The 267,385-nt window shown below is 39.1% G+C and overlaps 2 long non-coding RNA genes across 3 annotated transcripts; both read right to left on the minus strand.

The window, feature by feature from the left end:
• Nucleotides 1-107,303: 107,303 nt before the first annotated feature.
• Nucleotides 107,304-222,670, minus strand: LOC108390044 (uncharacterized). 2 transcript variants are annotated; one of them, XR_012120539.1, is made up of 15 exons: nt 222,543-222,670; nt 220,056-220,880; nt 218,595-218,752; nt 218,182-218,376; nt 217,126-217,348; nt 216,761-216,854; nt 215,663-215,763; nt 207,707-207,918; nt 149,097-149,150; nt 129,076-129,176; nt 125,026-125,147; nt 122,511-122,594; nt 122,064-122,186; nt 108,856-108,953; nt 107,304-107,739 (listed from the first exon to the last, which is right to left on the minus strand). It is a non-coding gene; the product is annotated as an uncharacterized lncRNA (long non-coding RNA). The 2 variants fall into 2 exon arrangements; XR_012120540.1 differs by lacking the exons at nt 107,304-107,739; nt 108,856-108,953; nt 122,064-122,186; ... (3 more) ...; nt 149,097-149,150; nt 216,761-216,854 and adding an exon at nt 194,670-194,932.
• Nucleotides 222,671-223,318: 648 nt separating this feature from the next.
• Nucleotides 223,319-235,640, minus strand: LOC140843090 (uncharacterized). Its single transcript, XR_012120541.1, has 5 exons — nt 235,241-235,640; nt 230,644-230,784; nt 228,906-228,989; nt 227,325-227,390; nt 223,319-223,528 (listed from the first exon to the last, which is right to left on the minus strand). It is a non-coding gene; the product is annotated as an uncharacterized lncRNA (long non-coding RNA).
• Between the last annotated feature and the right edge of the window lie 31,745 nt (nt 235,641-267,385).

Raw genomic sequence — 267,385 nt, forward strand, 5'->3', positions numbered from 1 at the left:
GCGTGGGGACTCTGAGCTTGTCCATGAGATCCCGTGGACGACTGCTGCTCTTCCCAAGGCCCCGATTTTAAAAACAAAAGAAAGCAAGGATCTGTTTCAGACCAGAAGTGTATGCAAACAGGTTAATTTGACAGCAGAACTAAAGGATGGAAGGCAGGCTAGTTGGGAAAGAGGTTGGGGTGGGAGGAATAACTTCAGGCACATGTAGGACAAGTGACCTTAGTGTCGTCTTCCTGAACCACACTTTACATGTAGCTGTGTAATGCAACAATTCTGGGGAAAAAATCCTGGTTTTCAATCACTGCATGTTTTTCTTATTGGTGGTAATGCAAAACTCCCACATGCAAATTACCAAAGACCTGGGTGTAAATAATTAATGATCACTTTAATCAACATATCTGCCACCCCCTGCCCCTCTCCAGACCCTTCCTTCCCACAGGCTCCAGGCCTTCCCCAGGCCAGTGTGAGCCTGATTACATGAATTACCTAGAGACTGGTTCTTACTTGGAGCTGGGCTATCAGTACTCATGTACACGAGGCCGCTCACTGTGCAGGACACACCCAGCAGTGGAAACTGAAGTGGCTGGCTGCCAGTGCTGGAGTCTAAATTCAAATCCCACCAGGTCATAATGAAGGTAACAGGATAGGGCAAATTTTATTTCACAGATTCTAGTCTGGATTTATAACTCTCAACCAAACTAAAGAAGGGGCCTCTGGGAGAACCTTCAGCACAGATATTCAACCCAGGCCACTGAGAAGCTGGATGGAGAATGCGGCCTAGCCAGTCTAACCTTTTCTCCCCAGCCCAGTGGCCCTTCCCATTCCAAAATAAAATTTTGTTCCTTATCTAATCAAAAGCAAAATATTATATAAATAACAATTGATGCAAACAGCACAAATTTTGTTGAGGCCCTTGGAGGAAAGGGTAAGTCATGGGATGTCATGGATGTGTGGTCGGCCTACATCTGGGTCCCAAATTTGCCAGTAAATAGAGCCTGTTAAAACTTTAACAGTGAAAAACTGGATGGGGCAAAGGAGCTTTAAAGATATTTATTCTATTTAGTGCAATAGAATAGTAGTTACACCCTAAAAATGATCTTGCAGTTAAATTTCTGACACAGAAAGAAATTCAAACATTGCTGAGTGTGAAAATTCTATTTCAAAACTACATGAGCTCATTAAATACACACACACACACACCCTACAAAAGAGCATATGTATGCATAGGCCTAAAGGGTTCCTGAGATATCAAAAGTGGTCATCAGAGGCAGTTGAGTTATAGATGTTTTCATCTCCCTTTTGTATACAGAGATTTTCTAATTTTTCAGATGTGTGGGAATTGCTTTTGAAATAAGATAAAAGTAATAAAAGTTTTCTTTTAACTTAAGAAAAAACAAGATTCCAAGCCATAAAAAGTCTGCTCTCTTTAATGGGGCATTCATTGATTTATTTCCTCCTTAATTATTTTTACTTTCAGAACACTAATAAATGAATCTAGAAGTTAACATACTATGATGCAAATTAAATAGCAAACGAAAAGTACCCAGCAGAAGGTTAAAGAGGAAGTTGAAACAGAAACTGGAGTAGTCTACTGCCTTCAGGCAAACCTGTAGCCCCATGGCCAAGCAGTCTCACAAGCTGTCTCAGGAGTGTGCATGAGTCAGCTATACTCACCCTTGAAATTGCGAAGGTAATGAAATCACAAGATGATGTTTGTAACAGTGTGGTGTAGTTGTCTAATGCCGAAGTTTGGGATTTGAATCACATATTTTCCATGTATTTAACCTTGTGCAGGTTATTTGACTTGTCTGTGCCTCAGTTTCTTCTTTCCTAAAGTGAAGATAGTAGCATATCTACCTGATAGGGCTGTTAATTAAGTATGTTTAATGTGTTTAGAGCAGTCTGGCATGTAAGAAACCCTAAAGAAGTATTTAGGTATTATAAAATAATTTCTAAAGTATGGATTACAGTGTAACATTATTTTGAATCAGTGAACACAACTTAAGAAATTCATTTTTGTCTCCTGTTCAAGAGCTTAATATGGTAGGTCTAGTATCCACTTATTCAGTTTAAGAAATATTTACTGAGCAATTACGCTGTGCATGTCGCTCATCCTTTCATTTTCCTCCTGCCTATTATCTCCTAATTCAGTGCTGTGAACTATGGTCCATTCACAAGTTCTGAGTAGATGTCACACGTTTAGCTAAAATAACTCTTATCAACATTATACCAAAGTGAATCCAGTCTATCCACTTCATAAGGATTTGAACTAACCACTGTTCTCACTGACCTAATAACCTAATTGCTTGAATGTTATAGAGAGGCTCTGAGTTTGCTGTAATTTTTCTTTTTGCTCCATTTCCAATGAGACCCCACGCTTCAGAGCTGATAGCTACAGTTGCATTTGCATTCTAAAGAGAGGTACTGGGTCACCCCTCTCAACCCATCCCCCACCTTCAGTCTATATGTAAGAGCAGAAAGGAAGATTACTTCCTTAGAGTTTTCAGAGTGCTGTGTATTTTCCCTCCCATCAAAGGTGGAAAGTGAGTTCTCACCCAGTCAGTAAAGCATGAGGGCTTCTATAAGACCACATAGAGAGCTTGTCAGTGTCAAGAACCCAGAGACTGGTTCTTACTTGGAGATTTTAAAGGTGAGCAAGAGACCCTTTGGGAATTCTCTCAGTGATGGAGTAGAGAGCAAATAAAACAGGTGGCAAAAGCTGATTCCCCCTGAGAATGAGACAGGCTGTGTTTCCCTGAGCTGGAACGGACAGCAGGGCAGGCAGGGAGGAGCACCCTGATGACCCACTTGCCTGGCAGGGGGACGTTTTGTGCCAGAAGAATGAGCTTACTGGGGAATATGGCCTGCTGGCTAAGGATGATGGGCAGGCCAGCAGAGGACATGGTGGGAGGGGTGGGGCGATGCTGAAGACCCCACTAAAGAGCTCCTGAGAGAAGGGTACCAACACACAATTATAAGTGTGCCAATCAGGAAGAGCTTTCCTGTCCCTTAAGGTTCTTTTTCCCTTGCAGGAGCCAAAGGCAGAGAGTAAGGGAGGAGAAGTGGTAAAATAATGTTAAAAAAATAATAAAGAATCCAACCCCTCCCCTCTTCTCCCGTAGGATCCAAGCATGGGTCAGCCTGAAGCTGGTATGGGACAGAGATTCAATGAATGAGGATGAATGTGGAATCAGTTTTATGATGTCTGAAAATGAGAATGTTAATATCTGAAAGTGAATAAAAAGGTTAGGGATCCATGTGTGCTAAGGCTTCCCACTTACAGTGTTGGCATATTTAACACTTCCAACCACATTATGAGGAAGTTTCTACTTATACCCTCATTTTGCAAGTGAGGAAACTAAAGCCCAGAGAGGCTAAATATTGGGCTCAAGTCGCACAGCAAAACAAGTCAGAACTCAGATTGACTAGCAGTCTAGCTGAGGTCCTATGTTCTTACCCAACAGGCCACACTTCTGTGATGTTTTCTCTCACTGAACTAAATTAAAGGGTATTTTCAAATAATGTTTCAATTGTTATTTTTTCCAGCTTTATTGAGAACTAGTTGACATACATCACTCTGTGTTTAAAGTGTACACATAATGGGTTTCATTTACATATATTGTAAAATGATTACTACAGTGGGTCCAGCCAATATTCATCTTCTCATACAGATACAATGAAAAGAAAAAAAAGAAAAAGAGAGAGAGAGAAAGAGAAAGAGAGAAAGAGAGAAAGAGAGGAAGAGAGGAAGAGAGGGAGAGAGGGAGGGAGGGAGGGAAGGGAAGGAGGGAGGAAAAGAGAGAATCCTTTTCTTTGTCATAAGAATTCTTAGGATTTATTCTCTTAACATCTTTCCCTTGTATCACACAGCAGGGTTGGCTCATCATGCTGTACATCACATCCCTAGTACTTACATATCTTATGCATAACTGGAAGTCTGTACAGTTTGACCACCTTCCTCCAATTTCCCCACTCCCCACCCTCAGCCTTTGATAACTACGTTTGATCTCTTTCTCTATGAGTTGTTCATTGCTGTTGTTTTTACATTTCACTCGCAGGTGAGATCATTCAGTATTTGCCTTTCCTTGTCTGACTTACTTCACTTAGCATAATGCCTTCAAGGATTCCCTCATTTTTTATGGCTGATTAATATACCATATTGTGTATATATATATATACACACACACACACACACACACATACATATACATATACATATACATATATATACACACATATATATATGTGTGTGTATATATATATATATCACAACTTCTTTAATCAGTTCATCCATTGATAGACACTGAAGTTGTTTCCATGTCTTGGCTATTGTAAACAATGCTGCTATGATCATGGGGCTTCAGATGTCTTTATGTGTTAGTGTCTTCATTTTCTTTGGACAGATTCCCAGAAATGGAATTGCTGGGTCATATGGTCATTCTGTTTTTAATTTTTTGACGATACTCCTTGTTTTTTTCCACAGTGGCTGGACGAATTTACAATCCCACAAATAAGGCACAAGAGTTCTGTTTTCTCCACATCCACACCTATATTTGTTATCTCTTGTCATTTTGATGATGGCCATTCTAAAAGGAATAAAGTGATATCTCATTGTGGTTTTGATTTGCACTTCCCTAATGACTAGTGATGTTGAGCATCTTTTCACATACCTTTTGTATATTTTCTTTGGAAAAATGTCCATTCAGTCCTTTGCCCATTTTTAATTGAATTATTTGGTTTTTGCTATTGAGTTGTATGAGTTCTTCATATATTTTGGATATTAATCCCTTATCAGATAGATGGTTTGCAAATATATTTTCTCATTGCATAGGTTGTCTATTCACTTTTTGATTGTTTCTTTGCTGTGCAAAAGCTTTTTAGTTTGATGTCATCTCACTTATTTATTTGCATTTTGTTGCTTTATGTTAGCATGTCATATCCAAAAAATCATATGTTGGATATGTTAGATGTCATATCCAAAAAATCATTACCAAGTCTCATGTCAAGGAGATCTATTCCTATGTTTCTTCTAGGAACTTTATGGCTTTGGATTTTATATTTAAGTTTTAAACCATTTTAAGTTAATTTTTATGGGTGACATAGATATGGGTTCAGTTCAACTATTGTGAATATCCAATTATCATGACACCATTTATTGAAAAGACTTCCTTTTCTCCACTGAATATTCTTAGCTTCCTTGTCAAGTATTAGTTGACTGAATAAATTTGGGTTTATTACTGGACTCTCAATTCTGTTTTTATGCCAGTATCATACTGTTTTGATGACCATAGTTCTGTAGTATAGCTTGAACTCAGGAAGTGTGATACTTCTTGCTTTGTTCTTCTTTCTTGGTATTCTTTGGTTATTCAGGGTTTTTTGTGTTTCCATATAAATTTTAGGAATATTTTCTACTTCTGTAAAAAATGCCATTGGACTCTCAAAGATTGCATTGAATCTATAGACAGTTTTGGTAGTATTTACATTTTAACAATATTATTTTTTTCAACCCATAAACACAGGATCCCTTTCCACTTATTTGTGTCTTCAATTTCTTTCATCAATGTCTTACAGTTTTCAGAGGGGAGGTCTTTCACCTCATTATTTAAATTTATTCCTAAGTGTTCCTTATTTATGTTGCCCAATCATTTAAAAGTAACAAAATTTCCCTCAATTAAAAATTTAAAATAACATGTTTTGGAAGAATTTAACCTTAATAAAATATTATTTCAAGGAATTTAAAACTGACAAGCCAGTGATATCTGCACCAAAGAAAATGTACTTTCCATTAATCACAATTTCTCAGTTCTAAATACGTGATGGTCAGCATGACAGGCAGCTTGGCACTTTGTTTTGTATGACTTCTGTGTAGCTTTTTTCTGCTTTATTGATGTGTTCTTGTCATGCCTCACTTTTGCCCTGTCACAGGCAAATGTATATCAAGTGGTTGCTTAGCAGGGTCACTAGGTAGAGGAAAAAGGACTAAGAGCTGCTTTGAAATTTGTACTGACTCCATGAAGTTACAGCCAGAATCTTTTCCCAGGAAAGGGAGCAAGACTGCTGTTGAAACAAAATCAATTTTAAAAAAATTACCCTTCCCTAGAGCATATGTGTACACATTTTAAATGGTCTAGGGGCTTTGCACTTAGACTTCTATTCATTTGATTGACAACTGTAATAAAGATGTGAATGTACAGATGCAAGATTCATTCAGATGGGGGCACATTCTTTTCTAACTGAAACATTACATCTCTTTTCACCAAACAATTAAGTGGTAAATTAGCATTTTTAGTCAATAAAAATGCCTTACTCATTGGAGGGTAGTCACATAGGAGAAAAAACATTGTAAAATGCAATATTTGCATTTGCACATGGGACTATATAATCAAACTGATTCTACTGTATTAGATTTTTTTATGATGGTAAGAGTTTATATAATTGCAGTGTTTTTGCCCCCTGAACTTAGAGATGAATAGATCTGATTTTCAAACCTGCAAAATTTTAGCATCTGTTTCTTTTCTTGGAAAGTTCTATCCTATTCTATTCATGAAAATACATGCTCTTAAAATCCACCAGGGGGAGATTTTAACATTGAGAATTTCAACAGAAAAGGTTTTAGGTTTGATGTAGTTGTATTTCCATTGACAACCTGGACAACTTAAATTGTGAACTAAGCCTTGATTATAAGGTTTACATCTTGATAAAGCTACCCAAGATATTCCAGATGTATTAAAACCAGGACTCAGTGGCTAAGGAAAACTGATGAAATATTGTTCTGTCTTGTCAAAAAATACATATAGTGACTGAGTGTGTCTGGGGGAGGGGATTTGGGTATGAATGGGATAAGACCTTGTGTTTCTAGTGGGAGAATCAGAAGACAGAGTAATCTCAGGCCATTGCCACTATGTACAATGTCAGTAATTCCTGGTTTCCATTGATTTGGTTTCTTGGGGCAGGCTTTGAGACTTAGAATAATACTGCAGTTCTCTGTTAAGAATGGTGGAAAAAGAAATTTTAAAGTGTATATAAGGAATATTTTTGAGACAACTTTTTTCATTGTGGAAGACATAATATCACTGCAGAAATCTTTGAATAACCCACACCACTGTGGTCCAGCAAATCACCTGTTTGTATCAAGCAGTAAAAACCTGATGCCATCAAAATTGCAGTAATTTTTTAAGAGATATAATATCTAGAAAAGTTTCTGTAACAGGATTTGACATGAAATGTCTTCTTCAAAGTTTGATTAATCCTTACTAACATATGGCATTATTCCTAATGTGCAGTTTAACACCTGCAGTTCTGTGGATTCTTTTTTTAGAACTGAGAAACAAGATCAAAAGACCACTGGAGTTAGTTCTGGCACAGCCTTTTCCCTTTCTGCCATTTCAGAGGTGATTTTCTGCATACAAATGACTCAGTCATTTCTGCCAATATAAGGACCTTTTTCATACTCTTGAGCTCACATGCATACACATGTATCCTTTTCCTTATACAGTACAATAAACAAGCAAAGGAAACTAAGCATATCCTTTAAGATATTGTGTATCTTTTAATTAAAAAAATTTTTACTTCAAGATATTGTGTATTTAAAAAGTTTGTAATGTTTTTTTATCACTTTATTTCCTCAGCTCAGTAGGCAACAGTCTATTTCTTCCTCAGTGTGGCATGTGCTGGATTCATGGCTTTTATTCTGTAAAGCCTAAGCCCACTGAGAGAAAAATTCCTGCACAATAAAAAGAGCTCCCTGAAGACATAGTGAGGTTAAGACAAGGAAGCGCTTGTGGGTTCCAAGGATAGAGGGCACTGGGCTTTGTTCCTTGGCAGAGCTCTATAAATATGGTAGGACTTTGAAGATAAGACCACATACTGGGGCAGGAAGGTTGGGGTTTAGACCTGGGGCATCCAGTCTCATCCAAGTTCTGGACCTGAAACAAGGCATGGACACAGCAGAGCAATGGACCATGAAAGCTGATGATGGATGATTGAACTGTAACCAATGTAGACAAATGGTCAATGCTCAAATGAGTCTCCAGATACTTCATCATTGGATGAGAAATATTCTTGGAGCTTGGAACAACCCTGAAGGAAAGGACACACCAGGAATGTCAGGGGCATTATCTCACCAATTACACAAAAATCCATGACCCAAACACAAACATCAGCTTTCGAAATAGTTCATTTCCTTGTCCTACCATGCATGTTTTTCAGGCTACAGAACTCCCAAACATAAGCCCTTCATGACTTCACAGCTTCCCCTATTCTTTCTAGACCAAGGATTTATCACTTTCAATAGTGTTTTGCTGGTATTCTCAACTTCCTTGCCTCCCTGTTAACCTGCAGTGGTCCAGCAATCTCCTAAGTGCTGACCAATCCCAACCAAGATGCAGAGCGAGCTAGAGAAATTTTGGAACAGATGGGATTGTTACTACTAAAAATCGCTTTCATCTCAAACTGGGCTCGTGACCTTGCCTGACAAGCATTCAGTCTAGTCTGTCCCTACACAGTCCCCTCCCCTTCTCCCCACAAGTGCTACTTCAAATCAGCACCACTCTCTCCAAGGACCCTACTTCATTCTGTCTCTCTTTAACTTTCTGTGGTTGGACCTCTTATTTTATTTCACAGAAGAAAATAGAGTTCATCCATGAGGCAGAAACTGTCTCATTTTGATTTACTCTACTCCCCAAACTTACTAACTTCCATCATCTTTCCCTTCTTCCCTCTCATCTTGGTGGAAAACATATACCTTTTTAAGTTAAATTCCCCCCTTTACTCTGGAACCCCAGGCCTCCAGCTTCCCCCTTCTTCTACAGTTGACTGTGGCTTTCTCCATACACTTCCTCCTTCACATCAGCAAGTGTCTCATAGCTAAAATTATGGGTCTTATGTATTTGATATGGCACTGAGGATTTTATCTTAATTTTATTAATTTTTGTTTGATTAATTTAAATCTTGTTAAATTCTCACAGGCACATTTGTAATCTACATATGAAGCAGGGACACTAATATCTCCACTTAACATATAAAGAAACGGAGGCACAGAAAGATTTTGTAACTTGCCCAGAATCTCCCCACTAGCAAATAACAGATTTCGATTCAATTGTGCTTTTCACTTAAAGAAAAAGAACTGCATTGACTGTGCCCCCTTATTTACCGCCAAATCTCCTTCCTTCCTTTCAGGGCCAGCCCTCTAGAAAGAACAATCCACCCTTGTTACTTCACTTTCCATCATCAAGCTGTTCTTGTTAAGGTCATCACTGCTCTCTTTTTGCTAAATATAATGAAAACATTTAAGACTTTATATTACAGACTTCCCAGTTGTATATGACAACTTTGATTTTTCTCTCCTTCTTAATGATATCTCCTAACTTTGTTTCCTTGGCATTCTTTAACCTATTTTTCCTCTTACCTCTCTACACGTCACTTAAGTTGTTGTTTCCCAGGGTTTTACCCCAACGATCTTCTCATTCTGTCCACTCACCAAGAGCGATCTCGTGTATTATTGAGCTGCCGCTCTGCTTTTAGTCTGATGACTCACATATCTTTCTCCCATCCCAGTCCTTTCCTGAGGACCAGCTACCTACCAGACACCTTCTCTTAGATGGTCTCAATGCATATCCAACTCAACATTTTCAAAACTTATCACTACCTTCTTCTCATGTTTGCTTCTTACTATAAATTTATTCAACTAAAATGCATTGATCAGTTAGTATATGCCAAGCACTGCTCTAAGTTCATAACAGTAAGCAAAACAAAAAACAAATAACCTGCTTTATGTAATCTACATTCTAGTGGGAAATGTTGAGTTTCTATCTGTATCAGCTAGGATTTAATCAGGACAATAAAATCTCTCTAAGTATTGTGGACTAAGGGTTTTATTATAGCAATTAAACCTTATAGAAGAGGAAGTTGGGAAAGTTATTAAGCAAGCCTCCTGAAACCAGGCCCATCCAGTTGCCAGAGAAGGGACTTAAGAACTGGTGGATCAGGGTAGGGACAGCCATTGCCTCTTTTCCCCCTGCATCAAACCTCTAGGACCTTCAGGGAATAATGGCTGCTGCATCATTTCTGCCCACTTTACCCTACAAACATACAGCAACAGTCCCAGCTCAGCTAAACTGACACAGTCCATAAACACCACTCTCATAAATAATGCATAGCTAATTTTACCATTGGTGTTTTAAATCTTCTGTGGAAGCAACTATCTTTTAGTAACTAGGGAGAAGATGAAATATCCAGGATACACATCTCAAGAGAGGGTGTGTTTTTCACATAAAGATGGAGGAATAACAGACAAATGGCTTAGTGGCAATGGGAGCCCAGCAAAAAAGATACTCTTGAAATTTGGGGTCCTCAGTGTGGAGCCCAGTTTCAGTATGGCAAGAACAGAGTTGAATAGTGTCCCCCCAGAACTGATATCCACTTCAGAAGGTGAACCTTATTTGGAAATAGGGTCTTTGCAGATGTAGTTAGTTTAGCATCTCAAGATGAACTCATCCTGGATTTAGGGTGGGTCCTAAATCCAATGATTGGCGTCCTTATAAGAAGAGGCCACAGAGAGATACACAAGCAAGAAGCCGCGTGAAGACAGAGACAGTGGCTAGACTGATGCTGCCATAAGCCAGGGAACACCAGGATTCACCATAAGGTAGAAGAGTCAAAGAAGGATTTTCTTCTATGAGCTTTGTAGGCAACATCGCCCCCGCATACCTTACTTTCAGATTTCTGGTCTTCATAACTATGAAAGAATAAATTTCTGTGGTTCTAAGCCACTAAGTTGTAGGAACTTGTTAAGGCAACATTAAGAATCTAATAATGTAAGAATATTCTGGGGATATATTGCAGCTCTGTGAAGAGAGTGACATTTTAAACATCTTTCCTTCTTTTTTATATTTTATTTAAAATACCTGCTTGTACTATTCTTAATAAATCCATTTCCTCCTTCAACTAGCTGGAGAGGATTCTGTTGTCAGCACTCAGAACCCTGGAGATATAGAGGAGGAGCCAAGTGAGTAGGAGACAGTAAAAAGGATTGTCTACAAGAGGCCATTTAATTCTTTAAATCCCTTCCATGCTAATTAAATAATGTTAGACTATGAACTTCAAACTTACCTCCTCTATCTTACTTATGCTGACATTTTCTTTCACTGTACTAAAATAACTCTACATTTTAAATTTGCTGATTGCATATGCTCTGTGTAGATTAGGCAAGAAATGCCACAGAGGAAAGACAGCAGGAAAGGCTCTGCAAACTAAGTATGTCACCTCTGGAGGACCAATATTCCCAACCCTCATTTATTTCCTGAGTTGTGCCATTTGACAGAGATGCAGGAGAAGCACAGAAGTACAGAACCTAAGAAAGATAAGATGCTTTAAAAACCATTCAGTCCAATCACCAAATGATTATTTGATTCTCTGCAACATCACCAGAAAGACCTGTCCAAGCTGTCCCTGATCGTCTCCAGTGACAGAGAACTCATCACCTCCTGAGGCAGCCATTGCATTTTAGGATACTCTGAGACAACATTTCTTTCTAGATAATATGAAATCTGGTACTTTTGTTAACTCCCAAATTGTGCACTCTGGGGCTACAAAGAACTGCATTGGTCCTCCTGAATGACAGCACTTCTCTCACTGGAAACCATCTGGCATTTCTCTTTCTCAGGCTTAAGGCCTCACTTTGGTTGACTGACATGATATTACTCCCTCTTTCCTTTTTCGGGTTCTCCTTCAGCTGTGCTCTGATTGGTAGGACTAAGTGTTCTCATTTTTTGTTATTGATATTTTTTGGGAAGTATAGTTAACATACAATATTATATTGATTTCAAGTGTACAACACAGTGATTCAATGGACTAACTGTTCTCTTAAAGCTGAAGGCCTCACCCTTATCCTTCCTTGATTTCCTGTAATGAATCCACGCAGGATTTTTGGCTTCCCCACTACCAATACGCTCCAGCAGAACTCTTTCCTTCCTGTTCCAGTGGCTTTAGTCTAGCATGTATCACATTGGGCTGCAATGGGTATTTGACTTTCTGCCCTGCCTCCAAGTGGACAATGATCTTAATGAGGACAGGAATGATGTCCTTAATCTTTAAATCCCAAGTAAAAAACACATTCCTGAGCACACAGTAGGATTCAATAACTATTTGAAGTATAACCAACAAAATGAATGGACTGTAAAAATTTTCCCAAGAACAATATTTGACTATCAATGTTTCATGAATGACTAGAGTCAAAAAAGAAAAAATGCAGTTATACAAAACCAGAACTTTGGCTTATCAAGTGGTCAAATTACCTTAAAGAATTCAATAAAAACCATATTAGAGAAAATGGGCTTAGGTCTATGGAAAGATCGATCAGGGTATGGAGATCCTGCATTGGACAGGGGTCTGGATTGGTACAGGTTGGAATATGGCTTTTGTTCAGGATGGTACTTCTTTAACAAAAGCCACACATTCACAAGACAGGTAAAGTAATTAGTTATCAGGCCAGGGGGTGACTCCAAGCAGAGGGTAATCTGAAACATGAGGAGATAGATGATTCCACATTGAAGGGCAGTGGGTGGTATAAAATGATAGCATGATGTACAAAAGTGCAAGTTTTCTTGAAGCAGGTAAGAGAAAGGTCCAGAATGGCAATGAGGAGGATGGAGAACATGTGTCCCACCTCTAGGTCCAGAAGTTTAAGGAAATCTGGAGAGAAAGATCCACTATTTAAGAGGGTCTTCAGGGAAGAAGTGCTCTTAGGAGAAAGCCAGGCTTAAGCCAGAGCCAGTGAAGAACTTAGAAGACACTGAAGATACAGGAGATGTGGTGTTAGAGGGAACACAGCCTACAAGAACACCCTCACTTATGAGACCAACTGCAAGTTTGGAAGTTCTCAAAACCACCTTCAGTTTTGCTCATTCACTAGGAAGACTCACAGAACTTACTGAAAGCTGTTATAATTATAGTTATGGTTTATCACAAAGAAAGAATGCAAATTACAATCAACCTGGTGAAGAAGTATCTAGGAAAAGGATCAGGAAAGTACCAAACTTGGAACTTTGAGTGTCCTCTCCCCATTGAGTCATGGACAACTTTACTTTCCCAGCATTGTGCCTGCTGGAATATTACAAGCCAGGAAAGCTCACTCAAGTCTTGGCATTCACAGTTTTTTTTTGGGCTCCATCACATAAGCATAGTTGACTAACCCATGGCCTATCTCCATCCCCAGCCCCTCAGAAAATCAAGCTAATACAGTGTGACCCAAAGCCTCCACCCTAAATCACATTGTTGTTTATCGGACTTGCTCAAGGCCAACAGGCAAACAAAGATATTTCTATCAGGCATGATATTACAAGGATTTAGAGATTACTCCAGAGACCAAGGGCAAAAGTTGGAGCTCTCTTTGGGTAAGGTTAAATTCTTTACTACACAGGGGATTATACTAATGACTGACTTTTCACTTAAGAAGTATTTGTTCATGTGTGTGTCTTCTACAATGGAAGTTAGATCCTTCAAGCCAGAGTCCAAGCAACATGCAATGTGTTCATGTTGGATCAACAGAAAAGTAAAGGAATACCTCTGTTGTGGTTCTGCAGAACATGGTGACCTCAAATGCCTTAGTCTGGGAAATGTAGTTTTACTTACTCTTTTTGAAGAATATGGGTCTTTCAATTTCTCTTGTTCTTACAAGGAGCAAAAATTTTATTTTATCAGTGGGAGTCTGAGGAAGAATAGCTATGTTATGTCTTGGGTGACAATCATTTCAAGGGTTTACTGGACTTCAGAAGGACATAGTTCTCTAAAGGGAGGGCTGGTTGTCTAAAACAATGCATATTTTACTAGGGTTGAAAATGAATGAATTTGTAAAACATTTCATGGCTTCACAGTCATTTGATTTACCTCAGCACAAAACTGTTCTCAAGGGCAGATGTTTATTTATTTGACTAATAGACTTATTCTAACCACTCAAATCTCTCATTACTCTTGGAAAAATGAAAGAATATATGGACATGAACACATAAAGGAATGTGAATAAAAGGCCAGAGTTAAATAGATATATCACAACTTCCTCTGGTTTCAAGTACTCATGCTTGAATTCTGTCAATAATCAGAACACTTCAAAAGGTGAACTTGCTGTTTTTAAAATAGCTAAAGAATATATAACACCATTAGGCAACCAAAGTATAAAAGATTTCAAATTGTTAGAAAATCACTACAGAGAGAGAAAGGATTACCATTCCCCTAATTCTTCTAAGTCTAAGTGCAAATTCATGAAGTTACCTAAAACATACCAGTCAGTCTATGAGTCAGTGTCCATCTGTAGTCATTTTTTGGTCTTCCCTCAGGACATCAGGAAAGAATTAAAGAAACAGTTCATCAATAATTCTTTTTTTTCTCCAAAGAAAAGCCTCCCCCTCTCCCCCCACCGCCATTCTAAGCTGTTTTGGACATGGTTTTCACTCTCAGGAAGCAAGAAGGGGGCAATTAGCAAAAATAACTAAGAAAGTTACCACATTTTGTAGGGAGAAGGCCATACACAATTTGAGGCCAGGAACCTGTCAACTATTTCATGATAAAGCACCACGATGATGCCAGCTGGTTCAACCTAATCCCTTCATGGAAGCCCTATGATTTGACCTGCCAGAATGAATCTTACAATACAATAGGGAGGAAAATTTGCTGGGTCAGATAACTGAGTCTTAATAAAGCTATCATATGACTGATTTTTAGCTATTTCACTGGAGATTACACATTCATAACTTAATGATAGAGAATTCATAGAGCTAATATTGTTCCACTTCATGTAATATGTGAAAATCCTACCAGAGTGAAATTCCATTTACTCTATTGTGCCTTGTGCAATTGTTACCATATATTTCACCTCTTCATACATTATAAACCTGACTAATAAGTGTTTTTATTTTTATTTTAAGCAGTTATTAATCTTCTAAAGGAATTAAGAGGAGTGGGAGAGAAAGTTATTTTTATTCACCCATGTATTTACTCTTCTTAGTGCTCTTCATTCTTTCTTATTGATTTATGCTTCTATATGGTATCATTTCCCACTAGCCTTAGCATTTCTTGCAGTGCAGGTGTGCTGAGATGAATTTTTGTTGTTTTCACTCATCTGAAAATGTCTTTATTTTACTCTCATGGTGAAGGGCATTTTTACTGTGTATAGAATTCTGGTTAATATGGTTTTCTTTTTTTCTTGTAGCTTTTTAAATATATCATTCCACTTTCTTCTGATTGACGTTTTTCTGATAGGAATGCAACCACCATTTGTGTCTTTATTTGCCTACATGTAAATGCATTCTTTTCTAGGACTACTTTTAATATTTTATCTTTATCAGCAATTTGATTATGCTGCATGTGGTTAGCTTTGTTTATCCTACTTCAGGTTTCCTAAGTTTTTTGGATATGTAAGTCAGTGCTTTTTCCAAATTTTGGGAATTTATGGTTATTATTAATTTATTTTTTTCTGCTCCATTAACTTTACCCTTTTCTTTTGGGACTCCAGTTACACATTTGTTAGATTGCTTGCTATTGTTCCACAGGTTCCTAAGGCTGTTAACTTTATCGCAAGTCTCTTTTTTCTCTGTTTTTTGGATTGGGTAATTTCTATTGATCTAGCTTCAAGTTCACTGAACAATTTTGTATAGTCTCCAATTTGCTATTAAGCCAATCCAGTACATTGTTCATTTGAGGTACACTCTAGAAATTGAATACTTCCATTTCTATTCTTTGGTTTGCTCTGCTGACATTTCTAATCTGGTTAGTCCTTGTATTCGTCTTTTATTTTGTGTCCCTGAACATTGTTATAGCTCTTTTAAGGTTCTTGTCTGATAATCCCAATATGAGACATTTGGGGATCTGTTTCTGTTGACTTCATTTTTTTGTGATTTCAGTTCTCAATTTCCTGCTGCTTCACAAATCAAGCAATTATTTTACACTGGAGATTATGATAATTATTTTGTCCTCATTATGTTGTCATATTCTTTGAAAGAGCATTGAATTTTGTTATGTCAGAAGGTTAAATTGTAGACAAGTCTTTTTGTTTCTTTTGAGCTTTATTGTATTTTTTGCTAGGGCTTGTCTGTATGGTCTTTTCTCTCCGTATTCCTAAAGCATGTCCCTAAGTCTAGAGTAGTCCTTATTCCTAGTTGTGACCTTTTGGGGATTCCAGCTAAATGACTGAGGTACACAGTGAGGCTGGAATAATATTTAAATATATCCATTTTAAGACTTCTCGCATCTATTTTGTGTCACTCTCAATACCATGGCAAACACCCTTGTTTAAGTCTCATGGTATCTCTCCCTGCACATGTGCAACCAAACCCTTAGCCAAGGACCTCTTGTGTAAATTTATGGGACACCATTTCTGCATAGATCTCTCCTGTCTGGTACTCTATCTCTTGGTTTCCAGTAGCTTTTATAAATTCATTCTTTTATATCTGCCTCCTGTGTACAATGAGACCACTAGCCTCTGCTTGGGCTCCACCTCCTTCAGCTGTGCTCTGAAAAATGCCCCAGGCAGAAGGTCAGACAAATGTCATGCTCACCTTGTGTTATTTGCTTTTCTCAATGATAGAGCAGTCCTGAGCAGTCTGTGTTCAGTGCCTAAAAACAGTTGTGTCATATATTTTGTCCAGTTTTACAGTTTCTTGTTTCAGGAGAGAAAGTCTAGTACCATTCACTTCATCAGAATTCTGATTTTCTTTTATGCATGCAGACATGGGTCAGGCAAGATGTGAAGTTCTGAAACATTGACATTATGCCATAGATTGCTGGCAACATATTCAGTACATAATCATTTCTCAGTGAATATAAAGATGTTTTACATTAAATTGAACTAGAGTTATTTGATAGGACTAAATTTTCTATTGCTAAGACTTCTAAAAACCTCTATTCTTCCTTGCTACATACGCAGAGTATGGTGTTGGGGTTAAAATACATTGCTCTCATAAGAACAAACGTTATGTAGGATTCAATTAAAAGTGAAACCTATTACTATCATGATAGTTCTTAGGTTAAGTTTTTATATCATCAATATTTATGAATGAAGCATAAAATTTAACCATTTAAGTAAAGTTCAGTCTCTCTAATGTGCCAAATACCCAATGTATCTAATACAGCACTTTTTCTTCACATATAGCAAAAGTTGTACATAGACTTCATGAAAGTTGCTAAAGCTAGAATACTTCCACGAATAGGTCATGCTTCAAGGGAATATTTTTGTTAATAAAGGAGGAAACCAGGGGGAAAATCTACCACTATTACTGGCTATTGAATCAAGATGAGCAGTGAAGTCATCATGCTTTTCTGTCATCAGAAGATATTAAGCCTTGATAGCATTTCTATTGATCTAGTTGGAAGTATTCCAATGAATATTTCAGTTTAGTTGAAATTTTACTTTTAGAGGTCTTATAATGGATGCTTTCGGAAGTTTTACTGTTTTATTATAGCTTTAAATAAGACTAAGAATTGAAGTCTGAAAAAAGAAAGGGAAGGCTTCTCTCATCAAGTTCTAAGGTAAGACTATGGAGGAGAAAAAGTTGCCCCAAAAGTATGCTGTTTATAATTCTGTTTCAATTATTTTTAAAGAAGAATTTTAAAATCAAAGAATGCAAATAGAATTGTGTCTAGAGGTTTACAGACATGTAAAAGATTATGTATCTTAGTTACTCACTATATTTCTCCCTGAGACCAAAAAGTGATACCAAATAAAATCTTTCACTGTTCACTAATTTTTCTTCACTGTACATTTATTGAGCACCTACTATGTGAGCTATATATAGTTCATTTTGCTTTCTTTATGTCAGTTGTAAAGAATGGTAAAAGTGGTAAGGATCTGCTATTTGGGGATAGTTCTGGCCTTATAATTAACCCCATTTATTGAAACTTTTCCATTTAGGGGCAAAATTACAAATTAAGTGATTTTTACTTCTCTGAAATAAACTTTCTGTTGGTTAAGATCAATTCAGACCACAAGTTCTTCCCTATTCATCTTTTTCTCATATTTCTAAGTATTTGGGGAATTCACTTATTTTCCCCTCTTTATTGTTGCCATTGCCTGCCAATTTTTTGTTTAATTTTTCACTCAACAAGTATTCATTAAGGACCTATCACTAGCCAGTCATTTTTCAAGATACCTATTAACAAAACAGATATTAATCTCTTGCTCTCACGGGGCTAATATTTTAGGAGAAAATAGGCAAAAACAAAAAGAATAAGAAAAGTATATGGTACAGTAGAAGGTGATAAATAATGTAAAGGGAAGAGGGACAAGGAGTGTGGAGGTGGCAATTTGTGTTAAGGGAGTCAGATAAGACCTCAGTGACAAGGTGACCTAGAAGAAATAGAGCTGTAAGCCATGCAGAGATACACAGACAAGAGTGTTCTTAGAATAGGAACTCTTAAGTGTAAAAGTCCTGAGACAGAAATTTGTTGTATTTTAGGAAGAGCAAGGGGCTCATTGTGGCTACAGTGAAATGAACATGGAAGAAGTTAGCATATGAGTTCCATTGGGGTAAGAAGTAGGACAGAGGGTGAAGGCGCTGTAGCCTATTGTAAGGGCCTTGGCTTTCCTTCTGGCAAGAATCATTAAAAGATGTTTGAACAGAAAATTGATAGGACATTTTAAAAGGATCACTTTGACTTCTGTGTTGACAACTGTCTGAACAGAAGCAAGAAAGGAAACGAAGAGATGAGTTAGGCCACATTAGTAATCTAGGCAGAGATCTACCACAGAGATTTGGACCAGAAAGGTAGGAGGGGAGGTGGTAAAAATTGGTCACATATCGGATACGTTTTGAAAGTATAGTTAAAAGGATTTGCTGGCAAACTGGAGTAGACTGTGACAGAAAGAAAAGAATTGGAATGATTTAAATGTTTTGTGCATGAGAAATTAGAAGAAGAGTACAGGTGGACATGAAAAAGACTACAGGTTGAACAGGTTTATTTGGAAGGAAATTCTATTTTGAATGTGTTATTTTTTTGTGATGCCTATTGGTTATCCACATTGAGATGTCTGCAGGAATTGGACATAGGGGTTGGATGTTCAGAAGAGAGAGGCAGAGGCTGGAGATACAAATCTGGATGTTATCAGCATACAAATGATATTTAAAACCATGCTACTGGTGAGATCACCAGAAACATGAGTGCTGTTAAGAGTCACAAGGAGCTGATGTAGAACCAGGAAAGGAGGCAAAAGGAAAAGCCAAGGTAACAGAAGGAAAACGAGGGAAGGATGGGGTTCTGAAGGCCAAGTGAACAGCGTGTTTCAACATGTTTCAGTTCTACTGAAAGAGCAAAGAAAATGAGCACTAAGAATTCACTTTGGAGTTAGCATCACAGAGGCCATGATTACAAGATTATTTCTGTGGAGTGGTGGAGGTAAAAACCTGATGGGTGGAGTTTAGGAAAGGAGCAGAGGAATTAAGTTGGAGACATCAAGTTGTACTAATAATTCAAGGATTTTTGTTGTTGTTGTTCTAAAATGGAGCACAGAAATGGGGAGGCATTTGGAGGGAAAAGTAAAATCAAAAGAGGGTTATTTTTTAAGATGGGGAAAATAACAGCTTGTTTGTATGTTGATGAGACATGATCCTAGAGACTAAAAAGAGAGAATGAGAATTGAAGAAGTAATTTTCTTAAATAAGTGATAAGAGACTGCAGTCTGGGCTTTAGCAAAGAGCATGAACAGTCCAGCCACAGTAACAGGAGCAAGAGTAAACGTCTCAGATGTTGGCTGAGGGCAGGTGTGCGGCAGCTTAAGGAAGTTCTCTTCTGAATGCTCCAGTTTTCTCAGTGATTTGGTAATACGGCCTTTAGCTGAGAGCGAGGATGGAACAGCACTATCTGGAGCTTTAGGAGACGACAAAAGGTAAAATAATTATCCAGGAAAGTGGGAAAATGAGAAAGTAGAGTATCAGTGCCCAACAATGCGCTGGACCCCCTTGAAGTTAATGGCCACAAACTTAAAAATAAGTTACTTTGTCTGATTGTGTTTTACTCCAGGCAAATTTAACTATGTGGATGGAATCATGGAGAGGGCCAGGCTTTTGGTTCGGACAAGCAAGTAAAACAAAGAGAAGGCAATGGAATTGAGGGAGTTGGGAAGGCTGTGATTATAATGATTGGCTATGGGACTCAAGCGCAGCAAAGAAGGGCAAAGGTCATGAAGGAGGTGAAGGAGAGTGAAGGTAGTAGAATCAATAGATTGTAGGTTCTGATCTAATCAGACGATTATCCACATTTTTGGCATTTCAGTAGATGTTTTCAGATTGTTGAGCATGTTCACACACACATACGCTCGACACAATCGTGTGCTCACATCACATGGCTATAGCAATGACCTGGTTTTAAGGAAGGAGAAGATTCCATGTAAATGGTCAGGAATTCTGAGAATTCACTCACCCTCAAATAACACTCAAGAGAAAAGCAGCAGGTGTCACACGTTTGGAGTAAGTACAGAAGATGTGCAGATGAGAAAATGGCTGTTACCTGGAAGTAGTTTGTGGTCGAGAAGAAATACAGGCCAGGCATGCAAACAGGAAAGTAGAAGCAGCCTTCATTATCCTGGGACTTCACAGATATATTCAGCCGTGGAAGCTTTGAGCCATAATGTAGCTCTATCCCATAGCTGTTGTTAAACCCAGGAGATTCACACTATCCTAAAGGGACATATTCACAAAAGTCCTCTATGGATATTAGTCCTTTTTTCCGAAGTGCCTCACTACTCTGGTCTATGCAGTTTCTTCGTGACTGTGATGTGCTTTTCTTGCATTTCCCTTGCTCAGCTCTCTCTGCCCAGCTGGAAGTGACTGCCCCATCCCTACTTATAATGTGGAAGAAGTTGATCCTTAACCAATTAACCATCATAAAGGAAGATTATAAAGAATGAGCAAGTACCTAGTGTGAAAGGAGTACAGAACTGAGAGTAACACTATACTAAACATTAATATAAATAAAGCAATGCTTATCTTCCAACAATTTATAATCTAGAAGAGATTATGATAAGCACCTACTGCTACTACTAATACATAGTCATTTACAGTATATCAATAAAATTTTATATTACCAATAAAATAATAAAGTGTTTTAAAAGGAAAACTGTGGTCCTGTACTATATCATAATATATGGTCAAAATTATTTCAGACCTTAATTTATTTCAAATGCGTAACAGTGGAGAAGAACATAGCTTGGGAAAAGTTTGTAAAGTGAATGCTATAGACTTGAAAATCTCTAAAAACTGCAGTACCATTTAGGTAAAAACATCCTGTGTTAACTATAGGGGCTAGGCATACCACTTGGTCCTCTCCTGGAGTGACAGGCCAACTGCTAAATTCTTTCCCTCTAACCTGATCCCCAAGCTCTACTCTTTATTTGGAGAGCTTGAAAATGCTATTGTGCTCTAGGGAATGAATTAGTACAGCTAAAAGGGCTAAGGAATGAATAATTGTTGAGAAATAAAAACAACACCAAATATATATATCAATGCAGCAAAGAAAACACAAATGTTTTCTTATAGGCCAGAGAATATTTTGGAACAATACCTAAAACTAATAAAGAGTTTATTACAATTCAAAGAGAGCATATCAAGGGAAATTAGAAAAGCCCTTAAACATTGGATAGATAGCTGTTCATGACCAAGTCAATGAATAGTTGGATTAAATATTCTTAATACCATCCCTATACTCGTTCCAGTTCAAGTAGACTGAAGCTACATGTTTGCCTCTTAAATGTTTCATAGTAGTTATATCCTTTAACTACCAAGTTCTCAAACATTGTTTGGTACTATTAGCAAGAAAATGAATGCAAGGAACAGCACTTCTCTTCTGAAGACACTGGGGAAAGTAGCTGTGCAAATAATTTTTTAAAATTCTGAATATAAGAGAATAAGAGATTGATTGAGTTCCCTTAAAAATTGCAAGGTATGTTGTTATGCAGACTGTGATAGAAATAATATATTTGCATCTTGGTCTCATGGTGTTGTGGGCTGGAGAAAGGGGCCTGGATTGTAATGGCAGCTCCCTGAGGGATCGGAGGAACCACAGTCTTTCGGAGTCTTAGGTCTTCCATCTTTAAAAAGCTTAATTGCTAAGCTCTGATTTTTTTTTAATAAAGAAAGAACGTGTGAATAAATAAATGAATTTTGGTTCATGTATTACAAACCAATACCTCAATGACAGACCTTCAGTTGTCCATAGATTTATTTGACTTACCCAAGCGCATTACTTATTTTCTTTGAGCCATTAATGTGTAATTTCACTTCTCATAGGAAAACACTTAATAAGCACTTACTAAATACTAATTCTACAGAAAATAAAGATTAATTTTAGACTGTTCTTAAATTTAAGGAGTTTGGTGCTTTAGTGCAGAGTAAGAATTTCAACATATGAAGCATTTAGAAAATAATATCATGTGCATATATAATCATATAATTTAGAAATAATAAATAATCAAATTTTGGACCGAATGGTAGTCACTGTAAGTTGAAGAACATTGACACTAAATACAAAAAGAGTTGAGAGAATGGAGAGGAGTGTGGACTCTAGTTTTCACGTTAGGGAAACAAGATTTCACTAATTCAGTCACTCAGTTAAGTATTAATCTAGTTATTGGAAATATTAGAAATAATTGATTTAGAGAGAGGACTGTATGTTTTATTTGGAATGTGGAAGTCCTTTGTGACATTCAAGAAGAGCTGTCTAGTAGATAGATTGTTATATAGATCTGTAGCTCAGTAGAAGGGAGACATATATTCAGAAACTTGCAACATACAGCTAACAGTTGAAGCTCTGAAAGTCAATGATCTGACCTAGGGAGAGTGGATAAGAAGTCAGCCAAGAGGAGAATTCTAAAGAACAACACCATTTTAAGTTAGTGATAAGTCAAACTGAGTCAGAAACTTAAATATTCGATATTGGGCATATCAAGAAAATGGCAAAAATAGTTTTCCTGAAATGAGGTGAACAGAAGCAAAATTTTAGTTGAAGTGAGGAGTGAATGAAGAAAAGGAATTAGAAGCAGTTAAAATAGGCCAATATTTTAAATAACTTGACTGTAAAAGCAGAAAGATATTGTAGAGGGGCCTGATCACATTGAAGTGCTGAGATGGAGCCGAGAGGGAATGGGAACATCTCCTGTGAAGCCTGGGCTTGGCGCTGGGACACGGGTGATGGCACTCGGTTTGAAATGTGGCCATGGATTAAAATAAATGTGTCAGTGGAATGCCAAACTCTTAGTAGTTCCTGGTTCATGACTACTATTTTGTATGTGAAATTAGAAACAATTGGTTATACTGAACCTAAAAGGGAATGATAGAGTAGAAGCATGAAGAGAAAGTCAAATGTTTATCACAGCTGTTTTAAGTTTAATCTGGCAGGGAGCAAAATTATGAAGAGAGTTCATATACTAGTCAAATGTTGAAGACTATTGCTTTGTGATGTGATCAATCTAACTTCTTGTGTGATTTGTTTTCCAAGGGCCTCTGACTCAGATATAAGAAAAGAAAAAGTGGAAATTTGAATTGAATTAGAATTATAGTATTACCAGATGAAGAACAGGGAAAAAGAGATTTGTAAGTACTGGCAACTCAAATATTGAAGTTATGCATGAGGGAGTCTTGACTTAATTTTACATGAAGAAGTGAATCTGGTAGGAAATTAACTGAGAAGACAGAAAAGGGGTGAAAAGAAGTCTCCATGGAGTCAAAGAATAGGTGAAAGATGAGTAAAAATATGAAAGAAATATGAGGACACAAGGTTACCGACAGAGAGAAGACTTCAAAAGTGGAAGAGACCTGGAAAGGGCAACGTCTGTAGTGCGGTTGTGCGAGACCGGAGGAGAGTAAAGGCAGAAATCGTGGGTAAGGATGCAAAGCGGCTCATCCACACATCAGTGAAAGGGTAGGCGAGTGGGGAAAATGCCCAAGCGTCAAGTCTTTAGCAAGTGCCCAAGTCCTTAGTGCTCACAGATGAGTGGGAGGAAGCCATTGAGCTGGATCTTGAAGGTGAAGTCCTGTCTAAGCTGATCCATGGGCAGATCGAGAGAGAAAGAGCAAACGCTTCCAGGAAGGAGGAGTTTCAAGAACATTGGGACCTTCACTAGAGAAGGACAAGCACAGAGAATAAAACTGACACGTCTTCAGTTTCCCGGCACTGACTAGTGGTGAAATGTTTTGCAGGAGAGAGCTGAAAATCTTGACTGGAGCAAAGAGTCTGTAATTATTTGCCTACCACTGTGTTTGTCCAGTCTTAGTCCTTTAGTAATACAGCTAGTAATTATCTCTATATCTGCTCTTTTCACACAGCTCTTGGTATTAAACTTTGACTTCAAATATTAATGTATTAAAGTATTTTAAAACATGGAAAATTTGTCAGAATTGATTAAATGTGGTAATATTACACTCTCATTTTGACTCAATCACACAGTATATTTTCTTTTCTACAAATTATGTACATTTCCTCACTTCAGATATAAATGTTTAATTTAGCATTTGTGTATAAATAAGAGAACACATACTTTTAATTTCTATTCAAAGAAATTACAAACCAGTTCCTTTCAGGTCAAGCTGGTAGAGGGTAGACACAATATATTTTCTTCTTGGACATTCCTCTTACATAGGAGAGACTTTGATCTGTATAGGTTTTCTTTTCTTTTGTACTTTTTGCTTCAAGTAAGCATTGCCAAATGAGCAAAATTTTTTTATTATTACTTTCCTACTAAATTACAATCAATTTAGCAATTTGGAAACTCTATTAGCAAATTTCAAAGGCCATTTTTCAAAGAGACAGAAATAAGAGCAATGTATGTACTATAAAAATGCTGCTTTATTTTCTATGTTCTCTTTTATTTAATTTGTTTTTGATTCACTGGCAAGCATTACTTTTTGTTCTTCTACAAAATTCTTATCTTTCCTTTTTATTTCATATAAGAAAACTGTCAGGTCACTAGAAATAAGTCCTTCAATTCAGAGAAATATATTTTTCTGAGATGTAAAAATATGGAGGAAGAAAGAAAGAAAAATGCCATGTGGAGGTGAGGAAAATAAAAGATGAGAGTGAACATTAAACAAACTGAAATCTGCCATGACTTTTCATGAAAGAGTGTTTTATATAACAAACTAAAAATACCTGGCACTTTGGTCACTTCCAGTGAGCAAACATAAAATACATGAGATGATGGAATCACAAATCAGACAGAGGGAAAGTGTCTTCAAAGCACCTGGGCCTGGTCATTGTGGGGCACTGTCTGTGGATTGTTTTGTAAGCATGTGTTGAGTATCCATAAGGTGGGAGAATCAGAAAGAACAAGAGCAACATGATTCTACCATCTAAAATATGATGGTCTTAGCAATGGCAAAGTGCTACCTAAGGGTCACATGAAAAATAGCATTTTTGACAACTGACTTATTTTAAATCCACTTGGAAACTTACTATTTTCTTAAATACTACAAAAATATCTTGTTAAATAAAATCCTATTGTTAATTCAAGACCTACTGTCTGATGGAAAGGATATAGACATTGGAGGCTAATAGATTTAGGTTCACAACCCTAATTCTGCCCAGACTTAGTAACTATATAACCTTGAGCATTTTACTTAACATTTGTGGGCCCAAGTTGGTAAAATTGGGAGAGTAATAGACCACCCATAAGGTTGCTGTTAGGTTTAAGTGAGAGAACATAGGAGATACACAACAGATGTAACCTCCCTCCCAACAGTTCTTGCTCTCTGTCCTACGCTAGTAATTATAGGGCATATATCTTAAAATTTGGAACAAATTCAAATCTTATGCACATCAAAATTCCTTAGTGAAGAGACAAAGCTTCGCATAAAAGCTAGAAACATAAGTACTGCATGAAATCAAGTCACTCATAATTTTTAAATAACATGATTTCTGTTATGAATGTTTCAGCTTCCAATTGATTTTGTATAATTGTATAATGCAATACAATGAGAACAAAGTCAAACTGTCATCTATTATTTCAAAATCTCACTCGGAAGTTGCCCTCTTTAACGAGTACTGGTAGATTCCATGGATATTGCTGGCTAATGTATGTCCGTTGATTGCTTTTGCCTTGTAGATGGGTGTCTTATTACCAAACCATCTAAAATATGACAGTCTTAGCAATGGCAAAGTGCTACCTAAGGGTCACATGAAAAAATAGCATTTTTGATATTTGTTCATATTTGTTTATCTAAAGGGGACTCCATATCTGATGTTCATATAATCACATTCACTGAATAATAAATAGCATTAAGTGAGGTTCCAGAATTGTACTCAATAGTACAATTCAACATAAATGTTTGAAGCAAATTCAACATAAAGAAATGTTCATTTTTCAAACATAAAATTGGTTAGAGGATCAAACTGATACTTACTATGCATCTATGCTGTGACAATCATTGACTAAGGCATTCAAATGTTATTTCAAGCTTATGTTCTTCCCATGGTATCTCACATTTTCTCAGAGAACATCACAGAGACTGATCCAAATAGGCAGATTATGTCTGGTAGACCCCTTTAGTGGTAGCAGGAAAACATGGGACCCAAGTTTGTAAGCAGATTTGGAATCTGATAGAGGAGAGCAGAGAGATTTCAGGGGCCAAAACATGCCATTTCCCCAGGGTTCAAACTGAGACCTAGTGAAGAGAGATTGGAATTTCTCAAAAGTAGACAATATAGAATGCTACATTCCACTGATGCCTGGTGAGGAAAGAATTCTGTAGTCAATCTAGAAATGCATCATAGCCTATCCCCTTCTTGGTTTAATGAGTATATTGAATACAAAGTAACATATTGAAGACTGTGAGTAACACCATGGGGTGGGAGGAGGGGTAGCTGTTAGCCTTAAAAAACTCAATATTGCCAACTCATTGCTCTTGGAAATCTTTTGCATGTAACATATTTTCTGCAGACAAAACAGACCATCTTACCTCACAAAAAGAAATAGTTGGTACATTCTGTTTCAATTCCACACATAGAAAATGTTTGTATTATTCACCTATTGATGATACAATTCTAATTAATTGAAACTATTGAAACACTCCAGATATTTTAGGGTATATTTTTTCTAGGTGTCCATTAAAAATATGAGTAATATCTGAAGAGTTCATATTTACCAAACCCACCTAGTTTTCAGTTATTAACCTATTTCAAGCTTGAAAAGGTCTTTTTTCAGTGTCAGAATAAGAGCTATTTTCTGATCTCTAAATGCAGTGCTAGAATTCTGTTTTTGTGGGGAAAATTGGTATGGGAAGGCAAAACTATCTCAGCACAAATCATGGTCATTATATATATATACTGGCTTAAATGCTGGAGCAACACTAAATTATTTAGCACCAACTTAATGAGAATATAACTGATGTCAGATTGTAGTTCCCATTAATGCAGCTGTTCTCTACAGTCCTTAAACTCTATCACCTAGATTATTACACTCTCCTCATCTTCTTACCTAATCTCCCTTGTTTGGTTAACTCAGTGAAACAGAAGAGAGTGCTCCACACAACATTCATTTTCATTTTAACTATGCTTCTAAGGGGTAATGAAAGCATAATGTTCTATGTACTGCTAGATATGTCATGGCTTAGAGAAGCTGCAAGGACTTGACTTTGCTTTGGCTTTGACATGGCTTTAACTTCCATCTGATACCTTCCTACACAGAAGGAATTGATTGCTGCAAAATCAGCCGGTCCAACATCTTGGAGGATATTCACCATCTATCCATCAGAAGCAAGTCAAATACTTTTCATAGATCATCCTCTGGAAAAGGCCTTCATAAAGCCAGCATACTGGGTAGCATAAAAGGCAGTTTGGTAACGTAATTGGTAATATGTTTCTTTTTCATGTAAAGGTAAATTAGTTTAAAAAACTGAAAGTAATTCTTTCCTCCTACCCTAGTAGTATATCAAGGATAGGTATAGTCCATACTGGTTATAGGCACTGATGGGGTGCATTGACTGTAGTGAATTTAAAAACAATAAAACCAACAATGAGTTGATCTGTTTTTTATTATCACCATGCACCATCAATGCTAAATACGATCAATGACAAAATACTCTGCCCTGGAAAAAGTATTGTATCGGTTTATGTTCAAACAATTAAGTTTACTAATATACCTGTAAAGTTCAAATTAGCACATTTTTATGACTTATCACTTAATAAAAAAAGCTATATTCTACATGGAAGTTAATTCAGAGGACTCCCAATTATACTTTTCCTCCAAGACTCAACCACACATTTGCAATACAAGAAAAAGGTTGTCAGAGGTAAGAATCATGCAAACTTGCTTCAGCCTCAGCTCTTGTCTCCAAAGCCTGTGGTACTACATATTTCTGTATTTAAATGATACTTTGGAAATAAGCAATGGTATTACAGTGATTGTAAAGCCGAAGAAACTGAACATACATTTCTTCAATCCTGTCATTCCATGTACAAATCACCATTTTGGAAGCATTATTTTCCCTTGTGTATTCCCCTTTTTCTTTCAGAAGAAGATATTAATGTAGTTAAATTGCATTAATCCAACATTTTTTTTTTACCTTTTCTTTTCTGGAATTAATATTTTAAAATTTTTTGTTATAATGACTATTTCTTTTCTGGCCACTATTCTTATTATTTGTCTCATGTCATAATATTACTGAGAATCACTTTAGCAGAAAGAGGAGTGTTTGCTTAAAAATGATTTATGCTGGTTGTCACATATGTTAGGGATGCTGTTTCCATTTTGGGGTTTCATTCAACAGGACATCTCTTTAGAGAAGAGGAGGAGGTGCAGGACTTCCTACATGCTTCATACGGCCGGTTTCTTCAGGGTGAGCTTCACAGTTCCTCGTTACTTATGAAGCAAGTACTCGTCGTTTGAGCTGGATGTACTCTTGGACTTGCTATTGGATATGTTCTTGTTTGCATCATTGGTCTAGGTCTTTGTGACAAAGTTCAGTAGAGTTTTAAGTGTCAGTGGAAGGACATGGAAGAGTGTTTCTGAAATCCCACACAGCAGTGCCTCTCAGGCGGGTCACTCTCCACTGAGCTGAAATGACATGCTTCTCTGAAGAATGAAGCTGACAAGTAGAGGGCAAAGCATGGAGAACCACGACAGTCTGAGCACCTAAATACCCAAGGCAGAGAAGGAATCTTCCTTCAAGGTCATCTGGAATACTGGTCCTCAACTTGTATTAGTTAAAAATCACCATGCTAGACATTGATGGAAGTTTTGGGCCCTCTCCTCAGAATATCAAGTATCCACACAATGGTTTCATAATTTTATAATATGCAATTATAATTTTATAATACAGAAACATTTATAATTTCTCATATAATATCTGGAATTTTGCAGACTACATCTTTGTAGTCTGCCTTCAGAAACTCTGGTCCAGCTCAGAAATGATGAAAATGGCCCACAGAGGTATAGTGACCTGCCCAGCATTCCTGGGAAGATCTCATTGTTCTCAGTCTAGTGCTTTTACACCATACCACTGCAACATTTGCAAAAAAGTAGGTTCATATAAGATTAGGCAACAAATGTAAAGTATAGAACTAATACATGCATTGCTAATTATTAGTTATTTTGCATTTCTCTTAACTTTTTGCATCTTGTTAAAATATTTTGTATATTAAACAGGATTTGGATAAGCACTGGGCACTTCTGAGCCACAATCTCCTCCCCTGCTAATCAGGATATTCACTGCTGCTTGAGAGAATTATTTCAGATAATATAGTAGGTTCTCAGTAAATAATAGCTTCCATTATGAGTTATTATTATGAAGGCTAGGAGATATCTTAAAGGTCACATAATCTTTTCACAAATAAGAAAACTGAGACCAATGCAATGACTTCTCCAGGGATCTGCAGCTAATTCAGGGCAGACAACTGAAAAACACTCATCAGCAATATGTGTATGCTTTACAACCTTTTCTTGTCCCAAAATCTTTACCCCTACTCCATTTAAACTCCCTGGAACAGAGATAATCTTGGTTCCTATGTGCATAAGGAATGTTTTCTCTCTTTCCTGGAATTTTTGCTTTCTTTGAACTTTGGGGGGGTGGGTATTTTTTATACATAACCTACCTGTTGGTGTGTGTGTGTGTCTACTCATTTCTCTGGCTTTTTAAAAATAAGATATCCTAGTCAATTATTGGTAAAATATTCATAAGCACTCTCTGAGGTAGTCTAGACCTCAAATCCAAAACTGAAGAGCTCTAAGAAAATGTAAAGGCCCAAACTTCCCCTATCTACTACACTGGTTTAGTTAAGAAAATCTAACTCTCTGCATAGGCCAGAAAAACTTAGACAAAACAGAATACAACAAATAAGGTGAAATTGTCATCCAGTTACTACTATGGTGTACGCACAGGCCACCACCTCCCCGATCCCCTGAGCGTGGGAAGAAGCACTTAGAACTTCCTGGGGAAATGTGTTAGAAAGAAATCTTTCCCTTCACCATCAACATTTTCACTCCACTAATCTCACTAAAATTAGATTAACAACAATTTCCAGAATGACCTGGATTGGGGAAGGAATGTTGCTAAAATCTAGTCTCAGAAGCTGTGGACAGAAGCACATTGGGCTGAAGCCACTTTCTTTGGATTGAGGACTAGTCCAGTGGAAGAGAGAAGGGCTAGAAAAGAACCGTCCCGGTAAGAGTTTCTAGTCTACTCTAGCAGTGATGGGAGGAGGCAGCTCTTTCTGTGCCAGCCACTCCATGGCATAGGTGCCCTTCCTGCAGCCCCACCTAATAGGTTTGGAATGACCAATCAGTTGGACATGGACCAAAAATGATCCTGCAGAGGTATCAACCTTAGGATTAATGACTTGAAGAAGGCAAAGGTTGAGCAGACTGTCCTACCTGTTGCAGAATGTCTTTCTACCAAAAGCTTTTACCTTCTCCTCCATAAATATTAGAGGGAATTTTTCATTGAGTTGTACTTTCTTTGACATACTTCAAAAACTTGAAGGAAACTCTTCTGAACTCTCTAATGCTCTCCTCCAAGTAAAATATAAATGTCAGCCACACTTTCAAGATTTTATGCTATCACAAATGGGCTAAAATTTTCTATGCTCTGTTAACACTGGAACGCAGGTTCCTAGCTAGCTGACTTATTGTTATTTAAAACAAATGTGTGCCTAATATTAAATAAATGTACAACATACATTTAGTGCATGAATGAATAAATGAATAAATGGACTATCAACATTTTAAACAACTGATAGAAGTCTGATATAATGTTGTGTTCCTCAAATTTTTCTTTAAAGAGGTTCAAACAGAATGGGTAATATGTATGTTTGCATATATGGCAAAATGTTTAAAAATTAAAATTGTATCCTTCGAATGTGTGGGTTTTTTTTAGTCTCATCTTCAGTGCATAGGGAAACCGTAACAAGAAAACAAAGAAATACAATTCAAACATTGATAGATGTGATATGGAAGCCCACTAAGTCATATTCCAATGGACAGAGTCCTATTTTTTTTTTCATCAGAATTGGGAAATCCCAGAGAAACAGATATATCTTCCTTTTTTCTTTTACCTAATCGGCCTAACAGGTTTCTCCCTCACATGCATACTGATGTTTCCGTATTCATGCACAGCTTTGTATGGGCAGAGGCTGTGTACTTCTTCCTCGTACAGGACTTTAAAAACCTTATTTTAATTTCTATCACCCTACAAAGATTGTTTAACTGACTGGATATTTGATGCATAAAACCTAGGGACCAGTCACCTACCTCAATTCCCTAAGTATAACTCTTTTCCATTTTTATCTTCAAATAGCTGAACAAAATGCTTTTGTGTAAGAAGCAATACTTCAGTAATTCCTCCTTGATTATAACAGCATGGCCATCGAATTGTTTTTCCTGTTGTAAAGAAATCCATCAAGGATCTAGTCTAACATTTATTGCCAGACAACAAGCTGACGCCCCATGGAAATATAAATTGCTTCTTATTAATTTTATGCATAATTAAAATTTCATTTGAAATTGCCGGATTATAAGGATGAAGAAAATAAGTCAGACAAATTTGAAAGTAGTAATAATTACACTACTACATTCATCTGGAATGCATTAGAAAACTAACTACCATTTTTAAGATTTCATTAAATCAAGCTGTAAATAAAAAGTGAGCAAAGCTGAAGAATAATCTATTACAATAGTTGGTAGTGAGGGAAGAGGAAACCCCAGGAGAGTTTGCCAAATAATCAAGCTGTTTACGTGCAAATAACCAATGGGAAATGAATAACATTCATACATTTAAAGCAAATCTTGTCCCATAGTTATTGGTGTCATTGTGAATATGGCAACTGCAACCACAGAATTCATTTTATGTTTTTATTATTGGTACTTCAATATGTGGACTCAATTTATGAATTACAATAATGGATTACACAAAAGGAGATCAACAAAAATTCAATTTTATAATGAAAATATATACTAAGGTCTTTATTGACTTTTAGCTTTGAGGAAATTAGTGCAGTGCACTTTTTATTGATCAAAACTTATTTAGGATAATTTCACTACTTTGGTTTGTGTATGTAAATAGCTCATAAAAAGATAAGCTTCACATGCTAATACAGAAACATTAGACTTGCTAAACCATGTTATCAATTCTTGGGAGAGAATCAGGTACTTTTAGAAGCTACATCAATACATTACTATTTAAGGTTACTGAGGAATCATTAGAAAATTACAATAGAGTTTTACATAGAAAGTGGATAGGTCAGTGCCCCTGCCTTTAGATAAGTTCATGTCCTCAGTTACCTTCATTTAAGTTGCTTTGGAAGAATTTACCCATTTGTTTTCCTTGCTTAGACACCAGTGAGAAATTGAAGAATATGAACGAGGACTCAAATCCATGATAACACTCATTCATCCTCAAGTGAAATTACGGTTGCCTGTAAGTTATACTGGCCTTTTCATTCCCAGGTACGTGGAATAAATTACTCTTCCAGAGTTACAGGAACTCTTTCAGGTCAGCAAGGTGACATTTCCAAAGCTAGAGTGATCATTTATTTACCAGTAGTCTGTCTGCCTAAAAGGGTCAACATATATGCTTTTTAAATTATTGCTCCCTTTAATAGAATCTGGTCTGAATTTGATGCGGTTTGGTTCATTCTAAAACAAGGAATAGTTTGCCATTTGTAACTGTTAACAAGTAAATACTACAATTAACATGGAAATATTTTGTTAAAAATAACTTTGAAAACTTGGTGAAGAAACAGTGAGTCTGTGAGATCCTGAACTGCGATGCTCAGGTCTTGTGTATGTGGTTCAAAAGTCTCCTAGCGATGCCAAACAAAATGAGTGATAATAACTTTACAGGCTATGTCTATCATTATTCAATAAGTACCAAAAATTACATTGGTTGACAAGTGTGGAGAGACAGGCAAAAAATTAAAACTAAAATTAGGGGAAAAAAACCCATCCAGATGTATGAAAGAGTTCTGGCCCTATAACTTAAAAACTAATCAAAAAATATTTGTAAAGCAAAAAGCAGGGGGAGAAAATAGAGATGAAGGAAACTGAAAAAGGAATATTCTTTTTCTATAGTTCTTGAAATATTTCAAGTATATTAGAATCATAGAATTTAGAACACTCAAATTATTGAAATTTTTTAAATAAAGAAACTAAAAATAGAGAAGGGCCAAGACCAACAAACATGTCCGAGTCAATGGAGGGTCAGTAACTAGATTTTCTGGCAGGTGCTCCTTCCACACTCCACTTCTCCCTCTCTTGTTGTTCTAATCAGCCTGGCTGAGTTTCATCCCAGTGAAAGCTCTTAAAAAATGGGCACCATCTACCATAAGGAACCGCAGACTGGGGTGGGAGGTGCATAAAAGATGAATAAATGGTTTTACCCACAACTCCAGGCATTATTTTTTCAACAGTCAATATGTTTCTATAAATAAGATTTTCCAGTCGGCTTTTTCACTGTGACAACATTGACTTTCATTGTTGGAAGTAATTTCTTCCCGTTTCTCTCCATATATGAAACGCTATAAAGTTTATTCATGAATAAGCTCATAAAGGTGAGAGAAATGCACTATAAAAATCTAGAAGGAAAAGGAAAGAACAAGGGTACACAAAGGTGGAAGGAGTCAGCCCAGTGATCCAGCTTTGTGTTATTCAAACCTGAACTTCCATCTTAGTTGTGTAAGACAGCAGCCTTAGTGGATGCTGGGAAACATACCTTCAAAGACCTGGAATTTCACACAAAAATATGGTTGTGTTTTCTTTTTGTATGCTTAAAATTCTCTTCCACCAGAGTGAGGGATTTCTGTCCAGCAGCTAATATGGACATAACTAAATTTCTGGCTATGGAGACTTTCATTATAGAAAATAATTACCAAATTTTGGATGTATGTGGAAAGTAATGTATGTACACACATACATGTGTTTGCACACATGTGCACATACATTGGGGGGGAGGTCCAGTCAATTCTATTTCTATTGGGAAACAAGGGGAAATAATATCATATATGAATAAACTGGAAAATGGTCCCTTTATGTCTCACACCCAAAACATGTACCTCTTATGAGAGCAGGGCAATATGAAAAATTAATAAAATAGTAATGTTCCTACCTGAAACTAAACAAGCAGTTTTGAAAAAGAAACAACTAGAATTTCTAGACATAAAAGATACAATTATTAAAATTAAAGACTGAATGACAAACTAACAGAAGAAGAGACACGCATGGACTGTTAGCAAACTAGAAGAGGCCCCTGAAGAAATTATCCAGAACGCATTACAAAGAGAAAGAGATAGAAATAGAAAATAGGGGATGTTTAGAGATAGAGAAAATAAGAGTGAAAAACTCTAATGTATGTTGAATCAAAGTTTCTGAAAGAAAGGAGAGTGAGAGCAAAGACAATATTTTAAAAGAAAGCAACTGAGGGTTTTCCAGAAGTGATGAATTATACCAATCCATAGTATTAGTTCCCTATTGCTGCGTAAATTCTTCACAAATAACTCATTTACGCTACTGCTTGGGTCTGTTCCATTTCCTAGCTGCTTAACTGAATTTGGTTAATGTTACTGAACAATCAGAGAAGAATGAAAAACGTGAAGGAGTGTTGAAGAGCTAGGACTAGAACCCAGTTTTCCTGACATTTCTACCATGGTTTTTTAACATATGGTGAATAGATGTTTCCTGGGAATGATTTCCAGTCTGATTGTGTGTGTGTGTGTGTGTGTGTGTGTGTGTGTGTGTGTGAATGCACAAGTGCGTGCCATTCATAAGCATATATTCATCAAGTTCTTGAGGGCAAGGGACATATCTTTTTCATCTTTGTATCCATAGAATATAGCAAAGAGCCTGATACTTGACTAGGAAATAAATACAGCTTTTGAATAATTACAAATAACATATGAATATTTGTCACCCTCTAAATATATATGTGTATGTAGGTATTTTTATATATACACACACAAACATGTATATGCATATACATATATAGAAAATCTCTGTATATATAATATACATACACACAATGAAGGTATACAAATATAATGTGCAACATTCTTTTGAGTGCTTACTATATGGCACAGACTGTGTTAAGTGCTTTAATTGTATTGATTGCTTTTCTGGACAAAGGACCCCAAAGGACAGTTACTATTATTATCTCCTTTCTGCAAGAGGACACTAGACAGAGCGAAAATGAAAACCCGGTCAGTTCACTCCAGAGCCATGTTCTTGACAACTACACTATACTATAATGACTCGAATATAATAAAAAAGGCTAACATGTAATGCAATTCAATTTAATTCAATTCACCCAACATTTATTGCATACCACGATTGGTCATATACTCTGCTAACTCTAGGAACACAAAAAATAAACAGTCTTTTCCATAGATTAGTCACTATATATTTTTGGGAAACTTGGTACCCACCCCTTCTCCCCACCATACCCTACCCTACCCCCACTATCATTTTTGGTTTTAGTACCTCATCATTCCATTCTAGCCAATAGATAGCCATTTAACAAGGGCCTATCCCATCCAACCACAATATCCCATTCTCCTAGAACCAATAATTTGTCCAGGAGTGAGCATGTAGACCAGCAGGACCAATCAGAGTTCTTCGCTGGAATTGATATATGGATGCTGGCGGAGAGAGGTTTCTTCCCTTTGGACTGCTAAATACAGAGGGTGGGTGGTTAGGGGGAGGAGAGGTAGGGTGTTAACTAGATACTCTCAGCAGTCACTTTCCCCACAAGATCCTCATCTGTAGATGAGAAAAAGAAGAAAGAGGTGGGCACAAAGTGCGAACAGATCTAGGAGCTGGAGAGAGGGAGCAAGCCCACAGTGGTAGGTTAAGCCCTGGGATTCAGCCAAGTTTAAAGCTCCTAGTCTTCCTAGGTACCTTCCCCGGTAAAGCCCCTAGATTTCCCGAGGAGCTCTTGTATTTTCTGCTGGAGCTTGAAATCATCTTGTTCCTACACCAAAAATAAGCCCCAGGAGAGCATCTGCTACTCTACACAAGCAGCCAAATCAGAAGACAAAATTGCAATGTACTCTGGTTATAGATAAATAACTTACTGAAGTCAGTACTCATTGTATCATCAAAACTGTCCAAGGCAGACACCAATCATTGATCTAGCAAAATCACAGATAACTCATATTTCCTCTCTTGATCTGTATACGGCCATACTATGATTTATGAGCAGTAAAGGAGAGAACACTCCCACTATTTTCATAAAAGCATGTGGAGTTAGGAGGAGGTGAGCATCATGGAGAAGAAATTATTTACATTTAGGAAAAGAGTAGCAAGGCAAAACTCAAGCTATCTGGTACAATACTTCGCAGTGATAAAAAAAATAGATAAAAATACAAACCTCAAAATAAAAGTACTAACGTTAAAACGCAAGAAATTCAGAATCAGGCAGTTGGGCCTAGGAAATCTTTCAGGAGGAAAAACTCAGCAGCCATGTCCTCTAAGAGGAGGAAGTGCTCAAAAAACCAAGCAGAAGCCAGCTGTAAACCGTTAGGGTTACTATTTAATGTAATATAAATAATAACAATTGAATCTTGGGCAGTGTTATTCATTCTACTGGATTTTGAAGGGCATGTTCTCTAAGTGTCTCATTACTCTGGGTTTCATTACCCATGTTCATGTACACTATACTTTCACCTAAATAATAATAATAATAGTTTCAATATATCTGAGGGAAAAAAAGAATCTTTACTTAAGATTGCCTGAGCTCAACAAAATATTTACAAAAATGTTTTAGTTTTGCTCTTACTGTTTGTTCATTGGGAAATGTCTAATAATAATGATAGGTACTTCCTTTTTTCCAGCTGCGCTTTTTTTAAATTACTTGGACAAAGACTACTCACTGGGGAGACAAAGTCGGGGATATTCAGCAATACAGACTCAGTCACTGAAACCAAAACAAAGAGTTGTTTATCAGACTTGGAGCATAAAATCAGAGCTAAGATCAGCAAAGGGGAATTGAAGCATGGACCAGTATATTCATTCCCTATTGCTTCTGTAACAAATTACCATAAATTTAGTTTAAAAGAATACCAGTTTATTTTACAGTCCTGGAGGTCAGAAGTTCTAAAAATTGACCTGTTGGCTAGTTTCTGTTACTTCTGTTAGGTGGCAGGGAAGACTCTGTTTTCTGGTCTTTTCTGGTTTTTATAAAAGACCCTTGTGATAACATTGCACCCACCTGAGTATTCCAGGATAATCCTCCCATCTCTCAGTCCTTAATCTCATCTACAATGTCCCTTTTGAAACCAAAGGGACATATTCACAGTTCCAGAAATTATGATTTGTACATCTTTGGGGGAAAGGGCTGCATTATTCTATCTACTACACCCAGATTTGTGGCTACATTCCTGAAACCTGTTCCAACAAAGGCCAGGACAAGCCCTAGCAGTGAGTGTGGGCCTGAGCTGGCATAGGGGTCAGACTGCCTGCAGAAGCAGGGAAAGGGGAGGGAGGAAAACAAACAAAACTCAATAAGCATAGTTGAAAATTCAGTGTTAAATTACTCTTAGCCTCCAGCCTGCTAAAATGTGATTTTTTTAGGGTTCTAATATATTAATTTTCTAAATTAAATTACATGAAGTCATTTTAATTGTCTAGCCAATATATGCGGATGTTCATTTTATATGGTATAGTAGGAAACATGGACTTTGGGATCATCTAGACTCAGTTTTGAGTCTCAGTTCTTATTACTGTCATCTGAAGCATTACATATACTCTCTCCATCTCCATTTCTTCATTTGCAAAGCAGTGATTATTTCTGCCTCATAGGATTGTTCTGAAGATTAAATGTATTAATTATGTAAAGTGTTTACTTCGCACACTGCCTGGCATATAGCAGGCAACCTTTTTTTTCTTCGAAGCACGTGAGCCTTCTGGTTTTTTGGCAGGAAATTGCGCTTTAGAAACTGCCTGAATACTGATTGTTAGTCAAGAAGCTCTGTTTTTCTTTTATTCTTGAAAGGCCCTTTCCTTGAAATAAATTTATAAATTCTACTTATTTCAGCTTTTCTTTCACATTTACATTCAGAGGAGTTTTAACTCCAAAACTGTTGGTGCAACTCACCAGGTAAATAAAAGTGTGAGTGTGATTAGTTTGAATATAGTATTTATGTCTTTTTTTTTTCTAACTAAACCATGTGTAGCATTTGAATTGGTAGAATGACTGGATTTTGATGACTACAATGGTAACTGGTTCCATTTTCTAACAGATCTTCACTTCTTCAGAGTATCTCTTGGGAGCTCTAATAACAACTTCCTGTAGCCCAGTTTGGCACGAATGCTGCGCACATTCCCAGTGGTCTGGCAAATCTGTTGTTTCCAAAAGCCTTTTTGTGTTATGTCCTTGCTTTCACAAACTGAAGCTTCCTTGTAAAGAAAACATATTGCATGTTCACAGTGAAGCTCTCAGTAACCTTCTTAATATTTTAATCTTAAAGAAAATCCTTTTTTAAGATCTTTAATCTTTAATATTGGCTTTAGCAACTCTACAACTGATGATTTGAAAATAAAATTATAAATCCTCGGGCAGTATTAGATAGCTGACTGAGTCCACTTTCAGTTCAGAGTTCCCAGCCATTAGTGAATATTGTTGCAGGATATGGAAGCCCCTTACAGGGATCTATTTACTATTTAATGTAATATAAATAATAACAATTGAATCTTGGGCAGTGTTATTCATTCTACTGGATTTTGAAGGGCATGTTCTCTAAGTGTCTCTATTCTGCTTCCTTGATTCTTCAAGGACATTGACATGAATCTCTATAAAATGATTAGGGTTTAGTGTGTCTGAACAAACTTCTTTTCAGAAAAATGAACATATCTCTGCTTTGTTCACCCAAATAGTAAGAGCATTGTTCTCTATTGAAAACTGCCCTGATCTGAGAATGTTAGCAATGCAATTTATTTTGCTAGAACCCTTTTGGATCATTAAAATTATCTAATTTAGATCAGTTGAGAGGCAAATAACAGTCCTTTGTGGGAACCTCCCCCAATAATAGAGGGTTACACAGCATATAAAAATCCTCAAATGTTATTTGTTGAAACAGATGGTAAAACTATGCAATGTAAGCTGCAATGCCTCCATCTGTAATATTTAAACATCTGAACAGTGATTGACGAAGCCTCCTTGGTAATGCAATCATTTCATCAAAAGTCCTGTTCTTAAGTGTCATAGGAGTAGAAACAGACCTTAGTATGCCATATGTTTGGGCCCCCTGCAGAGTCAATAACACCACACTCCAATACACCTTCTCTGTATTGTTTTACTGCAAAATAAAATGAATGTCTCACAGCATGTGAATCCTAAGAGTAATTTAGAACATCAAAATTTTCAGTGGGCCCCAAAGCAGCTATTTGAGGTCTGCTTAAGTTTTCATGTGGAGGATGGATTTAATTGTTTGCCAAGACTATTTGAAAATGAATTTATACTGCCAGCTGCTGTCCAGCTTTTATTGCCAAATAAAACACATTACGTTATTATAACTAAAAATTGACATAAAAACTTCTCCCTTTCTCCAGCATCCTATCCAGTAAGGTGGAACCAGAAAATGAACAAGCCAAATGAAAACAACAGGAAAAAGAAGCTAAAGATTATGATGCTGTGCAAAACTTGGGGTGCAGAAAATAGTCACATGCAGTTTAGAGAATCAGACCAAATTCAATGTTTGCTTTTGCTGTGAAAAAATGATTTAGAATGGGGATTTTGCTAATGCAATATTGTCTTATTTATTTCTGTTTTATTTACATAGAAAATCAAGTAAGTTAAAACTACTTAGTGATATGTGTAACCTTTGGGAAAATTGAACTGGTCCGCCAGGAGAAAGTGAATTAGCCTTCTCTTAAAAGAAAACTTCAGTGATTTTATTCACTATCATCCAGGATGGGTTCAGCCTTGCAGGATGAGAAACTAAATTTTGTCCTCACAAGTACTCAGCTTGCAAGATGATGGTGTGAGCCTCAGACTACATATATTTACAAGATCAGATTATCTTTCTCTAAAAGCAGTTTATCTTTCTCTATTACATGGGAAATAAAATTATAATCACAGTGTCAGTTTATTAGTTAATAATGATTAATAGCTGTTACAGGGACAAAAGTCCTTACAAATGTTAACTCTCTATTGGAGCAATGTCATTGGAATCCAATTAATTATTAGAATGCAGACAATTAGTTGTGTCTATTAGTTAGGATACAGGCTAACATATTATATAATACAGACCTGTCAAAAATTCAGAAACAGTCAAAATTAAAACCAGATCAGTGAAATGGTATTTAGTAAGAGGTTACAGTGCACCAAAGAATAGTTCATGAATTGGGAGTCTTCCAAAGCTGAGATGAATTTCAGAGGCATGATGTTACAGGAATGCTCATAAAGTGAAAATGAGGAAGTTGTTTAACCTTTTTTGGTTTACAAGTTTACAACTTCAGTCTACAGGTTTTGTTTCACTTATGTTTTGTGAAATAAGCTAGATTTACTTTTTCTTATGTGGCTTGAATGGTCTTGTCTGCTTGGGGGATCTTTGGTCTGAATTTTCTTTTATTTTAACAGGCCTCAGAATATTATGATTTTCACATAACACTCCAGGACACACAGGCTTCCTTGCTGTGAGGCCATTTGTGACCCAGATCCTGCCGTGGTGGCCTTGCGACATCTCTGGGGGCAGCTCTAATACCCTGGGTGGAGCTGTCTCACAACAATCTGCGTCCTTCAGCCTGAGACAAGGGGAGAAGGGCAGAGGATGAATCTTTATTTTAAAGCACAACCAGGAATCTCACACAATGCTCTGCTCACATTCCATTGTTCTGAGCATTGTAACCTGATCACCCCAAAATATAGGAGGAGCTGGGAAACATTATTCTAAAGGGATGATTGTGCGTCCTGCTAAAAACTCAATGTAAAGCAGACATGGGAGGTTCTGTTACTAAAAGGACAATTCCCAGTCTCTGCCAGAGTATGGTGTCTGAACAAGTGAACTTAGTTGAACTAAATGCTTATTAGAATCAGGCTTTCATGGGTATAATGGATTACTCAGTCGCCTTCGTCCTTCTTCATTGATCTGTGATGCCTCCTTTGACATGAAATGGGCATAATACATAAACATCAACAACAATACTTAAACCTACCCCTTGAGGTTATTATGAGGATTAATCCTCAGGTCTCAGCTTCTTTCTCTAGAAAGTCTTCCAGGTAACTTCTCTTTCTATAGGTTGCTTACAGTATCTCACATGCTTCCTCACTCATAATATCCAGCATGCACCCTTACACTTGCTTGCGTATTCATCTGCCTCTGCCATTAGACTATTAAGCCCTGTGAAAACAGGGATTTAAATGTCTTTGTTTACTCATACCCTAGCTCAGTGCTTGACACATTAGGTAGACTCAAGTATTTGTTAACCGAGTACCTGAGGTTGCAGCCTGGCCCACTGAGGTAGTTGCAGGGCAAGGGGAGGCACATTCCTGAACAGCCAGAGGCAGCAGGAGGGCTCTGGGGTATATGGCAGAAAGAATGGGATGCTGAAAGGTCTTCCTAGAGTGGAACACATCCATTTCATAAGCTCCCTGAATGTAGATATAAGTAAAAATAAGGAAGTGAATCTTTAGGCTGGTTAGAATTAGGAAACATTAGAAATAGTTGAGTTTAGTAAGCAGTCACAACTGATTTACATAGTTGACCCCAGTTCCTTTACTGAGATTAGAATTTAAGGATAGTTTTATCCCCTCCCTCACCACATACAGAAACTCTAGGTGAGCTCCATTCCTATTCTAGGAAGAGCGTGCAGCTTTTTTTCTTCTACTTTTGAATTATACAAGATGAATCTTAGGCATGGCTGTGTCACTTTGGCACACTGGTTTTGCATCAAGAAGGGAAAATATCACTGTGAATTGTGGTCATAAATATGCAGGAGACATATTACTGTGGAGTCTGACTGGCATGGCTATAGCTTGGCATATGGGCAGTCAGGTGTAAAACAAGTGACAGGAAGCCCATAGCAGGTATCGCTGCACTGTTCAATATTTTTAAAATTTCCGTGCACCTCAAAGGTCTTAGAGGGCTGAAAGCACCTACAGACAAATTTCCTATCCCCCCTATTCAATATTAAATAGAGGAGAAGATAGTGATTTCATCCCATCCTCCCAGGAACACCCTCTGGGAAGAAATTAACTAGGAGGCACATTTCAGAGAAACATATGGAGATTTTTACCACCCTCAGAGCTGCCTAAAATAAGAGCTGCTTCGCAAATCCTGCAGTTCACTTCACTTTCAACCAAAGAGGAGAAACTAGATCTTAGTCTTCAGTGGTAATTTGGCATGGAGGGGACATGATGACTTCTAAGTTCTGTTCTGATTATAAGATTCTATGATGTAACTTTTTCTTGGTGACTCAGAGGAACAAAATGGAGGTGAATGATTGTACTGTTCAGTGATGCAGTGATGTCCTCAAGGAACATGAGGTGAATTCAGCAGCATTTTCTTTTCATGCATTGCTCCAGACCATGTGGTTTTGTTCTTTATTTGTATCGTTCTATCCCAACCCTGTCCATCCCCTTGCCCAGGCTGGTCAGCTAACACACTACCTAATGTCTCCTCATCTGAACTGAAATCCTTGGTGGACAAGAAGAAAACCTATATGGAACAGGGATTTGTCCCAAGAATTCCACTCAATGAATATTTGGTGAATGAATGATGAGCGACTTCTTATGAGAGAATGCTACTCTTTAGTACCACTACTGAGAAAAAAATCTCTGCCCCATGCATTCCCCTCAAACCCAAGCCGCATAGATTTCTTTGCCCCTTTCTAAGTGAAACACCTTGCGCCAGGGTTTTGCTGTGGCTTGAAATTTCAACTCTTTCTTCCCTGTCTTCCAAATGCTTATTCATCAGTTAAGTGCCTATTTAAGTACCATCTCCTGTGTGAAAGCTTTCTCAGAGATAATTAACTACTTTTCTTATGCTTGCTGAAAATTTTATCCATACTTTTCTTATATAACTTTAATATTTTCATCATAACTACTTGTTCCCACTTATTTCCCCAGTTACTCTGAGTTTCTTGAGGGCAGAGTATCCTACCCCCATTACAATACCTGGAATGTCACAGGTGCTCAATAGACACTGGATGGCTGGGTGACTGAAAGGGGCAAATGAATGCATCACCTTCTTGCAGACAAAAGCACACGACTGTAAGGCATTCATTTCAGGAGGCATTATAGCCACTTTCTTATTCCCAATTTTGTTCTAGATCTAAAAACCTGATGGATCATATGGTACTACAGTGGGACTTACTGGAGGTACACACAACACAATACTTCAAGCACTCCTATTAAACTTTAAATCTTTTATGTTTTGACAAATTTTAAGAAAACCTTTTGTTATCACTTAAGGATCAAATTTCTATGAGATACATGTGTTGTAAGAAAGTCAATTCTATTTAAAATGACCATAGAATTGTATGAAGTACAGTCTGCAGAAAGTTCTGTGCTCTGAAGTTTGAAAGAATGCACAACTACAGAAGAGAGTCATTCACAATGGAACAAGTTGTGAGAACCATTAATATATGACCAGCTTAGCTGTGGGCCATCAGGTGCACATGCACTCTGGGGTGCAAAGATTGCCTTTTCCCATCATTCCTGCCATCAGGTCACTTTAAATATGTGGTCAAAGAACAGTTTAAGTCTCAGTTATTGAAAAACAGTTATTAGTTTAATTGTGTGTACAACTTTACTGTGATAAGAAAATTAGAGAAAGTGAGCTTGAAGCCCAAACCTTAAAAATATATTTAGCTCTGTTCATTAATGACATCTGCTTCCACATAAGAAATATGACTATTAGATTCTATCATTATCCTGCCATACCAATTCACTGCTGGGAATTTATGAGACTGATTTTGAAATGCAAAAAGCTGCTGGCAATTCTCTGTCCATAAGCGGGAGGAGCAGGTTGAAATGGTTTTTCACCATCGTCATACCCACCCTGGCTCACCCCTGCATCACCTCTGCTATCCTGTGCTGAGAGAGTTCTGCCCTGGATCTTGTCTTAGTGTTTGACGACACCAGTGACCAAAAGGTGATTTCATGCCATGTAGGCCAATGGAACCACCTGACTGGAAAGCAGAAGTTTCTACTTCTACCTCATTTACATAAGCTATGCATTCCTCGCCAGGGACTTACAGCAACATAAGATGCTTCCAATTATGTCAGAGAATGTTTGTAAAACAAAAACCATTAAATTCAATCTTTTTTTAAAAACTGAAAGTTTAGAGTACTATTTAGAAAAGGAAATAGTGGCTTTTGGATAAGAACAATACAACTCTAAAGATATATAATATACCTGCACAGCAATTATAAATTTTGCATTAGAGTAAGAGTTTATTACCAATTGGCCTTTAGTAGATTTTTCCCATTATGACTAACTTTTTTCACTTAGGAATAAAAAACTAGGTTATCTGTTGCTTCCTTAAGTAATTTCAAGTCATTTGAATTGAAAAGACAAAACATAGGTTAGAGGTGATCTTTAACTTTCAATAATTGGCAAATTTGTATATCGATTTACTGAAGCTCAGAATAAATTTTCCCTAAAGTAGGTAATGTTTTATATGGGATCGTGCAAGGTCAACACACAGAAAACTTTTTAAGGTGTGGTGTACATAGAATAACACCAGGCTGTATTAAGACCTAAGTACTGCAAAGATTATAATCCCTTTACACTTGATTCCAGATACTATATTGCCTTTTATAAATGACATAAATGTATCTACATCCAACAATCAAAGTAATTCTCTAAATTTTCTTTTTTTTAAGTGAAGCACAGTTGACATACAATGTTGTATTGGTTTCAGGGAAACAACACTGATTTGACAATTATGTACATTACTAATACAACGATAAGTGTAGTTACCATCTGTCACCTTATAAAGATATTATAGTATTATTGACTATATTCCCTATGCTATACTTTTAATCCTTTACACTTTCTGACTGAAAACATTTTAGGTAAGTGTATCCAGAGTGAGGATGGATTCTTTCCATTTCTTGTGCCACAGCTGTGCTGGTGCCCCTGCAGGGGCTTCATCAGCCTATTGGATTACCAAGTGCTGAGCACTCATACTTAACAATGCTTTAGATAAAACTGGGTCCTCTCTTCCACACTGGGCTGCCCGGCACATCCCTGCTTCACAGTGGGAGGCATGGTCTGTTCCAGACTACAGCCTGGCACATCCCTGAAAGTTTGAGTCACTGGTTGTGTTCTGCTGACCTGGAATGGGGACGTCTTCAGGGAGGGCATGGGAAGGAGTGGGAAGAAGCACTGTGGCGAGAACAGACACCGGGCTGCGGGAATGACACAAAGTAGAGAAAGGAGGTGAGGCCACTTATTCCACACTGCACAGCCAGATCCTCTAACGCCCCTTGCTGGGTGTTCTCCAGAGGTGGCACACTAGAGAAGTTTTCTCTTCCTTTATTTTTCCCTGCGTCCCCCTGATGCCCATCTCAATGTCATCTCAAATCATGTGTTTTCCTTGGCCACAAATAAGTCATAAGGCACGGTGGAGAAGAAGGAGCCATAGATGAAGGAAAGAGGGTGAAATTGGGAGAGGAAGTCAGACTGAAGGCAAAGTCCATAGCAGGAGGGAAGGGGGATGATCTACAACAGCAGAAAAGGAAGTTCCCGGATGTGTTGGTAGAGAGGGAGTGACTGAAGGGACTGAGTTAGAGATTACCTTTACGAGTATTGGCAGAATAATTAATTCTCCCTCTAACTCTGCAGGAATCAGAGGTTAGAGGGCCACATTCTCAGCACACAAATTCAGTGAGGACCATGCAGAGTTGCATATTACAGTGAGGGTTGTCACACGGAGGTCCTTTACAGTGGACACACAGAATGTCTGTGGCAGACATTCACTGAACTAAAGGCCAAGAAACCTGGGTTAGCCTCAGCCTTAACCACTGACTCTGTGATTTTGAATAAGACTCTGGTCTTATCAGTGTATTGGAGGGCTGGACAGAACAGCATCATCACTAAGAGCCCTTGCTACTCTTCTACAAGCAGGTTTCCTACTTCTTGGTTGAGCAAACTGAGTTTTCCTGGATTATCTAGCAGTCCATAGGTTATGATTTCAAAATGGAGTGGAACAGACTGAGCCATTGAACAGTGGATCCCATCAGTGAGTCTTTGAAAGTAGGGAAAATCCTAACCTGTAATCTTAGAGCCACCTGCAGATATCAAATTGCTATTTTCCTATTTAGTAAATTTTGAATGTAAAGTCTTATCCCTACTCTAAGTATCTAATATTAGTATAAGGAGGCAATGTTATTCAAAATAGTCTTAAGCAAATAACTTTATTGATAGAGTTATTTACTAGACCAGCAAAATTCAGTTTGGTCACCACCTTATACCCATTCTTAAAAAAAATTCTGGAAACCACTGTACAACTCCAATATTATCAAGGTGACTTCTATCCATTAGAAGTTATATTCTAAAACATTTATTAAATTGTTATCACCTTTCATGAATCATGAAATCTTCCTGGATTTAAGTCCAAAATGGGGCATGAGCATGTCTTGCTTTCCAAGTGAAATATTATCTCCGTGTTGAAATGGAAGCTAACATTTATTGAACATGTCTCTTGTGTAGGTTTTATGCCAGCCAGAACCTAGTGGACCCAGTGAGACAGGCATTATTTTTACTTCTGTTTTATACACAAGTGTTTGATTCACTTGTTTAGGACAAATGTCCAGCAAGAGGCAGAAATGGGATTTGACCCAGGTTTTTTTCTGAAATAGAATTATCCAACTAATGGGACAAATGCTGGTCCTTTTCTGTAGTGTAAGATTCCTCAGTTCAGTTCTTGGTTTGCCCACTGATGCTCCGTAGCAACCAGATTTCTATAGCCTCCGACCCTTGGAGCCTGACTCAGGGGAAATCTATACCTACAGATCTGAGATGCCACTAAGTGACTGGGAGTTACTAACAGTGTGGGCTCCTCGGTGACCTGGCTCCATTCTCTCTTACTTAAGTATGGAAGTCAGCAAAATTTGTTCTACTTCTTCAGAGATGTTGTAAGAAATTGAGACTCTTCAACCACACAGATTCACAGGGAATCCCTGCCAGCTGAGGCATTTTCTATCAGAGTGGAATTCTGTGTTTCTTTTTCTTTGAGGACTACTGATACACAGTTGATTCTTAGGTCAAGAGGGCTCGCTTCGGCTAACGTTACAAAACGTATGACCTGGTTTTGAGACCAATCTGTGTGACTGAGTCATCATGTTGGCAACTGAGCAGCTGAGAGGAGACTTCAAATTGGTGAAAATAAATCTGATGGTAAACAGCACAGGCCGGCAATGTCCTGGTACTGTCAGCTGTCACACTTTACCCTCTTAAATAATGCCAAACAATTCATATATTGTACTTATAATGTTTAGCTCAACATACCTGAGAAATAGAAATATAACTAAAATTTAACTGTGTAAATCTTTAACTTCAGCTATCTTAAAAAATCTAAAACTGCATGTTTCCTTATTTAATGGTGAGACATATGAGTCACCATAGTATAAAATTAGTCATGACTGAAAGATTAGCTTTGAATAATTGTATTCATGACAAAAATAATGGTATTACCATAATATAAATCTGCTCAGTAAAGGCAATATACTCACACAATTTTATAGAGCAAAGAAATCAATGATGCAGTAGAAGTTTCTCCTTAAGAGCAGAATTATTATTCTTAAATAATTTGAACATTAAAAAATTCATACCTAATCATAACCTTTCACTTTTAATTTTGCTCCCAGAGAAAAATCTGTGTATAAATATAATTTATTTTATATTAGACATTCAGGCATATTTTTATTTAACTATAGTGAATACAAATAACTGTCAGGCTCAGATATATTAATGTTTGATATGATGATTTTCATTATGTAAAAGTTATACTAATTTTCAGTAAAACTTTACAATCTGTAGTCACATCATTCTTATTTGCAATGGGTTCATGTTACAATGTGTAAGTTACTAATAGCAGCAGTTTTATCAATCCCCACAGTGTAATTAGAATGCCATATGATGTACATATGAAAATGTAACATGTACAAAACATACTAAAGTAAAGCATGCAGAGTGAGAGAAACCTGTATTAAAACCTTTTAGACATCACTAATTAATTGCATGAGCTCAGGGAACCTAGTAGTTGCTATAAAATATATACACCAGTCATTACATCTCTAGAGTACAGAGTGAGGTTACCTGTGAATGAGGTGACCACCAGATCCTCTTGCTCAAAATGTTGCTATGCTGTGAATGTTAGAGGGATACTGTTCACTCTCTGCAGAGTCATTTGTTATAGGTCTTCTTACCTCTTTCCTCTTTTAGAGTCCATTTTCTGTACCAACAGTATAGTGATATTTATAAAATATGAAAGCTGTGTCTGTTGTGAACTTAAAATCCATCCATCTATCTAATCATCCACTGAACTATTTATTCTTTATCACATTGCCTCAGGCCATTTCAGTGGTTTTGATTTATAGTTCAGTTCTATAGTCTGATATTATTTAATATCTCATATGATTCAGAGGGCAGTACAAGCCATAAAATAAAGAGAGAATTAAACATTTTAAAGACATTTTCCATTATTTATAATTTTAAAAAAGTTATATTGCAGGATAAGGCCTACACTTGCCTTAGTCATTTTGTGATCTGTTCATGTTTTTAGATTTGGATATAATCATCTAAAATTAAATAAACCCATGCCTGCATAATTTAAAAAAAATACAGTACAATATGTCATTTTGAAATGAACCTCTTACACATCATGTACAAGTAATTCTGGTTTTATCATATTATAATAAGTCTAGATATGATGAAGTGATCATGTGTAGTGCAGACATGGACACAGATGTTTAACGTTTGTTTTGTCCATGCATTTGTTTGTTACTGGGAAAGGCTGTGCTGGATTCTCTAGTATGATCTTTATTCTCTCATTCTGTTATTGAGAGGTTCATTTAGATACCCAAACCTAGTCCCGAGGGAACCAAGACCCTGGATGGCCATGATCATGAAAGGGAAGCATATGCTTTGGATTTCAATACATAATGCAATGCAGATTTAGAAAATTACACTAGAAGCTATTTTGCACTATGATATTATTGTTTTAAAAACTAAGAAAAAATAATCTGTCAACTACAATTTACAGAAGCCTTCAGGTTCTCACATCCTTAGTGCATTCAAAATATATATAAAAATTGCTTTATTCTGCTTATCCTTTTCCAAAAAGAAGCATCCATTTTACTATCAACTCTGACAATATACAGACTTTAAGCAATCCTGTCATTTCTACTTCTGAAAGTACCACAAAGCTGAGCTCCCAAGAAGGAAAGAAAAGCATATTCTCCAAAGTAGAGAGTAGTTCTCCTACCCCGCTGACATCCAGACTGGGTACAAGGCCTCACTGCTGGGCACTGCTATGAAAGTCTGGCTTCCCTCCTCACACTCTCCACTTTCATCCTCAGTGGTGTTACACTGACCTAAAGAATTACTCTTCGTAAATTTCAGGCATCGGTAAGTAAGTTATAGGTTGTCTCTGATAAGGCTGTCAGAGGTTTGTGGTGATGATTTTTTAAACTGTTTACTCCAAGGAGTCAGAAAGCTAGACTAGTAGTTTTTGCCATTTCAATACTGAATAATTACAACTTTAAGATCTGGTTCTCCATGTCCTACTCTAGATGGACCTCTCACAGAAAGTTAGCATTTCCTGCCCCTTAAAATTGAATGTAGCTATGAATATTGAAACAGCTTCCATTTAAAACCATTTTACATATCACCTAGAAGCTAGCCCCTAGTGTTTACTAAGACATTTAAAAAGAAGCCTGTGCTGGAAGTCAGCATCTTAATTTTCACAATGGAGAATGAGGATGAAAATAAAATGATGATTATGGAAGGAAATTGAATATGACATGGGAATGATATATCATCTCCTGGGAAATAATCATTGGGAAGGATTATTACTGGAGAATTTGGGCTTATTTTCCTGCTCTGAGATTTGGGACACTGAATTTAACCTTTATGTTATGAACTGTAGGCATCAGAGTTACTTTCCCTTCAACATTCATCAAATATTCATTGAGTCTGACCTTGTATGAGACCTGGCATGGTCTGGGCAAGAATGCTATTCCACATTGCATTCATGGTTTCAAGGATTTTAAAGAAATAAGTGGTAAAGAAATCCAAAAATGGCAGATCATTTGCTTACATATTCCAACGTATTTGGAATTAGAAAATGTGTCACATTCAACTCTCCCACAAGTGAAATAGCCTAGTAAGATTGGGTGGTTTTATTGTTCATTATTATTGTTTTATGAACATAAACTTCATTAAAAGAGTGGGAATAAAATAACATGCAGACTGTTCTTTATATAACCAAAGACATATTGCTCTGAACTGGCTACCAATTAACTTTGTGAGCTAGGCCAAGGGACTTCATCTCCTAGATTGCAGGTTCCCCATCTGTAAAATGAAAGAGTCAGATGAGACCATCTTTAGGGTCCCTTTTGACCATGACATGGTGTAAAGGAGTGGCTCAACCTGACTCCTGGTACAGTCAGAATGATGAGCAGGGAGGGCTGTTGATAGGAGTCATATGGGCAAGTGTTTATGCATAACATGCACTGTTACCACCTAGGACATATTTTGCCTAAGCTTTAGTAGGAATGGCAAATACTTCATAGCACTTTATTGACATTAGCTCACTCAATCATCCCAACAAAACTATGAAGCAGATACTATTTACTATTGTCATTTCCATTTTACAGACCAGGATTTTGAAGCCTAGAGAGGTTATATAACAAGCCGTAAGTCCCGAGGGCTTGTAACTGGCAGAGCCAAATTTGAATCCAGGCAGTGGGGTTCCAGGGAACTTACATCCTCAGCCACTATGATCCCCCCCTGTGCTAACTTCTGCGAAGAACATGTTTGAGGCTCCTAGCTAATGCTACATTGTGAATGTGATGGGGTTGGGACTGGCTGAGACATCATTGATGTGGCGTCAATAACTTTATTGTGACAATAAACCAGGTTTGCTAATTTGATCTGGAGAAGCAGAAGTGCAAAGTCCATTACAGAAAAGCAAAACAGCAATTACATTAGGCATGCATGTTGCTGCCCAACAGCTGTCGGGACAGTCAAGGCTGCAGACAGTGAGGAATTGGTCCCAACCTCCACATCTGATGGTGCCTCCAATTTCATAACCCTGCACAGATGCTTAATAAACTGCTGCCTTTGCAAAACATACCAAGACCACCAAAAATTCTGTCACTCTAACTAATTTACAAACCAAACACATAGTATGTCTATGATTACTTGTGTTTTAATTTCTTTCAGAAGTTCAGGCTAAGTTAAATAATAGTACTGACAGTGACTGGCCTAGTGCTAGGCTTACTTTAATGGACTTCTTTTCATGTTTTACAATGTGATATAATGAGTCATAGGAAATATGCATTTGGTCATTTAGACGACTAAATGGGTATTTCCCAGGTATATTTGGTCTTCATCCACACAGTTCCTGAAAACATTTCAGAGCCTTAAAGGTGAAATGGGTGTCTTGCCATGTTAATGAGACACTTCAGCCCCCACCCAAGGGAGGGGGCAGGAGGTTGAATCCGCCAATGGCCAATGACTTGGTCAGTCATGACTATGCAGTGAAGCCCTCACAAAATCTCCCAAAAAGAGTGAGTCTCCCTTTTGCGCTTACCTATCTGTTGCAGAGAACTTTCACACTTGGGAAGCCAAAAGGCTTCCCACATGCCACCAAGTCAGGCCCCAAGCTCCACAAGGACAGAAGCTCCTTTATTTGGGACTTTGCCTTGTGTATCTTTTCATCTGACTGTTAACTTGTATCCTTTACAGGAAGTGTTTTCTGAGTTCTATGAGCCCTTCCAGCAAATTAATCAAACCTAAGGAGGAAGTCGTGGAAAGGTCCTTGGATATGTAGCCAGTAGATCAGAAGCACAGGTAACACCCTGGGGCTTGTGACCAGCATCTGGAGTCAGGGGTGGAGGGCAGTCTTATAGGACAGAGCCCTTAACCTGGGAACTCTGGAGCTGTTTCCTGGCAGATAGCATCAGAACTGAGCCAAGTTCTTGGACACCCTGCTGGTGCTTGAGAATTGTTCCGTGTTGTGCATGGGAGCCACCACCCCAGAAACACATACACACGCATTAGAATCTGGTCCAGAACAGAAAGTAGTTACACTGTATAGAACATACTATTAATTGTGTTTGATGTTAATTTCTGAATTGTGTGTGTGTGTGTGTGTGTGTGTGTGTGTTTAGCGCTAAGTGTATTTCTTTCTTTTTTTGACCACAATTTTTATTAGAAATGATTATTGAATTTTGCTAAATGCCCTTTTGGTACTTACCTATATTGTCATATCTTTCTTTATTTTATACTTGAATATTAATATTTCATGAACAGTTCTATTATTGAACCATACTTAATATATCACAATAAACCATGTTGGGCTATTTTGAAATATACACTAAAACATATTATTACAATTTTGTAAATGCAGAAAATATTTAACTTAATCTTGACAAATAAAATTGTGCCTTCCTATAATATAGTAGAAACCACTGAAACAATTTTAGAATCATCCGTAAAAGGAATACCAGGGCATGCCCCTTTTTTCTTTGTCTGTCAAAGGTTCATTCTTAGTAAATTATTTCCCTAATCACTAACAATATGTAGATCCACAAAATAAAATAAAATAAGGCAAACTAACTCTGAGAATTTTACTCCTAAGGGATCTTAACTAATGGAACATCAGCTTAGCAGGTTGTTTCTCTGCATAGGAAGATTCAAGATGTGAGAAGAGACAGCTCATAATATAAAGGCTCATCCATCATTTTTAAGACTGGTTAGACCAGAATAAGGGGGGAAACTAGGCTAATCTCATTTCAGACGTATGTTTTCTATGAGATTAATTCCTTTCTTATCTTTTTCTTTTATAGTTGCCAGAGCTGGACCTTGTAGGCAGCTGGATCCTGCTTTGTTTGTGGAAGATTAAATGATTTTTAGTGATTTAGAAGTTGGAAAGCATCCTCTGGAACTCCAGACCTGGATGTGAGACAGGCTGAACCTCTTTCACAAAAAGAGAAGTCACGCATTCAGCTTGAAAATACAGGTTTAGGACTCAGAAAACCAGTTCACCATTAACTAGTTATGCAACTCTAGTGAAGTTACCTAACCTCTCAAAGCCCTTGGTTTCCTTACCCATAAAGGGAGGATAATATTATATTCTCCCCAGGGTAAAGTAAAAAATGTAAAATACTTAGCTCACTGCCTGGTACTTAGTACTCAGTAAATGTCAGCTAAATTCATATACATATCAACACATGCATACATAATGAATTATTGTCAGAGCTTCAAGATGTAACCAGAAATGCCTTGCTGAATCCTCTGGTTCCAAGGATACAATCAGATAAGTGCCCCAAGACTCAAAATGAATTGTAAAATCCAACTAATCCAGCTAATCCAGCTACTTCGGGCCAAACAAATCTGTGCCTAAAAGCTTCAAGACCAGGGGAATGGTTCTTCTTATGAAAATTTTCCAAAGAGCATATCCTCCCCAGTGAACAGTCAACTTTATAGTACAAAGGTCTTCCTCATAGGAGGCTCTGACTTCTTTCTGGCTTAGTAACTAATTACAAATCAATGTCATGAGAAAGAGTACACAGAAAGGAAGAGGAAAATAATACAAATATCTTGCCCCCACCAAAAGTCAAGTATTAGTATATTTAAAATTAGGAATTCAGTATTGATCAAATTAAGCATGAATTGATAGAATTAAGCATTGTCATTTATTAGGTATTAATAATATTAAACACTGTTCAACATGATTCCAAAATTAATTTCACTGATGTATGGCAGAATAGGGAGGCAGCCTGGTCTGTGCTGAATACATCGCGCTTGGGAGCAGTGGGCTTTATTTTTGGCTTTGTTGCCAGGCAGCTGCGTCTGGGAGGTCTCTTCCTGCACAGCAGGTGAAACCTCAACCTAGACAGGGGAGGGTTCTTGACACTGAACAAGAAAGAATTCTCAAGCAGGTCAGACAAGTGCAGGTAAGGCAGGAACTCATTAAAGCAAGAGCATTAGGGAATGGCTGCTGCCTTACAGGCAGCAGAGAACAGGAAAGTGCAGAGGGAAAGAAGAAAGTTCTCAGCCTAAGGCAGAGTTCCTTGCCAGCTCTTAACGCCAGGGTCACCTGGCATCAGGTATCCACTTGCATCTGCATGACATGGGGACTAGCCTCTACTACCACAGGATTTGGGGGAGCTGTGGAGCATGGGATGGAGTGAGATGATGTTCTTAGAACTTCCCAAGGAAAGGAGATTTTCAGGCAGGCTCCTGCTGCTGCAGTTCCATCTGGTCCTGGTCACCCAGGGGACAGGAACTTGCAGGCCAAAATCTGAGCTCTTGGCAGCCCCTCCCTACTTATGCGGAGTAATGCAGAGACTAAGTGAAGACTTGGAAATAGAATGAAATAGCAAAGAGACATTATGCAATAATCTGAGCAGTGAGAAAACTGTATTTAAATGTACACACTTAAAGAAAGGAAAGTGCGGGTGTCCTCAGAGAGGGGGTAAAGGGCTCCCACCCATAAGATGGAGAACTCACCACTTGCCCCCCCTAATCCAAGCACCTAGCCAATAGCCACCAGCCCCGTAGAAGTGACACCTCAATCAACTCATGCCCCTTCCTATATAATCCAGCACCTTTCCTAATAAAGCAGAATTCTCCAGTGAATTGCTGCTGTGTGTCGCTCCTTTCCCTTCATTGGTGCCGAAACCCCAACTGGGCCCCGTCTTCCCCCCGACACCAGCAGCAGCTTGGCCCTCGTACTCTTTTTCCGGCACTGGCTCCTCACACTCACCACTTCTCTTTGGCCTTTGGGTAAGTTTTCCCCCAGAGCAGGCCGCTCTTCCCCGAGCTATTGCAGTGCCATTGACCATGATCGTCCAGCAAGGCCCTGATGCTTGGGGATGAGGAGATAACTCTCCCCGCCTCAGGCCTTCACGGCTGCGGCAGACCCTCAGGCCCCTCCTCCAACAGCCATAAACGAGGTGACTCCTTTGCTCTCCCCGCCTTAGGCCTTCACAGTTGCGGCGGACCCTCAGGCCCTTCCTCCAACAGCCATAAACGAGGTGACTCCTTTGCAGATGAGAATGCTCCCTTTTTTCCCCCTCCTCCTTCCGTTCCATCCACCGAAATCCGTTCCATCTGCCAAAAATTCCTAGTACTAGGTACCTCATGACTCCGGCATGCTGCCTTCTTAGATAAGTCTGGGTGACGACCCACACTTCCTAAGAAATTCCAACTCGTATACGAGTTTCCGCAGACCACCAAGGATCATCGGGGATGCCCTTTGTCTCCTGCGGTCTGCTCTCAGTCCAAGGATCTCCTTTCATCTTCCCCTGTTTGTCTCCTTCTCTGTCCTTCAGCCATGGGAGCCTCCTCATCCCTCCCTGAAAGTTCACCTCTTGAATGCCTGCTCAAGTATCTAGCCACCCTCTCCCTGACACCTGATATAAAACCAAAACTTCTCCGTAAATACTGCTCCCAAGATTGGCCGACATACCCCCTAGACAATAACAACCAATGGCCCGCAGGGGGAACTCTTGATCCTAACATCACTCGCGATCTCTTTAACTACTGCCAGCGCCTGAAAAAATGGAAGGAGATTCCCTATGTCTAAGCTTTCCACCTCCTCCTTCCCCCGCCCCCTCCCAAGTTCTCCTAGCCTGCAAGCTGTCTCCCCCACAGAAGCCTCCCGTTAACTCCCTTCCCCCTCCTCCTCCCACCCCCCTCGCCGCTGCCACCTCCTCCTCCCTTCAAGTTCTCCTAGCCTGCAAGCTGTCTCTCAGGCAAAAGCCTCCCACCCACCCCCTTCCCCCTCCTCTCCTACAACAGCCCCTCCCCCTTCCTCCACCACCACCGCTGCCCCCGCAGAAGCCTCCTGTTCACTCCCTTCCCCTTCTTCTCCTACAACAGCCCTTCTCCCTACCTCCCCCACCATTTCCTCCACCATCTCACCTCCTCTGCCTTCATCCCCCTCACCTGCCCCTCCCCCACAGATTGAGCCTGAGGCTTTCAGCCCCCTTGAACTAGGTCCCGGGGGCCTCCTCCATCTTTGCCCTCATCACCTGTTTCTCCTCCACAGACTGAGCCAGAACCCTTAAGTCCCCCTCAGACTTGGTCCTGAGGGCCTCCCAAAATTATGGCCCCCCTCCGGGACGTAGCTTAGACAGACTCACTCAAGCCCTATTACAGTATACCAGCCTTGACCCAGAAACACCTGACGGAAGACATGTCCTTATGACATACTTCCTAGCTCAAGGCTACCCCGACATTAAAGCTAAACTCAAAAAGTTAGAACAAGGCCCTGCTACCCCACAGACCGAGATCCTAACAATGGCCTTTAAAGTCTTCCATAACCAGGAGGAGGAGAAAGAACGCCATAAACAAAAGGCTGATCAGGCCAATTTCCAAATGTTGGCCCAGCTGATAAAACCACAACCTGGGTGCCCTTCTACAAACAAGCCCCCCCGAGGAGCTTGTTTTAAGTGTGGACAAGAATGACATTCATCAAGGGCATGCCCCTCCCCCAGATCTCCTACCACCCCATGCCCCAGATGCCACAGAAAGGGCCACTGGGGTCTGATTGCCAGGCCACCCGAAGGGGAGGCTGGACGAACAACCCCCATCCTAAGCCCGCCGTACTGGGGCTGGCAGAAGAAGATTGACGGGGCCCAGGGGCTTCTCGCCTGACCATTTCCATCACCAAGCAGGAGTCCAGTGTTACTTTAATAGTAGACAGTCGCCCCATCTCCTTCCTCCTAGATACAGGAGCCACTTTCTCAGTCTTGTGAGAATACCGGGGCCCTACCACACTTGCCATTACTCCTATAGTCGGGGTAGGAAGTAAACAGATTTTCCCATTAAAATGCCCCCCTTTTATGCACAATCCAGGACAATCTCATACCTTTCTCCCACTCCTTCCTGGTTATGCCCCAGTGTCCCATCCCTTTACTAGGATGGGACATCCATTCTCTCCTCCACATTTCCATAACTATATCCACTCCCACAGCCCCCAGTACTCCCTTTCTGATGGCCCTCATAGCCGATGACCCCCCTCTACCCAATGAAAACTCCAGTTCTGCCCTCATACACCCTGTAAATCCCAAAGTTTGGGACATTACAAGCCCCTCTGTGGCTCTATGTCCTCCTGCCTCTATCAAATTACATGACTCCTCTCAGTATATCTGTCAGGCCCAATACCCCCTAACCATTTCAGCCCTCATAGGCCTCCAACCCATCATTCAAGATCTCTTAAACAAAAATTACCTCAGACCCACTCACTCCCCATTTAATACCTCCATATTAGCTGTTAAAAAAAAACAAAAACCAACGGATCTTTCCACCTTGTCCAAGACCTTCGCCTCATCAACATGGCCATTGTCCCTATCCATCCCTTAGTTCCAAATCCATACACCCTTTTATTGCATATCCCTGCCTTGGCATCCCACTTCTCAGTCCTAGATCTCAAGGATGCATTTTTTCTATCCCTCTGGACCCCTCCTCCCAATATTTTTTCACCTTCACCTGGAAGGACCCATACACAAGACATTCTGAACAACTCACTTGGACAGTTTTGCCACAAGGCTTTCGAGATAGTCCCCATATTTTTGGACAGGTCCTAGCTCAGGACCTCAAACAGTTTCATCATGATCACTCCGAGTCCACCTTATTACAATACATGAATGATCTTCTACTCTGAAGTTCCTCGTGGGAACAGTCTCAACTTGACACTGCCTCCCTACCTAACCTTCTAGCTTCCAGAGGTTACCGAGTATCCCCCGTCAAAGCTCAAATCTCTTCCCCTTCTGTCACTTACCTTCTGTTGAGGGGATTCCTTCTATCTCAACAAAGAAAGTCCATTACCTTAGACAGAAAATGGCTCCTCTCTGACCTGCCCGTTCCCAAAACCAAGACAGAAATCCTTTCCTTTCTAGGCCTGGCTGGGTATTTTAAAGCGTGGATCCCTAACTTCTCCCTGTTAGCAAGACCCCTATACGACCTCAGCAAGGGCCCCCCTGAAGAACCATTATCATCCTCACCCCGACACTCCTTCATTAAGCTCTGTCAAGCCCTGGTGGAAGCCCCAGCTCTCCATCTTCCTGATTTGTCGAAACCCTTCTCATTATACATTCATTAGAGGTCCAGTCAAGCTCTAGGAGTCCTAGGCCAATATTATGGCCCATCCTTTGCCCCAGTAGCTTATCTCTCCAAGCAATTAGACCCCACAGTTCAGGGATGGGCCCCCTGCCTACGGGCATTAGCTGCTGGACAGCTCTTGCAGAAAGAAGCTCATAAACTAACATTCGGGGTGGCCCTTACCATTCTGTCCCCACATCACCTAAAAGATATCTTAACCTATAAAAGTTTACAGACTCTCCCTCCTTCCAGACTCCTGACCTTACTGTCCTCTTTCCTCCAAAATCCAGAAATTTCTTTCCTCCCCTGCCAGCCCCTGAATCCCGCCACTCTTCTTCCTCTACCCTACTCTCCTCATACTCCCTCACATGATTGCCTAGAAGCCCTTCACAACTTCCCTCCGTGCCACTCCACGATCTCCGAAGGAGCCCTCTCACACTCCGACTTCATCTGGTTTACTGATGGGTCCTCCTTTAAACATGAGGGCACCCACTACTCAGGATACGCAGTAGTGTCCCTCGAAGATGTCATTGAGGCACGAGCCCTACGCTCCGGTACAGCCAATCAACAGGCGGAACTCATTGCAGCCACCAGAGCTTGCACTCTGGCCCGGGACACATCTCTCACACTGTACACTGACTCCAAATACGTATTCCACATTCTCTTGTCTCATGCGGCAGTATGGAAAGAATGAGGCCTCCTCACCACAAAAGGAAATTCCATAACTAATTTAGCCTTAATTACTAAACTTCTAGAAGCTTCACAATTCCCACACCGACTAGGCATAGTCCACTGCAAATCACATCAAAAGAATGACTCCCCCATTGCAAGAGATAACAACAAAGCCGACAGAGTAGCCCGGTCAGTTGCCCTATCAGAAGACACACCAGACAACAATCCATCTGCCCTTGTGGTTTTAGCCTTATCACAAGACACCCTCTGTTCCCAGGACAAAGAGTCTCTCTTCTGCTTCTTACATGATCTGTTCCATCCAAGCCCCCAATCCTTGATCCATTTTTTACAATCCTTTTTTTTCTCTCTCCTGAAGACAAAACCCTACTTAACCAAATCACCCCTTGAAACTCCGCATCTCCTGTTCACCCCCTTTGCCATCCATACCCGAATCATGACTTTATCCTCCTTTACTGCTCTCTCGCTTTTTTCCTCATTCCTATTGTCTTCCCTGCCACCCCAGCCTCCTTTGTATAGTGATTCAAAGTCAGACAGACTTACACACAGCATCAGACAAAAGTTACTGCCCTCATTGCCACATCAGACTGCCCTCTGAAAGGCTGCTCTGAGCCTTTATACCTCCACTTTCCTCCCTCCACCGAAGTGTTCACTAGCAGCTACCTTTATTCTCCCTACCTCTGCTTCCTCTATGACCAAAAACAAGTCTATTGCAGGTGATGGCCCGACACCTACGGGGGATGTCCCTACTGGTCTTGTGCCATTCACTACATGGGTAACTCCCAGTACCCACAGTATTACTCCTCCAACCATTTCATGAAATATCCCAATGGCTCATTCTCCTTATCAGTCCCAGATCCCTGGGACTCTTGATGGGCTGCTGGAGTCACAGCCTCAGTTTACTATGGGGGAGTCCTCAACCCCCCACAGTACCCTTCATATCTCTAGAAAGCATGTTCCCTCTCATTCCCAGATCTCTCAAGTTGCATCAGATATCAGACATTCCGAAAAAGTCATTATCCAAACTCTTGATGGTGCCTCTTCATCTTCTTATCCCTGCCCCTCTTCCAATTTCTCCTACTCTTGGTTACAGCTCATTCAGGACACCACCATCTTTCTCAAACACACCCTCAACACCGCCAATTGTTTCTTGTGCGCATCACTACAGTGCTCACTGCTGGCCGCCGTGCCCCTTAATATTTCCAACTACTCTTTCCATGCAGAAAGACAACCCCTCTGCCCCCTGGCAGACATACTCCTATGGGAACCAGAATACGCAGATAATCTCACCATCCACCACTGTGTAGGCCCAACTCCACCCCCCTCCAGCGCACTTCACTGCCTCTCTATCTACACCCCTACCTCTGGCTCTAAGACTTTTTTGCAACCGGGACACTTCTTTTAGTGTAATGGCAGTCTTTTCAACTCACTGCCTCCCAACTCCAGCACACCCTGCATTCTCATCACCCTAATCCCACAGCTTATACTTTACAGCATGGCAGAATTCCTTGAGCTCCAACCTCCCTTGCCCTCGCACACAAAAAGGGCTGCTTTCCTTCCCATAATGGTCAGTATCTCTTTGACCACCTCAGCCATTGAGGCAGGATTTTCAAGAGGAGCCTTGAGTCACTCTCTATGGGCAATTAGAGATCTCAACACCAAACTTGAGGGAGCCCTGACATCCACTGCCGATTCCCTGGCCTCTCTCCAAAGACAGGTCACTTCGCTAGCTAAGGTGCCCCTTCAAAACCAGCGGGCCTTAGATCTGCTTACAGCTGAGAAGGGTGGCACCTGCGTCTTCCTTCGAGAAGAGTGCTGCTATTACATCAACGAATCCAGCATTGTAGAAACTGACATTACCAAACTCACCGACCTTGCCTCCAGCCTCCACTCTGCTTCCAATTCCAACCCATTCTCTTCAATACTAACAAACCCCCTCCTTACCTGGCTCTGGCCCATTGCAGGCCCCATAATAATCATTCTTCTCGCCTGTCTCTTCTTACCCTGTATAATAAAGTTCATCAAAATCCCAAGTCAGAAAAATCTCTAATCAAGCTTTCAACCAGCTTTTACTCAGGAACTACCAGCTTTTAGCCACAGCAGATCCCTCACCCTCACGTAACCTCCTCACCACACGCTGAGATGGACCCCTCTCTCTGCTGGAAACTGTTCCTGGAAACACTGGCTGCAGACGCCTGGCTTCTGGCACCCGTATCCTCTTGGCACCATTGGAATCAACAAGTCCTTGACCTATGGTTACAGGGAACCTTCATTGATTTCCAACCTGAAGAAGTCCACATCTACTCATCCTTACTGTGGGGAGTCCTATCAACTCTTTCCTCCCAATCCTCAAGCCCTCACTCCCTTCTCCGCCCCCGTTCAGCAGGAAGCAGTCAGAGAGAAAGCAACGTCCACAACCCCATAGAGGAGAAAGGGGGAAATGAAGGGCCCCTACCCATAAGATGGCGAACTCACCCCTCACCCCCCCTAATCCCAGCACCTCGCCAATAGCCACCAGCCCCGTAGAAGTGACACCTCAATCAGCTCATGCCCCTTCCTATATAACCCAGCACCTTTCCCTAATAAAGCAGAATTCTCCGGTGAATTGCTGCTGTGTGTCGCTCCTTTCCTTTCAGGGTGTATGCTGAAAGGCTGGGGATTCTTAAAGCTTTCAACAAGGGGTAAAAGGTGGAAGGGGGTTGTTGGGCATAGACTTGTCCTGTGGTCTCACGATGTCTCTTTCTAGTGAAGGACACTAAGTCCTCATCCACAGTCAGTCCTCTAGATAATTCTCTAAGATAAACTTAACACAAGGGATTTACTGATCCTGTTCTTTTCCAAGATAGTGGTTACCCGCAAGCAGTGGGGACATACCAGGTAAGACTGCTTGCCCTGCCCTAAGACTGGATGGGTTTTGTCTGATTACCAAGAATCTGTTAGGAATCTTACTTCTCAACTCTCTGCTTTTTAAAATGGAATCTTAGCCTTCAGATGGGGTACCTCCTGTTCTTACTATACTGTTTATATCTCAGCATTTTTCATTACAGGCAGGAAAAGTTCATCATGATGCTTGTCCCATGTCCCTGCCGTACCTCAGCTTCACCTCTCTGAGTCTGTGGAACACTTCAGGGATACTTAACCCAGCTGTGAGATCCTGGGAAAGTTACCTACTTTGTCAGCCCGACTTCATTTCCACTTGCAAGAACTGGATAGGTAAAGCTAAAAGCTCCCTATCTGCTCTAGAATCCTCTGAATCCACATTGTGGCAGGCAGGCCACATTGCACAGCTCCAGAAGGAGTCTTTCCTGAGGTTATGCAAGTTAGCCGGTCAGATTCTGGGACAGGCAGAAAGAGCCCCCCAAAAATCAGCCAGCTCTGAGCCCACCCTCCCACCCCCTCAGCCACATTCCCTGCACCATGGTTTACTCATCCATAAAGAGAAGAAACGACCAGATTCCTTTCCAAGACTCCTGTGAGTCCTTGCATTTCTACTCTGATGACCCAACTCTTTCCTTTAGAAAAAAATTGCAGTTAGGTTCCATGAGGAATTGCCAAATCAGAACAAAAATGAATATTAGAAATCAACATCTGTGAATCTTTTCCTATTGGATGTGTAACTGGGTTTAAAGTTTCTGACACATTGATTGGTCCAAGGTCAAAAGCGCAAAAGAGATTTGAAGAAACCTTGGACTGTGAGAACAACAGAATAAAACTTGGTGTTGGTGTAAATTATGCCTGTAAAACAACAAGGTTGAGGTAAAGAACAGCTCAATGGCTGAGGGAGGAAGGTACAGGGAATAGACTCCAACTGAGGGAGCCTCTAGCTTAGACTCCAAAGCATAGCTATGTTGAAGGTTTAACTGTTCTTTCAAAAATCCATCCCCCTTCAGAACGACTAGTAAGAGACGACTTTGAAAATGTTCCTGAATGCTGGTCACCATCACCAGATTCCATTTTTGCCAAATGGCCTTTTGAAAATGTCTGTTTGCCTAGACAAATGTAGCCCTTGATATAGATTCATCATACCTTTGTGCTTCAGAGATAACTCACACCTCTGAGTTTGATTACATACCTTTCCCTTAATTAAATATAGATTTCTGTGGCTTCTAGGTAACTGGAATGAATCTGAACACGATTCTCACGCCCTGTGATAGCCTGAGAGCTGGCCTGTTTTGCATTCCTTTTCAAGTAGGACAATCACTGGATAGTGGACTACAGTACCACATACCCAATCCTGTAGGGGGGCCTCCTATTTCCTCCACTTGCTCGCTGATTTTTTTAACAGGGATCACTGGATTTAAAGTATGGCTTTCATGGAGGTATCATTGGGAGAGAGATGGGTTCACTGGAGTTGAGAAGGTTCAAAGGGCCAGGGAACTAATCCTCTCTTCCATACTTCTTAGGAGAGATTCTAACCTTCCTTGGATATTTCTATATAATCCAGGAAAAAAAATCCAGAACACAACTTCCCAGAATACTAGAAATGTGTCAGGTGTATATTCTGCAAGGAAGGCATGGAAGACTATTTCCTATCTTATAAATGAGGAAAATGAGGCTGTGTCGGTTTGAAGCCTCCAAGAAACAGAGGCTTAGGTCAGATTAAAACTGCAAGGCTCTTATTAGGGACGATGCCTGCGTGAGAGGAGACAGAATGGGAGCTCGGAGGCTGAGAAGGCCACCAGACACATGTGCAGACTGCCTCTGAGGGCAACAGAGGGAGAAGGCTTTCGGGAGCACTGCGGGGTCTAGGAAAGTTCCCCCAGGTTGCCAGCGAGTCCCTGCGCTAAGGACAATCGAGCAGGGAGTTCCTTGAGCTGAGGTAACCAGGGTGTCCCCAGGCTCCCAGAGGTGGGTGTGTGCTGGCAGCTGTGTGATGGATTTCAGTAGCTGGGACCCTGAGTCAGTTACTCCCCATGAGGTAGAGGCCTGTGACACTTCCTTGCGGCTGCGCAGTAGGTTCAGTCAGCTTCATTTGCTCAGGATGGTGAAAGAACACGAGGTGCCGGTCCAGGCCCCACTCCACACTTCCAGACTGGAGGCCGGCACACGGCCACGTTTTCCATCTCACCTCAGACTCCGGCAGCAGAGGCAGGCAGGCGTGTGGGAGCTGCAGAGCCTGGAGGAGAGGAAGCGCCGGCGGGGGAGGGGAGGGGGGGCTTCACTGTCTAGAGACCTGCTCTCCCACTGCTCTCATAATTTGTTATAAAACAGTCACGGGGGGTGGGGGGTGGCTGCCAGTGGATTATGGCCTCCTGCTTTGCAGTTGGGCCCTGACATGCCACTTTGCCCACCGGCCCTGTATATTGCCCCTTCTTGTCCCCATGTTCTCACCCACAAGCACTTCCTGCTAATCAAATTGATTATCCTATTCAGCAAATCTTGACAACCGTTTCCCTTTCAGCCTAGTGATGAAGGTTTAGAGAACATTTTTAAGCTACCCATTTTTTCCATCCTGATGTTCGTATGGCCTACAAAAAAAAACACATTGGTTTAAATAAAGCACAAAAGCTCCAAAATGTATGTTGGTTAGAAATACCAGCTGTCACTGGGAGTCAGTCACAAGACAATCTTTTCAAACAGATTAGGAAGTAGAGATTTGTGAAAGTCCTTTTAATACCACACGAGATTGTTCCCTACTGACTACTTGACTCAAATTCAAGTCCATAAACCCCGCCTGTGTCTGCTGTCCTGCAAGATGTGCTTCGGGATCTCTCCATTCAGACCTAGTAGCACCTTTTGGCTCTGTGATCACACTTCCGGTTCTTATATGGGAAAAGGGTGTCTCCTGTACCACCTACATTTCACTGGTAGGTTCAGTCATTAAAATACTAGTTAGCCCATAGAAGATAGGGCTGTGCCTATTCACTGATAATATCTAGAAATGAAAAATTAAGCCAAACCCTATGGATGACATCGAAGTTGCCAAGTTTGGAAGAAAATTGAAGCTGATTAACATTTAGAGTCAAACACTAAGTTACTTGGGTTATAAATGATATTTGTTGAAAACATTCATTGAGAGTTTTTTGCATTGCCAAATATATATCCTGTTGAACATATTTTTTAAACTTTCTGCTTACTTAACCATTTGATTGAGCTAAGTTATGACCTATGTATCTGAACTTGACTTTCTATGTTAGATAAAATGTGGACCCTGATGGTATCCCTAAATGGGAGGAAATATTTCTCCACTAATTCTGGAAATCAGAGTCAAACACACACATACACACACACACACAAATACACTCACAAAGCCAGAGTATTTGAAATTGAGATGTAAAATAAAGAAAAGTATAAGAAAAAACAATTTTTAAGGAAATAGCCTAACATAATATAAAATATCCCAAAATAATATAAAAAGCCCAATAAAAGGGTTATTTTTCATGTACCTATAATAACATAATGCACTGCTAAAAGAGAAATGTGTAACAATCTATACTTAATTGCTTAATCACTTAGTAGCAGAATAGTTAGATCCCATGCTAATAGGGCACCAGTTTAACCAAGAAGCCAGTCCTATAGGAAACTACCCTGGACCCCCTGCTTTCTGTAAACTTGCTCTTTACTAGATGGAAATGTGGAGTTTAAGACTCATACCTTCCATTTGACTTTCTCAAACTAATGAGTTTCTCTAGTAAAGCCCTGAAGAATTTATTAAAATCTGAAAAAAAAAATTCCTTGATAGGAAGTGAATGTAAACCCAGAGTGACAGTATCTCTCAAACACACATGTGAATTCCCCAGGGCATAAAGGAGCTAGAGTGCATCTCTAATTACAACAGAGAAAAATATCGAAACAGAGGATGTCTGTAAGCAGTTTCTATCCTGAGATTTATAGCTCTAATCCACTCTGTTGGGTGGACTCAGCAATGTGTGCTGACCCTGCCACTGTCAGACCTGGAGTCATTAAAGACAGAATCAAATGCTAACTGAAGCAAGAAAGAAGGAATTAACTTTGAAGGCAGCTTCTAGATTTTCCAGCTGTTGTTATCATACTATAAAATTAACAAGGCTGCCTCAGAAGCACCTTGACGGTTGAATTTTGCCCATGCCCTGTGCATAAAAAACTAAGACCCCAAATTTTGCATTTTACAAACATTTTATAACCAGAAAAGCAAAAGTAAAGGAACGCAATAGCACTGACCTTGTGGTTTTTAACATTTGGACAAACAAAAATTTTCTGTTTCTGAAAAAGTTTTCTAGGTTTCCTTTGTTTACACTAAGACTCTGCCATAGGCTTTGCTTGGAAAATGGAAAATAAATTTGCCTTACTTTTTAAATTTTTTTGGTATTATTAATGTACAATTACATGAGCAACATTATGGTTACTAGACTCTCCCTATTATCAATCCCACCCCCACATACTCCATTACAGTCACTGTCCATCAATGTAGTAAGATGCTATAGAATCACTACTTGTCTTCTCTGTTGTACAGCCCTCCCCATGCAACTCTCCCCACCGCTTCATTATGTGTGCTAATTGTAATGCCCCCTTTTTACCCCTTATCCCTCTCTTCCCACACATCTTCCCCAGTCCCTTTCCCTTTGGTAACTGTTAGTCCATTCTTGGGTTCTGTGAGTCTGCTGCTGTTTTGCTCCTTCATTTTTTTCTTTTGTTCTTATACTCCACAGATGAGTGAAATCATTTGGTATTTGTTTTTCTTTGCCTGGCTTATTTCACTGAGAATAATACTCACTAGCTTCAACCATGTTGTTGCAAATGGCAGGATTTGTTTTCTTCTTATTGCTGAATATTATTCCATTGTGTATATGTACCACATCTTCTTTATCCATTCATTTACTGATGGACACTTAGGTTGCTTCCACTTCTTGGCTATTGTAAATAGTGCTGTGATAAACATAGGGGTGCATCTGTCTTTTTCAAACTGGGTTCCTGCATTCTCAGGGTAAATTACTAGGAGTGGAATTCCTGGAACAAGCGGTATTTCTATTTTGAGTTTTTTGAGGAACCTCCATACTGCTTTCCACAATGGTTGAACTAATTTATATTCCCACCGATAATGTAGGAGGGTTCCCCTTTCTCCACATCCTCGCCAACATTTGTTGTTGTTTGTCTTTTGGATGCTGGCCATCCTAACTGTGGTGAGGTGACATCTCTCTGTGGTTCAAATTTGAATTTCCCTGATAATTAGCAATGTGAAGCATCTTTTCATCTGCCCTTTGGCCATCTGAATTTCTTCTCTAGAGAAGTGTTTGTTCATATCCCCACCCATGTTTTTAGTAGGGTAATTTGCTTTTTGTTTGTTGAGGTGTGTGAGCTCTTTGTATAATTTGGATGTTAATCCCTAGTGGGATATGTCATTTATGAATATATTCTCCCATACTTTAGGATGTCTTTTTGTTCTACTGATGGTGTCCTTTGCTGTACAGAAGCTTTTTAGTTTGATATAGTCCCATTTGTTCATTTTCGCTTTTGTTTCCCTTACCCAGGGAGATATGTTCATGAAGAAGTTGCTCATGTTTGTATCTGAGAGATTTTTGCCTATGTTTTTTTCTAAGAGTTTTATGGTTTCATGACTTACATTCAGGTCTTTGATCCATTTTGAATTTACTGTTGTGTATGGGGTTAGAAAATAATCCAGTTTCATTCTCTTACATGTAGCTGTCCAGTTTCACCAACACCAGCTGTTGAAGAGGCTGTTATTTCCCCATTGTATGTCCATGGCCCCTTTATCATATTTTAATTGACCATATATACTTGGGTTTATATCAGAGCTCTCTAGTCTGTTTCATTGGTCTATGGGTCTATTCTTGTGCCAGAACCAAATTGCCTTGATTACTGTGGCTTTACAGTAGAGCTTCAAGTCAGGGAGTGTAATGTCCCCTGCTTTATTCTTCCTTCTTAGGATTGCTTTGGCTATTTGGGGTCTTTTGTGGTTCCATATGAATTTTAGAACTATTTGCTCTAGTTCATTGAAGAATGCTGTTGGTATTTTGATAGAGATTGCATTGAATCTGTAGATTGCTTTAGGCAGGCTGGCCATTTGACAATATTAATTCTTCCTATCCATGAGCATGGGATGTGTTTCCATTTATTGGTTTCTTCTTTAATTTATCTCATGAGTGTCCTGTAGTTTTCAGAGTGAAGTCTTTCACTTCCTTGGTTAGGTTTATTCCTAGGCATTTTATTCTTTTTGATGCAATTGTGAATGGAATTGTTTTCCTGATTTCTCTCTCTTCTAGTTCGTCATTAGTGTATAGGAATTCAACAGATTTCTGTGTTTTAATTTTTTATCCTACAACTTTGCTGAATTCAGATATTAGAACTAGTAGTTCTGGAGTGGGTCTTTAGGGTTTTTTATGTACAATATCCTGTCATATGCAAACAGGGACAGTTTTACTTCTTCCTTGCCAATCTGGATGCCTTTTATTTCTTTGTTTTTTTCTGATTGCCGTGGCTAGGACCTCCAGTACTATGTTGAATAAAAGTGGGGAGAGTGGGCATCCTTGTCTTGTTCCTGATCTTAAAGGAAAAGCTTTCAGCTTCTCACTGTAAAGTATAATGTTGGCTGTGGGTTTGTCATATATGGCCTTTATTATGTTGAGGTACTTGCCTCTATACCCATTTTGTTGAGAGTTTTTATCATGAATAGATGTTGAGTTTTGTTGAATGATTTTTCATCATCTGTGGAGATGATCATGTGGTTTTTGTCCTTCTTTTTGTTGATGTAGTGGATGATGTTGATGGATTTTCAAATGTTGTACCATTGTTGCATCCCTGGGATGAACCCCACTTGATCATGATGGATGCTCTTTTTGATGTATTTTTTAATTCAGTTTGCTAATATTTTGTTTAGTATTTTTGCATCTTTGTCCATCAGGGATATTGGTCTATAATTTTCTTTTTTTGTGGTGTCTTTGCCTGGTTTTGGTATTAGAGTAATGTTGGCCTTGTAGAATGAGTTTGGGAGTATTCCCTCCTCTTCTAATTTTGGAAAATTTTAAGGAGGATGAGTATTAGGTCTTTATTAAATGTTTGATAAAATTCAGCAGTGAAACCATCTGGTCCAGGGGTTTTGTTCTTAGGTAGTTTTTTGATTGCCAATTCAACTTCTTTGCTGATAATTTGTCTATTCGATTTTCTGTTTCTTCCTGGGTCAGTCTTGGAAGGTTGTATTTTTCTAGAAAGTTGTACATTTTTTCTAGGTTACCATATAATTTTTCATAGAATTCTCTCATAATTCTTTGTATTTCTGTGGTGTCCATTGTGATTTTTCCTTTCTCATTTCTGATGCTGTTTATGTGTGTAGACTCTCTTTTTTTTCTTGATACATCTGGCTAGGGGTTTATCTAATTTATTTTCTTGAAGAATCAGCTCCTGCTTTCATTGATTCCTTCTATTGTTTTATTCTTCTCAATTTTATTTATTTCTGCTTAATCTTTATTATGCTCCTCCTTCTACTGACTTTGGGTCTCATTTTTTCTTCCTTTTCTATTTTCACTAATTGTGAGTTTAGACTGTTCATTTGGAATTATTCTTCTTTCCTGAGGTAGGCCTGTATTGCAGTATATTTTCCTCTTAGCATGGCCTTCTCTGTGTCACACATATTTTGTGTTGTTGAATTATTGTTGTCATTTGTCTCCATATATTGCTTGATCTCTGTTTTTATTTGGTCATTGATCCATTGATTATTTGGAGTATGTCATTAAGCCTCCATTTTTTTGTGGGCTTTTTCATTTTCTTTGTGTAGTTTATTTCTAGTTTCACACCTTTGCAATCTGAGAAGCTAGTTGGTACAATTTCAATCTTTTTGAATTTACTAAGGTTCTTTTTGTGGCCTAGTATATGATCTACGCTTGAAAATATTCCATGTGCACTTGAGAAGAATATGTATCATGTTGTTTTTGGGTGAAGTGTTCTGTAGATGTCCATTAGGTCCATCTGTTCTAAAACACTGTTCAATGCCTCTATCTCTTTACTTATTTTCTTTCTGGTTGATCTGTTCTTTGGAGTGAGTGGTGTGTTGAAGTCTCCTAAAATGAATGCACTGCATTCTATTTTTCCCCTTTAATTCTGTTAGTAGTTATTTCACATATGTAGGTGATCCTATGTTGGGTACATAGATATTTATAATAGTTATATCCTCTTGTTGGACTGACACCTTGATTATTATGTAATGTCCTTCTTTGTTTCTTGTTACTTTCTTTGTTTTGAAGTCTATTTTGTCTGATACAAGTCTTGCAACTCCTGCTTTTTTCTCTCTATTGGTTGCATGAAATATCTTTTTCCATACTTTTACTTTCAGTCTGTGTATGTCATTGGGTTTGAAGTGAGTCTCCTGTTGGCAGCATATAGATGGGTCTTGTATTTTTATCTATTCATTGACTCTATGTTTTTTGATTGGTGCATTCAGACCATTTACATTTAAGATGATTATTGATAGTTATATACTTATTGCCATTGCAGGCTTTAGATTCATGGTTACCAAAGGTTCAAGGGTAATTTCCTTACTATCTAACAGTCTAATTAAACTCACTTTGTATGCTATTACAAACACAACCTAAGATTCTTTTATTTTTCCTCCTTTTTCTTCCTCTTCCCTCCTTTCTATCTTATAAATCATATTCTGTACTCTTTGTCTATCCCTTGGGTGACATCTATTTAGCCTTAGGAATACTTCCATCTATAGAAGTCCCTCCAAAATGCACTCTAGAGGTGTTTTGTGGGAGGTAAATTCTCTCAGCTTTTGCTTATCTGAAAATTGTTTTAGTCCCTCCTTCAAATTTAAATGATAACTTTGCTGGGTAGAGTGTTCTTGGTTCAAAGTCTTTCTGCTTCATTGCATTAAATATATCATGCCATGCCCTCTGGTCTGTAAGGTTTCTGTTGAGAAGTCTGATGATAGCCTAATGGGTTTTCCTTTGTACGTGATCCTTTTCCTCTCTCTAGCTGCTTTAAAACTCTGTCTTTATCCTTTATCTTTGCTATTTTAGTTATTATATGTCTTGATGCTGTCTTCCTTGGTTCCCTTGTGTTGGGAGCTCTGTGTACCTCCATTGCCTGAGAGACTATCTAATTCCCCAAACTGGGGAAGTTTTCAGCAATTACCTCCTCAGGTACATTTCCTATCCCTTTTTCTCTCTTCTTCTTCTGGTACCCCTATAATGTGAATATTGTTCCATTTGGATTGGTCACACAGTTCTCTCAATATTCTTTAATTCTTAGAGATTCTTTTTTCTCTCTGTGCCTCAGCTTCTTTGTATTCCTCTTCTCTAATTTCTGTTCCATTTACCTCCATTGTATCTTTCATTTCAGATATGGAATTTCTTAATGATTGAATCTCCATCTTAAATTCATTCCTCAGCTCTTGAATATTTTTCTATACCTCCATAAGCATGTTTATGATTTTTATTTTGAACTCTCTTTCAGGAAGTTTGATGAGTTCATTTTCATTTGGCCCTTTTTCTGGGGTTTGTGAAATTTTGGTCTGAACCAGGTTCTTTTGATGTTTCATATTTTTATGTGGTGCCCTCTAGTGCCCAGAATTTCCAGTCTCTGTAGCTGCTCAGCCAGAAGAGTGAGGTTGGGGATTGTAGGGGAGCAGAGCTGGTGCCCTGGAGAAGGAAAGATCTGTTTTCTGATTCCCATCTGCAATGCCTCTCTCTCGTATCAGAGTCAGTGGGCTAAGCACACAGATGTGCTTTACGTCTCTAGCTGTTGTAGGCGGGGCCTCCCTCTAGCTGGCCTAAGGCCAGCGCAGTGACTGCTGTTTGCGAGCCCATGCCATCAGGCCAGGAGGAACACTCAGCATGCTGCATGTCACAGTGGAGGGCCTCAGAGCTGAGTAGCCAGCCATGGGGATGGAGCACCTGAGGCTCCTCAAAGTTTCCAACCTGCTGGGCAGAGCATCCCCAGACAACCTTGTCCCCCTGTCCCTTCTCTCACATAGCAAACTCTGTGCAAACCCCACCCCTTTAGCAGCCCTCTCACTGCTAAGAAACCTCTCAGACCACCTGCCTTTGCTTTGTCCCAGAGTGGCCAGGTATGGATCCCATCCTCCACAAATGGTTGGAATCTGTCTCTCAAGCACTCTGCCTGTCCCAGCTTCCTAACCTCCAGAGCACCAAACAATGTAGGTTTCTGGCCACAAAGCAGATCTCCAGGGCTAGGTGTTCAACAGTCCCAGGCTTCCACCCCCTCCCCACTCCATTTCTCTTCCTCCTGCTGGTGAGCTGGGGTGGGGAAAGGGCCTGTGTCCCACTGGATCAAGGCTTTGGTATATTACCCTTCTTCTTCATGAGGTCTGCTGGTGCAGTCTTCTTTCCTGTTGCTGTTTTAGGGTTAGTTGTATTAACTATATTTTCATACTATTTGTGGTTTGGGGAGGAGTTCTCTGTCTCACCTCTCATGCCGCCATCTTGAATCTCACTTTTTTTGAGGGGTTAAGTTTTGTGTGTAATATTTATTCTCTCCCTCTTATAAATCCTTAATTGCGGAGATGGCTGTTGTTTCAAAACTAACCATGCAACCTGGTAACTACTTAAAGAGCAAGACTGAAGGGAATAGAGAGGATGAAATTAGAAGCAGATTTAATTTCATATGTGCTTAGGTGGAAATGCTATTAGTCTAAAGAAAATGCTACCTATGTCTTCATGATTGATAACAAGATAAAGCTCAGGTCCTATCCTTCCCAATTACTTCAAAAATCCTAATTAATCTGAGAAATGTCAATAGGTGTAGACGTGGCCAGAAAATTTCAATCTGCTTCAAGAATATTCAGTACCAGTAAGTTTCCTCTTCACTTAGGCTTATTACAAACCCTTAGGATCTGTATATGGAAGTTGCATGTGGAAGGTGCACCATTTACCATATTGTGTATTGGATTTCTCCACTACTATTGCAAATAAATAGTTACATCTGATTCTTTGTTCTCATTGCTTATAGATTACATAGTCTACAACTTCTAATTAAAAGTATAAGACATATTTATAATTTCTTCAGGTAGTTTCAACAGCTCGCTAGTTGCTAGTATTGTTACACATTCATGAGCTTTTGGGCAATACAGGTAACACCCACTAATGTCCACAGAAAAAGTGGGGAACCAAAAAACTTCATTCAGCTTCAGAGCAGGAAAATTGCACAGTGATGTTAACTACCTGTCTTTCCAAGTGTCAAAGACACCCTAAATCTATAGTTACGAGGCTTTGGTATACATCAGAATCACTAGAGAAATTATTAAAACTATGAATGTCAGGAACCCACAAATGGTGATTCACATTTAGGGTGAAGCCAGGATTCCAGTATCTTCTTATGCTTCCTAGGTGACTCTGATACTTTTACAAAGTTGAGAAGCACTATTTTAAATGGTAGGTCATAATTTATGTTATGAATTTCATTCCAGAAAATAAAGGGTACTCTTCAAATTAATATTTTTCCTTCAAGATTTGGGGATTTTCAGGGCTTATTATTGGTTTTAAAAACAAAAATCACCTAAAAAGAATTTTAATAAAGGGTCTATGTAACTTTGGTGTCTCCCCTTCCACCCCATAATGCATATATATATATATCTCAAAAGACCTTTTCTTCCTTTCCTACTCATCACATAATTTAATTAAAAATAGCTAGGATTATCCAAGGAGAAAATAAAGATAAACAGAAACACCCAATCACATAAATTTATACATTTAATTAAAATAAACATCACAGGGCAAACAATTTCCTTTCCTGTGGTTTATTCTCCCAAAAGTAGAAACAGTAATCATGCAATGGGAGGGGAAAAGATTTGGACTGGCATAGAGAGCAGTGGCATTTTGGTCCAGAGGAATGGAGTCCCATGGCCTCTTCTTAGGAAAAATTGGTCTCTGCTGTCATTTCTGTCAAGTTCTTTTTCCCCTACTGTTCAATACTGGGTTACTAAGAAAAGAGGCTTGTCTAATAGACTGATCTTTCCAGTTACTTTTATACTTTTGTAGAAGTGGGCACTGTTACAAATGTGTATTAGTATCTAATTTCACAACATATGCCACACACACATTCTATTCTGCTTAATTAAATCATCTCTGAGTTCACAGGTTAGCTAATTAGGACAACAGGAACCTATCAAGGTATTAATAGTTGAGATTAGTGGTACCCAAACTTTCTGACTGTGTTCTGGGTGATAAGCACAACCTACCTTCAATAAGAAGCAGTTCCTTTCCTTGAAAAATACCTCTCTTGGTGGCATCTATCATTTTTACTTCTCAGCAACAGCTTTGTTTTCTTAAAATTAACATGCAAGAAAAGAGTAGTAAATCCATAAATTCAAAAGCTTTTTCTCATGGGAATATGTAAGAGCTCTGAAAATTGGATGCAACTAAAATGGGGGAGAAAAAATAAGCTCTAGTTGATTTCTCTTTTCTTCAGCAGCATTACTGTATACACATTGGAATGGGGGCTTTTGTGTTTAAATTGATAATCCTGGTGCTTCAAACCAAATCTGTGAAATATTGTCCTTCAGCAGTGAAAGCTCCTTCTTTGTGGATAAACAGTAAAATCTGAACTATCACTTCCTCACCTTTCACTCGCTGTGGTGGAGCCCTTTTCTTGTGAGGAATTCCATGGGATTTGAAGTTTTTAGTTCATCCATTGGGCTATTGATGTTTTGCTTGTTTTGGAAAAATATACATAACATATAATTTTACCATTTTAACTATTTCAAATATACAGTTAAATGGTATTAAGAACTTCATATTTTTGTGCATTCATCACCACCATCCATTTCCATGATTTTTTTCATCTCCCCAAATAAAACTCTTCACCCAGTGAACAATAACTCCTATTCCCTCTCCACCCACCCCAGGCCCCTGGCAACCACCTTTCTACTCTCTGCCTCTAAGAATTTGATTATTCTAGGTACCCCATATAGGTGCAATCACACAATATTTGTACTTTAATGTCTGGCTTCTTTCACTTACCCTAACGTCTTCAATATTCAACCATGTTGCAACGTGTATGAGAATTGCATTCCACTTTAGACTGAATAATATTCTATTGTATGTATATACTACATTTTGTTTATTCATCCATCAATGGACATTCAAATTGCTTCCACATCTGGTTATTATAAATAATGCTGCTATGAACATTCATGCACAAATATATGTTCAAGTCTTTGCTTTTGATTATTTTAGATACATAGTAGAATTGCTGGATCTTACAACAATTCTATGTTTAATTTCTTTAGAAAATATCATACTGCTTTCCATAGAAGTGGTACAATTTTACATTCCCACCAACAATATACAAGGGTCCCAATTTTCTCAACATCCTCACTAATTCTTGTTATTTTCTGTTTTGTTTTGTTTTGATAATAGCCATCTAATCAGTGTGAAATGGCATCTTAATGCGGTTTTGATTTGCATTTCCCTAATAATTAGTGATATTGAACATCTTTTCACATGCTTATTGGCCATCTGTATATCTTTCTTGGAGAAATATCTACTCAATCCTTTACCCTTTTTTCAATGGGGTTGGTCATTGTTTTGTTGTTGAACTGTAGCTATATATATTCTGAATATTAACCCCTTGTCACATATATGATTTGCAAATATTTTTTCCCATTTTATGGGGGTGACTTTTCACTCTGTTAATATTGTTGTTTGATATACTAATTTTTTCAGTTTTGATGAGCTCTAACTTACTATTTTTTCTTTTCTTGCCTGAACTTTTAGTATCATATCCAAAAAAAAAATAATTGCCATATCCAATGTCATGAAGCTTTTCTCCTATGTTTTCTTCCAAGAATTTTATAGTTTTAGCTCTTATGTTTAGGTCTTTAATGCATCTCAAGTTAATGTTTGTATATGGTCTAAGTTAAGAGCCCAATTTCATTCATTTGCATCTGGATATATAGCTTCCCACCTCCATTTATTGAAAAGACAGTCCTTTTCCCATTGACTGGTCTTGGCACCCTTGTCAAAAACCATTTGACCATATATGTGAGGGTTTATTTCTGGGCTCTCTATTATATTCCATTATATCCTTATTCAAGGTCCACACTGTTTTGATTACTGTAGCTTTGTAAGTTTTGAAATCAGGAAATGTGAGACTTTCAGTTTTGTTCTTTTTCAAGATTGTTTTGGCATTTTGGAGTCTTTTGAGATTCCATATGAATTGTAGGATATATTTTTTCTTTTCTTGCAAAATAATACAATTGAGATTTTGATAAAGATTACTTTGAATCTATAGATGACTATTATTGACATCCTAACAATATTAAGTCTTCTAATCCATAACCATGGGATATCTTTCCATTTATTTGATGCTTGTTTGTTTTTATCAGGTAAAACATTAGCCACTGAAAAGCAACTCTCTCAAGTTGAAGATCTTGTTCCAGGAAGCACAGGACCTGCTATGCTAGATAAAAGTTCAGTAAAAACACAAAAATGAATGAATGAATAAGTGAAGACTAGTATGCTGATGAACAAAAGAATCACATTTTCTTCACATAATCCACAAATAGCTTGAAGCATCCTCTCTGTCATATCACTGTCCTTCACCTACAAATGTAACATAACTGACTCAGTCCAATTTCAGTGTGAGGATGAAACTGAAGATGTTGATTTGTGGCCACAGGTCTTTTCTAACATGACTGCAGAAGGCTTGCTCTACTCACAACTCAGTTCAACAAGTGGCCGTAAGGATGTAGTAACACAGCCTTAAAAATTTGAAACAAATTATATATATAAAACAATATTTATATACATATAATATATGTATATATATATATATATAAAACAATTCTTCCCCTTCCAGAGCTTACAGTCTAAACTGAGAGAAAAATAAGACAGTTATACATTTAGAGGTTTGTATATATTTAAACAATAACATGTTTCAACAATAAAACATGAAACATCGCTATGAGATCCATAAGGCAATTCCATTTTTTTTTCACCTTGATCCCTAACACCCATGCTTTATTTGACTGTACCTCTGGAAAATCTTATTTAAAAAAATAAGTCTGTGGTAGTTTAAAATTTTTATTTTAAAAAAATCTAATAAATGTCTATATTTGGTTTTGTAGTTATTGTTTTTTTTCCTAAGAGCTTATATGTTGTTAATAGTGTTAGTCTCCAGGCCAGAAATGAAAATATGTTGGGTAAATGTAGGCAATATAGCGGTCCTGGAGTTTACAATAATTGCATGTAGTCATCTTGTAGATTTTTCCCTCTACTATGCATATCATGTAAATTATTAAATTTTTTGAATGCAAACTACTGCCAGAAGATTCTTATCACACTCCAAATAGCTTTCTGTTGATTTAACACAGGGGCTCTTTGTTGGGCTACCTTTGGTAGAAATGTTGCCAACCCTGCATATTTATTTACTGCAGAATGGTCACATTCAATAGCTTCCCATGACTCATAATTTGACACTTGGAATTGAGTAAAATCAATTACTTTTTTATAGTTCATGATATTTAAAAATCATTTTTGATGGCTGAGACTTCAAAAGCCCTATAAAACTAAAGCATCTGTCCTTTTAAAACCTTAGCAATCTGTCATGTAATTGATTTGCATGTGATTTTTTAATAAAAAATAGCAAAAATGACTAAGATGATGTGAGAGTTTTCTGTGTTACATCACGTTTTCTAACAATTAATGGACATGGCTTAGGACAGACTATAGCTTTTAACTTCACTTTTTCTTTGCTTGTATAATTAAAGTATAAAGCTGGTGCACAATTTAATAATGTTCTTTTTTTCCTCCAGAATATCAAATTGGATGACTAAATTCTTTAGTACAGTGGACATTTGGTCTGTAAAAGTATGCCTAGAAACAAAATTCTCCTGAGACTCTATACAAGCTAATATGTGTTTTAGATGAAATCTGGATACCACAGATGACTGCAATTTTGTCACAGTAAGCTCTCCCAAGCTCAAAATCATGGATAAGCTTTCAGGAACAAGCCCAATGGGAAAAAAGCCCTCAGTACCACCACCAGGAAAGCTGACAGTCATATAGCAATTAACTCTCAAATGCTCTAAATCAGCCCACTAAGAAGCATGAGAATAGGGACTATGTCTAAACTGCTTTAGCTAAACATAAGCTTTAGTACAGTGCCTGAGCCCACTAATATCATGAGATGATGGAGTTCTTTCCTTCTCTCAAGAAAATTCAATCCATCAATTGTATAGTGAGTGTCTACTATGTGTCAGGCAGATGTCCAGCCCCAAGATAAGATGGATTACACAGTCTGCCATCAAAGTGCTCAAAATTTAGTGAAAGAGACAGGCATATAAATAAATTACAGGTAAGTGCTATGTGCTCTAAGAGGAATGCTGTAAGTAACAGCTAAGAGAGCAACGGATTCTATCATCAGTGCCGACATCACTGGCCATGCTCCACATCTGGAAAAATAAGCTGTGTGAAAAAGTTGTCATAATGTGGATGGGACTCATCCAATCCATTGAAAAGCTTAAGAACAAAGACTTGGGGTTTCCTGAAGAAGAAAGAATTCTGCTTCCAGACTGCTTTTGGACTCAAATCTACAAGATGAACTTTTACTTTGATATTCAACATGCTAGCCGCCCTATGGATTTGGGGCTTGGCAATAGCCACAATCATATGAGTCTCTGTTTCTTTCAATCTGTATGCATGTGTGTGTACACACACACACACACACACACACACACACATATCCTCATATTTTGAGATCTTTGCAGTGAGATTTTTTTTAACTCACAGTACTCTAAAAATGTTAATATCTTTCCACCTGATTTGATTAAGTGCTCACTTACAATATCCATTTATTTCAGTAATTAGCAATTTTTAGGAATATACGTAGTTCAAAAGAAAGTAAATCAAAATACATAGATCAAAATGAAACATGAATGGTTACACATCTATGAATTTTAAAAAACTGGAATTCACAGAAACTCATTGAAATAGTAAATACTTGATCAATTAGAGAAAGGGGGAAGATTAAGTTATGTATTAGAAGATAATAAGTAAACAATGTATTAACTTTCTTCTTGACAACTGAGGTATTCTACAGTTTTGAAATAAAAAGCTATTTTCATTTCTTATTGAGTAATACCTCATATCTAGTTGAATATTACTGACATCTCAAGTGCACCGGCAAGCCATTTCTTCACTCAAATATTTGCCTCAACTTGATTGACTTTACTTTCAGCTCAATTCTTTGATTTGGCATAAGAAGGGAAAACATTTTTTTATTCGACTTAAGTCAGAATTTATTTCTTTTTCTTTAATTCTTTAGAATTGAAAAATTCTGAAATGAGATATATTTGGACTCAGATTATTCATTCATTCACTATTCATTCATTTATCCATTTAAAAATGTAATATTATGCATTTCCTTACAAGAATTGGATCTAGAGGATTTTAAACACCAAGAGTGGGATCAAAAGTTCTAAGGCTTGTCACAACCCGGTGGGTGATTATTGTCTCTCTGAGGAGACACGGCACCTGTGCAGTGCAACGAGGAAGGAAGCTGCCTCTAACTATAAATGCCATGACAAGCAGTATATCAGTAAGTGTAAGAGTGATTTGGTGTTCCCCTGCTGAACAGAAACAATGTCACAGAACATCCATCCACAACAGACGAGGCCGCTCTGTGACTGCAACAGATCAAGACAAAAACCAAGGCCACTGTGTGAGCATGTCTGAACACAGGCAAAAGCTGAGCAGTGCCCAACCCACAAAATGACCAAACGGTCCCCTGTCCTGGCCAATAGGAGTGATGATTGCTTCTCCCGGCCCTCCTTTTCTCTTGTGAAGTATTTATTAAGCAAGCCAAGTTCTTTGTCCTATACAGCTTCCCATCCTGGTTACCTGACAGAGATTGCGCTGCTTTACCAGTGACAGCACTAGCCTTGACCTAGTTTGCCCTCCTCCTAGATAAGATTAATTAATTATTCAGTCATAGCTCAAATCCTGTCTTTTGTAACACCTTCATTGAGATGCTCCGTCCCTTCCCTTACTGATGCAGTAATTAAGCCAAACTGTTAGTTAGCAGTAATTAGCTTAATAATGAATGTAACACACTATGTGTGTGTTCATGATGGATATTGGCTGGAGGGAGGGCATTGGAAGTTAAAGAAAGTGAGGAACTGTGAGACTGAACTGAACTTCAACACGTGCCATGAAGGTGTAAACTGAAATGACAGAATATACTAAAATTTGGAAAAAAATAAGTCATACACCATGGACTTCAACAGGGCACATGGGTCTGCTGAGATGACAGTAAATTTCTGAATAGCAGAAGAGAGAGTTTTGGAAAAAGTAGAACTCCTACTTTGTAGGCTAGAGGCTTCAAACAGAAAGTTTCCCCAGTAGAGGGAGTGCCACACATAGAAGCTCAGGATGGACAAGAGCTTCTGGGGCTGCTCAGAGTGCTAAAGGTAAGACACTGCCAGAAGCAAGGAATATAAGTTAATTCACCAATGATGAGGAAATTTGATATCAATTGCTTGGGAACTAGCTTGTGAGTTAGTACTAAAGAGACAAATGACACGAGGTGAGGAGAGGACAAGAGTGAGAATAGAAGCAGGTTGAGAAGCATTTGCTCAAGTAACCAACAGCTGTGATGGTTAATTTCATGTGTCAGTTACATTGGGTCACAGGGTGTCCTGACTACACACTATTTCTGGGTGTATCTGTGAGGGTGTTTCTGAATAAGATTAGAATTTGAATTGGTGGATTCAGTAGATTGTCAGTGAGCATCATCCAATCCATTGAGGGCCTAAATTAAACATAAAGGCAGAGGAAGGCAGGACTTCCCTCCTGCCCACCTGTTGGATCTGGGACATTGGTCTTCTCCTGACCTTAGACTGAGATTTGTACCACCTACCAGCATCCCTGGTTCTAAGACTTTTGGACTTGGACTGTGATTACATCACTAGCTTTTCTGGATCTCCAATTTGCAAATGGCAGATTGGGAACTTCTCAGCCTTCAGGATCATGTAAGCCAATTTCTCATATTTAATTGCTTTATATATATATATAATGCTAAACTGCTTTCTACTGTTATTGTACTATTTTATATTCACCAGCATTTGGTGTTATTGCAATTTTTTTATTTTAGCCATTCTGATAGGTATATAGTAATATCTAATTGTGTCTGTAATTTGCTTTTCCCAAATGGCCAATAATACTGAATATATTTTCATGGGCTTACTTGCTTATGTGTTCTTGAAGAACTTATAGTTGCAAACTTTACAGAGCTCAGCATATGTTTTATTATCCATGGAACTCAATAAATTTTTACTCAATAACTTGTGCTTTCCAAATGAAATCTTGGAAAGGGTTTAAGAGGTTCTAAGGGAGAAAATGAAACAGAGAAGTCAGATAACTTGCCTTCAGGTCTGCCTAGTGGTGGAGTTAATCGATCTCAATTCTTGTGTCTTAAAAGCAAGTCTTTATTTATACCACCTATTATTCCTTATATGTGCCAAATCAATCCAATTGTTGACTACCTTTAATTTTCTGACTCTCAGTAGCATCCCATGTAGTCAACCATGTACATCTGCTTGAAACACTCTCTCCTCTTGGTCTTTGTGGCACTATAGTCTCCAGGCTTTCCTCTTATCCCTCTAGCTACTCCTTGTTTGTCTCTTTTATAGATACATATTTTTCTCCATTGGGGTTTCTTCAGGTTGGTCCTCAGTCTCTTCTGCCTCTTATGCCTAATTTCTCCTTGAGTGCTCTCACCCATGCTTACCTCCTATTGACAGACTGATAACCTACCAGCCAGACCTCTTTACCAATATATCTAACTCACTTCTTGACATCTCCATTAGCATGTCTCAAAGGCACCTTAAACCCAGTATGTCCAAAACAACTCATTTTCTTCTCCCCAAGCCCAGTTATCTTCCAATGGTTCTGAAAGCAGTAAATGGAATCACTCTCTGTGTTGCACTTAGGAAGAAAAGCCAGCCTAGGATTTTAAAAAGCCAGAGGGAGATAGATACCATATTTAGATTTCAAAAAGGTCACTTTTGCTTCTCTTTGTAGTGATTACCTCTGAATCTGCCTCCAGATATCAATTTATTCATCAGTTTCTTGCAGAAAATCTTTTTTGGTCTTGCTAAACCAAATCCTCCTGGTATCACCCTGACTGTGGTTATAGCATTTGTCATAGTTATCTGTGTAGTTATTTGTTTCAAATATACCTTTAAAAAAAAGCTTCCTTTCCATCAAAAGAACCTATGCCTGTGACCCTTTTGCACACAATTGTATTCTGAGCACTAGCAATGTACACGAAAAGGTTCTTCATAAATATTTGTTGAAATTAATAAATGAATTCTGTGGAGAAACAGGCATGCTAATAGCTTCTAGGACATGCCCCAGGTCAAGACACATTTCTACCACAAAAATATATTTATTTGATGCTTGTTGTGATTAACCACACAGATAGGTTCTGAATCAAAGAGTCAGATTATCTTCAGTTATTTAACATACCTTATATTGTTTGCATGTTGAAGGCATTTCTAAGAAAGTATAGTACATGACATACTAATATGTTTTTTAGTATCCTGTATAGGTCATCTATTCCTGCATGATATAGCATTTAAAACTTAAGTGGTATAAAATAGCAGCTATTTTATTTTGCTCAGAAACCATAGGCCAGTAAGTTGTACAAGGCGCAATGATGATTGTTCCCCTCTGCTCTCCCCTGAGCCTCAGCTGAGGTCATTTGAACGGCTGGAAGTGTCTGGAACAGCACCACTAGGGCCATATGTCTTAAGCTCTGGTTCTTCTCCATGTGATGTCTGCTGATGGGTGGAACAGCTTGGTCTGGCTGGACATCTCCCTATGTTTCTCTCCCTACACTGCTCTCTGCATGAGTAGCTTGGACTTCCTCACAGGGTGGTGGTCTCAGGGTTGTCAGACTTCTTTCATGGCAGCTGGTAGCTTTCCAGGTGTCTGGAAAGAAGCTGCTTATGATCTGTTCTTGTTCCAGAATATCACTTCTGCCACATTCTATTGGTTAAGCAAGTCACTATAGTCAGCCCAGATCTAAGGGGACGTAAATTAGACTCCAACTGTCAATGGAAGGAATAGCAAATAATTTTTGGCCATTTTTATTTGGCTGCACCACTCATACTACTCAGAGTCATTATTTACCAAGGATTTTTGAGGACCTGTACAACCACTTTCCTGTTATTTCTCCAAACCTATTATCTGTTAAATTCCTCCTTTTAATCTTCATTGTTATAAAATGTACCAATTATTTTCCTGTCTAGGGCCTTTCATTTGCTATTTTCTCTGTCTGGTGTTCTTTGCCTCCAGATAATTGGGTTGCTCACTCTCTGCTTCATTCAAGTGTCTGCATACATGTTGTTATCTTTAGAGAGGTCATCTTGGACCACATTGGTCACACTCCATTCCATTAATCTTCTTCATTTTTCTGCATTGCACCTGTATTATACCTGCTTTTCTGTACATTGTATGTCTTACTCCCTAGAGAGTAAGTTACAGGAGAAGAAACATTCTCTTTTTTACCTCTGTAGTCCCAGAGCCTAGTAATCCCTGGCACTTCCTAGGTCCCCAACAAATAGTTATTGCATAAAATAAATGAGTAATTCTTAAAACCATCTGTAAACCTGATTAATAAAATCTTGCCTCCGTAAGAGTATATACCTTTCAGTTATTATACCAGCAATAATAATACAATATTATTCAGTATATATCTTTCAGTTATTACATATTTGTTGTATCTGAGACTATTAAGGACATAAAACCTCCTTTCTCAAAAGGCCAACTAGAGCTAACACAAATTCAGAACTGGCCTTCAACAGACATATGTTCTGATTCTTTACCTCATCCATTTAGGAAATCTAAAATGCAAACTAATTAAGATAAATGTAAAAGGTAAAAGGTGAATATATTTTAAAAGGATTAGGTCTCCTAAAGCCTGACTATAGATGATATTAACTAAGAAAGAGATTTTATACAGAAGGAAAATCACTAATGATACAAGCCATTCTTTAAAAAGGCACAGCTATCAGAAGCAAGTTGGGTGATTACTACATGAAGTGTTCTTCAGAATATGATTCTAAAATATAATTAGGGTGCTGATTTTGGAATGATTTATAATTGTGACTCATCTTATTGGCTATTGTTATTGCCTTTTAAATAACTACTTACATAGGCTAGTAATTATTTGTGCAAGATCTGTAGTAAAGAAATTTGATTCACTTTCATTTATTATTTACTTCTTTGTAAATGTTTTCTATATTACAAAACCACCTCCAAAAGAGTTATTGGGCAATAATGAGTTGGGTCTTATATGTAACCCAGTATTAATATTGGGAAGGCAATATTCTGTTTCCACCCAGCTGGAAAAACCCATCTATCATTAATCTGCATGATACATTTAGGCCACATTGTGGGACTGACCATTCAGGAAATTGTTTATATAAATTCTTTAGTCTCTTGCCTGAAGAAAGAGACCAAATTGATTATCTGTGTATTGTATTATATTGCACTGGGGAAAAAAGTCTACCAAAAGTATATAGGCTATTAAATTCTGGGGTTACTTGCAATTGATGGTTCTAATGCTGATAATATTAATAGAGTAGATATGTCCAAGTTGGGATAAAATCTAAAAGCTTTCCACCACAAATGAGTGTCTTGTTAAATTTAGTCTTTGGATCACCTGTCTCAGAATTAACCAGAGTGGTTATTTAAAATGCATCAACTCAGATACACTGAATCAGAATCTCTGTGGATGTTATCCATGCATTTGCATTTTGATCACCCCCATCCCTACCAGATGATTAATTATGTAAAGTAAAAAACACTTTCAATTATATATTTTAGAAACCATTATTATATGCTTGTGTAACAGACATGGGAAGTTATGTTCAAATGAGAAGAGAGCAAAGATGAGCTAAAAAGTCATTAATGTCCATCATTTCTTCTTTTCTTATGAAAGCCTTTGACACTATCCCTCCCTTGAGACCTCACAAAAGACAGAATGGGCACCTGAATTTCTTCTTTGGAGAAGTGCTGTTCAGATCCTCTGCCCATTTTTTAATTGGATTATTTGCTTTTTGTTTGTTGAGGTGCTTCAGCACTTTGTATATTTTGGATGTCAAGCCCTTATCAGATATGTCATTTATGAATATATTCTCCCATACTGTAGGATGCCTTTTTGTTCTACTGATGGTACCCTATGCTGTACAGAAGCTTTTTAGTTTGATATAGTCCCACTTGTTCATTTTTGCTTTTGTTTCCCTTGCCCAGGGAGATATGTTCATGAAGAAGTTGTTCATGTTTATATTCAAAAGAGTTTTGCCTACGTTTTCTTCTAAGATTTTTATGGTTTCATGACTTACATTTAGGTCTTTGATCCATTTCGAGTTTACTTTTGTGTATGGAGTTAGACAGTAATCCAGTTTCATTCTCTTACATATAGCTATTCAGTTCTGCCAACACCAGCTGTTGAAGAGGCTGTCATTTCCCCATTGTATATCCATGGCTCCTTTATAATATATGAAAAGATGCTATACATCGCTAATCATCAGAGAAATGCAAATTAAAACCACAATGAGATATCACCTCACACCAGTTAGGATGTCCACCATCCAAAAGACAAACAACAAATGTTGGCAAGAATGTAAGGAAAGGAGAACCTTTTCCTACACTGCTGGTGGGAATGTAAATTAGTTCAACCGTTGTAGAAAGCAGTATGGAGGTTCTGCAAAAAACTAAAAATGGAAACACCATTTGACCCAGGAATTCCACTCCTAGGAATTTACCCTAAGAATGCAGGAGCCCAGTTTCAAAAAGATATATGCACCCCTATGTTTATCGCAGTACTATTTACAAGAGCCAAGAAATGGAAGCAACCTAAGTGTCCATAAGTAGATAAATGGATAAAGAAGAGGTGGTACATGTACACAATGGAATATTATTCAGCCATAAGAGGAAAACAAATCCTACAATTTGCAACAACATGGATGGAGCTAGAGGGTGTTAATGCTCAGTGAAATAAGCCAGGCGGAGAAAGACAAGTACCAAATGATTTCACTCATTTGTGGAGTGTAAGAACAAAGAAAAAACTGAAGTAACAAAACAGCAGCAGAATCACAGAACCCAAGAATGGACTAACAGTTACTAAAGGGAAAGGGACTGGGGAAGATGTGTGGGAAGAGAGGGACAAGGGGTAAAAAGGGGCATCACGATTAGCACACAAATTGGCAGGGGGTGCACAGGGAAGGCAGTATAACACAGAGAAGACAAGTAGTGATTCATTCTATAGCAGCTTACTATGCTGATGGACAGTGACTGTAATGGGGTATGTGGTGGGGACTTGATAATGGGGGGGAGTCTAGTAACCACAGTGTTGCTCATGTAATCGTATATTAATGATACCAAAATAAAAAAAAAGAAAGACAGAATGGGGGTCACAGAGGCAGGTAAAGGATACAAAAGGGTACAATTTGTAGCTCTTCAGTGTCTGGTAGGACAATGCCCCATGCCAGATTGTAAGTCTACTACAAATGTAGGGGATAGCTTCAAGTGGTGGTTACCAGTCTTAACTTTGTAGTCAGAATGATTTGAATTCAAATCCTGATTTTGGCACATACTAGCTTTTCAACTTCCTGTTTTACACTTTCTAAGCCATTTTCCAAATAGGATCCAACTTGATACTTTTTAAATATAAATAGGATAATGTCACCATTCCTGCTTATATAAGCTTTATGCTTTCTCATTTATCTTAAAATAAAAGACAAACTCTTTCTGTGCCTGACAAGACCTCCTGCACAATCTGGTTCCTGTTCATTTCTTAAATCTCACTCAGATCCTTTTCTCTCATACCTCACTACCTTCAGCTCAAACAAGCCTATTTTTTTACTCCTAGAAAATGACCAGCTCTTTCCTGTCTTCAAATCTTTACACTTCCTATTTCTTCTCATTGAAATGCTCTGCCCTGATTCTTTGTGTAGTTTTACCTTTTTATCCACCTTGTCTCAGCCTAAACATTATCTTTTTAGACAAGCCTTGGCTTATCATACTACATAAGTCGTTACCCTCACCTGAGAAAATATATTTTCTATAATTGTAGCATAATGTAATATAAAATCATTAGTTCTGGAATCAGAGTGCCTGTACTTAAGACATATTAAGTTCTAATTAAATATTGCTATCAATATTATTAGTATTATTGAATAATTGACATTATTATTGAATGTGTATTATTGAAATTATTATTGATTTCCCAACAAATGCCTCATAATACATCCTCCACTTATTTTTATCTAATTAATTAATTAATTTAAAAATGGTACGTATTTATTTACTTTTTATCTTTCAGTGCAAAATTCCTTAACAATAATCATAAAGCTGCATATGGGCACATCCTGGGTCAGGCTTGTTCACCACTTTAAATCCTATTCCTGGCCAAAGACCTGGCACAGGGTCTCAAGTCATTTTCTAAAGGAAGGAAGGAATGAAACAAAAGGAGATTTAAGTGGTAGCTTTTGCTGTTGGTATTATGGCAGCTTTTGCTGTTGGTATTTTTATGGCACTTTCCATATCCTGTTATATTTAATTGAGCTTTCTATTCTACCTACATCTATATGGGTTCCTTGAAGAGAAGAACAGCACCTTAATCATCTGAGACTCCCAGGATATTGGGCAGATAGTTACTTAATCAGTGTCCACTGGATTAAATTGCTCAAAGAATAATGGAAGCCAGAGGTTTGCAGCCAGCAAGAAAAGGAGTTATCCTTTTTCTCTCATGTAAAGCATGATCATGTTTTGCTATAAGTAAAACCAGACAACTAGAAAATGAGAAGGTGAAAAAGGGGTACACAAAGGAATACCAATAAATTCTTCAGGTTTTTAAATAAGAAAAGGCTCACCAGCTGGCAAGTTGGATGAATCAAAGTTACAGACATATGCATTATTAGATCATGTAAAGATGTGAATGATGTAATATTTTACCATCAAGAGATTTGGATAATATTAACAAGATTACAAGAAGGTTTAAAACAATAAGAACAGGTTACTGTTACTAACATGTTCTCACTACTAGTTTTGCTTTTAAATTATCATCAGTTAACTCATGCTAACTTCCAGCCTTTAGTTGTTCAATACCAACACATACGTGCTGAATCTTGTTCTCCCCACTTTCTGAATGCTTCCCTTATCCATCCTCTCCTGATTTCACTGCTACTAATGAGACAGACACCATGGGCTTAGACAGAATAGGGTGAGGGCCTCTGAAAAAAATAAAGCAAGATAACCATTGAGAGATTTGCTTTGGCCTGCTGAGGGGCCCAGCTTATTTTTTTTTCCCTAACTTTACCCAAGTGCTGCTTTTCTTCCTCCAGCTCTGAACAAATGATTTGTTGCAACTTGGGCAATGTAGCAAGCAAACCCAAAACTATTGCAAGCCCAAAACAACATAGTAAAAACCAAGAAGGATTCCATCTTGAAACTCAATTAGTTAAAAAGTAAGACAATAACTCAGCCCACCTTGGGAGTGAAGCGGGCAGCCTTGAGTGATATGCTCCCAGACCAGGAAGCTGCTATCCTGGGAGGAAATCAGAGCAGTAAAATTCTTGTAAATAACCAGGAAGACTAATAAGAAACTTAGTGTTTCTTCAAAGGTATTTGAGACCACTTAGCAGGTGTACATCCCTAGCCCTTGTCTCTCAACCACCTATAAATCCCTTAGACAACACCACCCGGGACTCTCTTGTCCCCTTCTGGCTTGAGCCAGGAGCTCTGTCCTCCTGCTTTCTCTCTAAATAAAAGCCTCTCCCTGGCTCTCCTACCTTGACTATTCACGAAGTTCATTCTTCGGCTCCGTGAACAAGAGCCCTGGCATCACTAACACAGTCAGGTCCTCCTTAGCTTCCCCTAGGCTCTTGTAAAGTTTTCTTCTCTTTGCCTCTTCCCTCCCTCCTTAACCTGCGGAGCTGTCTTCCAGTCTCTTACCACCAAACCCCACACTTTTGATTTTGGCACTTGCATGTTCATCATCCTGGGTAACTGCTCAGAGCCCAGCAAAGACATGCAAATAGTGTAACATATTATTACTTCACATGACTTTCCTAGTCTACTCCCTATCACAACACACTTGCAAATCCCCTATCCCCTGCTCTAGCCATGCTTGCCTCCTCTCTTCAGTGATTTGGGGTATTTGTGCTTTGTATTTTTAGTTATTATTTTCCTTCTGCCTGAAATTTTTGTATTCCCAAAATCTGGTTGTCAAAACCACACCCATCTTTCAAGACCTTGGTACTTTTCACTGTAGCCTTGTCAGATTCCTTGCATCAGAATTAAGTTGTCCCCACTTCCCTTGCTGTAGTACTTAGAGCTCTCACAATCTACCATTTATACAGGTAGTTTTGTATAAATCCCTTAACATATGATAAGCCAAGAAGAAGTCATGCATCATCTGGCTTGGAATAATTCACAGCACCGAGCATAGTGCCCTGTGCAAGATAACAATCTTTTCATCAACAAGTTCTATGTAAGCTCTAGTAATTCAGTCCAATGTAGGCATCTGAATGACACTTTTAGAGACCGCTTTCCACAGTTATAAAATACTGGACCACATAAATTATAACTTCAAAGTTGAGATAGGACATTTTTCTCATGATTCAGATCATATCATTGGAATTAGAATAGTGTCATGGGAATGGAGAAAATGAATGTTCTAAGATATCATTTATTTATTTAATAAATTCTTATTGAGTACCTATTATATGCTAGGGACAGGAGATAGATACAACAGGAAAACAATTGAAAATAGTCTCTGCCCTCAGAAGTCTATAGTCTAATGAGAAAAAGGCATTAAACAATAATCCCATAATTAAATCAAATGATCTCATATTGCAAATACACAAATATGGACATTTTTAAAAACTGGTATTATGAATAGATCCAGTCAGAGTGGGACCAAGGCCTCTGTATGGGGTGATAATAGGGGGATTAAACGAACATCTAAATGATGAAAAGGAGAAAACTGGTCAAGAGATAAGGATCAATCAGAGGGAAGATTTTACATAAACACAGCAGAACAGAGCCCTGGAAGAAACAGAAGGCAGGCCTGGAAGGAATAGCTTACAGAGAAATCTAGGTACTTGAAAACAGACAGGTCTGATCTGAGAGGTCCCTGAGACCATGTTAATGATTTTTGTCTATATCATACAAGTGGAAAGAATCCTCTAGAATTCTTTGGGGGGCTGGGAAGAGAGTGAAGTAGGGTGGAGAATGTGAGAACAAAATTTGATTTGTATTTCAGAAAAGGTCTCTGGAGGTCCATCATTAGATATTTTATTTTCAAATAGAGAGCTGTTTCTGACTTGAAATCCACCATACATGTATATATTGCTGACCAATCCAAATGGAACAATATTCGCATTATAGGGATAAAGAAGAAGAGGGAGAAAAGGGGATAGAAAGTGTCTTTGAAGAAATAATTGCTGAAAACGTCCCAAAACTGGTGGAGGAAATAATCGATCAGACCACGGAAGTACACAGAACTCCCAACAGAAGGAACTCAAGGAGCACAACACCAAGACACATAATAATTAAAATGGCAAAGATCAAGGACAAGGACAGAGTATTAAAGGCAGCTAGAGAGAGGAAAAAGGTCACCTACAAAAGAAAACCCATCAGGCTATCATCAGACTTTTCAACAGAAACCTTACAGGCCAGAAGAAAATGGCATGATATATTTAATACAATGAAACAGAAGGGCCTTGAACCAAGAACACTGTGTACAGCACGATTATCAATTACATATGAAGGAGGGATTAAACAATTCCCAGACAAGCAAAAGTTGAGGGAATTTGCCTCACACTCGTAAGGCTAAATAGATGTCACCAGATAAAATTAAGTCACAGCAAAGAAAGAAGACCAACCAACCAAATACTAACTAAAGACAAAAAATAAAATCAACTACCCACAAAAGCAGTCAAAGGAAACACAAAGGACCACAGAATAAAACAACCAACATATGAAGAAAAGAGGAGGAGGAATAAGAAGGGAGAGAAATAAAGAATCACCAGTGTTTATAATAGCTCAATAAGTGAGTTAAGTTAGACAGTAAGATAGTAAAGAAGCTAACCTTGAACCTTTAGTAACCACAAACCTAAAGCCTGCAATGGCAATAAGTACATATCTTTCAATAATCACCCTAAATGAAAATGGACTGAATGCACCAATCAAAAGACACAGAGTAATAGAATGGATAAAAAAGCAAGATCCATCCATATGCTGCTTAGAAGAGACTCAACTCAAACCCAAAGACATGCGCAGACTAAAAGTCAAGGGATGGAAAAAGACATTTCATGCAAAGAACAGGGAGGAAAAAGCAGGTGTTGCAGTACTAGTATCAGACAAAATAGACTTCAAAACAAAGAAAGTGACAAGAGATAAAAAAAGGACATTACATAATGATAAAGGGACCAGACCAATATGGGTGCATATATATTTATAATGATTATATTCTCTTGTTGGTCTGGTCCCTTTATCATTATGTAATGTCCTTTTTTATCTCTTATATGCACCCACTACAGGAGCACCAGCATATGTGAAACAAATACTAACAGAATTAAATGAGGAAATAGAATGCAATGCATTCATTTTGGGAGACTTCAACACACCACTCACTCCAAAGGATAGATGCACAAAACAGAAAATTAGTAAGGACACAGAGGCACTGAACAACACACTAGAAAAGATGGACCTAATAGACATCTATAGAACTCTACATCCAAAAGCAATAGGATACCCATTCTTCTCAAGTGCACATGGAACATTCTCCAGAATAGACCACGTACTAGGCCACAAAAAGAACCTCAGTAAATTCCAAAAGATTGAAATCCTACCAACCAACTTTTCAGACCACAAAGGTATAAAACTAAAACAAAGGAAGCAAAAAGGCTCACAAACACATGGAGGCTTATCAACATGCTCCTAAATAATGAATGGATCAATGACCAAATTAAAAAGGAGATCCAGCAATATATGGAAACAAATGACAACAACACAAAGTCCCAACTTCTGTGGGACGCAGCAAAAGCAGTCTTAAGAGGAAAGTATATAGAAATCCAGGCATATTTAAAGAAGGAAGAACAATCCCAAATGAAAAGTCTAACATCACAATTATCGAAATTGGAAAAAGAGGAACAAATGAGGCCTAAAGTCAGCAGAAGGAGGGACATATAAAGATCAGAGAAGAAATAAATAAAATTGAGAAGAATAAAACAATAGAAAAAATCAATGAAACTAAGAGCTAGTTCTTTTAGAAAATAAACAAAATAGATAAGCCTCTAGCCAGACTTATTAAGAGAAAAAGAGAATGAGATACACACATCAACAGCATCAGAAATAAGAAAGGAAAAATCATGATGGACCCACAGAAATACAAAGAATTATTAGAGAGTACTATGAAAACCTATATGCTGACAAGCTGGGAAACCTAGAAGAAATGGATAACTTCCTAGAAAAATACAACCTTCCAAGACTGACCAAGGAAGAAACAGAAAACCTAAACAAACCGATTACCAGCAACAAAATTGAAGCAGTAATCAAAGAACTACCCAAGTATAAAACCTCCGGGCCAGAAGGGTTTAACTCAGAATTGTATCAGACATACAGAGAAGACATAATACCCATTATCCATAAAGTTTTCCAAAAAATAAAAGAGGAGGGAATACTCCCAAACTCATTCTATGAAGCCTATATCACCCTAATACCAGAACCAGGCAAAGACCCCACGAAAAAAGAAAACTACAGACTAATATCCCTAATGAACGTAGATGCAAAAATACTCAACAAAATATTAGCAAGCCGAATTCAAAAATACATCAAAAGGATCATACACCAGGACCAAGTGGGATTCATTCCAGGGACATCAGACTTTTCAACAGAAACCTTACAGTGGTGATGGTAGAACATTCGAAAATCCATCAACATCATCCACCACATCAACAAAAAGAAGGACAAAAACCACATGATCATCTCCATAGATGCTGAAAAAGCATTTGACAAAATTCAACATTCATTCATGATAAAAACTCTCAACAGAATGGGTATAGAGGGCAAGTACCTCAACATAATAAAGGCCATATATGATAAACCCACAGCCAACATCATACTGAACAGCGAGAAGCTGAAAGCTTTTCCTCTGAGATCAGGAACAAGACAGGGATGCCCACTCTCCCCACTGTTATTCAACATAGTACTGGAGGTCCTAGCCATGGCAATTGGACAAAACAAAGAAATACAAGGAATCCAGATTGGTAAAGAAGAAATTAAACTGTCACTATTTGCAGATGACATGATATTGTACATAAAAAACCCTAAAGACTCCACACCAAAACTACTAGAATATCAGAATTTAGCAAAGTTGCAGGATACAAAATTAACAAAAAGAAATCTGTGGCTTTCCTATACACTAACAATGAACTAACAGAAAGAGAAATCAGGAAAAGAATTCCATTCACAATAGCATCAAAAAGTATAAAATACCTAGGAATAAACTTAACCAAGGAAGTGAAAGACCTATACCCTGAAAACAATAAGACACTTTTAAGAGAAATTAAAGGGGACACTAACAATTGGAAACTCATCCCATGCTCATGGCTAGGAAGAATTAATATCGTCAAAATGGCCATTCTGCCCAAAGCAATATACAGATTTGATGCAATCCCTATCAAATTACCAAGAGCATTCTCTAATGAACTGGAACAAATAGTTCAAAAATTCATATGGAAACACCAAAGACCCCGAATAGCCAAAGCAATCCCTAGAAGGAAGAATAAAGTGGGAGGGATCTCACTCATCAACTTCAAGCTCTACTATAAAGCCATAGTAATCAAGACAATTTGGTACTGCAACAAGAACAGAGCCACAGACCAGTGGAACAGAATAGAGACTCCAGTCATTAAACCAACCATATATGGTCAATTAATATACAATAAAGGGGCCATGGACATACAATGGGGAAATGACAGTCTCTTCAACAGATGGTGCTGGCAAAACTGGACAGCTACATGTAAGAGAATGAAACTGCATCACTGTCTAACCCCATACACAAAAGTAAATTCGAAATGGATCAAAGACCTGAATGTAAGTCATGAAACCATAAAACTCTTAGAAAAAAACATAGGCAAAAATCTCTTAGACATAAACATAAGTGACTTCTTCATGAACACATCTCCCCAGGCAAAGGAAACAAAGCAAAATTGGACAAGTGGGACTAAATCAAACTGAAAAGCTTCTGTACAGCAAAGGACACCATCAATAGAACAAAAAGGTACCCTATAGTATGGGAGAATGTATTCATAAATGACAGATGTGATAAAGGGTGGACATCCAAAATATATAAAGAGCTCACGCACCTCAACAAACAAAAAGCAAATAATCCAATAAAAAAATGGGCAGAGGAGCTGAATAGACAGTTCTCTAAAGAAGAAATTCAGATGGCCAACAGACACATGAAAAGATGCTCCACATTGCTAGTCATCAGAGAAATGCAAATTAAAACCACAATGAGATATCACCTCACAGCAGTAAGGATTGCCATGATCGAAAAGACAAACAACAACAAATGTTGGCAACGTTGCGGAGAAAGGGGAACCCTCCTACACGTCTAATGGGAATGTAAATTAGTTCAACCATTGTGGAAAGTAGTATGGAGATTCCTCAAAAAGCTCAAAATAGACATAACATTTGACCCAGGAATTCCACTTCTAGGAATTTACACTAAGAATGCAGCAGCCCAATTTGAAAAAGACATATGCACCCCTGTGTTTATCGTAGCACTATTGACAATAGCCAAGAAGTGGAAGCAACCTAAGTGTCCATCAGTAGATGAATGGATAAAGATGTGGTACATGTACACAATGGAATATTATTCAGCCATAAGAAGAATACAAGTCCTACCATTTGCAACAACATGGATGGAGCTAGAGGGTATTATGCTCAGTGAAATAAGCCAGGCAGAGAAAGACAAGTACCAAATGATTTCACTCATCTGGGGAGTATAAGAACAAAGAAAAACTGAAGGAACAAAACAGGAGCACAATCACAGAACCCGAGAATGGACTAACAATTACCAAAGGGAAAGGGACTGAGAAGGATGGGTGGGAAGGGAGGGATAAGGGTGGGCAAAAAGAAAGGGAGCATTATCATTAGCATGTGTATTGGGGGGAGCATGGGGAGGGCTGTACAACACAGGGAAGATGAGTAGTGATTCTATAGCATCTTACTACAATGATGGACAGTGACTATAATGGGGTTTGTGGGGGGGACTTGGTGAAGGAAAGAGCCTAGTAAACATAATGTTCTTCATGTAATTGTAGATTAATGATAACAAAATAAAATAAATAAATAAGTAAAAATTTTCATGCATATTGGATAAAGGGGGTTCCTCTACACTGCTGGTGGGAATGTAAGCTAGTTCAACCATTGTGGAAAGCAATATGGAGATTCCTCAAAAAAACTAAAAATAGAAATACCATTTGATCTGGGAATTCCACTCCTAGGAATTTACTCAAAGTAAACAATTTCTCAGATTCAAAAAGACATATGCACCCCTATGTTTATTGCAGCACTATTTACAATAGCCAATATGGAAGCAACCTAAGTGTCCATCAGTAGATGAATGGATAAAGAAGATGTGGTACATATACACAATGGAATATTATTCAGCCATAAGAAAGAAACAAATCCTACCATTTGCAACAACATGAATGGTGCTAGAGGGTATTATGCTCAGTGAAATAAGCCAGGCAGACAAAGACAAGCACCAAATGATTTCCCTCATTTGTGTAGTATAACAATGAAGCAAAATTGAAGGAAGAGAACAGCAGCAGACTCACAAACTCCAAGAAGGGACTAGTGGTTACCAGAGGGGAAGGGTGAGGGAGCATGGGTGGAGATGGGGGGAGAAGGGGATTGAAAGGTATTATTATTAGTACACATGGTGTGGGGGGGATCATGGGTAAGACTGTGTAGCACAGAGAAGACAAGTAGTGACTCTGACATCTTACTACACTGATGGACAGTGACTGCAATGGGGTATGGGGGGGACTCGATAATATGGGTGAATGTAGTAACCACATTGTTTTTCATGTGAAACCTTCATAAGAGTGTATATCAATAATACCTTAATTTTAAAAATTTTGTAATAAAAAAATTTCATGCATTTGTTTAGTTCTTTATTTTGAAATTATTTCAGACTTACATAAAAATTCAGAGACTCCTCATATACCCTTCATCCATCTCACCCTTTGAACTTGGACAGATATACAGTCTCTCCTGCAAAATCCATCTACTAATTTGACAGCCATCTGTGGACCTTGTCTGCAGTGTTTCTCTAATAATGATTTTCTATTTTTCTTATTCCTTCTATATTTATTTATTGGAATTCTTCTATAAAGAGCTTTGCCTTCTCCCCCACTTTCCTTCTCACTGTCAAAGACAAAAGCTATGATTGATGAGAACAATTATTCCTAAAAATTTATAGTCTGCTTTCTCATGAGGCACTATGAGGTTATTTTAGAGTCTTAGAGATCCTCTACTAGTAAAATCAGCACTCAGGGGCAGATTGAATGCTCTCAGGTGACAGGCAATGTCTCATAACTTGCGTTGTGGGTGGCAAGCATGCTGTGGTACTCACAAAGGCTTAATCAGTGTTTACAGATGATATCCGACAAGTAGGCACTGAGGTTGAAATGTAAATTAAGGAGCAGGGAAGTATTTAGAATTAATATGTAACATCTGAGTGACCTTTCTCAGGTGTAATAACTTGGAGAGGCAAATGATATAATTTCCCTCATGATGTAATGGGCTTACTTGTGAAAATACCCTTTTGCTCTTCTGCTCAAATTTAGTGTCTATACCCTATTTATATTTGTTAAATTATGAAATCAATGAGTATATATAAAATGATACCCAGGGTTGTGTACTTAAATTTTCAACATAATTTTACCTGCGACAACCATCCTAAGGGTAAAAAGCTATCATTATCCTCATTTTACAGATGAGAAATTGGGTATAGTAATTAACTGATTTGCTTGAATTTATGCTCCTTGTTCCTTCCACTGAGCCACTGCATGAATTCTACATTAGTTTTAGTCTCTAATTCATTGATTCAACAGTTTTAACGGACAGCCTACACAACAGTTCAATTTGTTCTCAAGTATTTGCACCAATAATAGGACTATACCACTGACACAAGTCATCAAGAAGCTAAGTTGGTTTTGTTCACTACCACCAGATGCTAGGAAACCAGATCCCCAACTCCTCTGGGTGTGCAAGCATCCCAAACACTCCTGTGTTATTGCAGGGGGGCATGTTTACACAGACCAGGGCCTGTCTGGAGTGTTCTGTGGAAGATGTGATGGCTACTGTAGAGGGATGTTCTCACCAGAACTGATAAGAAAAATGTTAGCTTAGGGCCTGCGGTGCGGGACTTGGAGTTCTCACAAGGAGTGGACCATTGGCCATCAGCCAACACTGACCTTCCCCTGGCTTCAATTCAAGTCACCCAGGTCCTCTCTCCCATCATTTCCCCTCTGACTTGAGTCTGTCAGGACAAATGTAGTAGAGGACATTTGTCTCTTACTCTTGAGGTTTTATCCAAAATATTTTCATTTGCCCATAAGTCTTCCCATTCCCTCAGGTTATAAGCTTTGAAAATCAAAGTCAGGAAAAGACTCCTCCCCTTCTACCTTACCTTCTCAATGTCTGCTGTCATTTTCTTTTTTTAACCTGAAGAAATGAAAATAGGAGGATCTAGCTGCCTACACAGGGGAAAAGATAAAAAAATTCAAGAAAAAAATCAAGAGGAATTTGTCCATATTTCATAAGCATTAGTTCTTCAAACACTACTATTGGTTTTCTGAGTGATGAATCAGGAAGATGACAAAAATAGAATAGATTACCTGTTATGTTTGATGATATTGAAAGAAATTGTACAACTCTGAAGGAAAGACATAGTGATATGCACATACGAAACTAAGCAAATACAAGACAAGATAATTACTAACTGTAGGAATACAAAAGTTGTGTAAGGCAGGATATTTCATTCTAGTGTACTATGTAGCTTAGCCAAGAACAATATTTACATAGTAGCACTAATGTAAACCCTGAATATTAATTAAGCCCAAGTTGTGATATACAGAAAGTGACAGGTTAAGGAGTATATACTGTGGGGGAAGCAAGAAGCAAAGAGGGAAGTTTAAACCTGCGGATTAAAGTCAGGAAATATCAACAAGTATCAAAAGATGCATGTTATTTCATAATGTATACATAAATATTAGGTGAAATTGCTGAAGAAGTGAGATAAGCTTCCAGGTGGTCAGGAGCAGGGAGATGTAAGGTCAGACCCTTCTGTTTTTCAAAATAAGGTTGGCAATTGTTTAAACTACATACAATCATTCTTCAATAAAAATTAGTGTTAAAAATATTGCAAGTGTTTTAAGCATTTCAAGAATCGGCAGTGTTAAAGTTTGCGTTCCCTATCCTTAAAATGAAATTCAAAGTCAGAGAAAAGGATAACTTAGAAAGTGAAAGCCTCCTAGAATTCCATACCATTCAAAGAAAGTTGGTGTAGACAGCTTAATGTATAATTCCTCCAAAACACGTATATTTGCCCAAAAAAGCAATCATACTATAGAAACTATTTTGTAATTTGCACTGCCTTTTCCTCTAATAGGACACAGACATCTCTTTATGCCAATATTTGTATATTAACCACATTTTCAATGGATAAGTAATATTTTATATTATGGGTACATATCAGATATAAAATATTCCATTGTATGATCTACTACAGTATTTTAAATTATTTGTTGATTGTCTTGCCAATGGGTTTCAGAACCAGGCACGTTCACTATGGATTCAGTGAGACTAAAAAACAGCAATGGAACATTCTTGGTGTGAAAGGGTTTATACCCAACTTTATTCCCATGGTGGCAGGTCAGTCACTAGAATCCCGTCCAGACTGAGTCTGCATTCAGAAAGCTGGTCTCTGCCTCTGGGCCTCTCAGTCTCTGTCCTCGGCACTGCTACCACTCCAGCCTCTGCTCTCCTACAGCCCTGCAGCCATGCAACTGTGTCATCCAGAGCACTGGGCAGAGCTCTTTATACAGTCAACAACAACATATTGCCCACACATGTGTAGTGAGCAGGCTGACTAGTGCCAGGTGAGAATTCTGGCCATAGGAACCTTCACTTTATCCACACTCCACCCCTCCAGAAGTCTTGCCTCTCAATCTATGTGCCCTCAGTCCTCTGAAATGGTCCCTTTGCAAGGAAGCTGGAACATTGTAACCAAATTCCAAAGTGACATAATACAATATACAAATAACAAATTATGACAAATTATAATAACTCTCAAGCCTGAGGAGATCCATTGCCACCAAGTGGTCATCCCAGTTGTATTCAAACCAGTTCAACTCAAATGAGTTAACCAAAAGGACCATGGGTGGGCCTTACAATACCCACCTTCTCCAGCCTCTCCACCAGAAAGTCTTGCAGACACACAGGACGATCTTGTTGCTTCGTCTTTGCCTTCTGCTTCATCCTCAGCAGCGGGAACCACTGCTCTGGTCTCAGCTGTTGCCACAGCTCCAGTAAGTCTATTTGACTTTCCATCCAGTTTCTGTCTGCTCCTGCCTTTATCAAATCAACCCACATCTGGGTCCATGTAACCTTCACGAGGCCCTTTAAATTCTTGCTTCAAGAAGCAGACCGTATTTCCTTTTGTGCTTTCATTGCTTGAGCCTGAGGATAGAAGCAGAGCACAGAGTGCTCCACGACCTGGGAAGGGGGCTGCACCTCTCCTGGAGGAACCCACGGTTACCAAGTCTTCATTTTCTTTTGGGCTTTCCACCAACTTTCAACTGGGTGGGGTTTCAACCGAGGAGGGGCCGATGCCTCCTGCACCAGCAGAGCCTCCACCCCCACCTGTTCATCAAACCTCCGCTCCTCCATATCTGGGGCTGACAGTTCCACTACATTCTTCCCTTGCCCCATGGCACCTGGCAGTCTGCACTCTCGGGCTGCTTCCTCGCAGGCTACCACAACATCCTTTACTGTTTCCACAGCACCTCGTAGTGACACCATTTCAGTCACCAACAAATTTTTTACTTCCTCAACAGCACCTCGCAGCTCACATTCTCATGCCTCCTGCACGAGGATATCTTTCTCCCTCACGGTCTTTCTCAATATTGTGAGAAGAAAACTCCCCACCATTCCTGCAGTCTCATGGGCACTCAGTTTCTCTAAGGAATTCCCTATTTTGCTGAGGGCCAACTTTACTGCCTCAGGTGTTGCCTCCACCCCTTCCCAGTCTTGGGGTGGGGCCCAGTCCTCTTGGAGGCAAGCCATGTTGGACCACATGTCCACTGGGGGACACTCAAATGTCTCATCCATTGGGGCAGCCCACTGAAACACTCCTCCCATGAGGACAGCCTGTTCTTTCCTTCGGTCAACAATGAAATCTGCCAACGTCCCCAATTGTCTTGCCAATGGGCTTCAGCCCCAGACAAATTCACTATGGGTTCAGTGAGACTGAAAAATGACAATGGAACATTCTTGGGGTGACAAGGTTTATACCCAACTATATGCCCATGGTAGCAGGTCAATCAATCACTAGGATCCTGTCCACTCAGAGCGAGTCTGCATGCAGCAGGCCAGTCTCTGCCTCTGAGCCTCTCTGCCCCTGCTGCCATTTCAGTCTCCGTCCTTGGCACTGCCACCACTCCAGCCTCTGCTTTCCTGCAGCTTTGCAGCCCTGCAGCCATGCAACTGCATCACCCAGAGCACTGGGTGGAACTCTTTATATAGCATCAATAACAACATATTGCCCATACAAGTGTAGTGGGCTACCAACCAGGGCCAGATGAGAATCTTAGCCATAGGAACATTCACTTTATCCACATTGATTTTTCCCAATTTTTCAACAATATTTCAATGGCTATTTCATACATACATCTTTGTGCAATTCTTAGAGCACTTCAGGGGTATAAGTTTTTAAAGTACAAATACTGATTCAAAAGATACAAGCACTTTACATTTTAGTGGATATTGCTAAATAGTCTTTCAAAAACACTGCAACTTTGGGTAGTCTCACTGCCATTGGCCATGAATGCCCAGTATACTTAAACTACTGAGCCTTATTAAGACACTAACAGAAAATTACATGTTTACAAGAATTTTTATGTATGATGCTATGGACTCAACTGTGTCCCCCACAAAATTCATTTGGAGCTAGAGCATATAAAGAGGTCATTAGGGTGGAGCCCAGAGCTGAGAGGGCTGGTGCCTTTCTTAGGAGAGAAAGAGACATCAGAGCTCTTTGCCATGTGACTACACAGAGAGAAAGTAGCTGTTTGCAAGTCAGGAAGAGAGCTCTCAGCAGAAACCAACCCTGCTGGACCTTGATCTTGGACTTTCCAGCTTCCAGAATTGGGAGAAAACTAATTTCTGGTGTTTAAGCCATGCAGCCTGTGGTATATAGTTATGGTAGCCCAAGCAGACTAATACATGTGGAATTTTACTTAAAACCCTCATCAGTGCAGGGAGGGACCACTACATCTAATTTAATTTCAGCTGAGAAAACTGAGGCGTTATAAGCTTGTCCACATCATGTAGTTTTTAGGTGGTGCTGCAGCGGGGAGAATGCAGCATTCTGGCTTAGAGTCAGGTGCTTCTTGTCACTACAGAAGAGCAGTCTTGTTTATTATAATTCCAGCTCACTTGTTAGCTTCTCCTATGGGAAACCTAATGAAGTCATAAAATGATTGAGCTATAAAAGTCTTTGGAGATTATCTAGTGCAACAAAAGGAGTGAAGCTCTGAAAGATCAAGTAATGGACCCAAGATCACACAGCTAGTTAATGGAAAAATGGGAATTGAGATTCAATTTGACTTCAGCTTAATGTTCTTTAATTTTGACATACTCATATTTCAGAGTTATGTTTTTTAAAAATGTACAGGTCATTCCTTCCTAAGGCAAAATCTATAAATATAATTATTTTGCAGGTCACAAACTTTATCTTACAAAACAGAGGTTGCCCTTTAAAATCTCAGATGCATTTATTTTCTGATGCCCTTTGATAAAGCCATATAGCACATAATGGCCAATGTTTGTTTCAATTTTTTTTGTTTGTTTAAACATGATCAAGCCTAATTCTGATATATGACTCTATCACAGGACTTAGTTCATTCAGGGACTGAAGGCTTTCACATCTTTTGTTTCTATGCTAATTAAGATGTTGGTTTCTTCAGCCTTTGGATATGTGCAACAGGAGATTAGAGTCGTGTCTGCTTCCTGTATATCAGCAAAATGGATCACATTGCTGCCAGGAGACTTCCATTAGTGTTATAAATCTTAGAAATACTGTACATTTTCTAAGGATGAAGCTTGATATTCAGAAAGCATACGGTAATTTTCTGGTGACAGATAACCCCCACCAGGACAAAAAAGAGGATCTCAGTGAGGAGCCACAGATTATTCTCAACATTAGCAAAGTCAGAGATTCTTTTTGAAAATAATTATTTTCCTTCTATACAAAGTAGTTTTGATTTTTTTATTATTATTATATTTCAGTGTCAGTTTTGACATTTAGTTTCACAGAACATCAGAGTTAAATTGAAAATGGCATAGAATAGAAACTAATCCCTTCAAAATGCCTTTTTACCTCCCTGCAACATATCACATTTAGTAGCTTGGTGATTTCAAATATATTTTTTAATAGCAGAAGGAATTAAACTCAATAAACATTATATTAAATACATTGCGTAAATTAATTATTTTTCTGTGAAACTGTCTATATAGGGGAATACATGATACACAACTAAATTATTAGTAGAGGAACTGAAAGGTAACATTGATCCACTGAATGTGTCTCAGACTTAGATGAACCTTCGACTAGAAACAAGTTCAAGACACATAGGGAAAATGGGGCTTTTAAAAATCATTTCACAATACCATATTTTCTCAGGCATGAGTTGTACTTACCTTTTAGTGATCACAGTTACAAGATTATTTCCAGCAATACTATATACAGGAAGCTGATTATCAAACTATTTCATTATTCAAAATGCAATGCTTTTCTCCACTGAGAAGAGAATACAGTAGAAGAAGACAGACAATAGGAAGCATGATAGTGGAGGAAAGAGAGCAATGGTAACCCTCTCTGCACCTCAGAGTCACCTGGGGTCTTTTACCAAGCACTGGTGTCCACACTCCACCCCCAGATTCTGATTCAGTTGGTCTGGATTGGCACCAGGAATGAGTCTCATGCTCAGATTTGGTTGAAAACAGTGTGAGAAGAAAATGAACAAGCATGTGTGAGAGCACGTGAGCTATCTCAGTGGCTTTGGGAGAATCCCAGATAATACACACTCCTGTTACCTGAAGCTTGGCTTTCCAGGTACATGGATGCTGTCAGAGTCTTGGAAAGGAAACAACTGGCTCTGCTTTCTGCTTGCTGTGTGAGCTTGAATAAGTTACTTAATATTTGGCCTCAATTTTTTCATCTACAGGATAGTTATCATTAGGATAAATGAGATAATCCACAAAGGAAGGTTTAGTTCAGTGCCTAGTACATAGCAGGTTCTCAGTACATGTGATCTGATTGCTCTATTGGGAGAAGGTAATGAGGCCATTTATGTGCCTTTTAAGCACTTACTAGGCCAGGTATTTGCCCCCCAAAAGAACTCAAATAATTATACTGTGTATTTGATAGGACAAGGAATGAAAAGCAGTCATCTAATAAAGAAGCCCTTATCACAACTGCACTCAGGCTGCAGAAGAACCCCTCACTCCGGCTGGCACCTCGCCTGCCATAGTAAAGAGCATGGCTGGTGTAATAATGGACTTTCTCATTAAGGGAAAGAAAGAGAGTAACTGGAGCAAGTGTGTGTGTGTGTGTGTGTGTGTGTGTGTGTGTGTGTGTGTGTGTGTGTGTGTGTGTGTGTGTGTGTGTGTGTGTTACTGTTATTTGAATTGAAGAAATCTGAGTAGATATATAGACTGAAAGGAAATTGCAGGCACAGGAGTTATTTGCTGGAGCACAAACCTTGAAGTTGTAGGAACTCACCTGGTGGGATCAGCCTGGGATGGAGCAAAGCACAGTCTTTCACTAAGATGGGAGGAAAGGGCATAAGGAAGCCATAAAAGCAGATAAATATGTAAGCAGGGAAGAAGAGGGAGCTGAGAGAGTTCTCCCTTGTTGGTCCGGATTTCTCTCTGTGAAATATGAGCTGAGGTCATCTGCAAAGGTTGGAGTGGGGAGGAGAAGAGGAAGGGAGCAGGAGGGTTTTAAACAGCTGCTGGGGAGGTCCCAAGAGTTCCACGGTACCCCACACTGCAATAAGTCATCTAGATGGTTTTCTTGATTTGTCTTCTTGGCAGATTCTTGAAATTTTGCAGCCATTTGGAGATAATTAGTTTTCCAAATAGATCCCACTCTGGGAGAACCAATATTGCATTCTTTTAATGCAGGCTTTTATAAATAGCAATAAAACATTCTGCCATCTAACCATAAAGAAGAGACCCACAATAAAGTCCTCCCTTCGTTGGAAAGGGAGATGCTATCTTCTAAAACTATGCTGCAAATATAATTCCTTCCAATACATTGTGAGCTTCTACTAAATAACCGTCTTTTGGTGGGGGAAGCAGAGGTTAACAGCTGCTGTTTCTGAAACCAAGGAGATTTTTATATCTAAACAATTAACTTTGTTTTTAATTGGAGGATAAACAAGATTTCTAAAAATAAAAAAAAACTACACAATAAATACAAAAATGGAAAAGTCAGATTGTAAGTATATATGCCAGAAGCCAACCACCTTTCCTATTTTTCTACTGAACCCTTGGCCAAAACAATGTGTTCAATGTTGTCAGAGCTGATGAATAAAAGGTCACAGAGCTGAGGAAAGATAATAAAAGAAGCTTACAATTGAGAGAGCTGGAGAAAGCATTGGAGCAAAACACTTTGCAGATGGGATTTATGCTGAAGGCCTTTGCAGGCCAGAACTGGAAATACAGTTGAAAACTTAAAGGGTACAGGATAGGAACACATAGCAAGGCCATAAACAGCTCCTCAGAGGTCTGGTCCCCAGTGCCCGAGAGGATCAGAGCTTTCACAGGGGCAGAGCTGCTCTAGAGAAAGGCAAATGCAGAATCAAAGCACTTCCTCCAGGAGGAATCAGAAGTCCAGCTGATCTGGAAAAACAGAATTACAATGTAGAAAGACTAACAATTGTGGTTTTTTTAAATCAGTGCCCAGTGTCTCACTAATTTTTGTTGCTACATTTTTCCTTCATGTCATTATATAATTCAATAAAAATATCTAAATTATATAAACCCAAACCATGAAAATATGTAGGAGGTATAGACATACACACATATAGAAGGTATCAATTCCTTTTTTTAATGTTGCTTCATTCATACCTATAGAGATACTAATCTATAGTAGATTGTATTATCATTCAAAATTATTGTCAAAAATATGGGCTCCCACTCCCTACAAGAGGAGTGTGCTTCCTCAGAGCACTGATGGCAGGTTTGGTCATGCGACCTGCTTTGTCCAGTGAAATGTGAGCAGAAGTGGTGTGTGTGCAGAAAGGAGTTAACGGAGCAGGCCGAGGCAGCTGTGTTCAGAAGGTCCTGCTTGTAAGATTGGCCCTGGTCTGGCTTTCAGGAAAGTTCCAATCATTTTCTGATAAGAATGGTTCATCACACCTAAATGGTCTGTGCAAATAGTGTGGCTTATGCTGAACACATGCTTTCCTTCTGGAAAGGCAGAACTGTGATGATACATGCTAGGCAGAAGGTGCCGGTGTGCTCACCCCTCAGTGAAAGCCCTTGGCACTGAGTCTCTAATGAGCTTCCTTGGTAAATGACATGGCACACATGGGGTCACAGTCTGATGTTGGGGGAATTTAGCACATCCTGTGCGAGTTCCCTGGGACTCGGAAGCTTTCCCCTGCTTTCCTCCCAGACTTTGCCCCAGGCTCCTTTTCCTTTGCTGCTTTTGCTTCAGATCCTTTCCCTGTGATAAGTCATCTCTGTGTCACCACCTGCTGTGTGAGTCCCTCTAGGGAATCTCCAAACCCAGGGGCCACCTTGGGAACCCTTGCCACGGGGTCACTTCGAGGAAGTCCTTCATGACTTTTTCTCCTCTCTCATGGCAAGTGCCACTGCTTCAGCTGAGGCTGCTATGCTTTCTGGGCCTCTGCATGACTGTGATATACAGCCAACCTGAAGCTGTCTAACATGAGCAAAAAAGAAACCTTAAGGATTGTAAACCCATAAGGTTTTGAAGTTTCCATTACCACAGCAGAACCTAACCTTTGCTGACTGACAGGTAATCCCAGGGGTACATTTGCACCGTTCTTTCATGCTCCTAACAGCTTGCCTCACATTACTTATTAGCCATCCCCAGACCGTATGAAGTGTAGCAGCCAGATAATGCTTTTTCCCTGCCAGAGACTAGCGGGACCCTATCTTGTTCCTCAGCTCATGTGACATCAGGTAAATGAATCTCTGCTCAACTTGAAGCATGATTCCAGCAAGATGGGGAGGAATAGCCTATAAGTCGCTGCAATTTGGAGCACTCACAGTTATGGCTTTCTCTTTTAAGGATCACAGCACCTTAGTAGGGATAGATGTCTTTCCAGGCCACTGGTCCATCAGTTTAATCTGCCCTCGTGGATAAATGTTTCTTTAAGGTGACCTCATAGGACCACAAAACTAGAGATGGTTTATGCCACATAGCCTATATTTTTAAATCTTACTGAAACAAACATAACCTTCAAATCAGATGAAAATCAACTGATTAATTCTCTATTGCTGTACAACAAATTACTCTAAAATGTACTGGCTTAGAACAATGATAAGTATTTATTATCTCATGCAATTTTTAGTCAGGAATTCTGGAAAATCTTAGCTGAGTGGTTCTGGCTCAAGACTTCTTCTCAGTTTGCAGTCAAGATTTTGAGCAAGGCTGCAGCCATCTTTGGGTTTGACTGGGGCTGCAGGATTTACTTTTATGTTTGTTTATATTGTTGGCCAGTTAGTAACGTCTGTTGCAAAGAGACCTCAGTTCCTTACCACCTGTGTTTTGCAGAGGGGCTGCTTGAACAAACTCATGACATGACAGCTGGCTTCCTCCAGGATAAAGGATCCAAAAGAAAGCAAGGAGGAATCCACAATGCCTTTTAGGACTTTGTCCTGGAAGTCATACCCCATTACTTCCGCCACATTTTATTCATTAGAAGTGCATCACTAAGTCCAGCTCATGTTCAAGAGGAGAGAAATTAGGCTCCACCTTTTGAAAAGAGGATCATCATAGAACCTGCGAACATATTTTAAAAGCACAATACCCATGTAGGTAATTATTATTACTGTTCATCAATACGTTTAATTCTTCCCAATTCTGGACACAATGTAGACACTAGACTTCCTGCCCAGTCATGTTAGGTAGGGCTATGTGACTAGACCTGGCCAATGAGATATATGCGAACTAGATTGCCTCAATTTCTTATATTAAAACCTGTAATTCTAATGGGGAGAAGGGTAATTTCTAATAATTATGAATGATTCATAAGCCCTGGGGCTTTTTTAATTAACCTACATTAGTAACTCCTATAAAATGAATTCCATACATACAAGCCAAAGCTATAGTCCCTGGAATAGGACACACTGAAGCCTGTGGCCCAGGAAAGTCCTCAGGCCACCCAAAGTTCTGTTCCTTCAAAACAAGATAGTACCATTATCTTATCATTTCCAATCACTTACAAACAAAATGGTTTGCTCTCTACTGAGTGTTTCTACTAAGTCAAAGTAGCTGATAAAATCAAAAGTTGATTCAAAAGAGGTAAATTCAAGGTATTCAATTCCCTCTTTCCCACAAAACCAGTCCAATCACATTTGAATTTATTAGGAATGAAAAATGCATACAAATACTCATTATCCCCTAATTTCCCAAAGAAGGCTTTGGAGAGAGTGGAAAACATGTGAATTATACTTTGATTATAACTGTCACTTCCTGGACACAGCTGGATTACAAGAAGCTATGAAATTTCTCAAATTAAAAAAAAAAATCTAGCAGTTCTAGTTTTGCTGACAAGAGGAAGGTCCAACGTTCTCTCACAGGAAATAATCTTGTTATATTTCTAACGACGTTTGGGCTGGATGGGACTGAAGAGTATAGATAAGCATCCCAACTTTCAGATGCCTGTCCTGAATAAATCACCAAACTTTGAAGGAACTGCCTGAAAGCTAATATTTTCAGCTATGAGCTTGAGTCAGCCAATAATAACAGTAAAATGGAAAGCTGATCCATTTCCCAGTTTTCGTTCCCATTGTGGTACAATATCAAAAGCAACACTAACTTAAGCTACTTTGTGTCTGTACTGGGTGTGATTGTGTATATGTGAATGTGTGTAGGTATGTGTTTGAGTGTGCATACCTTTATCCAAGAAGACCTTCTCCATCCAAGGGCAGAGAATTGTTCTCTCTCAGTAGCAGAGGTTTGCAAGTTTCCAGAATATGGATTGTGCTTTAAATCTGGGCCAAATAAAGAAGAAATTACTAAATTATCCTTGTCATAAACTGTCTATTCTAACAAGCCCAAACCTCACCGCTATTTCTTTAAATCACTTTCTTCTATTTGTCTACCATGTATCTGTTATCAATATTTGCTGAATATCTACCCTGAGCAGATTCTAGATTCTGTACTAGGCATTTCACAGTCAAGCCTACAGGATTAGAGAGCAACATGTCATTTTGTTTTCCAAAGCAATTAAACTACAGGAAAATTCAGTCACAGTATTCTTAGTGAAAGATCTTATAATACTGGGCTGGTAAGTCTCCATCACTGTAGTCACTGTAAAGCCAGTAACTCAGCAAAATCAGAATGTTGACAACAAGAGGAGATCAAAATGATATGTTAACAGAAGATCATCACATTTTCAGGGAAAACCACATGTTATCCTGAAAAGAAAACCATTACAGGAAAAATGCATTTCATTGGCCTGGTTTCCTAAGGATAGTTAGGTTATAAAACCAGTTTGCCTTGTTTTAAATCCTTGTTCTCCACCCTCTGCCATGTTTCCTCCGGTTCTGTGATTGCCTTAGAATCTTTAGGAGAAGGGAGAAAAAGGAAATCTAAAACGTTTTTTGGAATATTGTTATAATGATGATGCACATCTTTTCACATCCTCTTCCCAGGAAATTTTAACAGAAACCCAAACCTTCACCCACCTCACAAGCACACTTTACATAGTTCTACGGTGAGAATATGAGTCCATATCATGGAACTCATATTTGAGTCTCAGTCCCTATGGTGCCACTGTATATGGATAATTGTCAGACTATCACCACACTCGTGACACAGTGAAAGACTGACAATTTATGTGTGTGCCTCTGTGGGTGTGCATGTGTGTTTTTGCATGTAGACAGAAAGAAAAAGAAATAGGAGAACAAGAGGCAAGGGGGTGTGGAATTTGCAATAAAAGCAGTAAAAATTCTTCATGAATTGGTGTGTATCAGTTAAAATTTATGGTAGAAATTGTGAACAGAAAAGAAAGAGCTGGAAATGGCTTTTTGTTAAATAAAATGAACTAGACTGAAAAGGAATTGGGAGTGCTTCATAGCGACAGAAATAGTTGTATTATTATCAATAAAATTATAAGTCTTTGCAAAACGGGCCAGGGAGATGATCTTCACACCTGGTTTGGAATTACACCACCACGCTGTGGAGTGCCCCCGTGTGGTCCCCCCACTGCGTGACGTGCTTTAGGATTCTTCCCAGAGTTGGCTGAAGCCTATAAACTGCTATTTTTTCTGACTTTAATATCAAAACACAAAAATAAAGAAAATTCTAAATCTGCAAGTTAAAAGGGCACACATATCCTGGCAGAAAAACTAAGCAGTGACCAACACTGTAACACAGTTTGGTAAAATTATTAACCTTCAAAGTTTGAGAATGCACTGCCATCCAAGCCGTCTGCCAAAGGCTGAACACAGATAGCTTGTCTTGAATTACTAACAAGAACTTTCATACTTTACATGACAGGGAAAATATGTATGTGTATGTTTACTTACATATATGGAAAAACATTTACAGGACATGCACTATATATGCTTTTAGTGGCATTGTAGCAGTGGTCTTTAGGGATAGGAATGTGATCTTGTGATTTTGTTTTTATTTTATTTTCTAGAATGTGTATGTATTACTACATAGTAATAAAATGTTATTAAAATAAGAATAAAATAGCAAAATCACAAAAAATAGATAAGAAGATAATAGTATAGCACATTCTAAAATAAAGGAGACAAGACGCAGAAATTTATATGAATAAAATGGTTTGGTTTTAAATGCAACAGACACTCATGTTATCTGCAGAGAAAAACAGAATTTAAAGATTAAAAAAACAAGAAACAACTAGAATTATATAAAAACAAGAAATGACTGAGGGTAAACATTGAATCATTTTGAAAATAGATATGATGTTAAATGAATTAGATACCGAATATTATATCAGTATTATGAAGTAAAATAAAAAGCTATAATTTAACTAACAAAATTTAGGAAGTGCACTCCTGAAGATAAGAAAAAGATTGAGAGTTGCCGCTCAACAGCTTCAATTTATGGATGATAAAGAAATAAGAACTTAGGGATATTTAAATATATAAATACATTGCCAGGAAAAGCAAAAAAAATGAAAATATGGAGGAGCAAGGAAGAGTTGATAATATCCCCAAATTACTATAGTAATTATAACTACTAATCTAAGCTTTGGGAATATACCTATAGCAATACTTGGTAGAAATTTATACTGTGTTACTTAAGAAGAAACACTGAAAATAAGTGGAGAAAGTGGAAAAGATGAATGCAAAATTTTTAAAAACCTAAGAAAAGTGTTTTAATATGAGTAAAAATTGTTTATATAAAGTAAATAAAGTAAGAGAAATAATGGACAAAGACAAGAGGGACTACTTGGAGGAGTGGAGAAAATAACATGACAATAAACTGCCAGAAAATCTGATAAAGAAAAAGGGGGAAAACATAAATTATAAAGTAGAAATAATAAATGAGAGGGTAATGATAAACAAAAATATTTCATAAAGCCCTTCATATAAACTTGAAATATCTGGATAAAATACATGTTTTAGAAAAAAGTATTATTAAAATTAATTCCAGAAAGCTATTGAGCAACTACATTTAAGAATCTGATCGGATTCTGACAACAGTCTGGTAAGAACTCACCCTCTAATGAAAAATTCTAGAATGTTTCAAAATAAAAATGTTGACTATATCTGTAGATGGAACAGATAATGTCAGTGTTATTTACATAGTTCTGGAATATAAAAACTGAAAGTTTCTAAGTACTTTTCCTTAAAGAGCATGATATCGACACCTAAACTTGACAAAGATATGACTGCAGACCAATCTTGTTTATAATGAATAACAGTGAAAATATTCTAAATAAAATTTAGCAAATAATCTCAGTAGGACATTTAAAGATCATTACACCATAAGCAAGTAAGTATAGCTTATTCAGAAATGAAAGCATATATAGAAACCAGTAATAGTAAACCAATGAATACAATTCACCATAATAGGTAGAATGAAACACCATGTTTTCTTTTCTGCAGATAACAACAACAGAAAAAAACACTAGAGGAGCTAAGATGGTGGTGTGAGTAGGACTACAGAAATCGGAAATCTCCTCCCAAAAACATATATATTTTTGAAAATACAACAATACAACTATTCCTAAAAGAGAGACCAGAAGATACAGGACAACAGCCAGGCTACATCCACACCTGCGAGAACCCAGCACCTCACGAAGGGGGTAAAATACAAGCCGCGGCCCAGCAGGACCTGAGCACTCCTCATCCCAGCTCCTGGCGGGAGGAGAGGAGTTGGAGTGGGGAGGGAAAGGGATCCCAGGACTGCTAAACACCCAGCCCTAGCCATCCGCACCAGGAGCGCAGATACACAGTGCGCAGTATGCTGGATATTAGGGAAACTGAACAGTAAAACTTGCAAGCAGGTCCCCGCAGCCAGCGTCCCTGGGATGAAACAAAAGCGAGTGCTTTTTGAAAGTCTTAAAGGGACAGGGACCCCACAACTGGATGGAAAAATCCTGGGACACTTAGCCCAGCAGCTGGGAATCCCAGGGAACTCAGGGTGCACTAATCCCCTGGCTGACAGAGCAGGTCTGAGGCCCCTCACGGCAATAAACAGCCTCCCACCCCTTCCCACTCCTGCGCACCCCACCATAGTGGAGCAGCAGCCTGAAGCCGGCCACACCCACAGCAACTGTGCGGAGCTTACTCCAAAGCACCCCTGGCAAAAATCAGAGACCCTGTCTGCAGGCAACTGCCCAACACAAGCCTCTAGGGGTCGCCATTCTCACAGGAGAGGAATGCAAGGAGCAAGCACGAAGGGATTTTGTTCTCCCAGCTGACACATGCACCATCTGCCCATCACCATGAAAAGGCAGAAGAATTTGATTCAGACCAGAATCACATAGACATCCTCCCCTAAGAGGGAACCTGGGGAGATAGACCTAACCAATCTTCCTGAAAAAGAATTCAAAATAAAGGTCATAACCATGCTGCTGGACTTGCAGAGAAATATGCAAAAGCTAAGGAGGGAGAATACAGAAATAAAGCAATCTCTGGAAGGACTTAAAAGCAGAATGGACAAGATGCAAGAGGTCATTGATGGAACAGAAACCAGAGAACAGGAACGCAGAGAAGCTGATGCAGAGAGAGTTAAAAGGATCTCCAAGAATGAAAGAATATTAAGAAAACTATGTGACCAATTGAAATGGAACGATATCTGCATTATAAGGGTACCAGAAGAAGAGAAAGAAAAAGGGATAGAAAGTGTCTTTGAAGAAATAATTGCTGAAAACTTCCCCAAACTGGGGGAGTAAATGGCCTCTCAGACCACGGAAGCACACACAAATCCCAACACAAGGGACCCAAGGAGGACAACACCAAGACACATAATAATTAAAATGGCAAAGATCAAAGACAAGGACAGAGTATTAAAGGCAGTCAGAGAGAGAAAAAAGGTCACCTACAAAGGAAAACCCATCAGGTTATCATCAGACTTCTCAACAGAAACCTTACAGGACAGAAGAGAATGGCATAATATATTTAATGCAATGAAACTGAAGGGCCTTGAGCCAAGGATAGTGTATGCAGCCCAATTATCATTTAAATATGAAATGGATTAAAGAATTCCCAGACAAGCAAAAGTTGAGGGAATTTGCCTCTCACAAACCACCTCCACAGGGTATTTTAGAGGGACTGCTCTAGATGGGAGCACTCCTAAGGCTTAACAGATGTCACCAGAGAAAAAAATCACAGCAAAGGAAGCAGAACAATCAAATACTAACTAAAGGCAAAAAATAAAATCAACTACCCACAAAAGCAGTCAGAGGAAACACAAAAGAGCACACACACACACACACACCAAAAAAAAAAAAACACCTAAAATACAAACAATAGACAAGGAGGAATAAGAAGGGAGAGAAATAAAGAATCATCAGATTTGTGTTTATAATAGCTCAATAAGCTAGTTAAGGTAGACAGTAGGATACTAAAGAAGCTAACCATGAATCTTTGGTAACCACGAACCTAAAATCTGCAATGGCAGTAAGTACATATCTTTCAATAATCACCCTAAATGTAAATGAACTGAATGCACCAATCAAAAGACACAGACTAATAGAATGGATAAAAAAGCAAGACCCATCTATATGCTGCTTACAAGAGACTCACCTCAAACCCAAAGACATGCACAGACTAAAAGTCAAGGGATGGAAAAAGATATTTCATGCAAAAAACAAGGAGAAAAAAAGCAGGTGTTGCAGTACTAGTATCAGACAAAATAGACTTCAAAACAAAGAAAGTAACAAGAGATAAAGAAAAACATTGTATAATGATAAAGGGTCAATCCAACAAGCAGATATAACCATTATAAATACATGTGCACCCACTACAGGAGCACCAGCATATGTGAAACAAATACTAACAGAATTAAAGGAGGAAATAGAATGCAATGCATTTATTTAAGGAGACTTCAACACACCACTCACTCCAAAGGATAGATGCACAAAACAGAAAATAAGTAAGGACACAGAGGCACTGAACAGCACACTAGAACAGATGGACCTAATAGACATCTATAGAACTCTACACCCAAAAGCAACAGGATACACATTCTTCTCAAGTGCACATGGAATATTCTCCAGAATAGACCACATACTAGGCTGCAAAAAGAGCCTCAGTAAATTCCAAAAGATTGAAATCCTACCAACCAACTTCTCAGACCACAAAGGTATAAAACTAGAAATAAATTCTACAAAGAAAACAAAAAGGCTCACAAACACATGGAGGCTTAACAACATGCTCCAAAATAACCAATGGATCAACCAACAAATTAAAATAGAGATCAAGGAATATATGGAAACAAATGACAACAACAACACAAAGCTCCAACTTCTGTGGGAGGCAGCGAAAGCAGTCTTAAGAGGAAAGTATATAGCAATCCAGGCACACTTGAAGAAGGAAGAACAATCCCAAATGAATAGTCTAACATCACAATTATCAGAACTGGAAAAATAAGAACAAATGAGGCCTAAAGTCAGCAGAAGGAGGGACATAATAAAGATCAGAGAAGTAATAAATAAAATTGAGAAGAATTAAACAATAGAAAAAATCAATGAAACCAAGAGCTGGTTCTTTCAGAAAATAAACAAAATAGATAAGCCTCTAGCCAAACTTATTAAGAGAAAAAGTTAATCAACACACATCAACAGAATCAGAAACAAGAACGGAAAAATCATGACAGACTACACAGAAATACAAAGAATTATTAAAGACTGCTATGAAAACCTATATGCTAACAAGCTGGAAAACCTAGAAGAAATGGACAAATTCCTACAAAAATACAACCTTCCAAGACTGACCAAGGAAGAAACACAAAAGTGAAACAAACCAATTACGAGCAAAGAAATTGAAGCAGTAATCAAAAAACTACCCAACAACAAAACCCCCAGGCCAGAAGGATTTACCATGGAGTTTTATCAGACATACAGAGAAGACATAATACCCATTCTCCTTAAAGTTTTCCAAAAAATAGAAGGAAATGGAATACTTCCAGATTCATTCTATGAAGTCAGCATCACCCTAAAACCAAAACCAGGCAAAGACCCCACAAAAAAAGAAAATTGCAGACCAATATCTGTGATGAACATAAATGCAAAAATACTCAACAAAATATTACAAAACATAATTCAAAAATACATCAAGAGGATCATACACCATGACCAAGTGGGATTCATATAAGGGATGCAAGGATGGTACAACATTAAAAAATCCATCAACATCATCCACCACATCAACAAAAACAAGGACAAAAATCACATGATCATCTCCATAGATGCTGAAAAAGCATTCAACAAAACTCAACATCCATTCATGATAAAAATTCTCAGCAAAATGGGTATAGAGGGCAAGTACCTCAACATAATAAAGGCCATATATGAAAAACCCACAGCTAACATCATACTGAACAGTGAGAAGCTGAAAGCATTTCCTCTGAGATCGGGAACAAGACAGGGATGCCCACTCTCCCCACTGTTCTTCATATAGTATTGGAGGTCCTAGCCATGAAAATTAGACAGAACAAAGAAATACAAGGAATCCAGATCGGTAAAGAAGAAGTCACCCTGTCACTATTTGCAGATGACATGATATTGTACATAAAAAACCCTAAATACTCCACTCTAAAACTACTAGAACTGATATCAGGATACAACAAAGTTGCAGGATACAAAATTAACACACAGAAATCTGAGGCTTTCCTATACACTAACAATGAACTAATAGAAAGAGGAACCAGGAACACAATTCCATTCACAATTACATCAAAAGAATAAAATGCCTAGGAATAAACCTAACCAAAGAGGTGAAAGACTTATACCCTGAAAACTACAAGACATTCTTAAGAGAAATTAAGGAGGACACTAACAAATGGAAACTTATCCCATGCTCCTGGCTAGGAAGAATTAATATCTTCAAAATGGCCATCCTGCCCAAAGCAATCTACAGATTTAATGTAATCTCTATCAAATTACCAACAGCATTCTTCAATGAACTGGAACAAATAGTTCTAAAATTCATATGGAACCACCAAAGACCTCGAATAGCCAAAGCAATCCCAAGAAGGAAGATTAAAGTGGGAGGGATCTCACTCCCCAACTTCAAGCTCTACTACAAAGTAATCAAGACAATTTGGTACTGGCACAAGAACAGAGCCACAGACCAGTGGAACAGAATAGAGTCTCCAAACATTAACCCAAACATATATGGTCAATTAATATACAATAAAGGAGCCATGCACATACAATGGGGAAATGACAGCCTTTTAAACAGCTGGTATTGGCAAAACTGCAGAGCTACATGTTAGAGAATGAAACTGGATCACTGTCTAACCCCATACACAAAAGTAAATTTGAAATGGATCAAAGACCTGAATGTAAGTCATGAAACCACAAAACTCTTAGAAAAAAAACATAGGCAAAAATGTCTTGGACATAAACATGAGGGACTTCTTCATGAACATATCTCCCTGGGCAAGGGAAACAAAAGCAAAAATGAACAAGTGGGACTATATCAAGCTGAAAAGCTTCTGGAAAGCAAAGAGCACCATCAATAGAACAAAAAGGCATCCTACAGTATGGGAGAATATATTCATAAATGACAGATACGATAAAGGGTTGACATCCAAAATATATAAAGAGTTCATGCACCTCAACAAACAAAAAGCGAACAATCCAATTAAAAAATGGGTAGAGCAGCTGCACAGACAGTTCTCTAAAGAAGAGATTCAGATGGCCAACAGACACATGAAAAGATGCCCCACATCGCTAGTCATCAGAGAAATGCAAATTAAAACCACAATGAGATATCACCTCACACCAGTAAGGATCGCCACCATCCAAAAGACAAACAACAACAAATTTTGGTGAGGTTGTGGAGAGAGGGGAACCCTCCTACACTGCTGGTGGGAATGTAAATTAGTTCAACCATTGTGGAAAGCAATGTGGAGGTTCCTCAAAAATCTCAAAATAGAAATACCATTTGACCCAGGAATCCCTCTTCTAGGAATTTACCCTAAGAATGCAGCAGCCCAATTGGAAAAAGACAGATGCACCCCTATGTTTATCACAGCACTATTGGCAAGAGCCAAGAAATGGAAGCAACCTAAGTGTCCATCAGTAGATGAATGGATAAAGAAGAGGTGATACACAATGGAATATTATTCAGTCATAAGAAGAAAACAAATCCTACCATTTGCAACAACATGGATGGAGCTAGAGGGTTTTATGCTCAGTGAAATAAGCCAGGTGGAGAAAGACAGGTACCAAATGATTTCACTCATATGTGGAGTACAAGAACAAAGAAAAACTGAAGGAACAAAACAACAGCAGAATCACAGAACCCAAGAAAGGACTAACAGTTACCAAAGGGAAAGAGACTGGGCAGGAGGGGTGGGAAGGGAGGGAAAGGGGGCCTTACGATTGGCATGTATAATGTGGGAAGGTGGGCATGGGGAGGGCTGTGCAACACAGAGAAGACAAATAGTGATTTTACAGCCTCTCACTATGCTGATGGACAGTGACTAATGGGGCATGTGGGGGAACTTGGTGAAGGGGGGAATCTAGTAAACATAATGTTCCTCATGTAATTGTAGATTAATGATACCAAATTAAAAAAATTTTTAATAAAAAATAAAAGAATAAAAAACACTAGTAAAATTCTAAACCTCTTGACCAAACCTGGAAGATACCCTTAAACAACTGGTATACAATTCATAACATACATTTACTAGAAGACTTCAGAAAATACTGTTAGTGGCTGAACACCAACAGCTCACCCATTAAAGTCAAGAACAAGGTAATAAAAACTTTTTTAGTGTTTTATTCAGTTGGTACTGAGAGTACCAATTAATTTAATTACCTAAAAGGAAAAAAAGAGTTTTAGAGGAAAGGAGTGACAAAATTAATTATCTACAGATGAGATGATTATATATCTGAAGAACCCTAAAGAATCAGAAGGGAAGGAGGCAGTAAAGGAGGGGAGGGAAGAAACCACAAAATATTTCAGTCAGCTGTTATAAAATTGGTATTATAAAAATCTAATTACTTTCCTAAACAAAAAATACAATCAATTCAAAAATAAGTAGAGGAAGATTGTATTTACCAACATCAACACTCAAGTACACACAAACTAGTAATAGACCAGAAATGGGGAGGGAACCTTGAAATTTTCTTAGACAAAAATAATAAAATTACATACCTTATTCTTGTTTAAGAATATTTAATAGTAAATATTTCCATTTCCTACAAATTAATTTAAATAGGTTATGTGGTATCATTAAGAATAGCATTTCTTGGTAAAGAGACAAAAAATTTTAAGTTTAATTGCTGGAGGATATTATGCTCAGAAAATAAGCCAGACACAAAAGAAAAATATTGCATGATCTCACTTATACATGGAATCTAAAAATGTTAATTCATGGAAACAGAGAGTAGCACAGTGGTTACCAGGGGCAGCAAGGAGGGGGAAATGGGTAGAAGCTGGTTGAAGGGTACAAAGTTGCAGATGCATGGGATGGATAAGTTCTAGAGAGCTAAAGTGCATGGTGACTGTAGTTAATAACACTGTGTTATATACTGGAAATATGCTGAGAGAGTAGGTCTCAGGTGCTGTCATCACACACACAAATAAATGGTTGCCATGTGAGGAGAAGGATATGTTAATTAGCTTGCATGTAGCAATCATTTCACTGTGTCTGTATATCAAAACATCATGTTGTATACCTTAAATATATACAATTTTTATTCAAAACATAAAATAGAATAACTTTTAAATATAAAGTTACATTCTAATAAATATATGTGGAAAAAGCCAGAAAATTCTGGAATGAAAAGTAAGGGGATAGTGGGGTGGAGTAGAGAAAGGCCTAGGTAGCCAGACCTAGTGGTTACGAGAAGCCCAGAAATATACACAAGTAGATGTGACACTTTAATACATGCAAAAACTGGGGAAAGGAGACAATTCAATGAAGTTTGATAAGACAACCAGTTAGCCATTTAAAATGAGTTAAGCTGAATTCTTCCTTGTACCAAAAGTAATACACCAAAATAAATTCCAACTGAATCAAATTTTGAAATAAAAATAATGAAACAATAACAGAAAGGACACATCCCAATTGATCAAAATATTGAAGTTGCACAACTTTTTAAATCAAGACTAGAAAATCCAGAAACCATAACAGAATACATTGGTAAATCAGTCCTTATGAAAATTTAAAACTTCTGTGGGGTTAAAACCAAATAGTATAAACAAAGACAAAAGTCAAAAAATAAATCACAGGATAATACTTGCCATATATTAAAGGTAAAGGGCTATTTTCCTTAAAATATAAAACTCTTCTAAGGGTCAATAAAAAAATACCCAAAGTCCTTTGGAAAAATAGAGATTAGTAGTCATTTCACTGAAAAATAAATACATGTGGCTTATAAGCAGATGGAAGGATGTCCAATCCCTCTTATAAGCAAATGCAAATTAAAGCAAAATAAAGATAGCATTTTTTAGCTGCCAGATTGGCAATAGTTTGGTAATATACAGTCTTGGCAAAGTTGTGAAGAAAAAGCCATTCTCACACTGGCAATGGATGTACACATTGTCATAATATCCTTGGAAGGCAATTTGACAGTATCTATAAAAATGAAAAACGTGCATTTCCTCTAACTCAGAAATTTGATCTTGAGGAATTTATCCTAGAGATAGACTTATGCAACTACGAACATAAAAAAAAAAACAAAAAATGCTTTATAATGTAGTTTGCTATATATATTTAAACAAAGCAAAACACTGCAAGCAGCCCAATTATCAATTAGCATGAGCCCTGAGTCTCTACTGCCTGGGCAAACACCTGGGTGGCTGCACCACTTCCTAGTTCTGTGACCTTGGACAAGCTCCTAAGTGCTCTGTGCCTCAGTGTCCTCATCTGTAAAGTGATGTTCAAAGGAGTATACATTACATAGGGTTATTGTTACATTAACACATATAAAGTACTGGTGACACAGTATGTGTCATATGGACATTTATATATATATAAAACATATATATATATATACATATGTACATCCACAGTTATAAATTTTAAAATTATTTTAAAACAGTATAAGTTCATTGTTGATATGGAAAAATCTCCAGGATATATTGTTATATTCAAAAAATAAGTTAAAGAACAGAGTGGGTCCTGTGCTCCTATATATGTACAAAAGATATGTGTTCACATAAAGCTCCAAAAGGATATGTGAGCGTCTAAATGTATCACACATTTCCGACAGGATGTACGAGAAACTGCTGGCAGCCATTGCCCAAGGGGAAAAGGTTCAAGATTTGAAGTCAGAAGCAGATACAGACTGTCCGGGAATTATGATGGTTCGACTTGCAATTTCTTTGACTTTACAATGGTGTGAAAGTGATATGCATTCAGTAGAAAACGTACTTTGAATTTTAAATTTAGTCTTTTCCCAGGCGAGTGATATGCAGTAGGGCTCTCTCCTGTTGCTGGGCAAGGCTGCAAGCGGTAGCTCCAGTCGGCCATGATATCACAGGGCTCAACGACAAGCACTCTTAAACATTTTGTTTGTCACTCTCAAGCAATTATATTAGTCAATACTTTATTATAAAATAGGCTTGGTGTTAGATGATGTTGCCCAACTACAGGCTAATGTAAGTGTTCTGAGCACGTGTAACATAGGCCAGGCTAAGCTTTAGTATTTGGTAGGTTAGGTGTATTAAATGCATTTTTGGCTGATGACATGTTCAACTTACAATGGGTTTACTGGAATGTAACCCAGTAATGAGTTGAAGTAGATCTGTAGTTTGGTGTATATTTTTGACATTTTTACCTTGGGAATAAGTTAATTACATAATTACAAATCTAGGTAGTTTTTAAAGAAACCCAATTTTAAGCAGCTAATCAGAGAGGTTCTCACATTAAACTACAGTTCTCAGTCTTGCTTAGGAATAATGTCACAGTCCACAACTTCTTTCTTCTATCTTGTCTATCAGATGCCATTTCTGATTACATCCTAACCCCAGAAAACAGAACTATTGGTATCATGAAAACACTTTCATGTTTTGTTATTACATTGTTTAGCAGCTGAGATGCCAAAAAAAAGGCCCCAGTATGGAAGCAGAAAGCAATGATTCTCCACACAAGTCCTTGGCCCACCCAGATCCCATAAATGGTTCCCATACTCAGTCCCATCTGAGTGCACCAATGACTTACCCTTCATTTTTATATACAATTAAAGGGCTTTTTACTAGTAACCTTTATCAGAGCTATTAAAGTCTATGAAAAGTTGAAACCAATTTAAAGTATATAATACCCTACAATTCTGTTATCACTCAGTCCTTTTCAACAAGAAAATGAAAATGAATAGGATAAACAGGCCAGAGCATCTGTATTCATTAGCTATTGCTGTGTAACAAATGACCCCATGCTTAAAACAACACACATTTATTCTCTCAGTCTCCATAGGTCAGGTTTCCAGCACAGCTTACCTGGGTCCTCTACCCGGAATCTCACAGGGCCACCACCACAGTCGAGGTGTCAGGGAACTGTGTTCTCCTCTGCAGCTTGGATTCCTTTCCAAGTTGATTCAGAATATTGAGAAAGTGTCTTCCCTGTGATTGAATCATTCAGATTGTGCTAGCAGTTGGCTTCAGAGTGCTCTCAGCCCCTGCCAGACACCCTAGGTCCCCCTCAGTGACTACCTCACAGTGTTAGAGTCACTTCTTCTGAGCCAACCAGAGACTCTCTCACTCTGGTCTGCTAAAAAGGGGTCTTATATGACATTGCCTGATCATAGGAGTGACATCCCAGCACATCTGCCACCTAATGTAACCCTGTCAAGGGAGTGGCTTCTTTTTGCCATATTCTACTGACTGGAAGTAACTACAGGTCCATCCTGCATTCAAGGGGAAGGATCTCACAAGGGTATGACTCACCAGGGTCCTCTTAGGTTGTGTCTGCTGCCGGGTCCCACCTGAGAGGTCAGTCAGGGACATGAGAATTACTGCCCATTAAAGAATCTGCAAGGAATAAAATAAAATAATTTCATGCGATGTACTTACTGACCAGTACAATACTGACATCTGGCAGAGCCTGCAGAGTGTCATATTGGTTGATAGGCTACTTGGTAGTTAGGGTACAGTAAGTAAATATTTCGCAGCTAAAAAAATAGTTGGATGGCCCCATAACAAGTTTCATGAACTGTTCTGATTTTTTACCTTCCAGCCTATCCCAAAAGGAACTTTTTAAAACAAACACATATACAAAAGGTCATGCTTCCAGGTATTACCTATATTTTTTTTTACTGCAACTCAAACCTAACATTTGGATATAATCCCTCTGGAGAGGTTTTTTTTTTTTTTCCATGTGGTTTCTTCAAACACCAACACTGAAGAGAATGGCAACGAACACCAACACTGAAGAGAATGGCAATGAGCTGTTCAGGATTAGGTCTAGGGTGGGGGTGGGTGGGAGGCATAGGTGCTTGCAGGCTACTGGGTCTCCTTATCTCTTCCTGCTTTCCTTTGCATTTGACATGTTATTGTCAAATGACACACCTCTAGAGATGTGTCCTTTACTCCAGTCACTGAATTTATTTGAGAAAGATTAGAATTATCAAATGCAACTGAGCCCTGGAAGACCTGGTCAGTTAAGTTACCTTTCCAGAAAAAGGGTAAGGTTTCACTTAGAAGATGGTTAAAAAAAAATACCAATTAAATTCATTCTCTGTAGGAATTACTATAGCTGGTTAATGACTTGTGTTTATTTATAATAATAATTTAAATTTCTACATAGCTTACTTTTGAGAACTACAGAGGCAGAAATAGGCCAACCATTTCAGATAGAGACAGGAAGGAAATTCATATAGACTGGGTGACTAAGAACATTTCCATACCTGGCTTTTCTTTTTGATTTTATAAGATTGAACAAAGTCTGAGAAGAAAGGGATATTTAAAGGCTCAGGACACCTGAGGTCAGAAGATCTATCCATGTGAATGCCCATCATTATTCAGTTATTTACATCTATTCCTTGTACAAAACAATGATTGCACTTCTTGTAAATGAAATTGACATTTGAGTGAAACTCCAAGATAAAACTAAGACATTATCTTAAAGTAATTCTTAAGTAGAATCCAAATGCTAGGATTGCCTCTTCCTGGTAGATAAGGGGAGGCACGTTGCCTGAAAATGCCATTTATAGTGAGTTTTCTCTATAGATTCCTCCTTACACTACCTGGGTTAAAACTCAACTCTTCCCCATTATCCCTTTGACTATAGGCAGGTCATTAACCTCTCTGAGCCTCAGTTTATATATCTATAAAATAGGGGTAATTGTACAACCTATAAAGTTCTCCAAAGTTAAAGAGATATTGGAAGCAAATGGTTTTAGCACAGTGCCTCATACATAGTAAATCCTCATTAAATGATGAATTATTATTATTAATAACACCATATAGAAAATGTGATTCAGTCAGAATCTTGTGTGGAGGAGCCTCTCTGCTATCTCATTAATAAACTATATATCACCTTGGTGGATTTTGTTGGCAGTTGAGTCTTGAAACACAAAATAACATAATGCTGATAGGTGTGAACATTTCTTTTTATTTAAATATTCTCATTGTTTAAAATTATTCTGCTCTTCTTTAAAGGATACCTGCATTTTATGAAATTGAAGAAAAAGGTTATTTTCTAGTGTCTTTTTTATGACTGCTGAGAGAAATGCCAAAGAGAATTTTCAGAGGGCCACATATCTGAATCAGAGAAGAAGGACACACACTTCTTACTCCTGGAGAGAGAACTACTCTCGCAGTATTACATGTTATTGGCAAATGACAGCAATTTGAACGCTCTCTTCTCAAGCCCATTTTGCATAATCTGAGCTCCTCTAAAGGCCTGTCTTTCTCAAAGTTTTTGTTCCTCTCTGTCATGCTAACTCTCAATCTCTCCCTCTTTCTTTTTCTCTCTCTCTCACTCTAGAGCTGAGTGGCCATCAACTCCACACACTCATCTTTCTCAGCCCCTGTGGATTTCATCATCTCATTACTGAAATTCAGCGTCCTTTGTTCACACCTAAGATATATACTAACATTTTTATTGAAAACCAAAGTAATTCACTTACTCTGTGAATTCTCTACTGTTTTAAATGACAGAAGAGATCCGCTTGCCAAGTACAGTCATTTCAGAGGCTTTATTGCATTCAAGAGAAAAGGCCCAGGTTAAAAAAAGAAGTCAACAGATTTGGTGAAGGGCATGATTCTACACACAAGAAAGTGTTTTCCTTTCTAACATATGCCATTGTTGAACTCCTCGATCTCACAGCACAAAACTGCCTATCATAAGGCCCTCAACACACTCACAGTGGCAGAACTCCAGATTGGAGCTCTTGCTGCCTGGGAGAAACAGTTCTTGGGGACCGAACCAAACCGACCAGCTCCAGGCCTCCCCACCTACCCCTGTAGCACAAGCACAGGTTCTGAGTCCATCCAGCTGGAAAGGGTGACCAGTGCCTGGCAAAGTTCTTGGCAGATGCCTAATCCAGAGGTGTCTGATGCTGGTGGTCCAGGAGAAATTCACTGGGAGAGAGAAGGTAGAGCAGTGATCAGAGGAGTCTACTCTTTATCTTTCCACTATTCCTGCACAGGATTATATACCTCCATCCTGATCTTTGAAATTACAAAGGTAAGACTTCCCAGCTAATTTCTTTTAAATCTGGGTTCCTGAACTCAGACAGAATGAAGGTGCATTTGGCTTCCCTGTAAAATGGTGAGATTATTCCTAACACATGAGATGGAAGATGTGGGAGATCCAGGAAAGAGAAGATTAGACTCTTGTAAGGGAAATCTACAGACATGCAGAAGATGGAGGCTTCAACAGCAGAGTTCATGCTTTAGAGATGCTTTGTTCTGGAATGAGACCTAATGCTAATGGAAGAGGAGCCTTGAATGGAAACTGCTTCCCTGGTAGCCCACGACAACTGTGGTTATTTCATGTACTTGCTGATTAGGAAACATATCAGAAAAGCCTACATCTTTTGTTCTGGTTCCTTTCATTAACAGAGCTGTAGATATAATCCCCAACGGAGCACTAACTTGGATAGTCCCCAGGATGCTCACCCTCACTCTTTATCTCCCCTGTCCCACACCTTCTCCTTCTCACTCCCATGAACCCTGTTGAGTTCATTATCTCAATGCATGGAACAACCACAACCCCAACAGCCCAAATAAAGATAATAAAATACAAGTAGGAGAAATCATCAACTTCTTCTCAATCTCATGTCCCAAATGCAATTAGTTGCAGATCCTGGTGATCTCCCCCTTAAAATGCATCATGATTGCTCATCACTTCTCTTCAATGACTCTAGTACTATTTTAGTTAAGACTGCAATAGTTCTTGACTTTATTTATTTGAATCTAAGCTGCTATCATGTGTAAACTACACTATTGGTTTTTGAAGCACTGAGAAAGAAAATTAAAGCTTCTAGTTAATTGAAGACATGCTGCTAATCATAAATGAATCCAGACTTTGGAATATAAAATATGAAAATTGTATCTCTTTAAAGAAATGAATACAGTATTTTTCAACCTTTTAATTTTATTTCTGTGTCTATTTCTGCCCAATTCCATTCACATTGCATCTCGAGTATTATTTCAGTAATAGGATCATAGTGCTGTCTTTCTCAAGACACTTCAAACTATTCGCCATACATTCAGGATAAAATCCAACAACGCAGGCTTAACATACAACTCTTCTCTTACTCTAAGCTCCAGCCATTAGAACTACTTCCAAACTCTGAAAACAAAGAAAATTCTGTCCACGCTTAATACTTTTGTACATACTCTTCCCTCTGCTGCAACGACTTTCTCAATCCTTCTAACTCCCTACTCAGCCTTCAGGTCTCGGCTAGCTCAAATGTCATTTCCTCTGGAAGCTTCTCATGACTTCCAAAAAATGTTTAGGTGTTCCTTCCATGTTCCCATAACACCCTGTGCTTAACACACTTCACACCCCCTGGAAATTGCCTCTTTATCTGCTCGTCTACCCTCCACACCAGGCAGACCTAGAGATCAGGGACTGTGTCTTGCATGCTAGCACATCCCAAGTGCCTCACATGGTGCCTGACACCTAAATATTTGCTTAACCTTGGCAACACATGGGGAACCAGCAAGAGGTTATTTAACAGCTAAACAATCACAGCCACCATAGGATTTGTCCCAGTTAGCTGCACTCTATCGGGCCCCAGAAGCTGTCACACTTACAGAAAGAAAGGTGAAGTATCAGAAATGGGTTTTCTGCTTATTTATATCTTGAATATATTAGGGAAAAAGATATATCTGAAATGTAGAATTAAGGGAAGGAGGGAAATATAGAAACATATAAAAATGTGTTTTACTTTCTCCTATTTCTTGTCTAAAGGCAAACTTACCTAGAACTTGTTAATCAAGCATCCTAAGCAGTATGTGAAGCAAATGCATTATTATTTAGTTATGGTCTGAAAAGCATGTTTATGAATATATTTACTATGCTATTCAAAGTAAAGTGGCTTTTTAACTCCTTGTTTTATCATGAAATTTTTGGAGACTGGCATCTAGAAAGAACTTTGTAAGAGTTTTCTTCAATTCAGAAGACTTGAATTCTATGCACAATTCTGGCTTTAAATAGCTGTGTGATTTGGGGTATTTCTTTACTGGGGGTTTCAGTTTCTTAGCTTTAAAATGAAGATATGTCTCTAGATACTTAATGAATTCCTTTCAGGAACTAGATTCAATGACAAACATTTTATATGTGTGCAATTTACAACTGTAAACAAATTACAAAGATTGTTTTTTAAAAGTCATACTCCAAGTGAAAGAGCTCTCCATTCATTATGACTTAGGAATTCCATTCCTTCCCCATGGAATCAAAAGTAAAAGCAGCCAGAAGGCCATAAAAGATGGTATATCATCATTTCTATGATTAAATAGAAAAATCCCCAGAGGTGCTTTGCTGCTGTATAAATCACAAATTAAAACTTTATTGTGGACATTCATATCTCAAGAATTGTCTTTTCCCATAGGATGTTCCTAGCAATTACTGATCATCTCATGTAGAAAAAGATAAATATCTATTTTAGTTAATATTAGCTGCATCAGTCAGTTCTTGGTTACAAGCAAGAGAAATAAACCCAGCTATTCTAAGCCAAAGGTGGGAAGGATGTTGGGGGCTCCCAAGGTCAGGCTTGGAAGGCAGGCAGAAATACAGAGAGACCTGGAGGTTGTGTAGCATGAGCTACAAAGAGCCCAGGCCCTACTGCAGGAAAAATCTGGTCCTTGAGACCCCTCTGTGGCCAGTTTGACCCCAAAGCATTCTTCCCACTATGAATCACTCACATAAAATGCCCAGGAGCAAGGGCCACCTACTCCTGGCTTAACTGGAGATTTGTTCCTTCAGATCAGAGGCCGGATGTGAGAGTCCGAAGTCAGGAGCACCCACCAGCCTAGACTATACACAATAGAATATCCCCACAAAGGGACCATGTGGGCCTAATAGGTGTGTGTTGAGGGGAGGGGAGGGAGGGAAGTGCTCAACAATAAGAAAAAAAAAAAAGCAGCTCTCAATATATTGCTCAAATTGTTAATAAAAGAAAGCAAATTTATATGCAAATTTATTGTTTAATGGATTAGGAGGAAAATAATAATTATTGCATTAAAGCAATTATAAATATTTTAATATAACTTGTAGTTTTATGTTTTAACATATGTAATGCATGAACCAATTCTTTGAATACAAATTTAAACATTATTAAGTATATAGAGTAAAAATTTTAAACATCCCTTTTACATCCTTTAATATAGTTCCTTTTCCCAAAGGTAACCACCACCATCCGTTTGTTGTTAAATTTTCTGGAACTTTGTCTATCCATTTATAGCTGTATATAAATGAAAGTATAATTTATAAACATACATACATTTACACATATGCACAAATGTAAGATAATGTACTGTGTATATAGGTATACACCTTGCTTTTTACTCTTAAAACTTACATTGTAAGTCTTTTCAGATAAATCCATAAAGATCTATCTTATTCCTTTTAACTGTTGCCTAGGATTCTATTGTCCGTTATACTTCATATTCAATTATTCTGTATTGGTAAATATTTAAATTCATTCTAAACTCTTAATTCAAATGTGAATAAAGTACTGAACAGTTATTTTAAAGCCCTTGGCAGGATACGTGCATATGTACGTATTTGTTCTCCTTAAAATGACGCATTCTATTGGACAGGGGTGGTGTCAACACAGTGTTTATCCAAGTAGCAGTTTTCATTTTTCTGAGTTATTTATCTTCTACAGGAAGGGAAAAAGGGACTCATTTTGAAATCTGATTATAGCTTGAACCAGTTAGGATGATTTTAGCTGTAGCAGAGATCCAACAAGAAATGGAGATAAAGCAATTAGGAAGTCTATTACCTCAGGGGGAGGGGAAGAGCAACAGGGACCCATTCTTTTTCCATCTTTCTCACCTGTCTTCCTCAGCATGTTGACTTTGCCCTTAGTTCTGTCATGGGAGTGACATGGGTCCAACAGTTTTAAGGTTTTCATCCTCATGTAACCACATTCTGATCTGTAAGAAAAAAAAGAAAAATGACACACAAGCCACTACTTTATATCCCTCTTTTAAGATTGAGTTAACATTTCCCAAAAGCCCCACCACGAACTTTCATTGCATCAGAGTGGCCAGGACTGTGTCACAGGGCCATGCCTGTTCCCGCCACTGGCGAGGGGAGCAGAACCAGGGCAACTGGCTTAGGCTGGAGACAAGCACTACCCCGCCCCCTGCAGCTGGAAAAGAACTCATAAAACATGGCCAGCTAATACCTGAATGAACACCGGGGTTATCTGCAAGGGAGAGGTGGAGATAGAGATGACTGTTCTGTAAGGAAATAACAACATCCATGACACCAACAGGCCAAAAACTTCCCTAGGAAAATCTGTGATGCACACAAGTGAAGGTCTGCGTCAAGCATTAGTCATCAGATGTCAATGACTTCCACCCTCAGCGTCACAGTTGCAATGCTTTAGGGATGTGACATTCCTCTACTGAGCCACATGTGAGCCAGAGGGAAATGGGAGCTCAAAGACCCACTTCAGACAAAAGCTATAGATTTTGTCTATACAAAGTAAGTAAGAATACATACTTCTCAGATGGAATCCTGAGGAATAAAAACAGATGTTCCTTTGAAATAGCAGTTCCACATAAGGAAAATATCCACCTAATTATATGTATGCCCACAGGTTGACATACATGTATGTTCATGTACATATGTGTGTGCTTTTATGTTACAAATCAAACATTTAGAAAATAGAGGCAAACAAAGAAGAATTTAAAATTATCCCAAACTCTCCAGTGAGAAATAACTACTGTTGATACAGGATTATATCATTTTGTAGTTAAAAACTCCTTTCACATCAATGTTTATTTCATCAAAGAAAATTAATTCAGAATGCAGATTTTTACATTGTCATAGATTCAATTTTTGATATCATTTCTAAGGTGTACTCTTAAATATGTTAAAATGGCTTCTTTATCAAAATTTCTGCACAAACTTCATCACAATGCAATGGAGACAATCAAGCAAAATAAAATGAAACACAAATGGTTCCTCTGGAAACAGCAGTCCTGGCACCACCACTCTAGCACAGCTCTAGAAAGTTTTTATGAAATATATGAGAATATAAGTTCTGACTCACTGAATTTTATCACCCAGACTATAAGCATCAGTGTGTTCCCCAAGCAGCTGTATCTCTAGCCCAGATGTTCTGTTGGCACCTTTCTTGCTGCGCCATTCTTGTCTTGACTGGCACCTTCTCTCTACCCCATTTTTGAGCCAGTCTACTCCCAACCCAGCAACAATATGACATGAAACAGGAATGATATCCTGCAGCACTCTTTGGAAATGGAAACAAGTACCTTCATTAATTTAGAAAATCCAGGACTGCATATGAATATGTTCTTCCATAATTTCTCTCCCTGATTAAGTCAATGACTAAACCAGTTCTCACAGCCATATTACCCAGACCATTTGCTTTGATCATTTCCTCTGTTTAAAAGCAACCATTTGTTCTTTCACACTCAGGGTTTAAAAAGTAAAAAGGTAAGTTCAGGTTAAGAAGAGTAATGCTGACTCCACACCAAAATCAAGAAGGCAACTGCTATGGTCCAACTGCATGGCCTTGACAGCCTGTACATGCTACCAGGTTTGTGAAGAGATACAGACAGTGTGGCTGAAGGAGGCCCTGAACCAGTTACAACATGGATGTGGTGCCATTCTGTGTGATCTGCTAACAGGCAACATCTGCTCCTGGCCCATGTCCCTGCCCCAGCTATACTGTAAGGGTATTCATAATAAGGACACAGAAACGTGGTGCTCTGGAGTCAAAATACTTCACTTCCATTCAAACACAACCTCATAGATCACTTTGGAAATTTTTAAAAAGAGTTTTGGGAAGACAGAGGAATTTGCTTTACTGAAGTGGCAAAAAGATAGGTACTTTATAAACTCCCTATGCTATAATCTATTGCCCTCATATTAAAATTAATAAGTAGCAATAAAGCCTAGTGTTGCTGACCATCAAAAAAAATTTTTAAATACAGTTTGAATAATAGTTGCACGCACATGTTTATACACATGGAGGCTTCCCTTGGTATCTGATCTGACTCATGATGTTGCACGTTGTCTATAATTTGTGCCTCACACAAGATATGTCTTTTTATGTCAGAAACTAAGGGTAAAATGGCCTATTCTTAAACATCAACCTGCCACTTGACACCTGAATTTAAAGTGTGTATTATTCTTGTGTGGTTCCTCACCTGATTATTTTTGGATAGAAATTATAGTAAATGGCACCTGGGCATATTTTAAGTGGCCTGCAGCTGGAGTCTAACCATCCCAGACAGCATTCTGGCATCTGCTTGGGGAAGATCAGTTCCCAAAGGGCAGGGGTTAGCAGGTGCAGGCCCTAAGAACTGCTGCCGGAAGTCACTGATCCCTGGAAGCTCTAACTGGTGTCTTGACACCCTGGAAGTTTTCCCAGACTACTTGGCTACAGCAGTTAACGCTCAGAGTTTATACTCTTGCTCATATGTATTTCCTTGCTGATCATGGATGATGGGAGCAAGAGAGGACAGTACCTCATATTTGATTTTTCAGGAGACAGAGCAACACTCTATTCATTCCTTCAGTCATCTAACAAATACACATCAGGTCGTTACTGTATATGCAGCATTGTGTTAGATGCTGAGATACAACAGTGAGGGAAACAAATATTCTCATGTCTTCATGAAGCATAAGGCTTAAAGGGAAAAAGTAACATTAGTCAAATAATCATAAAAATAAATATAAAATTGCCACTGTGATAAACACTGCCAATGAAAAGCTTATGCTCCTACCAGGGCACACAGAAGAGAAATTTGGCACAATTAAGGAGTAAGGGAAGGGCTTCCCTAGAGAAGAGACAACTGAGATCAAGTCTAAAAAAATGGGTAAAAGTTAATAAATGAAGGGAGAGAAAGATAATCCCATACACATAAGAACAATGTGTGTAAAAGCCCTGATATCGAAGGAGCACACACGTTTGGGGAAGGCAGGTCATGTGCCTGAAGCAGAAAGAAAGACAGGCTATTTTAAGATGAGCCTCTAGGGGTAAGAAAAGGCCAATCATGCAGGGCCTTGTACACCATAATAAGGGCTCATATTCCAGCCATGTAGAGAAAATTACTTTAAAAAGAGGTAATGGATGCTTATAAAAGAAATTAAAATCAATACATTGATGTACCTGTGCTATGTGCCAAGGATCAATGTTAGACTCTGAAGAAGGTATACAAAGAGCCTAAGAGTCTGTGCCCATTATTATATATATTATATTATATATATATCTCCAACATAAGCAGACCAACTAATAAACAACAGAGTATGTCCCATGTTGTGAGAGAACATCTTCAAACAATAATATTGTTTGTATTTTCCTGGAGGAAGAGATCATGCAAGATGACAATGGAATCTGGAGAAAACTTCCGCTGACACAGTCAATAGTATTTCTACAAGTACAAATGGAGGGTATGGATCTGGTACTACTGACAGAGGTATCAATGTGAGCAAAACCCAAACACCAAAAGTGGAACATCTTCAGGGAAAATAGTAGTAACTCCAGTCAAGCGGTGGTACAGATTGTGCGTGTGATACAAATTATACAGAGAAGGTGTAACATTGCAGTGCTTACAGTTCTGTAATGCTCTTCACCACCAATGAACCTGTTAACTAACAATTTCAAAAAATTTCCAAAATAATACTATGAGAGAGGTAGGGAAGCTTTAGCAATTATTCCCATTTTACTGAAATCTAGAAAAGATAAGCAATTTGCCTAAGAACAAATTAGCAAGGGATTGACCCAGGATTAAAACACAGATCACAGGTTTCTACTCCTTCACTGATTCACAAATTTCAACCATTCAGAATTCATCTTTATGATGTTGCCACATCTGGAAATGCTTTACTTTTCTATACTTAACTGTTTTTCTTTCAATCAACCAATTCTTTTTCTTTAAAGATAATTTAAAAGAAAACTTAATATCACTCCATAAGTGGAAAACCACTATCATTTGCCACACATTGAAGGTACCCCTAAACAAAAAGACTCTTAAAAACAAAACAATTACAGATACTATTGTTTTTAAAAGAGTCAGAGGCAAACATTTCTTTGTTAAAGAGAGAGATTAATAATTTAGCAAGTATTATAAAGAGAAAAAAAAACATGCTGTTGAGGGTATAGAAAAATGGCAACAATCAAGTGCTCCTGGTGGATGGGAGTGTAAGTTGGAGCAACCACTTTTGATAGCAATTTAGCAATGTTCACAGTGTATATATACTTATATTTATATGCTTATATCTATTTTTATATTTATTTAAATGTGCTATGTTGAACACAGAAATTCTACTTCTACATATATACCCTAGTGCAGGGGCCAGTGAACTTCTTTCTGTAAAGGGCCAGATGGTAAATACTTTAAACTTTGCAAGCCATACTGTCTCTGGAGCAATTACTCATTTCTGCTGTGTAGTGAGAAAGCAGTCCTAGATAATAAGTGAAGAAATGCACATGGTGGAACTCCAACAAAACCTTATTTATGGACACTAAAATTTGAATTTCATACAACTGTATGTGTCATGAAATATTCTTCCTTTGATTTTTCTCAATCTTTCAAAAATGTGAAATCCTTTCTTAGCTCACTGGCTGTACAGAATAGGTGGCAGTCTGGATTTAGGTGCCTGGGCTGTATTTTGTTAATGCTGTCCCAGAGAAAGTCGCCTTCATGTGGGTAAGGGGAAGTGCACAACTACAGCAAGCCTATTGCAGGCATGTTTTGAAAAGCAGCTGTAGTTTAGGTTCCCAAGAAGAGATCCCAAAACTAGGATTTGAGTGCACATAGTTTATCTGGGGGATCATTTCAGGAAAAAATGAGTAAGGAAGAGGAGACAGGAGATAGGGAAAGGTAGGAAGCCAAAGGGTGCATGATCGGCAAACCGCCACCATGGGCAACTGACGCATCGCCGAACACACCTCAGTTTTCTCATAAGGGGTGTGAAAAGAACTGGGGTGCTTAGCCACCAAATTCCTGCCTGTCCTTGAACAAAGGCTACTTCAGGCATTTCAACTTGCCCTGCATGTGGGCTGAGCATGCTCTGAGTGAGCCAGAACAAAATCCCTCCAGCGGAGTGTTACCAGAATTAGCCTTCAGCCTGAGGAAGTGAATGCCAAGGGTGTAAAGGCAAAAACAATAGCATGTGCTAAGTGGCAAAATTTATAAACTTGAAATTGAATAAATCGTCATTTGCTCATACAAAGGAATTCTACATATCAAACCAAAGGAATGGTGTAGATCTGCCTTAGTCAAGATGGATACATTTCAATATATGATATTAAGAAAAAAATAAATTTGTATTATAATAATTACAATATGCAACATCTGTATAAAGCTTAAAAGAATGTAAAACTGTATCAAATTCAGGAATGGGAGGTACATTTATAGAACAGGGGAAGGAAAAGAAGAGAAGTTACACAGAGCACCTTACCTTATCTCTAGTGTCATTTAAAAAAAAGTGGAAAATTTTGGATGTGTTTATATGCATGCTATGAGTATATGTGTAATAAGTATAACTCTATTTTTCTTTGTGTGTTTGAAATTTCATGATTTTTAAAAAGTGTTAAAGAACTGATTCCATCTATAAATCTTGGTTGGCCTTGTCAAAGGGGTGTGAATTAGTTGTACAAAACATGAATAAATAAAACCATGAAAGTATTTGGTGTGGAAGTTTTCAATATTCACTGTTTTTAGAAATGTCTTACACTTTGGTAGAGAAGAATCATAGGGATGTGAAATCTGTAAATAACTTTTATAATAAAATAGCTGGGAAGATGAAAGGAAATAACCAGCGAAGTACCTTGAAAAGAGTAAGTGTTATACAATGTAAACGAGTATAATTATTACTAAAAGGCAGTGACATTTTAACGTTCAAACACTTAGTGTTAGTTGTTGAATATTTATGGAATTTACTACTTTGTCTTTTGTCAAAACAAAATAGAATTTCCTTTTTCTCCTTTTATCTTCTCTATCATGATAGTAGGATTTCAGTTTTTGATAAAATGTCATCAAACATTTTGAACATTTGAACATTTTAATTATTTGAAAGTATCAACGCCTAAAACTTTTTAAAATATTGAATGTTGTTTGTACTTTATACATAATTATTTATGGCAAAGATGATAGAAAAAATATGTCTAACGAACACCAAGTGCTTATAATATGCCATCAGTGTGCTAAGTGCTTTAAACATATAATCTCTTAAAATCCTTATTCAACCTTATTATGTTGGCTTATGACTGTTTCTGTTTTGCAGATGGAAAGTGGGAACAGCTCAGTATGAATTGTCTGAGAATATAAAGTTAGGTCTTGGGGTGGCGAGGCATTTAAAATGAGTCCTGTTAGTTCATTAAGTCTTCACCCTTAGTTACTCTGCAGTACTAAGAAAAAAACAAAAAAGAAAAAACATTTTTAAGTCAAATTCCATCACACAAAGCAAGGTATGTCAAATTTTATCTTAACATTTCTCAAATTGGCCATTACTAATTTTAGAAATCTTTGGATCATGAATGCTCCATTACAGTACATTTTATTGTAAAAAGAAATAAATATTTGCCATAATTCACATTCACAGATTCAATGGCACACTTAGAATGTTCATGTGTTAAATTATACTATACAGAAGGTCTGAGACAATTTAGAATACTCCTGACTACTGTGTATTTACTAGAACTTAAAACAAGGAGATTCATTTTAAGGAAACATTCTATCTGAATGTATATATCAGGAGACCTGGGATTTTCCCAGGAAGGATGGTGCTGCCTCTGGCATCCACAGAACACTTCAGCACCTGGTCAGTGGCTGACCGTGTCCTATTCCTCCCCCAGCTCAAAAAATGCTAGCAGTCTCCATGAGAAGACCAGCTGTCGCTGTTACATTAGAATACGTGACCAGGTGTTGTGCTGACTAAGCACAATTCCATATGTTTTGGATGGATTAGTCCTGAGCTTTGACTGCTGTGCTTGCCTCTCACCTGATGACCTTGCAAACTGTCTGGTCAAATGTCTAGTAAGAATAAATGGTGTACTGTTTAGTCCACTGTTTTGTGGTAGTAACACCCTGAAATCACAGTGGCTTATATATGTGTGTGTGTGTGTGTGTGTGTGTGTGTGTGTGTGTGTGTGTGTGTGTGTGTATAAGTGTTAATATATAACAATATGTATTCTTTAACATAAAGGATGCAGGTCAGCTGCAGATGTGTTGGTGACACAGGTAACCAGGAAGGGGTTTACCAGTGCTAAACTGGCCAGCTGTGTGTACCCACTTATCTTGGGATCCAGGCAGAAATCACTAGCAAGTCTATTGTGGCTCCACAACTAGCCATGTCTTTGTGCAGCTGTTAGCAGTAATTTGAGGCCCAGCTGTCTGACTTCTATGTCCATTTCTCAGTTGGCTCCACTCTTAGGCAGGGAAGAAGAGTGTTCTTTATCAGCATCTCAGCAAAATTCTAGTAGTGGTCATAATAAAAATAATAGGTAATATTTATTAACTACCTACACCTAAAATGTACAATCTCATTCAATTATCACAATAAGCCTGAAAATTGTTAAGTCCATTTTATAGTTGAAGAAACTAAGCTTCAGAAGGGCAACATGATGCTCTCAATGTCACACAGCTAATAAATTGGTAGACCTATGTTTATTGCAAGCCAAACATACAAGCCCAGGCTGCCTATGTGCATGCAGGTCGGGGAGGACAGCAGGAAAAGCACAATAAGGCAGAGCATCTGGGATGTCAGGTATTTTTAGTGGCTTGGTCACCTTATCTCTCAACAAATTGTACTGTTAATAATTTAGACATTTTACTATACAGATTTTTCATCTTTACCTGAATTTCAGTAATTTATTCATATAGGTATGATTTTGTTAGAAGATAACAGTAAGATAGGGCTTTGTTCAATGAAATTATCATTAGAGCAAATTTTATTAATATACCTCTATTGTGACATAAAGATACACTAGTACAGAGAGGGACAATGAACTTCCGGGGACTTTCGTTCAAGAAGAGCCTTCTGGATCTTGCAAAGTTTTCTACAATGCTTAATTCCTTCAGCCATAGGCTGTTTTCAAATTGTGATAATTGGAGGAGTGACTACTTATATAATTATAGAGCTCTTGGATTTAGCCAAAATTGAGATAAAATTTTCATCAGTGACAGGTGGTATACTTTTGTCCTTTACGTGATATTTTGATATGTCCCTGATCCTTTAGAAAAGATATTTATGTATCCTTTCAGGTTTCCTGATCTTAATTTTGATGATAATTTGATATCATGTCTCATTTTCTTTCAACTCTGAGATTAATAAAATGTATTCCTGGAGTCTTCCTATTCACATAAGAGCTATTCTCAAAATCTTGATATGGGAAAACACCACAAACCCCAATTCTTTCTGCCCTTTTCTTCTTGTTACTTGTCAAACCATTATTGGAAATGAGCACCTGACCTTTTTTTTCTCCCACACAATTTCTAATAAAGATGCTGCTGCACGGCCGTATCCTAGTAACTAGGTTTTATGCTGAGAAGACGATTAAGAAGGAGTCCACGATAGGGCTGGTTTCGACCATCAGCAATGGTAATTTGCTAGTCTTGCTCTCTTTTTCAATTTCCTTAATTTAGATGAATAACTGATCTAAGCTTAATATTCTTTCTGATAAAAATACTGTCCTATAGACTCAAATTAGCATATTTGCTTTTGATTATCTTATAGAACTCTATTTGCTCTCTTTCCTAAAAAGCTTAATAATTCATATAAGGCTCCAGAGGAATAAAATCACTATGTGCGGCTGAAAAATCCCAACTCCCCTGCTGGGGTTAAATGGCAGGCTTCAAAGAATTTTTTAAATAAATAATCAAGATAGATACTCCATCTTGCCTCTGAACTGCTGTGCACACATTTCTGTAGTCCTCTGTGTCACAGACAGAAAAACTCAGTAGTCATCCAGGCAAGTACTAGAGACCAAGAAGTTCCCATTTCTTACATGAAGGGCAGAGACAAGCTTTTCCACAGGAGGACTGAGACTCTGAGTGTCCTCAACTTTTGATGCAATAGCTTGCTCTTCAACTCCTGAATCAGGGGCACAAAATGAGGGAACAAAATGTCCTCCTCTCAGGCATATTCAAGGAGAAGCAGTAAGAACGTAGAGGCGTCCTGGAGAATTGCCCTCTACCCTTGGAGCTGCTGGCAGAACAGGAAAGGCTTGGGAGCAAAGGCCTGGGTGGGCTTGTGGATGCTATGACATGACATTTCCCCTTCCAGGTCACAGAGGAAGCCAGGCACCTTGACCCAGATCTTACTTCCTCCCAGCCCGGGCTTCGTATGCCTCTGTTACCTAGAGTCATGAAAGTCATATTCAGGCAGAAATCCGGGAGCTTCAGGTTGTGATCGTAAAGGCAGGTTTCCTGAGACCACCCCTCTCTCTTACTTACTGCCCTTATCCAATTTTAGTAGCTTTGATGATAGCAGCACACTGGGCTGGCAGGTCGGTGGGAGTCAGATCAGACTCACCATCGGATTCATTCATCATAAGAACCACACATCTCCAGAACATTCGTTGCTGTAATGTGCCTCCAGTTAGTATCTCAGGAGTGTTGTTAAGTCCTTTCTAGAGCGATACTTCTCAGTACTCTAGTGGTGGTTGTTTTTCTTCCTCTCTTGGTGAAATCAGCCCAGCCACACTAACTTTGGGTGACTGACCCCGTGTTAGCCTGCTTTTCAGCTACAGTGGGGGTCCTTTCCTAAATGTGTCAGGCATCTGCTTCTCTTCTCTCTTCTTGTACTGCGAAAGAGCTCCATATGTCTCATTTTATCACTGTATGTTTGCAGCCACCACAGATTAAACCACGCCAGTTAAGAAACCATATGGCAAAACATGAAAATCCGAATCAAATTTATGTGTCTCTGAGGAGTGTTTCCTGAACATCAGTCATTCACATTCCATCATCATGATTTTTGTCATAGCTGCATTCTACCTGTGGTGTGAGTTATTTAATATTTTTCACTAAGCTGACTCATGTTTTTACTCCTAAAAATTAATTTCTGAAGAAACCACCATAAGTGTAACATATCACTCTCCATACATAAAAGTAAAATTTTTTAAATATATAATCATTAGAATACAAAACTTTCCACCCCCTTGAAAACCATCTTGTAAACCAACAGTGGTTGCATACCATATTTTGGAAAAATTCTGGCATGCAGGCTTGTAATTTACAAATTTCTCTGCCATATATTAATTCATTTAATTTTCCCAAAACTCCTGTGAAATTGGCTAAGCAGGTATAACCATTCCCATTTTAGAGATAAGAAACAGGCACTCATGGTGAAAGGGACCTTGACATATATCGTTTGTAGGCAAATAGGATTTGAAAATACTTAGATCTACACTATTTTGATTCACTTTTTCTTGATATTGGATATCTTTTTATATCATCATATACCAATCTTTCGTATCCTTTTAAGAGTAGTGGAGTGTTGCATTGACCATATGTGCAACTGCATATTATCAGTGACTGGCAAATTATTTCTACAGAGGATCATACAGTAAATACTTCAGGCTTTGTGAGCTAGACAGTCTCACAACTACTCTTTCACACCAATACATAGTTGATGGGTGTATCTGTACTTCAATTAAACTTCACAGAAACAGGCTGCAGACTGGATTGATCCACAAGTCACAGTTCACTGAGGCCTGATTTATACAGTCAAGTAGTGGTGGAAATGGTTATTTCCTGTTTGTTGCTATTCACAGTGCCGTTCTGGAACCCTATAATGCAAATACACTTGCTTGGTCAAGGTAGAATGAAGCCACTACAGAGTATTTAAAATACTTCCTTAAAAGTGAGAAGACAATATTGTATATGATGAGCTTCGTTCCATGAAGTGTATGTGGTCTCTCTATGGACAAATGGATTATTTTCTGTCTGGGCCCTTTTGTTTTCCTTTCTGGTCTGTTTCCTACCCTCATAATGGCTAAGTGAAAAATCCTGAGACTCAAATGTATTTTGTATCTATTCCCTATTTCCCCTAGCTTGTGTTACCTGGAGATCAGTAACAGAGTGTTATCCCTTTGAGAGAGAATTGTCTAACTCAAAGGTTACATGTAAAGGGAAACACCTGGGAAAAAGCAGAATGGCGAATGAATGAAATACCTGTCTTTTCTTTTTTTTATATTTCTTTTTCCTTCTTTTTTTAAAAAGCTTTCTTTCTTTTCTTTTTTTTTTTCTTAAGACTCTCCATGGTTAATTGAGCTTATAGTAAAGAGTCCCAGACAACAGGAAGTTTCTGGAATAACCTTTAGCCTTTAATTGAAGACCTCAAAGACATTCTTATCAGCTATTTTGAAAGATAAAGAAATTAATACTCTCAGCTCCATGGTATTCGGGAAAACAGCTGAATGCCAGATGGTATGTTATCACAAAGGATAGTGAGTACAATTTCTTTCTCTTCCTGAAGTTAAGTGTTCATGCATTATCTGGCATGACACCTACAGGCGGAGCAAGGGAGCCTCTGTTCCCTCTCCTCTCAAGACCAGCCCCTGCAGTTCTGTGAATTTTAATTCATTTTTGCTTCCTTTATCATTCAAATGCTCAGTGGGGATCATTACTAGCTAGAGCACCTACATTCACCATTTTCACACGTGCTTTAAAAAAAGAAGTTCCTTTGTGCTTGATTCACCATGATCACATCTAAACTTTTAGGCTGAGGCTTTTGAACAAACATCTTAGTGCTTGAAATTCACTGAGCATATAACTGCATGTCTCACCTGTACAGGGGAACACTCTTTAGGAGGTTCCAAACTGACAAAGGAGATATAAGCACCATGAAGAATTACTGAAATGGCAGTTATTATTAATCTAGGTCTGAAATTTAGCTTGGCTGAAATCTAAATTTTAGATTTGGAGTCTGGCTCATTGGATTCTGGCAGTATCACAGTTTGCATAGCTATGTGTCTGTCATGAGCAAGCTTATTTTAGCCAATGATATCTGACATACTCCAGATTATAAAAGAAGGTTACATCCCTTTTAGCTTTCATCTACTCTGAGCCTCTCCCACCTATCTGGAGAAGGTCTTTCTTTTCTCGTTGGTGTCTTACTCCCTTTGCATAGTAAGTCTGTGAAGCCCAGGGATGTTTATTCAAGCAAAGAGGGTCAGTCCAGTTATTAGTGATTCAGAGAAAAGACATCAGAAGGTCCCGTCAGCCCGCTGATAGGCCTCATTCCTAATTGTGTTTGCCTGCTGTCTTTGACAAAATCACGGAGTCCCATAGCACGTTAGTGACTCAGGCACGAGCTACACAGAATCCAGAGCTACACAGTTTCTCCCAAGTGAGCCAAAAAAGGCAGTTTCTCCTCCCGGTGTTGTAACTACCTCAGTCTCCTCAGACAAAACATTATAGAAACTAGAGAAAGTCTCCCTATCACAGTGTGTGAAAACCTTGCAATGGTCATCCAAGAGAAATCAAGCAGATTCAGGGGGGGAAAGTGAACTATGTCTGTCAGGTTAACATACCCAAAGAGGGTAGGCCTACTTTGCTGGCATGACCTTTGGCTGGAAACATGTGGGTACTTATTCAGAAAATTACAAAAAGGCTTCTTTGATAAGTCCTCAACTTGACCCAAGAAATCTGTTTTGGATATGGACTGGATATATCTAGTTTGACAATGGATACACACACACACACATCACTGTTTAATGCGTATAACTTTGCTCCACCCTAATTGCCACAAAGCATCTGACCCTGATGCCAAAGGGAACTGGCTGCAGATGATGAACCCACCCTTTCCGGTTGCTATCCACATAGCCCTCCTGCTGTCACAGAGGAGAAACGCAGGCACAAGGCATCTGACACCAACCAGCATATCACCCTCAGGGCTGCAGGGGGCAAAGGCATTCCTGGGGCCTGAGGGAAAATACAAACGTGTGACTAAGGTAACCCAGGGTAAGTAAAAGATGCTATTTATTCCTTTTTCTGTCTCAAACACACCCCTCTTCCTGATGCCAGGAATGCTCAGTCAGCCATATGCTGTGATATGGTCTTTAGAACTTCCTGAAGGCCTGCGCTACCCATTCAAAATTCAGAACGTAACTCCTTTCAATCAGCTTCACCTCAGGGCTTGAATAGGTGGGGGTGCACCAGTACATCAGATGTTGATTAGTAACTTTCAATCACAAAGGAAAACCCTCAAAAGCTAGAGCACCATGTCCCGGGAAGGCTCTTTGACCCTTTGGCAAATTTGTCCATCTCTTCCCCCGCAACTTGTAAAATGGTAACAGGAACTAAAACATCCCAGTCAGAGGTGGGATCCTCACCTTTCATCTACGTCACCAGGAGGAGCCACTCAAACAGAAAGATCTTCTCCGTGGTGTCCTGAACCTCCTGCTCTCTAAGAACTTTTATGATAGCATCTCCTACTAAACACATATACATATTTTAAAGTTCCACATCTTCCCACATCCCATTACCCAAAGATATTGCATAGTGGTTTAGCTGTTTTTATAAGCACAAATATCACAATAAATGCATTAAACTAGCAGAGCAGAAACTAAATTTTTTGGCACTGACTTGGTCCATCACTCATACTGAATCAGCAACACAAAGCTGACAACTCTAAGATACAGCTAACAACTCTAACATTTTGGAAATATTGAGAAAATAAATGCGAGCTTTCTGCTTTCTATGGGAAGTTTAACTAATGGATGTCTAAATTTTATGCTGATCAGTAATCTCATCAGTCCTCAGTCTGTACCTCTGTTGCTCATCCTCATTCAAGGCCTTGAGATGCCTTGACAGCATCTCTGGCAAGCTTCCCCCCAGTGAGAACCTGGGCCATTTTAAGCAGCCATGGTCAAAACATTTCCTTATGTTGAGCCCAAACATGCCTCTTTTTGATATTGCCGTTTGTCCTTGCCCTCACTTTGGGATTCACTGAAAATAAATCTCATCTCCTCAGATCTTAGCCATTTGAGTATTAGCAGGGAGCTACCAGGTTCTTCATAAGCTTTCCTGCTCCAGGCTGAATAAATGATTGTTTCACCTAATCATCTTCTCATATGGTTTTGAGTGATTTCACTACCGCTTTTGGCTCTTTACCAGTGTTAAAAGATAAACTGAGGCAAATTAAAAATTTCAACATTCACAGAAAATAGGAAGGAAGGAAGGGTGGGATACCACATGACCATAAAATTTGCCAGCACACAAACTGTGAAGTAAAAATTTGAGTCCTAATGATTTTAAATTTGGCAGAATGATGGTGATGGAAACATTTGCAAAAGAGCCTTTAAAAATCTAATGACCTTATTTCCCCTCATTTCTTTTCTAGCAAATGACAGTGCCCAATAACTGGAACATCCATACATCATGCTTGCTTGATGTTCAGATTAATATAGTTAAGTGGTTACTACATTTCAAAACATTTTAGATGAAGAATTATAAATATACAGCATGAAGCATGCATTTTAGCCGATCTGCTGCTTTATCTAGAGGAAGGTCATTAAAGGTAGTCTCTGTAGCTGTAGAACTGAGTGTATTGCACTTGCTCGATGCAATCACATTTTATGTTTCAAGTCAAGTCTGTTGTTCTATTTTATTTTCTATATTCCATTCTCTGGAAGAGAGGTGGCATGTAGATTAATTACATTTCTAACTCACTTGAGTTTCAGTCTTGGGTATTTCAGAAAACTGAGTAAAGGTGCTTCTGTTAGACTAGAAAGGACCAGCTGCATTCATAAAATATGTAAGATGCACAAAATAAAGGAAAGGAAAAGAAAAAGAGAGAAGAAAATTAAAATCCAAAATCTTCTCTACAACCTTTTTGAGCCCTTAGAGTTCTCTAAAGGTATGTCTGTAAAAGAGAACACACAGACTCCTGAATTATTCTGTTCTTTTCTTTCAAACACTGAGGGAAAAAAATCCCCCCTTAATATTGCACAGAATTTACAGGGTACATAAAAAGCAGCATCTTCACTTGTGGGTCAATGGCATCCATACACAACTAAAGCTAATCCACAGCTTTACCCCCTCCTCTATTTCTTATTCTATATCCATCTCACTCCCATCAGTGAACAGGCCTTGACTTGAAGAAAACAGAGCCCACTGGAACTGAGCTCAATTTAGTTGCACACTTGCTTGTTGCAGGCCCACATGCTCTGCTGTGTCGATTACAGACAACTCAAAGACAGATGGGTCAGAGTTCCTTCTTTCAAGAAGCTTACCTTCTGACCCCTCTGTTCCTTTCACTTATGCATTTAACCCTTCTATCCTCTTTCAGTCTGAGCTTGCCTGAGACCCATCCTTCAGACAGAGCTCCTAATTATATCCTTTCCTCACTCTTCATGTCCTTTGTTTATGGCTGCATCTGATTTCACCTTATAAACCTCTTCTTTTTTCCTCACTAGGGTCGAAGTGGGTAGAGATACACAGGAAACAAGAAGACACAATATTGACAAGTGTTGAATCTGGAAGATGAGTTCATGGAGGTTAATTATATCACTTGCTTATTTTGCTTATGTTTGAAATTTTCCATTTAAAAAGGTTTAAAAAAGATATGCCAAACCAGAGAATTGATACATCCCTTTTATCTCTTCTAACTCCTTCATTTTTAATGTAAATAGACAAAATTTTTTCCCACACCTGCTCTGCTCACCTATTGTGGCTGTGGTTAGTTCTGGGTGTAGAAGAAAATCTGAGAGGAAGCAGGGTGGGGAATCAACACGTATCTAGTATGTCTTACCCTTTTTAAAAATTATTTGTTTTCTTTGAGGAAAAAGCTCAAATGCTTGAAAATGGCATTCATAACTTTTCATAACTTCCCACTGTATCTCACTTGTCTTCAGCTTTCTCTCAGGCAACATTTGCTCATGTCATTCAGCATGGGCATCATCAACTACTTGCCCCTCAGTGAACTCTTACACCTTCTTGACCTCAAACATGCTCATCTTCTCTGTCTGCATAAACATCCCCAGCCCCCAGGTCTCCTGGCTAATGCTCACCCATCTTTACCACTGGACGGAAGTACCATGGAATGTATAAGGTCTGGCCAATCCTCACATTCAATTGTTTTTGTCTTTTACTCATATGCCTTCCCAACTAGACTGTGAGCAGCTTGGAGGCTGAGACTGTCTTATTTTTCTTTCTACTGTCAGCACCAGCCTAGCGACTGCAGCTTAGTAGATGTTAAAATTGTTATTGAATTAACAATGAATGAATGTAAGCAAAATGCCAAAGATACACATATATCATATGGGAATATAAAGGTATATCCTACCTAATAAAATTAAGAAGTACTAGATAAACTTTTGCCAATGACTCACTTGAATTTTTAAAAAAATCTTATAGATCCTAATAAGACATAATCTTAGGGGACACAATAATTCCCTAAATACAGTGATGACTGAAGCAGGCCATGTCTGTAAGCTCACATAACTTGCATTCTATTTTAGGTAGACAGATAATTAACAATACAGAATATAGTGCCAAGTAGTGATATGTGTGATGGAAAAAATTTAAGGTAAGATCAGGGTTGGCAAAGGATGATAGACTACATAAGGAGAAGAGCTTTTCTGGGGAGGTGACATTTGAACAGAGACCTTAATGAAAAGAGGTGACAAGCCGGTTGATAACCAGGAAGAAGAATACTCAGCACAGAGAGCCAACCACAGAAAGACACAGAATTGGGGATTTCAGGAAATAGGAATTCTTGTGCCAAAACCTGAAATTCTACCTCCAGAAAGATGTGTCCTTTGGGGTCCTAGGGGCTTTTCTTTCTTCACTGTTTTTCTATTAAAAATCAAGCACTGCTAGGAGCACTGACATTTCAAGTAAGAATTAATTAACAACCTGCAGAGAATGAAACAAGAGTAGGAGGGGGAGTGAATTGCAGAGCAGGTCCCGGAAAGGGGAAACCAGAGGCACTAAGCCTGGGCTGTGTCACTGCCATGCCTGCGCTTGGTGAGGTACCTGCACTGTACCTGCACAGAGGTGATGACACATTGGGATAACCTGTGTACAGGTGAGACGGGAAACCAAGTGGTACTGCTGCCTCTCTCCTCCCGGCTGTGCACACCTTGTCTCCCCTACCCACTGTCCAATTAAAAAGCATCCTTTAAACAGCACCAGGGCCTTGACAACAGGGACTGGTAAACTCTGGGATGTCATCAGTCACTGTAAAGAACATAGAAGAATCAGTTCTGTTTGACTTTGAGCAAATGACCCTGCTATGGCAAGACAGAAAAGTGTGGTCATCGGGAGCCCGAGAGCTGCTGGGTTCATAGCAGTGAGTCTGCCACTGACGCTGCTTAGCAATGGCAGAAACTAACAGGGCAGTCATAGGACAGACTCAGGAGGACGAGGTCACTGATCCTGGACAAGGAATAAAAAGTGCTGCTTTTTCAGGCACTTGGAAAAGTCAACAGAGCAGCGAGAGCCAAATAACGAAGATGACAGTTCTACCCAGCGATAGGGACGTAGGCACAACAGACAGGAAAATGTGTCACGGGAAAGTGGCTCACTGTGCACACAGGGGCAATGGTCAGATCATGCTTTCTACTCATTCAGCTCATGGAAATTGCCGAACACCTAGAGCCCGCCACATGCAAAGCATTCAATAGTGCCCAAAGTGCATCCTGCCTACCTTATTTCATTTCATCGTTCCGAGCACTTACTCGACTTATCACCCATAGTTTATAGATAAGGAAACTGACCCTCAGAGCTGCCTTTGCAAGTCGTGCAGCAAAAGCAGATGCCTCGGTTCCCTCATTTCAAGTCTTAGGGGGCCTTCATCTGGGATCTGATCGAACAGGGCGGACAGTGCTCCACTTGGCCTCTCACTGCGCCCTCGTCTAACCAGCTCCTCTCAGCCTTGTTTCTCTCCTCCCCCTCTGGTTCATAACCCCCTGGTTTTACGAGTAGAATCAGGCTGCCTGGGTCCTCGCTCTGCCACGTACTCCTCGTGTGACATCGGGCACATTCTCTAGCCTTGCTGGGTTTCTGCGTCTCCTCCTTAAGTGAGAATATCAGTGCCTTGTAGTACTTAAAGCCGCACCCATCCCTTAGTGAGAACTCAGGAAAGTTCTCCACTATAACTATACTCCTTTCCCCATCACACTTGACAAGTACATGCTGACTGGTTCCACTTTGCCACATCCTTTCTTGCTTTCCTCCTCAGCAATGAACCCCCTTAAAATCTCCCCTCAACCTTGCCCTGAGCAACAACCTACTCTCTTCTTTCCCCCTTCCCACTACTTGTGTATTCTGTCGGCCACTGCCTCAGCTAACAGTGTCCAGGCAGGTCCAGCATGGACCCTCTGCTGCCCATGCAGCTGGGTGGGCTGGCAGATGCCCTGACACTTCTTGGAAACAGAGATCTCAAAAACACATCCCGCAAAACTGTTGCAGAGTGGGGAACAGGAGGGCTTTACTAGGGGATTACAGAAATCCGAGAACACAGAGATTTATAGCAGGTGCCACTTCCTTGGAGGACAAGGACTCTGGAATGTCTCAGGAATAATAATGACCTCTCTCCTAAGCACTCACCCTTCCTTACATGACTGCTTGGAAATGGAAGAAATCTATGCCAGCTAGTGTTTCAGGCTAATTAAAAGCATGTTCGCCTGCTTTATCCATATACCCTCTACCCCTTCCTGTTCACCCAGGCCAGAAAATGCAGTTTTCCTTTGATCAGGACCCATCTCCTCAGAATACATGTCCCTTCACACAGTCACATGCATATTCACTCCCATCTGACTGTCCCCAGGTACTGGACATTCTCTCTTGAAGGACCATGTCTTTGATGACCCAGAACATGGAAGGTAAAGAGCCAGTCATGCCCAAATTGACCTTAAAAATACCTTTATTCAAGTAATCCTTTAAGAACATAACCCAATTCCTTTCTAAAAGGTAAAACATCTAAAAAGTAAGACAACCCATATATCTCACACACTTTCTCTAAATACATCTATTATGAGAGCTTTTATAGTACAGACCTTTGAAATTATTCCCCTTTCTGGAGACGGACACTCAGCTCCTTCTGCATCTTACTGAATGAATTACTGTAAAAAGCAAAATGGCAAATCTGAGAAGAAAAGGTGAGGGAAGGTGGGGCACAACCGAATCCATACTCCTGCCACCTCAGTGTGGTGTCACACCCACTAACACACCCCATCTTACTGAACCATGTTCTTTGAAGATACATAACAGGACATCGTATACTTCTAAAACTCTGAAAACATTTCTGTCTGCGATCACAGCAGAAAGAAATTGGGAGGGCTGAGCCATGTGTCTTTAGTACCCAGGCCCTGTGGAGTCCAGCACAGTGACTTCCACCTGTGAAGGCTCCACAAAATACTAGCTAAGGGTAGAGACTCTTGGTCAATAAATATCCTTGATGGTGGCAGCGTGCACACGGATTTCAAACTCAAATGATCACTGGAACCAGGAAATAATAAACTCTACGTGGGCTGGGCCAGGTGAGAACGTGAGGAGCTGGAGCCCCCGCAGCCTTCCCAAGGGCAGAGTCAGTGTTCTGCGCCCACAGGAAGGTAAGCCTAAAGCTGCTGCATACTCTGGCTTTTTTAAAAGAAGCCAGACACAGGATGAAATCATTGGTCCTCTTGGTACCTTTATTTAACTGTCCATAAAATGGAATAATTATAATGCCTTCGTAACAGGATTGGTCAAAGGATTAAATGTATTCCTACATGGTAAGCATTTGGACTATCTGGCACATAGTAAACGTTATTATTCAAAATTGTATTTTTTACACATTTGCCTAGATCCATCTGAATGAAATATGTAGTACACAAATTGTAAATCCCATATTGGATTGTATAATCTCAGGAAAGAACCTACCTCACCAATCCTGCAAGCTGTGTTGAAAGAGAGCCGTCCTCTCACAGTGTGTGGCTGTAGAAACCAAGGGAGAAGGAAGTCAGTTGGTTGGTCAGGTTCACAGAGTCACAGGCAGGAATGAGATGCATCTCATGATCTCAGCTGTGGGTATCCTGTTAACTGGGATGACCTGCGTCATTGATTTTATGGTTGTTAAATTTTCCTCGTGGTTCTCTGTGCTTTTGTTATGTCAAAGAAAAAGGGCTTACAAAGGCATGAACAACTCATCCTGTAAGAAGTCTTAGTTGTGGGCAGACCACCCATTGATATTCATTTGGTCGTCTTTCAAGCTAATTTGTGGAGCTTCACTATAGATACTCCACTCAGCATCACTTAAAACCATATTTCCAAGTTGGATCTGGCAAGAGAAAACACTTGGGAAATAGGAATCCATGCTCTGGAGTCTGTTCTAAAGCACAGGTATTCAAACACAACAGCCCCTTGTTTTCCAAAGTGTGTCGGGCACTGGGGCAGTGGCATGAGTGTTACCTGGGGGCTTGTTAGAAACACAGAATCCTGGGCCTCACCAACCTGTTGGAGTGGAATCTTCACCCGAGGGGTCCGTGTGCACATTCAAGTTTGAAAAACACTATTAACCATGTTATCCCTATAATTTCTGGGAATTTGTGTGTGATGAGGGAAAGGAAGAAGGGCCCACCTTTGAAATTACAGTAAAGAGTTTTACTATTTGATAACCCACTCAAGGAACAAAAAAATGTCAAAAGCCAGCCCTCACCATCTGTTCAATTACAGACATCCAAATATCCCCTGAATTCCAAAGGAACTAAAACTTTATCCTGGACGTGGTCCCAGTTTTTGGGGGGGTACATTAAGCTGAGACTCTGGCTGGGGTATTGACATCTGTCAGCCTGGATGCTGGGACCTGCTGTTCATCAGTCCAAGGACAGAAAGAGAGTACATCGCTTTGTTGGTGTGGCAACAAAATCAGAGCAAGATGCTAAATCCAATTTGTCAGGAAATATCTTATCACTGAGAGGCTTGCTCATTCCCAAGGGATGACCAGAGCAGAAAGGTAAGGCAAAATACAGAAAGGAAGAAAAAAGGGGAGAGAGGATGAGAAGAAGGGAGGGAGGAAAAAAAGAAGGAAGGGAGGAAATGAAAATCATTGTCAGGATGTTTACTTGAGTCTCCCATTTCCATCCTGCTCTTTTTCCTAGATGTTGAAAAGCCAGTGTTTCTATATATAGCAAGAGAGGCATGCTGCCAACGGCCACCTTGGAGGAGGGTAAGGAGAGTTGCAGGGCTTTCTTTATGGGCTGGAGACCCATTTCTTATTTAGAAAAAGTGCCAGGCTTTTCCTCCTGCTTGTTTAGACCCTAGGCAGGCCGGTTCTGTAAGGCGTCCACTTCCAGTCTTATGTTCAGGCAAGGAACTGGGGAGTGTTGGTCCACAGGTGGGTCTCTGTTACCTGACCAGTCCCCATGCTGTCGTGTCAGTGTGGCTGTAGACCAAAGAACACCCCCAGTGGGCAATGCAGCACGTGCCCAGTCATCAGCACAGCTAGGCAGCTCCCAATAAGGAAAATGCCAAACCCACTCTCTAGAAGACAGACGTCACAAAATCAGCTGTGTTTTTAAAATGGTCTTGAATTTTCTGCTTTTGTAGTTAATACAGATATTCCTGAAAAACAGCTGGTGTGTGCACACACACTCCTTGTGTTAAGAAATCACTCAGGAATTTGTTTTAAATAAGTTTATCAGTAGATCATCCAGCAATGGTGTATCCAGGCTACAGTGTGTTTGTTTAGCTCTTCAACTTCTTTGCGTGTGAATGCACTCAACAAACAAATACTTAAAGATATCTTGTATGAGTCTAGCATCCTGCTAGTTAACTGAAACCAAGTTGCTCATAATCCTTCTGAGAGGAAGGAATTATTAGTCATATTAATTCTATGTTTTTATATGATCAGTAGAGGAGGGCCTCTGTGTAAAACTTGTTCTGTGTGGAGCACATACAAATCATATTAAAAGCTACAAAAATATAACACATTCCAGGAGAGAGTCAGTTTTCTTTTAGTAATTGAACCTTCAGGAACATTCCACAGAAGGCATTGTCCCTGTACTCTAAGTCATTTAAATTGGAGAAAAGATTTTGTCAGCTCAGCAGGGCTCCAGTGCTCAGGAAGCCAAGGCCCTGGGAGCCAGACAGCAGGATGGCAGATTATCCAGAGAACCTCATTGTGAGTGAACCATCATTTTGTACATCTTTGTTCAAGCAACTCTTTTAGATGGTTTCTGATCTGAGCATGGAGGAAGAGGGCCTTGTTCACAAGTCCCGGAGGAGGAAGCATGAGGAGCAAAGGAAATCCCACAATTCTCTCCCTGCAAGTTCGTCCCCATTTCTGCCCCCTTGGCTTTTTTTTTTTTTTTTGGTATCATTAATCTACAATTACATGAGGAACATTATTTTTACTAGACTTCCCCAATCACCAAGTACCCCCAACAAACCCCATTACAGTCACTGTCCATCAGCATAGTAAGATGCTGTAGAATCACTACTTGTCTTCTCTGTGTTGCACAGCCCTCCCTATGCCCACCCCCCATATTATACATGCTAATCGTAAAGCCACCTTTCTATTCCCCCCTTATCCCTCCCTTCCCACCCATCCTCCCCAGTCCCTTTCCCTTTGGTAACTGTTAGTCCCTTCTTGGGTTCTGTGATTCTGCTGCTGTTTTGTTCCTTCAGTTTTTGCTTTGTTCTTATACTCCACATATGAGTGAAGTCATTTGGTACTTGTCTTTCTCTGCCTGGCTTATTACACTGAGCATAATACCCTCTAGCTCCATCCATGTTGTTGCAAATGGTAGGATTTGTTTTCTTCTTATGGCTGAATAATATTCCATTGTGTATATGTATCACCTATTCTTTATCCATTCATCTACTGATGGACACTTAGGTTGCTTCCATTTCTTGGCTATTGTCAATAGTGCTGCAATAAACATAGGGGTGCATCTGTCTTTTTCAAACTGGACTGCTGTATTCTTAGGGTAAATTCCTAGAAGAGGGATTCCTGGGTCAAATGGTATTTCTATTTTGAGCTTTTTGAGGACCCTCCATACTGCTTTCCGCAATGGTTGAACTAATTTACCTTTCCACCAGCAGTGTAGGAGGGTTTCCCTTTCTCCACATCCTTGCTAACATTTGTTGTTGTTTGTCTTTTGGATGGTGGTGATCCTTACTGGTGTGAGGTGATATCTCACTATAGTTTTAATTTGCATTTCTATGATGACTAGAGATGTAGAGCATCTTTCCATGTGTCTGTTGTCCATCTGAATTTCTTCTTTGGAGAACTGTCTGTTCAGCTGCTCTGCCCATTTTTTAATTGGATTGTTTGCTTTCTGTTTGTTGAGGTATGTGAACTCTTTGTATATTTTGGATGTCAACCCTTTATTGGATCTGTCATTTATGAATATATTCTCCCATACTGTAGGATAACTTTTTGTTCTATTGATGGTGTCCTTTGCTGTACAGAAGCTTTTCATCTTCATATAGTCCTACTTGTACATTTTTGCTTTTGTTTCCCTTGCCCGGGGAGAAATGTTCATGAAGAAGTCACTCATATTTATGTCCAAGAGATTTTTGGCTAAGTTTTTTTCTCAGAGTTTTATGGTTTCATGACTTACATTCAGGTCTTTGATCCATTTTGAATTTATTTTTGTGTATGGGGTTAGACAATGGTCCAGTTTCATTCTCTTACATGTAGCTGTCCAGTTTTGCCAACACCAGCTATTGAAGAGGCTGTCATTTCACCATTTTATGTCCATGGCTCCTTTATTGAATATTGATTGACCATATATGTTTGGGTTAATGTTTGGAGTCTCTATTCTGTTCCACTGGTCTGTGGCTCTGTTCTTGTGCCAGTACCAAATTGTCTTGATTACTGTGGCTTTGTAGTAGAGTTTGAAGTTGAGGAGCAAGATCCCCACCACTTTCTTTTTCCTTCTCAAGATTGCTTTGGCTATTCGGGGTCATTGGTGTTTCCATATGAATTTCTGAACTATTTTGTTCCAGTTCATTGAGGAATGCTATTGGTAATTTGACAGGGATTGCATTGAATCTGTAGATTGCTTTGGGCAGGATGGCCATTTTGACAATATTAATTCTTCCTAGCCACGAGCATGGGATGAGTTTCCATTTGTTAGTGACCTCTTTAATTTCTCTTAAGAGTGTCTTGTAGTTTTCAGGGTATAGGTCTTTCACTTCCTTGGTTAGTTTTATTCCTAGGTATTTTATTCTTTTTGATGCAATTGTGAATGGAATTGTTTTCCTAATTTCTCTTTCTGTTAGTTCGTTGTTAGTGTATAAGAAAGTCACAGATTTCTGTGTATTAATTTTGTATCCTGCAACTTTGCTGAATTCCAATATTAGTTCTAGTAGTTTTGGAGTGGATTCTTTAGGGTTTTTTATGTACAATATCATGTCATCTGCAAATAGTGACAGTTTGACTTCTTCTTTACCAATTTGGATTCCTTGTATTTCTTTGTTTTGTCTAATTGCTATGGCTAGGACTGCCAGTACTATGTTGAATTAACAGTGGGGAGAGTGGGCATCCCTGTCTTGTTCCTGATCTCAGAGGAAAAGCTTTCAGCTTCTCGCTGTTCAGTATGATGTTGGCTGTGGGTTTATCATATATGGCCTTTATTATGTTGAGGTCTTGCCTTGTATACCCATTTTGTTGAGAGTTTTTATCATGAATGGATGTTGAATTTTGTTGAATGCTTTTTCAGTGTCTATGGAAATGATCATGTGATTTTTGTCCTTCTTTTTGTTTATGTGGTGGATGATGTTGATGGATTTTCGAATGTTGTACCATCCTTGCATCCCTGAGATGAATCCCACTTGGCCATAGTGTATGATCCTCTTGATGTATTTTTGAATTTGGTTTGCTAATATTTTGTTGAGTATTTTTGCATCCACGTTCATCAGGGATATTGGTCTGTAATTTTATTTTTTGTTGGGGTCTTTGCCTGGTTTTGGTATTAGGATGATGCTGGCTTCATAGTATGAGTTTGGAGTATTCCCTCCTCTTCTATTTTTTGGAAAACTTTAAGGAGAATGACTAATGTGTTTTCTCTGTATGTCTGATAAAACGCCGCGGTAAATCCATCTAGCCCAAGGGTTTTGCTCTTGGGTAGTTTTTGATTGCCATTTTAATTTCATGGCTGGTAATTGGTCTGCTTAGATTTTCTGTTTATTCCTTGGTCAGTCTTGGAAGGTTATATTTTTCTAGGAAGTTGTCCATTTCTTCTAGGATTTCCAGTTTGTTAGCATATAGATTTTCATAGTATTCTCTTTAATAATTCTTTGTATTTCTGTGGGGTCCGTCGTGATTTTTCCTTTCTCATTTCTGATTCTGTTGATGAGTGTTGATTCTCTTTTTCTCTTAATAAATCTGGCTAGAGGCTTATCTATTTTGTTTATTTTCTCAAAGAACCAGCTCTTGGTTTCATTGATTTTTTCTATTGTTTTATTCTACTCAATTTTTTTTATTTTTTTCTCTGATCTTTATTATGTCCCTCCTTCAGCTGACTTTAGGCCTCATTTGTTCTTCTTTTTCCAAATTCGATAATTGTGACATTAAACTATTCATTTGGGATTGTTCTTTCTTCTTTAAATATGCCTGGATTGCTATATACTTTCTCTTAAGACTGCTTTTGCTGCATCCCACAGAAGTTGGGGCTTTGTGTCATTGTTGTCATTGGTTTTCATATATTGCTTGATCTCTATTTGAATTTGGTCATTGATCCACTGATTATTTAGGAGTATGTTGTTAAGCCTCATGTGTTTGTAAGCCTTTTTGCTTTCTTTGTACAATTTATTTCTTGTTTTATACCTTTGTGGTCTGAAAAGTTGGTTTGTTAGAATTTCAATCTTTTTGAATTTACTGAGGCTCTTTTTGTGGCCTAGTATGTGAGCTATTCTGGAGAATGTTCCATGTGCACTTGAGAAGAATGTGTATCCTGCTGCTTTTGGGTGTAGAGTTCTATAGATGTCTATTAGGTCCATCTGTTCTAGTGTGTTGTTCAGTGCCTCTGTGTCCTTACTTATTTTCTGTCTGGTGGTTCTGTTCTTTGGAGTGAGTGATGTGTTGAAGTCTCCTAAAATGAATGCATTGCATTCTGTTTCCTCCTTTAATTCTGTGAGTATTTGTTTCACATATGTTGGTGCTCCTATATTGGGTGTATATATATTTATATCCGGTTGGTGGACTGAGCCCTTTATCATTATGTAATGTCCTTTTTTATCTCTTATTACTTTCTTTGTTTTGAAGTCTATTTTGTCTGATACTAGTACTGCAACACCTGCTTTTTTTTCCCTCTTGTTTGCATGAAATATCTTTTTCCATCCCTTGACTTTTAGTCTGTGCATGTCTTTGGATTTGAGGTGAGCCTCTTGTAAACAGCATATAGATGGAGCTTGCTTTTTTAACCATTATATTACTTTGTGTTTTTTGATTGGTGCATTCAGTCCATTTAGATTTAGGGAGATTATAGAAAGATATGTACTTAATGCCCCTTGGCACAGATCACAATTTGAAGTTATTTTATTTATGTGTCATTTTTTTGAAGTTCATTATTGAGCATCACTATCCATCAAAAAGTCCAAGACATTAGAGGTCTTGCTTCTCTCATTCCATGTCTTATCTCCACAGTCCAGCGCAGTGCCTGGCCCATAATAGGTTACTGAATATTTAATAAAAAAATAAGAAGATGTTTTGCCAAAGCAATCAATGCTGAGTAGAAGGCAAGGCTGCACCCTGACCTCACACAGCTTTTGTCTTGCTCCTTCTGCTGGCCAAGACCTGTGCTAGGTGTGTGCTGAAAAAAGAGATAAACAGCACCACCACTCCCTAGCAAGATGCTAGCTTGTAATCCTCTAAATAAACATCACTGCAATTAAAGCTGAAAAGCCAAAAAATTTCTAGCAGGAATGACTCCTCAAAGAGATAGCATTATCAAATGCACTTAAACATTCCTAGCAAATGCCATTTTGCTGATCGTTTGGGAAGAGCCTCAAAAGAGCAGCTCATGGTCACTGTGCTAAAAGGCCACAGCATTCCTTCCCTAGTGGAGCCTGTGTCAACCACCCTGCAAATGGTGGGAGCATCAAGGTCAGATTTCCAAATCTGTCTCAAAGCATTGCACTGACCTAAGGAGCCCCGAGCTCCGATTACTCAGGAGCTCCAGCAGCCAGTCCAGCACCTGGCACGTAGGCATCCCAGACAACATGACTGTTGAACACATTAGAAAGCATTTTCTTAATTCCTAACTGTATAAATAATTCTTAAATTCCTAGAAATGAAAATAACCTGGGGGAAAACTAAATTTAATACAAGCAGCAAAAAACTTTTAATACAAAGGATTTGGGGGGCAAATTGAATTAAAATATTGGGGGAACACATCTAAAAAATTAAATTCAATGATTCTTCTAAGTTCTGTAAGAATAATGGTATATAAGGACATACCAAAAATTATGTGAATGTATATATCATCATATATTCCTTTGAAGCTTTGAATTTTTTTTAAATAAGGTACCAAAAAACATAGGCAAAAATATCTTGAATATAGACATGAGCAACTTTTTCCTGAGTGCATCTCCTCAGGCAAGAGAAACAAAAGTAAAAATGAACAAATGTGACTACATCAAACTATAAAGCTTCTGTATAGCAAAGGACACCATCAGCAGAACAAAAAGTCATCCTACACTATGGGGGAAAAATATTTGTAAACAACATATCTAACCATGGGTTAACATCCAAAATGTATAAAGAACTCACATGCCTCAACACCCAAAAAGCAAATAATCTGATTAAAAAGTGGGTGGATGATATGAACAGACAATTCTCCAAAGAAGAAATTCAGATGGCCAACAGTCACATGAAAGGATGCTCCACATCACTAATTATCAGGGAAATGCAAATTAAAACCACAATGAGATATCACCTCACATCAGTTAGGATGGCCAACATCGAAAAGACTAGGAACAACAAATCCTGGTGAGGATGTAGAGAATGGGGAATCCTCCTACACTTCTGGTGGGAATGTAAGCTAGCTAGTTCAATCATTGTGGAAAGCAATATGGAGGTTCCTCAAAAAACTAAAAATAGAAATACCATTTGACCCAGGAATTCCACTTCTAGGAATTTACCCAAAGAAAACAAGTTCTCAGATTCAAAAAGACATATGCACCCCTATGTTTATTTCAGGACTATTTACAATAGCCAAGATATGGAAGCAACCTAAGTGTCCATCAGTAGATGAATGGATAAAGAAGATGTGGTACATATACACAATGGAGTACTATTCAACCATAAGAAAGAAACAAATCCTACCATTTGCAACAACATGGATGGAGCTAGAGGGTATTATGCTCAGTGAAATAAACCAGGCAGAGAAAGACAAATACCAAATGATTTCCCTCATTTGTGGAGTATAACAACAAAGCAAAACTGAATAAACGAAATAGCAGCAGACTCACAAACTCCAAGAAGGGACTAGTGATTACCAAAGGGGAGGGCTGAAGGAGGGCATGTTGGGAGGGAAAGGAGAAGAGGATTGTGGGGTATCATGATTGGTGCATATGGCGTGTGGTGGGGGGGGTTACGGGGAATCAGTAGCTCAGAGAAGACAAATAGGCATCCTGCTATGCTGATGGACAGTGACTACAATGGGGTATTAGGGAGGCTCAGTAATATGGGTGAATATAGTAACCACACTGTTTTTCATGTGAAACCTTCATAAGAGTGTATATCAGTGATACCTTAATAAAAAATATATAAATAAATAAATAATAATAAAAAAAAAATAAGGTACCAAGAGTAATTTTTCACACTGGACTAGACTTAGACTTGTTTGTGCTTTCTTTCCTAAATGCTTCAGGAACCTTGTTTTTTTCCTACTGCACCCTGGCCCTAGTTCTCTGGTTCACTCTGGGCCAAGTTACTCCTGCAGCCAGGGGGAAACTCAGTATTGCAGATAGTACCAGTGAGTGTACTGATATATTGGATATAAAGGTATATAAAAGTCTTTTGACAAGATGTTTAAGTAGAATCCTACCAGTGTGCTGGAAGGAGCAATGTACTGGATGGACAAAACATTCACCAAGAAAGAAAAGAACAGTGGTGAATGACAGCCCCAACTCCCTCCTGCCAAGGCAGAAAAGTGGACCAAACATTCCAGAACAAGGCCTGTTCAGCAAGGCCACTGAGTTGGGGGAGGAAACCAACAGAACCCTGCTAGTGTGCTGCAGTCACCTCATAGGGGAGCTTTTCCTCCTCTCTCTAACTTAGTGGGCAACTGAGTGGTCTGACAAGAAGTCAACATCTCTTATACATACCGCATCCTCCAACATGTGATTGTGTGCCAAAACAGTGTGGTTTGAACCTCATCCAAATATTCTGATGTCCTGGAAAACCATGAGGATTTTTACCAACTTCCATTTGCCTCAATTTCCTTAGCTGAAAGTAGGGGGTACTAGCAGCGATGACCTCACAGAGTTGTTGCAAAAATCAGACATAAAGCTTTTAGAAGAGTGCTTGGCGCATAGAAAGCCTGATCTGTGCTGGGAGGATGATGGTGGTGGTGATTCCCTCTCCATACAGGGAAGTACTTTCCTAACAACCTTCAGTGACACACAGAAATAACATGTTGCTTTCTAGGGCTAGGCCATTGTGTAGGTTGCATTGTTGACATGAATTCCTCACCTCCTCCCTGTAGGTAAGCCTTATTTACCTACTTTGCCCAATGGAATGGGTCCGTGACACTGTGCCAGTTCCCCATCTAGGCAGTAAGAACCTCGCATGCTTGCCTGCCCGCTTACACCTCTAACACTGCCACAAGGGCGTGTTGGATGTCTGCCAGACCAAGGAGAGCGAGATACAAGAAGCAGACCAGAGGACGTGGAGCATGAGCAGGTGTGTATTGTTGTGTGCCATTGAGTTTCTGCAGTTGTTTCTTACATAGCAACAGAGAACTCAGCCATCTTGTATGTAATTAGGAAACTAACAGAAATAAGCAATGAACATAGTATATAACAAAACCATGGCTATAAATGTGAAGATGTTTTGTTTCACTGAAGTGCGTATGTGTGTGTGTGTGTGTGTGTGAGTGAAAACTTACGGAACAGTTCCTTATGCTCAGTGAAATAAGCCAGGCGGAAAAAGGCAAGTATCAAATGATTTCACTCATCTGTGGAGTATAAGAACAAAGAAAAAAACTGAAGAAACAAAACAGCAGCAGATTCACAGAACCCAAGAATGGACTAACAGTTACCAAAGGGAAAGGGACTGGGGAGGATGGGTGGGAGGGGAGGGAGAAGGGGGGGAAAAGGGGCATTACCATTAGCACACATAATGTAGATGGGGGCACTGGAAGAGCTGTATAACACAGAGAAGACAAGTAGTGACTCTGTAACATCTTACTACGCTGATGGACAGTGACTGTAATGGGGTATGTGGGGGGGGGACTTGATGATGGGGGGAGCCTAGTAAATATAATGTTGCTCATGTAATTGTAGATTAAGGATTCCAAAGTAAAAGAAAGGATGAATCAAACCATTAAAAAAAAATTGTTTTTAAAGCAAAAAGTGCTCAAATATGGCAGTTCCATATGGCTCAACCTGAATATTCTGTAGTGTGCACACTGTGGTCATTATTAAAAATGAATTAATTTATTAGTTAGAAGAGTTCCCTAAAATTAAGTAAGGAAAGGGTTTCAAAGTGTCTGATACATAGTTGAGGCTCATTATATATTTACTAAAAAAGTTATTTAATAAAGAAAAAAGATCAAACAATCCTTTGTATTTCCATCCTATTGGAAGGAATTGTTTGTCATGCATTATTTTACTTACTCACATTTTAGCCAGAAATAGAACTTTAACTCTTCTATTTTTATAAGCAAACTGCTGTGGATAAAGGAAAATGGGCAGATATTTTATGGACCTTGAGCAAGATATGCTTAACAGCAGGTGAGCTTCTAAAATCAGGAGTTGTGTTTCCAATGGTAGTAGAAATATTACTCCTGGTTACATAAAATTCAAGTATAAATGGATTGAGCATTGAGAGAAAAGTGCTTTCCCCTTTTCAGAAAGTAGGTCAAATAATACAAATCAGTCTTCTATATTGTCAAAGTGTGGAAGGAATCTAGCCATCAATTTTCTTTCTTCAAATTTATTTGCACCTTGCGGATATTCCCCAAATCAAAACTGGTAATCATGGAGAAAAACTCAGTGAATAGAACTTTAGATTTCTGTTACTGTCCATATATGGTGTTAGCACTATTGTCTCATTATATATCTGGGTACAATCTATGCCTAATAACCACACTAAAGAAAAGCATCTGGTTCTACTTCTCTAAGTGCCACACTTTCATCACATTGTTTCCCCATACAAGCACGAATCAGCGTGTTTACCAAATCTTAGTGTCCCATCATGTTGTTTAGCTTAAACCGACAGTCTCAGGCTGAAATGAGTTGCTTACAAACATAGGCTGACTCTCCAATTTTCAGCTGCCATGAAGAGGCTTACTGTTGTGACATGAGCAACTGTTGTCACACTGCTCTCTCTTGATGAGTATAAAGTGTACCCGTTTTTGTAACCATGATTATTACCAAAACTATATCAGTTTGAATTAGATGCATTTCTCCTTTGTTAAGGAAGAGGACTCCCATGCCTGCTTTTCATCTTCAACCCAACAATGCCTATTCTAAAAATTTCACTTTCTAATATGCCACTTGCTTTCTCTCAAACCTAGAGAACAATCTGGTTCAAAACTTTGTGTTCCCCCTCAGGCAAGATTAACAACTGGAAACACACATACACACATGTTTATTTCTCTCATGGTGACAGATAATAACACTCAGACCAATTTTCTGTAAGCTCCTAGATAGCTAGGTAATCTTCACACATGCTCAGCTACTTCCTGGGAATTAAGTGGAAAAGAATGGCAGGTTAGAAACAGTTTTGAGAAAAATAAGACATCACTCTCCACAACTCAGGACATTTGACTCTCCCTCCCCTTTGTGCCCTATCCCTCAGCTCAGAAGTCAAGAGTCCTTCACCAAACAGGCTACAATGGTTGGGTGAGTTGCTGGATGTGAGGTCATGGGGCCAACACAGTAGTCATTTCAGCCCTTGCTGCAGGCAGCAGTTACAAGGAAGCAAAATAGAGCAAGCAGGTGAGCAAAGAGGTAGTGAGTAACAAACTAGACTTTTACTCCAAACTATCAATTAAAAGACATCTTTTAACTTCTTGTTATACCAATTTCTAAATCTAGGCACTAAAGCTAATATCTTTCTCCACCTGATTCAAATGGTACATTTCTTATCAGGATTTAAGTTCAATGCCTTAATTAGGTATACTCCTTTACTAATTTTAAACACTTTCACAAACCTGATCTGATTTGATCCTTGGACCAACCCTCCACAGATGTTTCTGTGGATAATGGGTACACTTTATAAATAAAGAAGCTGAGGGGTTAACATAAAATATTTTCCAAAATCAGCTTTCTAATTCTCAAAGCAGTGTTCTTGTACTCTGCCAGCATTTCCCAAAATTGATATTACAGAAAAACAATCATGTGAGATTCCCCATAAAAAGGACCTTATACAATATTCATTCACATTCTAAAGCCTTGAGAAATCCTGAAATAAAGAAGGCTCCTTAAGTGGCAAATCAAAAGTTCCTTAATTTATTGTGCAAAGAAGCCCATTTGTTGCTTAAAATCTATGAGCATACTCTTAGGTCATATTTTGGAAATGTAGAAGCTCTTCAAGGACAAGAACTGTACTTTATTTAATAGTGTGTTTGGATGATATTTTGGGTTAAATTGTGTCCCCCACCACAAAAAAAAAAATCGTATGTTGAATTCTTAATCCCCAATACCTCAGAATGTGATTTTTCTTGGAAATAGGGTCTTTAAAATGTAGTTAGTTAAGAAGAACTCTTACTGCAGTAAAGTAGGCCCCTAACCCAATATAACTGGTCCTTATAGAAAGCGACAAAACTGACCCACAAGGGGAACACCATGTGAAGAAGAAGGCAGAGATCAGAGGGACGCAGCAGAGGCCAAGGAGGGCCAAACACTGCCACAGACCACCAGAAACTAGGAGAGAGGAGCGGAGAAGATTCTTATTCACTGCCCTGCAGAGTCAAGCCTGCGAACACCTTGATCTTGGACACCTCGCCTCCAGAACTGTGAGACAGTAAATACCTGTTGTGCTAAGCCACCTGGTCTGTGACACTTCAATTTAATTGCAGCAGCCCTAAGAAACTAATACTGGAGATGAATATAGATTATAGACATTCATTTCACACATTTGACAAATATTTACTGACTCCCACTGTTCAGTGCTGTTAGAAGGGACGCAGGTAAATTTACTGACCGCACGGAGATAACATTCTAGTGAGGGAGACAGAAAATAAATAAATAAATAAATGTAAAATATATTTTTTCCATTTTCAAGAGGAAACTGAGTCTCAGAAAGACTTGCCCATTTAATCCAGAGTTCCTTATCTGTGAGCAAAATCAGGAATCCCAGAAGGCCCACTCCCATGAGACCACACTGTAAGTCCTGCCAGGGCTCAACACCATCTCCAAATTGTGTGTAGGTACAAAACATGAAATTCTCTTTCCTAGCTATTAGTTGCCAAAAAATAAGAGGTCCTGTTAGAATGGAAACACTGGATTTGAACTCAGGAAACCTTGGTTAAGTTTCTAATTCGCTTTCTGTGCAATCCTGGATACATTGATTTATACATCTAAATCTGTTTCTCATTTGCAAAATAATAGGATTATTGTGAAGAATAAATCATGTTCAATAAAAACAACTGGAACTTCTTCCCTCTGAATCTTTTGTTCATCCTCACAAGTTCTAGATTTCTGTCACATGAATATGCAGTTTTTTTTGTTTTGCTTTTGTGTTTTTTTGGTTGGTTTAGTTTTTTTGTGTGTTTTTTTGGTTTGTGTTTTTGTTTTGTTTTGCTTTGCTTTGCTTTGCTTTGCTTTGCTTTGCTTTCCTGATCTCTAGACACATAATACATCTACTCAGAGGTTCTGGGCTTACAACCACATTTGGATTTTAAGGCAGGAAGTTGTTTTCTCTATGTTCCATGAAATGTATCTAAAATACAAACTATATGTTCCCACTTCTCTCCCCACCATGCACATATGTAGACAGATAACGGGCTAACACCCCTTTCCCCTTGAGAGTGACTAATGATAGGGATTACAGAAGGTTAGGCCACCCACACACATACAACCAATACCATCTGCTTTTCCCAACTATTGCTATTACCAAATAAAGCATCCATCAGACACTCAGCCTTTTCCAGCACCTTTCAGTACACTCTCCACTTGGTGGCCCCTTTTGCTAACTAGCCATTCTGACCTGTGTGATGTAATATCTCACTGGGGTTCTGATTTGCATTTCTCTGACTAGTAATGTTGAGTGTCTTTCATGTGTGTGTTAGCCATCTGCATGTCTTCTTTGGGAAAATGTCTCTTCAGGTCCTCTGTCTATTTTTTAATGAGATTTTTTTTGGTGTTAAGTTGTATGAGTTCTTTATATATTTTGGGATATTAACTCCTTATTAATATATCATTTGCAAAATATCTTCTCTCATTCAATAGGTTTCCTGTTCATTTTGTTAATGGTTTCTTTCACTGTATGAAAGCTTTTTAATTTGATGTAGTTCCATTTGTGTATTTTTGGTTTTTCACCTGAAGGCTTTAATTCTAATATAATGCAATTATCAAAATGATTCTCTAATGATTCTTTCATTTTTGCATCTGAGAACAGATGCAAAATTTTGCCTAATCAACATTACAAAGATTTTCTTTTTTCTTCTAGAAATTTTTTACATGTTTACATTTAGTCCTTGGTATATTTTGAGTTAATTTTTCTCTGTGTCTAAAGTAAAAGCCTACACTTTTTCTTTGGTTGTGGTTGTTGGTTGCATATGAATAACCAATTGTCTCCACACCATTTGTTGAAAAAATTATCCTTTTTCTATTGAAATGTTTCGTATCTTTTCCAAAAGTCAATTGACTATAAAATGTAACAATTTATTTCTGTACCTTAATCCTGTTTCATCGATCTATATGTCTATCTTTATAACAACTAAATTGTCTTGAGACTACAGCTTATAATAAGTTTTGAAATCAAATTGAATTAAATCCTCCAATTTTGTTCTTTTACAAAGATATTTTGGCTAGTCTAGGTTCATTGTTCTTCCAAATAAATTTTAAGATATGCTTGTTATTTATATAAAAAATAGTTGTTTGGATTTAGATAAGGATCACATTGAATATATAGATAAATTTAGGAAGTATTCCCATCTTAACAATTATGGGTCTTCTAACACAGAAGCATAGAATATCTCTTCATTTATTTAGATCTTCTTTCATTTCTGTCAGAAATGACTCATACTTTTCAGTCTGTAAAACTTTTATTTTTTATTGAAGTATAGTTGATACACAATATTATACTGGCTTCAGTTATACAACACAGTGGCTCAACAACTATACACATTATTAAATCCTTCCCTGACTAGTACAGTTCTTATCAGTCAACATAGAGAGATGGTACAGAACCATTGGCTATATTCTCTATGCTGCATTTCCATCCCCATGACCAACCTCCATTATGATTCAGATTTTTGTGTCCCTTTATTCCCCTCAACTTCCCCACCCACCTACCCCAACGCCTCCCCCATGGTAACCACCAGTCACTTCTCAGTGTCTCTGAGTCCAATTCTATTTTGTTCATTTTGTTTTGTTCTGTCTTTAGATTCTACAAATAAGGTAAATCATATTTGTCTTCCTCTGCCCAACCTATTTGAGCATAATACCTTCTACATCCATCCATGTTGTCACAAAGGGCAGGATTTCTTTCTTTTTTCTGGCTGAATAATATTACATTGTGTATATGTACCACCTCTTCTTTACTATTCATCTATCAATGGATGCTTTTGTTGCTTCCATGTCTTGGTTATTATAAATAATGTGGCAATAAATAGAAGAGTGAATCTATCTTTCAAATCAGGGATATTATTTTCTTTGGGTAAATTCCAGAAGTTCAGTTACTGGGGCATATGGGATTTCTATGTTGTGTCTTGAGGAACCTCCACACTGCTTTCCACAGTGGCTGTACCAATTTACATTCCCAAAAACAGTATAGGAGGATTCCCTTTTCTCCACATCTTCATCAACACTTGTTATTTCTTACCTTTTGGATAGTGGCTATTCTAAATGGTGTGAGGTGATACCTTATTGTGGTTTTGATTTGTATTTCCCTGGTGATTAGCTATGTCAAGCAGTTTTCATGTGCCTGTTGACCATCTATATTTCTTCTTTGGAAAAATGCCTGTTCACGTCCTCTGCCCATTTTTTAATTGAGGCTTTTTGTTGTTGTTTTTTTCTGCTGTTGAGTCATATGAATTCTTTATATATTTGGGGTATTAATCCTTTATTGGGTAAATCATTTATGAATATATTCTCCTATACTATAGGCTGCCTTTTTGTTCTATTGATATTGTCCTTTACTGTAGAAGTCCCATTTGTTCATTTTTTATTTTGTTTCTCTTGCCCAAGGAAATTTGTCCAGGATAAGAATTGCCCCTGCTTATGTTCAAGAGTTCTTTGCCTATGTTTTCTCCTAAGAGTTTAATGGTTTCATGTCTTACATTAAGGTATTTGATCCATTTCAAGTTTACTTTTGTGTATGGAGTCAGACAGTGATCCAGTTTCATTCTCTTGCACGTAGCTGTCCAGTTTTTCTAATACCATTTATTGAAGAGACTGTCCTTTCCCCATTGGACATTCATGGCTCCCTTATCATACATTAATTGATCATATATGCAAAACTTGCATTTTTTTCATTAAATTTATTAACTACTCTTTTTGGTGCTACTGTGAATGGAATTTTCTTAATCTTATTTTCAGATTTTTTTACCAGTAAGTAGAAATACAATTGATTTCCTATTTTGGTCTTGTATCCTGTAACCTTTCTAAACTTGGTTATTAGTTCTAGTAGTTTTCTTTTGACTTCATTAGGATTTTGTATGTGTTAGGTCACATCTTAGCATAGCTCTTTAATATCCCCTAATAATCTTTTATTCCTCCTATTCAATCTGAATTTTTGAAATCTTTCATTATTAATATGATAGTAGCTGTATATTTTGGATATATGCCCTTTATCAGGTAAACAAAGTTTCCCTATATTGTTAATTTGTTAAGAGTTTTTATTATAAATGGGTGTTGAATTTTATCAAATGCTTTTCCTATGTATTTTGAGATTCCAGTGTGGCTTTTGTACTTCATCCCTATAATATGGTGTATAAAATTAATTGATTTTCAGATGTTAAGCCAATTGAATTCCTAGATTGAATCCCACTAGCTCATAGTGTATTAGCCTTTCTCTATTTTGCTTAGTTAAATTTGCTAATAATTTGTTAAGAATATTTGTATTTATATTGATGAGTGATACTGGTCTATAGTTTTTATTTCTTACGATGTCTTTGTCTAATGTTGGTATTATGGTTATATTAACCCCCCCATAGAATATATTGGGAAGTATCCCCTTCTATATTTTCTGAAAGATTGAGATTATTTTGTCTAAATATTTTATAAAATTCAACAATGAAGTCAGCTAGGCCTGGGTATCTATAATAAAATAAAATGAAAGAAATTAAGATTTCTTTGGGAAATATTTTTAATTCCTAATTTAATTTTCCTTATTTGTTGTAGGACTATTCAGATTTCCTATTTTTTCTCAAGTCAATATTCTTACATTTTCTCTAAAAAAATGCTCATAGTTTGTAGGCTAGTCCCTGATAGTATACAGGTACTCTTCTACTTCCATCAGTGAATATGTATGATCACTTGAAGTCACTTGTACTATTGGTTCATATTATTATAATTTTTTAATCTGACTAATTTTATGTAAACTTCCAAACCAGGGGTATAAAAAGGAAGATTTTTTTCATAAGAAACTAAGTTTAATATGCCTTGGAAAGACTTGATGAAGGCAAATGGCTTTTAAAATAATTTTAAAACAACTGTAAAACATTAAGATGGGTAATTGCAACAATCTAGAGGGTCGTATCACAAATGTTTTTGAGTCCTTATTCCAAGATTTGGAAGAAAATATCTGTAAAGGATACATCTGATAAAGGAAATCTCTGTATTATCTTCTCAGTTTTTCTGTAAATATAAAACTCCTTAAAAAAAAGTCCTTTAAAAATAATAAAAATAAAATAGCTAGGCATATATCCTTAATATGATATATATAAATATATCATTTAATAGTTTACTAAAAGCTTTGAGAGATACGTAGAATCTGATAGGATATCACTTAGATACTGAAGGGCCCCCACCAGTAAGATGGCACACTTCCGGCTTCTCTTCGGGGTCCTCAGTTCCCGCCGGTGCCACCTGAAGCCCAATCACCTCTCGCCCCCCTCCCAATCCCAGCACCTAGCCAACAGCCAACAGCCCCGTAGAAGTGACACCACAATCACCCCATGCCCCTTCCTATATAACCCAGCACCTTTCCCTAATAAAGCGGAATTCTCCGGTGAATTGCTGCTGTGTGTCGCTCCTTTCCTTTCAGATACCTGTAAGTGTTGCAGTGCTGACATATAAGAAAAATCTGAAAAGGACTAAGAATAGTATCAAGCAGTAAACAATTTGGTCCAATCACATGATGAAGCAACTTAGGTGGAATTTGCAAACATAAGTCAATTTTGAGACTTAGGAAATGTATAGCTTAAATCTCAGGGATTCGCTTAGAGGAATGGAATTCAAATCCCAGGGCACAGTATATATAAAAGAGAACTCTACCCATCTCTTTGTTATACAATGGGCACATTCTGGTAATGGAATGTTATTCAACACTAAAAAGAAATGAGCTATCAATCAACAATAAAACACTGAGGAACCCTTAAATGCTCTAGAGGCTCACTTGACATCTAAAGATATAAACAGGTTGAGAGTGAAAAGATGGAAAAAGATTTTCTATGCAAACTGTAACCAAACTAGAGCAGGGGTATACTAATTCAGACAAGACAGACTTCAAATAGCCAAAAAAAATTACAAGATGATGTATATTAATAAAAGGCTCAATACAGTAAGAAGCTGTAAGAATTACATTTACTCACCCAATAACAGACCAACAAAATACATGAAGCAAAAACTGACAGAATTAAAGGGAGAAATGGAGAGTTCTACAATAATAGTTAAAAACTTCAATGCCCCATCCGAAATAACGTATAGAACAACCAGACAGAAGATAAGTAAGGAAATAGAGGACTTAAACAACACAATAAACAGACTAGATCTCATAGACACATGCAGAACACTCAAGCCAGCAATAGAATATACATTCTTCTCAAGTGTATAGGGGACATTTCCCAGGTTAGATCACATGTTAGGGCAGAGATTGAGTCTTAATAGATTTTAAAAGATACATATAATAGGCAGTAACTTCTCTGACCACAGTGGGATGAAATTAGAAATCAATAATAAAAGAACACCAGGAAATATATAAAATTGTAAAAATTAAACAGAATACAATTTGAAATATAAGCCCTATAGTAATAAAACTCTCAGGAACAAAAGCAGGGGAAAATCCTCATGACATTGTATTTGGCAATGATTCTTGGATATGATGCCAAAGGCACAGGTAACAAACTGAACCTCATGAAAATTAAAAAATTTTGTGCATCAAAAAATGCTATCCACAAAGTAAAAAAGCACCCTACAGAGTGGGAGAAAACATTTTCAAATCAGATACCTAAAATATATCCAGAATATATTGTGGATTCTTAAAACTCAACAGCCTTAAACAACCATCCTAATTCAAAATTAGCAAAAGACCTGAATAGACATTTCTCCGAAGAAGATATACGAATGGCAAAAAAATAGCACCTTAAAAGCTCAATATCACTAATCCTGAGGGAAATGCAAATCAAAACTACAGTGAGATACCACCCAGTGTCCATTAGGACGGCTACCATAAAAAACAGAAACAAGTGTTGACCAGGATGTGGAGAAATAGGAACCCTTGTGCATTGTTGATGGGAATGTAAAATGATACAGACTCTATGGAAAACAATTTGGCAGTTCCTCAAAAAGTTAAAAACAGAACTACCATATGATCCAGCAATTCCACTTCTGTGTATGTATCCAAAAGAATTGGAAGCAGGGTCTTGAAGAGATACATAGTTGCACACCCATGTTCATGGCAGCATATTCACAGTAAGTAAAACAAGGAAGCAAGCCAAAGGTCCACCAATGGATGCATGTTTAAGCAAAATGTGGTACATGCATAGAATGGAATACTGTTCAGCTTTGAAAAGGAAGGAAATTCTGTAATATGCTAGAATATGAATGGATCTTGAGAATGTTATGTTAAGTGAAATGAATCTGTCAAAAAAGACAAACACTGTATGATTCCATTTTTATGAGGTACTGAAAAACAGACCCGGCTTCAGAATCATGAAGACAGAAGTAAATGTTCCTGTTGCACAGGAGGGAGAGGAGAATGGGGTTATTGTTTGATGGGTATAGAATTTTAGTTTTACAAAACCAAAAGAGTTATGGGGCAGACGGTGGTGATGTTTGCACAGCAATGTGAATATATTCATACCACGAAACTGTACACTTAAAAATAGTTAACTTGGCAAATTTTATTTGTCTTTTACCACAGTAAAAAGTATAATTGACTTATTTATCTGATTTTTGTAGAAATATATGCAAATTTATAAGTTTGATAATATTATTGGAGTATTACAAGAACTCAGAATTTATCATATATGTACTTTATTTCATTAGACTAAGAGAGTTGAGTACTTGAAGTTTTGTGAACATTATTTAAAAAGAATTTACTAATGATGTTTCTTAAATGCTTAGAATAATTTTAATCTGTAAATTGTAAAATAAATTATAAAACCTTCTTTAAAGTAACTGTTGAGATTTCCTAGATTTATATCTAGAATCCTAATGTCTTAAGTTGAATTCAAACATTTAAGAAAATTAGATTCTTGGCATTATACTTTAACGAATCAAAGATTTATTTTAAAATCCAATGTAACCCCTTAATTAAATTTATTGCACATTAAAACTGTCCTCAAGAACACCAAAAGAATGATTGAATCTGTTTATCATTTGTCGATTCTGCCACACCCACAGACTTTTAGATTAACTCACTAACTACCAATTCTGATCACAGTAAATATTTTTCATGCACCATTGAGTCATTGAGTCAACCCAGAAGCCACAGTGAGGAGTTGCTTGGTTCATGTTTGTTCAACTCTGAGTATAGGAAGGCAGGACATAGAGAAATTACAAGGGCCTCTGGAGTCAGATGGCCTGGATTTGAAATCTGTTCCGCCACACACTATATGAGATGTATATAGCAAGTTAGTCAACCTCTCTGTATTCAGTTTTATCACTTGTAAATGCCATATTTACTTCATAAGGTAGGTAGTTGTGAGGTTTACATAATGCAACAGACTTGAAGAATTTAGCATAGCATCAGACACATAATTTAGTGTTCAGTAAATGTTGACTGTTGTTACTGTTTTTATTATTATTGTCACTAGCAAGAAATTTACTCAGATGTTCTCAAGGGAGTTGAAGATTTAAATCAAAATTTACCTGAAGTCCTGGGAGACTCTTAGATATACCTTTCTATATTACAATTGCTATGACTTTCCTGTAGCTCTCAAACTGATGTTTTAGCCTAAGGAAAATTCCTGATTAAAAAAGGGCGGGGGGAAAGAAAAGAAAAAGGCATATGGAATTAATCTCTGCTTTCAGGCTTAAACCTCAAAGCTCTGCAGATTCTCTTGTTTCAACTGCTTGGGAGATTAGTAGTTAACAGACCGAAGTCCTGCTGTTTTTTGACATTTGTTTGAAGAGCAAACCCAGCTTAAATGACTTTGCTGGGGTTGCAGATGACCCTATCTCTTTAACCATTTGGCCCTTGAACTTACAGGCTAGTACGGGGAATGAAAAGTATTTCTAATAGTTACATTTGAACAGCATAATAGCAATTAGTTTTATAGCACTTGCTATATGCCAGCACTGTTCTTCACACGGTAGCTCTTTATTGTTTGGAGCTACCAATTTAGAAGCGCTAACTTTATTCATTCATTAGAATTTTTCCCTCAGCAAGTATTTCAAGGTAAGTATTTTAAAGAATTTAGAGGCTAAATGAAATTCCACATTGCAAACCTGTTTACTAGGCTGATAAGAGGAGTGCATTAAGTAGTCATCCTGGTGATTATTAGAGGTCGTTTGTAGGTAGTTAGGAGAATGAAGCTGAAAAGCAGACCCGGCTTTGATCACTAAATTGCATGATGCCTAAGTGGTCACCGGGACTCCAATCCAATCTGCCATAACGAAGCTGAACTCAAACATGCTCATTCTGTTCAGACGAACCATTTCTCTCATTTATTTTTCCCCGATGCCCTCTGGAAAAAAGGAAGGCTCAGGTGTGAAGTGTCAGGAAGTGAAAAATGTTCTGAATTTTCCTGAAGATTTAAGATATTTATTTAACCAATCCATAGTTAACACATAGTGGTCAATCGAGATTATGGAGAATGTGAATGACCTCAAATGCTGTACAGGTTCAGCGCCCCCTGGTGGAGCATGATGAAAGGCACCTCCTTTTCCTTCTGTTCCTTAAAAGGTGCCAAAGATCTTACGATGCACAGGTTATATATCCATTTTTCCCCTGGCTTCATCTTGTCTTTCTTACTTTATTTTTTCCCTTAAACAAAAAAAAATTACCTTTCTGTGTTTAGAGTTACTGTATCTTATTGTAATTTTTTAAATAAACTTAACTTCTTTCTGGACAAGCAACATACCATTAATGAACAAGGCTGATGGTCCACCTGTGAGGTGCCAGCTCGGTTGCTTATGGTGTCCACAGCTGGCATCTGTTCTCTCTGTTCTGGTCCACCAGTGACAGGGTCATACCAGTAGTTAAGCATTTTTCAAATGTATGTATGCTTGCACATAGAGTCGACCTATGCTTTTAAAACACTATTCCTTGGGGTTCTCAAGGACTAAAGAACACAAAGAAAATCATGTCACAGTTTAAAATACATACCCCAACTATATTCAAATATCTCATACAAAGTACCTATTTTTTAATGATCTGTACTAACCACCACAATTTTAGGTACTCAGCAAAGGAATGAAGACCGTTAAGAATTCATGTCACCTCCAGAAGCCCTACAGTCACTCAAAGTCAGAATTGCTCAAAATAGGAAGATTCTGAATCCCAGGTATGCACCTAATTATCACCCTCAGGCCCAGTCCAATCCAGGATCCATAGATGAATTTATCCATGTCTTTTTAAAGGGATCTTCTCACTGATTATACCCAGAGGGTTATAAACACTCTCCTGGTCAGGGTTGATTTGCAGAAGACAGAAATTATTTTCAAAAGAAGCGTGTTTTTTTTTTAAGAGCTTTGGGTGCTTATAAAATCATTGTTAGAGCTAGAAGAACTGGTTCTAAATTGAGTTGTGAGGAATTAAGGCAGGCTAGAAAAGGAAGCAGAAGAACTCAGGGTTCAAATTGGAAGGTATGGGATAACAGGATGCTTTTAAAGTACAAAGTAAAAGGATACTACAGGGTTTAAAACAAAACTATACAAAAAAACAGATGCTTGCAGATTGGAATATACCAAACATAGTCTTGTGATCTGCCTACCAAGTAAATTTCCTCTTAAAAGGAAATATTTTCCCTTTCCCTCTCCAGGCATGTGCAACCCAGCCCATTTGACACGTCACCCACTCCCACAGCCATGGACAGTCACTCCATAGTTATCAGACCCTTTTTAAAAAACCAAACGTAGATACTCCAGTGCTGCCCACCTCCAGAGCATGCCTGCACTCCCTCCTTGAGTGCATACTTTCACTTTAGTAAACTCCTCTTTGCTTGCACCTCCTCAACCTGCTCTTCAATTCTTCCTCAACTAGGATCAAGAACACTCTCCAGGGTTGAGGCCCCACCTATCGCACAGGGAGACCTCCCCGGACTGGATTTCCCAACAACAGAATGACTTCCTTCAGAACTGACTGGCCAAACTGCTTCCACTGCCACACTCAGCAAAGTGGACAATCAAGAAGTGGCCACTGGGAATTCTGACTTCAGGAACATGCTGTCTTTGCTCTCTTCCAAGTCCTACCTCTCAACACCTACAAAGTTAGTGATTGGACACAAGAATTCCACTGTGAAAAAAATCCAGTGTCTCCACAACTCTGTTTTCCAAAAGAAACAGGAAGGAAAAAAAGTTGAAATGGGGCTTCTAATTTTGTGCAAGTGCATTCAATCGGCCAAGTCCAATGACAAAAGTCCAGAAAATGAACATTTTAACATCCTTGTGTCGTTTCACCAAGAGGGAAGGCATATTAAAAGCACATTTTTCAAATTCTACATAGCAAATTACTTTTGGATCATAAAATCAATTTATTTAATGGGCCATGAAATCAATTGATTTTTAACAAAATAGAATAAAATAGACTATATTCCTATGTAGTAAAGGAAAATTGTTTTGTAATGTTTTATTTCAGGGGTATGTGTGTATATAACTGGGTTATGATGTTAAATGATCATCTCGTCCTTATGGACTGGACCAAAAAGGTTTGATATCCACTGTACTGCAAGGAAAGTAGAACAGATTTGAACACTAATCACAATATCCAACATAAACTCTATGAAGATGAATTTATACTAAACTGTGTTAGTTTTCTATGGCTGCTGTAGCAAATTACCAACACAAATGTATTATGTTATGGTTCCATAGTTAAGTCCAAAATGGGACTCACTGCACTAAAATCAAAATATTGGAGGGCTGAATTCCTTGCCAGGGACTCTAGGGAAGAATTCAGTTCCTCCCCTTTCCAGTTTTTAGAGGCAACCCACACTCCTTAGCTCATGGCCCTCTTCTTCCTGCTTCAAAGCCAACAGCATGGGCCAACTCTTTCTCAGGTTGCCATCTCTCTGGTTGTCTCGGCCTCTGTCATCCCTTTTAAGAACCCTTGTGATATATTGGGTCCACTTGGCTAATCCTGGATAATGTTCCTATTTTAAAGTCAGGTTATGAACAAACTTAACTCGGTTTTCAATCTTAATTTCCCTTTGCCATGTAGCCTAACATATTCTTAGGTACCAGGCATTGGGACCTAGACATCTTGAGAGGGAGGGGACATTGTTCCAAGTTCCACACTACCAAAACAAATTAATGTTTATGTTTCCTGTAAGACAGGAAGAGAAGGTACAACTAATCTTGCAATGTGGGTCTCTCTCTGCTGCTTTCAGGGTCAATTAAGATGAGGAAAATGCAATATTTTCCTAAAATACAATGCATAAAAATATATATCATTTCATTTAGGATGCTTTCTGTTGATTCTCTATTATGAACAATACTGAAAATAATAATAATGAAACACTGTAATAACAGTTAATTTATTTATCCTCCCCTCTCTTTCCTAACATCAAATTTGAATTACCATTTTACTTCCACATATTAACAGTAAGTCCATCAGCAAGTTTATACTACATATTTTTAGAGCTACCCCATTCCTCTCCTACCATTTTGTAGGTTATACCATATCTACACGGTCATAGTATTGCTATCATATACTATATTGTTTCTGTAACTCCATCATTTAGTCTCAGCTTTACAAGTAAATATATATTTGATACTCACAGATTAGTATGTAGTTAATGCTCATTAGTTACTTTAGGTGTCTGAAGATTTCTCAGGAAGGGATGTTGGAAACAATACCCCTGAGTTCTTACATGCTCATAAAAGTATCTATGGTCTTTATGCTTGACAGTCAGTTTGGCAGGATATAAAACCCTTGAGCTATACATTTCTTTCCTTGAGTGTAGTAAATGTTACTATTTTGGCATAAAGTATTTCTGCACCAAGAAACTGTGGCTTTTTTCTCTTTATAAAATTACCTGAGCATTTTGCCTGAAAACTCAAGAGTTGTTCTTTTTCTTATTAACCAATAATGTAATTAAAATATCTCTCAGTGCTAGCTATTCTGGGACAATTTTCCCATAAACACAGTGTCATTTCAAGACTTTTATTTCATGAAACTATTCTTGAAACACAGGTTTTAAATATTTTTGTCACATTGCTTTTGCACGCATAACAATCACATATATTGCATTTTTTGTCTACCTCATTGAGATATAATGAGTCATAAGAAATACATATTTGGTCATTCATATGACCAAATATATATTTCTCAGGCATATTGGTCTTCATCCACAGGTACTGAAAACACTGCAGAGTCTTAAAGGTGAAATGGGTGTTTTGTTATGTTAATTTTGGACCCCTACCCAGTACAGATGGTGGAGGTTGAATCATCCAATGGCCAGTAATTTAGTCAATCCTAACTATGCAGTGAAGCCCCCACAAAAACCCTGAGAAGAGCTATTGTGCTCTGCTCTGCTCAGTTAGATCCTTGCTCTCAGTCAGGGATAGCTTCTATGCTTGGGGAACCAGAACGCCCCCACGTGCCACTGAGCCAGACCCCAAGCTCCATGAGGATAGAAGCTCCTTTATTTTGGACCCTGCCCTATGTCTCTCTTCATCTGGCTGTTAACTTGTATCCTTTACAGTGTCCTTTATTAAACTGGTAAACATAAGCGTTTCCCTGAGTTCTGTGAGCCACCCTAGCAAATTAATTGAACATAAGGTGAGGTCGCTGGAACCTCCAATCTGAAGCTGGTAAGTCAGAAGCACAGGTAACTGCCTGGGGCTTGTGACCAGTGCCTGTAGTCGTGGGTGGAGGGCGGTCTTGTAGGATGGAGCCCTTACCCTGGGAAATCTGGTGCTGTCTCCAGGCAGATAGCATCAGAATTGAGTTGAGTTCTCCAACACCCTGCTGGTGTTGGAGAATTGCTTGGTGTTAGTATGTGTGAGGAGACCCCCCCTCCCACAGCACACATTGGAATTGGGTCCAGGAACCTGAATGAAGTTATACTACTATTACTGCTATGTATAATATCATTATTGTTATTTGTAGATGTAGGAAAAGACTACACCTTAGCACTTACATATCTATAACTTTTTCTGAAGTGTTTTTATTTTTGTTTCCAAATATTTAATCTTTTTATTTTTCTCCTTCCCATCATCTATTTGTCTTTATGTATTACCCACTGCTATGATCTGTAATTCCTTTAATTTAGTTTTTAGTTCTATAAACATTGATACAAGGAAACCTCATAAAGTAGAGTCAGGAGAGTAGGAAGAGGAACCATTCCCATTCCACGTCAATCACAGGAAGAATTGTCAGTTGCAGATCTCAACAAAAGAATGGCCAACAGGAAAGTGTCATCGATTACAGGTCCCAACAGGGAAAGATGTACCTTGCATCTCCTGTAAGAAATGAACTACCCCTGCAACTCAGCCAATGAGAAACCATCATCACTGAACTCTTGCTTTTCTCCTTGGACTTTCTTTCAAAACAATCCCTCCCATCTCCCTCCTCCTCCTCCATAAAATAACATACTTGCCCTTTGTTAGACTTGCCTATGGTTTTTCCATAAATTGCATGTCCTGCATTGCACTTCTCTGCTATTCCCAAATAAACTCTTTTGTGCGGGTAAAATAACTAATAGTTTTCTTTTTAAGGTTAACAATTCTAAAATGATTTTTTCTTCCATTTTCCCTAGTTTTTTAGTTTGCTCAGCTTTCTTTTCAAGCCCTTCTTTTATCCAATTTTATTATCTCTGAGTTTTCTGATTCTAATTTATTCTGGTTTTTTTTCAGACTTTCTGGAAATATTTTAATTGGTTTTAGATTGTTTTTGAAATATTAATGGCTTTTTACCTGAATGTCACAAAAATAGTGTTCTGCTTAGTATTCTCTTTTCTTATAACAAATCCGTATGGGATGTGGTTAAAGCCCTTTGTTGCTATGCATGTTCAAGTGAGATGGGTTTACCTGCCCTTTTAGATGCCCTATACTCTACGTCACTGAGTCACTAGAATGATTTTCATTATTTCACAGTTTTAGGGCTTCCTTCAGTGTTGCTATTAAGAAATATTAGCAAATATGGCTTCATACTTGCCCCTTCTCTCCCCCTTTCTCCAACTTTTATCTGGACTTTATCTTTCTTTTGCTCCTGGAATACCTGTCCTGCTCAATTTGGATTCTACTTCCAATATTGGTTCCTCAGTGAAGGTCTTTGTCCAGAAAGGACACACCGGAGTGTTATTTTCAAGAGTTCACTGGACCCAGAACTCCCTGTCACCATCTAGCTTCCTACAGCTCCCTCTCTGTCATAGAAGCCCTGGTATTTGCAAACACCCTCCCAGTTTTGCCACTGTTCTCAGAGCGGCCTTTTGAACTTCCCACACTGAAAGGAACATGTTACTGTCTGACTTCTCTGACTCTCTGCCTTCCCCCACTGTCACCTGCAAAGTTACTCATAAAGCATTGTTCTTGTTGCTATTATTAGTTTGCTGTTTGAATTTCAGAGTCTGTGGAGTATCTCACTCTTCATTTTTTGCAGAATTTGCCATATATTTGTTGATGGTAGTGGCAGTGTTTCTTAATCTACATTTTTTTGTCAGTTTTTGAGGGGAATTTAGAGATTAAAAAGCTAGGTCATCACCATCTTGTTTTCTTTCATTGTATAAACTGCACATGAAGGACTCAAAAATTTCCTTTTCCTTCACCATTATCTTTTACAGGACCTCATACTCCACATATCAAACATATATGAGAACCATAATGACATACCATCTTATACTATTAGGATGGCTGTTATTTTAAAAAAAGAAAGGAAATAAGTGTTAGCAAAGATGTGGAGAAATTGGGACCTTTGTGTGCTGTTAGTGAGAATGTAAATGGCATGGCAGCTATGGAAAGTGGTTCCTCAAAACTGAAAAGAAAATTACCATATGATCCAGAAATTACATCTCTGGAAATTGGAAGTGTGTCAAAGAGATATTTGTAAAACCCATGTTTATAGCAATATTTTTCACAATAGCTAAAAGATGGACACAAGACATGTCCATCAGTGGCAGAATGGATAAACAAAATGTGGTATATACATAAAATGGAAAAATATTCAACCTTATAAAAGAAGGAAGTTCTGACACATGCTACAATGTGGATGAAACTTGAGGACATTATACTGTGTGAAATAAACCAGTCACAAAAAACACAAATACTGCTTGATTCCACTCATATATGGTACCTACCGAGAATAGTCAGATTCATTCCGACAGAAAGTAGAATGGCTGTGGCGAGGGTTGGGGGAGGGAGGAATGGGGAGCTGTTTAAGGGGTGGAGAGTTTCAGGTTTGCAAGATGAAACAGTTATGCAGATGGCTTGTACAACAATGTGAAGGTACTTAACACTAATGAATTTTTTTTTTTAATTTTTATATCCCAGAGCTGATATGGCCTCCATTGTTCCCTCTCAATGTGAACGTTCCCTCAGCATGTCCGTCTGTTAGGCCCCAAGACAGAAATAAACGGGATGAAAAGGAGAGAGGGCCCCCCAGAGACGACTTGGAGTTGATCAGATAGAACCAGAGAGCCAGAAATGACTCAGAGTGTTAATCAGATGATGCCACAGGGTCCAAGAGGGACTCAGGAAATGTGCAGGGTCCCCCCAGATAAGAAACATCAGAAGCACAGGCACAGCACAGCCCCTGTCCCCATTTCACCAATCAGAAAAGGCCTAGAGAGTGGAGAGCTGTCAATCAAGAGCCTCTCTGCTCTGCCGAAACCATATAAAAGAAGCCCCAGAATGAGCTTCCAGGCCTTTCTCACCTTAGGCAGGCCTGCTGTTACTCTATGCTGAGTGCATTAAAACTCACTTTGCTCTTTTGACTTTGGTTCTCATCTCACTACTTCCCTGTGACACGGAGTCGAGTTCCTCCTTCCTTCCTTCCTTCCTAACACATCTACTCAGTGTCTAAAGCCAAGAAGAAGTCTAAGAGTCATTCTTAACTAGTAAAGTGGCTATGACATTTCTCTGCAGGAATATTTTTCAACTTCCTGACCTCTTGGTCATTGGGCCAGTAATTAGTGAGCACCTTTCATCCCCATGACATGACATGACACAAACAGTTTTTGAGAAAGAATCACAGAAATGCCTTTGCTCAACCAACAGTGTTATTTTTTGGAATCCAGAAATGACTTTGAGCTATAGTTGGACTAATGGATGCTTTAAAATGAAATCCCACCCTGTGATTCTAGATGGTTCCTAAATCTACCCACTTCTCTCCATCAGCATTGCTTTAATCTTCATTCTCTTACCTACATTGTTTGTCTCCCTTCCACCAATGTATATAACAACTCAATTACCATACTTCAGCCAGAGTACTCTAAAATAGAATAGATCACATTATGTCCTCAAAAAAGTCCAAATGCCCTAAACAGGCTTACAGACAAGCCCTACAAAATCTGGTCACTGGTGATTTCTCACCACTCCACCCACCCTCACCATGGCCCAGTCATAGTGCAGCCCCTGAGGCTGCTCTGGGCTCCAGGTGAATCAGGCACTCATGGTTTTGAGAAATGTTCATACAGTTCAAGGCCATGGCCCTTTAGCCCTTTTGCACTAATCAGTTGTAATCTTCATTAAATGCCTTTTGATTTGTGCCTCAAAGTCTTTAGCCATGATTCACCAGGCCTAGCAAGTACATTAATATCAAGAAAGAAGCTATAACAAGCTTTTAACAATATAACTCCCCAGAAAAACAGAACATATTTCAGTTTCTGAAATGTTCAACTTTTTAAAATGTAATAATGAAGATAATTTGATCTTTCAGACATTCCAATCACGTTTTCCCATAATCTGTTCTCTCATGCTATTGGCCTTAGTCTTTCTTCATATGTGAGTAATAAAGAATAACAATAAAAATTCCATCCCTCATGTTCAATTCCACATTACTCTGACTCAGAAGGTTTTTTTTGCGACTTTGTCTTATTCCTTAGGTTCTATATTTTTTCCTTTCATCATTTTTCCATTAATCTCCAAGTCCTCCCCTTAAAGCTCAGGGTTAATGTGCCTCACAGAGGACAGCAAGGAATGGAGCTTCCTGGCAATTCTTGTACTCCACTGGACCTGCTTGAGAATAGAATAAAGAGAAAGAATATATCAAACAAATCAGGAAATTGGTTAAAGTTCCTGGGCAAATAAAGCTCCCAAACTCAATAATAAACAGTTGCTTTACAAAGTTCCTTTTTTCTGACAGCACTCTTGGAACTGACAGGTGGCATTCAAATCTTCTTCCTAATTCCCCATTCTCAGATTCCCCTGAAATCATGCCGTGACCTTCCCTACCCTGAAATAACTCAGGGAGGCACAGACCCATGCAAGAGATTTTAATGGCTGTCTCTAGGTGTATGTGGGGAGAGAAAGAGAGAGAGAGAGAGAGAGAGTAGGGGTAGGGTGTGTTCTGTGTTGGTGATTGGATCTTAAGGGTGGGGCATCTTCGCGTGGTAGAATTTGCCTTCACATCCAATCTCAAAATTTTAAATTCTACCTGGCATTCAAAACTCTTATCGTTGGGCCTGGCATTTCACTCTTGATCCAGTATTTCCAACCATAGTTGAGATATTTCTGTATGAGGTTCCTGCCTGTCCATAAACGTTGACTTTCTAAATTCATCCTTCCCCATCAAAAGCCCCTACTTTTTACTTGTGTATTACTATTCTCCCAGACACCCAGGACCAAGTTATCCGACTAAGCACCTAATATGTGCCTCTGTGATATGTGCTGGGAACAGAAACAATGAGTATAATCCTTACCCACAATATGTTCCCAGTCCAGCCAGGGAAAGTGATAAATAAACCAGAGGGTGGGCCCCAAAGTCCAGAAAGAGTTACACTGTGATCCCCATTTACTTTTCCCTTCCCTTCATCCCTGATATTCAACCTTCACCAAGTGCTGCTACATTTAATGCAAAGTATAGAGGCTTCATCACTGACACATCTTTTCAACTTGAAATCCTCAAATGGCCGTTCCCGTGTTCTCCTGCATTCAATCAGTGCCTCTTTGCTGTCATCTCACAGGTCCACTCCTCCTCTTCATCAGCTCCTGCCTGTAGCACTCTAGCCCCTCCTCCTTTCATTCCTTCCACTTCTTCCAGTCCGTCCAGGTCATCAGATTGGATTTCCTATAATGCTATGTTCCCAAAGCTATTCCCTGACTCAGGGACCTAGTGTGGACTTGATCCTGTCCACAGGGGGAGCCTTCAAGGGGCCCTCAATCCAGGCTTGCTCTAGCTCACCAAGCTCATCTCCCACTAATTGCCAAGAATCTCCTCAGGGCTGGGAGCCAAGGCTCATTTCCAAATGTGTGCCTTTAATGAGCACTTGTCCCTGCCAGCTCCTGTGAATCTATTCCAATTCTGACTGGATTTTTAAGGAAAACTTCATGTTCCATTTCTTTTCCTTTCTGCTGTGACTAAACCTAATTCCTCCTTCTCTGACTTCACCCAGAGCTACTCCAGAATCCCCAGATCACCCAAGGCCCAAAGGGTCTGTTTAGCAATGGTTCTTCTGTCTGCTATGTGGTGGAGGTGCACAAGCTATCAATGCCTTTTTATCTTTTTCGTTGTCTAAATTCTTCTAGGAAATGTTGGGTTTCCAAATTGAAAAAAAAGAAATGGCTCAGTTTAAAAGGCACAAACATTTTTGAACTTCAGATATTTGAGACAATATCAGGTACCTTTCAGGTTACAAATGGAATCAAGAACACACTGCCCTACAAAGCCAGCCCCTACAAAAGTTATTACAGCAGCCATCTCTGCCATCCCTTTTGCTGCCTCCTTTCCTCCTCCGACTGGCATTTCTCTCCTAGCACATTTAAGATCTTACCCTCCCTATCAAAACATACTCTCACAAAAGGATCTCATAAGCAGGATATAATAAAATGAGTCCTGGACTAAGAGTTTCAAGATCTGTGTTCTGGTACTAGTTCTAATGGAAAGAGTCAACATCAAGAGAAGTCACTTCACCTCTCTGCCTCATTCTTTTTGTGAAAAAGGAAAATTGAATGAGATAATTCCTAAGGTTTCCCCCCAGCTCTAATATTTACGTACATGGCACTGCACACACGGTGATAATTAACCCACAATTAATAAATAAGCCCTAAGTTGTTCTTCTTAAAGTACCTTTATTTTATCAAATCTAACGCTCTAAGCAAAATAAAAAAATCTAACTGATATTTTCTCCAGCTCTTCTAGAGAAAAAAATTGGGGAAAGGAAAAAAGTGAACATGAACCTAACAGAGAGCTTCCTCTCGTAGGTCAACCTGGCTGCCCGTGGTGATCACTCCATGGCAATAACATAAATATTAGGTTAAAAAAGAAGAAGTCAAAGGTTAATAGTTCAGTCATATAAGAACAAGAATTCAAACAGAACTTTAATTTCAAAGCATCCATTGGTCCAACTACAGCTCAAAGTTATTTGGGGGTCCATAAACAACACTAAAGGACATTTCTGTAATTCCTTTCATGCCATGTCCAGTCATGCCATGGACATTGTAGGAGCTCACTAATTATTTGTCCAACGGCCAGGAGGTCAGGAAGTTAAAAAAAAAATCCTGAATAGAAATGTCACAGCCAAGTTCCTTTTTCCGAACATCAAAAAAGGCCAGTGGAAGCAGGTGTTTGGCCTCTGAAGAACAGCCTCCAGAGAAGTCGTAACCCAATGGATGAGTAATACCTCCCAGAAAATGAAAGACTCAGTGACCCCCAGGGGAGAGCCCAGATCCAACATCCCGGCCAAAGGTAAAGGGCAAAACATTACGTATTTCACTGAAGTGACAGGTACAGCAACTACCCAGAAAAGCCATCTTGTTGAATCCGATCTTTCTTTATCATCCCTTATGTTACAGGGGTGAGCTCACGAGCATAAAACAAAGGAAGTTATGAGAGAATATTTCCAATCAAGAAGCACCCAGTGAAGTATGTAATTAGGTGGAAAACTGTCAGTGACTTTTCATTGTGTCTGCACAGGACAGGACATTGTTTTAATGGTTTTATATAAATAGGAAAAGACAATTTGGTAACTGACTTAGTACAACAGTAGACAATGTAGAAAAGATATTTCTGGAGGCAACAAGGCATTGAGTGCAATCTTAGGGTGCCAAACTCTTAGAGGTATTGAACAGAGTTGATTAGAAATTATCCTTTAAATATGTATTTTAAAATAACATTGATTTTCCAGGTATTATAAAATTGGTTGACCTGATAGCAAACGACCAAGTCCATCTCTTCTATTTCCAACAAGAAGCCACTTTTTCTTCATTCTAGAGAACTTTGAAGAAAGTTTCTCTGGGCAGTCTTGCAAAACCAGATGCAAAGTATTAAAGGAGGGCAGGAAATCAGGAAAGGCCTTAAATCTAAGACAAATGCTTCCACCCTCTTTCTTCATCAACAACATAAATGCCACTCTGCCCTACAAATTAAATTCCCCTATAATCTCAACTGTAAATTTTTAAGAAGTTCAGGAATTTTATTGCATGTAAGTCTCCCTACAATAAGTAAATCATTGACTACAGGTTAGAAATACTTCATATGAAGTGCTTGCTGAATATCAGGAATTGACCTTGGCGGCTCTATACTGTCTCAGTGTCAGAGAAGGGAAAGAAATGAGGGGACATCAAAATTATGAAGCAGAAAGTAATGATATGACAACATTGTGTTATGACATCATGTTAGAACTTCCTGTTCCAACCTAAGAAGCAGTAACAAAGTAGTGAAGAAGTCTGGAGAAACAGCAGAGGCAGAAGTGAACAAGAACTGGAGCTAGGTAGCAGGGGTGCCCTGTCCTTTCTTCCTCTCCCTCTTTCACTGCTTTGACCCCTTGTTTTTGTAACCCATGCCAAAATTAACTACTATTAGTTGTATTGCAAATAGACTCATCTAGAATATAGACGTTAGTGAAGGGAACAGGGCAGGACGTAATACTTCACAATATGAATTCACTTTGTAACAAACAAAGGCAGAAAACTAGTAACTAAGAGCAGAAAAGACTACATAATACGCAAGTAATTGTTTAGATACTCTTCACCCCTTAATTTGACCACTTCAGCTTTGAAGGGAAAAGTGATACTCACTCAACAAATATTTGGTTTAGCCATTACAAAGGTGAACTCCCCTAATGAGATTTGTACATTAACAACAACAAAAAATATTCAGACTTTTCTTCCTAAAAAATGTTGTTTTCTGGCTTCCATAACATTATCCTTCCATCATTCTCTCAACTTTCTAGCCATATCATTTATATGTCCATTTCAGTGTTTTTCATTAGTTTTTCCAAACTTCTTACACTTATGCAAGTTACCCTTAAGGGAACATATTATTTTTTTAATTGTATTATTATTATTTTCTTGGTATCATTAATCTACAATTATATGAAGAACATTATATTTACTAGACTCCCCCATCACCAAGTCCCCCGCACAAACCCCATTACGGTCACTGTCCACCAGCGTAATAAGATGCTGTAAAATAACTGCTTGTCTTCTCTGTGTGGCACAGCCCTCCCCATGCACCCCCCGCCACACTGTACATGCTAATCATAAGACTCCCTTTCTTTTTCCCCACCCTTATCACTCCCTTCCCACCCATCCTGTGTTCATTTGGTAACTGTTAGTCCATTCTTGGGTTCTGTGATTCTGCTGTTGTTTTGTTCCTTCAGTTTTTCTTTGTTCTTATACTCCACATATGAGTGAAATCACTTCGTACTTGTCTTTCTCCATCTGGCTTATTACACTGAGCATAATACCCTCTAGCTCCATCCATGTTGTTGCAAATGGTAGGATTTGTTTTCTTTTTATGGCTGAATAATACTCCATTGTGTATATGTACCACCTCTTCTTTATCCATTCATCTACGATGGACACTTAGGTTGCGTCCATATCTTGGCTATTGTAAATAGTGCAGCGATAAACATAGGGGTGCATCTGTCTTTTTCAAACTGGAGTTCTGCATTCTAAGGGTAAATTCCTAGAAGTGGAATTCCTGGGTCAAATGGTATGTCTCTTTTGAGCTCTTTGAGGAACCTCCATATTGCTTTCCACAATGGTTGAACTAATTTACATTTCCACCAGCAGTGTAGGAGGATTCCCTTTCTCCACAACCTCACCAACATTTGTTGTTGTTTGTCTTTTGGATGGTGGCGATCCTTACTGGTGTGAGGTGATATCTCATTGTGGTTTTAATTTGCATTTTTCTGATGACTAGCGATGTGGAGCATCTTTTCATGTGTCTGTTGGCCATCTGAATTTCTTCTTTGGAGAACTGTCTGTTCAGCTCCTCTGCCCATTTTTTAATTGGATTGTTTGCTTTTTGTTTATTGAGGTGCATGAGCTCTTTATATATTTTGGATGCCAACCCTTAATCGGATCTTTCATTTATTAATATATTCTCCCATACTGTAGGATACCTTTTTGTTCTATTGATGGTGTCTTTTGCTGTACAGAAGCTTTTCAGCTTGATATAGTCCCACTTGTTCATTTTTGCTTTCATTTCTCTTGCCCAGGGAGATATATTCATGAAGAAATCGCTCATGTTTATGTCCAAGAGATTTTTGCCTATATTTTTTTCTAAGAGTTTTATAGTTTCATGACTTACATTCAGGTCTTTGATCCATTTTGAATTTACTTTTTTGTATGGGGTTAGACAGTGATCCAGTTTCATTCTCTTACATGTAACTGTCCAGTTTTGCCAGCACCAACTGTTAAAGAGACTGTCATTTCCCCATTGTATGTCCATGGCTCCTTTATCATGTATTAATTGACCATATATGTCTGGGTTAACGTCTGGAGTCTCTTATTCTGTTCCACTCGTCTGTGGCTCTGTTCTTGTACAAGTACCAAATTGTCTTGATTACCATGGCTTTGTAGTAGAGCTTGAAGTTGGGGAGCGAGATCCCCCCCCCCACTTTATTCTTCCTTCTCAGGATTGCTTTGGCTATTTGGAGTCTTTGGTGGTTCCATATGAATTTTTTAACTATTTGTTCCAGTTCATTGAAGAATGTTGTTGGTAATTTGATAGGGATTGCATCAAATGGGTATATTGCTTTGGGCAGGATGGCCATTTTGACCATGTTAATTCTTCCTAGCCAATAGCATGGGATGAGTTTCCATTTGCTAGTGTCCTCTTTAATTTCTCTTAAGAATGTCTTGTAGTTTTCAGGATATGGGTCTTTCACTTCCTTGGTTAGGTTATTCCTAGGTATTTTATTCTTTTTGATGCAATTGTGAATGGAATTGTTTTCCTGATTTCTCTTTCTATTAGTTCATTGTTAGTGTATAGGAAAGCCACAGATTTCTGTGTGTTAATTTTATATCCTGCAACTTTGCTGTATCTTGATATCAGTTCTAGTAGTTTTAGAGTGGAGTATTTAGGGTTTTTTATGTACAATATCATGTCATCTGCAAATAGTGACAGTTTGACTTCTTCTTTACTGATCTGGATTCCTTATATTTCTTTGTTCTGTCTAATTTTCATGGCTAGGACCTCCAATACTATATTGAAGAACAGTGGGGAGAGTGGGCATCCCTGTCTTGTTCCTGATCTCAGAGGAGATGCTTTCAGCTTCTCACTGTTCAGTATGATGTTAGCTGTGGGTTTTTCATATATAGCCTTTATTATGTTGAGGTACTTGCCCTCTATACCCATTTTGCTGAGAATTTTTATCATGAATGGATGTTGAGTTTTGTTGAATGCTTTTTCAGCATCTATGGAGATGATCATGTGGTTTTTGTCCTTCTTTTTGTTGATGTGGTGGATGATGTTGATGGATTTTCGAATGTTGTACCATCCTTGCATCCCTGGGATGAATCCCACTTGGTCATGGTGTATGATCCTTTTGATGTATTTTTGAATTCAGTTTGCCAATATTTTGTTGAGTATTTTTGCATCCACATTCATCAGGGATATTGTGCTATAATTTTCTTTTTTGGTGGGATCTTTGCCTGGTTTTGTTATTAGGGTGATGCTGGCTTCATAGAATGAGTTTGGAAGTATTCCCTCCTCTTCCATTTTCTGGAAAACTTTAAAGAGAATGGGTATTATGTCTTCTCTGTATGTCTGATAAAATTCCAAGGTAAATCCATCTGGCCTGTGGGTTTTGTTCTTGGGTAGTTTTTTAATTACCACCTCAATTTTGTTGCTGGTATTTGGTCTGTTTAGATTTTCTGTTTCTTCCTTGGTCAGTCTTGGAAGGTTGTATTTTTCTAGGAAGTTGTCCATTTCTTCTAGGTTTTCCAGCTTGTTAGCATATAGGTTTTCATAGTATTCTCTAATAATTCTTTGTATTTCTGTGGGGTCCATCGTGATTTTTCCTTTCTCGTTTCTGATTCTGTTGATGTGTGTTAATTCTCTTTTTCTCTTAATAAGTTTGGCTAGAGGCTTATCAATTTTGTTTATTTTCTAAAAGAACCAGCTCTTGGTTTCATTGATTTTTTCTATTGTTTTATTCTTCTCAATTTTATTTATTTCTTCTCTGATCTTTATTATGCCCCTCCTTCTGCTGCCATTAGGCCTCATTTGTTCTTCTTTTTCCAATTTCAATAATTGTGACTTTAGACTATTAATTTGGGATTGTTCCTCCTTCTTTAAATATGCCTGGATTGCTATATACTTTCCTCTTAAGACTGCTTTTGCGACGTCCCACAAAAAGTTGGGGCTTTGTGTCATTGTTGTCATTTGTTTCCATATATTGCTTGATCTCTATTTGAATTTGGTCATTGATCCACTGATAATTTAGGAGCATGTTGTTAAGCCTCCATGTGTTTGTGAGCCTTTTTGCTTTCTTTGTACAATTTATTTATAGTTTTATACCTTTGTGGTCTGAAAAGTTGGTTTGTTAGAATTTCAATCTTTTGCCAGTATTAAACTAGCAATTAAATATTACATTAAATTATGTTTTTTTGTAGATGTTATCAAGTTTCCCATTATTCCTAATTTGCTGAATTAAAAAAAATTATGAATAGGTGTTAGATTTTATTAAATGCTTTTTCTGTGTCATTTGGCATGAGCATATGATTTTTCTTTGTAGCCTCTTGATTTGGTGGATCATACTGATTGATTTTCAAGTTTCAAATGAGCCTTGCTCACTTGGAATAAATACCACTTGGTCATTGTATAATTCCTTTTTTATACAATGTCAGATTTGATTTGGTAATATTTTTGTTGAGAAGTTTTGCATCTGTATTGGTCTATGGGTTTTGTTTCTTATGATATCTTTATCTGTTTTTGGTATTAGAGTAATGCTGGCCTTATGGAGTGAGGTAAGAAATATTCTCTTTGCTTCTAACTTTTTTAAGAACTCAATGTCATATCTATGTCTGGTTCTGATGCTTGCTTTACCTTCTCAGGCTATGTGTTCTTGCCTTTTGGCGTGCTGTGGAATTTTTTGTTGGAAGTACATTATGTTGGATAATAAGAACTAAAGTAAATAGAGCCCCACTGTGAGGATTTCTCTAATACAGAGTTGGGCTGTATCTGCTGTTGCTAAATGTGCCAGGCACTTTAAATTCCTCCAGGGCCCGAATTGTTGTCCTGGCTCTTGACTTTGGGTTTCCCTAAGTACTTCTCCTCAGAAAGAGTCTGTGTCTTGCAATTCTTTGTGCTGTAATCTGCTGTTCTCATACTGGGGTCTCATTGATGTGGGGATATTTAGCAAGCCTTTATCTATGGTCTGAGATCTTCCACAAATGGTTTTTCATAGCTTCTCCCCTTGCCCTCACCTCCTTTAGGGAGCCAGGATGGCTAGTCAGGCATGGAGTCCCAGGGTTCTAGAACAAACTCTGGCAGAGTCTTTTTCTTCTGGAGGCCTTTGTTAGGCAGAAGACGCTGAGATATTTCTCAAGCATTCATCTTTTCCTCCCCCTGCCAGAGGCACAGGGGAGTTTCCCAGTTCTTCAAAATTACCATTTAGATGCTCCTACAAGTCTATATTGCCAGTGGCTTCTCTTCTAGAGAGGTTGATTTGGGATGGGACTCTGGATTTGCTTGATTCTTCAGATCTGGGTGGTGGTTTGTCCTGCAAACTCAGTTCTATCATAGGGATCAAGAAAAGTTACTGATTTTCAGTTTTTCAGCTTTTTCTTGTTATAAAGACAGGGTAAGAATTCCAAGTTCCTTACATGTCTTAGCTGAAACTCTAAGTCCACTTTTAATGACCTATTTACCTTATTTTATTAACTTCTAATCTATTGCTCCTTAATGGGGCACGACAAATCTCTACCATGTTTCACCCGTTCTTTTTCCCCTCATTTCCAGCTTCCTACTCCCACATGTCCCCTTTGGGCCTCTGTGAGAACTTCTTTTCTATCTTTGTTTTTTTTCTTATACAGTAACTTTATGTTTTTTTTCTTAATTAGATCTTTGATTCTTCTTGAATTCTTTTCAGTGGAAGAAGTGAGATAACCATTTTTGTTTTTGCCCAAATGCCTTGTCAATTTTCGGATAAATCTATCTTTTCCCCACTGATGTAAAATACTTTTCTTTTCTACACTAAATTAAAAGATATATTTGATCTATTTCTGAACTCTCAAATTTGTTCCATTGATTTGTTGGTTTAGTCCTGTGCAGTCCAATTTTTTCATATGTTTCACAGCTTTGTGGGTTACTGAGAAACATGGTATTTTAAAAATAGTATTAGCGACATAGATTAGATTAAGATATCTTTTTAATATTTACTTTGCCTCTAAGAACAAGTATCTTTTTATTTATTCATCTTGTATCTCTTAGTAAAATGTTAAAATATTTTTTCACATAGATCCAACATACTTCTTATACTTATTTTGACTATCTTTTCATTATATCTTCAGTAGTTATTATTTGTATATAGGAAAGCAATTGATTTTGGGGAATTCATTTTGTAACCAAAGATTCTATAGAATCATCTCATTGTGACTCATAGTTTGCTAATTGTCTCTTTTGGGCTTATGATTATATATCATTTCCAAATAATGATAATTTTGCCTTTTCCTTTCTATTTTTTGCCTCTTTTATTTCTCTTGCCTAATGACAATGGCCAATCTTTTTTAGACTAATACTAATAGAACACACTTTATTGTAATAGACTATTTTTTTTACCATAATTATCTCATTTTTTTTGTTAAAGTGTAAAGTCCTTGAGGCAAGGACTTTTATTTCTAATGCCTAATATAACATAGGCAGAAAATAGGTACTCAGAAGATAGCTGTTGAGTCAGTAGACAAATACCCCACCAAGACACATTAGCCTATGCAAATTATCCTTGAATGTCACAGGGACAGCAAAAGTATTTCTTGGTAAGATTCATGAAAGTATGGTGTGATCTAGAATCTATGATTCTTGACCACAGCTGAACTATATCCTCTTGGTGTATTTTAGGTCAGTTGGAGCAAGGGAATACTCCTGCCCAAGCCCATCTTTTAGGCATGACTGTCCTGGAAGACGGAGCTTTAAAGTTTTAAAGGATATATACAGAAGTAGCAGAAGAGAAGTTGAAGTGCTTTGTAGATTTCATACAGCCACTTGCTGCACAAATTTCATGATGTCCTCACAGAAACAGCCATAACATTCCCTGGTTCCTGGATGGGACTCTACCAGTGGTCTTGTGTCAGGAGTAGAAAGATTGGAGGCAGTAGCTTAGCTTTTCTGTGCATAGTAAATATTAGGCTCTTTGAAGAATGTGGAGAGGTAAACGTAAATCTAAGGCGGCTGTAAGAATTCTATTAGTGGGGCCTGTCTGGAACATGGTGAGGGTAACAGAGCATCAGAAATGGGAGGTTGAAAAAGACAGTTCCTGTTCGGAATGGACCAGTGAGGGTAGCAGTTGTAGTAAATAAACCAAATACACTTGCATTCTTGGGTTATGAACAGGTGCCAAAGCAGTCACAGTTTGATGGGCTCTTAAATAAATGTGCAGACTTGAAACCCAAGGACTTTGGCTAGTGGCCTGACAAGCACGTGCTCTGGCTCGGTACTGGCTCCTATAACCCTAGTATGGCGGCCCAAGAATAGTGCTCTCATTTTCAACTCTATTCCAGTAAGTCCTTTATCATGCATCTCTATTTCAGAGAAGACTGCATCTAACTTTTCCATTAGAAAAATGAATATTATGATGGATTTCATTTCTCCATTGAAGTTAATTAGCCATGGACAATAATACTAAGCACGGCATCTAGTAGAAAGAAAAGCAGAGAGATGTTGTTCATAAATTGCCCTGGGGAAGGAGAGATCACGGCTCATTTGAGGAACCCAGGCTTTTGATTAGCTGTGCTACTTGAGGCACGTAGGATGTTCATAGATTCCAGCAACTCATTCCCAAATGGGGTTTGTTCTTTTATTTGTTCTTTCATGAATGAGTGTGTATCATATTGAAGGCATATCATGCAGAGAACTAGAGACTGAAACATGAATAGACCATCTAACAGGCTGGTGTGGATAATGTGTCATTTTCTTTTCATTATATAATATATAAAAATAATTTTGGTGGTGGGCCTCTATGGAAAACTTAAAGGAGCAATGACCCTTCTTCCCAGGAAAAAGAACACAAGCCCCTAATTTTCCATACAGTTTTAGGTGATGCACAGCCACCTGATGCATGTCTTTGGAGGGCCTTAGGTTGAGACATTCCACCAGGCCTACAGTAGCCCTCAGGACTGATGGCAGAAGACTGTGAGCATCATGCATCAGGCTAGTGAATACCATGATCTCTGACCATTCACTTTTATAACCTATCTGTCCCTCTTCACCTTTTAATTTGAACTCCTAAGTATTTCCTTCTCTATGATAGTATAATACTACTGAACACAGGTGAGGGCTTAATTGAGGATGGAGACCGAGTATTTTGAAATATTACCATTTGTAGTTATGTGTTTCTATAGCAGCCTTCTGTCTGAAAGAGCTAAAACAATTTTGGTTGGATTGATCCACAGTCTTGCTTAGGATCCTGTGGCTTCTTAATGGCCAAGCCAGAACACAGAATTCCTAGTCCCCAGGTCTGTGCCCTTACAGCTGGCTTGGCTCTTATTCCAGGCCCTGACTCCATCACTGGCTTACCTTCTGTCCTGAAAACTTCATCTAAGTTCTAACAGGCACTCTTTCTCAAGGGAGTTAAGAATTTGTTTGCCAGAGATGTTTAGAGACAAATACGGGGTTACTGAGCTGTTTTCATGATTAAAATGAATACGTTCATACAGTGTTTCTCCACCACACATACACACACAATTTTAAAGGCAAATTTTTTTTTTCAAGTAAGAGATAAAAATGAAAATTTTTTGGGTGATTCTCAGATGACTAAAATGATTTTTTTTTGGAAAAAACCCACAGTTTTCTGGAAAAAAACTTTTCCTTTTTATGAAGTAGGTCACTGGTGTTGCCCAGATAAAACTAAAAATGCAGAAACTGAGAAAGGACATGCTGACAGATTCACAACCTCAGGGTCCAAATGGCACCACAAAGATTTCTCACATTTTTGAACTTTCAAAAGACCCTGAAGATTGCTTTTATTGCGTATTTCAAGGAGTCATCTGTCTTTTTACAGAGTTAGTATATATTCAAAACTTTAAATAATTTTTTTCCCTGTGTCAGTGGACCAGTGGACTTCACCCACTGTAGTGGCCAGTAGGAAATTTACAAGGTTCAAATGGAAGAAAGAGTCTTGGCAGTCCTGAAGCCTGCTGCATCTGAGGCCATGGAAACTACAGTAGGTGGGCATTTCTTGTTATGTGTGTTCTTCCTACCTCAGCCAAGAATAATCAGTGCCATATATCATCCTAGATGACACATCCTTTTTAAGGATCTTCCTTTCTACTTGTTGATACAGTGTCATTTAACATTTTTATTATATTTCAATTGAGACTCCATAAAGAGGAAGGCTTCCTTCAAATCCATATTTCTGCCTGTGAGTAAGAGTGAGAGGCAAGATATGAAGGAACAGTGTTTGCCTGAGGTAAAGCACTATGGTAACGAGTGAAAGAAGTGGCTTAAGCCATTTGATACTTAATATAAAGTACACAGAACTTGATATAGGGAAAGTGTCCAACATAATCAATTATTACTATTAGTTCTCCTACCCCTACTGCCCCTACTGCTTTTCAAATAAGATTTACAAAAAGTACTGTCATAATTCATACCCATCATAATGGAAATACTCCTGAGGGTATTTTCACATTTATTGTGAAAGATGCTTCAATTTCCAAAAGAATATGGGTCATCCTAGTAAGAACTCAAGAGTAGAGGAACCCCTAATTTTAAATAAACCTGACAGTGGCATTTTCCCAAGTGTTTTGGAGCATACTGATGGCATCTCTTAGAAGGATTTTTAATACTCAGGATTAGGAGTAAGCATACTATTTCCTCAGAAGTTAATCTAAAGAATTAGATTTGGACTAGAGAACAATCTAGGCTTTTATATTTTCAGATGAGGTTGATAGTGGTGGTGGGGAAGTAGAGTGAGTGCTGTGAATGATCAGTGGTTCTCAGATTTGTGTGCCTAAGAGTCATTTGGTGTGCTGGTAAAAAATGTAGGTTTCTAGAAGCTCCCAGATATTTTGATTGAGATGGTAGAGAGTGGGGACCAGGAAACTATATTGTCAAGAAGTCCCCCATCTAATTTTGATCAGCTGATTCATGTTCTGCACTGTGAAACACTGGAGATCCGATCTTGACTTTGACTTGTATACTAATGCTTCCAGATTCTACTCTCAATAATAATAAATTATAAAATACACTCATTCTGTATCCCTGGGTGGTGGTAGTAGTCTTTTCAAACCATAATATGTCAACATGCTTGGTTTTAAAAGTAAGTAAAACAAAATCTGAATTTCACTAAAAAATTCAAGTGATACAACTGCAGCATGACTATTGACATTACAATAAACATTTTAGTGTCGTGCAAACACAGAAAGTGTTTTTACTAAAATTTAATAGTATATGAACTACTTTCCTCCACCAAAAAAATGACCCATTTCCAAAACATAGCTCATTAGTATCCAAACTTTCATGATTCTCGGGTTATGTTTTAAGGATCTTCCTTTCTACTTGTTGATACAGTGTCATTTAACATTTTTATTGTATTTCAATTGAGACTCCATAAAGAGGAAGGCTTCCTTCAAATCCATATTTTCTGACTTGTTGTATTTATGCATTACAACCTATAATCTCCTAGTTTATATCAACTCTTCACCTACATTGGTCTATATTACAAACCAACCTCAAAATTAACATAATTCCAATAAAACATAAGAGCATAATACTTTTGATCAATAATAGGACAGAACTTAAATACAGTTTTCACACAGAAGTCACTTAATGTATGACAGAAAAACTACTTGATTAATGGTATTCCCTATCATATTACCTCAGAGATGACAGATACCTTCCTTTCCATACTTAGGCAGACATCATTCATGGATCATAGTATTTTCCAGCTGTAGCTCCAGGGAAAAGGGTGTTCCCTGTCAGGGCCAAATCCCTAATGAATCCGATGAAACTGAAATAAGTCAAGGGAAAGGACAGGTTGGGAGAAAGGCTTTTATTTCTTACAGTCAGTAGTCAGGCTCCCATCCATCAGTCCCCTCCGGCCACGATGTGCGCTCTGCTTCCCGGCCTGCCCCTCCTGGGAGGAGGAACTCCATGGGCGGGTCCTCGATGACTGGCAAATGCCACACCAGTTACACACCAAGAACAGAGGGGAGGAGAGAATGGCTGTTTTCTCTCTACCGCTTTCCCCAGATTGACGTCAAGGCTCTGCAGTAGTGAACACCTGTTGATACGTAAATGGACTAAGTCCAGATGGGAGAATTCTGAAAATCCTGCCAATTGCCCCACACAGCTAAATCAGGTGCCACCTCAGAATCCTTATCAACAAAGATAGTACCGATCTATCATGGCTGGCTTGAGGATGGAATTGTATCGGCCATACTTGGCCCACATCAAACAAAAAGCACCCCTTCCTATCATGTATGCACACATTCTTTCTCCATCTCCTTCAGAGAGAATTACTTAAAAGAGAAATACATAAAAGAAAATTAAAATATCCATATAACTCACAATGAAGTAAAGTCTTGGTATAATGCCCTGTTTCACCATAAATTAAATGAGAAGTCCTTGCTCTTAAAAGGAAGCATGGGACTCCATGCCTTTTAATTCTTTTTCTAGAGATTCTCCCGTTAATGACACATTTGTTCATAAAATTAAACATAAACATAAACACAGATAGTTTAGATCCATCTATTCTTAAGAAGACAGTGATTCCAACCCACATTTTCAAATTTCTCAGGAATCAAGGAATTCCTTGATACTGAGGAATCAAGAAGCCTCCTTTTATCTTTGAAATTCTAATTCAAGGAAACCAACCAATGAAAAACCCTAGATTATTTTAGGAAAGCACCATATGTTTCAGTTTAAAAATTTTTAATGCTTAGCCAAGGACTTGGTCTGTTCAGCTACTGTAACAAAAATACCACAGACTGGTGGCTTAAGCATTAGAATTGTATTTCTCACAGTTGTGGAGACTGGGAAGTCCAAGATCATGGCACCGACAGATTCATTGTCTGGTGAGGGCCCTGCATCCTGTTTCATAGCTGGTCATCTTCCTGGGTCCTTACATGGCAGAAGGGACAAGGGAACTCTCTGGGGTCTCATTGACAAGGGGTGCTCATCTCATTCACAAGAACTCTGCCCCCATAATGTAATCACCCCCAAAGGCCTTACCTTCTAATACCAATACATTGGAAATTAGGTTTCAAATATGAATTTTTGGGGACACATAAACATTTGGTCTGTAGCCAGCCAAATTGCATTTTTTCCACTTTTCTGTAATACCTATATTTCTTTAAACTCTGATGCTGATACCATGTTTTAAATTTTAAAATAAAGTACTCATTTTAAATAAGAGTGTTCAGAAAAATACATAAAAGAAAATTAAAATCATCTATAAAATTACTATCTAAAACTAACCACTTTTAATACTTTGGTATATTTCTATCCATTCTATTATCTGTGCATGTGAATGTGAATGTGTCTTTTTCCCATAATATATGGCTAATTTTGGGCAAAGAGGTTGCCTTTTATTTTTAAAAAATGTAATATTTCATGAGCATTTAAAATTATAGTATGGAATTGAATTTTCTTTTCAAAACATGTTTTCATGTGTAGTAGTCTGGGTTCTCTGAGGAGCAGATGCAAGATGTGATACTTGCAAGGATTTTATTAGAAGTGCCTATGTGAGAGAATAGGAAGAAGGTCAGATAAGGCTGGGATCACCATCATGCTGCATGCAGGTCTGACCAGGAATGGGTCTTTCCTGGTACCGTGTCTCCTTCATTGTTAGCTGGAAGCAGGCCTTGGGAGGTGTGATCTTGGTGCCGATTTAACAGTGGATTTCAAAATGCAATAACCAGGTGGGCCCTTGGTTGATTATATTTCCTGTAGTTGGAGGTCTATGAGGTATGGTCTCATGGTCCCCATATTAGGCTACATGATAGTCCATCATATGGGTAGATTCTCCCTCCCCCCAATATTTTCCACCAATTGTGTATCAACACCAATAAGTGATGATTTTCTTAGTTGGGTTCTTGGAAATGAAGTTACTGGATCATGGCATGAAATTTATTTCTAAATATTTCTACAATATTTAGTATTTTTAAATAGTTTTCCAAGTGAATTTCCATATAAACTAAGATTTATTTACTTTAATCTTTCTAGTTATTTGGAAGGTCTAAGACATTCATGTGCCCTTCTCCTCTTTAATTTTTGTTATACTTTCCTACCTTCATGAATATTATGTAGGTTTGGGGCTAGGATTATTGTTATTAAATTTCAAAAAATTAACCTTTTTTCAGGTGTATGTTTTTTACATTAGCAATTAGCATGAAATTAGAAATAACAGAGTATTACTACTATAAATAAACCCAAATAAATAATTAAAATACTTTTTCTAAGAATCATACTGTAAAAGAGAGTCATCTATTCTGGGTAACTAAGTGTATCTTTTGATATTGGATTTTATGTTAGCAGTTTCCAGGGGAACAGAGCTCTCGTCACTGAGACAGAATTTTCCTTAAAATTGATTTTGAACCAAGGCCTCCTAGAGCTGATTTATTGATGCCATAGTGTACTCCTGTGAGTTGGCCACCATGAGCTTCTTCCTCGCCCTCATCAATGAAGTTCTCTACTGGCCAGGAAGACTGCCTTCCATCTCCAGCCACAGGCTGGCATCATCATCATTTAATGAGGATCAATTTCTATTTCTCCCAGCACTGTGCAGCATAGTTTTACAGCAGAAATATATGCCCTCTATTGGAACATAATTCTCCTGGCCATGTTGATGGTGAAATGCTGACTCCATGCTGAACACATAATTCCATATCCATCTCTCTCTTCCAGGGAGAGTTATAGTCACCTCACATGAAGGGATTAGCATATTCAGTGCTAATATACATGTGCTTCCACTGCAGTGATATACATGTGCTTCCAATTCTGGAAGTGAATTCTGTGCAATATGATTTTCTTAACTAAGAAATCATATTGCACAGAATTTTTTTACTCCTTTTCAGGGAAATAGGGCTCACTGTGTTTATATCCAAAGTGCTAACCTGCCAAATCATAAAGAGGGGGTGGAACAGGGAAACTGGCAGGGGTGTGATGGGTGATTGGTATTCGTTGAAAGGGTAACAGAATTGTCCTGTGTAATATTAACCACCCATAACACCATTTAGGCTGATAACAGCCAGCCCAGTGAATATTTAACTTCCACAATGTTTGCTTTACTGATAGTGGGGCACTTTCATATACGAAACATAGCCTATTGCTTGTTATTAATTGGACCTGAGGTGACCTTCAGAGTTTAATATTCTCAACATTGACATGTGTAATATACTACATGGTAGTGTACTTTCAAAATGTGATAATACCACAGACTTGGAAAGAATCTTGATAGGCCATCTAACTTATTCATTCAATTGTCTATTGCAAGCCATTTAAATTCTAGGTGCTAAAGGGCATTCAATGAAATATAAGGCACCTTTTATCTGCTCATGTTTTCAGACTTTACTTGCAGCGGAAATGAAATGACCTCATAAGAATACAAGGCAATACTGGTTGACAGACGTTGAACCTCTTTTGAGCACAGAGCAGAGGACATGAGTAGCCGGCAGAACGTTAGTAGAGGAACAAACAGTTCAGACAGCCATGGAAGGAAGGGTAGGGCTTGGGTAAGCAGGTGAAGGGAGCAGCGGGAAGCCAGACCAGACTTGCTGGTGCCTGGGTCTGTAGGTCAGTCAGCCTTCCAGCTGGCTCAGGCCACTCCTGGTGGTGTGAGGCTGCAGGTCCTGAATGTCGATGGCTGGGCAGGTGGGTGCCTCTTGGAGGGAAGTACAGTTTCTTGATCTAGTGATCTATAGAAGGCCTCTGTGATCTGAACACAGGCTTATCTTCTACAACTCTCCTTAAAGCACCCCTGTTTTAGTCAAACACACTACTTCCTGTTCCCTGTGGCTTAAATTTATGAATTAATACATGTGGGTGCAGGTGGACAAAGATAACTAGAAAGGGAGCATGAGGCTGTAGATGACATGGTGTCATGTCACACTTGAAGGGTAAGCCTTTAATCATTGAAGGGTTAGGAAACCATTTATGGGGTTGTGCTTGTAACTGAGGGAATGGCATAACTGTGCTTTTAACTGAGGGAATGGCATAACTGAGGGAACAGATGACCGAGTATGATGGTGATACTGTATGGCTGCCAATCCCCAGTGTCCTGGAGTCAGATGGCCTGGGTTTGGATTCCTTCTCTGGTCTTATTAGCTCTGACTTTATTAACTTCTCTAAGCTTCAGCGACCTCATCCATACAATGGGGATAAAATCCATTACCTGTCTTAGAAGTTTGGTGTGAGGGTTAAATGAGATAATGCATGTAACATGCTTGGCCCAGTGTCTGGCACAGTAAGAGAGAGCACTTATACATGTTGGTTGTTATTGTTCTTATGTCTCTCCAGGAGTACTTTAAAAGATGGCTCTGCTGGCAGCTCAAAGGAAGGGCCTGGAGGACAGAAAAGACAGACAGGGATCCTCTCCTGGAGATATTTTAGGAAGGGCATGAACACCCTGAATTAAGGAGATGGCATAAGATTGAGAAGGGCAAAAAAGTTAACACTGTGATGAGAGTAAAATCAATTAAGAGTTGTTTGAGTTACTGTGGAGGGTGAAGAAGAGGGAGAAATCATGGATGGTTGTTTCTAACTGGGTCACTGGTGGTGGGTGCCAATAGGCACAGTGCAGAACAGAGTCAGCAGACTTTGCTGGTGCCCCATGCGTAACCATAGCACACAGCCTGGCAGCTAAATGTGCTTCCAAGGCCCTAGGGCTTTCTCTGGTGTCAGGGACAAAGGAGATGGGAAGTGTTGGGAATTAATGTCTGGGCAACAGCCCTCAGACATTGTTAGGAGTTGTGGGTAAATACTTCAGCACCTTTGCACCACACGTGGAATTACTCTGAGGCTTGTGTTCTACTCTTAGAGTTCCCTGGTGGGACAGTTATAGGTTCCCATAGTGGTAACTGGTTTGACGACTAAGCCTTTCTCGCTGCCTTCCCTTCCTGTTCTCACTGCTCCAGTCCCTGAGTAAACTCTCATTCATCACTTTCCAAGTGAACTATTTACTTTGGAATTCTTGTCTCATTGTTTGCCTCTGAAAGGAATGAAACTAAGAAAGTAGGGAAGTGGAAAGAAACACTGGGACTAGGAAAATCATTTCTGTTTCAGACATTCTTAGGGGGAGACGCCTTTGGGACATTCAAGTAGAGAGTACAGGATGAAATGGGAAAAGGAATTAAATTTAATAAGTAGTTGGACTCAGATATTCTAAATTGGTGAGTAAACTGCAAAAGAAAGTGGCAGCTGAAATCTTACAAAAAAGATGTTCCCGGTTTTAAATGGATTAAAGATGGCGGTGTGAGAGGAGAGACAGAGGCTTCTTCCTCAAACCATATACAATTAGAAAATATTGTTGGTGCAACTAATCCTGAGAGAGCAACAGGAAAGAGGACTGCGCCAGACTGCACAAATCTGGAGAAAAGAACAGACCTCATGGAACAGGGTAATGTACCAGAGTTGTGGCCCAGTGGGACCCAAGCCCTTCCCCCACCCCAGCTCACCAGCAGGAGTAAGAGAAACGGAACAGGGAGGGAGTGGAAGGCCTGGGACTGCTGAATACCTAGCTCTGGAGATCTGCTCTGGGAGCACAAACCTACATTTCATGGTGCTTTCATGATAATCATGTGATTATGGGGATGGAAAGCTAATACAGGCAGAATTCCTGGGGAGACTGAGATTCCAGCCACTTGTGGAAAGCAGGGATCCATACCCAGCTGATATGGGACAAAAGCTTATACCTGTGTGCCCGGCCCACTGGCTCAGGCAGTGGAGACAGGCATAGCAGCCGGGAAGCAGGAAACAGCTCTTTCCTCCACCCAGGCACCAATACCGCTCCCCTGCGAACCCCAACATTGCTTCAGGGGCTGAGCAGCTCCAGAGTAGAGCTTATGGACACAAGAGGGCACCATATACAAATATGAAATGCCAAAGGAACGTGGTCTAGAGTAAAATTATTAATACAACTCCCGAGAAAGATTTAAATGATATGGACCTCATGACTCTTGCTGAAAGGGAGTTCAAAATAAAAATCATCAACATCCTAATGGAGGTACGGAAAGACATCCAAGAACTCAGGAATGAATTCAGGTCGGAGATCCAATCATGAAGAGCATGATGGAGGGTATTAAAAGCAGGTTGGATATAGTGGAGGAGACGATAAATGAAATAGAAACTAGAGAAGAGGAATACAAAGAGGCTGAGGCACAGAGAGAAAAAAAGGACCTCTAAGAATGAAATAATATTGAGAGAACTGTGTGACCAATCCAAGCAGAACAATATTCGTATTATAGGGATACCAGAAGAAGAAGAGAGAGAGAAAGGGATAGAAAGTGTCTTTGATGAGGTAGTTGCTGAAAACGTCCCCAATATGGGGAAGGAGATAGTTTCTCAGGCCATGGAGGTACACAGATCTCCCAACACAATGGACCCAAGGAAGACAACACCAAGACATATAATAATAAAATTGGCACAGATCAAGAATAAGGACAGACTATTAAAAGTGGCCAGAGAGAGAAATAAGATCACATACAAAGGAAAGCACATCAGGCTAACATTAGACTTCTCAGCAGAAAGCTTATAGGCCAGAAAGGAGTGGCATGATGTATTTAATGCCATGAAGCAGAAGGGCCTGGAACCAAGATTACTTTATCCAGCAAGATTATCATTTAAATTTGAAGGAGGGATTAAACAATTTCCAGATAAGCAAAAGCTGAAAGAATTTACCTCCCACAAACCATCTCTACAGTCTGTTTTGGAGGGACTGCTATAGATGGAAGTGTTCCTAAGGTTGAATAGCTGTCACCAGAGGAAATAAAACCACAGTAAAAAAAAGTAGAACAGTTAATTACTAAGCAAATGCAAAATTAAAATAACTATCCCCAAAGTGAATCAAGGGATAGACAAAGAATACAGAATATGATACCTAATATATAAAGAATGGAGGAGGAAGAAAAAGGAGGAGAAAAAATAAAGGACCTTTAGATTGTGTTTGTAACAGCATAATAAGTGAGTTAAGTTAGACTCTTAGATAGTAAGGAAATTAACCTCGAACCTTTGGTAACCACGAATCTAAAGCCTGCAATGGTAATAAGTACATATCTTTCAATAATCACCCTAAATGCAAGTGGAATGAATGCAGCAATCAAAAGACAAAGAGTAATACATTGGATAAAAAAAGCAAGATCCATCTACATGCTGCTTATAAGAGACTCACCTCAAACCCAAAGACATGCACAGACTAAAAGTCAAGGAATGGCAAAAGATATTTCATGCAAACAACAGGAAGAAAAAAAGCAGGTGTTGCAGTCCTAGTATCAGACACAATAGACTTCAAAACAAAGAAAGTAACAAAAGATAAAGAAGGACATTACATAACGATAAAGGCATCTGTCCAACAAGAGGATATAACTATTATAAATATATATACACCCAATATAGGAGCACCAACATACATGAAACAAATAAGCACAGAATTAAAGGAGGAAACAGAATGCAATGCATTCATTTTAGGAGACTTCAACACATCACTCACTCCAAAGAACAGATCCACCAGACAGAAAATAAGTAAGGACACAGAGGCACTGAACAACACACTAGAACAGATGGACCTAATAGACATCTACAGAACTCTACATCCAAAAGCAACAGCATACACATTCTTCTCAAGAGCACACGGAACATTCTACAGAATAGACACAAACTAGGCCACAAAAAGAGCCTCAGTAAATTCAAAAAGATTGAAATTCTAACAAACCAACTTTTCAGACCACAAAGGTATAAAACTATAAATAAATTGTACAAAGAAAGCAAAAAGGCTCACAAACACATGGAGGCTTAACAACATGCTCCTAAATTATCAGTGGATCAATGACCAAATTCAAATAGAGATCAAGCAATACATGGAAACAAATGACAACAATGACACAAAGCCCCAACTTTTTGTGGGACGTCGCAAAAGCAGTCTTAAGAGGAAAGTATATAGCAATCCAGGCATATTTAAAGAAGGAGGAACAATCCCAAATTAATAGTCTAAAGTCACAATTATTGAAATTGGAAAAAGAAGAACAAATGAGGCCTAATGGCAGCAGAAGGAGGGGCATAATAAAGATCAGAGAAGAAATAAATAAAATTGAGAAGAATAAAACAATAGAAAAAATCAATGAAACCAAGAGCTGGTTCTTTTAGAAAATAAACAAAATTGATAAGCCTCTAGCCAAACTTATTAAGAGAAAAAGAGAATTAACACACATCAACAGAATCAGAAACGAGAAAGGAAAAATCACGATGGACCCCACAGAAATACAAAGAATTATTAGAGAATACTATGAAAACCTATATGCTAACAAGCTGGAAAACCTAGAAGAAATGGACAACTTCCTAGAAAAATACAACCTTCCAAGACTGACCAAGGAAGAAACAGAAAATCTAAACAGACCAAATACCAGCAACAAAATTGAGGTGGTAATTAAAAAACTAGTTTAATACTGGTCTCTTACCCCCCCTCCAAGACTGGAAGTAAGACAAGAATTTCTCACTCCCCACTCCAATTCAATGTTGTACTCTAAGTACTAGCCAGTGAAATAAAACCAAAAAAAGGAAATAAAAAGCATATAAATGGGAAAGAAAGAAAGAAAACCATCTCTATTCACAGATGATAAGAGTATCTATGTAGAAAATCCCAAAATAACTTCTGGAACTAGTACACAAATATAGCAAAGTAACAGAATATGAAGTTAATGCACAAAATTGCTTTTCTATATACATGCTAGCAATAAACAATTGGAATTTGAAATTAATAAAACAATACCATTTATAATAGAATTCCCCAAAAATGAATGTATATGTTTAAATGTACCAAAACATTTGCAGAACTTGTATATAGAAAATTATAGAACAGTGATAAAAAAATCAAAGATCTAAGTAATCAAAGCAATCATTCTTTTTCATGAATCTGAAGTCTCAGTGTTGTTAATTAATATACTAATTCTTCCCAACTTGATCTAAAGATATAATGCAATCCCAATCAAAATACCAGCAAGCTATTCTAAAGTTTATATGGGAAAGCAAAAGACCTAGAACAATCCACACAATTCTGGAGAAGAACAGCAATAACAATAACAAAGTTACGGGACTACACAGTCAATACCATCATTTATTATAAGGCTACAGTAATTAAAATAGCATGATCTCAGTGAAGGATACATACAATAAAGAGCCCAGACTAGACCCACATAAACACAGTCAACTGAAATTTGACAAAGAAGCAGACAATTCAATAGAAAAAGAATAGCCTTTTCAATAAATAATATGTGAGGACAATCAGATATCCCTATGAAAAAAATTAACCTAGACATGTATCTTACACTTCACATAAAAATTAACTCAAAGTATATAATAAACTTAAATGTAAAATGCAAAACTCTAAAACTTCTTGAAGAAAATATAGGAGAAACTCTACACTATGTTAGGTCTGGTGATGACCTATAGCAAGACAACACCAACAGCATGATCCACAGAAGAAAGGTTGATAAACTGAGCTTCATTAAAAAGCTTGTTCATCTGAGAAAGACATTCAAGAGAATGAAAAGACAGGCCACAGACTGGGAGAAAATATTTGCACAACACATATTTGATTAAGGACTTGTATTCAAAATATACAAAGAACTCTAAAAACAACAACAAAATCAACACCTCAATGAAAAAATGGGCAAAAGATCTAAATAGACATCTTCCCAAAGAAAATATACAGATGGCAAATAAGTATATGAACATGAGACACGATCTCTCATTCTTTGTTGATGGGAATTGAAAATGGCACATTTGTTTTGGAAGACAGTTTGGCCAATTCTTGCCAAACTACATGTGTCCTTACCATACAATTTGCATTTCTAGGTATTTTCCCAACTGAGTTGAAAGCTTATGTCCATGCAAACACTGCATGTCAATGTTAATAGCAGCTTTATTCATAATCAGCAAAGACTGGAAGCAACCAAAATGCCTTCCATTAGAACAGATAAGCAAACTGTGGTACATGCATAAAATGAAATGTTATTCAACAATAAAAAGAAAAGAGCTATCAAGCTATAAAAAGATGTAGATGATCTTAAATGCATATTGATAAGTGAAAAAAGCCAGTCTGAAGCTATATACACTTTGTGATTCCAGTTATATGATAGCCTAAAGAAGGTAAAATTATCAAAAAAGTAAATAGGTCAGTGGTTGCCAAGGACTCTGGGATAATGCAATAGGTAAAGCACAGAGAATTATTTTTTAGGAAGAAAGGACTATTCTGTGTGATACCGTAATGGTGAATGCACGACATTAAACATGTGACAGAACCCACAGACCTTTACAGCACAAAAAACAAACTTCCGTGTATGTAAATTTTTAAAACATTAATTTAGGAGGTTGGAGAACCTCTGCAGAGAATGAGGGAGATGACAAAAGCATCTAAATATGTTACAAATGTACGAAGCAACCTCATATATTTGAAGTGGGCAGGAGAATAAGATGAGGACCTAAGGAACTGGAAATGAATGCAGTCTGTAGGACTAAGGCAATAGGAACTGGAGATGAACTCTAGTCGTAAAAGTTCTTTCACACTGGAGTATGAGTTAACGGTTTTGAAAGTATTGTATGTATATGCCAGAATTGTAATTAAGTAAATGGATGGCAGATGGTGGGAATGGGATGGTACAAAAAGCAAGGGGAGAAAACTAAAATGAGCCGTACAGTAAATGGATTAGACTTGGAAACAATACGAATCCATTAGACCAGCTATATCATACAGACACAGTTGGTTACATATACGAATATTTTTTAGATATACATAGGTTAGATATATACATATAGTTTAGAATATTTGCATAGGCTAGAATACACACACATATCCCCTTGTTATTTCAGCTGAGAGAGCCCAGCACCAAGGAGCACATCCAGTGCCCAGATCTTGGTTTTTAATACCATCCTTCAATAAAAGGAACCAGAGCTTCCGGGAGAAATGGCTGATTCTAGGACTGGGGCAGGAAATACACAAGATGAACCTGGGGTGTCTTGAAGTATCAGAAAGAAAGGAATTGCTTTAAAGAAGATAAACAATGATGAGAGTATGTTAAGGATCCAGCAGCCAAACAGAAGAGCTCCCAATGGAACTCTGAGCAACAAAGCTGGAACGATTTGTGCAACAGAATTAATAAACCAATATTGGCTTATAACTCAAAGTATGAAATAAATACCCATGAGTACTCATGAATCCATACTGATTTAAGCAAGTGACTGAATAAATAAATAAGTTGAGGAGAATAGACAACTTTCCCCAGCAGAAGAATTTCAGATAATTTGTAGATACTCTGCAGTCAAAGGGGGAGCCTAACATCCCACCCCTTCAGAGTGGCCGCACACAGTGATTTCCTTCCTCTTCTCCTGTCCACAGTATAAGGAAAGGGGGAGAAAAATTACTTTATACTAGAAAAATCTGAATCCACAAGGAAATTTCTAAAATGCATTTTAAAAAGTAACATCTGGCTATAATTTTTTTCCCAACATACTTTTTCTGGATATGAAGATTAACTTTATTGTCTTTGAAAAGTACAAAATATGTGTACACTTCTAAAAATGCTCTTTTAATGAAAGAAACAAAATATGCAAAATATAGCAACCTCTCTTGCTACCCCCACATTCTCTGAATACCCAACCACACCCACAGAACAGTTGCAAACACTAAAAGTAATGATCAGCATTATATGTCTCTAGATTTACCACTGAGTAATGAATTAGAGGGACAAAATTAATTGGATCAAGCATAAAGTACAATAAGTATAATTTCCTCCCTTGCTTAAAAGAAAGAATATTCCATTTTCACACTTATCCAACCATTTTTTAAGGAAAAAAAATTAAATTAGAAGTATTAGATTCCAGGAGCTTCTCTGTATATAAAATATGTAATTTTTCAGCATTTTATAAAATGAAAAGCTTAATGGATTAAAATATTCAGACTTGTACATTTATCGTGGGAAACAGAAACCCAAAAAAAGTTAGCACTAGTGTATCACTGCTGTGCTTTCCTTTGTTAGATCAGTTACACTCTTAAGATGAAATTTTCCATGATTTTTTTATGACTTCTATGGACAGAAACACTGTCTAGTGTTGAAACTATTGCCCAGGTAGAATTTTAGTACATTCTGTCTCTTTGTAGGGAATAAGCCTGAGCAAGATCCAAACATAATGTAAAGAAAGATACTAAAAGATACTAAGGGAGTCAAGCAGTAATTTTATCTTTCAGATCTTGCAGATTCTGTTTTCAGAATTGTAACTCCCTCACATTTATTGACTCCAGTGTTCTCAGAATAAAATATAAGACCCATTCTTAGGACAGTGGAGTAATAATAATAATAGTTATTTTAGCTAGTATTTCCTGAACACTTGGCATATGACAAGCAATACTTATTTAAGCTAGTACCAGCCCTATTAGGTAAGTACTGTTATAATCCCCATTTCCTGGGAATGGAGAAGCAGAAAGATTAGGTGCCTGGCCTAAAGTCACACAGCTAGCGAGGGACAAAGCCAGGATTTGAAATCAGGTAGTCTAGTTCCAGAGCCCATACTCCTGATCACCCACTGCATACCTGTCAAGGCTTTGTGGCCAGTCAGACCTGAACCTGGCTTCTCATTCTACAACTCTATATTTTACTACACAGTACTTCTCACTTTCTGGCTCTTCAGTGAATCCACTTCTGCCTACCCTTCAGGTTGTGATGGTAATTCATCGAGATCAGGTAAGTCCTCTCCACAGAGCCTCATCTATGGGAGGCACTTGATTACATTTAGGCAGACATCAGAGATCTGGAGATGCTTAAGACAGGACCCCTGTCCTTGAGGAGCTCACCTTTGAGAGAAGAGGATTGGCGATATTCCTGCTCTGAGGATGGTATTGTCTCTATCTTTTCCACAACTGTGTGCACTTTGGATCCTTCACTCTGAGTGATCATTGCTTTGTTGATGACCTCCTCATGAGGTAGAATGCAACTCTGGATCATTGGCTTCCACGCTCTTTCCTCTGCCTCCTGCCAACTGCACAGTTGGTAACAGCCTCCTAAGCTGGAAAATATACTGGTATTATGCAGTGCTTTAGAAGGCCATAGATACTGAACAAAAAGTGAACATAAAGACAGTAGGGTTCATCAGTTCCAGCTCTCAGGTTTAATGGTGTCACATAGTGTTAAAAAAACCAGACAATAGGTTTAAAATGGATTTACTTGTTCTAAGCTCCACATCATCAAACCAAGATTTAACTTAATTACAGTTCTGGCTCTTTCAGAAATGGAATCTTAAACATGTCAATCAAGAATTGCCTGAGAAAAGCTAGTTAGGTAATGGGCCTGATAGACCCTTTCCGTCCCCTAAGGGGTAAGTAACCTTGCAATAACCAACACTCAATTCTGCCTAGAATAACATCCTATTTCCACTCCCTTTTGCCTATAAGGGATAGGATATCAAGGATGATTTACTGCCTTTGTGTTTGCCTGTACAGCTTCTCAGAATTCCTTTCTATCTGCTAGAAGGGACGCTGCCCTATTCAAATTAACTTTTGTTCAAGTTGATGCTTAAAATTTTTAATATGCTTCAGTTTATCTTTTATCAACAGAAACCTCATTATGACACACAATGGGGAATCCATTCCCCGTAAGGACTCTTAGGAAGGATTTTTAAAGTCCCTCCCACCACTAGGAAAACTGGACACCAGCTCTAACTGAGAGCTGGCCCCCATAAAGATACAGAACAGTCAGGATACAAAAGAACTTGACATCATGAAAGCAAGAACCAGCATTGTACAGAAACTACTGAAGCAAATTGAGTTTTTCATATATGTTAATTGTTATTACCAAAGTGTAGAGAAAATGGAAATTTCTCACCAGGATACTCACCTGGCCTTAATATTACCCACTGTGTGCATAAGAGGCTGTCTGCGTATCTATGGGATGTTTACCAGGGACAGAGTAGCTGGTCAGTCATGGGGAGTACTGGCCCGCAGGGGGTGGAGAGGAAACATCCATTCTCTCCTCAGTTCCTGGCACCTCATTGGTTGGACATCCACCAGTGACCAGAGAGACCTGCCAACAGAGTTCCTCCAGGTGTAGGGGCAGGGAACTAGAGGGCTGGGAGAACAGGAGAGAGTGGAGAAGGGAAGCCTAGAGGAAGAATGGGAGAGAACAGAATCTGGCAGAGGGAAGCCGTGGAGCCCCCATGCTAGGAGAGGATTAAGCCCATGCTGGGGAGCAGGAGGGAGCAGTGCCAGAGCCAAGGGAGACTGAGCTGTCTTTTCTGCTTGTACATAGCAGGGTGTCAGCCATGGGAATAAACATGGTATGAACCCTTTGCTCTTGTCTTTATTCGGTCTTAGCAATTCCATAGTGAACTTGCCCAGAGCAGGGAACCCCCTCCTGCCAGAGCAACACAAAGGCAGTAAATCATCCTTGATATCCTATAGACTCTATTTTCAGGTGCTAGCCCCCTTACATTTATTAAGCCCAGTATCTTTATACTAACAGATAAAACTTGCTCTTAGAGAAGAACAGTATAGCAATAATAACTGTAATGGTTAGCTGATACTTACTGAGTACTTAGTATATGCTAGGCAATATTGTAAACTCATTTAGGCAAATAACAGCCCTCTGATATATGTATTGTTACCATTCTTATTTTACATTTTAGGAATGAAGCATAAACTACATAAACTAAAGCAGGGTCTTTGAATGAGGTTTCAGTGATTTGATACAGTTTTATAAGGGGGTGCAGAGACTTTCAGAGAGAATCACTTGTTACAAAACAAAATTTAACCACGTGAATGCGAAAATCTAATTGGTTTTATTAAGCAGTTAATGAATTGGGCAGCATCTCATCTAACAAATAGAGAAATTTGATACTTGCCTGGAGTTTTACAAAAGGGAATATTTTTATAAGAAGGAGTGCAGGGCAAGGAAGTTTTTAGCAAAAGAAAAGAAGAGATTGTTTCAGATAAAGTCACCTTCCCTTAGGGGGAAGAGCAGGGGCATTTTCAAGCAAATTACCTCATCAGATTTCTGTGAGGAGGGGAAGGAGAGGACTCATGTGACAGATTACCTCATTAGTGCTGACCAGAAAATTCCTGATTGGCTGTTAAGACTACATTTCTGTGAGAGGTTGAAACTACAGTTAGGTTAGGTATTAAACCCCAGTTTGATGACTTGGGTAAGTAGAAGTAACTTCATTTGGGGCCTGTGGTTTTCTTTTTAACATATTTGAACATGCTTTCTTTTGGTGGTATAGCACTGAACAGAAACAAAATCTATAATGTTAAAAGACAGGGTTAGTAAAAATAAAATAGTTTTGCACAGCTGGCAAGACTTTAGAGAAAAACAATGCAACAAAAAGGAGGAGACTGCTAAGTGTTTATGGTCTTGGGCTCCTGGACTGAAAGGAGACTGAGCAAATGGAGAGAGGATTCCAATGAAAGTGAAACTAGACAGTGGCACCCATTCTTATGCTAACAAATGAATTAGAAGATACAAATGCAAATGAAGTAATTAGGAATCAGGGCAGAGCCTCAAATGCCACTATGGCAAATGGTCAGGGCATGATTTGAGAAGGTTTATGCTGAACACAAAGTATAGGATCATAGGGGGATAGTCCAGGTATCCAAATAGAATTGGGCAGGGCCAGCCAGCACATTCATAAATAAGTATTGCAGACCTGCTGTTTCTTTTCTGAATAGGTCAAAATCAGTGTGAATAAATGTAAAATACTAGAGAATACATATATTGGTCTCTGTCTCTGGTTCCTGACTGAGGGCTCCTTTGTAATTTCCTAAGTGATGGGCTCAAGAATCTGACATGAAGTTCCTAAATCCTTTGGAATTTCCTTCATGATAAGAACATCTTTTGTTCTAATGATGGCTCTTCCCAGGCTCCTGGATGAGGTCTGGTCTCCAGAAAGCCGTGACTAGGAGCATGGAGATGAGAGCAGGTACATGGGGCAATAGTCATGCCATTCTAAAATCAATTTAGCCTGCAAACAAAGGCTGAGTTTATTCTTAACCTTTATGCTGTTCTCCCTTTTTCCAGTCACCTTAACCCATTAGGTAACATTGTAACCAGGACAGAAGACAAAGTACAAACAAACCTACCTGTGCAGATAAAGAATGCTGGGATCCAGATCAACACAGTCACCTAAATAACCCTTTTCTTGAGGCAAAACTCCAAAGGAATTATTAACCACTTGTATACACCAGGCCTTACACCAACCCCTACCCCAAGCCTTAAACCCTTAAGTAGGTCTCTCTGAGGTTGCCCACACTCCTGAGTGTATATTGTCCCTTTAAATAAAACCTGTTTGGTGCCCCTTGAGCTTTGTCTCTGACTTCTTTCTCATGACAAACAAGGATGAATACCTTAATCAGGCTTGAGAGACTCTCCACCAGTAGTGTCTTCATCACTTTGCTGTTGCATTCAACCTTCTTGTCTTTCTCTCTCCCTGTTTCATTTCTGACAAATTGGAAGCAGCTGTGGAAACCTCTGAGTAGAGAGGGGCTTGCACAGTCAGGTCACCTGGGTGACTGGGTGGAATTTCAACCTATGATCACATCCTTTAACAGCCTGCCCAAGTGTCTCTTTTCCTTTGCTTTGGGAAGTTCCCAGAACATAATCTCACTCCATCCAGTGCTCCTCAGCACCTCCACCCGTGGGACACAGTTCCCACCTTGTGTAGACTCAAGCAGCAGATATTGGGCACCAGGTGACCCTGGCCTTAGGAGTTGGCAGGGGATGTGCCCTATGCTGAGCAAGAGTTCAGTAAACTTCCCCTTTTTCCCCTCTGCTCTTCCTTGCTCTCTGCTGCACAAGTAAAAGAGCCACTTTCCCTGGAACTACACAACACTGACACTTGCTGCTACTTTCACTTTAACGAATCCCTTTCTTACTTGCACTTGTTCCACCTGTTCTTCACAATCAGGATCAAGAGCCCTCTCCTGGGTGAGATCTCTCCTAGCTGGCAAGGGAGACCTCCCTGGAGTGGATTTCCCAACAACAGAACTTTCAGAACCCCTTTGCTCATTCTCCAAAGAAGGGAAACTGGAGACAGGCTGGAAATGGAGTTTATAATCCATTATGCCTACTTTATGAAACCTCTGTAAAATTCCCAGTGGTCAAAGGTTCAGGGAGCTTCCAGGCTGGTGAACACATCTACATGCTGGGAGGGTGGCTGCTCCAGGTCCACAGGAACAGGGGCTCCTGCGCTCAGAACCCTTCCAGACATTGCTTTATGAATCCCTTCATCTAGCTATTCATGTGTATATTTTATTATGTAATAAACCAGTAATGTAAGTGTTTCCCTAAGTTCTGTGAGCTGTTCTAACAAATGCATGAATCCAAAGGAGGGCCATGGGAACCTCCAATTTGTAGCCAAGTTTGCCAGAAGTTATGGATTACCTGGTGACCTTCCACTTGCGAATGGCATCTGAAGTAAGAACAGTCCTCTGGGACTGAACACTTAACTTACGGGATCTGCACCAACTATTCATGTAGGAATTGAACTGAGTTGCTAGACACCTAGTTAGCATCAGAGAACTGGTAAGTGTGTGCAAAATAACACACAACTTGTGTTAGAAGTATTGTAATGATAGAAAGAAACAGAAGGATTTTTTTAGACAGTAAATAAACATTACTATGTACACTTCACCGCCTCTGTCTCTCCTGCCTCCGTGGAGGCTGAGAAGGGAAACCTGGAAGGAACAGGGCAGGTTATATATAACAATTCTCAGGATGACGGCTTTGCTCTTAGAAAGATTTCAGATTCAAAAAATAAATACCCAACGTTCAGTATTGGCTAAATTAAGGCATATCTAATTAACAGAATGCTGTAGAGCCATTAAAATCATGGAAAAATATTTTGGAATTATGCAAATTATGGAAAAATTATGGAAGACATTTAATCATATGAGGAAATGATGGCAATACAGTGTTTGGTGAAAAATAATTTTTAAAGTATGTAACATGACACTGAGAATAGAATAATGAATAAAGCTGAAAAAAACCTGCCTGTAGGTAACTTACATTCTACGATCACAACAAAATATGAATATTATATAGATATTTGGGTATTGTCTGTCTGGCACCTTTTTGGAAACCAGCCATTTTCCACTCCGATATTAATAATTTTTTTGGTCCTTGATCCTACTAATATAAGCCTGTTGTAACTGTAACCTGTCAGGGAATTCAATCCTCTGGCTAGAGGGAATGTTACATAATAAGCATGTGATCTCAATGAGGACAATCAGAATCTTCATTGAGACTTTTGTCAGATCCAATATCAGGAGAAGTTCTCTCCTCCTGCTATAATTGTTAAGCTTTTTAGAATGGGGATCTTAGTCTACCCCTGGTCATCATGCCCACTACTTAAAGAGAACCAGACTGAGAATTGGAAAGAGGAAACCAAGATAACCTCTTTTTTTTTTAACTTAAGGCTATTTAAGAGACATTTCCTTACATTGCGAAGAGAAAAAGTCCTAGCTAAAACAAACATATCATGGGGATATCAGCTTGAACCTAGGTTTTGACAACATATCCGAACATATTGGTGGGGCCAGAGGAGGCATCTGTTTGCACACATTGTTATGCAGAGGAAAAAACGTCCTGCTAGACTTAGAGGGAGAGAAACAAAGGCTGCATAAAACAGAATGGTATTGTTCCCAGCCCCACACATTATGCTTGAGCCCTAAAAAACGAGCAGATGCTGATACAGGGAAATGTTTTTGTGAAACTCTCTGTGAGGCATGTGGGCCAAGCACCTCTGCTTGGGTCCCGGGATAGCAACACGTCAGGTGGAGCATGGAACACAGCACAAATCTGCCATAGTGACAAACTCAGGGCATTTGGCCCATTTTTGTTGCTCAATGTTTTGCAATTTAGGGAGGATCTGAAGACAATTCACTTGGCAAATTATCAACGAAGATAAAGACATCAGGCAGAGGAAGAGCTGTCATTTTTGCAGGCGACCTTAGAGTGTGGAAGACATGCTTGTTAAAGCCACAGGAGCTACTCCTGGCCAGGCCTCAAGTAACATGATGCAGTATTGAAGTGGGCTCAGGCTCTTACATTGACGGGAGGGAGCACAGGTCAGTGAAGTTTAAGATAATTACTGTTGCTTCAACTTCACTTATGCCTTCAGAGTGATGATGTCTGGAGATTTTCAAACTCCATGTTTGGAAGAATATATACCAAAATATTATAATGGTGTTTTGGAATGATAGGATTATGAATGACTTATTTTCTTCTCTGACCTTTAGGTTCCCCCAAAATGTTCTATAATGAAATTATATATCATAATCTGTAAACAAACACACAAGGCTATATATATACACATATATATGTGCATGTGCACGTGTGTGTGTATGTGTGTGTGTGTGTGTGTGTGTGTATTTAAAGATATTCATTCCCTGGGCAAGGAAAATAAAAGCAAAAACAAACAAGTGGGACTACATAAAACTAAAAAACTCCTGTACAGCAAAGGATATCATCAACAAAGACATCCTATAGTATTGGAGAATGTATTTGTAAATGATATATCTGATAAGGGGTTAACATCCAAAATACACAATGAACTCATATGACTCAACACCAAAGAAACAAACAATCCAATTTAAAAAATGGGCAGAGGACGTAAACAGATATTATCCCAAAAAATCCATACTGATGGCCAATAGACACATGAAAAGCTGCTCCACATTGTTAATCATCAGGGAAATATAAATTAAACCACAATGAGATATCACCTCACAGCAGTTACAGTGGCCACTATCCTAAAAAGACAAGAAGCAACAAGTGTTGGCAAACAAGTGGAGAAAAGGGAGCCCTCCTACATGGTTGGTGGGAATGTAAATCGGTGTAGTCACTACGGAAAACAGTATGAAAGTTCCTCAAAAAACTAAAAATAGAAATACCATATAACCCAGTAACTGCACTAGGAATTTACCCAAAGAAAACAAAATTCATGATTCAAAAAGATATATGCAAACCTATATTTATTACTGCATTATTTACAATAGCTAAGATGTGAAAGTAACAGTGTGTCTGTCAATAGATAAATGGATAAAGAAGATGTGGTACATATACACAATAGAATAATATCATTAACATCTTATTAATATGACACAATATAATAAAATAATATATTAATAATAATAATAATATTCACCCATTAAAAAAAAGAAAGAAATCCTGACATTTGTGACAACACAGAAAGACCTAGAGGGTATTATGCTAAGTGAAATAAGTCAGGCAAAGAAAGATAAATACCATATGATTTCACTTATTTGTGGAATCTAAAAAACAAAATAAAACAAAATGAACAAACAGCAATAGACTCACAGACAATGAGAAGTAACTGATGGTTACCATAGGGAAGGAACTGGGGTGGATGGGTGAAATAGATGAAGTGGATAAAAAGTTACAAAATCTCAGTCATAATATAAATTAGTCACAGGGATGAAAGTATACTGTAGAGAATACAGTCATTAGTTTTTTAATGTATTTCTATGTTGAAAAGTAACTACGTTAGGTGGGGTGAGGATTTAATAATGCCAATAACTGAATAATGTATATAACTGAATAACTGTGTTGTATACTTGAAGCCAATATAATATTGTATATCAACTACATTTCAAAAATATATGTACCCACAGCAACAACAGCAAAAAGATATTCATGGGCCTTCTGAAAGTATCTGTCAAATCTACCCCAGAGCTGGTAAACCTTCTCAAGAAACAATCCCACAATTTCAAGTTTACAGTGAATGAAGAAAATATAAGAACCTAAGAACTTGGAGACTCAAGAGTTGGAGGGCAGCACCAGGAAAATTGACTTTTCTTCATTTATCACCAAAATCATCAGCAATATCATCTCAGAAAGTCATCTGAGGATCAAAGAAATTAGAATTACTTGTATTGAATTCATGGGTTTTCACATTTTTAGGTATGTAAAATGTAATTTAGAGTCCATTTGAGGTACTGTCTATTGTTTGAATGACTAAATATGTAGGTATAGATAGCTATACACATGGATATAAACATAAGACATACATATAGATAAAGTAGCCATAGGCTTAGATGTTGGTATTTTCTCATTGGGGCTTTCTGAATCATCCTTCAGAGCCAGCCTATAGTTTCCAGTATTTCTCAACCCAAATTATTCCATCCCCCAAATTTACAGGATCCAAATCTAATTTTCAGGGAGGAATTATTACAGTCTAGTCCCTAGGCGACTTTCTCTTTCATTGGTTTTATATGTTTTTTTAAAATATATTCATAATAGAACAGTGGTGTACAGAGTTCAGGAAGATTTAAAAGAAAGGACATAAATTTTATGTAAAATGCCAAAGACTTATAGACATATAAAGAGCAGAAGAAAAAATTCTAAATATACTGCATTTATATTTAGCAATTTAGATAGTAAGTTTAAGATTGTTAACATTTTTACTTCAAAAAATATACAATTTTAAAATACATCAGCAAACAAGATTTAATAATAAATTTTTACTTGTAAATGAATTTTGTGGATCACACATTACACTAAAAATCATCTGTTTAGTTTAATATAAACTGCATTGCTGTTGCTTTCTGTATATATTAGTTGTATAAGTTTTGCCATAGATTAATTCCATAACTTATAAAGAAAAGGAATCCCAGTCAGTATGAATTCAAAACTTTTGTTGTTCAATTTCTGAAAGATAATATGCTTATGAATTACATTACACATAAGTATTTTTTTAAATGATACATACTGCAAATATGTGATACATCTCAACTTCAAATGCACATCTCTTACAAACAAAGAAATGGATTTTAGATACATGTTATCTACACAATGATCTTACTAGAATAAAGAAAATAGAAAGTAAGAAAATTTCTTACTTGACAACTACATTTCACAACTCTGAGTCATCACTCACACAGCAACCCTGGATGCCATGTGAGAAATTTTATAGAGACGGTTAATAATCGCTTCCTAAAAAATAAAACAGAATAAGAAACATCCTGCAGTTTAACCTCTGGAGATACTATTTTCCCCTCTTCCTATCGCTGACTGCTTATTTTGCATCTCATTACCAATTGACTATTTTCTCTGGTCTTTAATAAGATTCCACTCTGTTTCTGGCAAATCATTTGCACTAATAATTTCCTGCTCAAGCGCTCTCTATAGCCTCAGATGAGCGATGACTTGTTGCTCTGCTAAGAGCTCATTTGCCAGACTGCAATTTTGGTTCCAGAAAAATTACCTCTTTGTAACACAGACGGTGGCAATGATTCATCACACCTTGATGATCATGTTGCTCTGGAATGGAAGCCAGGTTCCCTGGGCAGGTATTCTGTTGCCATCTGCTATGGTTCGAGGTGATACTGAACTTTTCTCTCCTGTATGACTTGAATTTGTTGCAACATTTGCAATACCCAAAAGACTCTCTGAGTGAAGAACTGCATATTCTTGTAGGGTGAGTCTTTCTGTGTAAATACAAAAAAAGAAAAAAATTGTAGTCCCTGGACACATTCATCACTTCTTTGGTTAGGGAGACAGTTACATAATTTTTGCTAACTTTATTATACATTTGCTTTGCCAAATTAAATCCAAGGCTTAAAATTACATTGCTAGAAAGCCATTCTGGCTCAGCAACCAAGAAGAAGACTGAAAATTTGATTTTTGACAGAATCAATTCACTGGGCTTTCCCACTCAAAAAGTTGTTTGCCAATTCAAATCCTGAAAGGAGTGACACTGCCTTGCCTTAAGCAGACTCGGAATATGCGGAAATTTGACCTCAAATCTACCTTTTGAGGCTATTTTCTTAACTTTCCCAGAAATAGTAAGCAGCCCATGGAGTAAACACGGGTTGGACTATGGAGTCTCATGCAAGGATGTGTGTGAAGACGCCAATCTAGGAGAATACCTTCCTCCAGAATGATACATAAAAAGTGATGGGCTAGAAGTTTCCAGAATTATTACAGAAAGAAGAGGATACATACAATTTGATTTGTTTCTATCCATAAAAAGTTTTCTCCACTATGATTTTGGAATTCAAAAATGAAGATTAAGAGGGAGATCTCACCGAGGTAAAACGCAGACTCTATAACTGCAAGTTATACCCTTGAAGGTCACAATATATTAAGGACATTATTCTTGGAGGAAACAACCGAGCATCTAGGATGGAAAGAATTATTTATCCCCCAACTTCCCTCCTCCAGGAGGCAAGCTCTGAGGCATGTTCTACATTGTCCCCCTGAGATCTCCAATGGGATTGTGTCCCAGTTGCCCACAGTGATAAGCCGATCAACAATTTACCCTGCATTTGTTTCCTTCCCTCTGTCTCTTGCCCCTACTCCCTTGGATCATCTCCTGAGAAACTCCTTGCTCACAAATTCTTGTTCCAGTATCTTCTTGTGAGCAAACTCAACCAAAGATGAAATGCATGTGTCCACAAGTCCCTCTGAGCTATATGGACACCCCGTCTCTCCATTTTCAACTGTGGTAGGCAGTCTAGGATAAGAAGCAGTACAAACTCAGTCAGCAAATAGAAAGGAACTCTAGGGCTTCTTATAAAGGGCTTAGTATAAATGGACATCAACCCCACACACACTATATCTTTTTCCTAGGGCTGCCATCACAAATAACCAAACCTGGTCACTTAAAACAACAGAAATTTATTTCCTCCCAGTTCAGAAGCCTGATGACCAAAATGAAAGTGTCATACTCACACTGAAGGCTCCAGGGAAGGATCCTCATTTGTCACTCCCTGGCTTTGGGGGCTCCTGGCAGTCCTTGGTGTTCCTTGGCTGGCAGCGGCCCAGACCAGGCTCTGTCCGTGTTCACATGGTTCTCTTCTTCGTGTCCCTCCACACCTTTACACGGCATTCTTGGAAGGACACCAGTCATTGGATTTAGCCCCACCCCCCAATCCAGTATGACCTCATCTTAACTTGATTGCCCCACCCCCCAATCCAGTATGACCTCATCTTAACTTGATTGCATCTGCAATGACTTACTTTGCAAATAAGATCACATTCACAGATCCTGGGGGTATGGATTTGAGCATTATCTTTCTAGGGACTCAATTCAACCCCAGCATGCTACATCCACCAGCTGTACAGAAAAATCAAGGCAAGTAGCCTTCGCTCCCCACTCGCTCACACCGAGTATTATGATGATGTTGACAATAATAATAATGGTGATGATGATAATTTTAAAAATCTGCTCTAGCCAGGAAGCTGGCTCTTAGCAAGCTAGGATAGACAGAAAACCCATGGCCAAGGCTTCCTGCTTGTATCTGCTTCTGACCTTCCTTTCTAGGCTAGCTGTAGACTGAGAAGGCAGAACTGCCTTGAATCTCTAGTCCTCTCTTTCCTGAGAATGGGAAGAGCAATTCCGACCAGATAGTGCCTTCTCTCGGTGAGGTGAGAGCCAAAAGCAGCAGCTCAGCCATCCCTCCCGTCCCTGACCTTGGCTGAAGCCTGTTGCAGTCACTCGGGATACACAGGCCACCAGGAAGAGAGCAGCCACACGACATTCTCTCTGTCAGCCCCTTGCTTTGAGAGCGTCCTCGTTAAAGACAATCTCTCTTTCAAAAGCACATCTGATTTCCAAGTTAAATATTCCCAGGTTTTTGAGTAATTCACAAACTGGTCGCGGCATTTGAGCCACATAAATGTAGTTATATTCACCTTCTTTGATGCAATTTCTCTTTTGACTACTAATTAGAAAGCATTGGAAAGGAAAGGGATGCCTATCAAACAACCAGAGTAAAATGTCCATCACTAATTATCTGAAAGCTTGAAGATGCAGCTTTCTGATTAGCACAGGCCTGGAGAAAAGCACAGCATAAAACCGGACATTTATTCTTCAATTAGAGAGCATAATAATTACTGCCTTCCAGATATCCTGGGGAGCAATACTTCAACTTCATCACTCCTTGAATAGAAAAGTAATTTAAAAGACAAAGAAGTGTCTATTTAGATTCTGTGAACATAGTATCAAACTGCTCTAGTGTGGAAGGCACTCTGACATTTTTTCAGCTTTTATCTCTTAATCCAATTAGTCTTTTGCCAAGGTAAAAACAAAAAGAGCTGTTCACAATATTATATTTACAGTGCTATCTCAACTATCTAAAAACAAACAATTTTTAGAAGAAAATAAAACATTTTAGACAACAAATTACTTACTTTCAGGATGTGATTGTGAAGTTTCATTGTTTTCAGTATTTTTCTGTTTTCTACGTTTTCTATAATGAACATGTGCTGTTAGTGTTTTATCATTAATGGTTCAATATGTGTTGAATACCTATAATGTACATGCCAGTATGCCAAGAAAATTGTGTATATTATCTCATTTAATTCTGACCAAAAGGAAAAAAAAGAATCTACATAGGAAGTACTATCTCCATTAGGTATTTTGCCTAAACTCACTCCCTGATCTACAGAAGATTCAGAATTCAAACCCAAATCTACATAATTTCATTCTGTCACCCATGTATTATTTTTATAATCATAAAATAAAGGCTATTATAAAATAGTATCCCTTTAAAATATTGGAAGCAACTGGTATGACACAAACATCCTAAAATACAGATAAAAATCATACACTTAGAAAAGATAAGAACCTGTAAAAATAATTATCTCAGATTTACCCAATGTCATTTACCAGATGCTCAGTGGTCTTTAGGCATGAGAATGCATATTACCACCCATACATCTGATACAGTGTCTGGAAATCAGGGGCAATCACAGGCAGATTGTTCAACTCTCTGAGGAGAGCCAAGGCAGTGACCTGAGTGTGCGTCAACCTCTACCACTTACAAAGTTTTGTGAGCTCAGTTTGCTTGTTCTTTCTGAGATCCCATGTTTTCATTTGTTCTTTCATCTATCCATTAATTCAACAAATATTTCTTGTGTGCCTAATATGCCAGAACCCAGTTAAGTGCAGTCAATAAGGGAAGCAAGGTCTCTGTCCTCAAGGAGATTCTCCATCCTTCATCTTTGGTGCCTCAGCTTTGAATAAAGAGAAAGACTTGTGTCAGTTGGGGTTGTTGCTGGGATTGCATGAAATAAAGTAAAGCACTTGACACAGCATCTAACATGTGGAAGGTGCTCAATAAATTTTTCCAGTGGTAGAATCTTTTTTTCCAGCTACAAAATAGAATTTATCTTATCCCACTTGGCTAGCTACGAGAGTACTGATTTCTATAATCCTTATGAGTCCTCTGCCCCACCCCAGAAAAATGCCTTGATTTTTAAAAGATGGTTCAGAGGATGAGAATTTAAGTATTTTATTCTAGGCTTTCAATAGATTAAACTTCACTTACTTTTCAAATGTTTTGTTCAGACTATCAAATTTTGCAATGACACATTTAAAACCCCCATATAAAAATGGATAATTCGCTAGGAGAACTCTAAGAATACTTATTCTTAACTTTCAATGTCTTAAATAGGCAAATTCTTAAGATCTTAGCTTTTATGTTATAAGAAGTTAAGGGAGAAGTTTGGTAAGACCTATGTGAAGCAAGTTCCTCCTTTTTAAAGACTTCCAGATAGGTATCTTGAGATCTAGGCCAAAGTAATCTCCATCGCTTTTGAAGAAATATGTTTGTGTACATGTGTCAAATGATATATGGTTCCTGGAATGCACATTCAATATCTTGGGAGCACAACATTTGAGCTTTCATCCAGGGATTTACATAGATTTCTTAATACTCCACACACTCCTAGTAAAGTTAGACATCGACTCCAGCAGCTACTGAAATTGGAAGATGTTGAGCACTTTACCAAGTTATGCTAGTCAGTGCCAAGGCCTGAATGTGAACCCCTCACCTGACTTCACAACCTTTTTTGATGACACCGTGCCCACACTCCAGCAATAGGAAATTCATTACTTCCCAAAGCTCCTCATTTCTTCAGAAAGCTGTTACAATTCAGAGTTCCTCCTAACATTGAGCTGAAATCTATCCCCTTCTAGCAGTTACTATCAGCTCTAGTTTCATCCTTTAGTTAAATTAGTTCGTCTCACTCATCTTCTGCATGAAAGCCCTTCGAGTATTGGGAAGCACCTTTCACTTCATCCCTCATCCTTCTCTACCAAGATTTCCTTTCTGCAGAACTAAATAACCCATTCTTCCACTGCTTTTTAGATTGCATTGTTTTGAGTCCTTACCCTCTCCCTATTCAGTTCCAATAATCATAGTAATTTGTTTATATCACTATTAAAATGTGATGCATGGAATTAAAAACAATACCACAGGTGTGGTCTGAAGAGTACAGAGCTGAATTACATTATTGCCATTCCTGTCCCGGACATTACACTGCTATTTAAGTAGCTCAATAGCAAATAGCCATTTTATTCCAGCTACTTCATGCTGCTGGCTCACATAATATTTGCTGTCCTCATTATAAAGCTACTAGGTCGTTTCTACATGTGCAACTATGAATCCACATTTTCAATATACTATTCCTGACATTTCTTTTTCCATTTTAAGCTATATCTCTTAGATTGGGGAAGTTGGAATGATGGGTCAAGGCTTTTGATTTGTTTCTGCCATTCAGTGGATTCCTTCTCCTTCACAGCTCCATTCCATTGTCAACATGACCTCCCAAATCACTGAGTAAAAAAATTGACCACACAGGGAAAAGAATAAGGTTTGAAATTCTACCCCTCACCCTGTAGACTTCTTTCTGGGCTGACGTGAATTCACACATTTGCAGCTTGTAGACAGGGTCAGTGTATTCACTTAAGGGTTCACCTGATGGTACTAATCTTCAGCCCATGTGCTCTTCCTGGATTCCTCCTCCAGGATTCTAGGAAAGACCATAACAGATCCTTTGCTGACATCCAGACATTCCTTGTCTTCTGTGTGCTCCACATACCCCCAGGATGGTAACCTGGTACTCTGGACCATCTTTGTTATAGGATGTACAAAGCCCTTGATTTCTTTCTTGTTTTCTTACTTTACCCATAAGGAATTACTCTCAGCAAATGCTTATCTTGGTGTTGCTAAAGTTCTGGACTACTTCTTTCTAGACAAGGCTGGCTTACGGGCATACTACCTATATGCAGAGCCCCTCTCTCAGATGGGCCCCCACTCAGCTTAACATTCTCCTGGCACCATCTTGAAATATTAACAATTTCACTTATTTATCAAATTTTTTATTTATCTAAATGTTGACTCTAAACAGTAAGCTAAAAAAATGCCATGACAAGTCAAGGTACCAACCACAGAGGGAAAAAGCTTTGTAGTTTGGCATATTTAATGGAACTATTTTTCCTGCTTTTTGAACAGAAGTTGCCACATTTTCACTTTGCACTGAGCCCACAAATAATATAGCTGGCCCTGCTTCCAGATAGACATTTAAAATACTTAGCAACAAGTACAGCATGTGCCCCACCTAATTGGACTAATATCTAGCCAGTCAGAAATTGGTGCTAATTGGTGTGTGGAACTGCAGCATACCTGATGAACATTGGCCTTGCTTCTTTTTGTTTTGTTTACATAGTTTCCTTCAGAGCATGTAACATTATGGAATCCCTTGACATATACTGCAGAATTTCAGGCCTGTGTCATCAACCCTACCCCCTCTCCCCCACTTACCTGTCTCTGAACTGCTACACTGCATCAAACCATCTTTGTTCTTCCCTTGTTCTGGACCTCAAAGCCAAATAAAAGACATCATTTCCAAAGAAAGTTGAAAATGATAATTCTATTAGAAACTTGCAAAAGTTGTGCAGACCGTTTGCTGATCTACCATTTCCCATGGAGACCATCCCTAAGTCAGATCTATCACATTTTCATTTCTTAACTTCATGCCTTGAAGGATTTCAGGTCAAGGAACCTTGGGGCACCAAGTGCTTTTTCAAAGACAAAGGGAGAGGTAATTGTTATAAACTTACTTATATGTCAGCCCTCTGATGAAGGTCACAGAGTTTTGCCTTCCAAACTCACTGATCACTCAGTGTTCTTGCACATACAGATTGGGAGACATGAAACTGAAATGCAGTCATAGCAAGGAAACTGTCATTCTTTTTCCTTTGAAATGAGGGAAAACTATTTCTTTCAACATTCATTCCCAGCGGAAGGTCAAGTATAAGCTTGGTCTTTGGTGCCATTTCCTGACTTACCAATAAGCACTCACAATGCCGCCCTGACTTCCATCCTGGTCCTGCCCAGGGCTGAGGCTTCAATCACAGCAAGTCAGATTCTCATCACTCTGTTTGTATATCCTCTTCTGTGACATTTCCTCCAACTAATATCCCTCTTCCTAAAATGCTTTCCCTCTGTCTTTGTCTACGTGTCCCATATATCTTTAAAGTTTTAGTTCAAGTTGCACTTCTCTGATAAATTTTCCTCCTTTCCTCTACAGTTTCCTGCATTACTGTTTTCAAATTTTCCATCTTTAAGCCAATGTCTCAATGTCTTAACAAGATCCAATTCATCTTTGAGTTTCACAATTAGGTGACATAGTTCAGGTGCACTGAAAACTGATTAGTCACAAACATCTGTGAAATATTGAAATCTATTCAGCATAACAACGAACATCGGCTGAGTTCAAATTCTGCTTTTCCTACTTTCAAGCATATGGTCTTAGAAAACCCTTTGACCTTTATAAATGTGTGTGTTTATTTGGTAGGAGTGTTACAAGTGTGAAATTCTCCTTTCCTAAGACAGGTTGTACAATACCTGGCAGAGCAAGCATCGACTTAATAGCTACCAGTATTAGAAAACACTCCACCACTACTTGTCTGATGATTCATCATTTCAGTTCGAGTCAGCACTAAAAATAGGCAGTATTTTACACCAATCAGTTTTGTGGAAGATAAATATCTATGTTTTTTACTAATATATTAATATCATGTTATATAATAACATTTTTGATATTATATATTATTAAAAATATAGAGAGTGAGTCTTTGATGTTGGTAAGAATATTAGCGAAACAGGGAACATGTCAGTGAGAACTAAAATGAAAACAACTACTCAGGAGATCAGAAGTGGATGTGTAGGTGTGTTAAGCAGAATCCAATATGCTATAGGGCATCAAGTGTGATTTTATGGTTTCTTGGTCCCTACAGGCAAGAAAGATAAAAAATAATCTACATTTCTTCTGAGGATCCCTTGAGGAATATCTTGACTGCTCTATTCTTGTTGGGCAGGCATTTAAATCCCTACTGACCTGGAGCAGATAAAAACTATAGGACATAGATGAGATTTATGTGGCAACCTCATCATTTTTTCTCACCTCAGTGACCTTAGTCCCCAGAATGTCATTTTTTGTAAAGTGCATCCACACTAGAGAATTTAACATGTTGTCTTCATTTTGTTTATTTCTTCAAAATCCCGCTCTACAAAATTCTTGGCCTTTCAGCTCCAGAAATTATTTCTCAAGGATACATAAAAGTGTCAATGTTACCAGGCAGGCTTATGATGCATAGCATACTTCTTGCTGCAGCAGAGGCGATGGAGAAAGTATTGCTTTCAGTCAAACCCTGACATGGGGCCAAAAACCAGAGCATGTAATCCATTCTCCAGTGGAACGGCTTCTAAGTGTGCAGAGGTGTGGTGATACACACGTGAGATGCACACCACACATCAGGAGAGTCAAGCCAAGCTGTAAGATGAGAACTTGAAGAACCCCTCAGAATTGTTCTCTCATTAGCCAAGTAGGAATTTTGAACTAAAATGTATTGCAAATGTGTTTGAGACACTTAGAGGTAAGCATTAAGAGAACATGCTCCTCCTTCATTCAACTAATCTGCATTTATCCTTTAGGGCTTAACTCAGCAAGCACCTTCTCCAAGAAGCTTTCTGTGATCCCCAGCACATCCATCAACCCCACCACCCACCCACCATTGCTACAAGCACCATCATTGTTGTCTTCAGCCTCCAATTACCACCACTGCAGCCAGCCTGCCTAGAGAACTGTGTGCATGGCTCATACTGAGGCAATATCACACCATATTTAACTGCCACTTGGTACTCTGTCAAATAAGATCTAGACTTATTTTGGGGGACTAGGGACTGCTTTTGTTCATGTTGCCTCCCCAGTGCGTAATAAGGAGCCCATCTGTGGTAGACACTCAAAAAATGTTTGCTGAATGAAGGGACAAATCTAAAAACATAATTACTGTTCAGAAATGTTTGCAGTATAGTTTCTTCTTTTCAACAAATTATAGCCAGATTATCACAGCACAGAAATTACCTAGTAACTTCATTAATTCTTCCCAGTCATTAAGGAACACTAAAGAAGCAATTACTGAATGATACTCTAGTGGCCAAAAGAGGTTCTGTGGCTAATTCCAAAAGTAATTTTCTGTGCAGAGTTTACCCACAAGAAAAATATGACTAAATGCTTCTTAAGACCACAGGTTGGGGAGCAGTAAAATAATTTAGCAGATTGTGTCTTTAAAGACTCTCTGAGAAATCACTATATGGTGGGTATATTACCTATTGGAAACCAGTTTTGAGAATCTGTTGTAAGAAAATCCCACTCTTCCATTACGTTTATTTGTGACTTAGATTTTTACACAAGGGAATTTATGCTGAGCTCTAACATGGATTGTCAAATTGCTCACCATTGACCCTTGAAGAATAAGGGGGAAAATCTGAAGTTACTTTGTTTATTTCTAAAGGTTGTTCCTTTTCTTTGTGAGCCTTGCCCATGCTTTAAAGACAATGGAAAGAACAGGATAAAAGGGGGAAAGAAGTGGAGAGAGAGCTAGAAAGGGGAAAATGGAAAAGTTTTAATATGTATATATATATATATATTTATAAACCCAACGTCGCGTCAGTCATTATGGCCAAAAAACAATAATTTTGGAGTCCATAACTTCTAGTAACATGAAACTCACTTCCTCTATCTGGTTCTGATTCTGATTCTACCAATTACACAACAATGAAAATACCATGTGACATTGATGTTGTGACTTCAATATTCTGTTCCTGCAAAATTTTGGGAACTGGTATTGTTTACCAAAAGGTCTCTTCATGTTCTATGATTTCATAAACTTGAACAAATATGTACCAAGGATTTCCTGTTTTCCCTTCTGTCTCTCTCTCAGTTAGAAAACCAAGGCCAGTCCTGACCTCTCAGGCCTCCCTCTCTTCAACAGTGTACTTCTGCCTTGCTAAATAAAATCATCTTCCAGGCTTTTCAAAAAAAAAAGAAAGAAAGAAAGAAAAGAAAACCAAAGGGCCATGTAAAGGAGAAAAATACAAGTGAGAGCCTACCCAGGGATCTCAGAGGTGTTTTTTTTTTTTGTTAAGCTCACACAGTGAAAGAGAAGTTGCCATATTCTGCTGCCAAGCTTGAGGAGAGTTATAGACACAATAACTTTGCTTGAATTTTAGCTCCTTTATCAACCAAATTCCCCAGGGTTTTAGTGTTGATTTCATTCCAATGATTCAACACCTTACAACAAAAGAAAATAAGACGGACAGGCAGACTTACATAATTCTCCTGGCTGTTGTTGTCACTGATACCTTTAGTCAATATTTTCCCAGAAAAGATGTAAATCTAGTCCAAGAAATAAATAAAATATGTGTAATAATACAAAAATATAAAATCTATGCAAGTCTCATGTATCCATGTGTTTGCCATCCAGAACTCACTAAGGAGGGATAATCTAACCAGTTCTCACCCCAGCCCCTTCTCCAAATTAGAGAACAAACATGTGTATCTGTTTGAGGAAGCATATATATATGTGTGTGTGTGTGTTTATGTATAGAAAAAAAGGTGAGCTGAAATGTGACAAAGAAATAAGCAAAGGTTGATTTTGCTTTTCTATTAAGAATTAGTGTCTCACCAATGTATCACCATGGTTTTGTATTTTTTTTACTTTTTTTGGCTTTTCTTATTAACATTATTTATAAAAGTTTTCTCTTTTAAAATGTCAGACGATTTCAGCTGACAGATCTCCTTGCCCTCACTGAAAAACCAAGACCAGCTATGTATCCCAGAAGTCTGGAGCAGGGGGAGTGACTCAGGAGGCTGAGCTGAAGACGTGTATGTCTGGGACAGTGAATGCAGTCAGCCCCAAAATGAGACTGGTTATTCCTTTCCCACTTGGTTCAAAGCTGATTTTCAGCAATATATTAAATAACGTAAAACTCCTAAATGTAGAACTTTTTGTGCATCCAGTTCACCCATTTAAAATTTTCTCAATGGCAAAGTAAAAGTAATGGAATTAGGAATATATCTCCCAGAGATCTGGGACTTAAAGTCTCCTGATACCTACACCATTCTCCATAACAATTTCTTTGTAATGGAAAAATATAAATGCATCTCTGATAATAATGGAGCTTTAAAGTTTGCATTATCTCAAAAAAGGATGATGTTTTTCATCCCTATTTCCCAATATGAACAAAGCATCCTTTGAGGACCCCACATGAGATTAACCCAGCAATAAACCAGTGGTGTGCTGGTATGCCAGCTCTCAAAAGAAAAAAAAAAGGGCCCTGATTTGTAGTATTTGCCTATTCCCATGCTGTAAATCCTCTGACCATGACCATTTTAAAGCTACCAATATTTTAACAAATAGCTTTCAAATCCTTTGATTATTTAAAAATCGGCTCTCCAAAAGGGCGTAAGTCAAGTGATGCAAGCCAGCTCCCGCACACTGTATCACATAACTCAACAACCTAAGGATTCTTACCAGAAAGTAAGATCGCTTATTTAAAAAACTTGAGTAAGTCAATCACAATGTGTAAGAGTCCACAATGTTTTCATTCTAAACTGTCAAATACTTGCTTCCTGAAAATGTCACTAAAATAACCTGTTGAAAGAACACCTTTGTGTTCCTTGCTTACTGGGGGAGGGATATCACTTCCTTGAAAGATTATTTGTAGCATATAAAAAGAGATCAAAGATAGGCCATTTGTAACATTTTGGAGATTTGGAGTAAGCTGGTTTTTTATGAGTGGAGAGAAGGGTGCTTGATTAGGATAGATCAAGACATAACTGTTTAGGACTGGTGAGCAAAGCAAGGGTTTCACAGTGCATCTTGAAGAATAAACAGTAAGTTGATGTTACCTGTCATGCTGAAAAAGGATATTTATTCTGATGAAGGTAAATTGAGCAGCCTAGTGTTCAGATAGATGGATTTGGGGATAGTTCCTGAAACAAACAATAAAGTTATTTACAACTTTATCTTTTTTCGAAATAATTTCCTGGAATCTTAAAAATCATGCTAATGAGGTCAAATAGGCAAATTGTTTTAATGAACACAGCCAAATAACAAACTCCTGTGTAGTCGTGTCTATTCCCAGAACCAAAGGTCCATGAGCCTGAAGTCTTATCTCTGTGCAATTGATGATTCTCCTGTTAAGATTAGGAAGGGGTCACTGATTTCCCCCCAATCCTCACCCAAGTCATGGGGACATATATAGGTGATAAATGCTCTGAAGACACCAGCAGAAGCCTAACAAATATTCTGGAACTCCAAAATGGAGAAAGAATAGCAGGGTATAGGAAGGTTAGTCATTGGCCAGGCTGGTTAATGAGAGGATTCACACATGGTCCTTCCCCAAAAGTGATACACAATATCTGCCACTGACTCTTCTCTATGCAACACGTACTAATCTCCTTTGAAACGCAGATTGGTCAACACAGGGTCCTACTAACACATCATCTGTAATATTTAGTGTGGATGAATCATCAGTTTATTCATTGGTTCAATCTTGCACTCAAAAAATAAAGTGCTTATTAACTTTCAAACTGTAAGGAGGATGCAGTCACCAAGATGGACACAATATTTTAAAATATATTCAACAAAAAGGGAAAACCAAGCGGTACAGAATGTTATTGTCTGGCTACCCAGTCCCCACTCTTCATGAACTTTCAATCTAAAAAAAAGTTACATGTATGAAAGAAGCAAAAACATGCCATCCTTGCCAGCCCTTCCCTTAAGTACATTTATTTTGGTATAGGATGTCATATTATTCACTAGTTTAAGATGTATAAAGTGAGGGATGTTGCTGATGTGGAAGCATTTAAAACCATTATTGTCCTTGTTTTATTCTCTAAGCATGTAAGAGTGAAAGTGATTTTTAAAGCTTTTGTAAGAAGAGACATAAAATTACAATAGCAATGAAAAGATGCTCACATACAGGTGTCTGCACACACATGCCTGTGTAATGTCTTTTAAAATGGAAATGATGAGAAAATGGAGAACGTCACACTTTAAGTTGGACTAACTTATTCAACAAAAGCAAAGTTCTTGATAAAAAAAGGGAGCAAATCATGCAACTGGTGAAACGATCCTGCAAATCAACAATCAACATTTTAAGAGTAAAAGAAAAGTGACTAACAAAATGATGTGTATGTATGGCTGGGGTGGTGGGGGGTCACTACTGTTCAAGCATCTCTGTCAAGTCCCAGTGTCTTTAAATATTTATTCAACAGGATGCTAGGAGGTCATTTAAGAAACTGAAGGTGAGCACAGTGACGTCCTGGTCCTCAGAGGTTCCAGAGATATGAGGCCTCTTTAAATCTGGTCTATAGAAGAGGAGGTTTCTGAGTGCTAATAATGTAGCTGAAAAGGAGTTTCCCAGAATACTCCCAGCATCACTGTGATGGTGATGGCTGGTGGGCTGGGTGGTCTTGGATTGCCTCCATGGACTTCTAGTTAAAACTAATTAATTTAGGATAAAATTTCCCAAGAAGGAGTATCTTCCTGAATCTGAAGGTTCTCATGCTCTGTTCTGCTGGTGACTCCAAGTCACTCCCCATTTGTGAACGTAAGGCCATCAAAACATATTTCAGAACCTACCAGTTTCTCACTGCGTCCTTCTTTATTTCACAGGCTTGCAGAAGGCTGACTCTAAGAGAAGGCAGACAGTTGGGTAGGAACATCATGGAGAGACGGGGAGGTGAGGGTTGTTTTCATGAGTCATTGCTCTCATATTTTGACCTTTAGAAAATGAGATTTAATGAGAGGTTAAATAGTTTGAAATACTTTCTTCTTTGGCATATTAAAGCAAACTTTTGAAAGGTTCTGTGCAGGGTTTTTTGAGTCTGATGTTAGCTTTTAAGTATCTCAAGAATAAATTGCTCAATGAATTTAAAATTAAACTTTGACTATCTGATACATCATAAACAAAATACACCATGTCCAGCTAAGCAATTTTAAACTTTTACTTGTAAAACACACATACATACATACCGCAAAATAGTTGGCAAAAATACTTAAATCAGACACAGATATTTTCCCCCAAATATCGAATTCAGCTTTATAAAATAAAAAAGAAACAGAGATATCAACCTTTAAACCTTATACCCAACAGATTTATCTTTTTCAAGTAAAATATATTGGAAATTAAGTTGAGTTAAAATATATATATGAAGGGATTAAAGAATCTGAGGGTAGTATCTTTTTTAAAACATCGTTAGTTTTAACAAAAGAGTAATGTTCCTTATAGCCATATTTAATAACATTCATCAGCAAAATGCAGGAAATCAAAATGAAAATCTCATGACCCAGAATAAATCACTATTTATGCTTTTATAATTATCCTTTGAGTCTACTTTCTAAAAAATATATTTTGTTTTCAAAAATGACCATATACCTTGTGACATCTTTTTGATTTAATCATATGTAAAGAATGTTAGTCCATGCTATTAAATATCATCCCACATTATTATAAATAACAATATATCTATTTTAATGTATGATCGTATCACCAATTATTTAACTTAGCCACCATCAACAGAAATCTGGATTATTCCCAATTATTTGATATTATTGAGTTCTATGATGAATAATTATTTTCTAAATGAAGTAGTCCAGAAGCCAAAATGTATTTCTAAAGTAATTTCAGAAATATTATACACTCCTAACAAAGATATGCAAATGCTTTTTTCAAATATCCTCATCCACATTATTAGCAATTTTTATCTTCGGAACTTTAACAGGTAAAAAATGACATCCAATCATTGTTATTGTGTGTGTGTGTGTGTATACATTACATATATATTTCCTTGATCATTATGAGGTTACAGTTTTATATGTTTATTATTTCCATTTCTCCTTTTGAGAATTGCTTGTTCATATCCCCTGCCCAATTATTGTCTTTCTTTCATTAATTCTAAATTGTATATGAAGGAATATAACCTCTTGCCTATCAACTCTCCAGCTAATACTCTTCCTGGTTTATTATCTGCCTCTCACTTTTGTTCATGGAGTTTTAGAAGCCTGTAAGTTTTAAATGTTTAAGAGTTGAAATCTGTTAAACTTATTAGCAATTTTTATTTCTGTGTCCAGGGTCCTGATTAAAAACTCTTTACACAGCCCAAAACATTCACTATATTTTCCTTATCATTTATATAATTCCCCAAAATACACTTGTCTTTAATTTCCCAGGAAATTATTTCAAGGAAAATGCAAGTTCTGTGAGCTGCTTTGCTTCCAAGTAAATAACCAGTTGCTGGGGGAACGAACACTAAATAGAAGTATTTCTGTATTCTGAAGGCTCAATGAGAACCAGACATCATTAAAATATGTATCTCAGCTTAAAAGAGCAAAGTTTACTAAATTGAGAGCTAGGGATAGTTTATGAACAAAGAAAAAGAACTTCCTCATATTTGTTAAAAAATGGAACATTAAAAATAATGCTAACAATCTTACTACACTTATGGACAGTGAATGCAATGGGGTGGGGGCTTGATAATATGGGTGAATGTTGAAAACTCAATGCTGTTCATGTGAAACCTTCATAAGATTGTATATCAATGTTACCTTAATTAAAAAATAATAATGATAACAATATTTCAAATAAATAACCACAATTTAATTTCCCTTATCAGTCTATTTGGCCCCATGTAATCCTTCTCACTTCACTGGAGCTTTGGGTCAAACCATCTGCTTTCATCATGAATATCTTCTTCAGGACTGAAAAGACTCCTAGTACTCCTAACTCCATCCATTGGTAAAATCTCAAAGTTGTCTAAATATTCAAAGCTCAGAAGGGTATATCCGAGTGTCTATTCTTTAAAATGTCAATAGAAAACCAGGCAGAGTCCACCCCACGAGACTCTGAAGCTGTCCTTCTTTGTTGAGTATATATTATACTAGTCTGTAGTTTATAGACTAGCCTTCAGGCAGTCATCTAAAGGAAGCTGAAACTTGTTCAATAATGAAACGGGATGGCTGTGCTCAGCTTATTATAAGGACCAATAGAATAAGAATGGAGGAAAATGATATTCTGTAATGGGGTACAATACATAACTATTTTATAAGGGTTTGGTCAATATTTTTCCTGAGAATAAAAATTATGAGAGCACTGATAAATCTCAAGGGTCATCTCATAAAATGCACAACTTCTGAAATATTTGTGTTAATAACATTTTACCTATATAAACTTAAGGGAAGATCGGACATCTCTTCTGATTTGCCGTTTATTCCATGTAGTTCTTACAGTAGTGCCAAACTAGTTGTGAAAAATGGAATATAACAAACACTCCCAATTATTTCTAAGCATCCTTCTATATAAGGAATAATAATAAATCTTAACTTTCTGGAGCCTTCTGGTAACTCTCAAATATAGCTTTACATGTAAAAAACATACTGATTTTATTTTTCTAGTTATAGAAAAAACTTGGCAGGTAAAATGAAAAGAGTTATTAGAGGAGATTTGGTTACTTATCTAATAGCATGATGGATGTTGAGAACTAGTTCTTGGTTATCAAAGTATCAATTAAATATTTTAAAATAACATCAAATAAAGTAATATGATTGTAAGGAATTCTAACTTTCACAAATAAGGAGCATTTGTTCCTTATTTTTGCTTTTTTAAAAAATAATTAAGGACATTATAGAAGTCAATAACAGAGCAGAGAAAATTATTCTGATGGGATATGGAGTCTCTACTATCTGAACAGATTTCACAGAGGTTGCCAAATAACATTTTTCTATTAAGAGCTATTCAGAATCCAAAGACTAACTTATGATTTTAATAGAGAAAAGGTAAATTCTAGTTTTTCATTAATATAATATTTGGCAGTAAAAGATTCACAAGCTCCTCTTTGTTCCTTAAATTACCTGGTGAATAAACTCTTCAAAATTGGACAAACTTTGGCAAAATTTTAATACATTTCATAGCTTCTTTACAGACTCAGATTTTATAATTCAAGGCAAATAAAATTCAATCTCCTCAAATCCTCTAAAACTTGCTCACATACTCAGATTTTGTCCTTCACTATGCTCTCTCATATTCTGGAACAAACTGACATGTTAGTTTAGGATAAAATCACTCTCCTTTTTTCTTGGAAAACAAAAGTATATGCATAGTTGTATTTCTCTCTCACTATGACTCCTATAGTCTCAAGTACCCATATTAATTGCAAATTTTAATTAAAAAATAGCTTCTATTTCATAGAGCAATCTAGAACATAGAAAATTAAGAAATGTATCATATTTAAGGATTTTATCAAACAAAACTCATGAACACTGATAATAAAACTTTCCAGGTGTACATATCCTTTGCACCTTTATAACATGGCAAAAATAAAACATTCATTAACATGAATATCTCAAGGATATAGCCACTTCAGAGGGTATCAAAATTAGATGCAAAAATATACAAACTTAAACTATGCTTATTAATTAATGTTTCAGTATCAATAGTGCTTATAAATCATCTGTGTATCCATTGATTATCTGATTAATGCAATTTTTTAAATTCCAGTTTTAAGTTACCTACAGATCTTGGAAATGATGTTCTAATTGACAACTACAGAAATAATTACTGCTATAAAAATATTTATCAGAATTATGAAGACAAATCAATATTTTTATAATTTAAGCACTGTGTATCTGTAATATTAGTTCCCTTGATCAAGGTAAGAAGCTTAGGAAGGTCATATTAAATTAGTCTCACCATGAAAAAACAAACCAAATTAATTTTAAATTAGATACCCGTATATATACACTTATATGCCATATTATACTGAACACTGATGAATCAAAAAAAATTATTAAACCAGTCTAATTTGTCAAAGGAGTTAGCTTATGTGAACTTAGATTCTTAATATGTTACTGAGCTAGAAGTTTCTGTAAGAAGTGTTTTTTTCCCTCAAAAGACTAGTGCATTTACAGTAATAAAAGCTTAGTTTATTTACTCTGTGAAATCTGGGACTATTTGACTTATATAAGCACTGTTTATCTCTAAAAACCAATCAGAACAAGAGTCCTTTAATTTAATAGACATTGTGATCTAATTTATTAATACCCTCCAGAAGTAGAAAATATCTCACATTCACACACAAGAGGTAAAGGTTTTATTGAATTACAATTCCACAAACATAGCTTTTAGCCCAGTTATACAATTCAGCTGCAGAGTGAAAGTAATCCCAGAAACACAAAAACTCACCAGTTTCGATCTCAAAAGCTGTTGCCCTTCCCGGTGTTCACAAAATACTTTTCAGTTTATTTGAGTCCACACATAGGCAAACAGAAAAAGATGAACGAACCAAATTCTGTTATCGCTCACCCTGCAGAGCCTAGATTTCCATCATCCATTTGACAGAGATTACCGATGGCCAAACCATGAAACCCAATTCCCAACCATTGCTGCCCCCACTGGGGAATGACTTTATTGACCATGCAGGAAACAGAAAAGAGCAAAACCACAAAATCAATAGAGAGAGAAAGAACAAAAATAATAAACTGGAGAAACAGAGCATCAGCAAAGTTAAACTTGTATTGCCTCTTGTGATTTACTCCAAGGAAAGACACGCTCAAGCGGAAGCAGCTCTCCAGGTGACCTCTCCAACGAAGCCGCTCTTCAGGTGAGCATACCTGGGCGTTTCGGTGGCTGATCTCCAAAACGCTTACAGGAAACATTTTCAAAAAGGTGAAACCATGATTCTTATGTAATGTAACTCAAGCATTTGTTGGTGATTTTTTCACTCATTAAACACTGAGAAAACCAGTAAAATGTTTTTTAAAGGGTTCAGAGGGAATTGAAAAAGGGAGGTATAAGCAGGCAATTTAGTGAAAGAATGTTGAGATAAAATTGCTAGGTTAGATACAGACCTGCTTAATGTCTTACAGAGCCCTAAACTGTACCCTTAGGGGATTATCTGTTCAACAAGACAGAAATTATTTTCTTCTCTATCAGATAAAAATGTGCACATGAGCCTCAGCCACTTACAGACTTGACAAATAGTCCAGTCAATCTAAAGTCAGGTCCTGCCCTGCACAGAAAACACACCCAACAATCTCTTCTATCTATTTCCAGCTTTTGGACCATTTTTTTCTGATAGAGCTCAATAATTTTTACTATACCTCAATATATCTTTTTTCATGCACCCTCCTGGAATCTGGTAAGCCCTTTCAGTGTGTGGATTTAGCCACAGGACCGTTTTAGTGCAGCAGGTAGAATATTAGAAACAGACACAGCAATTCAAAAGAATTTCAAGAGAACAAATCCAGAACAACCTCTTCATTTTGTGAAAGCCTGAGTTTTAACTTTCTCTCATTGCACCAAAAGCTGCTCTGGCACAATATGGCTTTAGACTTAACCCACTCTTTAAATACTCTACCCTCCAAAGTAGGGACATTTCAAAGCAGGGACATTTCCTCCTACTATTTAATTATTGACTCTCTTCAGTTCCTCCGTCTCCTTCTGGAATCCCTACAATGAGTATAATTACTCACTGGGTCTTATAGAGCCAACCTTATCTCTTCCCTTCCATCTCGTGATATTTCCCACAAATTTCTGTCCTGAAAATGACTTTCTTCTCCTTCAAATCTGCCACTGGAAAATCATGATTGTCAATTACAGAAAGTCTTATTGGTGCTATACTTGAATTTCCTTAAATGTTCTGATTATTTTTTGCTTAACTTATCTTCTATCTCCTCCTACAATTCTATTTTGCAATTGTAGGAGGGCCCTTTAGATCACTTGTTTTGTTGTTGTTCTGTTGACTCATTGAAGCTCATGTCTAACACTTACTCCTGCCTAGAGAGACTCGGCCCACTCATTCAGCTGATTTGGCTCTGCTGTGGGCTGGAACATCTGGCGTATTTATACAAAGTTGATTTTAATTCCCCTTATCCTATTCTGAGCAGGATATGGTGCGCACAGGCCTCTGCAGGTCACGCTCTTCCCAAGAGCCTCCGCTTTGCCTCAGAGGCCTCTCTTCCCAAGTTCTTACTTAGCCCTCAAAGAAGAAACGGCCACACCACTCTACTCACTGGGATTCCCACAGCCGACGACCTCCCTTGGGACCAGCTACCAGCCATGCGGCTCAGCAGAGGCAAATAGGTTGAAGTTGGGGTAAAGGCAAAGAAGTAGGATTTCACTCACCACCTTTCAGAATTCTTCCCCAGGTACAACTTCAAATTCTCCTTCACTGATGCTACCTGAAACCCCCGACACTCTGTTAGCCCTTGATGTTGTATGTACAGTGGGGTAGCAGGGAGGAGGATGTGAGGTTGGAGATTGTTCTTGAAATCAACAGGAAGCTCATGAAAATCAAACTGTTTAAACTGAGAAAGCTAAACTGTGTCTTCATTTAGCTTGAAATAAACAAAGTGGTCATGACTAGAGGATATTGCCAACTCTCAGGGTGACACTGGAATCGGGTTACCCACTCGACCAGTACTTTATCATTCAACGAGTTTGTTTTGTTTATATTTTTGTTGAATTCCTGTACTTCGGAGGGTACAGTATTTAAAGAGTGGGTTAAGTCTAAAGCCATATTGTGCCAGAGCAGCTTTTGGTGCAATGAGAGAAAGTTAAAACTCAGGCTTTCACAAAATGAAGAGGTTGTTCTGGATTTGTTCTCCTGAAATTCTTTTGAATTGCTGTGTCTGTTTCTAATATTCTACCTGCTGCACTAAAACGGACCTGTGGCTACTCCACAGGGGAAGGCCCCTCCCTGGGAAGGCCCCGTGTGGATGCCTAGAACAGCACTTGTCTAGGCTTTGGAACAAACCATTCTCCTCTCTGACTTCAGTACAGTCTTACTCGGGTGTCTTTCTTTTCCTTTTTGCACCCACTGTGTGCTGATATCCAGACAGCTGACATCAGCATATGAGCTTCACGGACAGACACCAGGGAGGCCTTGACTGTTCTGTCATGGTTGTCGTGCTTTCTAGTGTGTTTGTTAAGGTTTATATTAACCGCTTAGGTCTGAGTGCTCTAGATTAAAAACATTCTTTGTGACGTGGTACAGCTCAGCTCCCAAGGAAATTAAATTTAAGTATGGAATTAAATCTCCCGCTATTTATAGTCTAGCTGTGCTTGAATTTCTCTCTCACATATCACCTCTGCGATCTGGTGCCAGAGTTGGAGACAGATCGCTAGTGGTACTCTGCTTAAGATAATGGGCCTAGCTTTGTAAAGGTGGAAAATGACACATCCTTCAGGATTACATAAGGCAGCTCCAATGGCCCTAAAAAAGATTTTATGGCTTCATAAAGATGCAAACTTGAACCATTATCAATACGATTAGAACCTTGAAATGGGTTCAGACTTTCCTGCCTTTTTCCCACTTGATGTCCATTATTACTCAGAGATGCAATAGGAAAACAAACCTGGTCGAATATTTGAACAGTAGTTTGATTCTGCCTTTTTTCCTTTATGCACAGAAAACGTTGCTTGCTTTCACTTTGACTGATTTGCAGCTTTAATATCTTTTTACTGTTTATAAAAATACAAAAACATAAGGAAGAGTATAAAAATCATTCATGATCTTGTAACTAGAAATAACTTCTGTTAGCATTTTGTTGAATTGACTTTCAGTCATATATATATATACATATATAAAGAGTTCAGTCATAAATATGTATTTATTTTATTCAATGATTTGCACAAAGTAGAGCTAGTTAATGACTATAATCAAGTTTTTTAAATCATATTTGAACTTACATGTTTTTTTCTAATTATTATAAGTCCAATAGTGGTATAGGTATTAGTATAATAGCCTTTTCCTTCCCAATCCTTGCCAATACAGCCTGAGAATGTATACCTAAAATAACATCAGATTGTTTTCATTCTGTCTTCTATTTTTTATTCCTGTATTTCACTGATGTATCAATTTAAAACAAGTGCCTGGGCTTTACTCTGTATATATGTCTGGCATCAGTGTTCTCATCAAGGTCCTTTAGAATCACTATAATTTTTTATCATTATAATAACCTGTTTCTTTTTCTGGCTTGAAAATTTTCTATTGTTTTTATACTGGAAATTCACACTTTTACTATATGCCCAGGACTCCTCATTTTATTCATTTTCCCAGAACATTTTCCTCAATATATGGTTCCAGGTATTTTTTTTTCAAACCCAGAAACTTTTCTTTATGTATGTTTGGTTATACACTTAGTTATACCTTCTACTCTACTTATTTCATCTCAAGAGTGTCAGCTACTCATAGCTTCATATTCTGTCGACCAAATCAATAATTTTCTTAGAATTTTCATTTTTTTTTTCTGCATTATCTCTTCTGCAGATTTTAATTCTGCAATGGGATCTTAATTTCTATGTCTTCGTTTCTTAACATTGGCAGTTTTTTTTAATCTTTATCAATTCCCCCTTCAAATACCCTTTCATACATACCGTTGTGTCTTTTAATAACTAAAAGGAAGTAAGTTATCTTCTTTTGCTAGGATGATCTTTCACACATATTCTTTTAATAGTACTTTGTAGCAGTGGGTCCCCTCTTTTACATTCTGTAGGACCTTTTTTAAGGTTCTGTTTGGTGGTTTTCCCTTTATCTACATTTGAAGGTGGAGAAATTTTAACCAGGTCTGGTGATTGCCAAGCAGCAAGGCAGTCCAAGTGTTTTTTTATAATTTTTAAAATAATAGCCAGTTCACTCAATGTTGCACCAGAAGTTAGACAAGTTCCAATGAATATGGGCTTTTCTTGAGCATTTGGGACAATCAGAATTCATAGAATCTCTGCTTACTAGGACGTTTGCCAACTTTTGGGCTCTGACTGAATAAGCCCCCTTCCACACAAGCAATGAGACAGGGTAGCTAACAAGATTACCAATAATGACCACAAAGGCCAACAGTAATAGGAAAGTGGTTGATGAAGTCTGGTTTTCATCTCACGTGAGCTGAAACTTCCTTGTCCTTAATTTTTACCTTGAGAGACTTTCCATTCTCCCCTTCAAGCATCCCGCCTCTCATTTTCATCATGAATATGATGGATGAAGGAAAAACATTTTCTAAATTGAATACAGAGAATATTGTATTTCTAACTATATTCTTACTTATTCACTAGAGCATGGCTAAAAAGCAAGACGTTCTAAATAGAGATGCTAAGGCATTGGTGAACCATCTACTTTCTCATGTCATCAATTATCATGACTAATAAATTAATTGTACTGATTGGCTCCCTACAGCTCGGCATAGGATGCATTTCCTCATATATTGATAAACTGCCATTTATCATTACTCTTTAATTATCATTGTGCAGCCAGCTTCCAGTACCCAGTGAATCGGCAATGCCTCAAAAGTCAACTAGCATCAAATTTCCTAGATCCATTTTTTTAAATTATTAATTCATTCACTTAATTAACATCACTACCATTAACCTTTATTCTAAGCACCATTCTTGGCTTTGTGATAATTATATCACAGACCTTGCTTTCATGATAAAACAGGAATAATAATTATTTGACCAGGTGTTTATGAAATGCTACACAAAAAAACATGATAAAGTGGCAGATACAGAAGTAGGAAAAAGTGCTTCCATCTGAAGACATTAAGGAAGATTTCATAGAGGGCTTAGTATCCGAGCTTAACTGTAAGAGTAAGTAGGTTTTGAGGAGACGAAGGAAGGACCCTCCTGGTAAATGGAATAGCATGGGAAAATACATGAATATCCAAAGAATGGCAAGTCGCGCAATGTACCTGGGGGATGGGGAGGTGCTTAAAGACAGAAGATGAAGTTTTGGAAGTGTAGGTTTGAAATAAGTTGGGGAGAGCTTTGAATGCCAGCTAAAAGGTTTGGATTTTCTTTTGCTATCTCTCCAACAAATAAACTTCCAAATTTTATTTACTTAAAAAATTCTGACTGGAGAGCTCCCATTTATTATACCTTCAAGAATTTATTATTTGCAAGAGAAAAATATGTTTTCATAATTTTCAGTGTTAATATCCTGTAATATCAACTGTGTGATTTTTTTAAAATAAATTGAAATCTTTCATTTTCACCGAGTACATTATGTGTTGAACAGTGACACCTAATGGTAATATGTTTTTTTACAACCAAGTGTATGATTTGGGAAGAAGGTGGACAGAACACAAAGAATGGGGTTAGGAGAGTCCTCCTAGGGGGAGAGACTGCCCCAGAACTACAGTAGGGGGTGGGGGCGATGAGAAAAGATGGCAGGTGATTGAAAAAGGCCCAAAATATTCTGAATTACTTAGTTCCAACACAGCAGCAGTATCAGTCAGCCTTTGGGACTCTCCATGCCCATGTTCCCTGCATCTGTTAGACGATGACAAGCCTAAAGTGTTTTTAACTAAGGGTAGCGTGAGAGTGAGAAATGCACATCTACCTGATATTTGGTTTCTCCAGGTCCCAGGGAATTAATGCATATACATGAACCAGATGAACCTCAAATGTCCATTATTTGTTGAACACCACACACAATGAAAATTTATAAGAACTGTCTTATATTCTGTTATTGTTGTCTTTCTGAAAAAAGATGAAACATGGCAAAGTATCATAAAGACACCTGCAGTCCCCTGGATGTCCTGCTCTAGCACCTCCAGTTCAGAGGCCACTGCAGCAACTGCCTACAGATGGTCATGGATGGTCTTCTCTCCTGATTACATCCTGTGAACAGGGGATGATCTAGGCTAGGGTGACATCAAGCACCCGTGGGGGATAAGCCCAACCTATTAAAAAGAAAGAGTGTCACACTTGCTCAATGACTATGAAAACATTCAAAGCACACATTCTCCTGCTCACCCACAGAAAGAAAATGTTCAGTTGCTTAAATGAATGGGAACTTAGTTCTCGCTTGCTCTCTGTGTTTAGTATGAAGGCCTGTCATCACACTAACCTACTGGGACTCCTTGGGGCAATCCACTGTGTCCTGGACTAGAGGAGAAAACGTAGATGTTAATGCAAAACACCTAGGTCATTTTAGGTTGTCCATTTGTTAACAGCACAGCCAAACACTCACATCTTCAAGTACTACAAAAAAGAAAACCAAATTAATCCTTTTTGTTTATGTGAGTCTAATTGGTTATATTTCATTACAGCTTTTAGCCCAGGTTTTTCATTTTAGCTTACACAACAAATTTGAATTATATTTCTATTAAGATATGAGTTGTGGATATAATTCATTTTCCTAAATGACATTAGTTTAATGCCATGTATTGAATATCTGTTACATGCCATCCCAGAATGAGGTCCAAGGAAAAAGCTGACCACAAATAAGCCATACTTTGTTTCCAACATCAAGTGTTCATTTTTCCCTCTGCACTTGCATCCTAAGAAAACACTCTTTTTATGCCAAGTTTACACAAACCTCTAAGTGCGACTTTTGCTAGATTTATATTATATAATGGCTAAAGTATACTTTCAAAATTATCAGTTCCTATTCCTGTCAATACTGTAGTCTCCCAAGAACATATGAAAGCTGGGGAAACATCAGAGGAAGAAAAGGCTGTTCAAACATACAGTGACTGTCCTCAGACATGTGGCCAAACATTCTGAGGCCATGCAAGTGGCAGCATTACTGTGAGACCTGGAGGGATCTGAGAAGAGTACTCAGGGTATACAGGCCCAACTGCCTTTCCCAGCCCCCAAAGGAGGGTACTAGTATGGGTGGACAGACCTGGTGCCTCCCAAAATGGCCCTACCAGGCCAGGGCTGCAGATAGAGGAGCAGGTGGGACAAAGGCTCCTAGGGAGGTGCCTACCAGCCACCCCATCACTGGGCTCCCTGCAGCTGGTCAGAAGCTTGCCTCCCCAGCAAGACAAATCCCAAAGGGAGATTGTCCTTCCTTCTCTCCTGCTTCCCCCACCTCTAGCAGAATAACGTTCCCCTTGAGAATCACAGCAAGATGGTGATGACTTTTGTCCACAGCTTGCTCATTTTCTTTAGCATGAGCCCTGAGCCCCGTTTGTATTTGCCTCTAAAACTACAGCTTGCTAACATCCCTCATAAAATGACATTGTAAACAGCCACATTAAGAACATACCACATGATTCTCATGCATCCACAAGAATTTTACGACCTGTTTTGGCCACTCTGCAGTGAGTGAATTTCTTATGAACAACATATATTTTTTAATTCAGTCTGAACTTTTCTGTCTTTTAATTAATGAATGTAGCACATTCTCATCTAACATGAAAGGAAATATACCTACCTTGCCCCATTCGTCTGACTTTGGGTCCCTTATTTATTATTTGTTGTTGTGGATCCATCTGTCCATGACTTTCAGACACAAACTCCAAAGCAGCAGCACCCAACAGAACATTCTGTGATGATGGAAATGTTTGTTATCTGTGCTGCCCAGTTCAGTAGCCCCTAGCCACAAATGGCTGTTTTGGCTAGTGCAACTGAGAAACTGGAAGCTTTACTTTATTTATCTTAATTAATTTAAATTTAAATGGCCACATGTGGCCAGTGGCTATCACATTTTGGACAGTGCAGCCTAGAAATTCTTGCCAGGCTGGGATACAGAGAGACCAAGGTCCCAGACAGAGGAGAAAAAAACACTCATCTTGAATAGGCTGTTAGTCAGCTGTCCAGGTGTCCTGCCTGCAGACCCGTGGCATCAAGAGCTTTCAAATGGCTCCTCTCCAGGACTTTAAAGGTTTCCACAGAACCAGAAAGCCCTCTCGGGCTGCAGGGAATTCTACCTGAGGTCGCACTGCCGATCACCTTCCTCCTGCGCACCTGGTTTCCTGCTCTGGCTCTTGGCCTTAGACTAGAACCAGGCTCTCGCCTTCAGGAGACAGTAGGGTCAGCCAGTTCATCAGGAACCGCACATGGCAAGTAAACAGGCCAGCTCCTTTCCAAGAAGATCCAGGGGGTTCTATAGGCTGCGACCTGAAAAGGATACAAAAATCTGTAATTTCGCCCTAGGCTCTGAGGAGAGACCTTCTCCATTTCTGTCAGTCGCTCAGCTCTTCTTGTCCAGCACCACAGGGGGACCAGCATTCTTGGGGCTCTTCCAAGTTTCCACCTTTAGTTGTTATAATGTTCCAGGAGGAAGTGGGATATTCCAAGAATCATCTCCAGCAAATTCTCTGAGAAAGCCTTGCATCTTTGGCCTAGCTCCCCTCCAACCATCTAAGGAGTACTAAATGCTAGGCCATTTCAGCCTGGCTCCCAAAACCTGGTCACCCACCATGGAACAGAACTTCTCTGAAACAGTTTTTCTTACATTCCACCTAAGGCAGTCCTTCCCATCTGTAACCATAGAACCACAGATGACTGAACCCTGCCCTCTGTGGCACCTTCTCTCTGGCACTCCTCTTTCATTTTATCTTTTTTGACTATGCCTTGTTTATCATTAACGTGTTAGAACTGCAATAGGGTTAGAGATCTTCTAGTCTAAGCCCCTAATCTTACAAGTAAGGAAGAAGAATCACAGGAAGGACAAACAGAAGGCATGCATGCTGCCACCCTCCAATCTGCCACCCAGGGCAGAGATCACTCATCAATTAAAGAAATCTCTACTGAACCTGGACAGGACCTTAAAATCCCTTCTCAGCGGACTGCTCCAGCCTCTTCATATTTAATCATACACATGACTGGTATCACACAGTAAGCCCTTTTGCTGCTCCGATGTTAAATATATCAGAGTAATTTGTGGCAAAACTAAAACTGAAACCTGAACCCAGGTCCTGTTTCCCAGGCCACTGACCTTTCCACTGCATCACAATGCTGGGCTTATGTTCAAACGTAATGCTTTATATGTCCCAGAAAATACTCCGTTTGGGCTTAAGTTTTCCAAAATCCATCTTTTAAGAGTGTTTTTCTTGAATAAGTAATATATGTACAGGGTTTAAAACTCAAAGCAGTATAAAGTATACCCTGAGAAGTGATGCTCTGTCCCTGTCCCCGTTCACACGTCCCTCCACTTTTATTAGTTGTTTATGCTTCCAGGGTTTCTCTGTGCAAATACAAGCAAATCAAATATATATTCTCATGTTCTGCCATGATTATACATAAAAGGTAGCATATTATATACGATTTTAGCACCTTAATTTTTTTGACTTAACGGTATATTCTGGACATGGATCTTCCTAATTTTTTAGCAGGCACATAATCATGTTACCTTTGACATTTAAGTCATTCAAACAAGATCCCATCTGTAAGATATGTCTTCTTACACCCTGCTTTTGTCCTCTCTGAGACTTGGTGCCACTATGTGGTCAGTCACCATCTATGTGGTCCTTTCATTTAAGCTTAAAGGTCCTCTTCAGGATGTAGGTGCTCTATTATCCAGAATATAATATGCCAACATTTTTATTAAAAAATCAATTTTATTAAAATCACCACTATTTTCAGTTTAAAAAAGAAAGCCACAGGCCTGACAGTGAGTCATTTGCACTAGATCACCAAACTGGGGCTGACTTCCTGCCTAACTGCAGTTTCAACCTCCCCCAGAAATGTAGTTTTAACAGCCAATCAGGACTTTTCTGGTTAGCACCAGTGAGGTGATCTGTCACCGAGCCCTCTCCATCCCCCAAAATGGTGAGGCAATCTGCACAATAAGATCCCCTGCTCTTCCTTGCAGGGAAGGTGACCTCTTCTGAGACAATCCCTCCTTTTTTTGCTAATAATTTCTTGCCCCATCCTCCTTCCTATAAAAACCTTCCACTTTGTGAGGCTGATAGCCACTACACAGTGGAAACGGGACATATTTTTAAAAAACTTTTCACTTTGTACAACTCTTCTGAACATGCCTACTTGTTAGATGGGGTGCTGCCCAATTCATGAATGGCTTAATGAAGCCAATTAGATCTTTAAATTTACTTGGTTGGATTTTGTTTTTTAACATGAGAAACAATTTTTTTAAAGTAAAAAGTCACACATATAGTGTCATAACGGCATTAATAAGAGTTGAGCGTTTTGGAGTTGCCAAGTATAAAACAGGAGGCCTCCAAATTAATTTTAAGGACCCAGCCTGTGTCATTAATGGACACACACATCTGCTCCTGAAATGGCTGTCAGGTTCACCGTGAGGAAGCCAGCAACTGCTCTGGCTCTTAGACCCTGGTAGAGCCTCTTTGGATCTGTGGCTGGCTGAGAACTGGCCCACTCAAGTGGGCTCTGGCTAAAGGAACCCCAAAGTGTTGGCCTGACCTCCTCTGTCAGTTGTCTTGAAGGAGTGTGCCATGTCAGAGGGAGGCAGGGAGCCTTTGGTCCCAGCAGCCTCCTTACGCTTTCTCATCTTTATTACCTTCTATCTAGGGACAAATCACCTGTGTGTTTTCCAGTTCCTTTTAAGTGCCCTGATAATAAAGGATGATCCCCCTCCCTAAGAAACCCAAAGTCCCGATAGGAAAATGAAGACGTTTTACAAAGTGAAGAAACAGATTTAAGGATACATATACTCATTTCCTTCACAATACTCCTTACAATGGCAAATTTCATTGAAAATTTTAGAAAATCAATTTAGGCACAGTGTGGATGGAGATAAAGGATAGCAAGACTTTGGACTGTTGAGGCCAGAGAGGTGAAGACACCATACACCATACAGAGATTATTTTTGCCTCCTTCCTACCACTGCTCCCCTGAGAGGCAATCTGGGACCCCTGGGAAGAGAGCTCACCAGGAAATGCTGTTGATTTGCATGGTGCAGGGCCCCAGGACAGGGCAGGAACCAGTCAGTCTGACGGCTAGACAAGAACATTAGCCTTCACAGGACTAATTAGTAATTTCTTTCTTCCTCATGTAGCTGAGCAGTTAATGATCCACATCTTGGGAGGGGCTGAGCAATAGTTCACTGCTGGACAGCCCATCCTGACTTTCCACATAGCTATCGTTTTTACATTCCCCCAAGTGTTATCACTAGGTTGTGAGCAAAAACAATTTTCTGAATCGTTCCTGATCTCCCCAACCCTTCTTCACTAGAATAATATCATCAACAGGCTGCCCAAATCGGGCATCTGAGATTTAGTTGAATTGGTAGCACCTCAAAGGTCATTTATAGCTGCAGCAATCCACCTCTAATTTCATCTAATTAGAGAGCAAGATTATTTCCCTAAATCCTCACTAATATTTTGAGTTGACAATGAAACAGTCCTAATAAGGAAAATAAATGAGTTTCATAAAACTACCTCTTTTTTGCTCCCTCTTCAATAATCTGACCACTGTGCCCCATGTGCAAATTTAAGTATCAAGAACAGAATATGTAAGTGTCCACTGCAACAGTCATTAGCCAAGAGACCTCCAAAGAAACTCCCCTGAATTTTCAAAAGCATTTTAACGCTGGTGCCACCATCCACCAGGGACATTGCTACTGCTTTTATACTTAAATTCTAAACTCTCGGGAACAGAGAGAACTTATCCTGAGAGCACTTAAGTATTTACTCAAGCTAATTTCTCCCATAAATTATACTCCATTCCCCAGAGATGTTATTTCTCAAAGGCATTGAAGCATTTGAAAAGAACGGTCAGCAAAATTTCGTGGGGAAATGGTAATCTGAGTAAGTCTGTTCTCGCTTGGTAAGTGAAAACATTTTCATCTGAGACAACATCTGTAGATATGTGTCTTTTGAGCACACATAAAGATATTCAAATAAATGCAAATCGTTGACAAAATGTTGGTGAATGTGCTCCATAGGAAACAAGATGGGAAATAATTAGGTAATGCACAGAACGGGGGTACAGAATGGAGACAAGAAGTGAATGAAAAGAAGGGAGGGAAATGAACAGAAAGAAGACAGATAAGAAGAGAGCCCTTAAAGGGAAAGAGAAACCCTGTTGAGGTCAGCTTGACAATAGCATGTGACCGCTTACGTCCTCCAGCGGGGGCGCTATAGGTCAGCACGTGGGATGATTGACCAACTGTCTTGTAAAAGTACTTGGCTTCGTCCCACGCTCTTAATGAACAGTGACGCTGGCAGAGCCATTCTATACTTTGGTTCCTTGGCAACATTACTCTGGAAGGTAAAGGGAGAGGCTGTTTTGGGAAAGCCTTGAGAAAACAAGTGTCCGATGGCCTGTTGGGAATTCTGGGCTTCCTCTCTCCCAACAAAAGTTCAGGTAGGATCCCTTAACATTTGTCTTTAGCAAAATTACATGACACCCACTCTGTCACTTGCAATGAAAGGAGTACGATGGGCAGAATTTGCAAGTTGCTTTTAGTAAACTTAAAAATGTCTAGTGATTTATTTTAAAGTCAGCTACTCACTTCAAGATGCGCAAACTCACATTTCCTAGAAATCTGGAAAAACAACTCAACCCCTTGATTTTCTGAGGACCAATATAGTACAGCTTATTAAGGCAAATGTCAGCCAAGCAAAGGGGCCTGTCTATTGTCCCCTCCCCTCCCCCCCCACCACTCTCCATAAGTGCAAATAGCATCCCAGTGGGAGTCTGGAGACCTGTTTATTTTTCAGCTAACAAAGGTGAAGGCTATTAAGCGGCGGAGTCAGATCTGTGCTCCATTGTATTGGACTCTGTAATGTTCCACACTTGTTCCCTGACCTCCAAACCACACATCAGTCAGTCCTTTGTACTCTGATTAATTACCGAACGTATATATTTTTAATTTCACAGGTATTTGAGAAGTTCCAAGATGCTAAAGAGCAAATGAAGGGGCCCCACCTTGTGTTGGTGGCTGCCTGCCTTGTGGGTGGCCATCCCCAGCTTGGCAGAACTGAGGACCCTTTAACTAGCTGACATTCCTTAAGCACTTAACTGTGTGCCAGACAGGTTCTGAACACTGGTGCCAATAACTCATTACAATTACTCTGAGAAGTAGGTATCCTAGATAAGTAATTATCTGAAAAGTTACTCCATTTTACAGAAGGAGAAACCGACTCTTAGAAAGCTTAAGTGGCCAAAGACCTGACCACAGGTGGGTGGAGAATGCCTGAGTGGGAGCTGTGGCCCCCAACTGTGCTTTGCCCTCTGTGACACCATTTGTCTGTCTTCTCTCTGTTCCTTTTTTAAGCCTGCTGATATTTTTCTTTAATGTCATAACCCCAAATTTTGGTTTAAAAAAAAGCTTTAATATGTTTTGTCATTGTAAGTTTATAATTTTTTCCAAACATTATTGTGTTTTTCCAGTATTTTATTTTGCTTTTTATTTCTAAAAAAATACTCAGATAATAAGTTATATGATCCCTTCTCCTTCCCACCACAACCTGTGCTACCAAACTTAGCCCCAGAGACAACCAGGGTTAAGAGTTTGGGGAGTGTGTATGTGTAACCCTCTGTGTGTAAGGCTGGAGGTACCGGAGGGAGAAAAGCGAGGACAGTGCAGGCGGAACAGAGACAGCACCAAATAGCTCTGTGCCATATAAGGATGTTGGCAGCCGCGCTCAGAAAATGGCGCCCAATGCAGGGCAGCCGGAAAGCCCCGAACTTCCTAGTGACAAAACATCCCACACCTCCAAACCACATGCTAATTGCGCCTTGGCATAAGGACCAATGAGACCCACCACTTTGTTATGCTAATGAAGCGAATGGAGCCGCACCAACCAGGTCAGAGCATGAGAACTATATAAGCAAGCCTCTCCTTCCCCTCTGGGTCCTGCCCAACGCATTTGTTTCACAAAGAGCTGAAGAATAAAGCTTTCTGCAGAAGAATCCTGCTGTTGTTGCGTGCTGTTCTTGCCGGCGAGGACGGGGTGCGCGACAAGTGGTGCCGAAACCCGGGAACCAGAACATCACCGGCACAGGGAGGACCCTTCAGACATCTGGAGAGGATTCAGAATTGCAGGTCAGAAGAAAACCCGGAGGGGTAAGTTCCGAGAGGCCCCTGCTTTTTAGGATAATGGTTGATGGTTCTCTGTAAATAAGGAGGCACCATGGGGAATGCACCGTCATTAGTCACGGAGCTGCAGACAGCTCTCAAAGAGCAAAACTTGAAGGTCTCCAGCAAAGTCTTAGGATCTTTTGTAAAGGAGATAGACCGTATGGCCCCCTGGTTTATTTGTTCAGGGTCCCTCTCAATCCCGAGCTGGGACAAACTGGGGAAAGATCTTGATAGAGAGGAGGAAGAAGGCAGCCTGAGGGGAGGCACCAGACCCCTCTGGAAGCTGATTAGAGCTTGCCTGCAAGATGAGAGGTGTGAAAAGGTAATAAAGGAAGGTCAGAGAGCCTTGACAGATATCCAAGAGAGCATGTCAGAAACGGAACGGGAGACAGAGCGAGCTCGCGGCCGAAAAAAGGCCACAAAAACGAAAGTAAAGAAACCCCAGAGTGAGGGAGAAAGCCCGCCTAGGGCAAAAGCGAAAGAGCCCCGAGAAGCGAGTGACGATCGCCTCGGAGAAAATAGTAAATACCCCTGGAAAGAGTTGAGGGACCTCCAACTCTCCAGTAGGGAATCTGAGGAGGAGTTAACGTCCGCAGAGGAAGGGGAAGAAAATAAAACCGCAGAATGCAGAAGTAAGGGAACCAGCAAAGTCGAAAAGCGGACCAAGGAAAAAATGAAAGCAGGGTGTCCCCCGACGCCCGTTGCCCCGCCACCTTACATGAGCGGCACACTCTCTTTTTGCCACCCAGATACTCTTCAGGCAATTAGACAAATGTTTCCTGTATTTGAGGATAATGGCGTACGCTCTCACCAGCCCCTGAGCCATAAACAAGTTAAGGAGTTAGCGGAATCCGTTCGGGCTTATGGAGTCAGTGCTAACTACACCATAGCACAGATTGAAAGACTAACAGAGACAGCAATGACACCCGCAGACTGGCAATATGTAACTAAGGCATGCCTTTCTAGTATGGGGCAGTACATAGAATGGAAGGCACTGTGGCATGATATCAGTATGGCCCAAGCACGCGCAAACGCGGCTGAGGGACAACCTGCATGGTCATATGATATGCTGACAGGCCAAGGACAGTGGGTAGCCAACCAGACCGCCTTCCCCTTACAGGTATAAGCACAAATAAACACGTGCGCCGCCAAGGCATGGAAAGCCCTCACCAACAAAGGAGAAGTGTCAGGCAATTTAACAAAAATTATTCAAGGGCCGAGCGAGCCATTTTCTGACTTTGTCGCTCCTATGATGGAGGCCGCAGGCAGAATATTTGGAGATCAGGAACAAGCAATGCCCCTAGTGGAGCAATTAGTGTTTGAACAATGTACCAAGGAATGCAGACAGGCAATAACACCCTGGAAACAGAAAGGGATACACGCTTGGTTGAAAGCCTGTAGAGAAATAGGAGGACCACTCACCAACGCGGGCCTAGCCGCAGCCATATTAAAGAGCCACAAACAAGCCAGGATCGCTAACAGAAGTATTAAATGCTTTCAATGCGGGAAATTAGGACATATAAAGAGAGACTGTAGGAGCCCAGCTTTAGAACAAACAACCCAAAAGACCCCTGGGTTATGCCCTAAGTGTAAAAAAGGTAGGCATTGGGCCAATGAGTGCCGATCTACTAAAAACTTAGAGGGGAAGCCCTTAGAGTTGCCAAAAAACGCCCAGAGGGGCCCTCGCCACCAGGGCCCGCAAATATATGGGACAACCAGCACGCAAGTGTCATTCGGGAACAACCAGGCCCCCCAAGGAGAGCCACTTCAGGTTCCGCGGGATTGGACATCCGTGCCACCACCAGAATAGTGTTGACTCCACAGATGGGAGTTCAGCCTATCCCTTCAGACTTTAAAGGCCCCCTACCACCAAATACCGTTGGGTTACTCCTAGGGCGCTCTTCTGCTGCATTGAAAGGCCTGGTAGTTCATCCCGGAGTCATAGATCAAGATTATGAAGGACAGGTAAAAATCATGTGTTCGGCCCCTAGAGGAATCTACCCTATATCCCTGGGAGACCGCATAGCCCAGCTCTTAGTTTTACCTAGTCTCCACGCCAATTATCCTGCTACCAACACGGAGAGGGGAGAAAGGGGCTTCGGCTCCTCTGACTGGGATTCAGCCTTCATAGTATTAGATTTAGCAGACAGACCAAAATTAACTCTTCAAATAGAGGGAAAGAGCTTTGAGGGAATCCTAGACACTGGAGCAGATAAAAGCATTATCTCTGCAACCTGGTGGCCCTCCAAGTGGCCTGTGACCCAATCCTCACATTCATTACAAGGTTTAGGATATGAATCAAGTCCTTCAATTAGTGCCAAACCACTGAAATGGCGAGCCCCTGAGGGACAAGAGGGTACGGTTACCCCTTATGTACTCCCTCTACCGGTCAACTTATGGGGGAGAGATGTCATGAGAGACCTAGGCCTCAAACTCATTAATGAATACTCCACCCCCGCCCAAGGCATGATGATGGATATGGGATACATCCCTGGCAAAGGGCTGGGGAGACACCAACAGGGACGCACAGAGCCCATCCTACCCAAAGTAAAAAATGATCGTCACGGCCTGGGTTTTTCATAGGGGCCATTGAAGACGCCATACCCATACCTTGGCTCACAGAGGAGGCCATATGGGTTCCTCAGTGGCCCCTATCCTCTGAAAAATTAGAAGCAGCTCACTGTTTAGTGCAAGAGCAACTCCAAATGGGACATTTAGAACCCTCTGTGTCCCCATGGAACACACCCATATTTGTAATCAGAAAAAAGTCAGGATCATGGAGATTGCTTCATGATCTGAGAGCAGTAAATGCTCAAATGAGAATGCTTGGACCCGTACAATGGGGGCTGCCACTCCTCTCTGCCTTACCCAGAGAATGGAAAGTGCTCATAATAGATATTAAAGATTGTTTCTTTTCTATACCTCTAAGCTCCAAGGACAGGGAAAGGTTTGCTTTTACTTTGCCAGCTATTAACCATGAACAACCCGATGCCAGATTTCAGTGGAAGGTCCTCCCTCAAGGAATGGCAAATAGCCCCACCATATGTCAACTGTACGTTCAGCGAGCGCTAGAACCGATTCGTAGGACCTACCCCACACTAAAATTCATCCACTATATGGATGATATCCTTCTCTGCTCCCCACAACCAGCAGAAGTAGAGGAGGCATATATAGATCTCACTAAATCTCTAGAAACTTGGGGACTGAATATAGCAAGCGAAAAGGTCCAAAAATCTAGTGTTAGCAAATTCCTAGGAGCCACCATTTACACAGATGTAATTTGCCCCCAAAAGCTTGAGATAAGACATAATCAATTGCGAAATTTGAATGACTTCCAAAAACTCCTGGGGGATATTAATTGGTTGCGGCCATACTTAAAGATACCCACCACTGAATTGACACCACTATTTAAAACCCTGGAAGGAGACCCACAACTAACATCACCGCGCTCCCTTACACCTGAGGCAATACAAGCCATTCGCAAAGTAGAACAGGCTTTGATGACAGCGCAATTAAATAGGGTTCAATTGAATGAACCCTTTGAGTTGTGTGTCCTTCCCACCCCGGAACTGCCAACAGCTGTCTTATGGCAGCACGGCCCACTGATCTGGATCCATCCCCAAGCCTCTCAGGCTAGAACAATAGAGTATTATCCGGCAGCCGTGGCCAAACTTGCTTTGAGAGGAGTAAAAACCTCCATGACTCATTTCGGAGAGGCTCCAGCTAAAATTATAACCCCTTACAACGTAGAACAGATACAAGTATTATGTACTATGAACGATGATTGGGCCATACTTGCTTACAGTTTCTCAGGAACCTTTGATAATCATTTCCCTAAACATCCCCTCATCAACTTCGCCAAAAATCATCTCCTAGTATTCCCTTGAGTCACTAGCCTAACCCCGCTGCCTCATGGAAAAACAGTTTACACGGACGGGTCTAAGACAGGCACGGGTGCCTATGTCCATGATGGCAAAGTTGTGACAAAAGGCTACACGCCTGACACTCCACAAATAGTGGAGTGTCACATAGTCTTAGAGGTCCTACAAATCTTTCCTGAACCTTTAAATATTGTGTCTGACTCCTGTTACGTAGTTAATGCAGTCAAATCTCTGGAAGTGGCCGGGCTAATCAAAGCATCCAGCCCAGTAGCCACTTTGTTTAAACAGATACAATCAGCACTACTTCACAGACATTCTCCTTTGTATATAACTCATATCAGAGCACATTCAGGCCTTCCCGGGCCTATGACCCAAGGCAACCACCTGGCAGACCTCACAACCAGAAATATAGCTTTTCCCCTGCTAGACCCTATCACCACAGCTTCAAAATTCCACACACAATTTCATGTCACTGCCGAAACGCTGCGCAAGCGGTTTAGCATAACCAGGGCCGAAGCTAGGAACATTGTCCTTAGCTGCCAACATTGCTGCAGCTTCCTTCCCGCACCTCATGTTGGGATCAACCCCAGAGGTATTAGGCCTTTACAAGTTTGGCAAATGGATGTGACGCATTTTTCACCTTTTGGGAAACTTAAATACGTACACGTATCCGTGGATACTTGTTCAGGAGTCATCTTTGCCTCCCCATTGTCAGGAGAGAGAGCTTCCCATGTCATCCAGCACTGTCTTGAAGCTTGGAGCGCATGGGGCTTACCACAAATCCTGAAAACAGATAATGGCCCAGCCTATACCTCTACAAAATTTGCTCAGTTTTGTCAACATATGGGGATCAAACACATCACTGGCCTTCCCTACAACCCACAGGGTCAAGGGATCGTGGAGCGCGCGAACCGCACGCTCAAATCCTATTTACTTAAACAAAAAGGGGGAATTGAGGATATACCCCCCACACCAAAAACTGCCACAGCCCTAGTACTTTTCACTATAAATTTTTTGAATCTGGATGCTCAAGGCCATACAGCAGCGGATCGCCATAATCAGTGGCCAAAAGACCCACAAGAACTAGTAAAATGGAAGGACGTGTTATCTAACCAATGGAAGGGCCCGGATCCAATCATAATCAGATCCAGGGGAGCTGTGTGTGTTTTTCCCCAGGGTGAAGAAAATCCCTTCTGGATCCCAGAGCGCCTAACGAGGAAAGTCCTAAACAAAGGAGATGACTTCGCTGTACCTCCTGACCCTGCTCTTGACACTGGAAACCCCGACTCAGGGAGTATTGAGATGGGGAATCCTGTCTGTGTATCCTAAGCCTATGCCTGTCCGCTTTAATGCAGCTGTTTTTCCGCGTTTTTTCACTACCGATTCTAGCATGAACTTGCCCTACTTAGTTAAAGACACCCTGATAGCCCCTTCAGGAGAGAATCGATCCTTCGTTACCGACGGGTCATTGTGTTTCACCACACAGCCACAACAACATATTGGCTGCATCCCCCTGGAGCGGAGATGATATAGGTGGTTTAGTGATCCATTTAGTGATCCAGAAAGATGTGAGAAACCCCCGACCCGGTTCCCCAGTCAGGATATTCTCTGGCTTAATGGCACTTTTGTGGGCCGTCCCGAGTCCCCCCGAGAAGGTCAGGCACCAACGAATGGGCCCTTGTCCCAACCCAGGTATGCCCCCCACTGTTTTGGGGCGTACGAGGGGGAACCATGGCCCTGGACAGACTGTCAGTCATCCGCAGTGCAATATGCAGAGATCAATAACACATACTTTACCATATCCCCAGCTCTGTCTGAGCGAGTCTTCTGGTCAACCACACTGATAGAGGTCAATAACACCCAGGAGGGAAAGATATCCCAACCATTGAGTGGCAACCCCTTTGATAAATGGCTGTTGTGTGGAATCAACGGCTCCTGCACAGATTTGTCCCCACTATCTGTGCTATTGGGAGGAACCAGAGGGGTTAGCTATAATGTGTCTCTCGAGTGCGAGTATAAAAAACTACCCGGTGCCTGTGGTGATTATAATGCGAGTGCGGGTATGACTCAAGCGCTTCGTCTTTCAACCTTCAAAGTGCGCCTCTGGTGTAGACAGTACAAACATGGGTGCGCCTGCACAGCAAACGACATGAGAAATATAGAGGTGAATGAGACCACTACCTTTCCACCTACCCCTGTATGCCTGTTTCCCCCTTTTATGTTTGTTCTATCCAATAAGAGCTTCAACTCCTGCAACAATGAAACCTGCTTCCTGTCTCAATGCTGGGATGCGCTTAACTATACTAACGCCTTAGTGGTCCGCATCCCTCGCTGGGTCCCCGTCCCCATAGACGCCCCTAACACCATGACTCTGTTTCGAGAAAGGCGTGATTTCGGCGTTACAGCCGCCATAGTGCTCCTGATCTCTGCGACCGCGGTCACAGCCACCGCCGCTGGTATAGCTTTAGACACCTCCATCAAATCAGCTACAGAGCTCAATAACCTTGCAGCCTCAGTAGCTTCTGCCCTGGACCAACAGTCCACACTTGATGGCAAACTGAAAGAAGGAATAATGATCCTCAATCAACGCATAGATCTCGTGGAGGAACAAATGGAGGTGCTCTGGCAAATGGCCCAATTGGGATGTGAGCGGAAATATCGTGCTCTCTGCATTACTAGCATTCAATATGAAAATTTTACACGGGCAGCTAATCTGTCACGAGACCTGTCCCAGTATCTTTCAGGAAACTGGTCCCAAGACTTCGATGGGGCACTAGAAGAACTGCGGCGAGAAATAATCCACATCAACTCCACCCATCTAGATATCTCCGTAGCAGAAGGACTCTCTTCCTGGTTCCTCAGAGCTCTCTCCCACGTCAAGGAGTGGGCGGGCATGGCTGGGATGGGCGTGTTCATGCTTGGAGGTCTCATGCTCCTACTCTGGTTGTTATGCAGACTCCGCAACCAACATAAGCAGGACAAGGTGATCCTTGCTCAAGCCCTAATGGCGATAGACGTTGGCGCCTCTCCCCAAGTGTGGCTTAACATGCTTAAGAAGGAAGCTCGGCTTTAGCTTGAGGTAGCTCTTGCACCCTGAGCCCATGTGGCATTGCACCAGGCCCGAGTACCTCAATGCTTAATCACAGCTTTCTTTAAGAAGCTCATGGTGCAAGAGGGTTGAGAAAAAAGGTCCAAACCCTTTGTACCAAGCGGTCCCAACGCCAGCCAGAGGATGCGAGGCAAAGCACTGCAAGAGGTCTTGGACCCCTCTGAGAGGCATGCCTGACTGCATAGGGGTAGATGCCCAGAACCCCTCTCCAAAAAAGGGGCATCAGGAAGTGTGATGGAGGTCAGGCCTCTGTCTCCGCCTCTGCTGGCAAGTTCCGCCTTGAGCTTCTATTAGACAAAAAAGGGGGAGATGTTGGCAGCCGCGCTCAGAAAATGGCGCCCAATGCAGGGCAGCCGGAAAGCCCTGAACTTCCTAGTGACAAAACATCCCACGCCTCCAAACCACATGCTAATTGCGCCTTGGCATAAGGACCAATGAGACCCACCACTTTGTTATGCTAATGAAGTGAATGGAGCCGCACCAACCAGGTCAGAGCATGAGAACTATATAAGCAAGCCTCTCCTTCCCCTCTGGGTCCTGCCCAACGCATTTGTTTCACAAAGAGCTGAAGAATAAAGCTTTCTGCAGAAGAATCCTACTGTTGTTGCGTGCTGTTCTTGCCGGCGAGGACGGGGCACGCGACATAAGGAAGGAACAGACAGCTCTTCCTGGATTCTAGTCCCCTGACGTGCGGACAAACCCCGGATGCAGATCCCCTCTGTCCAGAAGAAGGAGACCTCTGGCTGTCCATCAACTGACCCTGAGCCAATAAAAATTCCCCACATACCCCTGGCGGGGCCCACTCCCCCCTGTACTATAAAAACTCCCTGCCTGTCTGGTTGGGCATGACTTCTCTGGCCTGTGTCTGTGCAGACTGGTGAACCTCGCCCAGGATTGTGCTCAGATAAACTGCCTGGCCTTTTGTTGCTTTTTGTCATGTGCTCATTTTGGTTAGAATTTATCGGCGGCCCTGCCCCCTCCTTCCCCAACCCAGGACCTCAGACTGCTCTCCGCTGCATGGGCTATTTTCTGGTGAGTCCCTCAGTTTCCCCTGGTCTGTTTCCCTTCCTAACTCCATTTCACCTGGTCCATTAGAAATCGGAGCTACGTCCAGGTTGGGGCATCCAGCCCCTGTGCATCCGGCCCACCCTCTGTGGGCATCTGGCCCGCCCCTGGCCCTGCGGTGTGGGAGATGTCCCTACCCCAGGCCCCAGGACATCTCCCCTGACTTGGCACGCTTGGGACGCTGGGCGCTCCTCTCAGCAGGATTAGTTGGGGAGTGGCGCAGACATGGGGAACCAACCTCAAAAGCAGAGGCCCAGACCCCGTTGTGGTGTCTCATCTCTAATCTGGCTACTCTATATTTATCCCAGGAAGTTCACAAATGGAAGCTGGTCTTCCTTTGCTCTCAGGCCTGGCCTCAGTATCCCTTGGACAACCAATCTCGCTGGCCCCCTGAGGGAACTTTCGATTTTGGCCTCCTCACCGACTTGACTAATTATTGCCACTGGAGCAGAAAGTGGAGTGAAATTCCATATGTGCAGGCTTTTTGGACTTTGCGCGCCCGCCCAGATCTATGTGCTAAGTGTACTCCTTCCCAAGTTTTGTTGGCCCAAGCCTCCACCAAGGACTGCAGATCTCTACCCCTCCTATTACTGGGAGGCTCTTCTCTGATGGACTCGGTGGAGAATCTTGGCTACCACCCTTCCCACTCCTCCAGGCCCACCACGGGGGCCAGCTCCCTTCCTCAATGTCCATCTTGTTCCCCTTCTCTTCCGGTTTCTCCGCCATCTAGTTCCCCTTCTCTTCCAGTCTCTCTGCCATCTTGTTCCCCTTCTCTTCCAGTCTCTCCACCCATCTTTTCCCCTTCTCTTCCAGTCTCTCCATCATCTTGATCCCCTTCTCTTCTGGTTGTGCCACCATCTTGCTCCACAGGTGCTGACTCCACTTTGGAAAAAATGGATAAAACTCCCCCATATCCTGGTCCCCAGTCTTCAAGTTCCACAACGATTCCCAGGTTATATCCCCCACTGCCAGTGTCACCTCCTCTGTCCCCTCCTTCAAACCTGCTGCCGTCCTACTCACTGCAGCTAGCACCCTCCCGTAACCCACTCTAAGTCACAGCAGTCTCAAGCTCATGTGATGGCTCCTCTGAGGGAGGTGGCAGGGGCTAAAGGGGTGGTGCAGGTTCAGTTCCCTTTTCCCTGGCAGATTTGTCCCAAGTGGAATAGCGATTGGGGTCCTTCTCCTTCAACCCCATAATGTTCACTAAACAGTTTAAATATCTCACTCAAGCTTACAAGCTCACCTGGCATGATGTACATGTAGCCCTCCAATCCACTCTAACCCTGGAGGAATATGACCGTGTCACATCAGCAGCACAGCACTGTGCCAAAGAGGCCCACGCCACAGATGAATGGGAACCTATCGGCAGAGAGGCTGTTCCTCTACAGGAACCCCTGTGGGATTATAATTCTCCTGAAGGTGAGGTGTGCCGGAATCGCATGGTTCACTACTTGCTGGTGGGTATGAACTCAACCGCCCAAAAAGCCATCAATTACAATAAACTTAGAGAGATTACCCAGAGGCCTGATGAAAACCCGTCAGAATTCCTCAAGCACCTAAAGGAAACCCTAGGGGCTTTTATTAAGATTGACCCAGCCTCAGCATTAGGTTCCTTTCTCCTGGCCATGTATTTTATAACTCGGTTGGCTCCCAACATCAGGTACAAGCTTAAAAAGGCTGAGGATGGTCCCCAGACCCCTTTAGGAGACCTGGTAGATATGACATTTAAAGTTTTTGATGCCCAAGAGGACGAGAGTGAGAGGAGGTCAGCTGCCCAAATGGCAGAACAGACTCACATCATAACAGCTGCTCTGCGGCCGGCTAGTGGAGATTGTCGGGGTGTCCCTGAAGATCGACTCGAACCTCTGGGCCCTTGCTTTCAGTGCAGCACAAGGGCACTGGGCACGGAAGTGCCCCAACCAACCACGCAGACCGACCAAACCGTGCCCCAGCTGTGGTAAGCAAGGTCATTGGAAAGTAGACTGTCCACTAGGGGGTGGTCCTCCTCTGGCGGCAGAGCCCTGTTGGGGGAAGATGCCCTTGAAAGACTACCCTTCAGACCTGCTGGGCATCCTCAAAGATTGAAGATGCCTGGACTCGGACACCCCGATCACCCTCACCGAGCCTAGGGCCAAGCTGTGAGTAGCGGGTAAGCCCATCTCCTTCTTGGTGGACACAGGGGCTACCTACTCTGTTCTCCCCTCCTTTAAAGGGCCTTTATATCCTGCCACAGTCTCCGTAGTTGGGGTCATGGGAACCCTCTCCAGGCCTTTAGACACAGGCCCAGTGGCCTGCACCTTCCAAGGCATCCCATTTACCCATTCCTTTCTAGTCATGCCTTCCTGTCCTACCCCTCTGTTAGGACAGGATTTGCTCTCTAAGTTAAGAGCCTCTATTTCCCTCCCATCTTTTGAACACTTACAAGACACCAGAAGTTCCTTCATTGCTTTGGTCGGCGAAGGGGGGTTGGACGACTGGGACCTGAGTCTCCCAACTCCCTGGACTGCTGTCAATCCAGTCGTGTGGGACATCTCCACCCCTGTAGTGGCAACCCACCACACTCCAGTTTTAATACGCCTTAAGGACCCATCCCACTTCCCTTCTCAGCCTCAATTTTCTATTTCATAGGCTCACCGAAGGGGACTACAGCCTATTGTTAATCGTCTGCTCTCACAGGGGCTTTTGGTACCCACTAACTCTCCATGCAATACTCCCATCTTGCCAGTAAAAAAGCTTTCTGGAGTGTATCACCTCGTTCAAGACCTCCAAATAATTAACGAGGCTGTTATTCCCTTACACCCAGTGGTGCCTAATCCATATACTCTTCTGTCTCAGGTCCCTTTCAGTACCTCTCATTTTACTGTACTGGACCTTAAGAATACCTTTTTCACTATACCTCTCTACTCAGACTCGCAGCCACTATTTGCCTTCACGTGAGAAGACCCTGACACCCGTCGGTCTAGACAATTAACCTGGACAGTTCTACCTCAAGGTTTTAGAGATAGCCCCCATCTTTTTGGACAGGCCCTGGTGGAGGACCTCTTGTGACACTCAACGGGCAAGAGTACTCTCCTCTAATACATGGATGATCTTTTACTTTGCATCCCCTCAAAGGAGACCTTGGTTCTAGACACCACATCCCTTCTTAATTTCCTGGCAGACATGGGATACAGGGTATCCCCTGCCAAAGCACAGCTGTCTCTATCTCAAGTTACATACCTCGAGCTAGCTCTAACTCCCACCACTAGAGCCCTAATGGCAGAGTGAGCAGCTGCAATTAAAGCTCTCTTGCCACCTACTTCAGGAGCCAAGGTACTATCCTTTCTAGGATTGGTAGGGTTTTCCAGACACTGGGTGCCTAACTTTGCTCTTTTAGCCAGACCACTTTATGCAGCTACCACAGAGACTCCTACTGGGCCGCTAACTTCACCCACCAAAGTAGCTTCTGCTTTCAATCAGTTGCGGAATGTGTTGCTCTCAACCCCCCTGTTGATGCTCCCTGACTTAACTAAGCACTTTACCCTATATACAGCAGAGAGGGCAGGGGTGGCAACTGGGGTGCTGGTACAGCCAGTAGGGCTGGGGTACAGTCCCATTGCCTTTCTCGCCAAACAGTTAGATACCACTGCCAGGGGGTGGCAGCCTTGCCTCCGAGCCCTGGCAGCTGCAGGAAGTCTGGCCCGAGAAGCCCTGAAATTAACTCTCCAACAGCCCATCACTGTGTATTCCCCACACCAGTTACAGGATCTTTTGAGTTATAAATCCCTGGCCTCCTTGAGTCCTTCAAGAGTACAGGAATTCCATCTTCTGTTCATTGAACATCCACAGGTAACCCTACAAGTTTCTTCACCCCTTAACCTAGCCTCCTTGCTTCCCATCAGTGATCAGGCATATCAGCCCACTCATTCCTGTGTGGAGATTGTAGAGGCTCTTAGAAAACCTAGAGAAGGCCTACAAGACATGCCCCTTGAAAACCCTGACTTGACTTTTTTCATGGATGGAAGCTCAGTGAAAGAAAGTGACGGGGTGCGAAGGGCGGCCTATGCAGTGGTGACTCTGTCACAGGTGATAGAAGCAAACCTACTCCTATCTGGGTCCACCTCCCAGAAAGCCGAATTAGTGGCTCTTACCCGGGCATTACAGCTGGCAGCCAGGAAGAGGGCCACAATTTATACTGACTCTAAATATGCCTTCCTAATTACACACACTCATGCTGCGATTTGGAAGGAAAGGGGCTTCCTTTCCACTAAGGGAACCCCAATCATCAATGGCAGGGCTATCAGCCACCTGCTACAGGCCCTACAGGACCCCAAGGAGGTGGCCATCGTGTGTTGTAAGGGACATCAGACTGGAAATGATCCAGCAATCAGGGGTAATGCATTGGCAGACACCACAGCCTGACAGTTAACATCTGGATCTAGCCAACCCTCTGTGGTGTTCTTTCCCCCTCTCTATTGCCCCAATACCCTGATGATGAATGGCGACTGCTTCTACATCAAGGGGGGACATTGGGAGATCAGGGATGGATATACCTTGGGGTATGAATTGCCCTCCCCTGAGCAGAGATATCATATCCAAAATTCATCAGTTTCTACACATTGGGCCAGAGGCCATGCACCGATTTCTCTCCCCCATATTTGCCCCTTATAGTCTCTGCAAGGCAAGAGATCAGGTGCACCAGACCTGCACTACTTGTCATCACGTCTCATCTCAAGGTGCTCTGAAGACCCGATGGCCCTCCACCAGATGAGGGGAACGATCCCCGGACAGGACTGGCAGGTTGATTTCACCCATATGCCTAGGCATAAAAAGCTCTGGTATTTACTAGTTCTGGTTGATACCTTTTCAGGGTGGATTGAGGCCTTCCCCACCTACCGAGAGACTGCATCAGTGGTGGCGCAGGTGCTGGTGAAACACATCGTTCCTCGTTTTGGGCTCCCCACTTCACTCCAATCTGATAACGGACCTGTCTTCATCTTCTGGGTCACTCAGCTAACAACCGAGGCTCTCAATATCACCTGGAATCTCCATATACCCTATCACCCCCAATCGTCGGGTAAGGTCGAAAGGGCTAATGGTCTCCTAAAGGACCAACTAACTAAGCTGTCTCTGGAGGTAAAGCTCTCCTGGCCTGATCTTCTCCCCATCGCTCTCACTCGGCTGCATACTGCCCCCCCAGGGACCGGCTGGACTAAGCACATTTGAGCTAATGTATGGCAGGCCCTTCTTACTGAACACAAGCCTGCCTGTTGCCTCTCCTCCTTTAGTCTCCTACCTTCCTTACTTATCACTGTTGAGACATCTTCTCAGGGAACATGCAGACCAGCTCCTACCCCAACCTACATCGTCCAACAACCCAGAAGACGCAGCAATCCTTCAGCCAGGGGACAAGGTACTCTTAAGAGAACTCCAGTCTCGATCACTCCAGCTTCACTGGACAGGACCATACACTGTAATCCTCACAACCACTACTGCTGCCAAACTATCGGGACACCCTGCATGGTACCATATTTCCCAACTGAAAAGAGCCCCTCCCCCCGATGATGTTTGGCAAGTGGAACAAGTTGGACCTCTATGGATCCAACTTGTTGGATCCCCGTCCTACTCCTCCTCCCACATAGTGGAGTGGCCTCACCTCCTCCCATCAGGTATCAATTTAAGGCCACCCAAAGATACACCATAAAAAATGGACAGGCGGAGGAGATGATTGGGACAGCCTTCTGTGAGGTTAACAATTGTCAACACATAATTGCCCTCCCTCTTAACTGAGTTTGGTGCCCTGATGGGGAGACACCTACCCACAAGGCCCTCTGCTTCACCTTTCAACAAACAGGAAAGTGCAAAACACAGTGGGTCAAGGAAAATTTTGGGTGCCCCTGGGCCTCCTGTGTCATGAACTGGATGGTAGAGGGCCACCCAGGAAATAGCCTCCATATGCTTACTTTTCAACGCTGGGCACCCCGGGCAAAGAGGTATTTAAACATCAAGGACCCCTTACATAATCGCTGGAATGAGGGCATTACAGGGGGTGTGTACTTAAATAATTTTCAGGCATACCCCTGCCAGACCATCATAATTCACCGATACCTGGAGGTAAGTGCCCCCGAACATCCTGAAGAAGTACAATGGGCCATAAAACCCAGGAAACCCACCTACAGTCTCACATACAACAAAACACTAAGACCCTTCCCTTTTCTTGGTTAAGTCTCCTACAGGAGGGGCTGGATTTATTCCAGCACACTCTCCCCAATATTTCCTTGACTCAATGCTTCCTCTGAACTTCCCTTACAGAAGCCCCTGTGGTGGCAGTTCAGGCACCACCAAGAGAGAGCCTATCTTGCCCTCCAGGCCCTCAAGGCCCAAACTTATCAGGGAGGTACCATTATTTGAGACACCTGACCTTGAGACATCACTATAAGCAGCCTTCCCTTCTCTGCTCCCCGCCAGGCACCTTCCTGTGGTGCAATGGGACCTTATACAAAACCAACTTTGCAAACGCTTCTTGCCTGCTGGTCACCCTAGTCCCTAGGCTGACTCTGTACAGGGGAGCTGAGTTCACCAACTCCTGGGCCTTGGATTCCCATCACAAGAGAGCAGTCCTCCTGCTTGTAGTAGTGGGGATCTACCTCACTTCCTCCATTCTGGCCATGGGAGTGAGTGTGCCCTGGGTTACAGTATTACGGCCCTAGAAAAACTGGAACGGCGGCTTGAGGCAGCCATCCAGACATCTGTGGCCTCTCTGGCATCCTTCCAGAGGCAAGTCACCTCCTTAGCCCAGGTAACTCTCCAAAACTGCCGGGCTTTAGACCTCCTTACTGCAGAGAAGGGAGGGACCTGTCTATTCCTCCGGGAACAATGTTGTTACTATGTCAATGAGTCGGGACTCATGGAGCAAAATGTTCAAAAACTACAAGAACTAAAAAAGGAACTCCAGGGAACCGGCATATCAGATAGTAATTCATACAGCTGGTTTCAATCCCCTATTATGGCCTGGTTGGTGCCTCTCCTGGGTCCTGTGGCAGCGATCTGTTTTATACTCCTTATTGGCCCATGTGTTTTCATGTTCCTTCAACAGCACATAGCAGAAATAGCACACATAAAGGTCAATCAACTGTTGCTGCACAAGTACTCACCCCTCCCGACTGAGCCTTAAAACCACCCCCACGATGCCCCTTGTCAGCCAGAAGTAGCCAGATCAAGTTGTCGCCCATTATGACCAAAAGGCTGGAATGTAAGGCTGGAGGTACCAGAGAGAGGAAAGTGAGGACAGTGCAAGCGGAACAAAGACAGCACCAAATAGCTCTGTGCCATATAAGGAAGGAATGGACAGCTCTTCCTGGATTCCAGCCCTGTGACGTGCCGACAAACCCCGGATAGAGACCCCCTCCATCCGGAAGGAGGAGACCTCTGGCTGTCCATCACCTGACCCTGAGCCAATAAAAATTCCCCACACACCCCTGGCACAGCCCACTTCCCCCTCCCTTCCCTGTGCTTATAAAAACTCCCCACCTGTCTGGTTGGGTGCCACTTCTCCAGCCTGTGTCTGTGCAGACTGGTGAACCTCGCCTGGGATTGTGCTCAAATAAACTGCCTGGCCTTTTGTTGCCTCTTGTCACCTGCTCATTTCAGTTAGAATTTATCTTACGCTGTGTATTTATTGTATCTATGTACTATATGTATGTGTTTTTTTACTTGAACACACACACACACACACACACACACACACACACACACACACACACCTTTTTAACAGAAAGGGATCATACCCAAGATATAGTTCTGCAACTTCCTCTTTTCAGTAAACACTTGGTCTGGAATGTCTTTCAATGCCTATGCATATAGATATAAGACATTCTCCTAAAAGATGCAAATAGTCACATGTTAGCTTATCTGAGGGCATCCCTGGACAGTCTTTATAAAAAAGTACCTATCTACCTGTCATTCTTGTCCCTTACTTTCCTTTATTTTCTTCTCAGCTTTTATCAACCCCAGATATTTATTTGCTTATTGTCTCTCTCCCTCCACTAGAAAGTAAGCTTTATGAGAGAATGACTTTGTTTTTTACAGTTATATTCCTAGCCAACAGAGCAGTGCTGGCCCCTACAAGGCACTCAAGACATATTTTTTGAATGAATGCTGTGAGATTACCTTTCCAAAAGACTTTGCCAATTTACATCATCACAATAGTATATGCATGCCTGTTGACCCATATCTCTTCTAGTATTGCATATTTGTAAGACTTCTACATTTTTGTTAATCCAGTAGCTCATTTTAATCTACACTTCCTGAGAACTTCTTGTCCAAATACTTTTCCCTTTGGCAATTGCATTTAATTTCTTCTTATCTATTTGTAGGACCTCTTTGTATATGCTGGGCATTGATCTTTTGCATCTTATATTGTAACTTTGGGGGGAAAATATGTTCCCAGCCTGGGGCAAATTACCTTTGAAGCCAAAATCAGTCAAAGGAAGAAATAAAGTTGGAGAAACCCATTATTGCTTACAAGCAGTTGTTCATTTCTGCTCATCTTTGTCTCTCATGACCCAGCTGCAAAAAGGGACCCCACCCATCTCTCTGGTCCAGATATGCCTTTACTTTCCCTTGTAATCACCTATTGCTATGGAGATGAACTACTTCTCTCCACTCCTTGGAAACACCTATTGATATGGTGATGAACTAAGGCCAGGTGAGAGATTCTGGAAATATTGCAATGTTATGCACATATGTGCTGGAAACATTTTGTCCTACTCTGTCACTTGTGTGTCACTGGTTAGGCACAGAACATTTATCTGGCTCCTTAGGAAGCCCTGCTCCTTCAGGTTGGAGACTACAAATTCTATGGACTTAACATCAGCATAACTGGCTTGTTCCAGATGACCTGGGCCTTCCAGAGCCATCAGTCAGCAGCTACCATTCACTGAGCACTAGCCCGAATAAGGAAGACTCCCAGGATTGTGCCTCCTCTGAGGTGAACACAGTGTTGAATTAGGTGCTGTCCATCTCTGATTAAGTTGAGATAAAACATTTAAGGAATATTTCTGGAGGACACACTGCCCATCCAGGCCATTACATATTGTGTCCAGCCTAATTACCTGAAGGCTGAATTCTTGGCCTCTGCTCTCTTGGAATCACACTAGCTGACCTCCCCTTATCCACCTTGCTGGTTAACAGATGTTCCTCAGTCCCTCTGAAAATGCACCTAGGAAAGCCAGTGGCTGACTGAGTGCTAGCAGCTAACAAATCTGGGCATTTCTGTCTCCCTACTTATTTGCTTGCTAAGACTAGTTAGTTAGGTTATTATAATCTACAATACAGGTAAATGTTATATAAAGTGATCAAAAGGTGAGTGAAAAGAGATTAGTTGTTTCTGTGAAAATTTAGTTGATCGCTTTGGATAAGCTCAGTAAATTAGGTGTTAAAAACTGCTGTCATACTAGATTTATATTAGACAACTGTAAGAAATTGGGAAATTTCCAAAAATCTAGAAATTTAGGATCATTCTTCATTCATGGCATTGTAAAGAAAAGATTGCTTTGTAAAGG

Source organism: Manis javanica, chromosome 8 (genome assembly GCF_040802235.1).
Source record: "Manis javanica isolate MJ-LG chromosome 8, MJ_LKY, whole genome shotgun sequence".
In the NCBI taxonomy this organism is placed as follows: domain Eukaryota; kingdom Metazoa; phylum Chordata; class Mammalia; order Pholidota; family Manidae; genus Manis; species Manis javanica.